The sequence below is a fragment of the Eschrichtius robustus genome, chromosome 7 (assembly GCF_028021215.1).
Source record: "Eschrichtius robustus isolate mEscRob2 chromosome 7, mEscRob2.pri, whole genome shotgun sequence".
NCBI classification, from domain to species: domain Eukaryota; kingdom Metazoa; phylum Chordata; class Mammalia; order Artiodactyla; family Eschrichtiidae; genus Eschrichtius; species Eschrichtius robustus.
In genome coordinates, this window is record NC_090830.1 from 104,323,405 (window position 1) to 104,592,981 (window position 269,577).

Sequence of the window (269,577 nt, forward strand, 5' to 3'; positions counted from 1 at the left end):
GACAATGGAATATTATTCAGCACTGAAGAGAAATGAGCTGTGAAGCCATGAGAAGACTTGGAGGAATCTTAAATGCATATTACTAAGTGAAAGAAGCCAGTCTGAAAAGTCTACATAATGTATGATTCCAACTATGACATTTTGCAAAAGGCTCAAACTATAAAGAGAGTAAAAAGAAGAGTGATTGCAAGGGGGAAGGGGGAGCACATGGGATTTTTAGGGCAGTGAAACTATTCTGTATGATACTATAATGGTGGATACATGACATTATGCATTTGTCAAAACCCATGGAAATGTACAACATAAAGAGTAAACTCTATATATACGGAATGGATAAACAACAAGGTCATACTGCATAGCACAGAGAACTATATTCAATATCCTGTGCTAAACCATAATGGAAAAGAATATGAAAAAGAATGTGTGTGTGTGTGTGTGTGTATATATATATATATAACTGAGTCTCTTTGCTGTACAGCAGTAATTAACACAACACTGTAGTTCAACTATACTTCAATAAAAAATAAATTAAAAAAAGAGTAAACCCTAATTTAAACTGTGGACTTTAGTTAGTAATTTATCAATATTGGCTATCAACTGTAACAAATGTACCACCCTAGTGCAAGGTGTTAATAGGGGGAACTTGAGGGGAGAGGACTGACGGGGGTGCATGGGAACTCTGTACTATTTGATCAAATAAAGTGAATAAAAAAGAGCCACACGATTAAAAAAAAAACCCAAAACCCAAACCAATTAGAAAATGGGCAACAATAGAGACATTTCACTGAAGAGGGTATAGAGATGACAAACATGAACGTGAGAAAATGTTCAACATTATTAGCCATTAGAGAAATGCAAATTAAAACCACAATGGGATATGACTGCACACCTATCAGAATGGGTAAGCTGAAAAGCAGTGACAAAACCAAATGCCGGAGAGGACACAGAGAAACTGGATCATGCATACATTCTGGTTAATATGTAAAAAGGTATACCGGACTCTAGAAAACATTTTGGTAGTTTCTTCAAAAACTAAACATGAAACTACCATACGACCCTGCAATTGCACTCCTGGGCATTTATCCCAGAGAAAACGAAGACATGTTCACATAAAAACCTGTACACGAATGTTTGCAGCAGCTTTATTTCTAATAGTGCCAAGCTAGAAACAATCCAGATGTCCTTCAAACAAGTGGTTAAACAAACCATGGTGCATCCATGCCATGGAATAATACTTGGTAATCAAAAGGAACGAACTATTGATAAATACAACAACCATGATGAATCTCTAGAGAATTATAATGATTGAAAAAAGCCAATCCTCGACTTCCCTGGTGGCACAGTGGTTAAGAATCTGCCTGCCAGTGCAGGGGACATGGGTACGATCCCTGGTCTGGGAAGATCCCACATGCTGCGGAGCAACTAAGCCCGTGCGCAAAACTACTGAGCCTGCGCTCTAGAGCCCGCGAGCCACAACTACTGAAGCCCTTGTGCCACAACTACTGAAGCCCGTGTGCCTAGAGCCCGTGCTCCGCAACAAGAGAAGCCACCGCAATGAGAAGTCTGTGCACCGCAACGAAGAGTAGCCCCCACTCGCCACAACTAGAGAAAGCCCACGCACAGCAATGGAGACCCAACACAGCCAAAAATAAACAAATATATAAATATATAAATTAAAAAAAAAAGAAAAAGCCAATCCCAAAAGGTTACACACTGTATGTTTCCATTCTTTTTTTTCCGGCTGCAGAGCATGTGGGATACGTGATCTTAGTTCCCTGACCAGGGATTGAACCCGTTCCCCCTGCAGTGGAAGCATGGAATCTTAACCACTGGACCGCCAGGGTAGTCCCTATATCCCATTCTTGAAATGAGAAAGTTATAGAACTGGAGAACAAATTAGTCATCATTGCCATGGCTCTAGGGAGGTGGAAAAGGGAGGGTAGCGGGTGTTCTTATGGTGACAGAAATGCTTTTCATTTTGTCTGTATCAATGTCAGTATTCTGGGTGTAATATTTAACACAATTTTGCAAGATACTAGGGGGAAACTGGGTAAAGAATACATGGAATCTGTCTTATTTCTTACAACAGTATCTGCATCTACATGTATCTAAAAATAAAAAAGGTATAATGTTAAAAAGTCAATCAGGCTATAAATGTGGAAGCAGGGGCCAACAGATCTTGTTAAATGTTAAACAAGACATCACATAAGCCAGTCAGCACATGCACATGTGAGATTAACTGGCTTTCAATGTTTGATGCTTTACCGTCAACTGCAGAGACTAGTGGATGGAGGGTTTTTAAACTCTGTTTCTCGATTCCACCCCTCCTCCCAAACTGATTAAAACAAAACAAAACAAATCCTCCTGGATGTTGGTAAGCTTAAGGAAGAGTGGAAAGGAGCCTAGACATGGGAGCAGGGAAGATGGGGAGCAGGGAGACTGAGGTTTGGGTGATTGGGAAAGCAGGCCAGTTTGGATGGGCGCCTGCTAGCAGTGACAGCCAGAAAAGAAGTCTGGTTCAGGAATAAGACAGTGAATTGCATGGAGACTGCCTGGAAAGAACTGCATTTGTGCCAAGCATCAGCTTTTACCTTTCACAGAGCCCCCATTTTTTTCGTTTTAACGCTCCATTAAAACATAGAAAAGTGCACAGATCTCAGTGTATGGCTCAGTGAATTTACACAAACTGCACACACCTTGTATGCAACACCCAGATCAAGAGAGTTACCCGCAGCCCAGCAGCCGCCTCCATGCCCCCTTTCAGTTACTCCTTCCCTGTTTATACAAATGGAATCATACATTATGTACTCTTTGGCGATTTTGATCAACATTAAGTTTGTGATGGCCTTCCGTAATGTGGCATATACTTGTAGACCTTCATTCTTACTGTTATACAGTGTTCCATTTGTGGATATACTACAATGTATCCATTCTAATGTTGCAGGGCATTTGGATAGCTTCCAGATTGGGGCTATATGCTGCTGTGATCCTTCTTGTAGTATCTTTTGGGAACATGCTACACATCTCTGTTGGGCTTCTGCCTATGAGTGGAAAGGCAGAGTCATAGGATATACACATTCAGCGCTTGTAAACAGTTTTCTAGTATGGTTGCACCACTTTACACCTCTATCAGCACTTATCTAGATTCTTCCTGATACTTAGTATTTCCCATCTTCTAAATTTTAGTCCTTCTTATGGGTATGTATTGGAACTGCGTTTTTTTGTTTGTTTGTTTTTAATAATGAGTAATGAAATTGAGCAGAAGGGCCCTTTTGAAAGGAGAGACCAGGCACGCAAGACAACTCCCCACCTTAGGGACCAGAACTTGCTCGGGGAGTCTTTCGTCCATTTACAAAAAAGAGTCTCACTTGGTTCAGGCCTGCACTGAAGATGACAAGTTGGAATGTTTCCCTTATACTTAACAGTTCAGCTCAAAGCATCTTAACCAAAGATTTGACCAGTAACAGCAAAGAAGAAAACTCCATGACTTGGGCTGACCCTTACGGGGCCAGAATTAAATATTGAGGTGAATGTACATGCAGTTACAGACAAGTCCTTTATCTAAACACAAACAATGACCAGACTCAGAATCTGTTCCCTCCATAATACTCCGTAATGGGACAGAATACAGATAACTTTCAGTTACCTGTTCCAGTGATAGGGTCATTCCAGCCATTTATCTGTGGGGACCCCTCGGACCTCCAGAGTTGATATTAAGATGATTTTAAACTGAAGACATTGGAAATTCAACAGATGCAAAAGAAGCTTTTTCAAAGCTTCCCTTATCTGATTAAAGGCAGAATCAATCAATGAACGCCCTCTCCTGGGGAGTTTCACTGGCCAAAAGAACACAGAAAACGCTCGCACCTGCATAGACAAACATTATCACAAACTTTCTTATCTCCCATTTGTTCCCCTAAAAACCCACCGTCTTTCCTAAATCTATAAAAATACTGAATCACTATATTGTACACCTGAAACGAATAATGTAAATCAACTATACTTTAATTTTTAAAAATTTGCTAATTAAAGAACAATTGCATTGGAAAATTGATTTTAAAAAAAAGAAGAAACCATTTGATCTTCCCATAGAAGCTCCTTTCTCCCCCCTTCCTTTCCCCTATTAAATTAGGTTATAGACACCTACCTCTAATTATGGGGGGGCCACTTCTTTTGCTGGATTCATGTGCATATGAATAAGCTCCTGTTAATCTGTCTTTTGCCAGTTAACTCACAGGCTTCTAATCACTGAGCCTAAATTAGAGCAAAGTTTTTCTTCCCAACAGGCCTTTGAATAGCAATAGGACTCCTCAATTTTGGACTCCCCTCATCTCATTAGCAATCATTAACCTATCTAGTACAACCGTTCTAGTTAAAATATATGATTTTAAGTCTTCCAATTTAAGTGTCCAAGTGACTCATGTGCCATGGGTCTTGTGAAAAACCACCCAAATACAATTTTTAAGCTGTGTTCATCAGTGTTTGTGGGTAATGAGTTTTCTTTCTGTAAAGCGGGTGCCTTAGACCTAACCCCAACCTTCTCAGCCGTCAGGGTCTGTCCTGCACATCCCCTCACAGCGAGGGCTTAGCGTCCAGCAAGGGGGCTGCTTCAGAACCGCCGCTTCCAACCTCACGCCCCAGGAACGCCAGGCCTCCCGGCTTTTACCCCCTAGAAATAACAAGCTGCTAGTCACCTCGGCACCACTCATTTACCTACTCCCCCTCCGAGTTAGGATCCCAGAACCCTTTTGCCTGGAGACTAACGTGGGCCCCAAGTCAGGCCAGCATTCTGAAAACAGGGTTCCATTTGGTGCTTGATGCATGATGTAGTTTTAGAAAATCAAACGTAAAAGGGACCTGAAACATAGTATTCCTCTCCCCATTTTGCACGAGGCATTGACACAGAGCTCCAAATGGTCGATGCCGTCCGGCGACACGGCTGCGCTGAACCCCGGGCCTTCCGCGCGAGCTTCAGGCCTCCGGACCTCGATGGCATCTCGGGAGGCTGGTGCTGCAGCGGCCGTAGCCGAAGCCCGGGAGGCGGCGGGGTGGGCGCGCGCGCACCGGTCGCGGGTTAGCTTACCTGTGGGCCGCGGCCACGCGCCGGGGCCACCTGGGGGAGGGCAGACTGGGGCCGGACTTGGGGACCAGCGGCGGGAAGGGGCGCGAGGCGGGAGGGGGGCCGGGAAAGCCCGGGAGACAGCCCAGCCGCCCCGCCAGCTCCCCTGCAAAGCCGAGCGGCCGGAGAGCGGAGCCGGGATCCCGAAGGGCGGAGCGCTGTTCGGCGCCGGTCCCGCCCCCTCGGGCGCCCGCCGACTCTCGGGCGGCGCTGGAGGCCCCGTGTGGAAAACACCTGCGCCAGACCCCGCTCCCCACCACGGAACTACGGCTCGGGGTTGGGACGCTGACACCTGCATGTTATGAAAGCTGCCAGGGGATTCTTGGGTGTGGCCGCTTGTGGTCCGTTTTCTACAAAGATTGAAGTTAGTGCCTACAAGAGAGCTTCTAGCACGTCCAAAGTCGCTACGGGATTGTGAAAGGACCCATTTTCCGAGAGGATCCCAGACAGCCTAGCGTAAACAATAAAACGAAAGGGGGCGTACTTAACGTTTTCATTGACTTCCTTGGTTTTAATTTTGAAAATTGGTTTCATGTGGCAAGTGCTGGCATGCCCACGTGCACCTTAAAATCTTGCATACACACTCACATTGTGTCAACAAACACCTTCCTGTTTTAAATACACTCGTGGTCTTTTTCTCTTCTTTAAACGAGTGTCGTTCGTGTCAGAAAAAAAGGTGAATGTTGCTGTATTTAACCTGCTTAAAGGAGTTTGTCCCCCCTCCCCCCAAAAGCTCATCAAGCAAGTTGGAGTGTGCAGATATTCCCAGACGCAATCCATTACTCCAAGATACTCCTTGGCAAGTGCAAAGGATGACAAGTGTCAGTACTTCATACAACTAGATTTAATAAGTTGTTATTACAGAAAAAAAAAAAGAAGTCCAAACTACAAAGTTTAAGCAGTTGTAAGCAATAGCTGCATTGAGCTCCATGGTTAGTCACAGTACTGCAGTTCCACACAAGCAATATCAGTCCAAGCCCCAAAGGCGGAAGCTGAGTAAGGGTTACTAGCAAAAACAATCTAAGAGAACAGGTAATAAAAGATACAATACATTTAAAATTAGTTGTTAGTTGAAAAACAAATACAGAGATCTTAGCTGTGAACACTCTAAAAGTTATGTCCATTATTTTGACAGCAAAAATACAAATACCTAATACTTTATACCCCAACGGAACTATATCCAGAAAAGAAAGAGCAGAAGTTGTCCTGTATTAGCACCCAGGTTTTCTACTTGTTGTGATTAACTTCATTGTCATACAAATTTAAACATCCCCAAATCACATATCCATTTCTTGACCCATTTTGGGGTATAAAGTCAACAGCATTAATTATAAAATACTCTGGTAAAATGGAACACTATTGCAGCTGAGATAGAGAAGTTTGGTTATTATAAAAAAAAAAAAAAAAAACAACAGAAAATGTTAGCTGACATACCACACAAACTGGTGAAAAAGCAACAATCCATACAAATAAGCCAGTTTTAACAAAAAGATAACTTTTTTTTTTCACTAATCTGTGACTAATCTTTCACTCGAACCTTGCAAGTAGAGATGTCACAATACTCAAATATTTAGGTAGGAGCTTTACCCAGTTAAATGCCATTTTGTTGCTAATATAATAGATAAAATGAAAACTAGCAGTTATTTGCTAATTGCATAAATGCAGTACATTCTGCATTAGCCCATGCCTCACTAACAAGCTATAAAACACAAGATATAGGCAGAAATCTAAGCATAATCTTTATACCACTAAGCAAAAATTTTCCAATTTCTTTTCTTCTGTTCCTAATCACTTATTTGTAGTTAATGTAAAATTCCAACCAGTGATATCCAATTTGAGTTAAAATTTTACATCACAACTTGATCTAATCTATATATTATTTACAAAACTGAATACATAGAGCATACCCAAGAGCCAACTCTGGACACGTGTTTCTCTGAGTCATTCATAACCTTGCCTCCGTGGCATGAGGCCTGGAAGAGGCCATCAAGGACTGGGAGAAACACACCATCTGTCTAGAGCGAGTCATTGGATGTTCTGTTTACGCAACACCAGTTTTGCAGTTGTACGATTTTTGTTTAATTTTAGGTGCCATGACAATGACACACTGCCTTAACAGCACAGCTTCAAGGTGAGTTTGGGTGTTGGAAAAGAAGCAGGAGGGCAGACAGATCATGCTCGGAGTGGCCAGATGTGTTGCCACAATAAGGGACAAACAAGGGGCACCATACCAGGAGCAGGCGGGGGGTGGAGGAAGACGAAGTCTGAAACTGTCCGTTTACAGTGGTGACCTCGGAGTGTGCCACCTTGCCAGGCCACCCGTGTGCTCGGGGAGGTCACTCGGGCGAGACACTGCGATCCAAGTCTAACTACCCAGAGGGCTGGTCCTCTCAGAGACCTCCTTTCACTCTCAGACGTCACCACTGTAAATGCAGGGCAAAGATTCGGCCTGGCGAAAGGTACCCACTCACATGTGGACAGCAGTCGGTGGCAGATTCACACACACACACACACACACACACATACACACACACACATACACACACACACGACAGAATGAAGAGTTAGAGGGGAAAAGCAATAAAACACTCTGTCGACCCGGCCAGGTTCTCAACTTGGTGGTATCTCAGTAAGGGGTGACTTCATCATCAGGGCCACAGATTTGGCTGCACCTGGTGTTGTATAAATCCACTGTGACATCCCTAGAGAACTGTACTGTGACATCCCTAGTCTTACACTAAACCACTGTAATAAAGGAAAAGGCTTGTCAAAATCTCACATGTTCTGCTCATTCTGTCATTTTATTACCCAATTATCCATTACATTTTCCAATCACTTTACATAACCAACCATTTTCATCGTTGTCACACTATTGTAAACCACATCAGCAAGTTAATACATAAAGCTTTGCATTTCAAAAAACTAGACACTTTAGTAACAATATTACAAAGGTTTTAGCTTCAAAAATAACTGAAAATGAAAAAAATAAACTTTTAAAGAATTAGCATCATAAAATTAATTTATTCCAAGTAAAAATACAAAATAATATTATGACATTGACCAGATATGAAAGTCCCTCCCAGAAACAACTCTATTAATGATTGAGAAAGCACTCCTTAAAGAAAATACGAAATAAAATGAAAAATATGTAAATATGTTTAATTTTTTTCTTAGCAAAAAATCTTTCTAAAAATAACAATGAAAATTTGTCTCAGTACAAAGGCTACATTACTATTGAAAAAATACCAGCATGAAGAAAAGGTACATATTTGACAGTAGAAAAATGATTTCAGTGAATCACAATGTCTAAAGTTTGCAATGAAAATAAATCTGCAATAAAGATTTATGCCTTTTTTCTTTTCTTTTTTTTTTCTATTTTTTATACAAACAGTACAAACAGTATTGCACATAACAACAAATAGTCGAGGTTAGGTTATAGCCTTCAAAAAATCGACTAGTTCAAGTGTCACATCAAGGAAAGGCCACAACAGGACCTGTGATACCCGGGGGCTTCCCATCAAGTTGCAGGTCAGAACACCTCTGTGTTTTAAAAAATAATTTTTTTTGAAGGACCCTCTCTTTTAATATAACATTAACAACTTGGGGGCACATTTATTTACAAAACAAAAGGGAACATGTTATAATTTAATAAACTAAAAAAGTTCTCTTTAAAAAAATACAAACAGAAGAACTCTTTCACAATCCTGGTCAGTCGTGCACAATCAACGCTTGATTATAAATATACAAATTAAGGGAAAGTAGTTTCCACCACCTATTCACAACTTTCAGCACCAAATGGAGTTTATTTTTTGTAACCTATTCTTTATGACAATGCTTTTTCGCCTTCACTTCAGCTTTATGCTGTACAATATTCCAGCTTTTTTTTTTAAATCTCAGTGTTATTTTAGTACATGAAAGAGGGGTGCTTCTTCAAAAAGTTTTGCTTCTTTCACATAATTAGGTAGATTTCTGTAGGTTAGATATGATCTTTAATATTATAGTTATAAAGCTCTAACTTCTTCATTTTCAAAAAACACAAATAAGCATGAAAAAAATAAAGTTACCCATCTGTTAAATCATTTTTCTTGCAGAATTAAATTAATATATATTTTTCTGAATAAACTTACTTAGAAAATATCATTTTCTTTCCTATATTTCAAAATTGAGGTATTGCAAAAGATCATGTCAGTCAGAAAGCATGCCTTTTTCCTTAAAAACAAACAAACAAAAAAATCTTCAGCCAACTTTTGAAAACTGTCTAGAATACAAAAAGTAGTAGTGCATAACAAAATTTCTTGTACAGATGAAAAAAACCACAAACATAGAAAAAAAACAAACAGAAAACCACAGCTGGGCTGGAAAAAAGCAATTATTACCAAAAAGCCCAGAGGTAACCTCAAAGGGGGAGAATTCTAATAAGCATTTTTAATCCAGTAAAAAACTATTTTGTTTTTTCCTTTTTGAAAACAAACTATAGTTTGAGAGCTGTTAATTGCAACTAAACACTGGAGAAACAAAACAAAACAAAACAAAACCAAGTGATATGAAGACAGTACAAGGACATCACAGCACATAAAACACAGCGACTTAAATCTATTCTGCAGTGTCATATCCAGTCAGATTGTCCCCAGAATTCCAAAACATAGGAAGAAGATTTAAAAAAAGATTTACATAGTCTCATAATCATTGTGTGTGTTTATATATTACTATCTGCAGCCCAAGAGTGAATGCTAAAAAAATGTCCATGGTAGTACTAGCAGGTCTGAATTCTATTCAAGCTTTACAGGATAAATCCAGGGAATTAAGTAGTTAATTTCTCACCCAGACAACCAACCCTGCCCAGGCCATCTTATTTTGTACAGACATTTCTTTAGCATCACAATCACGCAACTTTCTTAAAATGTGCCTAGTTTGTCAATTGACAACTTATCTCTATATACTGTATATATTCCTAGTGTTTGTAAGCTAAGATGAGCTCTTTGGTTTTCTGGACAAGGTCTGAAGCTATGTAAAATGGTGCAAGCACTAGGAGATTGTAACTAAGAGCTCATGTGTTAGTTAATAATATACCAGTTATGAACTGTCAAGTTCGTTAATGTCTGACACAGAGGCTTTAAACAGTTAAGTTTGATCACAGTTAGACATAATCACTTTACTATATAAAATAAATTGCACAATATATAACAGAGCACCGCAAAACACTTCATCTACCATCCACAAATTTGCTTTAAGAATATCCTACACCTAGGTTTTATATTGGTTGTAATATAGGTCATTCTGTTATGGGCTGTTCCTAATTTCCGAAGCATTCCATTTATTGAGGCATGCCTTCCTCCAGTCAATTACCATTTCTTTGAATGAAAAAAATCTTTTTTAAAAAAAATCAGTATTTTATAGCTTATATAGATTCTTAATTTGTGCATTGTGGGAAGGTTTTATACTAGACATCAGATATAAAATTTATTGCATGCAGCAACCTGATTAAGTAAACATGCAGTCAGAAATAGTGACCTTCCGTTGAAGCTTTCTCAAGTCTATTCTGATCTCCTTTCGGCAGCTGATTCTATCCCTAAATCACAAAAGTATGTTGTTGGGTTTTTTGTAATTGATACCTTAGCCTGAATAGAGTATTATGGTATTAATAATACCACTTTAATAGCAGCAAAAGCTATTGCAGCATAAATTTACATTAACACTAAAAGATCTAACCAAAATCCTCAGCAAAACAAAAATTAAACATGAAGGAAAAATAAAGATTCAGCTTATGAGGTATCCTTACATGTCAAAATAGAGAGCAACTAAAGGCTTATTTTCATTAAGGGTTTTCCTTACTCTAAATGACCCCAACTAATGATTGCTGAATTGTTGTGAAGTTTTTGCTACATCTGCCACCTACTCACGAGTATTACCTTTGGTAAGTCTTCTCCTAGGGGCGATTCTCTAAGTTTCTGAAAATAAGTGCATGCTCCAGTTCAAAAATGATCAAAACAATAACAATACAACAACAACAAACAAAAAAATCACAGACATCAACCTGATGGCCGCTGATGAGAATGGCAGTCTACGAGTGACAAATCAGGTGTAAGAAATTAAGGTACCAAGCAGACAAAGGTGTGAATCAAAGTGCAAATCAGTACCGTTATACACTCTGCAATTCTGCATTATACTGGACACTGAGTTCAGTAATATGACTGTAAATAATAATAATAATAAAAAGACCCATTTCTTCTTTAAAAATCGAGAACAAATGCACAGATTTCCAGAACACTGTAAGCCCTGAGGCAGTGCCCTCTCTTTTCCCTCCTTGTTATCTACTCCAGTACTTGTGGCTGGGTATACCCTGGGCTCAGCTCCAGCGGAACGGGACATGGCGAGGGCGGTCACCTCCCTCCTTCACCAGCGGTTTGTGGAACTCCCGCCCGGCGCGGGAATGTATGCTCGCCCAGCAGTATTCGCAGTAATACTGCAGACAGGTGACGTTGGCACAGAAGAATGGGGCAAACTTCCCACCACAGCGTGTGCCCTGGCACTCATCACACATCTGATCATCCAGCACATATGGCTTCACTTCCACCTGGACCCAAAGAGGAAAGACAGGAAAAAAGATTTTAGCAAAGCTTCCTCACATTTCTTCCTCTTGAGAGTTTATAATGGAGCTTAATATGTCCCAGTCAGACTCGGTGTTGAACTCAGCTGGTATCAGACAGTGGCTGACAGTATGGGATCTGCTCCTTGACTTACTACTTAACTAGTTGTGTGATGGCAGTAACCTCTCTCTGTGCTTCTGTTTGCTCTATATGTGGATCTGTAAAGTGGGTGTAACGGTGATACACGGACACACACACACATCTGGATATCTATATGATGGGCATAGCAGGGTCTAACTCAAAGGGTGCTGGAGGATTAAGAGAGGTAGCACAGGTAAAAGCACATGAGCTGAATCCTGAAGGCCGGGAAGCACCCGGCTATGCACAAACAGCATTTCAGGGAGAGCAACCAGCGAGGACAAAGCCCAAAAGTAGGCAAAGGCAGAGCAAGTACTTGGGGAAGTTTGGCAGGAGCTGGGCCAAAGGGGAAGTCCCACTGGGGCTGGCAAGCCTAGCTGAAGGGTGACCGTGAGGCTCTGGGCTTCAATGTTTTAAGCACAAGGCTTTCAAAAGACTAACCTCCCAGTACTGTTCACAATGGATGGCAGGGAAAGGGGGACTAGGCGGATGTTAAGAAGCTACTCGAACAATTGAGGTTTTATTTTTTAGATTTTATTGCCTTAATCTCCCTCCAAGACTGGAAGCTTCAATAGAGAACTTTTCATCACAGCCCTGCAGGCTATGTTAGAGGAAAACCAGAAGCAAGGAAGAACAAAAGTTACCACAGTTTTCCCCCATGTCCGTTTCCTAGAACCTCAGAAACGGACTATCATTAATGTTTTCATCCCAAATGTTAGAAATTAGCAGGAAGGTGGCAAGTCTCTGCAATCAGGCTCCTTCCCACGCTGACCTCTAGAGCCGTTCTGGGGAAGAGCAAGCACTGTGGCCACTGGGGCTATGGAGATGGGCACCCACGTTTTTTTTGACATGAGCCAACTGCCTGACAGTTTGGGCTGCCTCTGGACGCAGCCAGGAGGTTCCAGCAGGGCATGGGGCAGGGTATCGATGGGCTGATAGGGGACAGCATGGGGTGAGCAGGGACATAGGAAACGCCTGGGATTGGGCTCTGGCATTCCTGGACCTTCCCTTCTGAAGGCCCCTTCGCTGGCCTCCTCTGGAGTTCTGTCTCTGCTTGGAAGACCCACTGGAGATGACCTGTCCCAGCCCTTGGTTACCCAAGGGGGAAAATGTCTTTGCTTTGGCTCTAGTTCCCTTCCTCCTATTTTTCCCTCCTCAACCTAACAGGTTAGTGAGTGGGCTTCAAAAAAAAAAAAATCTCACATTCATCTCTGCATCATAACTAAAACTGTAGTGGCTCTTGGGTCATCTGCCTAGGTTCAAATCCCAGCCACATTACTAGCTGTACAACCTTAGGCAAATTTCTCAGGTACTCTGAGCCTCTGTTTCCTCATCTGTACACTGGGGGAAAAGAACAGTTCGTACTTTATAGGGTTCCTATGAGGAGCAAATGAGTTGAGTCACATAAAGCACACAGAACTGTGCCTGGCACATCAGATGCCCTCATTAAGTGTAGTTATCACTCCCCCTGCTTCCTCTCTAGCCCAGGCCACCACAACGTGCATCCACACCTGTCCAATACCGATGGCCTCTGCACTGGCCACCAAGCTCCAGGCCTTCCCTGGGTCAATTCTCCTACGTCCAGGTAGACGTTTCAATCATCTGCCTTCTCAATGTTTCTTGCCTGGTCAAAAGCCCTTCAGGCTCTCCCCTACCTTCAGGAGTAAGCCCAGCTGCCTCAGTATAACGGGGTACTTATTCCCTGTCCCCTGCGACTCAAATGTAAGCCAGAGCCTTCAGGATTTGCCCCAATCTCTCTCCCATCTAGTCCCCAACTCAAACTCGACCTGGTCTCTAACTTACCTGCACTTTCTTCCCACCTTACATGCTCAGCCCACCCAACAATTTCCTGTACCCAGTAAGGCCCAGTCTTTCTTTTCTCTTTCCTTCTTAGCATAAAATTAACAATCTTAAAGTGAACAAGTCAGTGGCGTTGAATATATTCACAATGTTGTACAACCACTACCTCTATTTAGTTCCAAAACATTTTCTTCACCCCAAAAGGAAACCCTGTAGCCACTAAGCAGTTTTCCCTACCTTCTCTCCCTCCCCAGCCCCTGGCAACAACCTATCTGCTTTCTGTCTCTATGGATTTACCTATTCTGGATATTTTATATAAATGTAATCACATAATTGTGACCTTTTGTGTCTGGCTTCTTTCACTTATCATAATGTTTTGGGGTTCCTCCATGTAGCATATAGCAATATTTGATTCCTTTGTATGACTGAATAATATTCCATTGTTTGTGTATGTATATGCATGTATATATATGGTATTTTGTTTATGTATTCATTCATTAATGGACATTTGGGTTATTTCTACCTTTTGACTATTGTGAATGGTGCAGCTATGAACATGTATGTACATATGTTTGTTTGAATATTTGTTTTCAATTCTTTTCAGTACATACCTAGGAGTAGAATTGCTGGGGCATATGACAATTCTATAATTAACTTTCTGAGGAACTGCCAAATTGTTTTCCACAGCGGCTGTACCATTTTGCATTCCCACCAGCAATGTAAAAGGGTTTCAATTTTTCCATATACTCACCAACACTTGTTTTCCATTTCTGTGATTATAGTCATCCCAATAGGTATGAAGAGATGTCTCATTGTGGTTCTGATTTGCAATTCCTTACTGACGACATTGAGCATCTTTTCATATACTTGTTGGCATTTGTATACCTTCTTTGGAGAAAGGTCTATTCAAGCTCTTTGCCCATTTTAAATATTGGATTGTTTTCTGTTGTTGAGTTGTAAGACTTCTTTATGTATGCTAGATACTAGACTTTTATCAGACATATGATTTGCAAATATTTTCTCTCATTTTGTAGGTTGTGTTTCACTTTCTTGAAAATGTTCTTTGATGCACAAAAGTTTTTAATTTTGAGCAAGTCCAATTTATCTATTTTTTTCTTTTGCTGTTCTTCCTTTTGATGTCATAGCTAAGAATCCACTGCCAAATTCAAGGTCAAGAAAATTTGCTCCCTGGACTTCCCTGGTGGTGCAGTGGTTAAGAATCTGCCTGCCAGTGCAGGGGACACGGGTTCAAGCCCTGGTCCGGGAAGATCCCACATGCCGCAGAACAACTAAGCCCGTGTGCCACAACTACTGAGCCAGCGTGCCACAACTACTGAGCCCACATGCCACAACTACTGAAGCCCACGCGCTCTAGGGCTTATGCCCCACAAGAGAAGCCACCGCAATGAGAAGCACACACACCGCATCGAAGAGTAGCCCCCGCTAGCCACAACTAGAGAAAGCCCGTGTGCAGCAATGAAGACCCAACGCAGCCAAAAATAAATAAATAAAATAAATAAATTTATTTAAAAAAAAAAAAGAAAAAGACTTGCCCCTATGTTTTCTTCTAAGAATTTTATGGTTTTAACGCCTATAGTTAGGTTAACTGATTTCGAGTTAATTTTGTATATAGTGTGAAACAGGGGTTCAACTTCATTCTTTAGCATGTGGATATCCAGTTGCCCCAGGACCATTTGTTGAAGAGACTATTCTTTACCCATTGAATGGTCTCACCAACCTTGTCGAAAATTAACTATAGGCCCAGCCTTTCAGCCCCACAGGGAACTATTCCTTCCTCCTTTGAACTTAATACTCCACTTTGCTCTTCTGGCATTTCCTATCTATAGTTTTGCCTTAGTCAGCATCTCTCCTTATCTTCAAGCAACTTGAGGACAGAGTAGATCTGGGGAAGAATGTGGTCTGCAGAGGTTGTGGGCTCCTGGGGGAAGGGAGCTGTAGGCTCATGAAAGTGTATATAACCTGGCCTGAACTCCCTGTACTTGAAGGCCAAGAAGGAGCAAAGTGGTGGACTAAGTCCCCTCTGCCCTGAGGTGGGAGGACTACTGGTAGAGGCAGGGTGTGTGGGGAACTAGGAGCAGCGAGCTTTTCCACCTTCGGTCCATGAGCCGAGGACTGCTTTGCTTCTACCACCAGGTAGACGCCTACACTCAGGGTGCTCCAGCAACCAGATCTGAGTCCCAAAAAGCCCAGAAAAGGGGATCCAGCAGTGAGAGAGAGGATTGGTCTTTTACATTCAGCAAAAGAAAGCTGCCAGAGGAGAAAGACAATAGCCCTTTGTAATATATACACATGTGAAAAGAGTACTTAAGGAGATTCAAGCCTAGCACAAAGGGCACTTTCCAGTAATATATATATATATATTTTTAATGTTACTTTTGTTTAGGTGTAAAAGTGGCATTGTGGTTATGTGGGGGGTTTTGTCTCTCAGTTTTTTTTAAGAGCTTAAATTAATTTTTTAAATTGAGGTTAAAGTCATAAAGAATTAACCATTTTAAAGTGAACAGGGGCTTCCCTGGTGGCGCAGTGGTTAAGAATCCGCCTGCCAACGCAGGGGACATGGGTTCGATCCCTTGTCTGGGAACATCCCACATGCCGTGGAGCAACTAAGCCCGCGAGCCACAACTACTGAGCCCACGTGCCACAACTACTGAAGCCCACATACCTAGAGCCGGTGCTCCGCAACAAGAGAAGCCACCACAATGAGAAGCCCGCGCACCACAACAAAGAGTAGCCCCCGCTCGCCACAACTAGAGAAAGCCCGCACGCAGCAATGAAGACCCAACACAGCCAAAAATAAATTAATTAAAAATAAATAAATAAATTTTAAAAAGGGGAGGGGATTGAAACGGAGCAGAACGGTGTGGGGCCCTCCTGGATACAACCCCCACCTTGGGTCTCCCGTTTCTTGTTTGTAGAAAAAGGCTTTAGCTTCCTGGGCCTTTCCTAAGTTCCAAAGAGCAGACTCAAGCAGTTACTAATTAGGGAAGTGAAGAAATGCAGAAAGAAACGAAAAATAAGAAACAACAGTTCAGCGATAAAACAGACTCCTAGTTCCTCCTCAAGGGAAATACATAACAATCTGACACATATCTTTGAGTTGTTCTGCAGGAACTAAGACCCTCACCCAGGTGGAGGATGGTGACTACATGCTAACCATAAGCACACAGACCCCTGACTGGTTGGAATCAGAAGGTTGATGATTAAGATTCCTGAAACACCACCCTGTTACCTCACCACCAACCAGACAGAAGAAAGTCATGCCCCCTGCAATCCTCACCTCAAATGTTGCCTTTCAGAGCCCTTCCCTGAAAGCCATCAGGGAGTTTGGGTCTTTTGAGCATGAGCTGCCCATTCTCCTTTCTTGGCCCTGCAATAAATGCCTCACCACAACCTGGTGTCAGTGAATTGGCTTTGCTTTGCGACGGGTGAGGGGACCCAAGTTCGGTTGGGTAACACCCATACATGTACATTTACTTTGTTTTTTAGTTTTTTGCCACTATTGACAATTCTGCAATAAATATACCTTTCATGTGTCCTCACATCCGTGGTTTTATTTCTAAGCGTTGGGATTATAGCATTAAAAACAACCAACGGTAGGATTATTGGGTCAAAGAGTATAGGTATTTTTAATTTTAAGACTTTGCTAGTTTGCTTTTTTAAAATGTAGCAATTCACATCTCTATCAGCACATAATAAGTAGTTATCACCTCTTTTAAATGCTCTCCAGTCTGATGAGAATAAAGTGACGTTAATTTTCTTTTTCTTGACTATGAATAAACGTGAACATTTTTTTAGGTGCATTGCCTGTGAATTCTTATGTGAATTATCTTCTACCCATTTTCCCACTGTGTTGTATGTCTTTTTCTTGCAAATTTTTAAGAGTTCTCTGTATGGTATAAATAATAATCTGCAATTGTTTTCCAAATCCATCATTTGCCTATTGACTTTTCTCAGGGCATCTTTGCCATTTAAATGTATTTTATTTTTACATAGTCTAATACATTTATTTCTTTCTGAAGCTTCTAAGTTTCTAATCCTTATTAAGAAGGCCAACATGGCCCTTAATTTTTTCATACAGACCTAGATGCTTTGATTTTTTTTTTAAAGATCATCATTATTTTTTTATGTTTAAATCTTTCTTTATGTAGATCCTATCTTTATGGTTTGGTTCATTGCAAGCAATTTATAATTTTTGTTACAACTGTGATTATTTTCTCCATTTTTATTTCTAGAATAGCATAAAGCTACTAGTGTCCTTCCAAGTCTTCTTGACAGAGAAATCATATCTTGACTAAATACAGGATTTTGGGATCACATCTTTTTCTCTCAGACTAATCAACAGTATTCCTTGGTGTTCTAGCTTCCAGTGCTGCAGATGAAAACTCTGATGCCAATTTCTTTCTTTTTTTTCCTTTGTAGGAGATAGTAACTAGCTCTTTTCACGTGGAAGCATGTAACATTTTCTCTTTATCTTCAGCGTTCAGAAATTTTAGTTTTTTGGAACCGAACTTGGGTCCACTTGCCCATCACAAAGCAAAGCCAATTCACTGATACAAAGTTGTAGTGGAGGAAAGTACAGCTTTTATTACAGGGCCAAGCAAGGAGAACAGGAGGCTCATGCTCAACGACCCAAACTCCCTGATGGCTTTCAGGGAAGGGCTCTGAAAGGCAACATTTGAGGTGAGGGTTGCAGGGGGCATGACTTTCTTCTGTCTGGTTGGTGGTGAGGTAACAGGGTGGTGTTTCAGGAATCTTAATCATCAACCTTCTGGTTCCAACCAGTCTGGGGTCTGTGAGTTTGTGGTCAGCATGTAGTCACCATGCTCCACTGGGGGTGGGGGTGAGGGGGGCCTTAGTTCCTGCAGAACAACTCAAAGATATGTGTCAGATTGTTATGTATTTCCCTTGAGGAGGAACTAGGACTCTGTTTTATCGCTGAACTGTTGTTTCTTGACTATTTTTCCTTTGTTTCTGCATTTCTTCACTCCCCTAATTAGTAACTGCTTGAGTCTGCTCTTTGGAACTCAGGGAAGGCCTAGGAGACTAACGTCTTTTTCTACAAACAAGAAACGGGGGACACAGAGGGGCTTTTGTACCCAGGAGGGCCCCACATGGTCCTGCTCCATTTCATAGGGAAATGGTTAAATAAAATGTGGTACATCTACCCTGTGGACTATCATGCAGTCATGAAAAAGACTGAATTAGTGTTTGTTTTGAAAGGATTTCTACAACATGGGGATATTAAGATCTAGTGGAGTGATGGATACAAGCACCTACTGCAAACTGAAGAACACTGAACAAATAAATGTAAGGTCAAGTAATACATTCATGCTGATACCTGAAAATGCAATATGAATAAACTGCATCTTCCATGTATTCAGGCTTCCAGCTGAGCTTGGCACCAATGTTCCTTACTGCATGAGGGGTTTTGAGGGATCTAGTCAAGACAGTACTTCAGAAGATCTACCATGAAGCCCTATCATGCCAGAGGCACCAGGCCTAGGCATACACTGATGCCTTATTCTATCAGCTTCCTTAAGGAATAATGGATTTCTCATAAGTTACTTTTCCATGGAGCAGACATTTTTTCTTTTTGGTGTTAAACATCTTGAATTTTGATGTTTCTTGATAGAAATCTTCCTAAAATGTACTATTTATTCTTCCCCCTCTTAAGCAAAGGGTACTATCAGCATCCTTTATAGTAGTGCAAGTAGGACAATGAAGTGGACAGTTTTCATTTTTTCTGTCACCTCCTTCAAAATGTGTCTATCTGCTACCACTTCTATTAATACCTTTCAAAGACCCTTTATAATTTTGCAACTTCCAATCATTACAATTGGATTAAAAGCTAGATAATCACATTTGCTAAATCTCACACATTAACTAAGACTCTGAATAGAGACAAAAAAGTAAAGGATGTGGCTTCTGGACTGCCACTGTGCTCTCGGAGGCCTTTCCCGACACCTTCCAGAGGGCTCCCTTCCAGATGGGTGAGTGGTGCTATTATTGCAAAGCTGCTGTCAGCACCTGTGTGCAAGGACTGATCCAAAGAGTACAGCCATGCCCAAAAGGTAGGACATACACCAAGAGTCAAAATGATCCGCAAACACATGTGCAAAGTGGCAACCACAGCCTCTCAAAGGGCAACAGTCAAGCAGTACCTCTGACAATTTATATCAACAAAGAGAAGTAGCTGCATGAAGGACACTGGTAGTTAGGTGGTCCTTATGCTAAAGAAGGGTGATTATTTTGGCTCAAATGGCTTCATTCATTTGACGAATATTTATGGAGTGCCTATTCCTTATATGCCACCGTATTAAAAACTGAAATACAATGGAGAACAAGGCATAGTTCTTCCCTAAAATAATTTATGGTCTATTTGAGAGTTTCTTAAAGGCATTCCCAACCATTTGTAGTTTTTGCCATATCCTAATGCCATCTGTACTATTACTTGATGTTTTACCTGACTATCCAGATTAATTCTATTTTCCCCAATACACATATACATAATTATTAAAATAAAAACAGAAAAAGAATAGATATATGTATATGTATAACTGAATCACTTTGCTGTACACCTGAAACTAACATTGTAAATCAACTATACCCCCAAATAAAATAAAAATAAAATTTAAAATAAAATAACATAAAATAAAAAGAGGCTTCTCTGTTAACCACCGAAAACACCTGGAGTATCATTAAGCTACAGCACTTTGGAGACACCAACTTATTGGGATCACATTAGTGATCTACATGACCATTAAAGTTCAAATACTAGAGCCCTCCACAGAGCCAATCAAATCACCAAGCTGACCTTCTGGTTCAAAGAGATTTACAGGACCAGGAGATGAGAACGTCCTACAGAGAGAAACACTTGAATTCATACTACACACCTAATGGAGGTGACCATACCCAAGGATGCTGAGAACATGTGTAACTTATTGATGAGGGATAACTATTAAGGATAAGGAAGACTGATGGGGAATGCTGGATAAGTGGCTATAAAAAGATGGAAAAAGGGAATAATATATGTAGAATGATATAGGCGAAGAAAAAGCCATACTTTAATAAACTGATCTCAATGTTGACATTGTTGTGTTTCTAACAAGCTAGGGAAAATATTTTGCTTGGCAGTCATTTTGATATTGGTCAACATAATGACCTCCTAAAGTAAATAAAGCAATGATTAACAGCTCTTGGTGGCAGAGAGGTGATACCTAGGGAGACCATAAACTATTCACAGGTCCAGAGTTCTCTCTCCTTGGACCCGAAAGGTTGTAGAAATGAGAAAGGAGGCATTAGCCAAGGTCAGGCTCAGCTTGAATTATGTGCTAAAGGTCATATTAAGAACAGCTGGTCCCTGCCGCAGTCTGCCCTTTGGTGACAGGAAAAAAAACAAATTAAGTCTGTCAGATACCCAGCCGTCCCAAGGCAGGTAAGGCATGTTTACAGGTGGCTGGAAGATGAGTAGCAGCAATGATTTCAGATAATGGAGTCAGAGTGGACAAACTGGAGAAAGAGGCCAAGTGAAGAGGTATAATTTAATAGGGATAACTGTCTGGAAAGGCCTGCCCAGAAGTCAGGTAGGCCATTTCTTATCATCTGGAGCAACGTGCTTCCTGGAAAGACCATTTTGTTTGGTGTACTCAAAGCTTTAAACATAACGTATTCCTAATCTTCTTGGCATGTGTCACAGAGTACATCTATCCAGGCCTAAAATCCACAGTAACCGCATTACCATTCCCACTAAACACGGTGTCTTTACAGTTGCTAAAGCAAGTCCTCCACCGGCAGGCAATACTAAGAATGTTTAAACTAAATCTTTAGTTTTTCAACTATGAGCTGGAATCCTGCTGTTTAGAAAGCAGATGACAGATGCCTAGGAAATTAAAGCAGCAACGTGAAAATAGCTTTTCCTTAGCAACAAAGTTATCCACAACCTTCCAGTTATAGCAAATTCGCAGTTATTAATTTTAGAAGAAATCTGGGGTAGATTAAAATAAACACAGCGAAAATGGTTGAATTTTATTCTCTTTTTACCTTTCAAAGGATGGGACTGACCATTTTTCATATTTTCAAGTGCTAGAGGAAGAAAGGTTTTAAAATCACCCTTATGCCTTTCCCACAAGGAAACATACTTATGTGTGCTAATGTTGACACCTTTGCTGTATGTCTATAGAACACAGAGAGATCTGTGAGTGCTCTGTTTGGTCTTAAGATTACTTTTTCATGAAACGAAGAAGGCCCAGCTGACAGAATCCTGCATACTCCATACATTCACTCTCTAATCTTGTTTCCTTCCATGCTGCTTGGGAATGGGGCTGGAGGTGAGGATATAAATCAGCCCCAAATCAATTTCTAGTGGTAGAAGAGCATATCGTATAGAGAACAATGGGTTAAGAAAGTCATTTAAAATCTATAAAATGCATGACTGCCATGGCATCACCACTCCCTAACCCCCCAGGATGCAGACGTGCAGAGCCCTCTGGCTCTATCCATTTAACTGGCTACGTCATAACCTTGCAGGCCACAGTTTCCTCTACTATATTAGAGGTTTGGATCAGCTCTCTTCCAAGTAAAAATAAGCACTCACCAAGAAATTGCTAACTGACTGATACCCCTGCCTTCTGGGGTCAAAGAACTTGAATATCCTACTGAGGTAACTACTTTAAAAAACTGTGGCTTTTTCCCATTAATAATCTCATAAACAGCGCCTAAACTCAAATATGAGAAGGAAAGAAGAACACTTAATCACTCTAAAGAGTTTTCATATTAAAAATTATCACAATTCCACAGGAGAAGACATAAAAAGAGAGCGAAGGACAGAAGAGATGAGGGGTCAAGACCAGGAAGGAGAGACAAGACAAAAAGGTCCCATGCCACTCAGAGAAGAGGAATATTTTTCTCTCTTTCTTAAGATGACCCAAACTCTATTTTAAAAGCTATTTCTAGTCAAAGGCTCTGAGACTCCCAGGGCTTCAAAATAAGCCCATGTGGTATTCAGAAAATATTTGAACTCACTTCTGGGTGTTGCTTCCTCTCAAAGGGTCAAACCAAACATAGCTATAGCTACAGCTGGGAAACTTTCAAGCCAGATCAAGGCCAGGGCCAGTAACAGCAGCAAGTTAAAGGCTGGGTTGTGGGAGTCCCAGACTAAGGCTAGGAGCAGAAATAGTCTGGGAACAGGTCGTCAGAACCCTCACTTCTTTTGCTATTGAGTCATCTCATATATTCTAGCTGTGGCCAGGGACAAAGAGCAGTATTATCAGCACTTCTGTTAGTATGGTTACTAGTTCATATTAATCTTCATGCAGGCTAAAAATATAAAGCCTTTGATAATCTTTAGCTAAAATTCAGGCCCAACATGTTTTTAGTGAAGAGAGAAAAAAAGATTAAATGTGTGAAGTACTTGAAGTGCTTGCAAAGAAAGGTGCAGTGGATAACATCTCACTAAATAAAAAATGGGTTATTCTAAAAAGTGCTATTCAAAGCACATACGATGTGCTATGGCTTAACTATCACAATGTTCCTTAAATAAAAGTATCAGAAAGCTCCAAATTAGCTAACAAAGTCAGACTCTCAGGTCTTCTACACTAAGCTAAAATAGAGTCAAGGGAACATTATTTCCCAATGCTATATTGATTTCAAAACTATTTTCCCTTCTTATATAGAGACTGATGTGTTAGAAAGATACAATAGATAATCTCAAGAAATCAAGAGATGAAGGACTACAAATACTAAAGAGAATAGCAACCACACTTTCAGTGCCCTTCCCAGCATTCTGAATATGCAGCTACCCCACCCCAACCCTTTGTAGATAGAAGACACATGTCCAGCAATTCCATTTCTGGGCAGTCAAAAGAACTGAAAGCAGGATCTTGAAGAGATATTTGCACTATTATGCTCACTGCAGCATTATTCACAATAACCAAGGTGTGGGAGCAACTTAAATGCCCACTGACAGATGAATGGACAAAGAAAATGTAGTATATACATAAAACAGTATATTATCCAGAAGTAATAAGGAAGGAAATCCTGTCACATGTGACAACATGGATGAACTTTAAGGACATTATGCTAAATGAAATAAGCCATTCACAAGAGGACAAACACCACATGATTCCATATGAGGAATCTAACGTAGTCAAACTCATAGAAAGCAGAAAGTAGAATGGTGATTGCCAGGGGTTGGGGGCAGGGGGAAATGGGGAGTTGCTGTTCAAAGGGTATAAAGTTTCGATTACACAAGCTGAAAAAGTTCTAGCGATCTGCAGTATAACATTGGGCTTATGGTTAACAATACTGTACTGTACACTTAATTTGTTAAGAGGGTAGATCTCATGTGTTTTTTACACCACAATAAGAAAAAAAAAAAAAAAAGAGAGAGACTATATGGTGGGTGGGACAAACTTGGAAAAAGGACCGAGGAAGGGAAAAACAATCAACTGCTTACTAAACTTTTGATTTTGAGCATGAAAGAAGAAACGAAGCTGAAAACACTAATTACTCAACTGGGTTCCCTGGAACACTATTCCCAAGAGATGGTACATTTTAGAAGAGTTCCATGATCAAAAAATTTGTGAAAAATTGCATATTGTTTCCTTCTTGGATGTTCACAATGAGATTAGTATATAAATGCTTCCAAGAAGTCCTAGAATAAACTAGCCTATTTAACTTTCTTCAAGAAAGCATTTCTAAACTCATTTGACTCAGAAAAAGATTTTTTTTATAAAATAAATATTAAAATCCCAAGGGAGTCATGTTTCATGGAGAACAGTGTAGGAAATGATGATTTGGGGAACTAATTTTAGGGACAGATTCCTGGGCAGGGCAGACCTGCCTACTGAGAGTTCCTCCTCCTGTTTCAAAAACCCAAATAACCAACCAACATTACCCCTATCTTTCCTGAAATATTTAACTCCTTTTATAATGTGAAATTCCAATTAGACTGTCCAATAAACATCTTCCAGAAGAGCTCAAATATTAGTCATTTATGATTTCATGTAAATTAATGTGTTTTCAGTGTCACTGTGTATTGACAGAGTACTTTATAGTTTTCAAAACCACTTTAACACACATACACACATGTCCTTCCTTCAAGCTACACAGGTAGGTACAGTTAATACTAAACCCAAGATTGGCTGATTCTAGTCTAGTATCCGTTCTACTAGAACAATAGCTGTGCTAAACAACAGCTGTGGGAGGGATCCCTGAGATTTTTATAAAGAAATAGTTCACATAAATCAAATCATGTTTTTTTTTAGATTAAGGGAGACTCAACTGATTCTACCCATACAAATTTTCTCAGCACCATGGAGAGTAGACAAAAGAGCAGAAAAATGGCCATGTAAAAAGATTACCCATTGCCTAATGATCTCAATTTTCACACTACAAAAATCTTTCATATGTAAGTGACCTAGACGAGTTATAAAGAAAACTGGATTTAGCAGAGCTTTCACATCTTAAGTGTTCATTTGGCATCACTTCTAAAAATACCATTAAAACAGACAGAATGAGTACAGATGTCCTCTTTTGCCCTTATTGTACTTAAATACTTTAAACTGTTCCAGTTTTTCACAGAAACACTGTTCAAAAGAATATAAGTAAAATTTAATCCTAACCTTTTACTCAATTTCAGGTTCAAAATCTTTTCATTATTAGAGAAGATACTGGTAAAAACACCTCTTTCTAGACTAAAGAGAGAAACACCTTCAATCCTTTAAATAGAAAATGCATCCAGGTGTTTACACCTTTAAATGAAACCTGAGTCCCTACATACATGTCCTGACTAACATCCAACTTGCATGTTGATAGATTGGCACTTATGGTAAATTTTCTTTTTTCTTTTTATTTTTTTTAGTGTCAACTTCAACTATTTCATTATCCTTATATTAAAGATTCCGAGTGAAACTGAGTAGGCACTTTAAAAGACAAAAAAAAAAAAAAGAGAGCGAATCAACTATTAGTCTTGGACATATGGTTAGGAACCAACAGCACAGTTTAAATAGGCCAAGTTCAGCAATGATACAAATCAACATCTGTACAGCCTAATAACTTTCCAGAGCACTTCTTCACCTTCATTGTTTATCTGTGATATAAACCTTAAGATTGTTAGGTTAGTGTTCTTATTACTCTGGGACAATAAAATCAAGCCTCAAAAGGTTAAGTAACTTGCCCAAGGTCACATCATGGCTGGCAGAAGAGCTAGGAGTGTAAACTCAGATCTCTCAGTTCCTAAGCCAGGACACACTTTTTTTTTTTTTACTACAGCCATGGTTCTGTGGGTGATGATGGCAGGAGTGGGTGTGGGACCCTTAGATACATAAACACCCCCCCACACTAGTGTTCTAGGGAGCCTCTGTTACCCATGAGAGTGTATGCCAAGGCAGAAGAAATGCTGAGAACCCTGTGCTGGGTATCATACAACTTCAATATTGTCATCATAGGGATGAATAACCAGTTGACCAGTAACTGTTGAACATTAGCCATAAAATATGCATAAATGTAAGCCTTAAAGGATTTATTTCAAGATGTTAATAACTTCTCTTTTGAAGTAAAAACTGAGGCATGAATTGTATTTGTCTCATTTATAATAATGTTCAATAACAAGGGTCATTATGACAGCAAAAATGCCAGTTTCACTAAACGTTATAATCCAGTGGAGTTGCATTGGCTCACACTGACTTAAAAAAGGGTTTACATGAAGACAACATAAAAATTAAAATCAAAAGCAAAACAATTGCAAAAAAAATTTCAAATTCATTTTGTTAATATTCAAAATGACCTATAGACATACTGACAAATTCTGATAACAAACTCCAGATGTGCCCTGCTCTGTGCAGTGTATGTTCACCTGAAAAGTTACATGAAATATGGAAACACGTATAAAACTAACTAAAGGACCTATAATACAACTCAGGGGTTCCTACCCAGGTCTGTGGAAAAATGACTTCATAGAAGAAGTGGGTTTAAAGAAACATTAGACCCTGGATGAGCAGCAATGTTCGGGAAGGGAGTTCCATAAGCAGAGGCAGCTCTCACGTCAATTAATGACAGGTGTCTTGAGAGTCTCCAAGCCTCTCCTAGATTCTTCTCTGTTGCAAATAAAGGGGGTTGGATGAGGTCATGCCCAAGTTAAAGTCTAGCTTTAATGTACTATAAGTGTCAAATAAACTTTTTGATATGCTAAACAGCAAAACCTAAACTTCTTTATTACTCAAGTGCCTGCTTAACTAAGTAAAAAAAGAAAGCTGTGCAGAGTGCCCTCTGGTGGACAGTTGGATATGCCAAAGGGCTTCCCATCTGGAAGCTCTCAAACAATCAGCATTCATTCAACAACTCATTCATTCATTCAAATATAATTAAATAATGTGTCCACTGTGTGTCAATTATTGAGTATACAGTAGCTAACACGAGAGACACACAGTCATTGATTGCCCTCATCGACTGCATAGTCTAGAAGCATAGGTGGACATTAAAGCATTGCTTCATTACAGAGGTATTTAATGCCACAAAGGAATAATAGATGGTATTATGACAATGATCTATGGGGAAGATGTAAGCTCCACTGAAGAAAGGATTCCTAAAATTTTCACAATTAAGCTGAGACCTGAAGGAAAAGTGAGTTTCAGGCAGGCAGAGGAAACAGTATCCATAATCACCCTGTAAAATAGAGAAAAAGGCCAGTTGTGATTGGCTCAAGATGAGGAAATGGGAGCTGAGGCAGAGGTAGTACGTAGTACACGAAGGGTCATGTATGCAGTGTTAATTAAGGACTTTGACCTTTAACCTAAGAGCAGTAGAACATAATCAAAAGGTTTAAAGGAGGGAAAGATGTGATTCAAATCATGATTTTAAAAGATGGCTTTAGTTTTTCATGTAAAGAAGGAATTGGAGTTGGGCAAAAGTTGAATTGGGGTTGCTTCTAGTCCTTGCTCTCCCATATACCAACCTAGTTTATTCTACACACTTACTGAGTGTCAGCCAAGTGCCAAGCACTCCCATTCAGATCTCTGGGCACAGGTGGCAGAGTCGAGATCATGGCAGCTCCGTGAGGAACTACCATTAGAAGCCTCTTCCACCTGTTAGTCCTCCCATTGCTACGCATACTATGGCGAAAAGCTTGCTGATGCATAGATTTATCAGCCCACTCCAACAAGTCACATATTCTTGGGGCACCCTAATTACTGCCATAGCAGGGGGCAGAAATTTGCCCCAACAGCCTGGGCTGCCTTGTTCCTATGACTTCAAAGAGCACAAGTTAATAAGTAGGATCCCTTCCCTATAATGAGCTGAGTAAAATTATACAGGATAAATCCACTATCCCTCAACTCCCTGTCCTCACTGGGGTCATTATTCAATTGATCCTCTTATTGCAGACTTGAAGGATGCACATTCAAATACTTCTTCCTGTGTTCTAAAATTGACTGTGGTGATGATTGCACAACTATGTAAATATACTAAAAACTGAATTGAATACTTCAAATTGTTGATTTGTAGGGTTTATGAATTATATCTCAATAAAGCTGTTACCAAAACAAAAGTTTTTTAAATCACCTCTTCTTTAAAGATGATGACATGGATGAGTGAGATGACAGCAGAGATAAAAGTGCCAAAGCCATAGGCGCAACTGTTTCTGTAACTGTTGCATATTGGCATATTTTATATTCATAGGCAAGCCAAAAGTCTCTACGATGATGAGAAGAAATCAAATCTATAAAGGCTGTATTTTCCCCATAAACCACTCCATCTAAAAGCTTAGCCAAAGAGCAGCAATAACAACAACAAGGACGATACATAAACATATAAACTCTCAAAAGAGATGTCTTTTTTGAAAAAAGGTGGTTGGACATAAAAGAGGTTAATGAAATATACCAATCAGATCCTTCTTCATTTACCTCCCACAGTTTACCTAGGAAAGGTGCAGCCTGAGAACATACACCTTAAACAGTGCTAGCACTTCCATGATTCCAAACATTGCTGCTCTGCAGGAGGCCCTCTCCCACTCTCCATATGGGGCAAACAGTGAAAGAGGAAAGGGCTGCAAACACGAAGCAAGTGGCCTGTAAAATGCCATCTATACTTGTTTTTTTTTTTTTTTTTTTTAAATCTGCTGATTCCACTGAATCTGCATTTATGATACAGACAGCAAAAGAGATTCCTTTGACCAGAAGGATAATAAAGGTTGAAGCTATTCAAAATAGTCAAGGCCTCGGTTTAAAAGCAACTTTAGGCTAACATTAGAATGAAGGAGAAAAGGACTATAGCATCTTGGAATTTGCAATAGCAAGGAAAAGGGATTGTGGGCACAGGTAGGCACCTGCCACTGACTTTCGAAGCTTCAAAACCTTAGCTATGAGACTATTGCTAAAAACCTGGAAGGGTTATTCAGGAAAGAAGGGTGTGCCCGATGACAGAAATTCTCCATGGTCAATCAAGAACAGAGCCCCTGAGAAAGAAAAAGGGCATTACCTAAGGAAATACTAATATGCTTATATATAATGGGAACCCTCTGGAAAGCTCAAACTTAAGCTTTAGAAGAAAGACACATAAATATAAAAGTAGAATCAACCTAAAAAAGCATCTACAGCAAACGGTGCAGTTAAGAGAGGCTCAGAATGCCAGGGACAACAAAATAAGGTATTGCTGGCCATGTTCAAAGCAAGAAGAAAACAAGGATAGAGTAACAGTTAGGGAGAAAGGAGTGTAATATTCACAGAAGACCAGTGAAAAAGGAGCCCCACTCAAGATGGAAGCTGACTTCCTTCTCTCATAATAAAGAAAATGGTCTGCACCTTGGTCAGAGCAAACAAAGAGCATGAAGATGGAGCTGGGAGACAGGGAGAGAAAGGAATCCATCACTTTCAATGATTTCCAGTTCTCCCACTTAGATGACTCTCATCCTAGGGCACTGAAGGAACTGATAGGTCCCTTTTGACACCATGTGGATGGAGATGGCATTCTTTTGCCCACAACAGTCCCACTCTACATGTGTCCAGTGAGACACACTGTATATATTACTTTCTTGCTCAGTATCTCTTCTGGGCTTCTCAACAATCTAGTCGGATACACAAAGCTGTACTCATTATACACTGAAACTCAGAATTTAAGTGACCTGCTCAAAATCACACAGCCCACCAGGAACAGGACCAGATCTAGACCCGGTCATCTGACTCTAGCCAGTGCCCTTTTCACTAACCAGTGTTATCTTTTCACTGCATCTTCAGCAGAGCAACCGATAAAATTCAAGCTACGTAATATTAACAGCAGTGTAAGTATACTTCCAGCAAGATGAATACTATTAGCCAGCAAGTGCCAGTTAAACATCTATTAACTGCCATATGACTCTGGCTGTTCAATCTTCAAATCTCATTTAATCGTCACACCATCCCCAGGAGGGAGTTGCAGATGAGGACCCAAGGCTCCCGGCATTGAGTAACTTGCTTGAGTCACCAGTGACTGGTGCAGCAAAGGTTTAACTGTTTTGGAATCTGTTCTAGCTCCAAACTCCATACTCCTTCCATTACAACTGGTTGTTACCCTAAATGTTTATCAAGAACTACTCTAAGATATGGAGGGTATGGTTAACCCAAATACAGTGAGCAGAAAACAGTCAATGGCTTTCCTGAGTCTTGAGAAGTTTGATGTGCCAAATATATTTCTATAGCATGGCCTATGATTATGCTAACAAAAGAAAAGCCACTTCTTTCTTTTTTACCTACGTCAAAGTCTTGTGGGAATCAATGCTGAGGGCATGAGCATAGCAGGGGTGAGAGTAGAGGTAGGCAGTAAAACAAATAGTGCCTGAATTTTCTATGATGCTTAAAGGGGTTCAAAGATTTCTGTAATCCCTGGGCTAAGTGTGCTTCCTTCTAACTAAGGAATAGGCCAGGAGGTTGTTAGGGTGAGAGCAAAGGAAAGATATAAGCATGAGCAAGTGGAACCTTCTTTTATCATCTCTAGGACCTACCTCCTGAGAAGTCTCATTAATTCTGGCTTCAGAGGGGAACAAAGAAAGCTACTTTGATAGAGATGAGAACATAAGTGCTCTTCAAGTTAAGTTTATTGCCTGGGATCACCAGTGATGGGGGCAAGAGCAGTCTAAATGTAATGGAATCTGGGGCTTCAGACTCACAAATGTATAGGCACTAGCAAGTCCACCAGCAGCAGTAGTTAAGAGAACACTCCACATAACACCATTTGTCAACTCAACAAAGGTTTATCAAGCATCTACTGTATCTATACATCAAGCAATGGGTAAGCTCTGTGGAGCTTACAGTCTGTAGGGGAATTACTGATACAGAACGGGTGCTGTGGGCACTTGAAAACTAGGAATGGAGCTGAATGTTTATCACCCCCTGAGTTTCCACTGATTCAGAGTGTTTCAAAATTCTGTAAAACTTCATTCATTTTAATTAAAAAACAAACCACCACTACTTACTTTTAAGGATCCCAGTAGATGCAGCAAATAGACTATTTATTTTAAGCACTGGCTTTTGTAATGTGATCTATGTCTTAAAGAAAATGTAACCTTGTTGACTATCAAAAAACATTCATCACCAACTGAAACTTTCACCTCCTAAGAAACTTAGGTCTACTATGCAAAATCAGTCAGTCAACCATAGAGAGTATAGGTGAAACTTTGTAATACAACATATTTACTACTTTACTTATTCTAGTCCAGTGTATGCCCCAAGAAGAGCCTTTGCTGGAAGCATTAACAGCCACTGTACAATTGCATAGGGAGGTATTTAAGACTTGATGTTCTCCCACTTGATCTTTTAATCTATCAGTACAGGTCCCAGATTAGCTACTAACACCGTCTACTCCCCCAAGCTTCCAAATAGCAGCAGAGCTGGAATTTAAGGGATTTAAACCTGTGTCTGTCTCCAAAGCCAACTGAGCACACCAATGCCCTACAGCTCTACTGTCCCCTGTTTAGAGGAGAGTTAGCAAATCTGAGTGCCTCTACTGGTCAGGTAGGTAACACCAATGAGCAAAGAGGCAGGTAATGGATATGCATATTTGGTATGAGCAGGAGAACTACGGGAGTTGGAGAGGGGGCTGGAGGGGACGGCAGCTATTTGGCTCCAATGACTGCTACCACGTATGCTCTTGCAATTTTTTTTGGCCACGCTGCGTGGCATGTGGGATCTTAGTTCCCCGACCAGGAATTGAACCCGTGCCCCCGCAGTGGAAGCACGGAATCTTAACCACTGGAATGCCAGGGAAGTCCCTATGTTCTTGCAATTTTAAAAGAAACCAGAACTTCAAAATGTTATGTATACTTCTGAATATTAACATTAAATGTTAGTTCAAGTTTGTTTGTTTTAAGAGTACCACACGGGTCAAGCAGATTACCAGCTCTCAGTCGTCGTTAACGTGCTGTTGGCATCATCTTTTGAACAGCACTGGTTTGCTTTGCTAAATTCTGCAGTGTTATTTTCATAAGTGTAACATCACCCCGGGGATGGGTGAGGCAGAAAGTTCATTAACGCCTTAAATACGAAGGGTGCTCTCTTTTTCAGGCAGCCTAGATGGACTCATGGACCAATGCCATGTAAGGCAGAGCTGCTCACTTTGATCACAAGGTGCTTTTCTCCCCAGGGGCCCACAGAATAAATTTCATTTCTTTCCCATAGCAATTATACCTTGAGCAGTTGCTTACCCGTTTGTCAATGTCATTGTGTTGGAGCTGCACAAAGCGAGCGCTGATGGCTGCAATGTAACTCTGCTGATTGGAGAATGCCACGCGGCCAGCACCTTTGGGGTACTTCAGCTCTGGGTCCGTATCAATGCCAGCATAGCAGACACCGCCATACAAACGGTCCATGATCATTGCCAGTTCAACTGCAAGAAAATAAACACTGTTCGGTATAAATGTTTAGAAGGTACTCTTGCCCAGGAGAAGGAAGGACTATGTAAGGATCATGCAGTGTAATTAAGAAACGGAAAACCCATGTTAAGTCTCATGAAGAGTGTCTACACCAGTCTTACAACTCAAGGAGGGGAGCTCCTCATAGGATATTTGGAAACAAAATGAAAAAAAAAAAAATTAAGAGTTTACATAATCAGAATTTCAGCAACAGTATAAAAGAAATGATCTATCAGCAATCCTCCTGTTCTAATTTCTAACTGCTTAGTCCACTGGAGTGGGGCCCTGGGTAGGCAAAGCATTTCAGGTACCCTAACAAGTTAATAAGAAACAGCTCTACTTACTGACCTCTAGGACTGAAAGCAATTACTAAAGTCACACTACTGTATTAAGATCAAGCTACAGAAAGAATTTAATTTAAAAAAAAAGAATTTAATTCATTTTAACTAGAGGCAATATGTTTACAGGCTTAAAGTAAATCTCTACAATTAAAAAAAATAATAAAGATTTTAAGAGTATATACTATCCCAATTGAGAACTCTCCATACTAACTTCTCACACTGAATTCTTAAATAATAGTACTAAAAATGATCACAGCAGCAATGATTTATTGAGCACTTACAATGTGCCAGGAAACACTAAGCTGCTACAAAGGCAGCAAAAACATACCCATCCTACACCCTGCTATAAATCCAGAGGTCTGGTCTGCACACCTCACCATATTTCTTCTAAGTATACCTTTATATTGGTATATTTGCAAAACACCTGTACAGAAGGCACTTGGAGATTGGAGCATTCCAAAGGTCCGATATTCTAAAATTGTCCTCATCAAAAGGTACCATGGAGAGACACATAGCAGTTACTTACCTGGATCCAAATTGCCTGAAGGTAATTGTTTACTTGATACTGGATGGCACCTCCTCCAGGTATGACCATTCCTTTCAGGCCACTCACATGGTTTAAGTCCAAAAGACTTAGTCCTACCCCTGGGGAACGACCCAAGAATCCACTTCCCTCAAACACCTACACATGGCATTTGGAAAGGAGCAGACAGGGAAGACAGATGATGACCTGGGACACAGCCAGTGTGCAAAGACCATCAGACAGTAGAGCTCCACAGGAATCAGTATCTGGGGAGAAGGAAAGCAGCACAACCTGGAGGGGTAGGGGAAGAACTCTGCAGCAGGTACAAGGGCTGAAGGGCTGAACGGTGTAAGATTTCTACAAACAGAAGGAAAGCCAAGTACTACTGGTTCCTGTAATAGGAAGCTGCTGAGGCAGTAAGGAAGCTATTTCGCCAGACAGAAAGGCTGTCTTTCTATTCAACTTCTTCAAAATTTGTCCCCAAACCAGACTGCCTAATACTGGTAATTGTTTTCTAAGTGCCTGTTTCTAACTGGAAGAATGACTTCCAACCAACAGGTAATTTTCAGAAGGAGAGAAAATAAACTAGCAATAATTAAGCCAGAGAATAAGTGCTTTTAAAGACAGAACAGCAGAAAGCCATCCCAATGATCCCATTATGATCAGAATTACTGAGTCACATCAGCCAAGGGAACATTGCTGGTTAGAGCCCAAGTGAGCCCTGACTGCAGTCTTGGGGCAGGATCCAGGAATCACATTCATTCAAACAATGCAATAAGAATCATGTGTGTACCCTAAATATCAGAGTTCAGTGGGTCCTCATGCTTCACCCCAACAACTTCTGATGGCTTGGGGACTTCCTCACATAGCTAACATTATTCCAGTTACAGAGAACAAGAAACTGAACGTGGAATTAATTCACTGCAGTCATTCATGAATTTCCTTTATTAGTCAAGTGGGCTTAGTAAAATATGTAACCTCAGGGCCTGGAAATTAAACACTAATTTTCCAAAGACCTGGCTTCCTCTGGAACGGAATAAGACAGTGAAAACTCCCTCAGCCTGGTGAATGGCCAGGAGAAGAATGCTGTCAAGGGACTGAATACACTTGTCTTCCACCCTTAGGAAGGATTCAAGAAAATATCTAATTTACAAAGAAGGTATACACACCAGCTGTGAGCTTGAAGCTCCAGCTGAAGAGAAGAGTTACTGTAACCACAGGTTCTTCTACTGCATCTTGGTCTCCAAAAGAACCTTAGGGATCCTCAGATGCCAGAGATGGCACCTTCCACAAGCTCTTTGTGAATCTGGCTGCTGGAAAATCATCTTCACGTGCCAAAGATTAGGTCATGGCTGATGCTGCTGGCAGTTACGTACTTTTGATAGGAAAAAGAAACCCTCATTCACTTATGTTTTTATGAAAACTATATAAATAAATAATTTCCACTTAAAAGCTTATATACAGTCATTTTCTTGGCCACCCAAAACTCTGCAGACATTTGAGCCAATGAAGTCTCACTCAAGTGAAGGGCAATTTGTTGAGAAGCTACAAGAAAGAAACCAACGTGACTAAAGAAAGTTTTCTGCGCGGGAAGAATATGAAGATTACCCATCTCTCTACCTTAATCTGTATTTTAACTACAAAAGTTCTAATACTGTGATGACCCTTGAAGAAAAGTAAATAATGACCAAACAACTGCTGTTTGTATTTGGTCCTTTACTCAAATCAGCAAGTCTTCACTAAAAGAATACTTCTTGCAGGCTAAACTCATGCTGGGCTCAAACACCAGAGGTATGTCACTTAAGTACTAAACAGAGTTTTTAATTATTGAGAAAAGTAACCAGTTGGTAAAAACAGCATTAAAAAAAAATACTAACAATTCATCCACTATATAGGTAATTAACAAACACAGAGCAAGCTCTCCTCAAATCCTACAAATTCCCAATCTGAAAATATTTTTTATATGGAAGATACAAATTCACCTACAGATGTCATAATGTACCACTACTCTTAGAGACTAGGTTTTAAAGGGTTCTTTAGAGTGAGTATTATCAGTTAATGTAGGAAAGTCCCATATAAATTCCCTTCCTCTGATTAGGGGGAAGCTGAGCCAAGAAGAGGGCTACCATTTTGACTACTTGGGAGGAAGAGAGAAAAACAGAAAAAAAGCAGTAAGGATCTGGTAGAAGTCAACTAAAACCTTCATGGGTCTATCTATACCTTATGATCTCAATCCTGCTCAAGAAATGTGAGTCCTTGATCAAGGAAGTGTCTTATCTGGAAAATGTAGTCAAACCACCTACTAAACCTATGACAGTGAATCCTCATTCTAAACCATCCTCCGTAGAGGACAAGGACAGCGTAGCTCCCCAGAGCACGTTCTTAACATTTAACCTGAGGAAGATGAGGCTACCGGAGCACGACATACAGGTAGAGGCTGAAATTCAGACAGATGGAGGTGACAGCAGGCATAGAGTCCATGAGGAAGTCAAGAATCTCCAAACCACTTCTATTTTTTCCTTCCCATCCAGACAGTGTTCACGGCATGTCTGGTCACCACAGGGGTGGGAAATTAGGAGTTCTGGTAGCTATATCCAAGGGCATTCTGTACTTTGGATAAGATGTTCTGTGCTCTTAAGACAACTCAAGTCATCTCATAAACAACTGTTCCATGGTAACAGTACACTACTATGAGTATAACCCACACACTGGCTCTTGTGATGAGCTTCACCGTGTCCCAGACTGGAGAAGGAAACAAGAATATTGCAGTTGTATGTAGCGTATAGCGTTTCCATGAATGCCTCTGGGTTGTGGTGACTATGCCGTGAAGGTGAATCTGAACCCCAACTGTGGTTCCTTGTTTTGCTCCTAATTCTTCACAGAGATCTGAAAGGGACTTCAGCTCGTCAGAAAGGAAATCATGATGACTCCCCATCCTGCCCCACCCCAGGATCCTGTTCCTGTCATTTAATTAGATTTCAAAGCTAGCCTAAGGCAATGTATAAGTCTGAGACACTATGAGAGCCAAACGGGGTAAAGCAGGAATGAGGATTCCTGAGGGAAATACTAACACATTCATCTTTCCAGATTCTAAATTGTGAATCTAGAAGCTACATTTCTCCTCTTTGGAAATAACAAAGCAGACAGGAAAGAGGCATAAGGCGCCTCAGGATGACAAGAGGTCTGGACTTCTGAAAGAAAGGAAAATTCAACTTGAAGGTGGACTTTCTGGGTTTACGATTGCTGAGCTGGTTCATGAGAGCAGTTCACACATCTTTAGTGGAGGAAATGTGCTCATTAGCTTCCACTCTGCATGAGACGTTGGGAAGTTAAGAATATTTTCAAACAAATGATATGAACAATCAACTAAGTAAGAAGGATAAGAGTTTTAACTTGATTAAATCAAGCTGGTACCAGATTGACTGTTATTGCTGTTACTGAGACAACATCTCAGATCTCAGCTTGATAAAGCAGCTTCCTTCTGTGCAAAGAGCCCCAAACTTGAAGTCTGGAGATCTGAGTTTGAACCTTGGTTTTTTTCACCTGTTGTGGTCTTGACTAATCACCCCCTTTGAACTCTGCTTCCTTATCTCTACAATGAAAAGTCTACCACTTACAACCTCACAGGGTTATCATGAGGATTAAACATACATGAGAGCTCTGAGCACACCGCTGGGCAAAGAGCAGTGCTCAAATGTTTAGTTTTGTCCAGCAGTTGTTTTTCCCTCTACTCATAAATCTTTGCTTAACATTTACTTGGCCTGGTTTCTGCTCCATAAGCACCAATTCATCCCAGTCTTACTTTGGCTTTATGCTAAGGTTGCTCAAACTGCCACTGATATGGCAAACTTTGACATTGGCTGTGGGTGAGAGTTTGCTTTTTTGGAGGAGGAGCAAACAAACACAGACATTATAAAATCCTTAAGCCTAAGGGCAATGCAGTTAATCAAGTCAGTATGCCAATTCTGGAGTTTATCTGAGACAACTCATTCTGAACTTGGGACTTGGTGAAAGAAAAAGCTTCTACAAAAAAAAAAAGGTGTCCACAATGTTCACTGCAGCACTATTTACAATAGCCAGGACATGGAAGCAACCTAAGTGTCCACTGACAGACGAATGGATAAAGAAGATGTGGTACATATATACAATGGAATATTACTGAGCCATAAAAAGAAACGAAATTGAGTTATTTGCAGTGAGGTGGATGGACCTAGAGTCTGTCATATAGAGTGAAATAAGTCAGAAAGAGAAAAACAAATACCGTATGCTAACATATCTATATGGAATCTTAAAAAAAAAAAAAAAAAGGTTCTCATGAACCTAGGGGCAGGACAGGAATAAAGATGCAGACGTAGAGAATGGACTTGAGGACAAGGGGAGGGGGAAGGGTAAGCTGGGATGAAGTGAGAGAGTGGCATGGACATATATACACTACCAAATGTAAAATAGATAGCTAGTGGGAAGCAGCTGCATAGCACAGGGAGATCAGCTCGGTGCTTTGTGACCACCTAGGGGGTGGGATAGGGAGGGTGGGAGGAAGACGCAAGAGGGAGTGGATATGGGGATAGATGTATACATATAGCTGATTCACTTTGTTATACAGCAGAAACTAACACAACATTCTAAAGCAACTATACTCCAATAAAGATGTTAAAAAAAAAAAAAAAAAGGTGTTGGCAGGGGGACTTCCCTGGAGGTCCAGCGGTTAAGACTCTGTGCTTCCACTGCAGGGGGTGCGAGTTCCATCCCTGGTCTGGGAACTAAGATCCCACATGCCACACGGTGCAGCCAAAAAGAAAAAGAGAGAGAAAGAAAAACAAGAAGAAAAAGCTTCTAGTGCTGACAAACTTGATATAAAGATGATTTCTGCCTGCTACCCCTTCACTGAACAAAAAGGCTATGGTTATAATACTCCTATTTCCTTAATCACAAATCAGGATGTGATTCCTAATACATGTGGACTACCAGAATGTTTGCAGAATGTCTGAAATAAATGCTCTTAGAAAAATTCATCATGTATGTTCTCTAGATGTATGTCATAGCATACCTTACTGAATATTTACCTCAAAAATTTTTTTCCCTAGAATTTCCATGGAACGCCATCCTCACAACAGTGGTCAGGGGTGGGGGGAGTTGGGAGGGGGGAAGGTGGAGAAGGAAATTTCAGGATCCATCACAGAATATTAGCAGGGGAGAAAAAGACAGGAAAGAATCATCAGAGCAATAGTTAGGAAGATGGGAGACTCAAAGATGATGGGCAGATGGTAGGCTCCGAGAACTCAAGACTGATCTGTCCTGCAGGACCTGGTCAGATAAACTGTCAGAAGGAAGTCATAAAGTGGAGGAACAGCTCCCAGATGCCTCTAATTAGAGAGGAAGACTGAGGGTTTTTCAAGCCTGATCAAAATTGGAAGTGGATGGGTCCCAAAGCTTGATCACTGAGGCAGCCCCCAAATGAGATGTCTAAGCCAAGAAGCTAGAGTCAGAGAATACTCACATTTACAAACCAGGGAAGAATACAGGGACCAGATCCTTCATTTTCCACTTTTTCCTGGTGGTCTCCTCATAACCCCCAAGCCCAGCACTTAGTTGCTCTCAGAGCAAAGAGATGTGGTCTGGAGAGGGTCTAATGTCATAGGGATACGCAACAGGGATATTTCCATACTGAGATTTAGGAAGACATGCTGCTTACAACACTTGAATGAAGAGTGGCAACATGCTGTTGCACGTCCAGGTAGTAGCGGGAGGAGAGACAGACCAGACAGACAGACCACCCCTTTCCCTGTACTGACTCCTCTGAAGAGTATGTACACTTTAGCCACACGGTGGCATGGCGAGCCTACCCACGGCCTTTCCTAGCGTCGGGGTGGGCAGAAGTGGGGAGTGGAAGGAAAGCAAGATGGAGAAACACCAGGAGACTTCAGGCAAACCATCCCGGGCTTGCCACTGTCACTGACAGGAGTGATGGAAGGGAGAGACAAGAGACGTAGAAATGTGTATTATTTGACTTAGAGAAGGCAACAATCAGGCAGTCCAACTTTGGGTAAACTCATCTAGATTTTCCACTGATATTTTCCCATTTTCAGGCTAATTTTTCTAGGCCCCTGATTTTTTCCAACCTGAATTTTTAAAAGTCACGCTTGTCAAAAGGTCAGAAGGAGCAACCTAAGCTCCTCAGTCAAGACAATACCACTTAAAACAGGTTGCCTTGTTTCTTTAGAAGTGTTTCTGCACTTCTATTTGGTGGGATAACTATATTTAGAATAATTTATTAGTGATAATGGTCCCTGTCTTACAATGGGAAAATATCAAAGATAAAAAGCCTCACAAGATCCAAAGGAATAATTCTTGAGTGGTAACATTTTAGTCACTGTAACGCGTTGAAGGACCATTTTTGGCCCAGGATAAGGTGAAAATCAATCTGGACACATAAAATCTCACCTGTTGAGTCTCATCACTGATATCTATCTAGTCTAGGATCACCTTGTATATAGTGCCTGAAATAGTTTTAAGACTTTTCAGAATTCATAACCACGATACCCCCGGAAATAATAAAAAATGCCCTGAAGTATTTAAAAACCAAAATTTGAGAATCATTATGTTAAGGAGTATAATTTAGCATCCAATTAACTGAGTTAGTATTTTATTCATACATTTCTCATTTTCTTCTGTTCTGAAATCTTTGATTCTGTAGATGATGAACTGTTCAACATGATAGTGGGATGTCCATTCAGTGTGGCATAATGTGCATTTTCTCAGTGCCAGTAACACAGTGCGTGCTCAATACGTGTTTATTATTCAAGTGAACTGCACTGTATTCAATTTAAGATTGTCTAGCAAAGTCAAAATGAATTCTTTTAAAAACAGTCTTCTATTCCAAGACACACACCAATCCACAAAGCTCAGTGTCTTCCAAAGAAAACTAATTCTATGCACAGGGATAAAAGCTGCAGATGTTAACTCTTTTCATCTAGATTACATGGCCTCCAATCTGGAAGTCTTGGATAGATAGAGTAAAATTCTAAGACGCTAATGTAGATTGTTTAGCCTTCTAGAAACTAGCTACACTTATAGGAGGTGCTGGCATGGGGGAACATTGCCATTAGACCAAGTGACTGTAGATTACTAGCCAATAATGGCAAAAACAAAATTTTAAAACAAAAAAATTTAGCTTACGTTAAAAAAAAAGAACTTTGAAATTTACAAAATATGTACTACCTAGGCAGGGAACACAAAATCCCATTTCTGACTAGATAACTAAACATAATTCTTGTTTAACCCTAGAACTTGCAGCATATTATAGACACAGAATGTTAAAGAAAGAATATAATTTAGCATCTTGGGTTTCCTGTCTTGCAGTGTCAGTGTGATCATAAGAACTGTGTGAAAAATAGATCATCACAAGATTTATAGAGAGAAAAGGATATAGAGGCCCACACCTATCCTTCCAAATCATTTAAACAGAAAGAATAAAGAGTGACTAATAAAAAAGGGAATTTAGTTTATAAACTATTATGTCTGTGACTTAAAAACAGACATAAGAGGTCAAAGCCAGTTCTGTTATTTTTACAACTGTGGGAACTTTTCTTTCAGAAATTTGTTTTTCAGATTCCCAGCTAAGAAAAAAGGAGAGGGGCTGAGATATTAAAACTAATTTGTGCTTGTATTTAGGTGCAGAAAAGAACAGCTAGAATACTAGCAATGAATGTCCATTTTTGTAGAATCCATTTGCAGTTAAAACACTATCAAAGGGGATTTTTCTCCCTCTCCACTCCTAAACACACCACCAGTTAGAAAAAGCCAGGCATATTACACAGTGCCCCCACCCACATTTTTTTTTTTAAAGCACAAGCTGTTTAGAAACAAAGGGCTGCATTGGCCCTCATCTCATAATGCTGTTCACGTTCGAGTTAGCCCTGCTTAGACTTTATTTTCTGACAGCAGATAAAGGGGGAAGCATCTCTGCTGTTTTGCTTTCCTTCTCTGGGCAGGTTTTCCATGAGAATGAGAAAAAGACCCAGTGATGCTTGACTTTCTGAAGTACCATAAAATTGCAAACTCCACAGTCATAATTAATATGTTTTAAAGTCCTTCAAAATGGAATTACGAATACATCTTTGTACAGACCTAAAACTTATCTTTTAGGAGTAGATTGGAGTTGAGATTTGAATAAATATGTTAGAAATGTTGAGGAACATTCAGAATTAAGAAGTCCCCAAAGTCATAGAGCCAAAGAGCTGTAGGTACATTTTACAATTCTGTTTCACAACTTGATTTTAATGACCTCTGCTTTTTCTTTTACTTTTTAAGTAGAACTAAGTCTACTTGCTTACACTGACGTAGAGATAACACTGTCCTTTCTGCTACTACAGTGGCAATGGCTACCTTATTTTTTCATCTTATTTAAAAAAAAAAAACAACTAATTTTAAGCACTTTGAAAACTGTTCTTAAAAATAATTTTATTATATTCCACAGGCAATCACACTAATCCACAACCAATTAGATTTGTCTTTGGATTTAAATATTGAAGTCATCAGCACAGCATCACTTCAAATGCCCCAGTCAATAATGATTCTGCCCAATCCCAGCAGGCACAATTATTTCATCATTGGAAAGGTACTTAAAAAACAAAAAACAGGGGAGCTTTCAAGAAGTCAAAATAAAGATGCTCAAATACATACCTCACTTTTCAAAGTACATAAGAAAAAATAGGAACCTGTTTCACTTGGGAAAAGTTCAGTTTGATTCCCAGTGACACAATTTCTAGCAGTTGTTTGGTTCCTCACTGACTAAGTGGACACACAGCTGCACTGGACAGATTTCTGATGGGGTGACTTCTTTTTCTGTCATATATAACAATGCTAACTGGCATAAGAGTGCACACTGCCAAATGTATTGTTATTATTTTAAAAATAATTGGTTGAATAGGGAGGCACTAATTAGAATTCATCCCTCTGAAATAACAATTTAATGAAATTCACTCTTGTACCATAAGAAAATACAACATCTTGGGAGAAAACATTTAAGGGTCAGCTCAGTGAAACTGACCTGACAGCCTTCTTTTTGGAGATTGTGCATAGCTGACCAGAAACCTAGAAAATATTGAAGACTAAACACATTGGGGATTTTGTTGTTGCTTTTGTTGTTGTGGTGTTACTATTTCCACTCACCAGCTCGAAGGGGTCGTGGAACTCCCCCAACAAAGATAGTTTTTCTGGGGTCCAAAGGCTGAGAACCATCCATTACAAAGTCACTGTCACTTAGGTTCCATGGTCGAATTTGCACCTGAAAAAAAGTCGTTTACTTGGTCCTTACTTCATTTCCATCAACCCCAAATGAGAATAAGGTGACTAAAGACAAACCCACTGATTTGTGCATTTTACAACATACACAACCCAAACAAAATCCAGTTTTTAGTTAATGTAATCTCCATTAAGTGGCTTTCCATAGAACTCTTGGGGAATCTACTTACAGGTATTAGACTCAACACTCTAGACATATACCATGAAACCTTCAGAAACCACCTGTGGTTTAAAAAAGGGCAGTCTTTTACAGATAGAGTCTGGGTTTTGAATTTTAACACATGTTAGACTGTTTATAACCTGTCACATTACAGCACTTATTTTTTAAGAGCTCACCTAAAGAGGGACAGGAACATTGGGAATATTTTCTAAAAATTATCCATATGTCTGGCTTTTAAATGATCACCCCCTAAAATTAAAACATTTCTCTTTCAGCAATATGATTTAACACAGTTTAACACTTATCAAGTTAGCACACAATTACCAGCAATATCAAATACTGAAGGTCACAGATTTATCGGCTTTTGGTTGATCTGATTTTCCTAAACAAGTCTGGTTAAATAAAGGTAAGCCTAGAAATTGAAGCAAATTTTCAAAGATTAGAAAAAGAAATCTCTATGACATATTTCTAACTGGTAATGTCTCTTCACTGGGACTCTGACTTCCTGCCCATAGTTTACACTGTTTTACCATTATCATATAAAATAAGGTATTCCATCAGAATCGTAACCTTAAAACATAATCCTTTCAATCCATAACCGCACAGAACAAAAAAAGCACAAAAAACCCTCTCATACTGAGAGGCCAGTTTCAGCACTGCCTGAAAACCAACCAGTCACTCAGCTGGCCATGCGCGCTGGGAAGTGGGCCAGGTATAGAAGCAGAGAAAATAGTGTCGGTCTTTAAGGAACAGCCCTCTCCTTTCCCCTCATCGATTAGGATAGGAAACAAAACAGCTGAATTTTCATTTTCTTAGTATCAACAAAATTCTTCTTTTGCCCCATTACTCAACCAACAGCACAATGCAAGGAAACACATATGATAATTTCTTATGTGGCCTGGCTATATCCAGGAGTACTCCTATTTGAAAGGTAGTAAATCTGCCAATTACACTTTCAAAACATCTTGGGTCAACTCTAACACTGGCATCGCTCAGTTAGAAGCAGGCTACACGTTCTTTATGATTGTTACAAAATGTACCCCCCCGTCCTGCAGCTTTTTGGGCTTTTATGACACAGTTGCCTTCACCAGTTAGCCAGAAGCCATAAAATCTCCACTTCTTCCCTAGACCCTAAAACCTTGGACCTGTTTGTAATTCTGTTAACACCCAGGCATCTGCTCTACCTTTATCACTTAAAAAAAAAAATCCAGTTCTTTCCTTGTAAAATTTGGTCTGTTTGACTAAATTATCGTTCCCTTGACATTTACCACAAAGGCAGATTCACCAATACCATAAAACACCACTTTCAAATGCCTTCATGAGGGCCCATTATTAATTTTTAATTAAAAACACAATGTCCTGACTCTAAGAAAAAGGACTCTAATGTCACCAAAAAAAAAAAAAAAAAGTAGGGCAAATCTTTTTCTACACAGAGCCCTCTCTTCTTCTAGTCTCATCCTTTATTTAAGTAGTTAAGGCAGCTTCAGGACCAGGTAATTCCATTAACTTTATGATAACTGAGTTTGCTCATATGGCTCACAAATGAAAACAATTCCTGTGTAGTATCCATAGTGTTCTGGTTTCATTTAATCAAAAGTACAGAAAATGTAGCCTTGTACAATAGCTGGAGGTTAATGCTGCTCAAAAGAACTCTGCAGACGATCTCAAACCTGCCTGTTGAGAGTCTTCATTGCTGCCTCTTCTTCCCTCTGACACTCTCCCCACCCCTTCATTACATCACACACAACCCATTCCCTTACCCTATTCTTGGTAAAAATACAGGAAGAGGACTAGGGAGACAGTAATGGTTAATCCTATTCACAAAACCCACATTTCCCAGCTGCCACCACAGGACAGCTCCTCAGAGCTCACACCACTGCGGATTCAGAGAAAAGTCAACACAGGCCAACATCAGTACACTCTAAGAGCTAAGCAAAGAGTAATACTGTGGTACTGTTTGCACTGAGAAGTTCCATTCACACTCTGGTTTCTCTCTGAAATATAAGACCATTCTCACACAGGCATGTTCTCCATCTTCTAAGGTTTATTCTCAGGGTCTAATATCCATGTTCTATCTTTCTGACTTACTCTTTGAAAAAAAAAATATATACGTGTTTCTCTACTCTTTTAATTCCATACTTTATAAGCTGGCTCAGATATTTTGTAGAAGGGGTAGAATATAAGTAAAAGAACTTTTTTTATTATCTTTATTTCTTTAATAATTAGTTTTGAGAAAGGATGAAATTAGATCTCTGTCCTAATTCAACATAAACTTCCCCTGGCAAAACAGCTTTTACATACATAGGGATTACTCTCTCTCTCTGTGTGTGTGTGTGTGTGTGTGTGTGTGTGTGTGTGTGTGTGTGTGTGTGTGTGTGTGTGTGTGTGTGTGTGTGTGTGTGTAACAACTCTTGCAGGACGTTGTCAAATAGGCTATACTGGGCAGTAAAAGCCACAACATCCTAAGAACAAGGATAAGGTGAAGAATGGTGAAGATTACCTTAAATGAGCCTGACATGGTTTCAACACTACCTCCTGAAGAAACCTGACCACATTTGATTACAAAGGTGACTCTAGGAAGAGGCTATCTGGGAGGGAGCACCCACTAGCCCTTTGGCCATGCCATGACCTTACAGCAAGGGTTACACAAAAACAAATGTCTGTAGGGCCAGACAGGCAGCATAAACATGTCAAGCTACCAGGACAACGGTTAGTAGGCAGGCAGTGACACAATGGAGTAAACCACTCCTTTTATTTATTTTTTAAAATTTTTATTTTCTATTGGAGCATAGTTGATTAACAATGTTGTGTTAGTTTCAGGTGTACAGCAAAGTGATTTAGTTACACATATACATGTATCTATTCTTTTTCAAATTCTTTTCCCATTTAGGTTATTACAGAATACTGAGCAGAGTTCCCTGTGCTATACAGTAGGTCCTTGTTGGTTACCTATTTTAAATGTAGCAGTGTTAAACCACTCTTGTTAAAGGAAGCAGACACCTCTCAGCTCCAGCTAGTAGTTAGCATTTGCGAATGTGTTGTCAGACTTTTCCATTTCTCAAAAGTAGCTAGAAATTCAGATTTTTATATAAAACTTCAAGATTTTTGAATGTTGGGAACTAATTCAAATGTATAAAGTCACCTGTACACGCTAGACAAAACTATCTGCAGGCCAGATCTATCCTGTGGGCCCCGGTCTGTGATCTCTGGTTAGAAAGGTTTAGTAACCACACAGCTCCTCACAATGGAATGTTTTATTGCATAAACAATTATGAGACAAAATTAAAAAATGGTTTTTCTTTAGTGTCTTTTTTAAGCATGTATTCCTGTGGAAGTTCTGGTCAGGACCATAAACTTACTTTTAGCTGAATTATTTGTCTTCTAAATTTTTATCTCCTTAATTAATAATTGGCTTTGTATAACTGCTTATCTCCAAAGGCAAAATCTTTTTAAGGATAAAGGCAAAAACCAAACATAAAGCTTGGTAGTATAAATATACCAATTTATACCATCAAGTGACTTCAACAGCCATCAAGAAATCTAAAAGAACATAACATTAATATGTAATAGCAACAGTTAGTACTAAAAGCACTAATTTTCCTTTTCAAGGTTTCCCAAAGTGTGTTCTGTGAAGTGCAGATCCCTAGGGTTCTTCTGCCAGAAAAGCAGTGTTTAGGAAAAAGTTACAAACTTCCTTCTTGGAGCTTCACAGCACACACTGGTGTATATTAATTAAAGGCTCTAAGAAGTTCTACAGGAAATGAATCTATTCAAATGTTGTTTAAGCCAGCATTTCCAAAATTATTTCCATGGAACCTATTTTCTTTGCATAACACCTATTAATATCCACACTTTGTGTAATACTGCCCTATTATATCTTACTTTTAGTATGTATCAAAATATGGCATAATAAGGTTGAACTAATTGAACAAAACATCACAGAAACTTCAATCAAAGCCTTTTCCTCACTTATTTCCTGCTATTGCTCTCAAAGAGTTAACTAAAATTTCATCCTGGTTAAAACTGAAAGTCATTAATAGGGATAGGATTAGGCTAATTTCTAGGGAAAAAAATTTAAGAAATGCAATAGAGGTCACTTATTTTGACAGGATGCTACAAGATAACATCATTTCCTAAAAAGATAATTTCACTGAAAATTTGCAAAAGCCTCTAAGTTAAAATTAAATATAAAATGCATTTTTATTGTATCTTTAATAACAGCATAAGAGAAAACATACAGTTTTAGTAAGAACAGTCTTAGACACAAGCCTTAGGACTTCAAGTTTCTGAACATGACCAAATCTCCCTATAGCTCTAGAGTTCTCTCAGTTTAGACCACTATTTAGAATTTAGACATTATCTACCAGTCAATAATGTTATCTTGAGCTCATTTTAAACATCTCACCCTATATGCGGTCTGGTGCTCTCCTTAGGTTACAAACATCTACCACGTGAAGGGTCTACTGCACACTGCCTTCCTTTTCACTTGTTGGGCTCAAGGCAGCTCCAAAAAGCAACCAAACTGTTCAGAGTCAACAGTGCAATCCGGTGGCTAGTTCGGGAAATCACCTGACCAAATCCCCCTTCCCTGCCATTTGATCTCTTTCCCACAAATTATCCATAAAGCTCATGGCTCAGCATCCCCCCAACCCCACCCCATTTCCTTTTTCCTCTTTTCAACACTCTTCAAACTCCTACTCAAGCTCTTCAGGAAAAGGTCTCCATTTTTCTCTCCCTAATCCTACAATCCTTTCAACGTACATGAATCAGGAAAAACAATAGTGCAGAACCATCAGGACTGCTCTCCCCAGTGAGCAGCAGCGTCCCGGCTCTTCTGACAACCAGGATGAGTCAGCTAAACCGAGGGCCGCTGATACAGCTGCGACAGCGCGGCTGCAGTGGCAATGAACTCACACCCACCCCAGCTGTCAGCAATTCTATTTTAAGAATCCCAGACCTCACAGAATGACTGGAGTGCCCCACAGTATCACAAATAAACTAGTTTGTGGTTTGTGAGGCATCTTTATCTCTTCCATGTGTAAGGGGTTGTTTTATTATTATAACCACCAAAACTAATAGCCGTAACAGCAATAACTGTGGTTTGGACTCTTCAAAGTATATTCACATTTGGTATCTCATGTCAACCTAATTTTCACCACATAGCTCCCGAACAAACGGCTCAGCCGCCTTTGTGGAGTTCAGATGCTACCTATGATTCTCAAATGCTGCCCTCCACCCAGCAGAGAGGAAAAGAAGATGCCCTCCCTGTATCTTCTGCGGTAAGTGGCCAGAAAGAAACTTAACATCTGCTCAGAGTGATTGGCCTTGATACAACTTCTGTACCCTGGGCAGCTCTGGGGCCTCCAGGCAGAACTCCATTGGGACTCAAAGCAAAAAGCTCTCACTCTCACACTAAGACTATTCCTCAGATACCAGTAGATCACAGGCCCCAAAGAACCTCAGCAAAATAGCCTGGATTCTTCTTAGACAGGAAGCCTAAAGTAACCCTGGGAAATTCTCTTACGCTCTCCCAGGATGCTCCACACCCACCACCAGCATCAAGAAACACTGCAGGTACAAAAAGGAAATTGCTGCCATCCACACCAGGCTACACAGCCTGATGCACGGAAACCACAGGCTTACAGCCCCACTGGGAACTTCAGTTACTGTTGAACAATTCAAATAACACTCTGTATACTGTTGCATAAGGGCACCCAGTACAAAAACAGAGCATGCATAAACTGTGCCCCCAAAATGGTGATGTACATCCTTGCTCTATGCTTGATATAATAAAGCCACTATCAATTAGATGCTATGATTAATACCCGTATTTACAACCGTAAGATTCAAGGAAACATCTTCCCTCTAAAGGCCTTCCAGACTCCCTCAGGAACACCTGACCACTTTGCTTTTGAGCCACCCCACCTCAATACCGTCTATAATGCGTCCATCAGAGCACCTGTGACTCCTTACTCCACTTACTATTCACTTGGCTATTTCCCTCCATTGGACTCTGGGGGCCTCTGAGGCTGAGACCATATCTCTGTGCGGGTCCCAACTGCCCAGCACAGCACCCAACCCTTAGTGAGTGCTCTGTGCTCCTCAGCGTGCTGGTGAATTAACGAAGGTTTTCCCGAGGGGCAGACAGTGGTGCTGTAAGAACTTGTCCAGCAGCTGCCCCTCTATAGCTCCCCAATCACTCTCCTCACTCCACTGAAAGCTACCTTCTAGAGGCATGGAAATACACTGTGTCTGGTCACCAGTGGGTACGCCAGGGCTTGGGCCTAATCAGTGCAAATTTCTGATGCCACTAGGTGACGCACGCGGGGATCAGAATTACCTAGTGCTCGTCGTCACTTCTGATATTCCCGCATCACTTAGAAAGTACAAGCGTGATAGATGATTCCCTTTTGAAAGAAAGAAGAAACTAGCACTTTTGAGCACCTACACTGCACCACTGTGCTAGGCATTTTACATACACTGTCACATTTAAACTCACCGTAACTGCTATGCTGTAAAAATCATCTCTACTTTAAAAACAAGGAAACTAAGACTCAGAAGTGTGACGTCAACTCAGGACTGAAACCCAGGTTTATCTGACCCCGAGTCTACAGACACTCTTTCCACTGCAATGAGGCTGTGTGCCTGCAAGGCTCCCTGTCCTCCAGGCTACTGGTCACCAGCTCTGCTTCCCAAGAGTCTCCTGGAAAAGCCAAAACGCATTTTTATTTGTGAATGATTAACCTCTCTCTTCTTTCCAATCTCATTTGGCCCATTTTCAACGCATTAAGAAATGACCCATAGACTCTTCTTAAAGCTACTAAACAAAACTAGCAGTTAGAAAAGCTCAAATATGATTTGGCAATGAAACTGGCTATTTTAACTTCTAGGTTCATAGCCTCAGGCACTCTTGTGCTGCAGCCAGACAATTTTGTCCAACATCTACATAAATGTGTATTTTCAGTTCCATGGCGCTAGGGCAAGGATGTTGTCACTGGCATGCCGATCACTCAAACTCTTGAGAGGAATGTACACATAAAAGTTCACGTTACCTAAGTTTTTCCTGGGAAGAAGCCTACTCTTTGAGCGAGCTTCATGCAATACTAATTCCACCAGAATCTTCACAAGTATAATCCCCAAAGAGGTATATAATATGCTGGATTAAACAATATTACACACATTTATTTATTGCAAAACTCCTCAGAACTTTAATATATCAATGTTTCCCAAATGTTCTTGGCTATGGAATCTTTAATTAAAGGAGAAAATGGATATTAAATGTACAAAGTAAGTGCTCAATAAGGGACACCTATTATTATTAAGAGCAAACCTTCTGTCAATGATCCTCTCAAGAGACCAGTGTTTGATGAGACAAGCGTTCTTCAGAACACACTTTGGAAAACACTGACTACGATCCCTTAGGGGATGGTATTGGCTATTTAGTCCCCTGGTTACCATTTTGTACACTGGAACTGCAGCATCTTTTAGACCTCCCTAGAAAGGAATAACAGCTTCCAAAGACTCAAGCATTAAGAAACTCTGGACCCATTTGCAAAATCAGAGATTCATGGAGAAAAAAAAATAAGACTTATTATGAATAGGAGGTACTGCTCTCATTTTAAAGGAGGAATTCTTTCTTTGGAGAAATTCTTAAGATGGGAGGTGCCCAAAGCATGAATTTAGACCAAGCAACAAATAAATAAATCAAGAAGATTAGAAGTGCTAAAGATTTCCAAGGTGGGATATGACACAAAACCAGATTTGATTGAGCCAAGATAAAATTATAGTTATTGTCTTAGTGGGTAGCAGGTGGGGAATGAAAGAGTTTGAGTAAATATACCACAAACCCAAGGACTGAGGCCATCAATCAAGACTGCCCTACAAGCCCCTACCTGTTTTTCCCAATTTAATTTCCCTCTACTCCCTTTCATATATTTGTGTTCCATCCTAAGTGTTCTGCATTCATACCACACAATTTCTCATTTCTGTGTTCACACTGTTGCCTTTCTCCAAAATGTCTATTCCCCCACACCTCCATACTTCTCCTGGCCAATCTCCAAACTCTCTTCATCCTTCAAGACCTCGTTTAAATGACACTTCATCCAAGAAGCTTTCTTTCATCACTCCTGGTATGTATAAACTGTCCAAAGTGCTTAATCTACATCTTACCTCGTTGTATTTGTTATTTTTCTTAATTTGACAAATATCTGAGAACCTCTTATGCACCAGGCTCTACAGATTTGTCTATTTATACACTTGTTTTATCTATTCATTATATTATTAAGTTTTTGAACACAGGATTTTATGTCTGGTTCAAAATAAGTTCTGATTCATAGTAACCAATACTAAAGCCTTGCACATAGTAGGCACTCAAATGTGGTTTGAAGGAAGAAAGGAAGGCACAGCATTTTTAAAAGCTGTATGTGGGCTGGAGAGAGCTTAAATCCTAGGCAAAACGATCCAGCCTATTTTTGTAACTAAAAAAAGTGATGAAAAATGCTAGAGATTCCTCTGATATATAAATGGGGGTAGGAGACACTGGAATGACAGACAGATTAGACAGATTTAAAAATTAAAGAATTAAACCAGCCTCTATTTCCAGCTTCCTTTTTTTTCCACAATTTTTTTTTTTTTTTAAATTTTTTCTTTCTAGTTTTAAGTGGATGACGTGAGCAATAACCTAAAGAAGTCACCTTACATAAGACACTTCAGTTCGGTAAGACAGTTTAAAAATATATAGCAAAGTCAATCTGTCATGTTTTAGAAATTTATAAATTGTGATTGTGCTATAAATTGTAAGGAGGAGGAATTAGGAAACTTTTCTGATACTCCTTTCAAGGTGTTTGCTATCCCACATCTCTGGCCAAAGTGTTCCAGAAGTTAAGAACCATAACATCTCCTTCCTCACCTCCTTTTCAAGGTTACTCTTTTCAGCCCCTCAATCTGTTAGACCCTCTTAGGTTTCCTCATCTATCAGTCCACTGTCTTGAACCTTCAGGTTCAGCCTATTTATACATTCAAAAAGTAGAGTTCCCTTAACAAGAGGGACCACTGTCACAATGGCTGCCTGCTTTACTGAAAGCATGGACAAGAACATAGCTATCCTCTCGGACGCCTGGGACATCTGAGCTATGGAACTCCTCTTGTTGGAGGAGGGGGAAAAAGAAATCACAGATCTAGAGGCTTTGCAATTATTCCTACTCTTGCCAATTTGTCTTTCATTCTTTAAGACTGAGGGGTCCTCTACTCAATACCCTGTAATGGCTTACATGGGAAAAGAATCTAAAAAAGAGTGGATATATGTATATGTATAACTGATTCACTTTGTTGTACATCTGAAACCAACACAACATTGTAAATCAACTATATGCCAATAAAAGTTATAAAAAAAAAAAAAAGACTGGGGGGGGGGTCAATTAATCAGGCCATAAATACAGTTTCTTTTGCTATCTTTCAGGATCAGACCTATATATAGAATAGTCTGAGTGGAGTCATCTAATGAAAGGTAATCACTGACCAAAAATATAACTACCTGAAATCCACTAAGTATGGATTCATTTGAGTTAAAAAACAAACATGATCTTAGAAAGGATAAGTGAGAGGGAACCTTTCTATCAGGCGCTGTATTAGGAAAACCATGTGATTAACCTAATCCACACAAAGGGAGTGGGGGGTTGATTTGGGGGAAAGGGAGAGGGCAAAGGACAGAAAATCTGTGAGGTCACTTTAGAATATGGTGTATATTTCCAAGGAGAAATTCAGGGAGGATTGGAGAGAACTAAACAACAGAATGAGGGCACTAAGATCCTGAAAGGTAGCCAAGCTAAGAAGTAGAAAAAGCCAGAAAGAGCCACAGCTCAGAAGGTTTGGTGAATGAGCTCTAGAGGCTGACTTTACCTTGAGCTATTGCCCAGGTCCTTATTTACTCCCAAAGGTTCAACCCAGCTCTCACTGTCTGTGGGAGCATCCAAAATGAGGTGGAATGTACCGAAACCTGGTAGGGAAGTGTGGCCAAATGAGGCTGGGAGTGGAAGATGTGGAGCTGAAGCCAAGAAAGAGAAGGTTTCAAAAATGGAGCCAAAAGAGCCAGAACCCAAAATGGGATCCAGTTCATTAGAATTACAGGTATTTGGGGACTTCTATGTTTCCCATCCTAAGTTTTATTTAAATTGTTTATGCTGGAAATTCTGAGTATGCCTGGGTCAAAGAAATACGTGATCAGCAGCCACCATTCAGAATTCACCAAGCTCCAATAAAACTGCTTCACTTGAGCTCAGAAAATGGAAACTGCAATAAGGCAGAAATTTGTAGAAACACAAACAATGAAAGTTAGTTTCCCCTATAAACATTTCCGAAACAGATAATTACACTAATTAATTTCAAAAGTCCTTCAAGCCAAGGGTAATACACATGTTTGGAGTGAAAACACTCAACAGTACTGGTGTTGCCTCCATACCACCTCCGCCTGCAACCACCACTGCTCATCCCCTCTCACAAGACGTCCAGCCCTGGTGTGAGCTTGCCCTGACAGAACATATGACCCACCTCCTCCCACACAGCCAGTGACATGGCCCTTCCAAGGTACACAAGCCCCATCTGCTCACCTCCAGACTCCTCCCCCCTCAATTCAACAGCTTCTTAATGTACTCTGGGTGTAACTATCTCAGTATGTACCTCTACCCCTCTGTCGTTTTACAGATACGAACATATTTCAAATCCTCTCCTACAGTGCATGACCAGCCCCACCTTAACCCTTTTGAGCTCACTCTCACTCCCACTGATGTGTCAGTGGCAGAGACTCTCTGGAGGTTGACCATTTTCCTCTGACATCTGACCCTGCCAAACTGGGCTCAGTCTGTCTAATTTCATATTACTCCAAAGAGATGTAGAAGTTATTGCAGCTTTCTTATTATTTTTTCAGAGGAAACACTGCACACTCCTATTCTAGTCAGTCCCCATGTCTCCCTCTTAACACACAGCCTCTCTACACTGTTTAAATTAAGACGAAAGTTAACAAAGGCTCCCTACTCTTTTTCCCAGCCTGCTATTTTCTACTGTTTTCCTATACAGCTACCTGTATAGCTACCCTATCCAATGCTGTTAACTGCTGTTATAAAAATTGGGCAAGAGCCCCAGATATTGAAAAATTATAGTGATACTTTCAAACTTGCTAAAATCCTTGCCTCTTCCTCTGCATCAATTATTGTACCGTGACTCAGTATCCCCACTCTTTAGTAACTCCCTCTTCTGCATTACATACTGTAATCTCCCACTTATAGGTGGCCAAGTCCCAGCACCATTTTTTTTGCAACCAATTGTAAACCCTGTTCTAGATGCCACCATTCTTTTCAAAAGATGTTACTAGGTAGATAAGCTCTAACCCTGCTCTCCTGAATCCTCTAGCACTACGTAGAACTAATAGCACCATTTGTTCAAGTACCCGACCTCACCAAATGCTTTCACATTCATTTTGTTCTTATCTGAGCCTCTCAACATCCCAGAGAGGAACCATTATTCTTCTCATTTTATAGGTGAGGAAGCCAAGTTGCAGCAAGGATTATGTGACTTATTCAGAGTCAAGTAGATATTTAAATGCTAGAGCCAAGACTCAAACTGGGAACTTTACATCTGACCACAACTCTTTCCCCATACACATTTCTGAGAATAAGCCTGGCTGTCAACCAAGCCCAACACCTCTGGTGTAAGGGGATGCTTTAGGCCCCATGACAGATACCTGCTTTGGTCCCTTAGTCCACACCACTAATTTTTACTCTATTTCCCACTCCTAGCATCAAGTCTTGACACACAAACTCACCCCCCTCCCAACCACCTAAGGATCTTTACTTCTGCCATGTTAACCAAGTTTTTTCTTCTGCTCTAAACATTCTTGCCCCTTCTCCACTGATAGCCCCTCTGCCAGGAGAAAGGAAGCGGTCTTCCTCTGTTACCTAGTGACTTACACTCTTTGGCTCAGAAACCACGAACTTAACCATAAATTCTGTAGAAGTGTACATTATTTATGATTTTGGGTCCCCGTTCTCTGTCCTTCCCCTCCGCTGCCCTATTTGAAGCTATCCCATTTTAGATTATAAGCTCCTGGCCCAGAAGGCTCTATTTAGCCAGCTGTGGGTACCACCCAGCACAATGCCTTGCATTCAAAGGCATATAAACATTGATGATTATGATCTTTTTTAAAAAAATAAATAAATTACTCCTGCCCTTGATCTGAAATAATGACAGAAACCAGCTGCCAAATCCACTAAGAGCATTCTTTACTTCAATTCAGAGTTTCTGAAAAGGAATTAGCATAAAAGAGCCATAAAGTGAAAGACAAGGGCACATTTGTTTACATGTGGTCCCAAAGGTATAAAGCAAAATACTGAGTAATTTGTTATTAGCTTCCCATCAACAGCAGTCCAGCGCTACTGCGTAGCAAGGTCACCCCGGGTAAGAGGATCCTAGTTTCAGCATTCCCATGACAAGGAGAAGGCGATCAGCTATTCCAATTGCATACGTGCTCTGGAAAAGCAACAGCTGGCTGCATATTACTCACCGGTTTATCCTTGATGGTGGGGCTTGACACGCACAGGTACAGTTTCCCGTCTTCTTCTAGGCAGGCATCTATCAAAGCTTGTACTGAGCTCTCCTCCTGGAACAGCAGAAAGGCATAGCCTTGGGGAGAACAAAAACAAAAGGGCACGGGGAGGAATCAGTAAATTAAACTCAAAGTACCAATTAAAAATTTACCTATTGTTTCACTTTGGCAAATTCTTACTAAAAATCTAAGAACTTGAAGTGGGACACAGGGAAGTAAGAGTCATTGAGACCCTCGTGTGTTAGGTACTCATAGACTTTACCTTGTATTGGGTATTACAGGCACTGTATTAGGTACTCATAGACTTTACTTTGATTAATTTCCATAATTACTCAGGGGAGCAAGTTCAGAACACATCTATGGAATTTCCATTAAGTAGCTTTGGTCATCTTTAATGAGAGCAGGCAGACTCACCAATGGCCTGAGCCACAACGGCTCAGGAAACAAGCGTCACCTGCCCTCCAACTTCCACCAAGCTCTAGGCTTGACACATGCTGCAACATGGATGTACCCTGAAAACATTATGCTAACTGAAAGGAGCCAGGCACAAAATACCGCATATTATATGGAATGTCCAGAATAGGCAAATCTAGAGAGACAAAAAATAAGATTAGTGGTTGCCTAGGGCTGGGGGAGTGGAGGGAATAGGTACAGTGTTTCTTTTGGGGATGATGAAAATCTTCTAAAATTGATTGTGGTGGTGATTGCATAACTGTGAACATACTGGAAACCACTGAACCGTACATTTTAAATGGGTGAACTGTGAATTATATCTCAACAAAAGTTGTCCAAAAAAAAAAGCTCAACAATAGGCTAATTTGTCTTTATATGTTATATCTGATGGTGATGCTCTGTTCCTTCAAGGATATTCTCCTGTCTCATGGCTGAATACATGATCTGTGAGCGTGGACACGAGCTGCAGGATGTCCACGGACACAGCCAGCTTTGTTCAGTTCAATTCAGTAAGATTTACTGAGCAACTGTTACAAACGAGACGCAATCTATGGATTATGAGGAAAACTGAGATGAACAAGACTAGGTTCCAGCTGTCCAGAGACTTATGTGATAGAAGAAACAGGCTTTTAGACAATTAACTTCTCGCTACAAAGCTGAGGGAGATAAACGGAAATAAAAAGTACTATGGGAGCCCAGACAAGCAAGGAATCTGACTTGAGAGAATCAGCAAAGACGTCAAAGAGGACAATAGATGTTCAAGGGGCCAACTGTGGCACTTGCTGCCACACTGGCATTCATGAATGGCAGCTGAGCAAAGGCCCAGGATGAGCTAGTCTAAAGCTGAGTATTCAGCTGTTCAACCTCTCTACAATCCCTTCAGCTTTGCTAAGTCTCTCAGCTGTCACCTCCGCTCCCAGTCCTGCTACTGACCTCAAAGGAAACCATCACCAATAAGGCTCTCCCCTGGTGCACTGTGTGCCAGAAAGATGTAAGTGGTGAAGAAGGATAAGAACCCCCGTGTTCAGAAGCTTCTCACACATCAAACAAAGATGCTCATCAACTGGCCTAGAAGCAAAGCTCTCTGGAGTCCTGGGTAGCACGTGATGACAGTGGCAGTGGACAGTGAATAATGGGTACTCTTTATCCTTTTTCCCCAGCTCCTCGTCTACTATACAGAGCATCCAAGCAGAGTAGGAAAAAGATCAACCATTATGCAGCACACCAGGAGTGGCCAATGCAACAGGCAGAAGCCAACACACAGGGGAAAGCACCAAGCCCACAGGAACGGGTATGGAGCTACAAGACGGAGGCTGCCTAGACGGCAGGACCCAGAGCTGTTTTCTGGGCTTTGCTCCCAGGCTAGATGGGTCAAAGGATGCAGCAGATGGCCAGGCAAGAACAATAAAACTTAACCGCAAAACTAGAAAGGATAATACATCATTTCTTCATACCCTCTCTCTTTTCGAAATAGTATCAAACGATTACCAAGCCCCAGCGAATCTATTAAAAGTTCAATGTTTTCAATTAATGTGAGAACATTAATTACACTTGCCAAAGAGAATATTAGAGGTCAGTGGGTTAAAAAAATGCAAAGATCACAAAGAGGAGGTCTCAGCATGTCCTCTCAAACCTCCTGCCTCACCAAGTTAAATCTTGGTGCAAATCTTCCACAAAGGTCCTCAGAGGCACGCTGAATATCTTGTTCTTGGAGAGGGCCCTGTCTGTGTACAGTACGCGCAGGCACATCAAAAAGGCCTGGGGATGGGGCAGCTCAGTGAGCTGGGGTTCTCTCTAGCTCCTTGCCTCTGCAAGGCCACCGAGCTGGCTGCACCTTTCCTGCACATTGCTGCCCACCTCTTACAATCTTCCACATCAAATCCCACGCTGTGTTCAACGTGGGCATCAGAGGAAAGGGAGGGTATCTCCCCATAGCAGCTGAATAGCTACCACAAAATCACACAGATTTTTCACTCAGGCCTGTCTCACAGCCATAAATGACAACACTGGCAGTAGACAAGAGTAAAAACAACTGGGAGTCACAAGTAAAAGCCTGCTACAAATATTACTACCAAGAAAAATATCTACAACTTCTTTTCCTTTCCCAGGGAATGGGCCAATTTCTTCAGAATGGCTCTTTTACAACAAATCATCTCTCCTCCCTGATCAGCAAGCTGCTACTCTCAGTAACACCAACATTCTCTTAGCACCACAGATAAGGGGTGTAACTCAAGTCCAACCATTTCCTTCAACCCTGCCTCCTACCTCAGGCCTTTCAACCAAAACAAAATTCACCAGAGACCGCAACACACCCATGAAAACAACTTCATTGATACGTTCACCTACTAAAACACCTTCTGATATCTCAAGGTCAACCAAACCCAGACAACAACAGAAATCAGAGGATTAAAAAAAAATCAGGAAGGAAGAAAACTTCAAACACATTTCCCTTTTGATTTTCAGAAATTCGAGGTCAAAGTAAACAAAGTAGAAAAAGATCCCTTCAAGAATAACAAGGTCAATGTGAGATGGACATTAAATCAATGATTTACTAAAAGGCAAATTCTACATGGTACTACAGAAAGAGTTCTGGACTAGGAGTCAAAATGCCTGGATTTGGGTCCTAGTCCTAACACTTATTGGCTGTGTAGTAATAACAGCTAATAGCTAACATTTATTGAGCATCTACTATGCACCAGGCACTGTTTCTAAGTGCCTTATGTGTATTAACTCGTTTCATCTTCACACACACTCTGAGGTAGTCACTATTTTAAATTCTGTTTTACAGTTAAAGAAACTTCAAGAGTGATTAAGCGACTTGTTTGATGGTGATTGTTCTACCACCCAGTAAGTGGTGGAATCATGGACTTGAATGCTAAAGTTTCTGAGTCTTAATGGCCTACATGGGAAAAGAATGTAAAAAGGAGTGGATATATGTATATGTATAACTGATTCACTTTTCTGTACAGCAGAAACTAACATAACATTGTAAGTCAACTCTACTCCAATAAAAATTAAAAAAAAAAAAAAGTTTCTGAGTCTTGGCTCTTTTATCTGTAAAATGAAGATTATCTTACAGAGATGAAGGTTGTGAGATGATATATGTAAGGTGCTTTGAAAACTAGGATATCATGCAAATGTCAATTTTTCTTTTACTGCATTTTCAATTACTTTTGTGATAACGTAAAATTAAATTGTTTTGCATATGGTCTCGCTATAAAAATTAGAGTTCAGATGAATGAGATAAACTTTCTTCTTTGCATTTGCAAGCATTTGGTGAATAAAGGGAAGTAATCTAGATACTAAAGGAAAACAGTTTTTTTTTTTTTTGAAAACAGTTTTTTGAATGACAGGCTAAATAAATATTACTGTAAACAATCAATAAAGTGACTGAATATTTGCTTTCATTTATCATTAGCAAGTTCTATTAGGAGAGAGAATTATCCGATGTGGTACTATTTGCTGATTTTCATACATTCTTTAAATAAAAGGCCTATTATACCTATAAATCAAGCTCCTCAAACTGTCACTATGATGGCAGGGTTCTTCTGTTAGTTTGAAAGGTATAAAAAAAACTTGGCCCAAAAATTATAAACTCCCTCTGTTTTCCCTTGCCCTCTGAGCCAGCCAAGAGATAACCGGATTTTAAAACTCAAGTTTCAGAAATGGTGACCTTCTTACCCAAGTACCTAAGAAGTGTGGTGAGCTATGGGAGGCCCTCAACTCAGAGCCAGTCTGTAGGTGGAAACAGGGGCTCTGGGGAAGCAGTAGGAACTCTTGGCATGGTCACCATCACCACCCTGGGTTATGGGCAGAATGGGTGGCAGGAAGCTGCTTGCTTTCCCACTGGTGCCAAATAGGTTGGGAAGGAAGGGTAGAACAGTGAGGGATTTTTGGACAAGCCTGAACTGACCAATGTACTTCTCTGGGGTAAAGAGGTATGGAGTGAGAAAGGGGACTTAACTGGGATAATTCCATTTTATTTGGCCAAGTTTTTGAAGGATAAATTTAATTAAAGATTTTTTTTCTCTTAATACCCAAAACACATTGAGTATAACAACCTCCAAAATGTTCTTGGCTACCTTTCAAAAACAAAGCTTCCTGAGCTCTTAAATACCTAATTTTTCATGTTATAATTTTTTTATACTTGATCCCTAGTACAAATAACAGTCACCACCAACTTCACCACCAGAAACACCAGTTACTAAGTGCTTACAATGTGCTACACACTTTGTCAATAACACTTTACCTCACAGTAATTCTATGAGGTAAATACAGTTGTTATTATTACCATTTTACAGATGAGGAAACTGAAGCTCTGAGAGGTTAAGAGATACCTCAGATTAAAACCTAGAGATTAAATTTGGGATTGAAATTTAGGTCAGCTTCCAGAGCCCTCATTCTTTATCCACTAACTTACACTGTCTCACCTAAAAATGATGAGATAAAGTTTTCAATATCACTAGCAAATAAGTACTTGCCTATTTATTATTTATTGTCACTTTTGTGACAGTGATCATTTGACAGTGGTTTAGTGGCATGAAGTGGTCACCTGTGCTTTAGTCCTACAATTTAAGGTCTACGCAGATATATTTGCTCTAAAGCCCACAAAAACTATATTAAGAAGAGCTTATAAAACCAAATAATCTCAGCTCAAAAAAAAAAAAACAACTATATTAAGAAAAGCTGAAATGATGAATTTCAAAATAATCAGAAGTTTAGTTTTAGTTTATTTAGGACAATCGAATTATCATATTTAGTAAAGATGCTTATTGTTTTCAATGTATTTTTAAGTTGTATATTTAGAATGAAGGCTCTTGAGGGACTTAAAGAGCAGATCTCACTAAATTAGACTTTAATAAAATGAACATCACCATCACAGTAATCATCAGCTTAAGCAAGAATCTTCAATAGGGGCTTCCCCGGTGGCACAGTGGTTGAGAATCTGCCTGCCAATGCAGAGGACACGGGTTCGAGCCCTGGTCTGGGAAGATCCCACATGCCGCGGAGCAACTAGGCCCGTGAGCCACAACTACTGAGCCTGCGCGTCTGGAGCCTGTGCCCCGCAACAAGAGAGGCCGCGACAGTGAAAGGCCCGCGCACCGCGATGAAGAGTGGCCCCCGCTTGCTGCAACTAGAGAAAGCCCTCGCACAGCAACGAAGACCCAACGCAGCCAAAAATAAATAAATAAATAATAAATAAAAATTAAAAAAAAAAAGAATCTTCAATAGATGCTAAAACCATTGGGTAAATCTGGGAGGGGATACAAGATACTCATGCTATCTTAAGGTATCCCTTTGAAGATGAATAAGTATTTGCAAAGGGAGAAAAAGGTACTTACACAGTGGAGAAATCCGGCAGACAGCACCATAACCAAATGATCGCACTGAACATCACCAACAACAGGGCAAACTGACATCATGTGCCTCTCGTATTATGTCCTTCCCGGTGCAGCACGTCATCTGCTAAGAGTGTTTCCCCTGAACCTCATTATGAGGAAACAAACCTATCATTCCAAATTAAGTGACAGTCTATAAAACATCCGGCAGGAACTCGTCAAATGATACAAAAGACAAAAAGCCTAGGAAAGTATCTAAAGTAAAGGAGACTAAAGAGACATGACAACTAAATGTATGGCTAGACTTTGACTGGATCTTGGATTTAAAAAAAAAAAGCTCTAAAGGACATTACTAGAATAATCTGGATACTTCTTGTTCTCAGAAAACATATGGTGAATCATTTAGGAGTGAGGGGTCTTAATGTCTACAACTTACTCTCAAACGGTTTATCAAAAAATATGTATGTATATATACACATACTGACAAAAAAAAACAGAAAGCAAATGTGGCAAAACGCTAACAACTGGTGAATCTAGAGGAAGGCAGTATAGGCGTTCACTGTACTATTCTTACAACTTTACTGTACATTTTGAAATTTTTCAAAATAAAAATTTGTGGAAAAAAATCGAAACCACAGGTCTCTCTGGAGAAGAGGGTAATATACTCTCTCATTCTTGAAAGAGCTGTGTGGTCTTCTGAAAGACCTAATAGTTCTTAAAATCAACTAATGCTCTTAGTGATTTATATGTTTTAAGTAGCAACTACAATGGAAAAACAATTCCAACTTGTAGAGCTGTGCCCTGAGCTATGGCTGCATTCAATAAAATGGTGACTGACAAGGGAGGGCTGGTTTCTGATGACAGGAGGTCAGCCCCAGAAGGAAGGATCCAAGGTCTGGACAGAGAGGGAGATCGCTCCTTGCACAGAATCCAGGCTCCCTGATTTCCTGTGACCTTCCTAGAGAGACCTGAAGGGCACCTCTCCAGCCAGAGCTGAATGAGTTCAGGCATTTTTGGCACAGGAAGTCTGTTCCAAACATTCTCCCTGACCTTGGCTTTCAGGTCAGAGGACTTACCTGGTTTGCCTCAGGAGTCTTTGCCTTTGGATTCAATTCAATAGAACCAAAAATGTTTAGGGGGTACAAGGCAGGATACTAGGCACTGAAGCTACAAAGATGAATAAGTCAAGAAAGAACCCTGCCCTGGAAAAACTCAGCCTGTAAATAAGTGACTAAGAAACAACAAGAAAAGTGCTAGTTGGGGTTACAGCCTATAAAACACTGGTGAGAGACAAATGGAGCAGAGGTGCCCAAACATCAGGGAAAGTCATACAGTAAAGGCCACATCTGGGCTGGAGGATAACTGCTTTTCTAGGAAGCAAGGGCAACCCAAGTTCATGAAAGAGCACAGGCCAAGGCTTCACAAAGGGCCAAAGATCGGCTTATTTGGAAAACAGTGAATAGAGTGCATTAGTTCAGAGTATAGGATTGGGGGTAGCAGGCGGGAAGAGATGAAGTAGCTCATCAACCCCCTGTCTGCTGCCTGGAGAACACAGTAAGTCTCTGAACTGGATTCCTTATTCATTCTCCTCTTGGATGAGAACCTCTGATCTCCAAGACTGACTGAACACTTACTATGCACCCTAGGCAATGCAGGGGAATTCTGACACGAGCAAGTCCTTGTTCTCAAGAAATTTATAAACCAGTACATGAAGGTCATGAAGAATAAGTATAAAGAGAACTCTAATTTAGGAACAATGCATTCAGGACCCTTAGAAGTATTTTCTAAACGTATTTTTAAAAGTTGGATTTCATAGAAGGAAGACAGATCTTTCCGTGAAGAAGACATGGATAGAGAAATCAGGGAAGACTTTCTGTCGGTGGTGGCACAGGAGCCAGATCTTAGGTGAAAAATTGGAGAAGGACATTCCAAGGGAAGGATTTAGCCTAATTAAAATGTAGAGATGGCTCAGCAGGTACTGTCCATGGAGGCCTAAACATTCCCCTTGGTTTCAGAACCAAACATATTTCTTTGACTATATTTACCACAAAGAGCTGAGGCTCAAGCATTTTGGCTCAAGCCTGTTTCGTGTTTTCTATTACACTAGTGACTGTTTCTTGGTGGGCTCGTTGCTTGGCAGGCAGGGGTGGAGGAAGGTGAGAATGGACAAGAAAACAAGTCTGATGGGTAGAACCACCTCAGAGTTGAAAACTGGCAGTCTACTTCCTGTGTTTTTAGTAAAGTCCTCCAGTCCAGGGCAGTGACCTGGGGCATTTGGGCTTAAAGTCTGCTCTGTTTACGTAACCACACATTCCCTATATAAAGAGGTCCTTGTGAAGTCTGCCAAATCTGTCAGTTCTAGTCACAGTCAGTTCTAACAAGCACCTGACCAAGAAAACTGAGATCAGACTGGGGGTGTGGGAAGGAACTGGTCAAACTAGTTGGGCAGTTTTATTTTACTGAACAACGTATTTTCATCGGGGGAAGGACACTAATATTATTTAACCTCTATGAAGCCTAAGTGCTGGTGCATATGTACACCGTCTCACATAATCCTTTTAATAACAATGAGTAGTATTAACTCAGATGAGTAAACTGAGGTTCAGGGATTAGATCACTTGCTCAAGGTCGTCTAGCTGGTAACTGCTGGCGCCCATGTCTGAGTCCACAAATATCTAGTTCTTGCCCCACTGCTTGTTGCTCTGCCTCATGCAGCATCAGACAATTGGCAAATTCTACATTTTAACCCAGTAGACGCTTCCCTGAAGATGAAGCTTTAGTCCAGCCCTGCTTGTAGATTGCCTGAACTCTGACAATCTAATTTCTCCTCCTTGCACTTTAACGCTCCTCTGATGAGTTCTTAATGCTGCTGCCAATGGGTTTTCTTGGTGTCACCATTTCTCCTTCTCAAGACGAAGGCTATCCCGTTCTATTTTGAAAGACAACCCAAGTCTTTGCTCTCAGCTTTCAAAATGTTTCACCAGATCCTCTCAGTCAGCTTCCCATTCTGAACTCTTCCAAATGATACATCCTCTCTTGGTCTCACTTGCTCATAGCCTTAGCCCTATCCAGTTCCTGCCAGCAAGTCCTGCCCCAAGCTACGCCCTCTTCTAAAACATTCTCTCTGCCTCAGCCTACCAAATTTGCAGCTGGCATTTCAGTTCCTGAATTTTACTCTCTTCAAAAGAAAGTTCTCATCGGGGGTGGTTTCGGCTTCTCTGAACTAAACAAGCATCCCCCCCCCTTTCCAGTACCTCTGCCTGGGGTTAGCACAACAAGTACTGCTGTGACACAGTACAAGCTGTCTCTGTTATTTAAGTGGCTGCTCAGCTTTGTCCTGTGGCCTGTACATTCCTTCTGCCCGTTCCGTTTTATACAGTCCCTCAAACTATTAATGCTTTGAAATCAAACACTAACTCTAACAGTTCCTCTTTAATATAACGCAAAAGAGAGAAATGTTTAATAGAACAGTTTAAACTGAGGGTGTGCTGAGCTTTTAAAAGCAACAATAGGTTGCTGCTCCATCTCTTCAAAACAGGACAAAACAGAACAAAAAGTCCACTCTTGCTGCTCTGCAATGCAGTTTCCGTGTTTTTATGAGAAAATCCATCCGGAGGACAAAAACTTCAATCAATCAAATATTAAAATATAGGATTCATAATTCACCAAAGAGTATGAGTACTATAAGCCAGGACCTGCATTTAAAAAAAAAAAAAAAAAAAAAAGGCCAAGTGTTACTCAAAAGCTTACAAACTGCAAAAAGTTAAGTACATGCTAAAGCTCCATTAGGTTCCCAACGCGATCAGTTTATATAACTCAGAAGGTGGAAAAACTTGGAATCTGGGCCTAAAACAACACTGACTTATTTTCATCCAAGTTACGCTACAAGGGAAAAAAAATGTGAAGCTTGAAAACTCTCCTTTCCAAAGCCAGATTCAGACAAACTGAAGGAAAAAGGAAAGAGGTGCTGTGAATCCAGCCCACTGCAGCTTCACAATGACCTATTTTGCCCATTTCAAGTAGAGTCCCCTTTCCTGTTCTTCAAACAGCATCTCCTTAGCTGGTCAGCTCAAAGTCAATCTGAATCCCCTGTGGCCCGGCTTATGCCAGGTTCACAAACCATGCTGGTATTGTATAAACTTCCATGCCTGCACGACCTTGGTCACAAGGACTAGCAGTCAAGTCAGCCTGACCAGTGCAGAGGAAATACGTGATCACCAGTAGAAACAGCCACTTAGAAGTACACGCTTGACTCAAGGTGGGCGGGAATCATCAGAGCTCAAGGCATGGGTCACTCTCGAATAAATATGCATGACTGTTACTGTTCGATCCACCTGGCCGTGCACCTGAATTGCTAGGGCTGAAGCTGGCTTCCATATGGGCCGAGGATGCCAGCCCCATCGACTTAACACAGCTTCAGAGCCATGTGGCCAATCGCCTGTCCAACATCTGCAGCTGGCTGCTGTCCCTGCCTTTGCCCCAGAGGTCTCTGCCAACAGTGGTACAGTGTAGCTGCGCTCACTGCCCAGGAGATGCCAGCTCCTCTCCCTGGCCCCAGCCCCACCACAAGAGGTAAGACTGTTGGCAGTATCAGGAGCCGCTGCTTGGTTCAGAGCCAGGCAGGGGTAGAAGGCTCAGGGTAGGTAGACATTTTTTTTTTTGTAGCTCCGGTAACAGCAACTTTGGACATGGGCTATTCTCCCAGGAGGCAATGAGGGAGGTGACGCTAAGCACATCTACCATCATAAAAGTTTGCCCTGCCCAACTTACCTTCCTAGCTGCCACATTCCCAGTCCCATGCTCGAGGAAGCAGAACTAAAAACCATTTGCTTTTTTTATTTTGTATTAAGCAGTCAAGGATTCTAAGGCCACTACAATTAGGATGGCCTATGTCACAGCAAGGGGTTAAAAGGTGAACTGAACCAATCAGATTCCCTCTCTCTGGACTCCAACTAGAAATATGAAAACAATTTGCCCACTGGAAGCACAAACAGAGAGGAGCACACATGCAGAGACGAGCTGAGTCATGATAATGTGGAACATTACAATGAAGGATTAATAGCTCCCACTGTTCAAATCCTTGCAGCCTGCCACCCCCTAGCACAGTCTCCATGACACCTGGTTGTGTCACAGCTCCTATTTTTGGGCTTTCCTTGTCACTCATAACTACTTCCCCAATTTGAAGTAGCACAAGAGAACCCTCTGATCCTTGTAGTCAAAGAACTCCCCTACAAAGCAGTGCACCCATGTCCAGAAATGGTGTGGTATCACCCCAGAGGCAAAATCCCATGGTTAAGCTATAGCTAAAGGGCAGCTCAGACCTATAGCCTCAGCCTAAACCAGCTCTTTGGAAATACCCCAGCTATGTCAGTGTGGCCAACAGAATAGAAGAATTCAGGAAAAAGCCAAGGATCACTTTCATTTTTAAATAGCTATGAAAGTGTGCCATGGGTCATATAGCTTAAGTTGCTAATTTTTATATAAAATCCAGCCCTATAAATAACAGCATAATTTATCAGATTATATAGTTTAAACCTATCCTCCTTTCCCACAAATCATACACCCTAGCAAAACAAAAATTATTTTCTTGGTAATTCACCAGGTAAAATAGTATAAACTATTAGTCTTCCCAGTTCAAGTCTGTCTAATAAGAGCTGTGTGCTCCTAGGAAAAGACACATCACCTCTTTGAGTCTTAGGTTAAAATAAAGGTTGAATTAGAATGAGACGATCTGTAGGGCAGCTCTAAAATTTGATGGACTCTACAAGTAATGAGCTCATCATTTGCAAAGATAAAATTCATCCATTTAACAAACATCCGAGGGCTAGCCATTGATGCAGGTATGCAAGGTACTGAGTACAGAGCAGTGAACAAAACATAAAAAACCCTGTTCTCATAAAACCTACATTCCAATCTGGAAAGCAGAAAAACACATATAATTTTTTTCAGGTTGTGATAAAATAGCTACTTTGAGGAAAAATAAAATGAGGGTAAGAGGTACAGAGAGTAAGAGGGTAGAGGGGCTGCTGTATGAGATGAGGAAGTCAAGAAAGATCTCTCTGTGAAGGTGTCATTTGAGCAGAGGTCTGTCTAAGGGAAGAGAAGGAGTGGTCCATTCAGAAATTTGGGGGAAGATGGTTTTGGACAAACGGAAGTACTAAGCCCCTGAGAAGCCTTAGTTTACCTCAAGGAATAGCAAAGGAGTCAGTGTGGCCAGAGAAGGTAAGGCAGAGAATGACAGAAGATGATGTCAAGGAACACCCAGGACTTGACCGATGAGACCCAAGAGGAAAAGGTTTAAATGCTTCATGTACAAGATTCATATCAATGTGGTTCCTGGCTTCTGCAGGGGTCCATTATATTCCAAACACGTAGGCGAAAAGGTAAGTCCACAACTGTTAATGTACCATTTATCTGACTTGGAAAATGTGCTGCAGATGTCCAAATTAGCATAAACTTCATAAAGAAAATTGCTTTGGGAAGCCATGTGATATCAAATCCGGAGTCATTAAGATTTTCATTTCTTTTAACTCTGGTTAAGCTTCTGCTGCAAATTTATGCTAAAGAAAATACTCTGAAAGAAAAACCACACACAAAAGGATATATTAACAGAAGCATTATTTATAATAGCCTCCATGACCAACAAGCAAGTCAATTATGGTGCAGCAGCAGGTTAGGCAGCCACTTAAAAAATATGAAAATTAAGCAGAAACTTGGGAGGAAGGAGAATGGAAAACTGTATCTCTGCTATTATTACACTCCCACAAAAAAAAGATACATATGAATAAAGACTGGAGGGAAACAAAACCGATGATGGTTGGCTCTGCTACGGAGGCAGGATTATTCTTACTGCTTATAAAATAACACTTGTTCACTGCGGCCAGATTGCTTTGTTCTGCTTCTACTACTTCATTAAAATATTAAGGCCTAGAATTAGGATAACAATAGAAATTACTATGATCATGTACTTGACAAGAGGGCCACATGCATCTCTATTCCATCAAGGACTTCTCAATAACCCTGTGATATCTGATGGTGCTGACTATTCTTTCTTGAAGCTTCTTTCCTTGCGCGCCTCCGTAGCCACAGACACACCCACAGTCCTTCACTCACCTGCATCTCCACTGCCATGTCCTCTTTTTCTTTCTGGTTCCTGACAAAACTTACTTATTAATGGCTTTTCATTTTCTTTTCCCTCCACTCTATAAAGATGACTCGCAAGAGATGTGTACCTCCATCTCCAGACTCTTTTCCCAAACTCCCTAGCCACAATTCCAACTGCCCATTAGGAATTTCCTCTCAGATAAGAAGTAAGGACATACCAAACTCTACGGATCTTCAAACATTTCAACACTACACCAAACTGGTTTTCCCTCTGCTGACTCCCTCACATTCAATAGTGCCACGATTCTCCCATTCAGTGGAAGGAATTTTAGCACAACCCTGCCATCAAACCTATCACCATCATGATCTACTCTATCAGTAAGACCACCGGTCCCTTTCTCCCCTCATTCTAGTAATACCTCAATGCTACTATCTTAGGAGTTCATGGTCCTTATCACTTCTTACGAGCTTGATTACAGAAAACACCTAAACGGTTTTGCTGACCCTGGCTAAAAAACCAAAACCAAATACTAAACCTAACCTCTCCCTTGCTTAAAAAAAAAAAAAGAAAAAAAGAAGTCTTGGGCTTCCCTGGTGGCGCAGTGGTTGAGAATCTGCCTGCCAATGCAGGGGACACGGGTTCGAGCCCTGGTCTGGGAAGATCCCACATGCCGCGGAGCAACTAGGCCCGTGAGCCACAATTACTGAGCCTGCGCGTCTGGAGCCTGTGCTCCGCAACAAAAGAGGCCGCGATAATCAGAGGCCCGCACACTGCGATGAAGAGTGGACCCCACTTGCCGCAACTAGAGAAAGCCCTCACACAGAAACGAAGACCCAACACAGCCATTAAATAAATAAATAAATAAATAAATAAATAAATAAATAAATAAATAAATAAAACCCAAAAGTTAAAAAAAAAAAAAAAAAAGAAGTCTTGAATGATATCTGGGCTCTAAGAAAGTATCCTATGTGCACTGTCTCATTTAATCCTCATAAACCCAGAAGTGGTATTATTGTTTCCACTTTGTAGATTAAAAAAAAAAAACAGAGACAGGACTTCCCTGGTGGCGCAGTGGTTAGGAATCCGCCTGCCAGTGCAGGGGACACGGGTTCGAGCCCTGCTCCGGGAAGATCCCACATGCCACGGAGCAACTAAGCCCGTGCACCACGACTACTGAGCCTGCGCTCTAGAGCCCGCGAGCCACAACTACTGAGCCCAAGTGCCACAACTACCGAAGCCCACGCGCCTAGAGCCCATGCTCTGCAACAAGAGAAGCCACCCAATGAGAAGCCCGTGAACTGCAATGAAGTGTAGCCCCCGCTGGCTGCAACTTTCTTGCCAAGAAAGCCCGCGTGCAGCAACAAAGACCCAAGGCAGCCAAAAATAAAAATAAATAAATTTAATAAAATTTTTTAAAAAAAGAGAGAGACAGAGAGAGAGAAAGAGAGAGAGAGGGAGAGAGATTTAGGAAGATTAATAATCAGCCCAAAGATACAGCAATGGCAAGTAGTGGAACAGGAATTCAACCCAGGCAGCTGACTCCAGAGCCTGTACTCTTGATCACTGGTTACTGGACCCAAGTCCTAAGCCTGGCAGTGAGGCTACCACATAACCCCGCCTTGAATACACCTACCTCTAGGCCGTTCTTATTCCCGAATGACAACAGTATAGTGCAATATCTGAGAACCTTGGGACTCTGAGGTTAGCCTGTTTAGGCTCAAATCCCAGTCCCATCATTTAACACATGACCATAGACAAATTACTCTCTTCTACACCTGCTTCTTACTCTTTAAAATGGTAATAATAAAGGTGCCTACCTTGTGGAGTTAGGAAGATTAAATTAGATTAAGCTTAGAAAATAGTAACCTACTGCCGAGCTCACAGCAAGCCCTTAGTAAATGTTAGCCATCCTAATTATCATTATTCTAGCCCCAGAATAATTATCATTATTCTGCCTCTTCTCTTCCTGCCTAGCTTTTAAGACCAAGGTCTTGCACAGCCCACAGTAATCTATTCCTCCTCTAGATGCCTAGAATATTTTTTACTCACTTGTCATTAACCATAAGTTGATCTGTATTTTAATGAAAATAACAACATCACTCATAAAACCTGTATGCAGGGACTATTTTAAGCACTCCACATGGATTTACCCATTTTAATCCTCATCACACAACCTTATGAAGTAGGTATTCATATTATCCTCTTTTACAAGTGATGAAACACTTGAAAGGCTAAACAGCATGTCTAAGATCATACAGTTAATAAGTGGAGTAGCCCAGCAAGTCTAGTTCCAGAATCCATGCTCTTTACCATGACTTAATGTTTCACCGCTGTGTTCTCATGTCTCCTCTGGAAAACTGCAGCCTTCTCAAAAACAAGAATGGTGTCTTCTCTAGATCCCCCACAAGGCCATATAGTATAGACTCTTTCACAGACTGATGTGCAACAAATATTAGATGGATTGATGCATGATCATTTGCACCAGGACCCAGGCCCTCTGTCTGCATTTATTTGATCTCTCGCCATCCCCTTGCAATAACTATCTTCAAATTACCTGCATCCAACCTACTATAAACATAGTGATGTTGATTAGTATTTTGTATGAATGCAGGATTTGGTTCATGCGCTAACATTTGGGAGAACCTCCCTTTCCAGAACTCACAACTCCAACTCTACTATTCCAGAAGTAAAAAGCATGAGAATGCAATCTCAGCAAACTTCCTCAATATTTTGATTAGATTTGAATTTCTTTTCATCATCAAGAACCAAAGGCAGAAAACACAAAGGAAGACTTTGCTTCAGTTTTATCAATAGCTATTTGAAAGTATTTTAAACTGATATTTCTATTTGACCCAACTCCATTCTGTCTCTACCCCAAAGACAAACACCACACAAATGCCTTTGTATCTACTCTCTCTGGGGGACTAGAGCAATTCAGGGAAGGGAAAATAATCGTACTTTTTTTTCAAGACTTTCTTTCATGTCATTTTCTCCACCCTCACAACATTCCAACCACACTTCCTTCATTTCTTCAAAGGTAATAAAGCCCTTTTCATACTATTTCCCATATGGTATTCCTCTGCTTGGCACTTGCTTCCCTACACTTTCTAGTTAACTCCTCAATTTTCAGGTCTATTTAATCGCTATTTTCTCAAAGAAGCTCTCTCCATATACCCGATCTAAATCGACGTCCACCTTTTAAAGTCACCACACTCTCCATTTTTTCCTTTAGAGAACTATTATAGTTTATAATTGTGGTATATTGTGACTATTTGACTTCTTTTAATTTCCCCCACAGGACTCTAAGTTCAGGAGGTCTGAGAACATATCACGAAGACACGATCTGATTTCCATGCCTTCTTTTGCCTTCCAGGTTCTCAGAGGTGCTCTGGAGAACACCAAGCAACTATCTGTTTTGTGGCCCACAGACAAATGATCCAGAGGGCTCTGCATATCCTCAAAGAGTTGATCAAATGCCTCAGTGGCTTTGTGCTGGAGAGAAGCCCAGTCTCCATCACCTCCCACTCTGCTGGTCCAACAACACTTAAGGGGACAGCTGACGTGCTTGGTCACTGTTTTTCTACATGGATGTTAAGTTCTCCACAGTCCACTGAAATGGCCATGGTTTTACAAACCGTGCTCCACATCTGTACAGGTATACCTGCTGGATACATGAATGGTTCTGTTTATGTCATTAGGCATACACTTTCTGAGAAAAAGACAGGAGGACTCAATAGTGGATGGTTCATATTTTCCTCTTATTTACACATAAGCCTAAAGCATACAGCCAAAGGAACTGTGCCTTATGGCCAAGCTGAGGTGACCTAAGAAAACTATAATCGGCAAGAGGGGGATTACCAAAAAAGCACTGACCTGAATTAAAACCTAAGGAATTTAAGGAAAAATAGAAACAGCATGAGGACGTATTATTAAGAAGGCACAGAACAGTTTGGGGTGAACTACTCAGATGTTCCCAATGTTCAAAGCAATGGGCATGGATTCTCAAAGTTACTTCAATCTTGGAATAACACCAAATTTCTTTAGGTCCTTCCAAACTAGGTCAACCTTCAGACTTTAGCTGAGAGCAAAACACAACAGGAGCCAACAGTATAATTATTTCTCCTACTTGACCCCAAAATCACCACAAAGGCAATCTGCTCTCGGAGGATGCAAGCCTGAGGACCAGAATCAGGAGATCCAGATTCTCTTCTTGGCCTGGCTCTCCCTAGTCCATCTCAACACTTAACCTCAGCTATAAAATAAGGGCACTTTCTCTAACATTCTACAATTCTATATTATTGTGCTGTTACGTAGGAGTGGTACCAAAACCACGGAGTTCATAGAGTTGCCAAACTCTATACTGCTCATACTAACCCAAATGTTCTCTCTTCAACTCTCAGAAACAAATTTAAGTAGGATATTGTAGAGATGACATATGCACAGAAAAGGCAAACAAGAATAATGGTGGTCCAGAATCCATTAGGCATAAGGTATGACTTGAGATGTGAAAATATGTAGCTTGGAAAAGCAAAGACTTGAAGAGAAACTGATAGTTCTTTAAGTACCGAGAGATGTATGTCACAATAATGACTCAGTTTTACTTTATCGAACACAATTGACCATTGGGTAAAGATTGCATGACCATATATGTTTATCTTCATTTGTACTTTTTACAGTGACCATCTTCAATAGAAGAACAAAATTTAATAATCAGTTAGGTCTGCAAATACATAGACTTCCTCTGAAATAAACTGCCTCCTTTGTCACTGGATGTCTCAGAAGCTAAATGAACAATTCTCTGGGCTATTTTAGAACAGGAGTCAATAAACTTTTTGCAAAGGGATTTGAGGGCCACGTATAGTCTCTGTTACCTATTCTTGTGTGTGTGTGTGTGTGTGTGTGTGTGTGTGTGTGTGTGTGTTTCTACAACCCTTAAAAATATAAAAACTATGCTTAGCTCACAGGCCAAAGATAGTTTGCTGACTCGTGTTCTGCAGGTGTGCTGTCCAATAAATATATGAGTCACATATGTAATTTAAAATTTTCCAATATCTACATTTAAAAAGTTAAAAAGAAACAGGAGAAGTTAATTTTAATATACTTTATTTAATCCAAAATATCCAAAAAACTATCATTCTAACATGTAAACAAAATTACTAATGAAATTCTTTACCTTTTTTTAAAACTAAGTCTTTGAAATTCAGTGTAGGGAAACAGAAGAGATGACCTTCCAACCAATACTTAATTCTAATGACTCAAATCAATGAGGAAAAAATGGAATTGTCAATAAATGACTGCTGGGACAACTGCCATGATACCGGGAAAAATAAAGTTGGATCCTTTTTTGTGACTTACTCCATTATAAATTCCAGAGAGAAATGAGATGTCGATGTAAGAAAGTAAAATAATAAATTCAAATGGCCAGTAAGAGAAAAAAATGCCAAAAAAGATGTTATTTTAACCATCAGATTGGCAAAGATCGAAAAAGAGCCATATCGCCAGACCCTCAATAAAACAAAGTTTTACGAATCAGGTACTACTAGTGGGAACATAAATGTGTATGACCTTTGTTAAGGGCAGCTTGGCAGTACGTATAAATATGTACCTCACTTCTGGAAAGTCACCCTAAGAGGTAATTAGAAAAAAGCAAAAAAAATGAAGGCACAAGGATATTCACTGAAGCATCATCCATGAGAAAAAACAACTGAAAGCAACTTAAATGACCAGCAGTAGGACTGATTAAATACAACAAGGTCATTAAGGATAATATAGGTTTCTTACAGAAAGATGTTGACATTGCTGGGCGGAAAATGCAGGTTATTAAACAGCATATATAGTGTGATCCCATTTATGTAAAATTTTAAATTTCATATAATGTATATATTCATAAAGAGATATAAGAAGGATATTTAATAAAATGTATATAGTGATTATCTCTGACAGAGGTAGATCTGGGATAATTTTCTTTGGACATGACCATAGATGTGCTTATCTTCATTTTTATTTTTTACAATGATCACCTGACACCTTTTATCCCAGAATCATTTTTATAACCTTCTCAGAATGAGGATTTTTTTTTTCAACTAGTACTCTTAGAAATATCTTTTACACATGTCATTTTACAGAGTGGTTACATGCACCACAGTGTGGTGAATACATTCTTTCACTGAAATAACACTGCCTTCATTCACACGTGCAGCTAGTACTCTCAGGAACATCTTGTTATACATGTGACTTTACAGAGTGTATTACATGCAGCACAGTGTGGTGAACTCATTCATTCACTGAAATACCACTATTCTGATTCAACAAACCATTAGCATTCTTAAAAACATGTTTTAAACATGTTTCTTTAGTGTTATACATGCACCACAAAGTGAATACATTCCTTCACTGAAATAATCAGCATGATGATCTTTATCTTTTTTGACTAACATAAGACTTAATTTTAATTTTAAAAATTATTGGAGAAGATTAACAGAAGAATGTTAAAAAGCAAACAAACAGTCTTATATTATTTTTCATAGGCTATAAAGAGAGTGGGGAGAAGTACAGGTGACAAATCTAATAAACCAGACATAAAAGGAAGCTCCTGCCTTTCCTAGGTTAAGCTATAATTTGATTCCTATACAAGGCCCAGGAAGGACAAGTATTTTGACTCCATCTTCTTGTGGTGAGTACTGTTACACAATAATACACATCAAAACCCAGTTCCTTAGAGATGAAGGACATCCTTGAAACATACAGAACATAACACAAGAAGAAAACTTTCTCTTTAACTCAAAACACTCTTCAATATAAATCTAGGAACATACGTAGAATTAATATCACCAGAAAAGCTCCCTAGATTCCACAGAAATGACAAACTATAAACAAAGTGATATATTTTCATGCCCTCATAAACTAACAAAAAAGTCTATCAAAAATAAGGGAAGCAAGGTCATGTAAAGAGTCCTTTGTTAGTGTGCCCTCTACCTGTTAAAAGGCTAAGTCACTTAAGATACAGACATGGATAAAAGTAATTTTATATAATGTCATTCTTCAGTCACTAACTTTTCCAAGTTTGGGGTTTATAAGATCTATAAAACCACAGGGCTATGGGCTACTAATAAAATTTGACTCAAAACAATCTTTTCTTTTCCATTGCTGACATTCCTCAAAACCCTAGATCTCTTCTCTCAATTAATGAAAAGTTAGCCAAGGCTCGTTCACAATAAACTCACAGGATCTCACTGTCAATAAAAGTAGATGCCACAAAACAACCACTGTGCTCCTGGGAGAATAGTCTCCAAGTGGAAACAGTAAAATATAAAAAGATGATCAACATGGAAATGTTTTCTTAATTGGAGGGGAAAAGTCAACAGCTATTTCCAGAGTTAAAAGGCTGCCTTTTATTGAATTATCATGTTAGCTCTCCAATAGGCAGGCAGTGTAGACATTTTAAGCGCATTACCTTTAGGAGGAAAATACGACTTGCTTTCAGCTTTGTGAGGCCAGTCTACGACGAGAGGTCCAAACCTGCGAAAGCTGGCAGTGATCTCATCTACAAAACAAAGAAGGACTCTTAGCAGAAGAGAAAATAATACTGCAAACAGAATAGCATAAAACATGTCTTTTTATTTTAAAATGCTTTTTCTTTTTTAAATATATTTATTTATTTATTTTATTTTTGGCTGCGTTGGGTCTTTGTTGCTGCACGCGGGCTTTCTCTAGTTGCGGTGAGCGGGGGTTACTCTTCGTTGCGGTGCGCAGGCTTCCCATTGCGGTGGCTCCTCTTGTTGTGGAGCACGGGCTCTAGGGCGTGCAGGCTTCAGTAGCTGTAGCATGCGGGCTCAGTAATTGTGGCGCACGAGCTTAGCTGCTCCACGGCATGTGGGATCTTCCTGGACCAGGGCTCGAACCCATGTCCCCTGCATTGGCAGGCGGATTCTTAACCACTGTGCCACCAGGGAAGTCCTGTTTTAAAATGTTTTGAGAGCTCTATATTCTAAAGCATTTTTACAGAAGTCAAACTTACTAAGTGAAATACCATTGTATTTCAACAATGCAGAATGTGTTTCTAACTATAATTCACTTCCCTCCTTCACTTCCAATAAACCTGATATAAAGAATTTGGAAGGAAAAAAATCTGACATTAGCTAAGGTAACCTCTCTGTCAAGTAGGAAGGAGATTCTAAAAATAGGAATGTTCTCTGTTTTTAGAAAAACAGGCAAAAGTACACAAAATATTTAAAATACACTTCCACTTGTGTGGTGAAACAATCTCTAAGATTATTAATCTTAGATTATTATTAAGATTGTTTTAGAAATATTATTCCTTTGGTGAGGAGTAGGGACAATAAGTAGGTAATTCTATTTAGGGATAAGAAAAAGCTAAAGCCAATGGTCTCTTTCTCTCATATATACCTATTACACAGCCTATAAAGAAAACGTTTCAGAAGTTATAGCTTAACAAATTTATCTTTTCCTTCTGACTTTTGACTCAAAGCAGAAGGTTATAACTAAGCTCCTAATCAGGTTTAAGTTGCCACTCTCTCAGCCATGATCAAAAACTTGGTCTTAAAGAAAAATCCAATCCAGGGATGAGATTAACACTAGTACAAGAATAGTTTAGAGGAAAATGTACAGCTTTAAAGCAGTAAGCCTAAAGTAAAACTACTTTTAGAGACTATTCTTCTCTCATTATGAAAAAAAGAAAATCATGATAAATTAGAGAAATACCATAGCTTAAATAATACTGGCAAAACAATTCTGCTTTAACAATGTTTTTATAGCAGATCCAAAGCCTACTAGAATTAGAGCCGCTGTTATTTCCCTTGAGGTAACTTTGTCACAATTCTATTTCATTTGTCCATTCAACAAATAGTTATTGACAACCTACTATATGTTGGCTGGCTTTAGGCATAAGTGAAACTCACTTTTGGATTGGCAGTATCTCAAAAATATTATTAGGAAATATTCCAATAAGTCTTCATTCTTTAAAGGCAAGAGGGGGTTTTTCATTAATAGGTATCCACATTAAAATATGAGATGGTATGGTGTGATGGATAGGAGCAAAAGCTCTGGAATCAGACTGATTTTGATTCCAGCTGCACCATTAGCTGCATAACCCTGGATAAGCTGTTTCTCTCTGATCCTTAGTTTCCTCACCCACAAAACAGAGCTGGTAGCAGACGCCTTACAGGGTAGCTATGGAGATTAAACAAGATAATGTAAAGCACCTGGCACAACAATGGGCTTGTGGTACGAGTTTCATACATATTAGCTCTCATTATCATTTAAAATGTATCATTTAAAATGTATCCCCAAATGTATTAATAACTAGGAAATGGGAAGTTGTCTGAAGACTGCTATGTATGAAGAACAGACCTAAAGTGCACAATCTCTCACTTCCCCATCTATCGAATATCCTCATCTCCTGACACCAAGATACGAACGTCCTGAAGCTGCCTTCAAGAGGAGAGGTAGGGTCAAATCACACAAATAACAAACCTGGCCTTTATAAAGTCATTATAAAGTGAGTGCATTGTACCTTCATCGATATCAGGAGGAAGGCCTCCAACAAACACCTTTCTAGAGTAGCGTTCTACTCGCTCCCCATTTTGACAGCGAGTGGGAGAACTTAAGCCGGATGACAAGGACTGATCGCCGTGACTGTCGTCCAGGAAGGCATCTTCAAAGGGAAAGAGAGAAGATCGACCTGAAACAAATGTGGGAGTTTCTATGGTTAAAATTATTTTCATGGACAACACATGCTTTATTAGGAGCTGAAGCACAGAGTGAAGCGTTCCAAAAAATATATCCTGAGCTGTGACTTTTTCAATAGAATAAGCGACTGCAGGTTACCAGGTCTAGACAAGTTTATAGTATCACTTTTGTGTAAAGGTATGTACAGCACAGAAACAACTGGATTGATATTAAGGAAGAAGCGTCAAAAATTGCAGCTGTTTTCGCTGCTAAAAAAATTACTACATTTTACTCATACAGTCCCTATCACTGCTGCTAAGAGTATTCAGCAGTTATTTTTCCTTTCCCCAGGGTTTTCTTAAAGTAAATGGAAAAGTAATCTTTATTGACAGATTTTGATTGTTCTTTATGGTGACTTCAGAGGTTCATGTCTAAAGACTGGGTCTGATAGCTGATGGAATATTAAACTGATGACAGAGGCTGATAACTTCTCTGATAGCAGTACTAAAAATGATCAAGTTTTCCCTGCCATTCCAAGCTACTCCAATTTAGAAACAAACATCCACAATAATAAAGGGTGGGGCAAGTAAATGAAGACATGTAAATTAAGATATGGGAGTATAGATGTAGATGTGGTTATGACATCTTTACTAATCTAAGCTGTATTTTATATCACTCAAGAAAACGATGTCTATTGTTAACTCTATAGCCAAATAAAGTCTGTAGAGTAAAGGCCCTACCCACTCCACATGACATAAGAAAGATGCCAGCAGTTAAAGTCTGTCAATAAATGTAACACAATAATGCCATCTGGCATCACAAAATAAAATCTAAGTTTAAAATATATATATATAGTTTAAAATATATACATAGGTCTTCCCTGGTGGCACAGAGGTTAAGAATCCACCTGCCACTGCAGGGGATATGGGTTCGGGCCCTGGTCTGGGAAGATCCCACATGCCACGGAGCAACTAAGCCCACGCACCACAACTACTGAAGCCCGCACATCTAGAGCCTGAGCTCCGCAACAAGAGAAGCCACCGCAGTGAGAAGCCCGTGCACCGCAATGAGGAGTAGCCCCGGCTCGCCCCAACTAGCGAAAGCCCACATGCAGCAACAAAGACCCAACACAGCCAAAAATAAATAAAAATAAATTTATTAAAAAAAAAAAAAAAATATATATATATATACTTCCCTGTTTGAGTCAATGAGTTCCTAGTAAAGCTTTCCACTAGGATCCACTCTAAAATTGAACTATCTTGAGCTCTCTAACTTTTGAAAAAAAGAAAACTTCCCCCCTAAAATAAATCATACACTCTTCAAAAAAAGGACACTGTCTTCCCTATTTAGTCTCTCCTCTCTATAGAGCCCTGAGACCTAGGTTCTGTGTCACTACAGCCAACTCTCTAAAACAGAATATAAATAGCCTTAGAAAAATACTGAACATTAATTCTTCTATAAAGAAGTTACTAATATAACTGTTTATTTTATGAACAACCCAGGTGGTATAAGAAAGGCACTGTTTTGATGTTGAGAGTTAATAAATAAAAGGACCAAAGAATTTTTTGTTCAGCTCTTCCCAGCTTAGCTACAAAGAAACAGAACAGAATTTGTCACCTCGTGTTACCTAGCTTTTTTAGCCTGGCAAGGACAAACAATAGACAGTAAATTCTCATCCCCTGATGTCTGTTTTGTTCATTGGGGGTAAAAGAACTAGATCTGCAACAACTATAGGCAAAACGAGCTTCCCCAAAACATCCAGAGATGTTCTCCCACGGCCGTCGGGTTTGCTTTTCATGTAGTCCACACTCGGTGAATTATGTGCCTAGTCCTACTCACACCCAAACCAGCATTTCCCACGTTATGTTCCTATCCCCACCTCTTACCCTCAACACTAGTAACATGAGATGCTCAGAAAACAAAAGCTGGTGGAGGGGAGGGATTGGGAGAACTAAATAATATTGGAAAATACTGCACACCTTATGCCCTTCCCAGAGATTCACAAGCCATATTAGAATACAAAGACTGGAAAAAAAAAAAAAAAAGAATACAAAGACTGGGAAAAGTTATGTAGTAAAATCACTTAATCTAGCATTACTTGGATTTAAGATAAAGGAAACTTTAACATACATGTATAACTCAGTGGAAAACACTTGAAGAAATGTTTATCCACATTCCAGGAACACCAAAGAAATAAGATAGTTATTTGGACGTCGTTGCCAAAGAAATAAAGTCTGGTGAGAGAGATACGCAAGCATATAATTATAAAATAGAGAGAGAAATACTAAGAGAAGACTTTACCAAGCGACACAATGGCACAATTTACTGCTCTACAGAAAAAGGTAGCAGGGGATGGGGAGGGCTTTATAGTGATTTCACAGGAGGACAATTTTGAGCAGAATCTTGTGGGAGTGGGAGTTTCTAAGGTGAAGAATAAGAATCCACAGAGAAAGAACTTTCAAAACAGCTCTTATCTTTCCCTCCAAACCTGCGCCTCTAGCATTCCCTGCAATCTCAATAAAAATGACTATTATCCACACTCAATTCAATCTCGAAATCTAGGAGTCATCCTTAACATCCCTTTCTTTCATATTCCACATCTAATCCATCTCTCACTAAGTCCTACCAACTCAAGCTACAAAATAATTCTTCAATCCATTTAGTTCTCTCCACCTTCAGTCCTAACACCCTGGTCCAGATTGCCATCATCTCTCCCCTGAACAGCCTAACGAGTCTATACAACAACCTGTTTAGTCTACTGATTTCTACCTTGTACCCCACAATGCTTTCTCTATAAAACAGCCAAAGTCACCATTTTCAAATATTAATCTGAACATGTAACTACACTCTTCACCCCATCCTTAAAACTCCTCACCCTTTATTTGGATAAAGTACAAAAACACTGTAAACTGTAAGGCCTCTGCCTACCTCTCCTTCATCATAGTTGCTGCCTCTACCTCTGGTTCACTAACCTCCAATCACCCAGACCTCCTTAGAAATTCCTGATTATTCCTCCCTGCTTCAGGCCCTAAGGGCAAGGTGTTCCCCCCACCCAAAACAAACACCCTCCTCCCAACTCCCCAATTTTCTAGTTAATTCCTATTAATTCTTCAGGTCTAAGCTGAAAAGTCATTGAAACTCAGGTAGAACTTTCCTGACCTTCTAGATTAGATTAGATGCCCATCTCTATCCATTCACAGCACTTTTCCTAACATTTTTTCCTCAATTACCATTATGCTATCAAACGGGTTTTCATTTGGTATCTCATTTCCCAACCCCGTGAAACTGTAAGCTCTATTAGGACAGGGACCAATTTAATCTTGTTCACCACTGTATCTTCATGTCCTAATAAGGGCACATAAAATAGGTATTCAGTAAGTGTTAAAAGCGAGGCAGTAGACAAGAAAGGAAAACAGTATGTGCAAATAAATGCTGGCACACAATATACAGGTGTGAGGATGGCAAGAGATGGGATCCTGTTCCTAGAAAATTGAGACCTTTTCTCCTCCTTCTGTTTGTTCAAGCATTACGTTTTACAGTATATATTACAAAAGCAACAGGAAATTTCCAGATTTTCCAAATTTGCTATTTCATTCTAATACTAGCTTTTTTTAAAAAAAAACCACACTCACTCCCTGAAGACTCTGATACTCCCATCTAATCCATCTTCCATCCTGTCAGAATGACTTCTCTAAGATGCCCCGGACCATGTTATTCCCTCCACCCCAAATCCTATAATAGCTACATCACCTCCACTAGCGATCTGCACCCAGGGAGAGGGAGGATGGGGTGAAATTCTGAACAAATCTATGACTGTCCAGTTGAGAGACGAGGAAGTCTTGAACCAGATCAGTGAGGAGAAGCAGTGGATGTTCAAGACATTCTGGAACAAAGAGAACTTTCTTTCTGCATGGCCAACATAACCACAGATTCCCCGGAGTATTTTGGCAAAGAAAATAAAAGCAAACGTTAATTGCAAAAATTTGGGCTGTTTTAAAAATTGGTTATGGGTACTTAAGAAACTTTCCAAGGTTTTAAAACCAAACTCTGTCTTATTATTAGTATATAGAGTACCATAGACTTTAGTAATAAATTTGCCCCTGGAAATGAAACTGCTAAGAATTCACACATACATGATGTTTCTCTAAATGTAGGTTGAAGAACTAAGAATACAGGTCTCAGAACTCAATCCCCAGATCTACTTAAATTGAATCATGGAGGTCAAACTTGAAAATCTGCTCTTTTAACAAATCTCCTCAGTGATTCCTATGCTCAAACTTAAGAACCACTGAAATGCAGATTATCCGTCTGTAGCAGACAGCCACTAAAAGAGACATTGTGTGAAGTGTATGGAGCCTTGGGAAACACCGAAGTTCAATCAAGTTAAGAAAAGTATACAATGGGACTTCCCTGGCAGTCCAGTGGTTAAGACTTCGCTTTCCAATGCAGGGGGTGCGGGTTCGATCCCTGGTCAGGGAGCTAAGACCAAAAAACCAAAACATAAAACAGAAGTAATATTGTAACAAATTCAATAAAGACTTAAGAAAAAAAAAAACCAAAACATAAAACCAAAACATAAAACAGAAGTCAAAAAACCAAAACATAAAACAGAAGTAATATTGTAACAAATTCAATAAAGACTTAAGAAAAAAAAAAAGTATATGCTCAGGAATGGAATACAAAAAACCAAAACATAAAACAGAAGTAATATTGTAACAAATTCAATAAAGACTTAAGGGTCTTTAACCAAAACATAAAACAGAAGTAATATTGTAACAAATTCAATAAAGACTTAAGAAAAAAAAAAAGTATATGCTCAGGAATGGAATACAAAATCTATAATCTAGTCAACCTTACTGTAACATGACTGCCTCAAGTACTGATGGAACAAAAAGTTAGTATGCAGGAAGCATTTAAAAGACAGAAGGGCAGACTAAGAACTTGCAGCATTTACCCAGCTCATATCAACAGGAGATAGGAGGACTTTGACCATACTGGCGGGATTACTCCTATGTGGGACAGAATGGCTCATTTGATCTTTCCAAAGCCTGAAAACCATCTATTTCCCTATGCTCTAATTATAAGCTCCTGAAGGGCTGTTCTATTAATTTAGTGCCTTGTTATTATGAAAAGGTGACTCTTGAACTAGTAGAAAAATAATCAGCCACTGAAATTGTATTTCTGTTACATCCATCTCCATGATAAGATGAAACACTGGTATTCTGATCTGTCCAGTAGACTAAAGAGGTTGGTATTCGTGCATTCATTTGGTTGGCATAAATCATCCTCCCATGACAAACAGTCCCTGGGAAGACTGGTAAAATTTTAGTTCCTGGACATGCGTTACTAGAAACTGAAACTTAAGAGGATGTACCCAAATTGTGTCCCATGAGAGGCCCTGCTTCACTAAAGTAGTATCTCTCTGACATACTTCTTTTCTTTAATAAAAGCATTCCCCGAGAAGCAGCCGCATAGCACAGGGAGATCAGCTCGGTGCTTTGTGACCACCTAGAGGGGTGGGCTAGGGAAGGTGGGAGGGAGACGCAAGAGGGAGGAGATATGGGGATATATGTATATGTACAGCTGATTCACTTTGTTATAAAGCAGAAACTAACACACCATTGTAGAGCAATTATACTCCAATAAAGATGTTAAAAAAAAAAAAAGGCATTCCCCAAGACCAAAATGTTTTAAGTAAGTCACGTTACTTACCAAAAATTATATTCTATGTACCTAGCATATAAATCTGCTTTAGAATCTCATGATACTTTCACATAAAATATTCATATTCAATATTTCAACAGAAGCAGGAGAAATACTTCTCAACTGCTGCACTTTGGGCATTTGGCTTTCTCTTCCACCAATGGTCTGGTTTTCTGATATCTATTTTCAATTAATAAGCAGAATGTAGTTTTTGGTCCAGTAAATGGACAAAAAATCTCTGGATGTAGAGATGACTTAAGGCTAAAGGAGCCTTGGACTTCCCTGGTGGCGCAGTGGTTAAGAATCCACCTGTCAATGCAGGGGACACGGGCTCAACCCCTGGTCCAGGGAGATCCCATATGCCGTGGAGCAACTAAGCCCGTGTGCCACAACTACTGAGCCTGCGCTCTAGAGCCCACGAGCCACAACTACTGAAGCCCGTGCACCTAGAGCCCGTGCTCCTCAACAAGAGAAGCCACTGCAATGAGAAGCCCGCACAACACAACGAAGAGTAGCCCCCGCTCACCACAACTAAAGAAAGCCTGCGCACAGCAACAAAGACCCAACACAGCCAAAAATTTAAAATATAAATAAATAAATAAATTTATTTTTTAAAAAAAGCTAAAGGAGCCTTGGAAGACAAGGGCCAAATAAGAAACCTGCAAAGCCTAGTAGTTAAGCATGGAAGGCTTGTCCAAGATAACTCTTCCCCAGGAGGCTCCGTTTCCTACAGCTTATGAGGGCAAAACAAAAGCCCACTGGCCATGCTGTGCTGCCAAAACTGCTTGGACCTCACCTCTGAGCTGCCACGTCTCTGCTGTCAATCCAGCAGCTCCAGGGCACTCCTGGCCCAATACTTCCACTCCAAGCCTGACCCTTCCCATCTTAGTTTTACAAGGAGCTCAGAAATAAGTCACTCTGGGGATTTTTTTAAAAAATGGATTATGAAGCATGTCTCCCTTAAGAAAAAAAAACTGCCTGTAAGTCAAGATAGTCAGATTCCAGCCTAGGTTGTTTTACTCTGTGACCTTGGACATTTCACTTATCTGAGTCTCATTTACATAATGAGAGATTTGAACTAGATGAAAGGTTTCAAATCTCTGGGGGCAGCAGCATTCCTTTTTTTTTAAAAAAAAATTATTTATTTATTTATTTATTTAGGCTGCTCCAGGTCTTAGTTGCGGCACACGGGATCTTCGTTGTGGCTTGAGGGATCTTTAGTTGCGGGATCTCGGCATGCGGGATTGTTTTTAGTTGCGACACACGGACGTCTTAGTTGCAGCATGAGGGCTTCTTAGCTGCGGCATGCATGTGGCATCTAGTTCCCCGACCAGGGATCGAACCTGGGCCCCCTGCATTGGGAGCACGGAGTCTTACCCATTGGACCACCAGGGAAGTCCCAGCATTCCTTTTATTACACAAAACTCTTACATAAAACCCCATTTGTTCACTTCTTTCCAACTCCACTGCCATCATCCTATCCTAAAGCACCATCATCTCTTGCCTAGACTACTACCATCATTCCAATGTAAACAACCCACTTCTCTCACTCTACTCCAAACAACAGCCAGAGTACTCTTAAAAACATAAAACTGATCACTTGACCATGCTTTAAAACATTCATAGATTTCCTCTTGTACTTGGACCAAGTTTAAAATCCTTACCAGGAGCTAAAGCCCAGCAAGATCAGATTTCCTTCCTTCCTCCAACCTCATCTTAATACACCCTCCCTTCTCTCCCACCAAGCTCAGCCATTCTAGGCTCTATTTACTTCCTCAAACAAACAAAGCCCTTTCTTGCCTCAGGTGCCTCTCCCCTCCCCCACCACTCCTTTTTAATACAGCTTTATTAAGAAATAATTTACTTATTATACAATTCATCCTTCTAACCCATTAGCAGTCACTCCCCATTTTCCTTGAACCCTCTCAGCCCTAGGCAACCACTAGTCTACCTTCTGTCTCAATAGATTTGCCTATTCTGGACATTTCATAAAACTGGAATCATCCAACATGTGATCTTTTCTAATTGCCTTCTTTCAGTTAGCATAATGTTTTCAAGGTTAATCCATGCTGTAGCATTTATCAGTACTATGCTTCAAGCCTCTTAAAATAGCTGTATTATGATGTCTGCAATTTCCTTTAAAATATTCTAAGGGAAAAAAGGAGGGGGAACATATGAAACAAGATTGGCAAAAATGTTGATAATCATTGAAGCTAAGTGATGGGTATACACTTCATTAAACAATTCTATTTTTGTGTATGTTTGGAAATTTGCAAAATAAAACATTTATTTAAAGATAAATAAATCTTTCCATCCTTTCCATCCTGTCTTTCCATCCTTTGGGTTTCAGCTTAAATAACATCTCTTCAGAGAAAACCATCCTACCTTAAAGGGACCCTCCCATTTTTCCTGCCTAGTACTTATCACAACTTTTGAGTATAAAAATGTTTGTTAATACTGATGTATTACCTCTCTCTCCCCCACTAGAGTGAACACTCAGTAGAGAGACAGCTAGGGTCTAGCACCTCATCCAACCCATAATGGGCACACAAACATTTAATGAATGAAATTAGGGTGGACAGCCCAGAACCCCTCCTTCATTATTAGTTTAGGTTCCTTCCAGAGCAACTTCTTGCAAAAGTGAAAAATTTTCCTATTACTATAAGCAGCAATACTTCAGACACTGTAGCTATGAACACTCAGATATTTCTTCATCTGTTCATGTTTCACTCTGGAACCATCCATTCCTTTAGACAAGAAAGCTCCCATAACCCCAGTCTGAATTAGCAGGATGACATGTTTGCACCACGGTCTCACTGATACAGCTGATCTCTCCTCCCTTGGGCAGGCTTTTGGCAGAAAGACCTAACTCCAACTTGATACACAAGTTTGTTTTATTGGATTCTTAGAACCTTTTTTATTGACTAAATCATCCATTAATTTCAATAGATTTTTATGAATTAAATATACACAGAAGTACATTTTACAATAGTAACACCAATCCACAGTAAATCCAACAGTAAAGTGACTCCAGTCATTCTTTCCATTTGCTCATTCACATTACTTAAAAAGATCTTTCATATTTTCCTGGCTGCTCTTTAACTAAGAAATTCTGTTAAACATCAAAAGCACTGGCATAGCCAACATCTCTGTTTATGGACAAAAGTCTCCCAGAGATCATAAAAACGCATGTGAAACGAAAACACAACATATATTTTAATCAAGTGTGCTGTTTAATGTGTAGGCAAAGATCATGTATGACACTAGCTATCAGGCTAGTTTCTAACAGGGGCTGCAGCTGCATAGGAAAACAAAGCAATCTACAGATTCAATGCAATCCTTATCAAACTACCAATGGCATTTTTCACAGAACTAGAACAAAAAATTTCACAATTTGTATGGAAACACAAAAGACCCCGAATAGCCAAAGCAATCTTGAGAAAGAAAAATGGAGCTGGAGGAATCAGTCTCCCGGACTTCAGACTATACTGCAAAGCTACAGTAATCAAGACAGTATGGTACCGGCACAAAAACAGAAATATAGATTAATGAAACAGGATAGAAAGCCCAGAGATAAACCCACGCACATATGGTCCCCTTATCCTTGATAAAGGAGGCAAGAATATACAATGGAGAAAAGACAACCTCTTCAACAAGTGGTTCTGGGAAAACTGGACAGCTATATGTAAAAGAATGAAATTAGAACACTCCCTAACACCATACACAAAAATAAACTCAAAATGGATTAAGGACCTAAATGTAAGGCCAGACACTATCAAACTCTTAGAGGAAAACATAGGTAGAACACTCTATGACATAAATCACAGCAAGATCCTTTTTGACCCACCTCCTAGAGAAATGGAAATAAAAACAAAAATAAACAAATGGGACCTAATAAAACTTAAAAGCTTTTGCACAGCAAAGGAAACCATAAACAAGACGAAAAGACAACCCTCAGAATGGGAGAAAATATTTGCAAACGAAGCAACTGACAAAGGATTATTCTCCAAAATATACAAGCAGCTCATGCAGCTCAATATCAAAAAAACAAACAACTCAATCCAAAAATGGGCAGAAGACCTAAATAGACATTTCTCCAAAGAAGATATACAGATTGCCAACAAACACATGAAAGGATGCTCAACATCACTAATCATTAGAGAAATGCAAATCAAAACTACAATGAGGTATCACCTCACACCAGTCAGAATGGCCATCATCAAAAAATCTACAAACAATAAATGCTGGAGAGGCTGTGGAGAAAAGGGAACCCTCTTGCACTGTTGGTGGGAATGTAAATTGATACAGCCACTATGGAGAACAGTATGGAGGTTCCTCAAAAAACTAAAAATAGAACTACCATATGACCCAGCAATCCCACTACTGGGCATATATATACCCAGAGAAAACCATAATTCAAAAAGAGTCATGTACCACAATGTTCATTGCAGCACTATTTACAATACCCAGGACATGGAAGCAACCTAAGTGTCCACTGACAGAGGAATGGATAAAGAAGATGTGGCACATATATACAATGGACTATTAGTCAGCCATAAAAAGAAATGAAATGGAGGTATTTGTAGTGAGGTGGATGGAGTTAGAGTCTGTCATACAGAGTGAAGTAAGTCAGAAAGAGAAACACAAATACAGTATGCTCACACATATATATGGAATCTAAGGGAAAATAAAGGTCATGAAGAACCTAGTGGCAAGACGGGAATAAAGACACAGACCTACTAGAGAATGGACTTGAGGATATGGGGAGGGGGAGGGGTAAGATGTGACAGGGTGAGAGAGTGGCATAGACATATATACACTACCAAATGTAAAATAGATAGCTAGCGGGAAGCAGCCGCATAGCACAGGGAGATCAGCTCGGTGCTTTGTGACCACCTAGAGGGGTGGGATAGGGAGGGTGGGAGGGAGGGAGATGCAAGAGGGAAGAGATATGGGAACATATGTATATGTATAACTGACTCACTTTGTTATAAAACAGAAACTAACACACCATTGTAAAGCAATTATACGCCAATAAAGATGTTTAAAAAAAAAAAAAAAGAAATGAAATTGAGTTATTTATAGTGAGGTAGATGGACTTAGAGTCTGTCATACAGAGTGAAGTAAGTCAGAAAAAGAAAAATACTGTATGCTAACACATATATATGGAATCTAAAAAAAAAAAAGGTTCTGAAGAACCTAGGGGCAGGACAGGAATAAAGACACAAATGTAGAGAATGGACTTGAGGACACGGGGAGGGGGAAGGGTAAGCTGGGACGAAGTGAGAGAGTAGCACTGACATATATACACTACCAAATGTAAAATAGATAGCTAGTGGGAAGCAGCCACATAGCACAGGGAGATCAGCTCGGTGCTTTGTGACCACCTAGAGGGGTGGGATAGGGAGGGTGGGAGGCGGACGCAAGAGGGAGGGGAGATGGGGATATATGTATACGTATAGCTGATTCACTTTGTTATACAGCAGAAACTAACACAACATTGTAAAGCAATTATACTCCAATAAAGATGTTAAAAAAAAAAAACTTGTGAAAGAACACTCTGGAAAGAAGAGGTTAAGATTCTTTGCTGTCATTTTGATTCCACAAGGGAAATCAACTTTTGTCTACTGAAACCCATCTCTAAAATAAAAGTGGGTATCAATGGGAAATATAATTGAATATTTTAAAACTTTATGTACGATCAATATTCATTTTCAAATCCTATTCTTTCACATCTAATTCTTCTTCTTCCCGACTGCTACTGCTTCAACTGTACTACTGGAAGCGCTTGATTTGCCAAAGAGTCTACCCTCCAACACTTGATTTCCCATCCAAGCTGTCAACTGATGCCCAAGTTCTCTCCTGTTTTCATTGCTTGTATCATGAAACTCTTTCTAAAGCCTGACATTATCTGTGTCAAAAACCATTCATCAGGGCAACACAGACCATCTCACTGCCAACTTCTCCTCTCCAGCTGGCCCCCACTGCATCCACTCACAGACATATGCTCCAAGCATCTGGTCATGCCAATCTCATCTCAAAGCTTTCTTTTACGTTGAATCAGATACCTGGAGTGCTTTGCTTCCTAATCCTCTTCCATCATCCAAATAGTTCCTGAAATTCTACCTGTTCCAGGAAGCTTCTCCAGGAGAGGTGAAAGATTTCACTGCCTAATTTTTGCTGACAGATCTCAAAACTGTCACAGATAATTCCCTTTGCCCTCTATTCCCAAAATGTTTACCAACGTGTATGTAAAGCACAGAATATGAGTTACAGCTAACACACATCAACAGGTTCACTTTTTATGCTTTTGGGGAAAAGTCTAAATTTTGTTTGGAGGAAAGAAATCAAGCATTAATATAATCCCTGATCACACAAATAAATGGCATGAGGAAATCTGCTAGATCATCAAATTTATACTATGTAATGCTGGCCCAGATGAGTATATTTCAAGGAATGAGAGTGGATATGAGGTACACCTGCTCCATCCCATATGACTCTGTCACTACATTTTAAAAAGATGACTCTTCTTTTTCAACTTTACACACACACACACACACTCTCTCTCTCTCTCTCTCTCTCTCTTTTGCCGTTATCTTCTTCATTTACAACTATCAAACTGCAGACTTATGAAGAGCAGTGACCAGGTCATTCTAGGCAGTGTTTAGCACTTGATGCAAAGATGATCATGGCTTCTGAAAACGATTAAGTCAAACCTTACAAATAAAGATGCGGAAGGTAACACAGAAATAGGAAGAGTAAATATTTTTTCAGGAGTTTAGAAACTACAGGTGATCTTATATTCTTGATGTCTAGTATTTAGTATACTATGATTTTTAAATATAAAATAATTTTGAAAAAATATAATGACAAACTCTGGTCTGCATAGATATGGGGTTTTACTTCCAAACAATCCTCATCAATAAGCATTTAATACGTGCTAACTATATGTAGGTCACAGTGTTAGGCACAAGAGACAACTGTCCTCAAAGAACCTATCTCCAGTTGAAGAATCAGGGCATACAGAAAAGACAGAAAGAACATAAGGCAACAGAAGCAGAGGAAAACACTGCCTGTAAGGCCACTGGGCAAGGCTTCCTGGAAGGGGTAAGGCTTGAGTTAGACTTGAATGCATGAACTAAGGATAGGTTTTAGTTAAGTAAATGAGAGGAAGGGTGGACAGTATTTGCAATAGCTAGAGAGTGGGAAAGCACAAGGATTGGTCAGAGGAAGGCGAAGGGGAAAAATGGAGATGATGAGGCTGGTGAAACAGGGAGAAGTCAGATGACAGGGATCCTGAATGGAGAACAAGGGTGAGAAGGACAAAGTGGTGCTTCAGAGAGATGAAACAATAGAATGGAAAGGGAGGGTTAAGCCCTGAGAAACTAGAAGGAAAATACTGACGAGATCTGGTGATTAATCAGTGCCTAATAAGAGAATAGTTCCTGTTGTCTACCCCCCAGATAGTGTTCTTCTCTATTCCTTCCCGAGAGCCATCAATTTCCTAGCAATAAGAAAAAAAAATGTTACAAAATGATTTCTAGTAATATTATTTTCTACACTTGAAATTGTAAAATTATAAGATTAATAAATGTTAAATGGTCTTTATTTCCATGGTTAAAAAGTAATCAACTATACAAATGTTTTTCTTCACCACCACATGAGAACAAAACTGACGATATGATTCCATCATGACAGAAGGTTTCATTGGTAACTCAAACACATATTAGGTTCTGCCAATATTCACCTATTCAACAAACATTTACTGTGGAATAAATACTATGAATTTAATATTATTATCTTCAGGACTCAACTACAGAGTCAGAGACAGCCTGATGAATGATAAACATCACCCAATAAGTAGCCAAAAGACAAAGGTTCTGGACTTGGCTCTGACTTTGAGATCACACAGCTGGGGAAATTACTTCATCTCTCCCAACTTCTGCAAATAAGCACCAAAGCAACTGACATCTATGGAATGCTTTCAGTTTACATGGATAAGTTTTCCTCTACCATTTTTAATACCATAACTTCACTAACTAACATTCTTGAAGTTGGAAAAGACTGGTTTTAATACTTCATAATTTATAGATGAGGATACCAGATGTTAGTGATAAAGCAGTGATTCCAACCTAAGTCTTTGATCCTAAACCCCATACTCTTTCCACTACATTAGACTTACCCTACCTACTTCGTAAAATTATTTGAACAAATTACAGATATGGAAATGCTTTAGAAAAGTTACAGCAATACACAAATGAAAGCAATATTATTTTGTTTGGGTGTGGCCAGGAGAGAATGAAAGTTTTATGGGGCTTAGAGCCTATACAAGTTGAGGCTCTCTCTTTAAGAAAAAGAATACAATGATAAGGTAAAAATCTTGGAGGGGACCCATGAAAGTGAGGATACCTAAAACTTAACTTTCATTTAGCTTCAAGGTAAATCTGCCTCTGGATGTTAACACACAAAAAATTCACCAGCCAACCTACTAAGATAAAGAATTGCCCTCTAAAACCTAACTTCTGTCTTCTAAGTAGTGTGAAAAGAACACAGTGGACACAGAACAACAACAAAATATACGTGTGCTTGGCCTTTATTCCCTCAAGATCATTCACAATAAACCATATAACAAAAACTTCCAGTTATAAATAGTCTTTGCTATATCTTTATTAGGATTAAAACAAGAAATTACCTACTAACAACAAAAAATAATTATAATGAAAGTGACATGAGAATTATTTCGCTAAAATAATTAAGCTAGAACATCATACCATACAGTAATTATTGTTTTACACACACACGGGTATAAACACGCACACACTCATATTTACTCACAATTTGGCAAGCAAAAGATCTCATTAAAAAAAAATTTACCTCGTCTTCGCCCATAGCTCCTGGCTGCATGTAAACACAGAAGAAAACCATGGGTATTTGTATCAAAATGGTGAATTTAGAAATAAAAAAATATTCACACAAACCTTTTCTAAGTATTCTCAGAATCAATTAATCTGGAGATACTGTTCAACTTGACTACAGACATATTATATTAAAAAAACCTTTATGAAGCACAAGTTAAATCACAATCTTAAAGAGAAATTCAACTGCATGTGGCAGCCACTGGAAAAGATACAATGGGTGCTTAAGTTTCACAAGTCTTATAAGGATTTATATTGTGGCCCATTATCTATATCAGATATAGATAGAGTTCTTTAAAATTTTTTTCTGATTTATAAATCTTCATTTGGACTATATGTTACCACCAGACATCACTTTAAAGATAAAACCATTCATTCTAAATAAAATCTGCAGCATGTGGTGGTCATTCTAAATTTCTTCACACACACACACACACACACACACACACACACACACACACTTCACAGAGTCCCCTGAAAACTGTATACACAATTAGCTGTTGCTTTACAAAATGTGTTTCTGTAAAATTTTCAGTGACATTTCTCTTAGCCTCCTCAGTTACTTTCCATACAGTATTACAAATGCAGGGAAAACAATATATTTTTCATCTAGAAAGTGAACTGAAAAAGTAGAAAGGGATTAAGGCAATGGGTACATCCCAGGCTATGCTGAAAAACAGAGCACTTTAAAGATTTTCTTCCCCCTCAAAACTCAAGGCCCACAGAATGCATTGTTACAATGTTTAATAGAGCTAGACTGTGGCATCCCACGTATATTGCTAGGAGATCCTGTCATCTAAAATGACTTTTCAAAGTGCAATGTTTTTCAAATTTGAAACCCCGAGTTCTGTAAAAAATAAATGAGAACTCTAATCCATTTTTTAAAGGCATGAAATGTTATAACATTAACTTTAAACTAAAAAACAAGGATAATTTGGGGTTACATTTGCAGTATAAGGTAGAACTAAAGAAAACTACTTCTCTCCTAGGAAAAGAATTCAGACTTTTCAGCTAGAAAGTTGAAATACCAGTTGGCCAATCTCATCTTCTTTTGGTTTCTATTTTTCTTCAGACATCGTACTCACCCCACTGACACACCTTTGGCCTCTTCACTTTCCCATGACACAAATATTAAAAAGTATTATCCAGATTAAAAAGGATTACTCAAACCCTACTTACTCCCTAACTCCATCCATCGGTATAACTCTCAACGAAAAACACCTTTTCTGAATTTACATAGCAATTATTGTTTGCATCACTTACAAAGGGAATGCATTCTAAAATAAAATTTTAAGGAACTTTTACACTTTTCATAATTTGGACCTGAAATTCATCTTCTCAGAAAAATAAATGGTAGTTTCCTAGCTTGGTCCCCCCAAAAGCCTACTTCACTTATAATAACATGGGTGAATTAACACTAATAGACAACACTTAAAAAAAGAGATGAAAACCAGTTTTTTTTTTTTTTTTTAAAGTATTTGTTTGTTTATTTATCTATGGCTGTGCTGGGTCTTCGTTTCTGTGCGAGGGCTTTCTCTAGTTGTGGCAAGCAGGGGCCACTCTTCATCGCGGGAAAACCAGTTTTGATGTCCTACCATTTATTTTTGTCCTTCTCCCATCCCCAATGATGTCATGCTGTCCAACACCCCCCAATGCAAAACCTCTATTTAGAGAGAAAATCAAACATTCTGTATTTCAAAATTACTCACTTCTCTCCCAAACAACACATTCCCATTCTTTCATTATATCTGATTTCTGGCCAGATACTCAATAAAAAGAATCTGATTACGATACTAAGGTACAAATGACTCATCAGACCTTAACATCCCTAAAGGATAAATGAAAATGCTGTTCACTCAAGTCTTCAATTGCTAACCATTCAGGTAATAGAGAACACAAAGTGCATAGACCCAGACAGGCATGGGGGCGGGGAGGAGCACCCTGAACTGGGGATGGGGTAGAGTTGCAAAAGGCGTACTTGGGAGTTGTTTTTTGGGTTTCTGTTTGTTTGTTTGCCTTGGAGGAGGTTTTATTTATCTCTCACATTGAAACTGCAAAAATAGATCAGTATTTCACAGTTACTTGGGAGTTGTAATCAAAGCTTCCTTAAAACAGTTGATGATTTTTATAGATTCTTCTCTTTTTCCCATTTCTAATCAAAGACAGAAAATTGGTTCATGTCAGTCTGGAGGCTCTGATAATATGGAGGCAAAGATGGCGTATGGAATAGGCAGCCAATTTAAAATAGTGATCTTGGGCTTCCCCTGGTGGCACAGTGGTTAAGAATCTGCCTGTCAATGCAGGGGACAAGGGTTCGAGCCCTGGTCTGGGAAGATCCCACATGCCGCGGAGCAACTAAGCTCGTGCGCCACAACTACTGAGCCTGCGCTCTAGAGCCCACGAGCCACAACTACTGAGCCCACGTGCCACAACTACTGAAGCCCGTGTGCCTAGAGCCTGTGCTCTGCAACAAGAGAAGCCACTGCAATGAGAAGCCTGCGCACAGCAAGGAAGAATAACCCCCGCTCGCCACAACTAGAGAAAAGCCCACGCGCAGCAACGAAGACCCAACGCAGCCAAAAATAAATAAATAAATAAATAAATAAATAAATATATATATATATATATAAAAATATGCTCATGAGGGCCATTTGCAAATAGACTAATTAAAGTCAAACTCTTCCCTAAGGGAGAGATAATGAAGAGAACACCAAGTAGAGAAATTTGGGAGCACAGAAGTAGTGCTTTCCCCTGAGAACAAATATGACTTTTAAACAAGAAAGACTATTGAATATATAAACTTAGCATGAGCCAGCACAAAACAATCCCACATAGAAAAAAAGGAAATAATGTGACTAATTCTGGGTATATAATATATTCTATGCTAGTACAGATTTATACCAGCTATGACAAGATACGATATACTTTCAAAGTCCAAGAACTACTTCCTCCACGAACTTTAATTCTTTATTATCAATCATCATCATTACAGATAAAATTCTTTTACTGTTTCATTATGTATCAAACAACTTTAGACCTCATAAAAAATTACATTCAATTTCTAGAAGTCAAGGTAGTAGTTACCCTTGGCTAGGGGTATTAACTGGAAGGGAACCTGAGGGGAGGTTCTGGGGTATTGGTAACGTTTTGACCTTGATCTTGGTACCGGTTAATCTGTGTTCAATTCCGTGATAACATATCAAGCTACAGTATATATTTATGATCTACACACTATTTGGTATATAATTATACTTTAATAAAAAACAAAATATTACAAACATTTTAGACCGATTCACTGGGATAAAAGGTTATAAGATTAATGTAGAAGGTCCAAAATGCTAACATTTTTGTAGTCTTTAAATCATAAACCTGAATAATCCAAAATTGAAAAAAATTACTTATTTTCAATTCATCAGAATAAATATAAAATGGTACATGTACTTTGCAGTGGGATATGCCAGTTACTCTAAAAATAAGTTTACATGATCAATGGCTAGCACCTTGTGAATGGCACCTCATGTTAATGGTATGGTGTTTGGTTAGGCACAGGAGGCAGCACTGTAAAGTGGATCATCTGTTACTCCTTAAGACTTGGCCTGCACTCTGTTTTAAATGGCTGCACTCACACATGTGATTCCCTAAGGGCAACTTACGATCTGATTTTAACATCTAAAGTAAATCTTCAGCTACATGGATTCATCCAAAGTTGCTGAAGTTTCTGTAAGCCAAGTAACATCATACACAGATTCTACTACAGAGGTTCAAAAATGCTCGTGCATGGCACAACAGAGAGAGAGAGAGAGAGAGAGAGAGAGAGAGAGATCTCCATTCTCTTGTGGATCAAAGTAGCATGCACCCATTTCAGGAACTTAAGCAGAGTCCCTGGGATGCCATACTTATGAAATTAAATGAACAAGACACAGAGATCTTAGTACAACATTTTACAAACTGGCTTGGAAATATCTGTCAAGGCTGTTAAAAGTTAACTGTAGGAACAAATTGTTAATTACCTTCCTTGCAATAAAATCAGTTTCTTAAAAACACCTTGTAAACTTATTTTTTGAATACCATTTCAGTATACAAAATTAAATTCTATTCGAACATCTAATGGTCCCTTTCAACTTCCATCTAAGTATTAGTCATGCAAAAAATTCTACCTAAGATGGGTTAAGATCTTTAAGTTAGTACAAAAATATCTCCTTTTCCCTAGTTAGACTGTAAATTCCCAAAGCACAGGAGTGATGGAGTTTGTCCCATATATGCCCCGCCTCTATCTTTGTCTTTATAATGGCAGGTGAGATAGTTTTAGCCCAGTAATTTTCAAATCTGGCAAATTACAATTGAAAAGATCAATTTATTCATAACATAAACTTAGCAGGTAGAAATGATGCTTGAACGGATGGGATACATTTTCATCTGCTACATTCCCATAAAGTATTTGGATGTTTTAAAATCCCTTCTTCCCACCCTTTTCTCTTTGACTCTTATCCATTTTTCTCAGAAAAATCTTTCCATTCCATTTGCAAGCTTAAAAAGTAACATTAACAAGTGGCAAGTATAATACTAGTGTTGCTTACATACTTCATAAAGGAAAAGAAATACCATAAAGTAAAACATAATAACCTGATAATTTACTATGCTCCAGGCATTATATGCTGAATGTTTAATGTTGTCTGTTCTAATTCCCAAAGCAACTACCATAATATATATTTCCAGATGGGCAAACTACGGTCCAAAGAGAATGACTGGTCCAGGTTATTCAGCTACCTAAACAGCAGAGCTGGGATGGAATCCAGGTCCACACTGGCTCTAAAGCATTTATCCTTTTTCTCTTTTAAGTTAAGGTAGTATGTACATTCAATAAAACTCATCCATTGTAAGTTTACAGTTTGATCCATTTTGGTAATCATATATAGCCATGCAACCGGTACCATCATAAACAAGATATAGAACAGTTCATCTCCCTAAAACATTTCCTTGTGCCCTTTTGCTGTTGATCTTATCCCCCAAACCATGGCTCCTGGCCATCAACAGTCTGCTTTCTTAGCTTTGTCTGCCCTTTATACAACTTCATATAAATGGAATCAATGTGTTTGACTTCCTTTACTTAGCATAATGTTTTTGAGATTTATCCATGTTATTACATGTGTTAATATTTTGTTTCTCTTTATTGCTGAGTAGTATTCCATAGAATGGAAATACCACAATTGATCCATTCACCAGTTAATAGGGACTGAAATGTGTTCCCCCTAAAATTCATACGTTGAAGCCCTAACCCACAATGTGACTATATTTGAAGACAGGGTCTTCTATGAGGTAATTAAGGTTGAATGAGGCCATAAATGTAAAGCCCTAATCCAACAGGACTGGTGTCCTTATAAGAAGAGGAGATACTAGGAGTGCCCATGCACAGAGAAAAGGCCATGTGAGGTCACAACAAGAAGGCAGCCATCTGCCAGCCAAGAAGAAAGGCCTCAGGAGAAACCAACCCTGCCAACACCTTGATCTTGGACTTCCAGTCTCCAGAACTATGAGAAAACACATTTCTTTTGTTTAAGTTATCCAGTCTATGATATTTTGTTATGGCATCCCTAGTAAAGTAATACACCAGTCAATGGACATTTGAAAAAATAAAGCCTTTATTCCTAACCACCAAGATAGAAAAGCCAGTATTTCAAACCTGTACAGTCCTTGAAAGTACCCAGAAATTCCCTTTAGGATTTCCAAAAACTTATCATCCTCCAAGAGTCTGCTTTTAGTATCATAATCCAAGATTAATAAAGAGAAATTTCTCATCCAAATTTTCTTTGTTTTATTTCATTATTACTACCATAGCACTATTGTTTTCTATTAATCACTACCCTTAAAGCTGTTATTTTATGAATTAAGATCAGAATTTAATAGGTGTTTTTGTGGATTGGTCAGAAAATCTAATTGTCATTAATAACATATGAAACTGCCCTACATTCTAAGCAACTGAATTTTTGCAACATTCTGTTTCATTGCTTACAAAATCTTATAAGAAACCTATAGATCTTTAACCCATGTCCCAAACAAAACAGGAATTACTTCTATACCCAACACAAAGATGTTCTCCCTGGTTCTGCTAGAATACCTTAATCAAGAGTTAAGGTAAAAGAATAAGGAGGCTCACTTCCGTCTTTTCCAGTCTTTCTTTCTTTTTTTTTTTTTTTCAAACTTTTTTCTAAGTAGCAGAACCCTATCTCCTCTAACAGATGAACCCCAACAAATATGAGATATTTATTCCCTGAACAAGGCTGTTCAGGTTGAAGCAGCACAGGGATTCAGAGCCCCACCTGTCAGGTATCCCTCCCCATAATGGCCCTTAAAGTACCCCCTTGGATGCTGGGGTTCCATAGAACATGACTGGAAAAGTGAGATTCATGCTACATGGTAGGACAATTCTTTCTAGTTAGAAAGTTCTTTCTTATACTTGCCTCACTATTATCCTTCGCCACAGACACCAGCCTTTTTTTCGAGGGTCATTACTTTATCTCCTTTCGGTTTTCTTTCCTACAATGGAGTTATATTTAGCTATTCCTCACACGAAATAGTTTTCCATACCCCACATCATCCTGAACATCCTCCTTCAGATAAACCTAATTTTCCAGTAAGACAGTACTTGTCTGTCCAAGCTTCTCATAAGAACAATCAAGGCCCTTTACCATCTGATCTCTAACCACCTTTCAGATCCTCATTCCCACTATTCCATACATCAGACCCATATATTCCAGTCACACCAATTCAACCCACTCCTCTGATAGTATCATTAAAATATAATCACCTATCCGGTTAACATAAGGATCTAGATACCCACATGTTTTAACATCTGTTCTTCTCTGCTTCCTAGGAAACTCCTAATCCCCTTTTCCATTTCCATCCCCTATTATTTTTCCAATCTTGTCCAAAATGGTAAATCCAAGGCTTCACTATACCATCTTGCAGTGTCCATGCATGCCTAGTATTAATTTCTAAACTACATTTACCATATAGGTTACTAATTAAATCTCTCAATATGTGACATGTTATCAAAGTAATCACTTCAGAACTTCCAGGTCCATGTCTTAAATTTCTCATTAAAACAGAGAAAGATCATTTAAAATTTGTATGTCTGACAAGATTTCTCTGGAAATAAACATAGGTAAAGAATCTCTGCATGGGGACTTCCCTGGTGGTGCAGTGGTTAAGAGTCCGCCTGCCAATGCAGGGGACACGGGTCCAATCCCTGCTCCGGGAAGATCCCACACGCCATGGAGCAACTAAGCCTGTGTGCCACGACTGCTGAGCCTGCACTCTAGAGACGGTGAGCCACAACTACTGAGCCCATGCGCCTAGAGCCCGTGCTCCGCAACGAGAGAAGCCACCACAATGAGAAGCCCGTGCACCGCAACGAAGACACAATGCAGCCAAAAATAAATAAATAAATACATTTATTAAAAAAAAGAATTCGCTTTCTAATGCAGGGGTCGTGGGTTCGATCCCTGGTCGGGGAACTAAAATTCCACATGCCACGGGGCAACTAAGCTTGCGCACTCTAGAGCCCATGTGCCACAACTAGAGAGAAGCCTGCCCGCCGCAACCGAAGAGCCTGTGCACCGTAACGAAAGATCCCGCATACTCCAGCGAAGGTCCTGCATGCCGCAACTAAGACCCGATGCAGCCAAATAAATAAATAAATTTTTTTTTTTAAAAAAAAGAATGTCTGCATGATACTGCTATCACTGGTTGGAGAGAGTGGGCATGCACATGCGTTTGCAACAGCTGGTGCCTATGCACCCTCACACCTGTGCCCTAATAGTATTCCACTGAAAGTAATTAATTACCGCCTTACCTTTATCTCAATAGCACATTGCTAAATGACACACTAACTGCCCTCCTGAAAAGCAAGCAAAGTTCTACAGATTCTCATCACATACCAGAATATTTTATATTTTACACAGACCAGTCTGTCCAAACCAGGTCTGAAAATGCCTACCTCCATGCACCCAAATATCTGGCATATGTTCACTATACCAAAGTCTTCACTATGCCAAGGTGTCTTGTGGTCTCTTCAAACTTTAAACACTCAATTTTTAGATTGTTCAGGACAGCCAATACTTGCTAACCCTACATGTCTGAGCCCCGAGATAATGTAGGAAATTATACAGAGGGGAGAGAGCGGTAACAAAACAGGTGCCGTTGTGCCCAGGCCCCTTAGTCAGCCTCCTCGTCTCCTCCCTACCAACAGGGCTCCTCTCATGTGGGAAGGAGGGCTCCTTCGTGGAGCAAAGTTGTGGAAAGGAATGGACCTGAGAATTTGGGAGGAACTCTGGCAACACAGAGAACTGCTCATTCCCCTCACCCATCCTGACCTCTCAAAGACAGCTTCCTCTAGTAACCTGGACTTGGAAAAACCTCAGGGAACAATAAAAGCAGGCCAAGCCTTGAGCAGAAAGAAACAATAGGAAGGAATACACAGCACAATCCTTATACTGTTTGATTCCTTCATGCTCAGATAAAGATAGACACTGGAAAGGGGTAGGGGGGCAGCACTGAATTTCTCAAGAGGTAACTACCTCTAATTGTGGTCTTTTCCACCCACCCCCCTCAACCAGGTTCAATCCCAGACCTATTAAATTACAGTCTCTGGTATGGGGTCACAAGTATTTTCTATTTTGGTTCCTTTTTTTTCTTAATTTTTTATTTTATATTGGAGTATAGTTGATTTAGAATGTTGTGTTAGTTTCAGGTGTACAGCAAAGTGAATCAGTTACACATATACATATATCCATTCTTTTTCAGATTCTTTTCCCATATAGGTTATTTATTTTGGTTCCCATTTTGATTGTAGAGCCAGGATTAAGAATTACTGTTAACTCAAAAGGAAAAAAAGGGGGCAAATGGGTAGAAGAGGGAAGGATCAGAGACTAGCATTTGTTAGGTATGTATTTCTTGCCAGGTTTGGTAATGGAGCATTGCACATTTAACCTTATTGTTGGTAAAGAAGGGATTAATGTGTCCATTTAAAATAAAAAATACGGGTAGCTTTCCCAAGGAAACAAACAAATGATGGGTCCCGGATTTAAGCTCAGATATGCTTGGTCCCTCCAAACTACATTATTTCCACTATATTAGGCTGGAAAAACAACACCAACTTTAGTCAGATAACAAAGGTATGTGTGTGTGCAGGCTAACAAAGAAAAGAAGGCAAAGTTTCAGGTACTTAACTTTCCCTCCGGATCATCGGCATACCAAGTCTTCGTCCAAGTCTCAGATTTCCAGTCTGCATATACTAGAGGCCTGAGAGGCAGTGTGTTAAAATTCTTGCCACTAATAAGGGAGACTACGTTGTAAAATTAAAACTGATCATTTTCAGAAATGCACTAATTCTCTACAATCAATAAAGTATTATTTAGTTAACTGCTACTAAAGGAAACCTGAGTGATCTTTTTGGGAAAACCCAAAAGAGCAGAAATCACTGCTCTTTTGGATTAAAGGACTGGTTAGCAGACTAATCTGTGTGTCCAAGTCAGAGATGACTACTTGCTGGCTGTATGACATCAGCAAGTTCCTTTACCTTTTTTAGAAAATGAGGACACTGCCGTGTTTTAAACAAGGATGCAATAAAGATGAAAGGAATGACCATGACTCTCTGTTTTCTATCAAAGTGCCCCAATAGCAGAAGGAAACAAATCACAAAGCATTCTTAAAACTTGCTGAAATCTAGAAAATCTTTTGAAGTCTCCAGCTTTATCTGAAAAACTGCATTCAGTTTCATATACTGCTCTATCACACAGCCATATTTTGTTTGGATAAGAGAATAATTCTGGGGTGAAACTGGTGCTCAAGGAAAATTTTGACCATGTCCTCGCAAACCATTTTAAGCATTACAATGGCAGAGACAGGTCTGTGAAAGCACTTTGTAAACTGATCATTGCTAGATCCATATATGTTAGTACCAGCTTCCAAAAGGAAAAGTTAAAACAAAACTTTAGGAAGGAACTAAGGTGGACTAGATATTCTCTAAGGCTGTTAAACTGTGCTTTTCACAGTCTCTCTGAGATATCTTTCCCTTTCTTCCAGTCTTCCAGACTGAGTACCTACTCTATGGGCTGGGCATTGCACTGGAAACCAACGAACAGCTATGAAAAGAAGTTCATTCTCTGCCCTCTTGAAGCGTACATATTAAAGTGAAAACACCAACATTAAAATAGTTAATTACAAGTGTGATGAGTGCTATAAAAGAGAAATCCACGTTCTACTGCTGACACAAGTGGACAAAGCAAACAGGGAGGTCCACAGGAAAAAGGTAACTTTTCAGTTTCCTGCATCTTTATTATTAGGTCGGAAGCACCCAAATCCTGACACCTTAGACATATTCACACACACAAAGAACTTCTTCCAAAATCCAGTAAAGTAAGTCAAGAATTTCAGAGTTCAGTTCTTTACAATATTCAATGCCAGGCCATGTAGACCAGGAATATCACTCTATTTTTCAGGAAAAGAGGATTCATTAAGCATTCAGAGCATAAACAAGGTGACAAGTAACATTAGAAAAATGATTTTCCCAGAGACACTGAATTTGTGTGTGTTAAACTAGTATAAAAATAATATAACCACTCTTAACAATTAAGTATTTAAAGCAAAGGTTATCACCCTCAACCTGGAGGCAGAAGGTTCTGGCTCCATCATGTCACCCTAGCCAGTTCACATAGTCTCTTGAACCTCAGCTTCCCCATCTGTAAAATGAGAAGGTCAAACCAAAACAACAATGCCCTTAGGTCCCCTACCATGATCATGTGCAGCATCCACCCAAAATAGTTTGAAATTTGAGTATAGATCATTACATGGCCTTCTGATTACTATCCTGCATTTTTAAATTAGCCATCATTTACAATATATTCATTCCACAATTATATACTAATTTTACTTCTAAATCTGTTCAGATAGAAACAGGGATCTTGTCTTCCAAAAGTTCAAAATACTCAAAGACAAAGTCTTTAATCTGAGAATCTCAAAATAATTCCTTCACTATCTTATTACTCTGCTAAAAAAAAAAAAAAAAAAAAACTATTGACTTATATCCACTCATGGTGAGCAGAAATACAATGTACTCTTCAAATTTTGGAAAATTCCGTTTGAAATTCTAGCAAAACTGGCTCTATTCCCATTTTGGCATAAAAGCATCATGTGTTCAGCTCCCTCTCTGCCACTTCCTCTCAGCTGAGCTGCTCCCCAAGGAGTTCACCCTCAGCAGAGAATGAAAGGGAGGGGGAAGAAGAGGCTCGGCGGCCACACCAGAGTCTGCCAAACACAAAGTTCATACCAAAACCCTTTCACATCGCCTCTGGCAGCCCTCAGTTCAAACAGAAATAGAAGTGAAGTCTTCTAAAATATTTTCAACGCATTAATAAGAGGAAAAAGGCAGAAGGCAGCATGAGCTAAAGCTCCAAGCTTCTTGGTGCATCAGCTGTGTACAAGGTGTTAACAATCAATGACCTCAGAGTTTCTCAAGCAGATGAATGTCTTTTTGAGGCTTTTTTAAGATATTAAAATTTTAAGTCTTCAAACATCCAAGGTTTTATTCTAGGACTCCTCAATTTATCAGTGTTCTTAAAAGTTTGATAAGGAAGAGTGACGGCAAACAATCATCCCTCCCTGTCAGAGGGAAAGTGGCACTTCAAATTTCTTTGTTTTTTTTTTTGACTTGTGGAAACAAATTCTTTATTTCATAATTATCATATGGGATAGCAAGTTTAGCTGTATTAAGTTCAAATTACTGGGTTAGAGGTTGCAATTAACAAGAAGCTGTAGAAGATACCTACTGAAGTATAAGCCTCTACTGGGTTTATAGTTCAGCTGACAAATAAGGCACATAACTTTTGTATAATCTAACGGCACTTCAAATTTCTTATTTGCCTCATAACTTGGAACAGGCTGTAGTTACAAGCTGAGAGATATCAAAAAATGAATGGCATGAAAATTTTTAAATAAAACTGAACCTCTGTTACATTACAAAACTACTGTTTAGACCCTCTTCTCTAAAAAGACTATGCCCCCTACTTTCCAAATGTAGCAATACTAACACCTTATTTGTACCTGTGCCTAATCTCATCTACATCTCACAAAAATAATGAGGTAGTTAGAGTATCATAACTGTCCTCCTGTAGGTTTTTTTAACTAAAGAGAGACTTAGGAGATTCAGAGACTTGCTCAACCAGAAGCCATCCTTATCACATGACTCCTCCAAAAATCTAAGCCTTCACTCTTGTCCTCTGAAAAAAGGGGGACAATATTACTTCAAAATATTCTTAAAGCTGTTGTATTTTCTGTCACTATAGATTAGTGTACATTTTCTAGAATTTTATATTAATGGAATCATCCAGTATGTACTCTTCCTTTGTCTAGTTTTTTAAATTCAGCATAATTATTTTGAGTCATTCATGTTGTTGCATGAATCAACAGTTCGTCCCTTTTTTAAAATTAATTAATTTATTTATTTATTTACTTTTGGCTGTGGTTAGGTCTTCATTGCTGTGCGCAGGCTTTCTCTAGCTTCGGCGAGTGGGGGAACTCTTTGATGTGGTGTGCGTGCTTCTCATTGTGGTGGCTTCTCTTGTTGCAGAGCATGGGCTCTAGGTGCATGGGCTTCAGCAGTTGTGGCACGTGGGCTCAGTAGTCGTGGCTCACGGGCTCTAGAGCACAGGCTCAGTAGTTGTGGCGCACTGGCTTAGTTGCTCCGCGGCATGTGGGATCTTCCCAGACCAGGGCTTGAACCCTAGTCCCCTGCGACGGCAGGTGGATTCTTAACCACTGCGCCACCAGGGAAGTCCAACAGTTCGCTCTTCTTTATTGCAGAATAGTATTCCACTGTGCAAATGTACCACACTTTGTTTATCCGTTCTCCAGTTGAGGGACATCTGGATTATTTATAATTTTGGCTATCATGAATACTGCTGCTTTAAACATCACATACACACCTTTGTGTGGACATTGGTAAATTCTTAAGATAGAACTGCTGCATCCTATGGTAGGTGTGTATGTTTAACTTTTTTAAGAAACTGCCAAACTGTTGCCCAAAATGGCTATCCCATTTTACACTGCAAACATCACTGTACGGCATCTTTAAAAGTGCCAAACATCATGAAAGATACAGCAACTCTAAGCCCCAAAGAAGGTGCATGTTTCAGTCAGGAGACAGAGACAGGAAGCATTTCATGCAGAAAAAAAGATTCACACAAAAAGAGACAGTAATATACTCCAGGACAGCCACTCTAGCCTATTAGTGATTTGTAGGTGTGCTGTCTTAAATTCCATGAGGAAAACCTCTATCTAAATACAAACAATGTAGGATATGTTTTGGAAGTCTAACATGCAAAGAAAAGGAAATCTTTAAAAGGCAGCACTATGGCTTCCCTGGTGGCACAATGGTTGGGAGTCCGCCTGCCAATGCAGGGGACACAGGTTCGAGTCCTGGTCCGGGAAGATCCCACATGCCGCGGAGCAACTAAGCCAGTGCGCCACAACTACTCAGCCTGCGCTCTAGAGCCCACGAGCCACAACTACTGAGCCCACGTGCCACAACTACTGAAGCCCACGCGCCTAGAGCCCGTGCTCCACAACAAGAGAAGCCACCCCAGTGAGAAGCCCGCGCACTGCAATGAAGAGTAGCCCCCGCTCACCGCAACTACAGAAAGCTCACGTGCAGCAACGAAGACCCAACACAGCCAAAAATAAATAAATTAAATAAATTAAATAAATAAATAAAATAAAAGGCAGCACTAAAGCTCTGATACAAGCAATCATGACAGCAGTTCACCTGAGCATTATCTATAGGCCGCTATGCTAAACTTTACAAGATTTATATATAGCCACTTTAGTGATCATTATCTTGATTTTACAGGTGAAGAAACCAGAGACAAAGAAGTTAAGAATGTGGCCCCAAGGTCATACAGCTTCTAAGAAGTGGGACCAGATCTGCTAGATTCTAAACAATGCTTTTCATGGCTATGCTAATTTATTGCTCATCTTCAGGCTTCACAAGCCTTCCAGCCTACTTGGAAGATACCTCCCTGAAGCTGAGTGATACTATCCCTTAGGCCACACTGCTCCCCCTGTTTCTCAAGTTGTACTCATCAAGCAACTTCCTGATATTTCACTGTTTTTCCCATTCTCTACTTGAAAAAAGAGGAGCTGACCAGTCAAAAGGAATAAAGTGGATATACTCAGCAGTGATTCTCCTAGAGTAAATCACAAGACCAGGCATTCTGGTTTTGAACGTTAACTTGACCATAAATTTGGTCACTTGACTAATGATGGAGCACCAATATCCTTTTCTGAGGATCATCATAATAGAGGAAAAAGCACCAAGTCAGGCATCAATCCCATACAAGCCCGCAACTGCTAAACTCAACTCTATACCTAGAGTGCAGGTATACACACACATGCACACACACACAAAACCCACAGACAATCAAAGAAACAAAAAACACAAACTACCCTTAAGTGTTAGAAAAAATCTCGCTGATAAAACTACTACAGATATAGCTGGAAGCACTCTCATAGTCTCCTTCCTTCTCCAGCAGGAAAAATAAAAATACATTATGCAAACTTCTAGTGTCTTTGGTGTAAGGGTGAAGAGGATGAAAAGAGGGCATTATTAGAAAGTTAAGAAAAAATACATTAACAGTTTAAATGGAAGGGGCATACTGTTTCAGAACTAACTATATTTTGGAAATAGCAAACAAGTGGCAGATCTTACTGATGGATCAGAATTTCTTCCCATCTCCACTTCTGTATTCTACAATACTTGAGGACTAAAATTTTCGGTAACAGCCAAAATTTAGATGTGTCTCTTAGTTTCCTCCCCAAAGGTTGGCCTGCTAACTCTTACTAAATTCATGGTCTTGAGTAGCAAAAATCAGGAGAGTCTTTGGCTTTATACAAATTTTGCTAGCCTTTCCACACCCTAAATGTCTACAGGTTTACTGTTTTCTACAGTTGGTTTCCTACCGTCTTCTCCCAAGCTCCATTTTCTGGCTTCTAGATGTCATCAGCAGTGGTGATTCTGAGAGGAAGGTATAGGTGGAAGACATGCACTAGGAACACCAAAAAACGGGAAACTGGCCCATTCAAAGTTGGGCAGTAGTAATGAGAAGTGAGAATGCTCACCCTGACACCTCTGTCTGTCTCATCAAGTCAGGAGAGCTCACAACATGGTATTTTCAGGAGAGATTTGGGTTTGGGTGAGATCAAGGAAGTGAAAGAATGGGAGATTTTTTGAAGACATAGTGAATGGCAGCATTATGAACAGAGTTAGGAAGCATCAATTTTGCATACCAAAAACAGTTAATAAAAAAGGAACTACAACTGTCTCACATTTTCTTTTTTAAAAAATTTAACCCTTGACTCAATTCTTTTAAATTTTCTTAGCCAGTATCTTCTTGTCTGAAAATATAGTTCAACTTCAACCCAGCCCCTTTCAATAATTGCAAATTCTGAATTAATGAAGATTTAGTGATTTGTGACCTCATCTATATGAAGGTTGAGGGAAAATAAGAAGGACAGACCAGTCACAGGACACTAACTGTTGAGCTGAAAAATGGTAGGCATAAAAGGGAAGACAAAAAATACATAGGTGTGTTTGTGCATGTGTTACATATATATGTCACCGGATGGACTGGGCCCAACTACACAAAAGGGGAAAAAAAGCTTTATCACAGCAAATCTGTCAAAACCTGTAGACCTCACAAGTATCTACCAAGGAGGATATTTTGTTTATTCTGATCATTTCAAGTCAAAGTCAACTTTGAAAGAGAACTGACAAATGCAAATGTCAAACCCCAGTGGTTTTTACGGTTTACTTTGAGGAGCCTATAGGGCAGGACCCACAGAGTCATTTGAAGATAGGTGTGCTCTGGTATCTGCCATAAGGTTGAAATATGCGTAACTCATCAACATTTGATATAGATATTGGCAAAATGACCCTTTTGGAACTTTAAAAAATATTACAACATCACAGAATCTTCATTCTGAAAGCAATCATTAAGATGACCTAATTCAGTCTCCTCATCTGTAAGGATGAAGAAATTTCAAGGCTGAAAGGGGGATTTAAACAACATGTAAAAAGTGGAAAGAACATAAATGAAATCTCTTATTTAAAAGCAGAGATTAAAGAGAATCAAATCAAAGAGAATCAAAACCTTTTAAAAACAAAAGTGTCCTTTAGCTTCATTTTTTACATGGAAAATCATAAATTATATCCTCTCCCTCTTGCAGAAGAGGACTTACACCACGTCAAATTAGGTCTTTTCTAAAATACACATTTATTCCTGCAGGCAGACACACTATCATACTGTTCTTTTCTTTTACATTCATTTCTAAATCCCATCATCTAACTGAAGTGTTTTCACAAAGCTTCACAAAATTGCTGTGGCTCGGCAAGTTAAGCATGTTTATTAATCCTCACCTCAAAAATACCTGCCTCCTAGAAAAAAAGTTAGAGGTAGCAGAATCTAACTGTAAAGTGATCTTTCTTCTAGAAATTAGAAAATAGAGGTGGATAGTCTGGAACTCCCATTGTTTCCAAGACCCTCAAAAAGAGGAGATACTAGCTGTTTAGAACAAAATATGCATGGAGTGGATTAGGACCTGCATTATCAAACAATGCCAGCAGTGCTGGTTCTTACCAGTGCTCCTTGGAAGGTAGGCTACATGTCAGAACCAAAAGAAATATGGAATATATATTTTAGAGATAACCTAAAATATGCCCTAAGGAACACTAATGGCATTTCAACATCCTTACTCAAGCAAGAAGAAAAGGGGTAATATTGTAAACAATCGTAGATTTACCCAGCATGTCTTCCATGTGTATTGAGAGTCAGCTTGTATGTCAGGGAGGATGAGAGGGGACAACCTGATATCACTCATTTGATAGAGGAGAAAACTTATATCCTGAGGGATTCAATGGCTTGTAGGGTCCTTCAGACAAGGGACAATTTCCATTTAGAGACTGTTCTTCTGCAAAGCTATTTGGTCCATAGACACTAGGAAGGAGAGTTGATGCCAGCCAGATATTTCTTGCAGTATTATTTAATACAGTGACTTTCTGGCTAATAAGGTTTTGATGCTCCAGAACCCAATCCAACAAGTATACTGACAAAACCATTTCTAAGCAGCAAAGCTACTGCCACTATTCCTATGCAAACTCCACTAATGGGAAACCCCTTATATGTCCAGTTTGAAGCACCTGTTGGCTATCTACCACAATGAGAAAATTCTGAGTTACAATAAGTTGATTTATTTATTCACACTCTCTAGCCCAGTCCCTCTCTATCATCTCCCTCCTTCTTCCTCCCCTCCTTCCTCCCCCCTACCACAGTGGTATTATACAGCAGGGGTCAGCAAAGTTCTCTGTAAAGGGCCAGACAATAAACAGTTTAGGCTTTTTTGTCTCTGCCACTGTAGAACAAAAGTAGCCAAAGACAATCCATAAATGAATGGGTTTGGCTGTGTTTCAATAAAACTATTTACAAAAACAGGCAGGCGGTGGGCCACATATGGCTCACAGGGCTGTAGTTTGTCAACCCCTGGTTTACGGTAGCAGTTCTCAAACTTTAGCCTGCATCAGAATCACCTACAGAACTCGGTCATACACAGATTTCTGGGCCCCATGCTTAAAGTTTCTGATTCAGCAGATCTGTAACGGGGCCTGAGATTTTGCATTTTTAATAAGTTCCCAAATGATACTGATGCTGCTGGTTCAGGGTCCACACTTTGAAAACCACTGCTATAGAATAATGGCCTACCCTGCACTCAGTGACGGCTGGAATGTAATGAACAGCTGAGAAAGTGGAAACTACATGCCGTAGACTTGACTGCCAATTTTACAGAATATTTCATATGAAGACTTACTGTTAAGTGCCATAATATTATCTGTTCCTGGATGATGAAAATTTATTCCCATGCGTCCTAAAAAATAAAGTAATTTTACTTTAAGCACAAAGCATGCTTAATATAATCATAAATACATTGTACAATATGAACATCACAAAAAACTAAAACAGATTAATCTATAACAGTGCTATCAAAGGCCGCAGCAGTTAAAACAGTTTTAAATCAAGTCATAAAACATACACATGAAAAATCTTAAAACAAAGCTAAAGTCTCAATAACAACAAAGAAATAAAACAAAACAAAAAAGAAGCTTCCATTATAATAGGAAAATTTAACGCATTTCCCACATTCCAATTTAAACATGCCAACTCCCTGGATTAAGCATTTTATTTAAACAATTTATACTGCCCTTCAAATTCAAGCAGCAAAATAATGAATTCAAAGAAGTATATAAACTTGAAGCTTAGAGGGAATTAAAAGATAAAGGTTTCATGGTGGCTCAAAAATGCAACATAATGATCAGAATGGCGACCAGAAGAAAGATGTAAAATTTGTATAACAGATATAGTGGGGGACAACGACCGGCCTAAAAATTTAGGGTTCTTGTGCTGCCCCTACCACTCATTAGTTATACGACCTTGGGCATAATGCTTGTGTCCAGACCTTTGTCCTTATAGTAACAGGGGGCTGGCTGCTTGTTTTGTCTGCCTCCAAACGAACAATCATTTTTACATTTTTAAAGAGTTGTAAAAACAAACACAGAAATTAAAAAACAAAGAATAATGTGCAACAGAAACTATATGGCCCACAGGCCTAAAGTATTTACTCTCTGGCCCTTTACAGATGGTGCTTGCCAGCCTCCGTTCTATAAGATGACAAGTCTGAATAAGATGTTTCAACTAATAGCCTCCAGGTTTAAGAGCAGAAGATGTATTAATTACTTGGGAAAAAGGAAGATGTATTAATTATTTGTGATTTACTTATCATATTCTGAGGTATTCAAACTAAACAATAAACAACCAGTCACTGGAAAGTCTGCCTAAAAAACCCAATCACTGCCGAGCAGAATTTAAGGAAATGGCACATTGAGAGGGTCTTTCAATCTTGACCTAGGAATATTCAGATATGGGTGTTGTTCCTATAAACTAGGGATGTTCCCTAAACGTTCTCAGAATAATACGGGTTATCAAGAAATCCAAGCAAGCCCAAATTTAGCTCACTCAACTTCTTTTATTTCCTGTGCTACAATCATTTATGGTAAAGAATTATGTAGTTTACAACCACTATATCAAATAATAGTTTTTATATGTTTCTGGAACTACTTATGTTCCCTAACGTTAAGGGGTGCCCCTCTCTGTAGTCCTCTAGAAGCTGGATCCTTTTTGTACTCTTTCCATCAGGTCTTGGGACTTTTCAACCTGGAAAGATGAAACTGAAAGGAAGCTCAGTAGTTTTCTAATTATCATCCTCTATCCTACACCGATAACTTCCAATTCAGTCTTTCTAAAGACGCGGCAAAACAAGAGCCTTAGGCAATGTTTTGTAGATGAAGGCATCACTACTTGCTGAAAAGCAGAAAATTTTTTTGCCTTTCCTGGTATCCTTCCTAATTCTGTTGGCCTCTTTGACTTTAATGATCTCTAGATCAAGATCATCAACCAAAGATTTTATAAGAAACTCTAGTTCAATGTCAGAACCATCAGAACCAGTTACTTAAATGTAATATAATTTTTTCCCAAATTCTTTTTAGTAAACCACTTATGGCTTCTTTAAGCTACTTTCTCTACCTCTTCAAAAATTAATGTTTAGATTATAGAATACAATATATTTTCATTGGAGAAAAATTAGACAATACAGAAAAATGAAGAAAACAAGATCACCAATCAAAGACAAGCTCTGCTAACATTTTGATTTATAGCCTGCCAGTTTAGGGAGTATATATGTATAAAGGTTTCTTTCCTAAAATTAGGTTTATTTTATAATATTTTAAAAATTTAATATATGGTATGCCTTAAGTTTTAGTTATTATGGGATTCTGAAGGAGAGAGAAAATACCAACAGCAAAAGAAAAACTGACTCCAAATTCAGATGAGGCCATTTCTTTTTTCTTCCTTTTGTCCAACAAATACTGCTGTTTAATCAGCTGTGAAAATAGAAATCAAGTGTGTGACATCTGGTGATTTTTGTTAATGCAGTCTGGTGCTGCCAGCGTGACATTTTGTCACCTGTCCACGGTCTGCTATTTTTAAATTGTTCTTGTCAGCTAGCTATCTTTTAAGTATAGCGTAAAATATAAGGTTTCGAAAACTGGAAGGCATACTTAGTTTTACTGAGTTAAACGATGCTGTGGAAATCTGAGACCGTGTCCCACTTTCCCCACTGCACAAGGCCTGATAAATGGGGGTGGGAGAGGATGGAGGGGGAGGTTGGAGAATAGGGTTACATATGGCTATTCAGACTGTAAAAATCACAGTCTCATAAGCTCAATTCATATTCATATTTAAGATGTTAGTTATAAAAAATTGCCTCTACTGTTATTCAAAGTTTCAGAGTCAAACTAAACCCATACTTTCATATGTCCAAAATAAAAACTGGAATTTTTATTAATTCGTAACTAATTATGAAAGTCACCTCTTCACTTCTGCAATTCCTTATGAGATAGGGAGCAACTATCTTTCTCTAATCATCCCCACATGTTCTAAAAAGTCAAGTCCTTTGGAGACCTTTACATAACAGAATGTGAGTGCTGTGTTCTAGAAAATGTTATGAGACAATGCATATTCTACTAGATTCTATTTCCTACTAATTTTCTCTATAAAGTTGAAGAGACAGTCCCTCAGAAAAAGTATCTACAAGGTACAATAATGTGATATGTAAGAATACAATAAAATGGTGTTTCAAATTCCTTTTAAGGAAAAATTACGAAAGTATGTTACTATAATATTCGAAATGTGTTCCAAAGAACCACGAAGCAAAAAAGGTGAGCTCTGACCTGAGGTCAAATCCTTGTTTCTTTGCATACCAGTTGTGAATAATTTTTGGTATGTTATCAATTCCTTTGTGCCTACATTGCCTCATTTCAGTCTGTACTCTAGAACAATTAAAATCAGAATTTCCAGAGGTAGTGCCCAGGATTAAAGAACCCTTTATCTTTTTCTTACTCTCAGGTGATTATAGTGCCATATTGAAAGGATCACTGGGCAAATTAATGGGAATTACCTATAAAAACAAAATCACTCAACTTCTATCTGTTGTCTTCCCTTTTGTGTAGAAGAGGAACAATGACTTCTTGCTAACTTCGAACCTGTGCCCTAACAGTTTCTGGAATCTGCAAACTTTTATACAAGGCAGACGGATATGGGCCAAAGGGAGGTAGTACAAAATTAGAACCGGAGTAATAATTCAAGTACGTAAAGGGACTGTATATTTTTCTAAATAAACTAAATGTAATGAAGGTGCACTTTTTCTAAAACAAGGTGACCTCAACCTTCCATAAAAGGGACCAATTTTCTGAAAGGCTCTATAATACTAAATTTAAATTATGATGAATAAAGAAAAATGCCTCTATAATACCAAAGGGATGGCATTATTTCTTCCAAGTTTCTGTCAATTTAAATGTTTTAAAGCACTATTATCAGAGGATAGCTGCTATTTTTTCCCAGATTCAGTATACATTTGAAAAACAAACCCTTCGATATCAGTTCTCAACCGACACCTGCTCTTTTCATTTTTCAAATTTCAGTTCCATGAATGGTGAAGGAAGAGAAAATTCAAATATACAAAAATGTTTCATCAGGCACTACCCCCAAGTGCCCAGCCAAGCCTACTCTTCTGTTATAACAGGGAGACTACACAGGATGAGAGAAGGATGATTCCTTCCTGTTTTTTGCCAAGGACTGTGCTATATTGTACTACCCCAGCCAGGCAATGGGACCTTGCTTCATAATGTCACCTACCCTGCCCAATGCACTGTGTTGGGTTTTCCCTATTATTCTTCTCTCTCATCACTTTGTCCTCTTTGAATAATAATCCCAAGAGAGGGTATGAATAATCAAACCTTACGTCCCTGGGTTTTCAGAGGGGTTCCCCAGTGGCTAGGTGAACCCTCATCATTGGTAGCAAGTCGGGGGACAGCTGTAAGGAGGGTGCAGGGAGGAACATTTTCCCCTTTCCTAATCCTAACTCTCCCGATGCCAGAAATCCCCCTAATCCTCATAATCATGAGGAGAGTTGGCTTTCCCTGCATCCACTAGAAAAGAGGGCAGAGGACAATTCTTCCCACTCAGGCCTCACTCATACCTCTACTGACCCAAGGATTTCTGTACTTAGAAAAGAAATAAGGGATAGTTTTCATTAGTTCATCACCCTTCTCAAAACCCTCCTTCTCATTTCCTGGAGACATTGTCTCAAATGAACGAAAGGAGAAGTCATACCTAAGGTATGGTAAGAGACAACAGGTAATTATTAAAATGTTATTCTGCTACAATCAAGAACTGTAGTTTGAGATCAAAGAAGCCCCCCCAAAATTAGTTTTTATTTTATTTAAATTAATTTTTGTTTAAATAAGGGTTCTGTGATCTGAGCAGCATTGCAGAAGACATTCCTCAGGGTTCTGTGAAGAAAGCTCAGTTTGACTTTTTCTCTACATTACTTGACATCTTTAACATGGGGAGGAGGGTTTTTTTAATTTTTAAAATTTTAAAATTTCCTACAAACATCTTTAAGGCTGACCTAGTATAGGTAGAAATATGATTGGAAAACTGTTAAAGCTGTTTACTAAAACAAGTTTTATTACTTCCTAAACTTCCTATTCTGTCATTTCTCCCACTAACCCTTTTTCTGCCTGAATCAAGAGAACAGTTGAATAAAGGGATTTCTTACTGAATACATTTATATGATGAAATATCACTGTGCACTTATTTTCACCATGTTCACTTTAAGTACATCATGAAGTACTTTTATTTTTCATGAATGTGATATTCTACTTTATTATACTTTCTTTACACTATTCAGGTATAAAATTTTGTAAAGCCAACAAAACTTAGGAGGATTATTTTTCTTTCTCCTTTAGGTGGTTTTTGATAATGACAGAATGTTTATCCTTCAATAATCACTACTTATATCTATGGCAAATACACAATTTTGACAACTTGCATTCGAAAGCTTTCAACACTTAGCTGCAGTCTAGCTGGAAGGAAGTAAATACTGTAGGGACATAAAGGTTTACTTTATTACCCAGGCCAGGCAGTAGGCACACCACTACCGCTGCTGGTAAAAAAATCACAGATAACTTCTGAGCAGTTTCTAGTGTCAGGGACTTTATCTCACCTTCACACCCACTCTATGAAGTAGGTGCTTTATTTTAATGATGAAGACACTAAGGCTTTGAAGAGGCTAACTAATTTATCTAGTTCAATAGCCAACTAAAGGCAGAACCAGAATTCAAACCCAGGTTTGAATGACTGCAAAGTCAGAAAGGCTGAGTTGAAATTTCATTTCCTATACAGAGAATATAAAATGTCTGGAAGAATATTAATAAAAATAATAATCTTTGTTATCTCTAGGTAGTAAGTCTCAGGTGGTTTTTTCACTTTCCTTTTTGTCTTTTTATGTACTACTTGAATTTCTTACAATGAGCAAAAATGTATTTTTTTCTAAAGAAAACCTAAATCCATAGAAAAACACCAAAACAAATAAGCACACAAAAAACCAATGACTCTCTAACTTGAATTTTAAGACCCTCAAAATAATGTTCAAGTAAAACAAGAGGATATTAAAGCTAGGAGGAAGAACAGGATGGATAGGGGGAAGTGTTTCTGGACAGACTCATACAGAAGCCATGAGGTAGTTCCCCTATCCTACCACCTTTCTCTTAAAGCTCAATTCACCTAGACCTTTACATCTTTTGAGCCAGAAACCCTCTCTATTAATTTTCCTTAAGAAAAAGCTACATGCAAGAACTCATCCATGGCAGCATTACCTATAATGGAGAAAAAGCTGGAAACAACCTAAGAGTCCAAAGTTAAGGTCTATCAATAAATTATAAAGACAAGGTAAAAACATAATGTTTATTATATGGAAAATTTTTTAAAAGATACATCATGACAATGTTTCTTTTATTTTTAAATTATCTTTTAGTTATTATAATTTGCTCCATTTTTTAAAATCAAATATTACTGAAAATCTTTCCCTTAAAACGCTAGCACCATAATTATGTTTTTAGAAGTAATAAGGATCAAACACATGGTGCCATAAACCAAACGTAAAAGTCTCCCTGCTGGAAAAGGGAAGCCTGAAGTTCAAACACCCTAACCAGGGGACAATAACAGGGTGATATAATTGACCATGGGAAGTAGTCCATTCATAGGAGATCAATGTGGGTGGTTGTAACCATACTGAGGCTGTAAAAAAGTACATGTTAAGTGCCTTCTAACTTATTAGGACATATTATATCTATAAGTACAATTCAGAAGGCTTTTATAGATGAAACCTCACATTTGCAAGTGTAGTGGAGAAATTTATGCAGAGGTAGTTGGACGTAAAATAAAAAAGGGGCCATCACAAGTAGAATAAGGTATTTACATTATCCCACAGTGAGGTACCCTCCTTACACTTTGACAGTACTACTCTCAACAGGGCAGAACAGCTCCTGCTTAATCAATATTCACAAAATTCTAGAAAATTATTTTACAGACTATAATCTAAGATCCTTTCATAATCTTTTATTGCTAGAAGAATACAGACCAAGATAAAACAGGTATGCATAAAGAACAAGGACTGAATATTTTAGAATAAGTAGGATGGGCTTACAGCTGTTCGAGGTAGAGAAGGAAGACAAATGTAGCCTTAGAAGATACTAAAAACACAAAACAGTCTGTGAATATTGTTTTTTTTTTTTTTTAAACACCATTCTCACTTCTAAGTGAAATTACCATGTACCTAATCTTTACTGAAGAAAGATGTGGTAACAGTGACTAAATATAACAATGACTAAATGAGAGGCCTTTTTTCCTACTTCTGAAGGCCTTAAAATATAGCTTTTCTCAAAATCTTTTATTTTCTTCATAGCCTGTTAACTACTTTCTTTTCACTGGAAATTGAGGAAAGCAGCAGAAAATCATGAGTATGACAAGAAAATGATGAAACAGATTTTTAGTGTGGCATGAGGAAATGACTATCAGGTTCACAGTCAGTCATACCCTATATAAGAGCTTGCAGAGAACCAGAAGGGATCAAATTCCTCACAACTCTAGAGGACATAAGGGTTCATATAAGACGGGCATCCTTGTGGCTAACGCTTCCAGTTTTCAGATAGTCTCTAAACCCAAGTACAGTGGCTATTTCCACAGAAAATTTCCATTTCAGGATCTTAAAATATCACAGGGCCCTGGAAAAGTCCTATACCGCATAATAAGAACTATCTGTAATCATGAATGTAACATCAGCCTCTATCCTGAATTTACATGGGCTCTAAATATAGGAGGTCCTAATATTGCTGACCTTGGGACTTTCTGCCTTATATTTAACCCAAAACATTTTCCTTGTGTTTAGCCTTAGAGAATGCAAAGGGTCACTGTCTGCTCTTAAGTCTGTGTAGCGATATTTCCTACACTAGGAAAGTGATTGTATTTTAATAAAATGAAACCCTTTTCTACAAAGTTTTCTGAAGTAGTCTTTGGAGATTAAATCTCATACTTCCTTGCAGTATACTTGGACTTAAATGAATTATCCAGGTTCAGCTAAACATTTCAAATACACAAAGCCCAAAAAACTTGGCTGCTGGTCTCATGCTATAAACCACGACCTCAGCTACCCAACACATGCTTCTGCCAGACATTATGATTAAAGCAAACAACCTTGATTATGGTAGGTAGCTGAACCCAGGTTTAAAAAAAAATCAACTTTAAATACATTCCACAATGCTTTACAGAAGCAAACAAAAATAAACAAACAAAAAAGAAACAAAAACAAAACCACAATTATTAAAAAGCTGATTTTTGTTTAAAACACCAAGCAAGGAATGGACATATGAATATTCCTAACCTGCAAAATGATTCCTCCACATTATATCAGCGAAACTCATTGGTGGGCCACTGGGAGGGTAGTGTTTACCTTTCAGAGGCTCATGATCAGTCCTTATCATATCCATTAAGGAGTTCTCCAACGAGTGCAAGTTAAAAGTGTCATAGGGCCTACTCCGGTCCTAAAAATAAAAACAGAACAAGACAATACATAAAATTACTTCATAAAATTAATAACCATATCATTTGCTTCTTGCCACGGATTGATGACATGAATCAAAATTCCAGGTAGTTTTAATAACACATTCTTTTCATTAAGAATAATGACTTGGGGGCTTCCCTGGTGGCACAGTGGTTGAGAATCTGCCTGCCAATGCACGGGACACGGGTTCGAGCCCTGGTCTGGGAAGATCCCACATGCCGCGGAGCGACTGGGCCCGTGAGCCACAACTACTGAGCCTGCGCGTCTGGAGCCTGTGCTCCGCAACAAGAGAGGCCGCGATAGTGAGAGGCCCGCGCACCGCGATGAAGAGTGGCCCCTGCTTGCCACAACTAGACAAAGCCCTCGCACAGAAACGAAGACCCAACACAGCCAAAACTAAATAAATAATTAAATAAATTAAAAAAAAAAAAAAAAAGAATAATGACTTGGCAACATTAAGTTTAATACGAGTTTCCATAATTAATTAAATTGTATCCTTTACCCTAATAATTCTTTAATATATATGTCCCAGTACTTCAGACTAATTTTTTCTCAAATGAACTAAAAAAGTAAATTCAAAAGGAAGAGTCAAGTGAATTGGTTTTGCCCTCCACCCTTCACCCCCTCCCTCTACTATCAACTGAATATTCTATTCAAATGAATAGAGATCTTTTTTTTTTCCCTAGAGGAAGACCATAACTAAGAACTCTCAGTCTACAAACAGAATCACTTCCCTGAAAAATCAAAAGGTGACTGTAGTTTCAATGTAATTTCATTGGGTATCTTTAATAATTATTACTGATAAGTTCCATACATTAGATACACTTTATAAAAATTAAAATGTGTCCAAAGTACTAAAACTACCTTTTGAAAAGCACTCACATGAAAAAAAACTTTAACCCAAGGTAGTGTGATTTCATGATGTTAGATTCAAAAACATTTTGAAAACAGAGAGCTAACACAAACTAAGTGAAGAAGAAAATTGTTCTACTGCATTTCACTCAAGCCCATGGGAGACCATCACCTACAAATTATTTTTAGTAGTCTGAGCCTAAAAGGAAATGCAGTTCATGGCCTAACTTAATACTATAGAACAGCAGATTTAGTTTGCTTTTGCTAAAGAAAAGCAATACAGTCATAAACATCAACAACCACACCAAATCAAACCACAGCAATGAGAGATTATTTTCAGGGTCTTGAAAAGTTTATCCAGTTTTGCAAATGACCACTTATCCTCCCCTATGAGCAACAGAATAACAAAATGACTGCCTTGATGAGCAAAAAGGGATACAACAGGTAAAAATCTCAGCTACAGTGATCATTTTCTAGTTTAAGTCTTCAAATCTTGGGAAGCTGTTTTCTTCTGGCTTCCGGAAAGCATGGCTGTATATCCATCCAGGGAGGCAGAAAGGAAGGTGGCATTTCCTCAGCTCTGAGCATAGAGGAGGAACCCAGAGGGTTACTGAATGAATGAATGAATGAATGCAGTAAGTTTGGACGCAGGTCCGAAGAAGAGCCCTGAACTGAGAACCAGAACGCAAGAGTGCTAGAAATACAGTCAATTAGGAGCTTTTGGGTACATCATGATCTCTAGTCTGTGCCTGAAATTCCTCCCTTTATACAAATGAAAGGATTGAGCTAGATTATTTATAACATCCCTTCCAATAGTATACTTTTTTTTTTTTTTTAACTCACACATGAGGAGTAGGGGTGGAGGGCACAGATGTTATCAAATGCCACAGAGAGATATTCCATTTTTACAAGCCTTTAACGCACAAGTGTAGGACTGGGCCCTGGTGATTCAGAGGAGAATGTTATAACCTAGTCCCTGCTTTTAAGTAGCTGGTAGAGGGAGACATAACCAATTAAAATAAGAGTATGACAGGTGTTTTAACAAAGGAATGTATACAATAAAAACTAAGTCACATCTATTTCTTAAAGAACATATATTTGTGTGTGTATAATAAATTTTTTTAAAAATCACATTCTGTAAAATCCTAGGTGTCTTGAATCTGGACCTGTCATTTAACCAGGCGTGAGGCTTGTCTTAGTCATTCTCGATGTCTTCAGTATTCTCATTGGTAAAATGGGATCTTTCTTACCTGTGAGGATTAGGGTGAAATTACTTAAGTATTCATTTTACTCACATTATGTTTGACAAAAAGCAAGTGCTCAACATTTCTTTCTTTACTGCTGCCCCCCAACTCCTTTCTACCCATTTTTTTTCCTCCACCCCATTTTTTTTCCTTTTTAACTAACACTCAGCAGTTACCTATCTCTACTGATGGGTAAGAAGGAGACATGGAATATTTTCTTTGGTTCTCCATTTTGGTCTCTATATAACTGAAGAAGGTCTTTCCTTTCGCCTTTAGGGTCTTGCTGCTGATCATCTGTTTTGCTTTGGGTTCAAGTTATCAGTGGAAACTCCAATTACTTACGGAGTAAAGCTGAATTTCCAGAAATGCAAGTTTGCACCCGTAAGAATGAGTATCACATTCTTTGTCCAAAGAAAAAGCCAGAGGTAAAAAAGTGTGCTGATGAGTAGTCAGAATGACAGCCTATTTCTGGCACTGACAATCCCAGAATGTGTCTAAGTGCCTTCTATCATACATATCCACACTTCTAACTAGAACCCTGCAGACGTGGGACTATTTCCAAAAAGGCTGATGAGGTGAAGGAACTATAAAAAAAAGGCTGTTTGGAACTATAAAAAAAACTATAGTTTTTTATAAAACTATAAAAAAATCTGGCTGATTTTAGTATCTTTCCAGCCAGAACAGTTTATTTTTTTCATTTAATTCTTGATATTATCCTTCAAGGTGGAAAATAACATACTCCTTTTACACAAGGAAGGTAAGGTTCAGAGAAGATTGAAACGTGGATCTGACCTCCAAGCCAATATCTAAGGAGTATAAAAATCTGTCCAAAGAAGTTAATCCAATCCATATAGGACAGTAAATGAAAGCCCTATAGAAGCATAGCATTGCATCTAATTATCAATGAAATAAACTTCCTGGCAAGGTGGTAGTGAGTTCCTGTCAGAAGACTAACAGATATTAGATGACTACCTGTCAGGAAAATTGCAGGGGGTATTTGGAGGGGATTCATGTAATTGAAGTGGTTCCCAAACCTGTCAGACTGTTAAAATCACATGTAGAATGGTTAAAATGCAGGTTCCTGGGCTCTGGCTAAAACCAACTTAATTGTAATTTTAAAAGAAATTAATGTCCTGGTGATTCTTATGACTGGCTAGATTCGAGAGCCACTGGACTGGATGATTCTTCAAGTTAAGCCTTTGCATTCATGAATCTGATCATAAAAATGGGACAGTACAGTGAGGGGAGAGACTAGATAGCAGCAGGAAATAAACAAGCCCGGCCACTTTGCCAAGGGTCAGCTTTGCAGTCTTCCAATTGATTGTGGGTGAGAGAAGCAGGTGGTGGCCTAGTTTTTAAAAGCACAAACTTTGAAATCAGACATCTAATTTTCAAATTCTGGCTCTGCCACTTGCTGGCATGTCACTCTGAACAAGTTTCTAAGCCTTGATTATCTACATTTATAAAATGGGGGTGATAATAATTCTCTTTTTATGGTTGTTTTCAGCGCTATATGACAAACGTACAAGGGATCTGTACTGTGGTGGCTACTGGAATATTAGGGAAAACACAAAGAGACTTCTGTGATGCCACCTCAGACTACTGGAACATAGATTTTAGAACCCAGAGGTTCATGGATGCTAACCTAACAGGGTTCACTAGTGCTCAGCAGATGAAACATGTGAAATGCACAATAGAATTTGCACAGGCTTCTTAACTGAACAAACTTCAGTAAGTACTGAGAGACTTATTTTCTCACTAAAATTAATTCTATCTATGCTTCATCAATTTATATTTGCATACGATTCATCCTTCTTAGTTTTGTAAGTAGTCAATGTTGCTGAAATAACTGATTAACTGGCAAGAAAAAACAAAAAAGACAGAAAAACTAAAACATCTGCAGTGAAAGTCAACAGAAATTATGCATAGAGAAAACAAGTCCGCAATTTATCATTTAACAGCAAAGGTTACAAGTGGCAAATGATCATTTAAGGTCTTTCTTTTTCATAAGTTTTGTTTCCAGGTATAGGGAATAACAAATAAGGGAAACATCTTTTTAAGTGTGTTTTGAACAAGCAAACACATCAGGAAGTATTAGAACATGTATAAATAATGCTTCCTATTATTGACTCTTCTCTGGAGATAACGAAGGACGGATGTCATCAGTCAGATGTACACAAAGGCAGCCACCCCCACTATACAGTTCATTAGGCCTGCTTTCCTTCTTCCCCTAGCTTGACTTAATATTTATAAATTTATCAAGTACTTAATATGTGCCTGGCGCTGTTCTAAGAATGCTAAATGTATTCCCTCACAACTCTATGAGGTAGGTAACTTTTATCCCCGTTTTATAAATCAAGCAATAAAATCTTGAAGAGATAAGTAACTGGCTCAAGGTTACAAGGCTAGTAAGAGGCAGAGCCAGGACTCAGCTAAATCCAGACTGTGCTCTTAAGGACTCCCCGTGTACTGCTTCCTTGACTTCCTCCTACTCCCTTCACCTTAAATGCTTTTCACAAACACCCACTTCAGCCTCATACTGACACAATCAGAGACAGGACTCTTTGATCCCACCCTTCCACACAGGCAACCTAACCCTCACTTGCCCTTGGTCAATGACCCTTGTTCTACTGACAACCAGTTAAATTCAAGTAGTTGCTTGATCTACCCTCCAGGACAGCCCCAGGCCTGCCTCTAACAGCCCTCACCTGCCTTCTTCTTGGGAGAGAAATCCAGGACCCTCTTCTACCCTTTCTGGCTTATCCCCAGACATTTCCTCTCCTAGAGATATAAGGTCAAAGCTGCAAGGAGCCAAGAACATCTGAAAAAAACAAAAGCAGCTCTGGAACCAAATGATAAAATTAATCATGGTTATATAACTGCTCAAAGTCACAAAGCCGGTCAGAAATCAGGATGTGAACCCAGGTCTGTGACTTTCAAGTCCACACCAGTAATGCTCCAATGCTCTACACTGATCAGTTGCCGTGTGTCCCATGAACAATGGGGGCCTGGCTGGGAACAAAGGGGCACAGACAAGATCAAAACTCAAAAGGAGGACAGATGTTTGAAAGGGTTAGCAAAGGATAAATGGGGTTGTGAAATGATACAGAAAAAAAAGAGGAGGAATTCCTGAAGGAAGGTTTTTCTATTTATCATATGGCTCCAATATATGTACATACGGATAAAACATTTCAAAGTTAAGTGTATTCAACCCATAAAAGAGAATTAACCCACAAAACTAGTCATTCCTGAATTTCTACCCTACTGCTTTTATTTTCTAACTAGTTTACATTACTTGAAACTATCTCAATTCCCCACCTACACTATAAACACTGTTTAAGGGTAAGGAATATTCTTTATCTATTTTTAAATGGATATTTAATTACATAATTAAAATATGAACGTATTCTTCTCAAACACACACACACACAAAGAATATTACAGAAAAAGCAAAAGTCTCCAATCCTCCTGCCTTCTTGCACTCTCTTCAGACCACTATATACATTTGGCACATATTCTTTCAGATGTTAAAAAAAAATATATATATATATATATATATATATATATATATATACACATACATATATATATATACACATACATATATATATATACATATATATATATATGGACACAGACACACATACATAGAAAATATATATTGTTTTATGTTTTTTCCTAAATGTAAAAATATGCATACTGTTCTGCAACTTGCTTTCTTTGACCAAAATTGTGCTTCTGAGGTAAGGTCCCTTTTAATATATGTTCTTGCCTCTCCCCCACCCAACTATACACACATGCCTCCTACAGGGTAAATGCATAGTGAGTATGTTAAAAGAACAAAGTAATCATCTCAGTGTATATTCTATAAAATAATTTCTGATTTTGAGATTTCTTTCCTATCCCCCAATTTCCTCAAAATTTCTGTTCTGCTCCTTTAATTGCATCTCTTCCATGCTTGGTCTATTTTGGCACAATCGTTTCCTGATCCCTGGTTTCTATGAAGGACACCACTACTAATGAAACATAAGGATCTATAGAACCTGCCAGCCCTGAGTAAAAATCAAAGAGGCAACATATCCAAAAGATCAACATGTAGTGAGTTCAAGCTCAGAATATGCTTAAGAGTACCAGAAAGAACAGACAAAACATTTAATAACAAATACTATATAAGGGCAGGAAACAGTTAGATGACTAGTAATATAAAATTTCTATGTATCACAAAGTAGAAGTCTAGGAATTTATAGCTCTAAACCAATTACTGCTGTTATTTGTCAGAACCTATCAAAAGCATGAGGTTCCTGTATCAAACTGAACTTTACTATAGTACCGAGCAGCTTGACAAACATTTGCCCGAAGATTAAAACCTTTCCCAAATAAAAGAAAATCAATGTCGCTAACCTATGGGGAAGAGAAAAAAAAAACTTTTCAAATGCAGATTTTCATCCCATCTTCAGTAGGTAGCAAGTCCTTCAGTCAATGGTGAATTTTAACCATCCCAAATGAGACTATCATATTTGTAGCTCTCTGGAAAACGTGATTGTAGACTCTCCTTCAGTCCCTCAATAGCAAGCAAATGCTCCTTATAGCCAACCTAAAGTCCTTACAAAGTTGAACTCTCTCTTGCTTTTCTGTCTTCAGAAGAAAAAAAAAAATTGATCAGCACCTGCTATGAATTTTAATATTTTTTAACATTATTGTTAAACCCAGTCTTCCATGAAAGAACTTCTCAAGAATTTAGAGGATATAGCCGTACACAAAGAAATCATGACTCTCATCTTTTTCTTCATGAGAATGACTTCCAATCACTTTAAACTTTTTATCAGATCATATTTTTCCTTGCTGTATAACAGCAAATGAAGCTAAGGTTCTTGAGAAGTTTTTAAGAAAGCAAAAAATAGTTTGACCTGCTCTGATGCTCAAAAATTAGATGAGCATGACAACTTGAGGCACGACCCAGCAATTTCACATAGTCTCTTCCCGCTTCATGCCACCTCCAATCTTCCTTCACAGCTCTTCTCAATTGTTTGCCACACGGGTCCGATAAGAGGCCCAGTTTATCAAACACAGGGAAACATGGCTCTTGGAATCTTATTCACCTGAAATGACCTTCATACTGAGGCCAGATCTAGCTGGGTGAATGCTGAAGGGGTCAACTGGACAAAAAGTACAAATGCCTATTGCTACCACTTCTGACCGTGGTAAACAGTTCAGAGCTAAGTACACATGCACCTTTTTTTTTTTTTAACATTTATTATTTATTTATTTATTGTGGCACGCAGGCTCCAGGGTGTGTGGGCTCTATAGTTGTGGCACGCGGGTTCCAGAGCGCCTGAGCTCTGTAGTTGCGGCACGTGGTTTCTCTAGTTGAGGCGCGTGGGCTTAGTTGCCCCGCAGCATGTGGGATCTTAGTTACCTGACCAGGCATCGAACCTGCGTCCCCTGCACTGGAAGGCGGATTCTTTACCACTGGACACCAGGGAAGCCCCCATATGCACTTTTATTTATTTATTTATATAAATTTATTTATTTTATTTATTTATTTTTGGCCGCAGTGGGTCTTTGTTGCTGTGCATGGGCTTTCTCTAGTTGCGGCGAGCAGGGGTTACTCTTCGTTGCAGTGTGCGGGCTTCTCATTGCGGTGGCTTCTTTTGTTGCAGAGCACGGGCTCTAGGCACACGGGCTTCAGTAGTTGTGGCACGTGGGCTCAGTAGTGGCTCACAGGCTCTAGAGTGTAGGCTTAGTAGCTGTGGCGCACGGGCTTAGTTGCTCCATGGCATGTGGGATCTTCCTGGACCAGGGCTTGAACCCGTGTCCCCTGCATTGGCAGGTGGATTCTTAACCACTGCGTCACCAGGGAAGCCCCCCATGTGCACTTTTAAGAGGAGTGATTATACAGTTTAGCAGTGTGTGAGGTAAAAGGCAGAAAGCCAGACCCAGGATGGACTCAGAAAAGGAAAACAGTAACTACAGGGGTCAAAAGAGCAGGTTCCAAGGACTACAAAAAATTTAAGTTCCCCTTTCCCTGGTTATTGTGCATATGTGACCAGCTGGTGTTGCCCCCAAACTGTTAGGCATCAGAATATTATCCCAAGTAGCTTATTAGGTCCTGATTATTAGACATGATAACGTAGGAAGAGCTTGACCTTCACGACCAAAACCTATCTTAGAACATTATGCAAAGGTACATAGGGTTCCTCATATTGTTTTCTTTTTACTGATCATAAATGTCAAAATCCTTCCACAAAACTGCCCACTTCTAGGTGTAGTTGGACTCTACTGGTGATCCCCTCCCCAATATCTTAACCCCAGATAGTTAGCAATAATGCCTGACATCCTCAATAAACTGTAACTTCCATGGGAGCAGAGATATATCTTATTTCTCCATATTTCCATCACCCAGTAGAGGGCCTGGCATATAACAGGCATTCAGTAAATGCTTCCTTTGCATTTAAAATCATCGTCCTGATGGTTTCATACTGTAAGATTTTCATTTAAAACTAACAAAGAACTGCGCACCTATTAGAATGGCTAAAATCCCAAACAAAAAACCCTGACAATTCCAAATGCTGACTAGGATGTGGAACAACCAGAACTCTCATAAATTGGTGGTGGGAATGTAAAATGGTACTGCCACTTTGGAAAAACAATTTGGGATTTAATTATAAAGTTAAACATACACTTAACAATACAACCTAGCAACCTCACTCCTAAGAACTTACCTAAGGTAAATAAAAGCACATGTCCATACAAAAATCTTTGCACAAATGTTTATAAAAACTTCATAAAACAACTTTATTCGTATTTTCCAAAAACTGGAAACTACGCAAATGCCCATCAGCTGGTGACCAGATAAAACAAACTGTGGTACATCCATATGATTGAATATTATTCAGCAATAAAAAAAATGAGCTACTAATATGCTATAACATGGATGAACCTTAAAAATACTATGATAAGTGAAAGAAGCCAGTCACAAAGAATCACATGTTGTATAATTCCAATTATATGAGATGTCCAAAATAGGCAAATTATCCAGAGACAGAAAGTAGATTGGTCATAGCCTAGGGCTAGGAAAGCAGGAGGGAAATGGGGAGTGAAACCTAATGGGTACAGGTTTCTTTTGGGGATGAGGAAAATGTTCTAAAATTAGATAGTAATGACTGACACACACTTTGTAAATATACTAAAAGCCACCGCATTGTATACTTTAAAAGGGTGAATGAATTTCATGGTATGTGCATTATATCTCAATAAAGCTATTATTTAAAGAAAGAAAAAAGCTTTCCTAAGGTTTTAATAGGAACTATGATTCTACCTACAAATCATCTACTTTAGTTACAGGACATGAGACCTAATAACTTTCTTGAGCTATAATTGAAGGAAGGCAAAGTCTTGACTCCAGTTGTTCCATTCAGGAGCCACTGAAGGATCCAGGTAATTAAACCTAAACCACATAGTAGTAAAGTTCAAAAGGCAACCGTACGGCCAGTAAGTAACTGGCAAATAACTAATGCCATCCATCGTCACAATATGTATCATTTGTATTTCTAAGGATGTCTGTAATATTCCTCCAGAGACCTACAAGCGGTTATTAGCTATATTAACCACAAACAGCATCTTTTCACGTCATCTATTGTTTCTGATGAGTTTTTCTTAATCCCAGAGATTCCTGTCTTATAGTGATGTACTCTGTCCTTCAGAGACCCAGATCATCCCATTTATAACCTTTTAAGAATGACATGCTCCAGGGACTTCCCTGGTGGTCCAGTGGTTAAGAATCCACCTTCCGGGCTTCCCTGGTGGCGCAGTGGTTGAGAATCTGCCTGCTAATGCAGGGGACACGGGTTCGAGCCCTGGTCTGGGAAGATCCCACATGCCACGGAGCAACTAGGCCCGTGAGCCACAACTACTGAGCCTGCACGTCTGGAGCCTGTGCTCCGCAACAAGAGAAGCCACGATAGTGAGAGGCCCGCACATCGCGATGAAGAGTGGCCCCCAATTGCCGCAACTAGAGAAAGCCCTCGCACAGAAACTAAGACCCAACACAGCCAAAAATAAATTAATTAATTAATTTATTTTTTTAAAAAAGAAAAAAAAAGAATCCACCTTCCAATGCAGGGGATGCGGGTTTGATCCCTGGTCAGGAAACTAAGATCCCACATGCTGCGGGGCAACTAAGCCCCGTGCGCCACAACTACTGAGCCCGCATGCCACAAACTACAGAGCCCACACGCTCTGGAGCCCGCGCACCACAACAAGAGAGAAGTCCATGCGCCACAATGAAAGATCCCACGTGCTGCAACGAAGATCCCGCAACTAAGACCCGACGCAGCCAAAAATAAAATTAAAACTTAAAATACAGAAAAAGCTTAAAAAAAAAAAATGAATGATATGCTTCAGCATCTACCTAAAGGCACTACTAGACTTCAAAAGATACCCTATATCCATAAACACCAAAGTATGCCCTGCTGCTATTCATTTCAACTGTTGTTTGGCTTCAATGGTTAGGTGAGGCAACACAGCAGAATTCGCAGATTCACCAGAATGTGACGGGCTGCAATGTGAACGCTTCTGCTGTAGCCCCCTGTTATCCTTTGATCCCTGTATTTAAAAACTGATCAGCAAAACACAGCTGCTTTTATGCAAATAGTCCTATGGCAATGAAAGCAATAAAGTAACAACTCTGCCAGTTTGGGCTAGCACCTGTTGAGGGTTCTTCCCACTTCAGAAACCAACAGATGATGCCGTGCTCAGCATACACACAGATTAAGAGTTATGGAATATAGCTTTTCACTGTCACTCCCTGGCCACCACTGGAGAGGTCACCAATGTGCTGTGTGTTTATTTTTTAAGCAAGGAACGTGGTGAGTACCAAAAAAATTCACTCCACGTTGATGGACTGGAACCAGAGGAAGAGAAGTATGATTTTTTTCTCAGTTTCCAAACCCCTCTCTTCTAATGGAAGAAGGGAAAACAAACAAAACACAAACCACAAAAAACCCTGCTTTGTATATTTTACCACAATAAAAAAAATCATCAACAAATAAAATATTTACACAGAACCAGAACATTTAAAGCTACCATGCATAAGGTAACAATAAATTATATTATTAAGCTATATTAATAAATTATTATATTAAGCTATGTTAATTTTTTCTATTATCGTCACTATATTAAACAACAAAATAACTGTTGAATTCCCTACATTATATAAAGCAATCTCAAAAAAGTTATTGCTAAGACCATATCTATGTCATGTTATGTTTTGCTGTTTTTTCTCTACTTCAGTATGCATTTAAAGAATTCTAATACAAAATACTGGAGGGAAAAAAAAACAAACCCTGCTTCTCAAGTTTATTGTACAATCTCATCCGATTCCAGATGAGACCAATAATAAAAACAGACTGAGTAACCAAACAAATATAATAGGATAGTATGGTCAAAAGCCCTGTCTTAACCATTTTTAAAGCTTTATTCTTTCTGAATTTGAACAGGCTTACTCCCCCTTTATGCCCAACTGTCTCTGACACATGATAATGTTGGTTTATAAAAATAGCTGCCAATCTGCCTCTGGAGAGAGGGAAACGGATGGGTATACTGTTTTTCATAATAAGCCTTGTAGAATTTATTCGGTCATAGCTACCATATAACAGATAATTAATATATGCCAGACTCTGTGCTGAGTACTTTACGTGCATTATTTTATTTAACCTTTACAACTGTCCCATGAGATAGATATTATAATCTCTATTTTACAGATGAGGAAACTAAATCTTAAATTCAGTTCTTAATACAAATCAGGTAATCCTTGAAGAAGGCTAACCACACACAAATCATTTGTTATGTAAGAATTCCAGTAAGAAAAGAACATCTATAAACCCTTAGCCTAATCTTCCATTTAAATGTTACCACATTTAAGGTGAACACGTTAAAGTACCTAAAATGCAAAGCATCTACATTTATTAAAATATTTGGTATTTGGAAGGTTAAAAAAATTTAGCTCAAAATGAAGCCTGTATCATTCTAGTCATGCTACTTTAAGGTACTTTAGAGATTATACAGTAAAATGCAATAATTTAGATTAAGGGAAGTTCAAGCAGAATTTCCAAAATATCTACATCACAGAATATTTCTTAGAAGAACAGCTTTCTTTATCACTTTCAAATGTTAGTGCTAACAAGATTTTGCCAAGTGTGCTGAGGGCTGTTTTACTCTTTCTTCATTTATTCCACATATATTTATTGAAAACTTTAATATGCCAAGCATTAAAGATTAAAAGGTTAAGTGAGGCATACATAGTCTGTCCATAAGCCAGCTGTCTAGTTTACAGATAATTACTATATAATGAAGTAAAGGCAGTGACAGAGCTATGCGCTTGGAATTATGGGAGCACAAATGACAGAGAGATCAAACATGCTTCCAGAAAAGGAAGGCCAGAGGCACAGAGACTTGCACAAACACCTGGGTCCAACTTCCTCAAGAAATTTGGAAGGACCCTAGAAGAGATTCTTCAAAGGAAATATATGCTATAAGCTATAAATAGATAAGATTTGTTTGTAAATACTATTAACATTAAGGATGTAGCTTAGGAAACCATTTCTTCAGGACAGTATCAGGTTAATTTGTGTGTGAATGTGCCGAATTTCAGAATAATATTCTACCACAAAAGAGTCCAACTTTATTTTGAAGACTTTTTTGGTGTGGCCTTAAATCTTTTCCCTGGTAGTCAAACTTGGGGATCTGGAGGGGAATATTACCATTATCTGTTAAGTTAGATCTGCAAATATTCATTCTCCAGCATACTAAGGCAACAAATAATCTGATTTCCTCTTATTACCTTTTATTTATAGAGTACTTTACATCTCCAAAAGCATTTTCATACACCTTTGCTCATCTGAACCTCATTACGGTGTTTTGTTTTGTTTTGTTTGGGCTGCGTTGGGTCTTCGTTGCTGCACACGGGCTTCCTTTAGTTGCGTCGAGCGGGGGCTACTCTTCGTTGTCGTGCGTGGGCTTCTCATTGTGGTGGCTTCTCTTGTTGCAGAGCACGGGCTCTAGGCACGCGGGCTTCAGTAGTTGTGGCACACAGGCTCTAGAGAGCAGGCTCAGTAGTTGTGGCGCACGGGCTTAGTTGCTCCGCGGCATGTGGGATCGCCCTGGACCAGGGCTTGAACCCGTGTCCCCTGCATTGGCAGGCAGATTCTTAACCACTGCGCCACCAGGGAAGCCCTAGGGTGTTCTTTTGAGCCTTACTTAGCATGCCTTATTCCACTTCAACATATCCCAGAACCTTTCTCTTCTTATTAAACCAGCAACAGGGCTAACAAAAACTCCTGTAATTAAATAATAGCAGAACTGATTGATACTGGCTATGTGCCCAGGACAGTTTTAAACACTTTACATGTTTCATCTCATTTCTTCCTCATAAGAGTCTGTGGTGGTAAATACTATTATTATCTCATTTTAGGAAAAAACTGAGGCAAAAAGATAACAAACAGAAAGTATCTGAGACAGGAGTCAAACCCAGGCAATTCTGGGCCTTAAAACCATTGTGCTCTTCTGCATGGAGGTGGATAATCATTCCTAGTTAATAATTCTCATTTCTGTTATTATCTAACCATTATTTTTCTACCATTCCTGGTGTGGTGTGTGTGTGTGAAAAAGAGTTGTATGGTAACTACTTATTGAGATATTATTGTTTCTTATTCATTAAGCTGAACCCCATAGGAACAAGGGGAAAGCAAAAACATGAATAATTCTAAAGTGGTTTTTTATTCTGCCTGTAATTTTAAATCTCTCTCCCACATCTAATAGAGGGCTGGAAAAACCCTAACATTTTACTTCAATTTGTGTTTCAAACACTATTTTGAGGAAACTGTTTACTTAAGTGAAAAAATTTCACTTAATTTGCTTTTGAAAAATAATTAAAGTAGGACCTCCTTTTAAGGTATAGCTATTTGGAGGTTCTTAAACTGACCCAAGTTACAAAAATTAATTTTATTCCCAAAATCTTGTGGGAATTTTACTTCATAAAAAGTGAGGTATCAATGTAAAAAAATTTACATATGGACATAAATATATAACCATAAATACATGTTTATGTATGAGAACATATATATTACTCTTTCCATAAACCTTTACTGTCACTAGAATATGTCACGGCTTCTGGAGACAGAAAAAAAGAACAAGCAAGTGGACTGGCTATGTTCTGACTATCCTCATTCAATGAGACTATGGGGTATATACAATATTCCAAAAGCAAAGACTCAAAAGAGGGATTTCAAGGCACAATTTGAGAAAGGAAAAAGGAGACAAAAGCCAAGAAGAAATAAAAAGGAAAAAGCAGATAGAACTCACTATTCTTACAATGGTATACACAAGATAATCAGTCTTGGGAACTCCCTGGCAATCCAGTAGTTAGGACTCAGTGCTTTCACTGCCAAGGCCCAGGTGCAATCCCTGGTCAGGGAATTAAGATCCCGCAAGCCATGCAGTGCAGCCAAAAAAAAAAAAAAAAAAGTCTTTTCACTGGGATGACCAGTGGCAGCCAGAATAACACTGCTGCTCTGAAGTTGGACAGAAGTAAAAATTCGTAAATCACAGCACATTGATAAGCACTCACATTTCAATAGAAATGGACAAGCTACTTAACCTCCCTCTGAATCAGTTTCCTCATAGGAAAAATGGTGATAACACTAATACCCACCTTACATGGATGCTATGAAGATATTTGCAAGGCACTTAGTAGGTTATGCAGCATAATGTAGCACCAAGTAAGTGTGAAATAAATAAAATAAACAAATGAATACCATTCGTCCCTGTCATCACGCAAGGACGTGAAGGTGCTCATATACCACAGTATGGAAGTTCTGAATGAACCTCAATTTCTTTTTCATGAAGTAAAAGTAAGGCATGATTTACAAGTTGCAAACTACGGAATTATGAAAGAGGCAAGTGGCAAATAAATTGCATTCAAGTGGAACTGAATGCACAAGAAAAATCTACAGCAATTATTTTGAAATAATAGAAGACAGGAAAGCTGCTGGAGAACAAAATAAAGAAGGGAAAATATTATATATATGTACCCACACACACCCCTCCCCTCACACACATACACTTTAAGGAGTAATACCTAAACTACTGAACAATCTGTAATCACTTGGAAAAACTGTAGGTATGAACAAAACTTCAAGAGATATACGGTGCTTTTAAAAATACTTTTCATTTGAATAATTTTGTGATTTTGTTGACAACTCACCTACCCTTTATAAAAACCATTTCATTCAAAATGTAAACATAAGAGAGGGGGGACTTCCCTGGTGGCACAGTGGTTAAGAATCCGCCTGCCAATGCAGGGGACACGGGTTCAAGCCCTGGTCCAGGAAGATCCCACATGCCACGGAGCAACTAAGCCCGTGCGCCACAACTACTGAGCCTGCACTCTAGAGCCTGCAAGCCACAACTACTAAGCCGGCATGCCACAACTACTGAAGCCCGCGCACCTAGAGCCCGTGCTCCGCAGCAAGAGAAGCCACCACAATGAGAAGCCCGCACATCAAAAAAAGAGTAGCGCCTGCTCGCCACAATTAGATAAAGCCTGCATGCAGCAATGAAGACCCAACACAGCCAAAAATAAATAAATTAATTAATTAAAAACAAAAAAAACATAAGAGAGGGCAGACAGCAGAAGCAAGAAGAACTACAATTCTGGAGCCTGTGGAAGGAAAACCACATTCACAGAAAGACATACAAAATGAAAAGGCAGAGGACTTTGTGCCAGATGAAGGAACAAGATAAAACCCCAGAAAAACAACTAAAAGAAGTGGAGATAGGAAACCTTCCAGAAAAAGAATGCAGCATAATGATAGTGAAGATGATCCAGGACCTCAGAAAAATAATGGAGGCAAAGATCGAGAAGATGCAAGAAATGTTTAACAAAGACCTAGAAGAATTAAAGAACAAACACCTAGAAGAATTAAAGAACAAACAAACAGAGATGAACAATACAATAACTGAAATGAAAAATACACTAGAAGGAATCAATAGCAGAATAACTGAGGCAGAAGAACAGATAAGTGACCTGGAAGACAGAATGGTGGAATTCACTGCTGTGGAACAGAATGAAGAAAAAAGAATGAAAAGAAGTGAAGACAGCCTAAGAGAGCTCTGGGACAACATTAAACACAACAACATTCGCATTACAGGGGTCCCAGAAGGAGAAGAGAGAGAGAAAGGACTCAAGAAAATATTTGAAGAGATTACAGCCAAAAACTTCCCTAACATGGGAAAGGAAATAGCCACCCAAGTCCAGGAAGCACAGAGAGTCCCAGGCAGGATAAACCCAAGGAGAAACACGCCAAGACACACAGTAATCAAATTGACAAAAATTAAAGACAGAAAAATTATTGAAAGCAACAAGGGAAAAACGACAAATAACATACAAGGGAACTCCCATAAGGTTAACAGCTGATTTCTCAGCAGAAACTCTACAAGCCAGAAGGGACTGGCACAATATAGTTAAAGTGATGAAAGGGAAGAGCCTACAACCAAGATTACTCTACCCAGCAAAGATCTCATGCAGATTCATCAGAGAAATCAAAAGCTTTACAGACAAGCAAAAGCTAAGGGAATTCAGCACCACCAAGCCAGCTCTACAACAAATGCTAAAGGAACCGCTCTAAGTGGGAAACATAAGAGAAGGACCTAAAAAAACAAACCCATAACAATTAAGAAAATGGTAACAGGAACATACATACCGATAATTACCTTAAATGTGAATGGATTAAATGCTCCAACCAAAAGACACAGGCTCCCTGAATGGATACAAAAACAAAACCCATATATATGCTGTCTACAAGAGACCCACTTCAGACCTGGGGACACATACAGACTGAAACTGAGGGGATGGAAAAAGATATTCCATGCAAATGGAAATCAAAAGAAAGCTGGAGTAGCAATACTCATATCAGATAAAATAGACTTTAAAATAAAGAATGTTACAAGAGACAAGGAAGGACACTACATAATGACCAAAGGATTAATCCAAGAAGATATAGCAATTATAAATATATATGCACCCAACACAGGAGCACCTCAATACACGGTAACTGCTAACAGCTACAAAAGAGGAAATCGACAGTACAGTAATCGTGGGGGACTTTAACACCTCACTTACACCAATGGACAGATCATCCAGACAAAATTAATAAGGAAACACAAGCTTTAAATGACACAATAGACCAGATGGATTGAATTGATACTTACAGGACATTCCATCCAAAAACAGCAGATTACACTTTCTTCTCAAGTGCACACGGATCATTCTCCAGGATAGATCACATCTTGGGTCACAAACCAAGCCTCAGTAAATTTAAGAAAATTGAAATCTTATCAAGCATCTTTTCCAACTACAACACTCTGAGATTAGAAATCAATTACAGGGGAAAAAAATGTAAAAAACACAAACACATGGAGGCTAAGCAATATGTTACTAAATAACCAAGAGATTCCCTGAAGAAATCAAAGAGGAAATCAAAAAATACCTAGAGACAACTTACAACGAAAACACGACAATCCAAAACCTATGGGATGCAGCAAAAGCAGTTCTAAGACGGAAGTTTATAGCAATACAAGCCTACTCAAGAAACAAGAAAAATCTCAAATAAACAACCTAACCTTACACCTAAAGGAACTAGAGAAAGAAGAACAAACAAAACCCAAAGTTAGTAGAAGGAAAAAAATCATAAAGATCAGAGCAGAAATAAATGACACAGAAACAAAGAAAACAATAGCAAAGATCAATAAAACTAAAAGCTGGGTCTTTAAGAAGGTAAACAAAATTGATAAACCTTTAGCCAGACTCATCAAGAAAAAGAGGGAGAGGACTCAAATCAATAAAATTAGAAATGAAAAAGGAGAAGTTACAATGGACACTGCAGAAATACAAAGCATCCTAAGAGACTACTACAAGCAACTCTATGCCAATAAAATGGACAACCTGGAAGAAATGGACAAATTCTTAGAAAGGTATAACCTTCCAAGACTGACCCAGGAAGAAATAGAAAATATGAACAGACCAATCACAAGTAATGAAATTGAAACTGTGATTAAAAATCTTCCAACAAACAAAAGTCCAGGACCAGATGGCTTCACAGGTGAATTCTATCAAACATTTAGAGAAGAGCTAACACCCATCCTTCTCAAACTCTTCCAAAAAATTGCAGAGGAAGGAACACTCCCAAACTCATTCTATGAGGCCACCATCACCCTGATACCAAAACCAGACAAAGATACTACAAAAAAAGAAAATTACAGACCAATATCACTGATGAATATAGATGCAAAAATCCTCAACAAAATACTAGCACACAGAATCCAACAACATATTAAAAGGTTCATTCACCATGCTCAAGTGGGATTTATCCCAGGGATGCAAGGATTCTTCAATATACGTAAATCAATCAATCTGATAAACCATATTAACAAATTGAAGAATAAAAACCATATGATCATCTCAATAGATGCAGAAAAAGCTTTTGACAAAATTCCACACCCATTTATGATAAAAACTCTCCAGAAAGTGGGCATAGAGGGAACTTACCTCAACATAATAAAGGCCATATACGACAAACCCACAGCAAACATCATTCTCAGTGGTGAAAAACTGAAAGCATTTCCTCTAAGATCAGGAACAAGGCAAGGATGTCCACTCTCACCACTATTATTCAACATAGTTTTGGAAGTCCTAGCCACGGCAATCAGAGAAGAAAAAGAAATAAAAGGAATACAAATTGGAAAAGAAGAAGTAAAACTGTCACTGTTTGCAGATGACATGATACTATACATAGAGTATCCTAAAGATGCCACCAGAAAACTACTAGAGCTAATCAATGAATTTGGTAAAGTTGAGGATACAAAATTAATGCACAGAATCTCTTGCATTCCTATACACTAACAACTAAAGATCAGAAAGAAATTAAGGAAACAATCCCATTCACCATTGCAACAAAAAGAATACAATGCCTAAGAATAAACCTACTTAAGGAGGTAAAACACCTGTACTCAGAAAACTATAAGACACTGATGAAAGAAATCAAAGGTGACACAAACATTTGGAGAGATATACCATGTTCTTGGATTGGAAGAATCAATATTGTCAAAATGACTATACTACCCAAAGCAATCTACAGATTCAATGCAATCCCTATCAAATTACCAGTGGCAGTTTTCACAGAACTAGAACAAAAAATCTTAAAATTTGTATGGAGACACGAAAGACCCTGAATAGCCAAAGCAGTCTTGAGGGAAAAAAACAGACCTGGAGGAATCAGACTCCCTGACTTCAGACTATACTACAAAGCTACAGTAATCAAGACAACATGGCACTGGCACAAAAACAAAAATATATATCAAGGAAACGGGACAGAAAGCCCAGAGATAAACCCACACACCTATGGACAACTAATCTATGACAAAGGAGGGAAGGATATACAATGGAGAAAAGACAGTCTCTTCAATAAGTGGTGCTGGGAAAACTGGACAGCTACATGTAAAAGAATGAAATTAGAACATTTCCTAACACCATACACAAAAATAAACTCAAAATGGTTTCCAGACCTAAATGTAAGACCGGACACTATAAAACTCTTAGAGGAAAACATAGGAAGCACACTCTTTGACATAAATCACAGCAAGATTTTTTTTGACTCACCTCCTAGAGTAATGGAAATAAAAACAAAAATAAACAAATGGGACCTAGTGAAACTTAAAAGCTTTTGCAAAGCAAAGGAAACTACAAACAAGATGAAAAGACAACCCGCAGATTGGGAGAAAATATTTGCAAACGAATCAATGGACATAGGATTAATCTCCAAAATATATAAACAGCTCATGCAGCTCAATATTAAAAAGCAAACAACTCAATCCAAAAATGGGCAGAAGACCTTAATAGACATTTCTCCAAAGAAGACATACAGATGGCCAAGAAGCACATGAAAAGCTGCTCAACATCACTAATTATTAGAGAAATGCAAATCAAAACTACAATGAGGTATCACCTCACACCAGTTAGAATGGGCATTACCAGAAAATCTACAAACAACAAATACTGGAGAGGGTGTGGAGAAAAGGGAACCGTCTTGCACTGTTGGTGGGAATGTAAATTGATAGAGTCACTATGGAGAACAGTATGGAGGTTCCTTAAAAAACTAAAAATAGTATTACCATATGACCCAGCAATCCCACTACTGGGCATATACCCTGAGAAAACCATAATTCAAAAAGACACACGCACCTCAATGTTCACTGCAGCACTATTTACAATAGCCAGGTCATGGAAGCAACCTAAATGCCCATTGACAGACAAATGGATAATAAAGATGTGGTACATATACACAATGGAATATTACTTAGCCATAAAAAGGAACGAAATTGGGTCATTTGTAGAGATGTGGATGGACCTAGAGACTGTCATACAGAGTGAAGTAATTCAGAAAGAGAAAAACAAGTATCGTATATTAACACATATATGTGGAACCTAGAAAAATTGTACAGATGAACCAGTTTGCAGGGCAGAAATAGAGACACAGATGTAGAGAACAAACGTATGGACACCAAGGGGGGAAAGTGGTGGGAGGGTGGGTGGTGGTGGGATGAACTGGGAGATTTTGATTGACATATATACACTAATATGTATAAAATAGATAACTAATAAGAACCTGCCGTATAAAAAATAAATAAAATAAAATTCAAAATGTAAACATAAAAGCTCAAAGATAATATCTAGGAATATCTTTAGTGATAACAAATGAGAATGTATGTAAAATGCTTTTGTCAACTGTAAAGAAAGCATCACATAAAATTAATAGAAACAGTGTCAGTACAATATATGCAAGATTTAGCCATTTCTGGGCAATATTTTTTGTTGTTCAAAACACTCACTAGCTTTAGAAAATTTGATGAAACATTCTACCTACTGGAAGCAAAAGCTTAGCCTAGTAGACAGTCTGTCAAGCATATAAGAAAAACCTTACATTCTCCTTGTAAATTATATATTGTACCTCTCTCTATATATATGTTGCTTTAATGATGGCATGCTAACGGAAAACCATAGATTTATGCATAAAAGTGAGAAATGAAACAGAAACCACAAGTTATAAAACTATACTATGACTTGCAGTACAGATATACTGTGCCAAATCATGACATAAAGCACAAACTATTTAAGACAAAATTGTTTTAAACATCAGTACATTCAGATCCATTTGTTCTAAGATGAGACAATATATCTGCACTGTCCAATATGGTAGCCTCTACCCACATGTGGCTACAGAGCAATTGAAACGTTGCTAGAACAAATTGAGATGTGTTGTAGGTGTAAATACATCCTGGATTTTGAAGACACAATACGAAAAGAACAATGTAAAATACCTCATTATTAATTTTTATATTGATTACAGGTTGAAATATTTTGGATAGAGCAGATTAAAAACAATATATTATTAAAATTAAGTTCACCTGTTTCTTTTTACTTTTTAAATATGCCGCTAGAAAATTTTACATTATCCTTGCAGGATAAGAGAAATAGACTGTGCTTTGCAGTCTATTTCTATTGGTCAGCGCAGCTACAGACAAATAGATTTAATGGTAACTCAGCTTGAATTCCTGTGTTCCAAAGTTAAGATCACTGACTATTCCAGCAACTAGACTAGTTTACAAACTTAACCAATCCCTGCCCAAACTGTGCTAATTTCTGACCTAAAACCACCCTATGACTAACCTCAGCCTCCAAAATTTATTTATGTACTCTAACTTCCCCACTTTTAAGGCACTCCTGAGACTGTCAAGGTGGTGCTGGCTCAGCAAGTGCAGGAAACCCAGCTTTATATGATCAGCAGGTTTCCCTGGTGGTCTTTGTACAGGGCTTTGACAAAGTCAATGAATAAGAATTGTAAAATGCAATAAGTTGTATTGAGGAGGCATAACAGGAACGGTTAGAAAAAAGTAATTATATATAGGTTGTTCTGTCTAGTGATTTAAATTACCTAAATTAAAATCCACACTTGTAGCAATCTACCTTATTTTGGAAAAGTGAAAGAGCAAATCATATGGGCACTAAGGTTCCTGCTAAGGTTCCTGCTATGACAGAGTAGGAGTACGTAACATTAAATTAGACAACAGGAATATATCAACTTCACTGAGGTTTCTGAGTGTTACAAACAGGCTGAAAACATGATCTAAATTTTTAGACTTTATAGAATCCTTATTGTTTTTGTGATTTGTACCCAACTCCTGACCGAGTCTTCAGAGTAGAAATGGGTGGGATTTTAAGGGAGACACAAAACAAATGTAGCCATCTTTACTACTTTCCTTTCAGTCTCAGGACTCAGTAGAATACCATTTTAAAGCCCAGGAGCCAGGGTAAACCCCCTAGTCTAGAGTTGATTGTAATGTGGCAAGTTAGCTGAAGTCCACCAAGTTTTTCCCGTACAGAGTGAATTATACCCTGCCGTTTTGATTCCGTTCAATGGCGACATTTAAACTCCAGAATTACAGCCACCTAAATAGGCCATATTTATGAAAAGCTAAATACATCCTCAAATCACTAAACAGAAAACCATACATAAGACTCAATTTTCAACTTTTCACCATTGTACACATATTAATCTCAAGTAATACACACTTTCGCTTACCCCAAAATAGTCACCCATCCCACCTAAGTTTATTTTAACCATTTTCTTTCAACTTTGTTAGTGTTCTCCACATCAGTAAGTTAAAAGATTTTCTTAATAAACAAAGACATCAGATACACTATGACAACCTAACTACAGAACATCAGAATAAAAATCTTAACTTGAGAATCATGCATTTATGACAAAAACACATTTACTTGATTTATCAGTATGATGAAGCACAATCAATTTTGCAACTTTGGCAGCTTTACTTTGATTTTCAGCAAGTTTCTTAAGTATTTCTCCACCCTTGATGAATACTCAATCAAGTCCATATTAACAAAATTAAGAATGATTAACAATGACCACTGACAAAACAGTATTCCAAAATCAAAGAGAAATTTTGACTTTTAGATCATTAATACCACTTCACAATTAAATGGTCTATTCAAGATGTCTCTACAGGGTGCATGTATACATGTGTGCATACATATGTAAAAGGGAGAGATGTGTTTTAATACAAAGAATTACAAGCAGAGACCCTGTTCTGTCGCCTGTCTTCAAATATACTACCCAGAGTGAGCCAATATAAATCGCTGAACAGCTAAGACACCCCTTTTGTGAATTCTGTGGAGGAAGAGCAACAGAAGTCTTACAGGGAACATTATTAGCATAAAAAGACACTCGTGTTCACTGCCAGGGCCTGACCTTACATCAATTCTACATCCTCACTTTTAATTGCATGCCTGCTGCGCATCTTTACTTGAATAGCCCTTCAGCAGCATAACACTCAACCTATTGTGGGCACAGGGATTCAAGAAGTCAAAATATCCCTATCAGTAGTTTAAGAATGAAAATAGGCAACAGCAGTTTTGAATTCTTGAGCTTCAAATGATAAAATTCAGAGAGAAGGCAGAAAAATTCTGTAAGTGCCGAAGTGAGAAAGGGGAAAGATCATCCTCTTCTCCTCTCCCTCAATCCTTTTAATGGATGGGGACCTCCATGGAGAATGTTGTGGGAAACACTGTCACCACATTTTAGCTGGGGCAAAGCCAGGTAGGGAAAGAGAAAGATGGAGGGGAAAAAAAAAAAAAAAAAAAAATATATATATATATATATGTATATACATATATGTAGCCTTAAGTTGATACTGTTTTAAGCATAACAGCTCAGAACAATCTTGTGCTCCTTCACATCCTCTACTCACTCCATCAGCACTCGCGACATATTCTCCTTTGTAAGGTTTCTCACAGGTATACCTCCCTAGATTTGTGCTAAACCCAAGATTACTATCATGCCTTCTCACCAGTCTCCTTGCCCCCAGGCTGCACTGTGGCAGGCACACACACTTCTCCAATCCACCTGCCTTGTCTTTCTAAACATATATTTTTATTGTGTCACTGCTCTGATCTTAGTTCTTCAGGGCTCCCCACTGTCTGCAGAAGAACCCACATTCCTAAGCCAGACATTCAAGACTGTCACTATCATGATAAGTATCATCAGTATTAGTCTAATTCTCAGCTCCATTTTGCATCCTTGTTACCTTTATCTCACCTACTTCTACTCTAAGTTCTCTTACAGTGTAGAATGTACAAAGACATGTTAAATGCTTTTTAAAACCAAGTGGAATCTAGTAAATAAAATATTTATTTATTTGTTTGTTTGTTTATTTTTAATCCTAAGGAACAACCAATCCATCCTCATCTCCCAGTAAGATGAAAAATCCCCAGCTCTAGTCAGGAAAGTCTGCTCGATAACCCCAATTATGGTTCATTTTTCTTTCCTTATTTTGGATTCCCATTCTAGCCAATCAAATTCTATCCATCCTTCAAAATGGAACTATGGGACACTATCACTTTTTAAATTTTTTAATTTTAATTTTATTTTTTTCTTTTTTGGCCGCGTCGCACAGCTTGCAGGATTTTAGTTCCCAGATCAGGGTCTGAACCCGCACCCTCGGCAGTGAAAGTGCAGAGTCTCAGCCACTGGACCACAGGGAACTACCTATCATTTTTTTCAAAAAAGCATTCTAGGACAAATTATTCTTGACCCTACTTGGCCACTCATGGCAAATAACACATCACACAATCTGGTCCTTGCTTTCTTATTATGCTCCGTTGCATGTATGTTAGTTTCTAAAGACAGGATTCAGATATTTCACAATACCTAACACCAGTCCAAGAACATAGTATGTACTTTGTAAATACTGAATTCGAACTCCAGTTAACAGCACTGCCACATATACATGAATTTCTAGATTTATAATAAAGAGAAAACACATAAAAGAGTATATAAGAATTTTTCACAGTATAGATAGTTTCTACAGCTTTTTCTATAAAACACAGATCTACAGAACATATCTTTCCTACATAGGTTGTCTTTTTACAATTCTGACTATTGTGCGAAGTCATTAGACTAAATCAATAATACACACAATGCAAATTACGCTAAATACACAGTCTATCTTTCTTTGATGGTTTAGAACAAACGAAGTATCTTAGAGGCATCATGAATATTATGATCATGCCACAGGAGATTGAAAGATTGGGTTTTGAACTTGCTTCTGACATTCCCTAGAAGAAACTTTTTTAATATAAATCCCTGATGTCAGCTTACTTGCCTATGGCTTGCTTACATAAAACTGGAATATAAAATGGGCAATTGCTTAACTTCCTGGATAGGATAAAGTGGCTGCCTTTTTGAATATTTAATTATTGTAACAAAAGCTGAAGCATCCTTTTACGTTGCTTTGTCCTCTTCGTGGAAATCTTCTTCACTGTCTTTCAATGTCCTTTGATGTCTCAGTATTCAATACATTCTCTATTATTTATGTCGCTCTAACAGAATGCGTCACTTCAACTCCCTTGTCTACTTCAGCCCTCCATTATATCCCTCAAGTGTGAAGGAATATATTCACTATCAAGAGATTTTTCTCCATTTCCTTCTCACTCCAGGTCTTATATTTTTGACAGTAAACAATAATTTCCTTTAAGTCTCCTTCTATGTTTCACATTTAACAGAATCTAGCCCTAAATTAGAATTAGAATATCAAATATCCCACTGTATTTTAAAATGAAAATCTTCTGTTATACCTGGATGATTCACCAACTTTAAAACAGCTGTTTGGGAATAATATTTCATATGCTAGATCACACCAAAGATGATAGGTCAAACGGAGTCATCAACCCCGGCAAATAAGTAGGAAGTAGGCAGTAAGCTCTAAAACCGTTAACCGAATAACTTTGTTACCTTCAGATGAGCTCATGTCTTTGGAATATTGAGGAATTCAAGGTCAAAATGATAAAATCAATCTCCCCACCCAATCCCAAATCTTCTAAAATACTAAACTTATAATGCCTTTGAAAGTAGAGTTTAAAATTTTCCATTCACCAAGTTTTACTTTGCAACATCCTGAAACATTAGCACAATTAGTCTGCCTTTATTCTGCTTAAAATCAACACAAAGTTTAATTTGACAAACATTGCAAAATAATGTTTCATCAGCATTGTAAAATGATTCAAAGTATTTATTGATAGACTGTGTTTTTGCAGCTTAAGAGCCAACTATTTTAAAGCTTCCCCCCCCCACCCCCCCCCAAGATACCTTCTGACCTTTGAATGAGCACGATGGCAATAAGGTGCCTGGTAAAGCTTCAACTTAAACTGTCATCTTAAAAAAAACCCAGCCAACTCCCTCCCCAAATGAGCAAACTAACAAAACAGTCTTTCTGTTTTAATTGAGGCATATACAGAATATGATGCTGCAAAAGAGTTCAGAACTGGCAAAAGTTTGGTCAATTTTTCTTACCAGGCCTTGATGTCATAACTTCTTAAAGACACTGTATTCCAAAATGCTCTATTGTTAAAATGGCTCTTTACCAATAAAAACTAAGTAATAGATGATAGCTAGATTTCCACACTGGCCTAGAAGTAGTTAATTGGTTACAAAGCTAAACAAAAAACCCCTAAATCATATAGGCAACATTGTTTCTATGTGAAAAACTTAAGATCTGTTTCACTTCCCTTGGTGCCTTGCGGGTCTATCATTGAGATCTAGAACAACTGCTCCTCTACCCCCCAAACCCCCAATTTCTACCCTCTCCCCCAGTTCTACCCTCTACTCTCTTCATTAGGTTACAATAGTAGGAAAAGCAACAACAAAGACATGGATGGGAGAGTGGACATGTTCCTCTTGAGCAAAGGAGGTCACTTATATATTTGCAATTTCTGAAAGTCAATATTTCTAACTGTACCTCCTATACCAGAAATGGAATTAACATCCCTCTCTTGAATCAAAACTTCCTAGTCCATTTATTCATTAAAATACATAAGCATCTACTATAGTTGAAGCTTTGATTAATTTACTTTCCAGATTAACCCATGAGTTCCAGCTTCCCAATAAAAAAAAATGCCCATAGTACATTCAACACTTGTGACCGATAAGCCTATAAATTTCTGTCCTGCCAGATTAGTTACGAGTCAACCTAGAAGTGATGGGTTTGTCCCCTAATCTTTGTAATGCTAGTGTTATTATAAGTATGTGATTTAATATATGCAAGCCAGTGAAATGAATGCCAAAAAATTACGATGAAAAGTTAATCTGAGGACTTCCCTGGTGGCTAAGAATCCTCCTGCCAATGCAGGGGACACGGGTTCGAGCCCTGGTCCGGGAAGATCCCACACGCCGCGGAGCAACTAAGCCCATGTGCTACAACTACTCAGCCTGCGCTCTAGAGCCCACGAGCCACAACTACTGAGCCCACCTGCCACAACTACTGAAGCCCGTGAGCCTAGAGCCTGTGCTCCGCAACAAGAGAAGCCACCGCAGTGAGAAGCCCGCGCGCCACAACTAGAGAAGGCCCACTCGCAACAACGAAACCCGACGCAGCCAAAAAAAAAAAAAAAAAAAAAAAAGGTAATTTGAATGCTCTAGAAAAAGCTAGATGAAAGAGGAGTTGGGTCCCTTCTACTTGTTTTCATTTTATTTATTTATTACGTATTTATTTACTTTTTGGCCGTGCCACGTGGCACGCGAGATCTTAGCTCCCCCACCAGGGATTGAACCTGTGCCTCCTGCGTTGGTAGCACAGAGTCTTAACCACTGGACTGCCAAGGAAGTCCCTGGGTCCCTTCTCTTCAGAAAGCTGTGAAATTAAAGTTAGGCAAAATTCTTGTGAGTTGTGAAGAGGGAGAAAGACAAATTTTATGAGATGCCTAAGTTTTAAAAATCTTTTAAAGATTTACTGGGTGCCATGTGGCAGCATCTGTAATTCTTAACCACTTTCAAGTCATGGATTCCTCAGGAAATCTAATGAATGTTACAGCCCACTTCTCTCCCTAGAAATACAAATGAATAAACACACCATTCTGGTGGAGATTATACCCTGTCCCCATCTCTCCTTCATGCTCCATGAAAGCTCATCTCCCTGTGGCTCTACGGATCTTAAGCTTCAAAACGTTTTATCATGTTCACACCCATTAAAAAACTAAGCATTTTATTAGTACAGCAGAACTAAATTCCATAAGGTCTCATCTCAACTCTGCTAAGACCTTATTAGCGATATTTCAGACCTTCTAGTAACATACAACTGACCTCTCAAGTGAGTTTATTCAACTTAAACAATAAAGGACGCCAGGTCTCACGTCTCTTAATTCCTGTGATCCTCCCATATGATTGACTGGTTAGCAATTCCTTATAGTTCTCTGCAATGCCTAGCTGTAACCCATAAACAAGATGACTAATGAGCGGACACATACTCTAATTCTCAGGGTACAATAAAGAAGATTTTTTTAATAAATAAGGCTAGAATCAGAAAAAGCTCTTGACTTAGAATGGTAGTTATTTCTTCTCTCAGATTTAGTGTTTTAATAAGTAGTCCACAAAGTAATCTATCTTAATAAGGTTTTCCTTCCCACGCATTAAGAGTCATATAAAAGCACGGGTGGATAAGAGATGTCAAATCACTCGCTCAAATATTCCCAACACATAGCTTTCTCTTCTGAAGTTCCCCCAGTCTAAACCCACCTGGGCTTATGAGTCATGAAAATTCTAATCTGCCACTATTAAGCCTTTTCACTTCTAAATCATTTTTCCCAGCTGCCTAAACCAAAACTTGAACAGTCATTCTAAACTCCTCCTTCTCCTTTATTAGACCCACATCCAAGCAATCACTAGTCCTCCAGTTGGTCTCCTAATTCATTTCTCAAGTCTGTCCCTTCCTCTCAATCAATTTAGGTCCTTACGTGTTAACTGGTTTCCCTGTCTGTGTTTGGCTCCTGACAATCCATATCCCAGAATAATCTTTCCGAAACAAAGATGTGATCACTTCATTCACCAAATTAAAGCCTTACAATGGCTCTCAGCTTAAAAATCCTTCAATGTGGGCTTCCCTGGTGGCGCAGTGGTTAAGAATCTGCCTGCCAATGCAGGGGACATGGGTTCGAGCTCTGGTCCAGGAAGATCCCACATGCCACAGAGCGACTAAGCCCGTGCACTACAACTACTGAGCCTGTGCTCTACAGCCCGCGAGCCACAACTACTGAGCCTGCGTGCCACAACTACCGAGCCCACGTGCCACAACTACTGAAGCCCGCACGCCTAGAGCCCATGCTCCGCAACAAGAGAAGCCGCTGCAGTGAGAGGCCCGCGCACCGCAACGAAGAGCAGCCCCCGCTCACCACAACTAGAGAAAGCCCGCACGCAGCAACAAAGACCCAACGCAGCCAAAAATAAATTCATAAATTAATTTTTAAAAAAATCCTTCAGTGTCCCTACTGGACAAAGTTGAAGACACAGAAATGCTGGAATGTCCTTTGTGATGTGGCCCCTACCTACATCCCCAGTCTCATCTCTCACTTGCCTCACCCCTATGCTGAATCTTCTGCTCCCTCAACACACCATGCTGTTTTTTACCTGTGTCCCTGTTTTTCCCTCTGCTTATAATAAATATTTGCTGCAACCTCTAACCCCCATGCCCTGGTCTGTCTATGGATCCCTACCCATTCACTTCTAAATAGAGATTTAAAATGCCCAATGATGTTCATGACAGCATTATGTTTAACAGTTAAAAACTGAAAAGCTAAATCCTCCAAATACAGAAATAATTTGTTAAATTACAGTGGATTCCTGTGATGGACTATTATGCAATAATAAAAAATGTTTAAAAATTAGTGATATGAAAAGCTAAAAAATATGGCGATAAATTTGTTTACACAGAATCATCTCAACCATATAAAGGACACTATACATATACATTAAAAAAAAGAGAGAATTGGCAGAAAATGCACCAACACATTAAGAGTACTTATCACTGGGTAACAGAATTACGGGCAATTTTTTTCCCCTCAAGTTTCAGACAGTGAATATGCATTACTTTCAAAATCAGAAAAACTTCGAAAGTATTTTAAATTACAAAAGACTTTCCTGGAGACTTCCCAACCCTCCCTCTCCCCACACACAAATTTAATTATTCCTTCCTCTGCAAGTACACATTCTCTTTGTTGTGCATATCACACACAAGTATAAAACTTATCATCCTGTATTTTAATTTATGTTTCTCAGGGAGCTGTCTGAGGACCAGATATGGTTCAGTTTTAATCCCTAGTGCCTGACCTCTGGTAGCAGCCAGGTAAATGTTTATAAAATGAAATTGCTCTTACATTGCTAGCTACATGTAAATGACCAATAAGTGTCTTATCAATCATTTGTAAATGTAAATCATTAACACATTCAACAAACATTTCCCATGTGCCTAAAATATCCCAGATACTGTCACAACCCCTGAAAACACTACAGTGAAAAAGGTCCTTGCCCTTGTGGAACTTACATTCTAGTGTGGAGAAACAAACAAACAAACAAACAAACCCAGCTCACTTCAGACAGTAACAAGTGCTATAAAGACAATGTGGGATGAGGGGAATCAGGGGAGATCTGGGGGAAGAGTGCAACATCAAAGACACACTGAAAGATGATAAGTGATAAGAGGCAAGCGGGTATAATAAAATGAGAGAACTGGACATCGAGTCTAAAGACCTACATTTCCATTCCTCCTCTGTCACCTTACTAGTCAGGTGATATTCTCTGAGTCTCAAGTAGGATGATAATTCTTAATTCACAAGAATGTGTAAGGATTAAGTAAGATAATTTATGTGCAAAGGGTGAGGCCAGTGCTTGACATGCAGAGTCCCATGTATTTGTTAGCTGAATCTATTTGGAGAAGACATCAAAAATAATACAACACCCAAAAGCTGGAGTACATGGATTATGACTGCGAATGATGATGCCAAAAGATACTTAATGTAAATCCTATCCCTTTGATCAGGGAATCCTGTAATAGATATGTGCTTAACAAAAATACCGCTTACGCTATCCTTCTTAACTGTTTATCTGAACTCAGGATTCTACTATTGATTACAACCACTTTAAACAACAATATGGCAAAGAGTTGACTAGCTTACCCATAAAATCAAATGCAAGCACATAAAAAAAAAAAGATTCATGCTCCAAAAACTGTCTCTCAGCCTTTCGCCACAATCTTTATTCATAAACCTCACTGGTCTTCACTATTTTTAATCCCCTGCGTATCTAGTTTATATTTCTCTAGTCCAAAAGAGGAAAGGAAATTTTCCACGGCAGATTGCAAAAGAGAGGTGCTTCTGGGCACATTCACTTCTTGTCCTTTTTAATTGCTGCCTATCTGAAACCTAAGAACTGGGTCTCCTGGACTTTGAGTAGGGGGTTAGAGTGTCAGATCACTAAAATGTTTCCTCTGAAGTATTTAAATCCCTAGCTAGTCCCCAAACTCTACCATATATTTAAGATAGAAAGTCTTTTGCCCTTTACATCTCTGCTTTCCAATCTCACAATCTTCAAACGAATGACTAGCTGAATGGGCCTACTATAACCTAGTCTTTGTCAACCTCTTAGACCAAAGAATTGTCACCTTAATATTTCTAAGTGTTATTGTCAGAATTATTCTGACCCTCATTCTGATCACTTCCAGTATTAATAACTTGATTTGGGAAGACAGGAATAAAATAGGCCACCATGACAGGGTAAGTTAACTCCACAAGAATGAGATGATTAACAGTGAAGAGGTAAAGAAAAATTTAACTCATAGGATACAAGTTAATGTTCCCATCTATTGCTTGCCAAAATCTCTAATGTCAAAGCAAGAACCCTGCTTACTTCTTAGCATACCAAAGTACAAACAGAGTCACAGCCTAGAAACTAGGGATGTCCATAAAGTCTGAAAAGCCAGATATTTTCTGTTTTTACAAATTGAAGATGTCCTTTATAACATTCTGTACATTCACCTATGTTTCCATATTCTGTGAACATCTTGTAAAGCAATGCTATAGTGGAGAATCTGTCTTGAAAATGTTAAATATACTGTATTGTAGAAAGGACAAAACTATAGCAACTTGTATTTAAATGTTTAGTCATTCATGTAATGAGCACCTACTAAGTGTCAAGTGCTCATGAACTTCTAGACACTGGTTCAGTCAGTAGCACTGGCCATTTAATTCGTTGCACTGAATTACTAAAGATAGGTAGTTACATTTTTTCTCTTGAATTTGATCTTGCCTTTGAAATAAGTTTGAACACTTGAAGAATGAAGATATTTGGCTGTACAACAGTCTTAACCACACAATATCAGTACACAAAGTTTCCTTCCCTCTGTGTACATTTATTCTATGATCACTTCAAATGATATAAAGGCTGTTTGGCACCCATTTCTGTTCCTCTCCTCTGAAGACCGCCAACAAGGATTCATATCATATAGTCATTATTTTTGAGAATTATATAATAGTGCTTCTGGGGAAAGAAAAGCAGTGTTGATTCTAAGATGCTAACTTATTGTATTATTTTAATTCACTAGTACTTTTCCACATCAAGTTAAGTCAAATATTACAGTGTTTTCACATTAAGTTTACATGCCTAACACCTGTAATGAACACTGAAGGATATGAAAACTAAATGTAAAAGAACTGAAGCATAACAGAACCCCCAGAGAACAAGCCATGTACAAGGTATAAGGACCAGTTGTGGAAAATTCCTTGTAAGGCTGGCTACTACTGCAAGCACAGCAATCTCCCCAGGAAGGCACCTTTGAAGCTGTGGCTATATTATATTCCTCAACTCTCAAGATCCAAACTTGGGCCTCTATACTGAATTCTATCTCTGACAACCATGCTGGCCTCTACAGAGAGTCAGGCATGGTCTTCAGGGAAGTGGTGATAAGGAACTTCAAATCAGAGCCTTTGGAGCTCCAGAACTACCAAAATCTCACATTTGCATTGGTGAGTCAGCCATGGCAGAAGCAGGTATTTACAAATATACACCATCCTTGTGACTAACTCTAAACTCCCTAACTTTCAGAGCACTATGACTGGCTTTCTAGGACAGGCAGTCACCATAACATACAAAGAGCCTTTCATTGCTCTTCCATCCCTGCTGGACACATCTTTCTAGGCCTTCTCCACTTCCAGATGTCATCAACTAGCATTTAATCCTAGACTACTAGCTATCAACAAATATTTCCTCTATTAAACTCGAACTGTCTCTAATTACTGGTGGTTAGGCAGGCATTTAAGGTTCATAACAGTATCTAATTTTTTGAACATTTTGTATACATTCTCAAAGCAAACCCAGAAGATAGGCTCTCTCTCTCTCCATTTTTGCAGACTTCTTGGAAGAAGAAACATGGAATAAGTGACTTGACTCCAATCACCAGTGACAGAGCTGAGGCTTCAACCAGTGTCTTCCTCGTTCCAGGCTTCATGGGCTGTCCACTACTCTATACTCCCCTCCATTCCTTTCCTTAGTAAAATCCACATGGCTGCATCAGATTTTTCATATTGTAGTAACGAAGCCATAATCTTTTGACACTTGCAGATCAAAACACTCCAAAAACCACCTGAGCAATGACACCTTCCAAATGGACGAGCATCACACCTTGCGCAGCCCTTGAAAGATAGCAAAACAGGCCAACCAGTGGAGAAAGCTATTTAAGCAGAAATTTGTGTCTTAGAGGATATCTAAACGCATTACATTTCTGAGAGCATATTTTTATATCAACTTGCTGCAAGGTCATGAAGAGTTTAAAGCTAAGTACTTTTCAACATGCAATTTTAAAGTAAACAGTTTATATTAGATAAATGTTTTCAGTAGCATAGAAAACTTTCTAATATTTCCTAACCAATATCTCTTTTAAATAGAATATAGATAATGTGGCTTTGCTGGCATACATATTAACCACGCTACAATAAGTTCTGAAACAGTTTGTAGAGTTGGGTGGACTTTAAGTGGTTTTTGCATTGGAGCAGTAGTTAAGAAACCAACTACAGAAGAGTCTCTAGTTTTAAATCTAGGTCATAGTATCCTTATTCAGAATCAAGCATAAACTAGACAATTTATATTACTTCCTGAAAAGATGGTTCCAAAAGAAGGAGCCTAGGCTGGTTGAAAACACTAATGTTTCTTCAGAATTTATTATGAATAGGCATATTTATTTTTCAAAATAATTTATATTCCCATGAATTCATGTAAGGAATTTCTTTCTCTGGTATAGATAACCCACCAGCACAATCAGCACTAAACTACATTTAAGCAGACTTATGCCAGAAAATATAAAATCTATACAGTGGCCTTCAATTTGGGGTAGGAAAAGAGAGGCGGGATAAAGGCAGAAATGCAGAGAGAAAGCAGAACATAATTTGAATTTTTTTCCAAAAATACAAATTCAAAAATACATAGCTAAGTAAATAAATAAATAGGGGAAAATACTGACTACTGTTGAATCTAGTATATGTATGGGCACTATATTTTTCTTCCTCTGTTCCTCTCAATAAAATATATTTTAACAATACAATCTCCAGGGTATATCATAAGGTCAAGTACAGATGCCGCCCAGTCTCCTGCTTCTACACTGCACTGGTTAACTGATGTCCACTGGCTCTGGAGGCAGATCTCCTGGGTTCAAATCCCAACTCTGCCAGTTACTGGCTGTGTGATGATGAGGAAATAATGTAAATGCACTAACCCTCAATTTCTTTGTCAGGATAATGAGGGTAGTAATAGTCCTCTACCTTAAAGGAGTTCCAATAAGAAACTACATATAAAGTGCTTAGCAAAGGGCCCGGGTCATAGGTAAATGGTGGATTATCACGTTACGGTAACCAGGGGGTACCTTCAGACAGAAAAAAAAAAGACTAAATAACATTACATAGAAGTTTGGGGTTTTTCAGATTGCATGGGATGAAAAAGCAGTAATCCATACTAAGATAAGATCACGCAGAGCCTCTGGCCACCATTATAATAACAATAATCATAACTCAACATTTATATGGTACTTTACTATGGGCCAAGTACTGTGCTAAGCACTTTACATGCAGTTTCTTATCTGAACTCCTATGAAGCGAGTAATTATTATTATTCCCATTTTACAGATGACAAAATTGAGGGTCAACATATATACATAATTTGTGCAAGATTACAAACCCAGGAACTGGCAGCGTTGAGATGTGAACCTAGGCAATCTGCCTCCAAAGTCTGCTTCTGATAGAAACTACCCACCTGAACTTGAGCAGGTCATTACACATATTTGGACTTTGATTTCCTCTTCTGGAAAATGAGCAGAGTAGTGGAATAGGCGCTCTCAAAAGTCCCTTCTAAATTTCTCTGGACAACAACACTATTTAAACCGAAATTCACTACATATAGAAAATACCTCTGTTCTAGTCCTTTTACAAACCTAGGCTTCTCTGTCTTATATAAACAGAGAATGAAGCATATGTATAATACCCCAGGTGGGGTACCTCACTGCTTTTTTAAATTTTTTTTTTTAATATAAATTTATTTATTTTTGGCTGCGTTGGGTCTCCGTTGCTGCGCGCAGGCTTTCTCTAGTTGCGGCGAGCGGGGGCTACTCTTCGTTGCAGTGCGCAGGCTCCTCATTGCGGTGGCTTCTGTTGTTGCGGAGCACGGCCTCTAGGCGCACAGGCTTCAGTAGTTGTGGGGCACGGGCTCAGCAGTTGTGGCTCGCGGGCTCTAGAGCGCAGGCTCAGTAGTTGTGGCGCACGGGCTTAGCTGCTCCGTGGCATGTGGGATCTTCCCAGACCAGGGCTCGAACCCGTGTCCCCTGCACTGGCAGGCGGATTCTTAACCACTGCGCCACCAGGGAAGCCCCCTCACTGCTTTTGATCTCTGTTGGTGGATGGTACATCACTAAGAGCCAGATAGAGAACCTCATGAGATAGTTCCATAAGTAAGTCCCTTTGAATGGAGCCCAAAGAGAACCTGACATAAATGAAGTCTACCTGACAGCACTAGTGCTACAAGGAAGTTAAGGACACACATCAACAAAACTAGCCAAAGTGCTATTACCTAAGTTATGCCATTCTTTCTCTCAGGACCTCAGTTTCCTTATTTATAGAAATGAGGTGGCTTTTAGATACAAGCAATCCCTAAGGAAGCAGCCACCCCAACCCAGAGAAACCAATCAACTTTGTTAGAATTAAGGGAAGGGCATAAGAAAGCACATGCAGTTTGAAAAATCACATTCAAATACAGTTATTGCTTTCACAATATAAACCACATAAGTAAAGCTCCAAAAATTCTATTGTGTGGGTTGGCAAAAGAGAGTGAAGCAGCACTGCTGGGAGTGGGTAATGGATTTTTTTTTTAATATTATGATACATTAGAGTAGATCACTGTTGAAAGCCCCTTTTAGCTCAAAAAGTCTGAAATAAAAAAATTAAGTTGGTATTCTATGAAATACAGTCCTAGATTTAAAGAAAAAAATCTTATTTGTCAAAATAATTTTTTAAAAAGTCATTAGGAGCTACTTAAGTTATTTTCTCTTCTGTAGAAAAATGATTTAAATAAATATATAAACATGTAAAATTCTGTACACAAGACTCAAGGTGTTTTTGTTTTTTAAACTTAATATGCTTATCAACACAAACCAAGTCTGATAATTTTCCAAGCCAAAACACAGCCAGGTTGCTCCTACTCTGGTTCTAATATTGCTTCAAAACCCTGAAGCTCCATTTTAAGTAAGAAAAAGAAATGAGACAAAGTCCATGTAATTCTTCCTGAGGTCAAATTTATAAAGCTCAATTTTCAATCAAATCTCTCCTCCTACAAATCTTTTGGCCATCTTTCCCTACTCAATAGCACTACCAGGGATGAAAAAACAAGAATCCAAACTCAATCCAGTCCATATGGCTCTCATTAGCATGGCTGGTAAATGGTTTGCTGAGAAACAACTGGCAATCCCCACATTACTTGTCAGTATCAGTTTGGGGGAAATTTTATGGATTTAATCTCTCCCCAGTTCCCTTTTCTGGAGATAATCAAAAGCTAGTTGTATTCAGATTCTACTCTTAGAAAAAGATAATTGATGTCTACACTATCAGCTTCCAGGCCCAAAACCTCCCTGTTAGATTTTAGGTTATCCTCTAAGACTGGATTTGGGTAGAGATCATCAGAATAATAAGAGGGGCTATTAGAAAAAGAGGGGCTCTCCTACCAAATGCAGCCTCCCTGTCCAGCCCCCCGCCACACACACACACACACACACACACAAAGAAATTCCAGAAAGCAGATTCCTCCTTTTCTCTAGGGATCTAATCCCAGCGTGCAGTCTCTTCATTTTATTAAAACAAACTTTAGAATAATGGGGAGAAATATACCTTAATATTAAACTTTTCCATTCCTGAAGGGCCCCTGTAAAAATGTGTTAAGATTGTCTCATTAAAAACTCTCATACACATAATTTATGAGTTTCAGGGACCCCCTTGAACTGCTGAGGTTAAAAATCCTTGCTCTAGTTTAGAGAATCATGCGCTTCTTAATAACCCTATCTCCTCCTTCATGGATGGGAGCCATGCCAAACATCACATCTGAAATGTAAAGAGCAATAAAATGAAGCCTCCAATTGCACCTGCTGCTTTAAACTAACTGTCAAATGTCGGTTCTGCCATTTTTCAGCAATGCTCAAAGGATTTCTGTTTCATTTCCTTGGATCCAAAGATCCAAACTGGGTCTTATCCAAGGCCCTCCTCTCTCCTTCCTTCTTTTCTTTTTTAACTGAGCCTGGAAGCGTATGGCCAAATCAATTTGTAAGTGAAGGGTGAATGTTTACCTGAGAACAAAGCCCTCCAGTGAACACTCCCCCTCACCACCCCTTTCCAACTCAAGATGTCCAGGACACTGCCAACCGACGTGGCCATACACTGGATCAGAAAGCGAGAACAGAATAAGGACACTCCATTCAACCTTTTTGTCTGGGGTACTTCCTGGGTTTTTCATTGGCATTTAACACCAAGACACAAGGCTCATTTTTCATTAAAGTTGCAAGACTTTCACTTTGCCCAGTTTCAGATGGTGTAATTGATCTGCATTGTCTTCTTAAATAACCCAACTGAAGGACACTGCAGCTTTAAATATTTCAGCGCTAGCTAGCAAATAGTCTCCATTGCAATATGGCTCTGAAGGTCGCGTCCTATTGTCTCTTTCCTCTGGAAAAAACAATTTCTTAAGTCCTTCTTCTAGGTAACGTAGGAAGGGTTACCCCCCTAGAATTCCCACTCTTCCATCCTGGTCCCTGATAGAGTTCCAGTGTTTATTGGAATCTCACACTCATAATTTTCCCGGCAGGGGCAATATGCTGATTGCTATTAATGATGCCAGCACCTTCGCGAGACATAAACACATGTGTTCACATTAGTTTAATTGAGCGTATGCAACTGTCTGAAATAGCAACACTCAAGGGCTGTTAACCCCTTTAAGAGGGGGGCCAGAGTGGTTTGGGAGTGGACGGCTTTCAGGAGGCACCCTGAGCCCGGGATTGCATAACGTGAAATGTGTAGCTACTTAAAACGACAGGAATCCCAGCCTACTCATCCTGGGACTATGGCGGCACCCTGCCATACACTTGCAGCTTTTCTTGTCGAAGAAGGTCAAAAGAAGAGGCACAAGCACAATGAACTAAAAAATAAGCTAAAAGAAAAAGGCTCTTTTCTATCTTGTCAGGGTGCATATATACGATTCCGCCAGCAGTCACAGTGTTCCCCCACCCTTGTCCCCGGTCGTGGAACAGCCCCAGTGAACTGAAGGCTTTGGAAAACGGCAGGGCATCGCTGCCTTTTTTAAGGAACAAAAATCAACGGCCTATTAAATGGCAGGGAAGACAAGGCAAAGGGAGCAGAGAAGGAAGGCGTGTGCAGGTGCACTGGAGCATTACCTGAAATGGCAACAGATTGTTACCATTGTCCGTCCGGAAAGCGTTATCCTCCATCCAGGACTTGGAGGTGAGCGGGGCCGCGCGGGGGAACTTGGGCGGCGCGATCACGTTGCTGGAGAAGGGCTTTTTGAGCGGCGAGATGGGGTTGAGCGGTGAAGGCACCCCGACGCCCACGCCCACGCCCACGCCGACAGCCCGGCGAGGGTCCCGGCCCGCCTGCAGGCCGCCCCACGGGTTGGACGGCGCGCTCCAGGCCGCGTTCACGCTCTGGTGCGTGTTCCAGCTGGACGACGCGGACGAGGCGGCGGCCGCGGCGGCCGCGGCGGCCGCGGCGGCCGAGGACGAGGACGGCTTGCTAGTCATGATGGGCTGGTGACCGTACGCCGCGGCGGCGCCCCTCTGCGCATAGGGTGCCTGGCTGGGGCTGGCGGGCGACCGGCGCTGCTGCGAGGGCTGCGCCTGCGGGGGCTGCGCGGGCTGCGCGGGCTGCGGTGCGGGCGGCGGCGGCTGCTGGTGGTGCTGGGTCTGCGCCAGGCTCATCTGCGGGGAGAAGGTGCCTCCGAAGACCGGGTTGACGTGGTGAGGGAAGTTCTGGAAGAGCATGGTCCCGTTGACTGGCGTGATCCCCTGGAAGAAGCTGTCCTCTACCGCGTTCGTGGTGCCCGTGGACCAGGTGCTGCCGAAGGACGGCGACAGCGACGCGCCCGGCGCCGCGGGCTCCTGCGGCGGCGGCGGCGGCGGCGGCTGCTGAGGGGGCTGGTGGAAACCCAAGCCCGGCAGGAGCGGCGATTCCATCTGCATCTTGTCGGGGCCGTTGGGCGCCGGCGGGGCCGCGGCGGGGCTGAGGGCCGGCACTGCGCTGCTGTCCTCCGGCTTGGGGGTCTCTGAGGACAGGGGCGTGGACGGGGCTTCGGCTGTGCCGGACTCGGGCTGGGGCTGCTGCTGCTGCTGCCGCTGCTGCTGGGGCTGGGGCTGGGTTTTGCTTTTGTCCATCAGTAAATCATCCTGCATGGTTTGCGCAGCTGAAACGGGAAAAAAGAGAGACGCGTTATTGTCAATGTGTTCGTTAATGCCCCTTGCTGAAGCGGGCGGGTGTTTTACTTGAGAAAATCCAGTGCCACCGCTATTAGCCAATTGCAATGCAAATCCATAATCTCCCATTTAGAAGAACAGGTCGGGCTGGGGGAGCGGGGGGAGGAGGGTGCGGGGTGGGGGAGCTCATGCAAGGTCTCTAAAAATACTGTGAGAGCGTCTTCACCCTTTCTGATGTCTAGGTTCCTTTTCTGTATTAGTGAGAGATGTGCTTATAAGACAGAAAGACGGCAATTTCGCCACGTCTCTTTTCCCTTCACCGGAACTCAGAGCGTTCACCCTGCAATGAGAAACCGATTCTGGTTCCTGTTTTTTCCCAAGCACCACCCTCCCCCAGCTATTTGCATACGTCAATAAATACTGCTGCGTCCTTCAGCAAGGTTAAAAAGACACCGCACACGACCCTTTCTAACCCCCGCTCCGGCACTTTAAAGAAACAGAAGTCTTATCCCCCTTGATTAGCAAACTGCTTTCTTGCCTCGATAATTGTTTCATTTAGCAGCAGCGAACCACGAGGGAGGAAATCCTTGGCATTTGTTAGGAGGAGGACTCAGCTGCACAATCATTCTCTGGCCTCCCAGGAGCTGCAGCTACTCCATTTTGTTAGGAGACATTAAAACAAACAACAACAACAAAAAACACATTGTTTTTAAAGAGGTAAAAATCTACTGAAACATTTTCAAGTGCTTGCTTCTTGTTACTCTAAGGATTAGGGTTTTTCTGCTTATTCTCCAATTTTCTCGTCTCCAATTCTGCCGCACAAGAGATTTTTTTGGCATCTCAGTGGTTCAGGTCTCAACAGGAGCCTGAGAATTTCTCCGCAGAGTGAAGAAATGTTCTGGTTGGATTTAAGGTCAGAGAGAGACGGAGAGAGAGAGAGAGAGAGACGCGGAGGGAGGGAGGAGGGAGGGACGGAGGGAGGGGGCGGGGGACTGTGACTATGAGATGGGGTGGGGGCGGGGCTTTAAAAAAAAATCCCTCTTGAGATTTAAGCAGAAAGTCAAGATAATTCTGGGGTTGCCAGATTTTTCAATTTTGAATCCTCCTGCTACTGCCTTGGTCACAAGACTCTGGCAAATTTAGAATCCATTCTCTTATCACTGGTATTAGCAGTGAAAGATTATGGTTTGAAGACCCTGAATTACCATATGCTAGCTAACGTGTTAAAAATAGCATAGTACAAAGTCCCCAATTCTCATACATTGCAATTATAGTGCACTGCCATCACTGCTTCATTTAGCCATATAAGGAGAGTATGGTATTTTCCATTTCGCACAGAAGGGCTATATTCACCTCTGCCATACAGCATGTTTTATCATTCAAGGATGAAAATAGTCATCGCTCAAAACCAGGAGATTTCCATACACATAGTTATCACTGAGTTAGCTTGTCCCTTAGAGTACATTAATTGTTTTAAATATATGAATATTACAGTGCTAAGACCCTGAAAACAAGTATTTTGAAGTGTTCAAGGAGCATATGACCAAATATATAATTACTTTTAGATGATGATTCAGTATAATTGCAACAAAGTTATTAATATGTTTAATGCAGTTAATTAACTCAGATACTTGGAAAAGCATCTTTCTCAGGACACTTGTAAAGGGCATTCAGATACATACAGAAGTTCTGTCTTTGGACATTCTCACGATAATAACTGTTGTAAGATAAATGTGTTGGAAAATGTCTATGCTTCCCCTCTCAACTATTAAGCAAAATACGTCAGACTAAGAAATGGGATTAAAAGTAGTTCTACGATTTTATTAAAGAGTATCTTTAAAATGGTTAATCTTTCATTTCAAAGTTTCATACATAGACAAAATAGTGGGCTCGAGGAAAAGCTTCACAGCCACCTTATTCTCCTTTCTACTCCTCCCCCCGACCCCCACCCCCAAAAAACCCAACCCAATATAATACACATCACAAATTGCCAGCTACTACCAATTAAACCTACTTAAGATTGACTTTGTGTTCCTTAGCTCCCTTCGTCTAAAATAATGGCTTTGATCAGTATTGTAAAATATGACAAAGAGGCAAGCAGAGCTTGGATTCACAACAGCACAAAGTTCTATTGCTGCCAAAGGAAATGGACACAGAAAGAGACATTTTCATACTTGGTTTAAGCAGTGCTGCAGTAAACCATTATAATCTGGGATTTGAGTCTCTTCCAGTGTGCTAGAATTGTCTTTACAACAGCCATATCATCATGGCTGAAATATGCATTTGATTATAATTTTAATATCACTCAGCTTTTCCAATGCTTGTATCAATGCTTTCTGTTAATGCCTTCAGTTTAAACTATATATCTGTGGTGGAAAAATTAATGCTGTCCTATAGCAAAAAAGCCAAAAAGTAAGCTAGACTCAGAATATTTTAAGGCTGTAAGTAATATTAATATATTTATTAAATTAAAAAAATTTTATCATACCAGAAACACCCATTTCTCTTTTCAACATTGCTTAAAGACATAAATTTCACTGCCTGTATAAATTCACTCTGTCAAGGTCAAGACCCGTCTTTAATAAATAAGACCCTTTTAAACAAAAGATAAGCAATAGATGAAAATAACATTTACAGAGTTAATATGCAATGTCAGTAACTGCTTGTACAGTCTGTTCCTTTGGGTGGGTTTTTTGTTTGTTGGGTTTTTTTTGGTTTTTTTTTTTTTTTTCTTTTTTCTTATTTACAGCAGAGGCCGAGAAATAGATACCTCCTTCCCCTCCCCCCACCCCACACACAATAGATCTCCCTTTACATGCAATCACCCAATCTCAAGTAACAAATTCTTAGCAGCAGTTACCTTTGAGGGTCCAGTTTTTAAGGATCGATAAAATTAAAAAGTGTACAGTATTTATTTTCTTCTTTCAGGTTGATTATGTGACCGCTCTGGCAAGAGCACTTTGACAACTGTAAGAAGAGAGGGCATGCGCACACAGGGAACTGTGGGGGCTGAAGTCCTTAGCTAGGTCCGCTGCCCGACTGGAGCATGTTCCGCTAGGAAAGGAGGAAGCCTCCAAAATACTGATTCCGCGGGAAAGAGGTTGTGCCGATTACACTGTATCTTCCTAACCAATCTAAATCACGAGTTGTTAAGATGAACACGGGGGAGAATAAACCGGTTTGTTAACTGATTTAGGAGGCCAGGTTAAAAGAGAAACTGGATTCTAGGACTCAAAATAAAGAAACCCAGCGGAGCTACCTTAAATGGTATTAGAATGGTAATGACTGGGTAGCCAGCAATAGGAACCCTACCACAGCAAAAGAGATGGGGTGGGGAGGAATAAGGAAGGGAGGAGGCGGACTACTAGGGAAAGATACTTAAAATCTGACCATACTTAAAAGACACGTGCTTAATATTATAAAATGAAAAGTACCTTAGTATTAAATACGATATAAACCTTGGAGGTCAGGTTAAAAATAGGTTTCAGTCACAAATTTTTGACATCTTATCTATCCACCAAGATTTCTTTGTATTTGAAATGAAGGCAGAAATCACTTACTTCACGATTCTACTTCATATGCTCAAAATCAACTCACCTCCTTATTTTACTTGTCAAAATGAAAGTTTACCTTGCATTATTCATACAATGATCAATCAAATAAAATTCAACTCTTTTAAGCTAAAATAGTGTTTGGTTAAACATTAAAAAAATAATCTGACATGTTTAGAGTTTCACTGTATAGGGCAGTGACTTCTTTATTCAAAACAGAAAGTAGATACAGTTTCTATCTAAAATTTTTTTTTCCGGTGTACATTTTTCCTATCTTAACCTCAGAACTCCAAGGCTGGAATCTCACAACATCTTATCAACTGGTATTATCTATAGCTTCTGAGAGCAATAGTTCAATTACCAGTTTGCTCACATAGGCAGAAGATATTATTTCTTGTGGGATTTGGTTCAGTGCCATTCACCCAAGAGGTTCAGAGTAAATGTCAGTTGATGATTATGCTGATTGGACTTAGAACTAAAAATGTTAAGCACCATTTAAAACTGTCTTATTTCTCTATTTCCCCTCTTCACCAATTACAACTAAAGTAGTATTACCAGAGACTACCAATTTGCAGCAGTTAGTAGTCTTTGTTTCTAGTTATTTCTAAGGAAAAAACAAAACTAACAATTTAAGAGGAAAAAATCATTTCGAATGAATCTGCCAAAAGCTCTTTTTAAAAGAACCAAATAAATGATCTTCTTATTCCTACCGTGAACTTAGCATATATTCCCCTTTTTTTTTTCTTCCTCTACCTTCCAAAAGAAAGCTTTACCTCTGCCAACGTGCTATACTAACCATATTCATTACAGAGTCTGTAAAGATCAACTCATGGCTAATCTTATTCCTGAATACTTCCCTAACCTACCAAACTTCTACATTTTCAAGTACTTCAATTAAGTTAAAAAAAAAAAGTTCCCTCATAAAACCCTTATGAAGACTTGTTTTAAGAAATAGATTTTTTTTAATTATTTGAAATTAATATGTCAAGACTTTACTGGTAAAGTAGAAATTCTTAAGTTATGCAAGTGTGCTTGAAAATGGTTTACCTGGGCATTTATCAATCCACCTGACCCCAAGTACAGGTCTACTAATAATTCACACAATGAAGAAAAATAAACTTTGGCCTCTGACCCTTTGATAAATGACAATAAATAATTATCACAGCCCATACTTAACATAATTTTATTGTATTTGAAAATGAACTATCTCTGCTCTTCCGTTCCTAAAATGAGCACTCAAATTTAAAAGAAAATGACTCATACATATATACCAAGGTGTAAGTAAATACCAAGCAAACAATAAATTATAGGAGGACCCCTAACAAAGACAAAGAACTTCTCTACTGAAATCTTGTTTTTTATTTAACCAAAAAGGAAGCATTTTCTGAAATTTTGTCTTTAGGTCACAAAGCTTAACAATAGACCCCTTTTGAATAGTCATGGAAGGCTGTAAAAATAGAGATTGCACTTGCAAAGTTAATTCATTGAGATATACATGGGTCAAACACATTTTTCTAGGCTTCCTTCTTTCCTTTCTTTCCCTACTTACATCTCCAGCACAATGCTTATGAGTCCCGGGTACTTGGTGGTTGCTCCATGTACCCTTGCTGATAAGTGAATAAATGGATAAATGAATGGATGGATGAAGCATAGTTTTTGATTATCTAAAACAGCCAAGGTTTGGGACTTCCCTGGCAGCCCAGTGGTTGGGACTCAGTGCTTCCACTGCAGGGGCGAGGGTTCGATCCCTGGTCAGGGAACTAAGATCCCACATGCCTCGCAGAGTGGCCAAAATAAATAAATAAATAAAGTTCATTTAAAAAATAAAAATAAAAATAAATAAAACAGCCAAGGTTTGAGTAAGTATTAAATTATCCTCCATTTACAAGAGCAATTACTGTTTCATCAGCTGCAAGAATGGGAAGTGTTATAAAATAGAGCACAATTTTGGACCTTTATGATGCTCAGCAGTATGCAGATCATTGGATTGCCATCATGAAATTACATTCATTAAGCACGAAGTGAACAAGGAACTTTGTTCCCATCTAAGAGTTTACAATCTAATAAAGACACACACCCTACCCCTCCACAAAAACTGCTTCATTAAGTTCACAATAGCCATTCAGAGCTAAGTCCAAAGGATGTTCTGTTAGTGTTATCTTGCTTGACCTTGCAGCAACATTGACATAGCTGACCACACTTTCTAGATATACCTTCTTCCCTTGGCTTCCTTCATGTTGTCCTTTCTTGGTTTTCTTACATTTGGGGTTTTACTCGCTTGCCCACATGTGCACACACACACTCTCTCTCTGTCTTCTTTGCCAACTGACTTTAAATATTGAGTTCCTCAGGGCTCTGTCCTAGGCCCTCTTCTCATCTCACTTCATTTGAATGGCTTTCCCAACTAAAAGGAAAGGACCAGGCCTATCTTTATTGACAGCTATATTCCCAACATCTATCACTGTGCCTAGCACATAATAAATAGGTATTCAGGAAATATTTGTTGAATTAAATTTACATTTGTATGCAAAGGGCAAGGATGCCAACACACTCTAGGTGGCAAAAAATAAATAAACCTAGAGGGACTTAAACCACCAGATATCAAGACCTATTATAAAGTTATAATAATTAGATTGTGTGGTTATTGGCACAGGATAAGCAAATAGACAAATGGACCAAAAAGTCCAGACACAGGTCCACATATGTATAGTTGTTAAGGAACTGTGGACCGAAACCACCCACCTTGGCCAGGCATGATGAAAACCGCTTGCCTGAGTTGTCTCACAACAAGAGGTCCCGATAAGGAACATGGTGCTGCCTCTGAAAACTAACCAGGAGAATTCGGGAGGGGCCAAAAGAGGGAGGAGACGACCCACCTCCGAGACTCCTTCACGCTGGAATCCATCTTGGCTGAGATGCACGAGCCACCAGGAAGGGCCCTGAGTCAAACTGGGGGCCAGAGATGATTGGCCAGAGACAACCCAGAAACTAACCCCATTACCATAAAACCTAAGACTGCGAGCCACGTGGCAGAGCAGTTCTCCTAGGTTGCCTTACCCTGCTGCTCTCCGCCTGGGTTCCCCTTTCCAATAAAGTGTCTTGCTTTGTCAGCGCACGTGTTTCCTTGGACAATTCATTTCTGAGTGTTAGACAAGAGCCCACTTTCAGGCCCTGGAAGGGGTCCCCCTTCCTGTGACATGGTGACCAGATTTATGAAAACAGTAACATTGCAGTAGTGAAAGGATGGTCTTTTCAATAAAGGATATTGGAGTCAACTGAATATCCATATGGCAAAAAAGAGACCTTCATCCTTATCACACCATACACAAAAATCAATTCCAGATGGATTGTGAGTCTAAATGTAAAAGGTAAACAATAAAGCCTTTAAAAGAGTATTTTCATGACATTAGAGCAGGCAACAATTTCTTCAACAGGTCACAAAAGCAATAACTATAAAGGAAAAATTTAATAAACTAAACTAATTAAATTAAGAACATCTGTTTACCAAAAGTCAGAGTGAAAAATCACAGAATGGGAGAAATATATGCTATATATATTTTTTTTTTCAACAAAAGACTTGTAATTCAAATATATAAAGGACCCTTCCAAATTAATAACAGTGAACATCCCAAAGAAAAATGGGCAAGAGACTCCAACAAAAGATATTCAAATGGCCAAAAGGCACATGAAAAGGTGCTCTACATCACTAATAATCAAAGAAATACAAAATACAACCAGAATGGCTAAAACTGGAAAAGGCAGACAATACCACACATTCACAAGGATGTGGGGCAACTCATTCTCAAACACTGCTGATGAAAGTATAATTTAGTATAACTATACAACCACATTGCAAAACTATTTAGTAGGATCTATTAAAGCAAACATTCACACACCTTATGACCCAGCAATACTGCATCTAGATATATACCCAATAAAGATGCAAACATATGTTCACCGAAAGACATGTTCAAAACAACATTATTGATAATAGCCCAAACTTGGAAACAACCCAAATATCCATCTACAACAGACTGAATAAGTAAATCTGTGATAGAGTCATATAATAGAATATCATAAGGCAAAGATAATGAATAGACGCCAACTCTATAAAACAACCTAGATGAACTGCATGAATACAATGCTGAGTGAAAGAAGCCTGACACCTAAGAATATATACTATATGATTCAATTTATATAAAGTTCTAATAAAACTAATTTATAGGGCTAGAAGGCAGCATGCTGGTAACTTCTGCAGAGCAATAATGATTGATAGGGTATATAAAAGGGGGCTGCAGGGGACAGGAATAAAGACGCAGATGTAGAGAATGGGCTTGAGGACACGGGGAAGGGGAAGGGGAAGCTGGGACGAAGTAAGAGAGTCGCATGGACATATATACACTACCAAATGTAAAATAGATAGCTAGTGGGAAGCAGCCGCACAGCACAGGGAGATCAGCTTGGTGCTTTGTGTCCACCTAGAGGGGTGGGATAGGGAGGGTGGGAGGGAGATGCAAGAGGGAAGAGATATGGGGATATATGTATATGTATAGCTGATTCACTTTGTTATACAGCAGAAACTAACACACTATTGTAAAGCAATTATACTCCAATAAAGATGTTTAAAAAAGAGGGGGGGCTGCAGGGATGCTGGTGATACACTCTTTTTTTTTTTTTTTTTCTTTTTTTAATTTGGCTGCACCGGGTCTTAAATTGTGGCATGAAAGTTCTTAGTTGTGGCACGCGGGATCTAGTTCCCCGATCAAGAATCGAACCTGGGGGCTTCCCTGGTGGCGCAGTGGTTGAGAGTCTGCCTGCTAATGCAGGGAACACAGGTTTGAGCCCTGGTCTGGGAAGATCCCACATGCCGCGGAGCAACTAGGCCCGTGAGCCACAACTACTGATCCTGCGCGTCTGGAGCCTGTGCTCCGCAACAAGAGAGGCCACGATAGTGAGAGGCCCGCGCACCGCGATGAAGAGTGGCCCTTCGCTCGCCGCAACTAGAGAAAGCCCTCGCACAGAAACGAAGAACCAACATAGCAATCAATCAATCAATCAATCAATCAATCAATAAATCTTTAAAAAAAAAAAAAAGAATCGAACCTGGGCCCCCTGCATTGGGAGTGCAGAGTCTTAACCACTGGACCACCAGGGAAGTCCCTACTCTGTTTCTTGAACTGGACACTGTTACACAAGTGTATTTACTTTAAAAATTCAGAAAACGGACCACATGATTTTTGCACTTTTCTACATTTTTGTTATACTTTCTTTAAATTTATAAAACATATACATGTATTTTTAAAGGTTAACTATCTTCTCTAAAGTAAAGAGGAAAAAATAGCACAATCTGGCCAAATAGGGAGGGGAGCCTTAAGTCTGGGTCATCTAAGCTAGAAAAATAAACTGGGGAGTTCCTATGTGCCAGACCTGTATTAGAGGCACTAAGTGCAAAGATGAAAAAAAGCCTAAATCCCTTTACTTCAAAGACCTCACAGCCTAAGGAAGGAAAAATCATTATGGTCAACTATGGTAAATTAGATATCCCCTAAGTAATCTAGAAAGCTTTTAAGATCTTAAAGCCTAAGGCAATTTACTAGCAGGAAGTCCACCTCCTCTGAGTAAGGACCTGTTAAGCAATTCTAGATCAGACTGTTTGAGAACCGGAACAAAAGAAAGGGAGCAAAAGGGGAGCCAGGTGAGTCAGGTATGGTTTGGTGGGCACTCTGAAGAGCACCTGGGGTTCTTTATGTTTCTTGCCTCTCTGTCCATTAGTTTTGATTTCATTCAGCAATTTTATGAAAAACCTCCTAGCCACAAAGTAGAAATTCCAAAACTTCACCTGCTTTTTTACTGACCTTGTCTCTAACCTCTAAGAGAAAACAGGATATTAGGCAGTAATTTCCTCAATTTCTCAGCTGCCCACCCTCTCTTTACAAACTTATCTGCATCCCCACCCACACTTGCTTTCCTCCTACCTCAGAGGAAGCTGAGTTCCCCTACAAGTCCACACTAATCCCTCCATCTATAGTCTAGAGTTCATTCCATCTAGTTTCCTTGAGACTTAGTTCATTAGTTAATTATGCCCAACATTCTCCTTCCCATTCCAGCCTGGCCATTTGAAAGAAACCACTAAATCCCAGCTTTACTTCTTTCTCACTTCCAGTTGACTCCACAAACTTACTGCATCTGGCTTCTGCCCCTACAATCCTGCCAAAACTTCTCTTGCTACTGATCTTACTCAAATCACCAATGACCAACTGACACCGTTTCAATTCTTATTTTATTTGCCATTTATCCTTCCTTCATAAAACACTTGCATTAGGCAGAATTCTAAGATGGCCCTCCAAGATTCCAAGCTAGAAGGAAAACAGGAACCTTAGTCCTATAAAGGCAATTCTGCCAACAATAAGAATGAACCTGAAAGTGGATTGGACACCCTCAACAGAGAACCCACAGTCATGCTGACTACAGAACCGTAAGTTAGTAAATGAGTGGGTTTTTTCTTTTTTTAAGCCATTAAGCTTGTGGTAATTTGTTACAGATCAGGAGAAAACTAACACAACAGTACTCCATTGTCTTTGAAGACACTGCTCTCCTGCTTCTTCACTTCTGAAGTTTCTTCTCAGTCTCTTGGTCACAAAATACAGCTTCCCCCTGGGAAGCAAAGACTTCAGAGAAGCAAACCCTACCTAGTTAATGTTTTAAGTTGTTCTTCAAATCTCCTGACAGTTTCACCATTTCACTTTAAATGCTGTTCACAGGTTGCCCTCGTTAAATTGGAATCAACAGTCACCTCTCAAGGAGCTGCCTTAGAAGTATCACCAGCTTCCACAATTTCAACTTCCATCCCCAAAGTTTTAGCTACAGCTTTGAGCATTTTCCCAAGAGCATTCCAACTGCCTGCTGGACATTTCCATGTTCAAGCTTTACAGTGTCACTCATCGTTCTCTATGGGACAAGAGCAAACATTTACCCTAGTATTTAGGGTTCTCTCCTTCTAATCCCAACCTATATTCCCAGATAGCATTGGCCCCACTTCTCCAGGCACATTGGTCTACTTGTGGTCCTGAACCTTGCTGATGTTACCGACCCCATATGCCATACCCTCCTCATCCTCTCTACTTATCCTAATCTCACCTTTCTTCAGGGTGAGATTCAAACACCAGTTCCTAAAAACAGCATCTATCTGTACCACACATTTATAGCTTTGCATTTCTATTTACCTTTTCTGGTATAATTATGTTAATTCCCCAGCTAGAACTCTAAGCTTCTTGAGCTTAGAAAGGCACTGGAACTTATGTTTTTGTTCTTCCTCAAAGTCAGGTAGAGTATCCTGCAGGGAGCCTCGTAATTAGAGCTAACATTTATTGCGCATATACTGTGTGCCAAGTGCTTTCTACTTATTAGTTCATTTAATCCATGTAATAAACCTATGAGGTAATAAGTACTGTTATTGTCCCTAATTCGAGATAACAAAATGGAAACTTAGAAAGGTGATTTACCTGTCCACACAAGCAGGTCCTCTTGTCCTACTTGATCTAAACAGCCCAGCAGATAGCTTGGGCTTCAGAGGTGTGAAAAGAGGGCAAATTATGGTTCAGCAAATTTTCTTTCTCCCCTTGACACAAAGCTTTTATACAATGACCTTTGCCTGAAAACCAAAGATAAATTCTAACCAAAGGATTCCAAATTCCACCTATGGGGAAGACCCAGTCCCACTCCAGGGTGTTCTAAAAACAACATGATTGTTTCCAAGAGGATGAATCATCAAAAGAACTGATTTTAGTCTTATATCTAGAGAGCAAGGCTGGTCCAGGCCTGAAAATAATGGAGAAAAACTTTCCTGGCCACAATCTCTATAGAAGTACACAATAGGTGTTGTACAAGTTAACGAGTCACCAGGATCATCAGAACCAAAGGGAAGGGCAATGGTCAGAATGTCTACCCAAGTCACTCTTGGATCCTGGTACTTGAAATCAGGTAGTGTTTGTGTGATATCAGTGCTTTACATTCACAGAGGGGATTAGACTTTACCAAACTCCTTCAACTTATTATCTCACTTGATATTAACAGCCCTGTGCAGTGGAAAGACGGCACAGACAGGGCCCTCGCCTTTGCTTCTGCAGTGCACCAGAAGGCTGGCCAAGGAGGCTAGTAGAGACTGAAATCTACATGCTCTGGTCACCAAGCTCACGAACCTTAGTGGCAGAGCTGCTTCTGCCTGGAGGAAAAGGCATCTTTTCCTAATTTCCACAAAGGGACTGTATGAATAGGTGACAGCAACAAGGATGACTATTGGGATCCCTACGTTAAATATGTGGGTATCAATTATACCTCAATAAAGCTAGAAAAATTAAGAATAAATAAAGATGTTGAAACCCAGGCTCAGAGATGTTACAAGATATAGTTAATAACTGGTGGATCCAAGATTAGAATTCAAGTCTTCCAACTTACTAGTTATAGTTTGCATGCTTTTTCAACTATACTACAAGTCTCCCATTGGTTCAGTTTAATGTTGGCTATCTCTGTCTTCTCATGTGGCAGACTGGTATCCTCAGCACTTTGCTCCAACCAGTGGAAACAAAGTCCAGAGCTTTTTGGTGTAGTTCTGTCCTAAAGCCACAGCTGTCCTCTTACTGAGGAAGCTGAGAGACAGATATGTGTGCCAACTGTACCAAAAGGGATACTTTAGATGGATCTCCTACCACTTTTGGAAAAACAAATTAGACCACCTGTCCTAACGTTATGGATCATACATCATCACAGTGGCAGAGAGTCAACATTATTAATATTATGGGAGGTGGTGTGTGGAAAGGCCATAAGGTATGAAATCCAATTATCTAAATTTAGATACTAGCATTACCACTTATTAGCTGCCTGGCCCTGGGAGATAACAATAACAAATATTCATTGAACACATACTATTTGCCATACCATGTACTTTGTTTACATGAATAATTTCACACAATCCTAAGAGGTATGTATCTTCATTACTCCCATTTCACAGATGAAGATATTGAGGCTCTGGAAAGTTCAAGTAACTTACCCTAGGTTACACTGTTGGGAAGTGGAGAAGCCAGGTTTCAAACCCTACCAATATGACTCTAAAACCCATGTTCTCAATTTCTTAGTCTTTGTTTCCTCTAGAATAAAATAGAGATAATAATAACAGCTGCCCTACCCGAATAATCAGAATTATATTAGCATGTACAAGGGCATTTTCAATAAACTGTAAAGCAGTAGAGGTCAATGTATGAAATCCAAAGCTAACATTGACATGCAGATGGGTTCATCTGGAAGGTCTACACAAGTACAGATTTCCTTGTCTCCTTTCCACTTAATATTAGGAGTCAAATGAGTTGTGTTAAGACCATGCTTCTTCGAACAACAATGATCTTGCTCCCACACATTTCTTACCTCACCCCTTTCCATATCCTGTGTTCCTACTTATGGAAGCAAAATACAGTGGGACATATCCTTAAACTGCTAGAGGGTACAGATTTTATTGTTCATTCGTTTCAACATCTGTAGCTTTAGAAAATTTCTTCACCACCTGGCAATGATGATGATGATATTTATACTAACTGATCACTTATTTATGTAGGCATCTAAATAAGCATTTTACATGCCTTATCAGTTAATCCTCAAAATAATCCTAAAAGATAGAAGCTATCATTCTTCTCATTTTTCAGATGAGGAAACCAAGGTTTAGAAAGGCTAAATAATTTGCCCAAGGTGACATAACTAGTGGATGAATAAGCTCAGGTCTATTTTGACTCCAAAACTCAAGCTCTACAGCTTAACTCTTATCCCTCACATCTCGCCACACCCAGAGGACAGAGCCCACATTTTCTTTACAATCACTGCCTCCCATTGCTTTATTTTTGTTTTTTTTAATTAATTCATTTATTTGGTTGCACCGGCCTTAGCTGCAGCAGGCAATGCCTCCCATTGCGTTAGTAACCATATTTTTCCTACCAAAAGTCAAAACATGTGGCCTGACCATGTGAAATAATAAAACTCTAGAAAAATCCAGGACCTGTGCTTATTGGGCTTTTACCTTCCTCCCTCATACCTGATCACCTAGAACAAGCCCTATGCACATTGTTCTCGGCTTCTCTTTTGAGCTCAGGCCTGGTTCCTCTTAGTGTTAAATCCATCTCCCAAGCAGAGGCCTCCACCTAAACTCTTCACCCAAAAGCCTCAGAGCCTCGTAGAAAATGTGACCTCGACCAATCTTACCACCCTAAAAAATTCCTCTCGCAAAAGAAAAAGATGAAAAGAAACGGTTTTTTTCCTCTTTTCTTTTTTTTTTTTTTTATATAAGTTGTCCTTGAGACATTCCTTTGAAACATCCCACTCTTCTATCAATGGGCTCTCCCAGGGAAAGCAAGGAAAAGGAAAAGAGAAGTTTATCTGTTCTCTTAAGGGAGAGGCATTGTTTGGCCTCTCCAGTCTAAAGTAGCTCTTTATTGCAGTTTGCACTGTAGGTCCTCTCAGAGAGGACAAAAAGAAAGCAGAAGACCTAAACTTCATATGCAGAAATAATCTGGAAATTCACTCATTCAACACATTTATTGAGCACGAACTATGCAGTAGGCTCCGAACATTTACTATTGCTCTCTTCCATCTAAATGCAAGATCAAGAATACTCAAAAGAAAAAAAAAAAAAAGAATACTCAAAAGTAGTATACAAGAAAGAAAAGATCTTTCTGCATGGGGGAGAGGGGGAATGGTTATTGAAAAAATAAAAATAAGAAATATCAGATAAGTGCTGTAAAGAACAAAAAAGGTGATGTGATGGAGAGAATCTGGTAAGATATTTACATTAGGTAGTCATTAAAGGCCTCAATGATGAAGTGACACCTGAATCAAGTTCACACCTGAATTAAAAGGACCCATCCATGTGAAGACTGGTAGTGGAGGATGCAAAGGGAACAGCTAATGTGAAGATCCTAATGCAGGAGGGATAAGCCTTTAAAGCAGAAGTTGGCAAACTTTTTCTGTAAAAGAGCCACATAGTAAATGTTTTAGGCTTTGCAAGTCACACAAGGTCTCTTGTTCCATATTCTTCTTTTTGTTCCTGTTGTTGTAGTTGTTTCACAATCCTTTAAAAATGGCAGTATAAAAATAGGCCTCTAGCAAAATTTGGCCCCTCTTCGTTTTCTGACCCCTGCTTTAGAGGAACATCTAATCTACTGCAGCTAGAGTAAACAAGGAGAACGTGGTACAAGATGAGGTCTGAGAGGTAGTCAGGAGCCATATGGTATAGTGCCTTTTAGGTTATATTAAGATTTTGGGTTTTTTTTCTAAGTGTGATGGGAATCCCCTGGAGAGTTTTAAGCAGGGCAGTGACATGATCTGATTTATGCTTTAAAAAGGCCATCGTGGTTCTGTGTGAAGAACAGACTGTGGTGGGGATAAGAGTGGAAAGAGAGAGATAGTTGATTAGGAGGCCAGCTATTGTATCATCCAGGCAGGAGAGAACGAGGAGGGTGATGTTAGAGACAGAAAGAATTGAACAGAGAGGAACTAAACACTCTCGATGAAAGCTCTATATCTATCACTGAGAAACAAAAACGTAGAAGAATTCTTGAAATTTTACTTTACAATCAAAAGAGTACTATAAAGAGCTTGACTAACAGAAAAATCTTGGTTACTCAAAATTTTAGCAATATTTTGACTTTTTTTTTTTTTTTATAAATTTATTTATGTTTTATTTATTTTTTGGCTGCGTTGGGTCTTCGTTGCTGCGTGCGGGCTTTCTCTAGTTGCGGGGAGGAAGGGCTACTCTTTGTTGCTGTGCGCGGGCTTCTCATTGCGGTGGCTTCTCTTGTTGCGGAGCACGGGCTCTAGGCGCGCGGGCTTCAGTAGTTGTGGCGCACGGGCTCAGTAATTGTGGCTCGCGGGCTCCAGAGCGCAGGCTCGGTAGTTGCAGCGCACGGGCTTAGTTGCTCCGTGGCATGTGGGATCTTCCTGGAGCAGGGCTCGAACCCGTGTCCCCTGCATTAGCAGGCGGATTCTTAACCACTGTGCCACCAGGAAAGCCCTGACATGTTTGATTTATAGATATTTGACCTTCAGGAAGATCATCTTTTCCTCTCTCTGAATCATTTCCTCTAGTGAAATGGTTCAGTTTCTCCTCTGGTCCCTGACACTCATTATTTTCCCCATTTCATTTACATGTATTATGAAGTATACTGAGATTGTTCCTCTCATTTCAGAGTACACTGCAGTCAACCAAAAGAGCAAAACTGTTTGCTCTTTTAAAATCAGAGAAACTTCCAACTTCCCTTGGCAACCCGCCCTTCCCTCAAAGTTTTCACCATGAGGAAGTTGTAAATGTAGGTGGTTCTCACTCTACCCATACTCATTTTCTTATTCTTTCTTTGATAAAAATGAAGCTGAGTTTTTGAAAATTCATCAAGGTGTACATTTAATTTGGGCACTTTTGGGGTATAGTTGGGGGAGAAAACAAAAACAAAACCCAGACACACACACACAGAGGTTCCAATGATGGCAACCATTAGAGAGTAGGCAGATTAGATAGTGTCATAGGTTAGGTTCCTTGGAGACAGATTCTGAGACCAATTTCAAGCAAGAGATTTACTGAGGCAGGACGCAACCGGCAAATACATCTGCAATGCAATGAGGAAGACCAGGAGAGTCAGAGGGAGACACTGACCCCAAAGTGGTTGCAACTTGGCCAATACCTGTGGTAGCTGAGACAGGTCCCTCAGACTTGTCTTCAAATAAGGCAAGGAAGCTGGGTCTTTGCATCTTAAATCAGCCAGTCACTGGCTCTGGGCCAGTGAGGCATAACCTGGGAGGATAACCTAAAGTGAGGCAGTTCCCTGCAACCGAAGGCAACACCCAGCAAAAACAAAGCTTTTCACCATCAGGAACTAAAATTCCCAGCAGCTGAAGGAGGAGTACATTACCCACGAAGAGAGGATCTGGATTGGAGCACCACAGCACCCACTACAGAGGGATACTCAGGTGTTCTCATATAGTCATTTTTATTGTTTAATATGAATCAAGGCAGTATTTTACCATGGGTTTATAGTATTTTTATTAAAATACTCTGGTATTTTTTAGTATACCAAACATACTAATCAGCATGGCAACTGGTATTTACCACACAATACAGTATTTTACCACTTAAAGCATTTTTATTAAAAATAAATAGAGACCATTTTCAAATGTTTAGGAACATACTTTCAAAAAATACTGCTGGAAACGTGACTCAAGTGCCATTTCAACTGTGTACCTTTTTGCAGCTGATGATTAAACCTGAGTCATTTTTGACTCTTCCTCCTCCCTTATCAAGTCCTATGGCTCCTTCCATGATAAGACTCCTCCATCTATCCTTTTCTGTCACTGCCACCAATTCTGGTCCCCACCTTCATCTCCTCAAACTTAAAACCTCTCCTGTGTCCAGTTTCATCCAAGTTGTGTTGGTTTTTTTTTTTTGCAGGGGGGATGCACCATTGCATGACTTGCATTAATTACTCAAATAGTAATTGAAAATCTGTGCAAGGTACCAAGGAAATAACATTGAGCAAAAAAAGACAATCCCTCCATCTTTTTTTTTTTTTCCATCTTTTATGAACATTAATTTCTAGTGAGTGAGACGGACTTTAAACAGTGAACTCCATGATAATTTCATGGCAGTTGTGATAAAAATGCTATGAAAAAGTACCAGATGTTATGGAACCATACAATGTTCGGACCTGGATTAGGGGGTCAGGGAGGGGTTTTCTAGAGTAAGTAAAATGAGCCTTAAAGAACAAAAGGATAAAGTTCAAAGGAAGTATGCTCCATGCAAAGAGAATACCATGCTTCTTCTTACCGTCAGGATCTGAAGAGAAGGAAGCATGGTGTATTCAAGGAACTAAAGAAGAAAGCCAGTAGCTAGCATGCTAGAGTTCAGGGTTCATTTGGGAAGCTAGAGGGAGGTGGGGAGTAAAGTAAAGCAAGATAAAGTAAGTGAGGGCAATACAAAACCATTAAAAATGGGGTTTTACATCTGGACACCAGGGGGGGAAAGCGGCAGGGGGGGTGGTGGTGGTGGTGGGATGAATTGGGAGACTGGGATTGACATATATACACTAAATATGTATAAAATGGATAACTACTAAGAACCTGCTGTATAAAAAAATAAAATTCAAAAATTCAAAAAGAAATGGGGTTTTACTTTACTTTTAATGTTTCACTTTGAAATAATTTCAGAATTACAAAAATGTTACAAAAAAGAATTTCCCTCCACTTTTCACCCACATTCTCAAATGTTCACATCTTAAATGACCACAGTATAATTATCAAAATCAGAAAATTAACATTGATTCAGTACTATTATCTAATTTACAGACCTTATTTTACCAACTGGCCAACTAATGCCCCTTCTAAGAATCCAACCAAGAATCACACATTGCATTTAGTTGTCATGTCTCCTTAGTCTCCTTTAATATGGGACAATTCCTCAGTATTTGTCTTTCATGACCCTGACACCTTTTTTTTTTTTTTTTGGCCACGCGGCACAGCATGCAGGATCTTAATTCCCTGACCAGGGACTGAACCCACACCCCCTGCATTGGAAGCGTGGAGTCTTAACCACTGGACCACCAGGGAAGTCCCCTGACCTTGACACTTTTGAAGAACACTGGCCAGCTATCTGGTAGAATGTCCCTCAATTTTGATGTCTCTGATGTTTCCTCATGATCAAATTCAGGTCATGCATTTTTGGCAATAATACCACAGAAGTCATGTTGTGTCCTTCTTAGTGCATCATTCCAAAAGGAACATGATGTGGATATGCCCCATTGTGGTAATGATAACTTTGATCACTTGGTTAAGGTAGTGTCTGCCAGATATCTCCACTGTAAAGCTACTATTTTTCCCTTTCTACTTAAATATCTTTGGGAAGATACTTTCTGACTATGTGAACATCCTGTTTATCAACATACTTTCACCCACTAATTTTAGCATCCATCAATGATTCTTGCCTATATAAATTATTCCTGTGGTGTTTGCAAGTGGTGATTTGCTATTTTCATCAACGCTTCTAATTAGTTGTAATGCCACTATAAGAGTTTTTCCTTCTCCCCTGATTTATTCATTTATTTTTAACAGCATAAACTCACAGATTCATATTTTTATTCTATAGGTTATAATTCATTATCATTATTTATTATGTTACTCAAAATGTCCCTGATTTGGCCATTGGGATCCCTTCAAGTTGACTCCTAGGCCCTTTTGACATGGCCGCATCAGTTTTTTAGCACATCCCTACTTTCTGGCACTGCAGATGTTCCAGGTTCATGTACTTTTCCTTTCCTACTAGTCTAGAATTAGCAGTTTCTCCAAAGAGCCCTTGTTCCCTCTGTTGGAGATAGCACTAGGTATACTCATTGGTTCTGGGGTATAACTGCCTTAGGCCCTCTCAGCAGATACAGCCAAAAGCATATGTATGCACACATCTGTGTGTGTTTATCTATATATGTATATCTATAAAATCATGAGTTTGTATCGATACTTCCACTTCCAAACACCTCAGGGTTCATTCTCGCCTTAGAAGTGTCTCTCCCTTTTAAAAATTCACTAAATATTTACTGAACACCTGCCAAGGGCCAGGCTCTGTGCAAGGCACTGGGGATACAATAGTGAACAAAACAGGTATGGTCCTGGCCTGCCCTCATGAAGCTTAGAAGGCATAATTCATGGATTAGTCCCCTTTTCTCCAAATTGCTAAATTTATGCTTTCTACTGGCTCCTTCTCACCAGGATTTAAACAGGCCACAGAAGGACTTCAAGCAGGTAACATGAGCAGTTCTACATTTCTTAACAAGTCATTCTACTCGTGAATCAAAGGAAGAAAGAGTAAACTGGAGAGGCCAATTGTCAAATCAGTTGAAGAGGGATGAAAGCAAAGGTGCGGAGACCAATTATGAGACTAGTAAGTAGTCCAAGGTAAGAGATGACAGGCAACTGGACTGGGGTGAAGGGAGGGGGCAATGGAAAAAAAATAAATGGATTTGAGAGATATTTAGGTGATAAATGGACCACACTTGGTGACTGACTGAAAGGTAGGGGGATGAGGTAAGGGAGAAGGATGACTCAAGGAGGACTCCTAGGTTTCAGGGAGTGTGTGCAGATATACTGGCTCAGATTTCCATAAATTGTAAATATATGACGATATGTCTCTTCCATTAAATGGTAAACAACCTGATGACACGAACAGACTAACAATGTATTATTCATATATTTGTATCCCCAGTATTCCCACGGTGTCTGGTACATAGTTGGAGCTCAAGAACTTGTGTTGAATAAACAAATAGGTTATCTTTCTCAGACTTACCGAGTTGAGATTTCAGCTGTAGGGTATCAAATTAGTTATAATACCTTCATAAAAGCCTAAAACTCTTTTAGTAGAGGAAACTGACTTATACTGAATATCTATTCTCCCAAAAGACTATATCCTGGTCTTTTAGTTTATTACATACACTTTCTCTTCTATCATTAATTCATCTTACCCAAGAGGTAAAACCCAGAAGCTATAAAATAGAGGTAAACATTTGACTATAACAATGAAATTTCACTTCACACCTATCAGATTGCCAAAACTTAAGGCCTATTAAGTGCCTATTCCTGGCAGAAGGTGGGGGTAAGGGGAGGCCTCTGTTTCCTCACCTCCCAAATCAGGCTACGTGGATTAGGTGAAGTGTTTTTAGACTCAAGCAGGCATTTAGTAAAGATTGACACTGCCTTTCTCTTTACATATCCATATACTCCTCCTTCGAGACCCAGTTCAAACCACTCCTCCACTAGGAAGCCTGCCCAGACCCACCTTCAAACCACTCCTCCACTAGGAAGCCTGCCCAGACCACTCCAATATGCGGCAACTTCTTTACCCTTCTCTGAGCTCCTGGGGTACCTATCTGTAAAATTCTTCAGAAATTAATCATGGGTAGTTCTGTGATTGCTCTTGCAATAAATCACTTTCTTCTTTACTTGTTATTTAACTATCACATATTCATACACTGTTCTCCAGTGAAGTCAGATATACCTGGATTCAAAGGTCAGCTATGCCACTTACTTGCTATGACTTCATCTCTCCATTGTTCAAGTTCTTATCTGTGATATGAGAGACACAGCCATCTATCTGATAAGGTCATTGTTAGGGTTTGAGATAATGTGTGTATAGGGCCCAGCACATGCCACGTATTAGGTGTTCAGTAAGTAGATGCCAACAGGCATGCGTTAAGGGCAGCTGTCAGATCTTTTTCAAATGTCAATCCCCTCCCAGATACAGCACCTCACAGAGTGCCTCACACATGGCTGCTGCTTGATATTTTATTTACTTATATTCCACCTTGTCCAAAAAGGACCTAAGGCAGGGAGGTGTTCAACAAACATTTGTTGAATGATTACAGGCCACACTTTCCAGTCAGATTTTCCTTCCATTTTTCCATAATAAGCAGAACCACCATAATGTTGTGACTTTTTTTTTTTTTTTGGCCACACGGTTTGTGGGATCTCAGTTCCCGACCAGGGATTGAACCCAGGCCACGGCAGTGAAAGCCCGGAATCCTAACCACTAGACCACCAGGGAACTCCCAATATTGTGACTTTTTTAAAGCCTTTAATCATCCTTCACTTGCACCAATGATTTTTTAAATTTAATTTACAAATTTTAACTATGAAATACATGGTCATGGTGAAAATGAAAACATCATAAGGGAATAAAATGAAAAGTAGGCTTCTCTCCCCATATTCAGTTTCACCATCCACAGGTAATATTAAAAAAACAACAACAAAACACATTTCCTATGTGTCTTTCTAGAAATCTCCTTACATACACATGCTAAGTTAAAAAAAATAATAATTTGGATAACACTATAGATACTATCTACTCCCTGCTTTTTTCACTTAACATGTAGGTAGTATTTATTGGTTTTGGAGTTCGGCAACTATTCAACCTTCTTTAAGTTATTAAAGATCTGCTCTGATTTAGCAACATAAGAATATAAGCTCCACAAGAGCATTTTGTCTCTTTTGCTCTCCTCTATCCCCAGCACCTAGATAGTAAATGAATCATAACTATATGGTCAAAAGTGCTTGCGAATGAATGTATTTCCTTTTGAGGAACTGCCTTCATTCAAGGTACATTGCCTTCCTTTAGCCAAGTGGCAAGGAAGATTGATTAGATGCTCTCTCCTTAGATTTTGAACCGTGAGCAGAATACAAACAGTTGGAGGGAGTTTAGCCATTCCAGTGCTGAACCCATATGAGAGCATGGAATGTTCCTGCAAGATGGTTCTCCTGCCTTACTTTCAATCCTGTGAGCTCACCCAATTCCTTCCAATAAATTTCCTTTTGCTTAAGTTAGCTCAGTGTTTCTCAACCTCAGCGCTACTGACATCTTGAGCTACAACATCTTTGTTGTGAGGGGCTGTTCTGTGCATTGTAGTATGTTTAGCAGCATCCCCGGTCTCAACCCACCAGATGCTAGTGTAACTATCAAAAAAGTTTCCAGACATCAACAAATGTCCCCTAGTGGGACTGAATTAGCTAGAGTTGATTTCTGTGGAACAAAAAAAAACCTAACTGATGACCACTACATCTTTAGCAACTTTTCATTATGGCCTATATAGAAATATCTCATTTGTTTCAATAGCTCAGCTATATAATACTATGTTATATTGATATGTCATAAGTTAATACATCAGTCAACTAACAATGGACTTTAAGGCTTTATCTGGTGTTATTTTAAACAACAGCTTTATGGAGATACAAGTCAAACACCAAATAATTCACCCATTTAAAGTGTACACTTCAGTGATTTTTAGTATATTCACAGAGTTGTGCAGTCATCACTACAATCAATTTTAGAATGTTTTCATCACCTCAAAAAAAGGTGCACATCCCTGCACACCTTAGTTGTCACTCCTCAAAACTCCATCTCCCTCAACCCTAGGCAACCACTAATCTACTTTCTGTCTCTGTAGACTTACCTATTCTGAACACTTCATATAAACGGAATCATAGAATATGTTCTCTTTCGCACTGGCTTACTTCACTTAGCACAATGTTTTCAAGGTTTGGCCATGCTATAGCATTTAACAGTACTTCATCCCTTATGGTTGAATAATATTCCATTGTATGGACACATTTTATCTACCCATATATCAGTTGATAAGCATTTGGGTGGCTCCACTTTGTGGCTATTATGAATAATGCTGCTATGAACGTTCATGTACAAGTTTTTGTGTAGACAGGTTTTCATTTCTCTTGGGTATATATCTGGGGGTAGAACTGCTGGGTCATACGGAAACTTTATGTTTAACATTTTGAGGAAGTGCCAGACTGTTTCCCAAAATGGCCCCACCATTTTACCTTCCCATCCGCAGTGTACTAGAGCTCTAATTTCCTCACATTCTCACCAACACTTATTATCACTTATCATTTATTATTCATCTTTTTTATTATAGCCACCCTAGGGAGAGTGAAGTGGTATTCCATCGCGGTTTCGATGTGCATTTCCCTGATGGCTAACGTTGGTGAGCATCTCTTCAGGTGCTTACTGGCCATTTGTATATCTTTGGAGAAATGTCTATTCAGATCCTTTGTCCATATTTTAATTGGGTTCTTTGCCTTTCTATTATTGAGTTGCAACAAATCTTTATATATTCTAGACAGAGGTCATTTTTCAGATATATTATTTCCAAAAATTTTCTCCCATTCTGAAATGAGTGAAAGTCTGTTCACTTTCTTAACAGCACAAAAGTTTAAAATGTTTATTGTCAGTCTTTCAGGTAAAATAGTGTGAGATGAGCAGCTAGTTCAGCTTGTAGCTCAATCATGTAAAGTGTTTTGCTCTGAGACAACTATCATACTTTGGATGCAGCAGAAGTGTGCATATTTCCCATTTCATCACACAGAATATTCAAAATACACATAACCAAGGGTCAAAATTTAATAAATGAATATTTTTTACTGCTTAATCAAGGACATTCTTAAGTGAACTTTTGTTTTTATTCTATGTGTGTGGTAGTGAAGACTATATAACTATTAGTACAGTTTGGTGTCAGTGCCTTTAATGGTGCTAAGATACAAGCATTTACATCCACCATTGCTTGTGCTATCAGTGTAAATGCCAATGCAGTGAAAGAGGCAAATAATGTTTTAGTATTATTATAAAAATAGCTTTGACCTCACATACCTCTTGGAAAGGTTCTCAGGGAGCCCTAGGAGTCTGTTAGACAACTTTTTGAGAACTGCTGCTCTGACATCCACGCTTGTTTAAAAAAGAAAGTAATTCTTTATATGTATATTTTCGCATAAAATTGATACTCCTGAAACAAGATACAAGAAGGAAGATGTGGCATGTTATCCTGTGATTTTTACCTACTCTTGACACACCACTGCCTTATCCCAGGGACACCTAACCTGGAGAGAGGAATTTAACCAAGGACAATGAAAAGTAATGAGTCTTCCACAATATTTATGAGGAAAAGAAGACTAATTAGTAGATGATGACTTTTTTTGGTAAAATTATTTACCCTTTATAAATATCTTTTCCGTTAGAGTTGACATAAGCTATTAAAATTCTATTCTCTGCATAGCAAATGAAGATAAAGAGACAGGTTTTAGACTGTCTTCTATAAGTGGCCAGTGAAGCCTCTGTCCAGAATTAAGAAAAGGTCAATTCAAAGTAATCTTAAAGGGCTTACCTGGTGGCGCAGTGGTTAAGAATCCGCCTGCCAATGCAGGGGACAGGGGTTCGAGACCTGGTCCAGGAAGATCCCACATGCCGAGAAGCAACTAAGCCTGTGCACCACAACTACTGAGCCTGCGCTCTAGAGCCTGCGAGCCACAACTACTGAGCCCACGTGCCACAACTACTGAAGCCCGTGCGCCTAGAGCCCATGCTCCACAACAAGAGAAACCACCACAATGAGAAGCCCTCGCACGGCAATGAAGAGTACCCCTCGCTCACTGCAACTAGAGAAAGGAACGAAGACCAATGCAGCCAAAAACAAATAAAATAAATAAACTTATAAAAAAAAAAGTAACATTATAGATGCTAAGCCAGTAAAATGTATTCTGGGGACCAAGGTCTCCCTATAAAAGTCCTTTAAGAGACCCAGTAGCATTATCTATTTGAAAACTACTTAGCCAATCTAAGGCTCTTCAAGAACTTATAGCTGTGTTAAAGCAAACTTCTGAAATAGTTACAGACCATGGCTAAGTTACTGAGACCTAGGCCAGTCCTAACTTGTCTTTGTGCCCAACCCACCCTGCGTACCACTGCGAAATTAATCCCCCTAAATCACTCTCACCTTGACTCAAGAACTTTTAGTAATAATTAAGAGCTAACACCAATGGAGCTCTTAACCATGTACCCAGCGTTGTCCTGAACAATTTAAATGAATTTTCTCATTTAATCCTCCCAGTAACCCAGTGAGGGAGGTTCTGTAATTCTCCTCCTGAAGATGAGGAAACTTTGGCTTAAAAAGATTCAATAACCCACCCAAAACTGCTGAGCCCCTGCGTGGCAATGCTAAGACTCAAATGTAGGTTTGAGCTGATGCTCTCAACCACTGTGGTATTTCTGCAGAGATACCATTGGTCTAATAATCACTTAGGAAATTTGTTTTTTAAAAAAACAGCTAATTGGGCACAACTACAAGGCACATGGATCAGAATGTCCAGGGTAATTCTCTGACTCACAGCAGGTTTGGGAACCACTACAAGTTAACTCTCCGTTTCCTACATAATGGAGTCCATTTCTTATGTCCTCCTCCCAGCAGGATTCTAGGATACAGGCAAAATTCCTTAAATTGGCTTACAAAGCTCTTCAGAGTCTGTCACTTGACTGACCTTTGTGGTCCCATTTTTACCCCAGGTCCTCTCTTTGTTTCGATTTCTCCCCTTCATCACAGGGCTTTCCTTCTCAGGGTATTTGCACATGCTGTCCTTTGGCCTGGGATGCTCTTCCCTCCTCCCTTTGTCCAATTAACTGTTGCTCTTCCTCAGTTATCAGCATAATAGACACTTCCTGAGAAACTTTTCTGACCTCCCTGTCTAGGTAAAAACCCTAGTTATTATCTCTCATAACACCATGTACTACATTTGCAACCTAAAAAATGTATTTATGTGATTCTCTCTCTCCCACTATAAATGGTAAACTCCACAAAAGTAGGGACCACGCTTGTTTTTCTCATTATTGTGTCTCCAGTACCTAGCTTAGTGCCTGTCACATAAATATTGCTTGTTCAATAAATACTTAGCAAAAGAATTAACAGCTTCAAGGCCTTTTAACTATTCCCTACTTAACCAACCAATCATATTTTTCACTTTTACTCAACAGAGACACAGTTCCAGTTACAGAGGTTAACTCCTCTCTCTACATCTTTTCATCCTTATCCAGACCCAAGATCCTTCTCCACCTCTTTACCTACATAATTCTTATTGCTACAAGGTAGAGCCTAAATTCCCCTTGTTTCACAAAGTTCTCTAACACACCAGCCCATAACAGTCTCTAAACGTCTACCTCACTTTGTATTTCTAGGCCAATTCATTTGGCACTTAATCATATGCTTCCATGTATCATTACGTAGTATTTCATATGTAAATGCCTTGTTTTAATTTTTTTTAATATAAGCCTTGGTAGGTAGTTTGTATGTTCTTATAGGGTAGTTATTGTTTAATTTGTGACTAGAGTACCCAGGCACATCATAAATCCTCTGGAAATGTCTGCTGAATAAATTAATGAAGAATATTCTGTGGCCTGCAATGTGGACTCAGCCTGCAGTTTATCACCAAATTTGGCAATTGACAATTCTCCTTGGAAGGCACCTGGATACTTTATATATCTCTTTGGAATATCTCCAGGGCCCCTTTTGGCAGACAGTTCAAAACAAGTGTCATGAGAGAACATTAAAGTAATATACTACTTTAAATTTCCTAACATATTTAGAACAGTTCCATACTCAGGTATTTCTAAATCCATTATAAAATTATTAATGCATAAGTGCATTTCAACTTTTTATTTTGGGTGGGGGCTCAGACTAAGATCTAAGTAAGTAAGAAGTTTGTTCCTTCAAAATCAGAAAGTAAATTATAATTCCAATTATTCCAAGTCTTATCTGAAAACACAAGAGCCAAGGAAAACAAAGTTGACAAACAATACTGAAATTCAAGCTATGTGTGTCACCCATTTCAAATTTATTTGAAGGAATTTATTTCATGAGTTCTATCAATCATGATTTTTGTCCATACTAATTAAAAAATATAAAAAATTAAAGTTAAATTAAAGAATTATCAGTTATCTGTTGATCTGTTTCTCTTTATATGTCCTTATGAATATTTTCTATGGAGCTAATTTTTTAACAGCTTTACTGAGATGTAATTTACATACTATAAAATTAACTCATATTAAGCATACAATTCAGTTTTTTAAGTATATTTACAGAGCTGTGCCACCACCACCAGAATCTAATTTTGTTTTATCTTATTTTTTTAATTGCAATATAATTGACAAAGTTGTGTAACCATCACCACTCTAATTCTGGAAATTTTCATCAACCCAAAAAGAAACCTCATACCCGTTAGCAATCTCTCCCCATTACTCCCCAACTCTTCCAGCTCTAGGCAACCACTAATCTACTTTGTCTCTATGAATTTATTCTTAACATTTAATATAAATGGAATCATACAATAAGTTGTTTTTGTGACTGGTTCCTTTCACTTAGCATAATGTTTTCAAGGTTCATCCATATTGTCACATGTATCAGAACTTCATTCCTTGTTATAACCTAATCACATTCTGTTGTATGACTATACCACACTTGGTTTATCCATTCATCAGATGATGGATATTTGGGTTGTTTCCACTTTTTGGCTATTAGGAATAATGCTGCTATGAATGTTGGCATACAAGTCTTTGTGTAGACATAACGTTTTTACTTCTCTTAGGCAGATACCAAGGAGTGGAATTACTAGGTCAGGTGCTTATCGCTTTTTTTTTTTTTTTTTTTTTTGCTAATCACTCTTAAGATGAATAACAGATTTTTTTTTCCTATTTCAAAGGATTTTTGACACAGCCAGGAAACAGAATTTTCATGAAAATGCTAATATAAATTCTTTTTTTTTTCAATATGCTAAGATCAACTTCTATTTTTTGAGTGGCATGTATGTATCAATCTCCTTGTGGCTGACAATTGCTTAAGAGATAAATACACAGTAAGGGAAGACTTACCCAGTAGGAGTAGCAATAAATAGGAATTTAAAATATCAAACACCCTGATTAAATTACTTATTTCCCTCCCCTGTCAGGGGCCTGCTTCTCATTTCATGAGAAAAAGGTGAAGCATTAATTATAATTAGTCATGTAAATTCCCAAAGCTTTTCATAAAAGCATCTTTCAGAAATTGGAGGCCAAATAAACTTCTGGTCACATGTTATTTTTGTTTTTCTTCCTGGTGATGTACACTCTAGTTCAAATATATTCAGGAAGCAGACTTTGAGCAGAGAATTAAGAGCTTATTGTACAATTCTACGTTAAAAAAAAAAAAGAGCTTAAGCAACACATTTTAATTTAAAGAAAAATCAAACCTCTTGCGGCAGAAATTAGGCATAATCAGGGGAAAACTACCAGACATCCTACCAATCGCAGCACTAGAGAACGCCACAGGTCATCCAAAAGACGCATTCCTGTTAGCCAACAGCTCTTTTCCTCCCGCCAAAGCTGTCCCTAGAGCGTCAGAGAATAAACCAACGAGCGACTTCTGATTTTTCCCTTTTGATCCCCCCTCCCCCCCCACACACACATCCACCTGCTTGGAGGTGTCAAGGCGACTAGAAATGGTTAACAGCGACCAGCAGCAGCGAGAGAAACAAACACCCCTGACGACCCACAGCTGAGTAAGCAAGAGCTGTTTATTCACGAACACGTTCCGTTTGGAGACTAGTGGCGAGCCCTTGAAAGCCCAGGCACATTTTAGAAGGTTCCTAGAGAGGGAGGGAATAAACTCCCCCCCACTACCCCGCCCCTCTCCCCCACGTCGGGCAAACATACACGGAGAGGTTCGGTTGGGAACCATCTCGTCTAGGCAGCCCCTGCCCTTCCGAACCCTCAGGAATAAACTCACGTACTAGAGCATCCGACCACTTACGGGGGTTGCATAACTCCCCAAAATGGGTTCAGACGCGGCAGACGCTGGCCCCAGCCCCGAGGGCTTCAGAAGGCGCTTCTGCCACCCCCATCCCCGCCACGGCCCGCCCCGACGCCGCGGCCGCGACTGGGGACCCTGCCGAGAAATGGCCCTTTAGCCTCCCCCCACCGCCCCTCACCTGGCTCGGTCCCACCTGAGCACGAGAGCTGAGAGAAAAGAAACAGGCAGGGAGGGCTGACCTTGATGCTACTGACGGTGGAGCGGCACATCCCGCTGCTTCCTGGAAAGCGGCCCGCAGGACATTTTTCCCCCTGGAGGAAGGAAACGGGAGGGCGCCGGCCGGGCGGCGGCGGGCGCGACGGCGGTGGTCGGGGCGGGCTGTGCAGCCTCTTGCGGGAACGGTCCGAGGACTACATCTCCCAGGCTGCTCTGGGCCGCCTTGCGTCGTGACCCCGGCGCGCACTGAAGCGGTGACTCTTACCTCACAGAGGTAGCTCCTCCGCCGGCAGCAACTCGGCGCTCGCGGTCCATGGACCGGAACCCCGGGCCGACGGGCAGGAACCCGGGCCGCGATCGCCGCCTCCCCACCCCAGGCTCCTCCTCCTCGCTCCCCACCGCCTCCTCCCGACGCCCGCGGGCCGCGCACCGCCACCGCCGGGCTCGCGGAGCCGCCCCGGGAGGCTGGGTGGCGGGTTCGCGGCTGCCGCCGGACTGAGGCCTACTCCGCCGCCTCTCAGTGCTATTGTCCCTGGGCCCGGCCCTGACCGGGCCCACTGGGGAGGCGAGTGCGCCGCCTCCGACGAAGATGCCGGACCAAGCCCTACAGCAGATTCTGGACAGGTACGGGCAGCCTTGGGGGAGGACGGGGGCCGGGACTCGGGGCTCTTCGGAGCGGAGCCTAGCCTGCCGGGAGGAGTTCCACGGCCTGGGGACGAGTGAGGGGCAGAAAGTTTGGAGTCCGTACTTGGGGGGGGAGGACGGAGCGGGCGGCCTGGGTGCGTAGACTTAAACCGAAACTTAGTTACGGATTGGCGTCTGGTTTTGTCCGAACGCCGTTGCGAAGTGAGAGGGGTTCGTGTGAACCCAGAGAATTATTTTTTCTTACTGTCCTCCTCCCCTCCCCCAAAACTATGTTGTAACGTGTTTATCAGCGCTGTCACTGGCAAGAAGGAACAGACTAATTCTCTGGGGAGTGATCCCCCTCCAATTTGTACACTCTTTCCAAAAACCAAGGATAAGCATTCTGTTGGAAAGCCTGATAGGCTGACTTCATTCCTCCTTCCTCCCCCATCCCATCCCCACCCCAAACTATAAGGTCAAGAGTATCCGCAAGGGACTTTAACGGACAGACCAGAGCAGAGGTTATGGAAAACAGCCATAAGTCCAACCCTGAACACTTAGCGTATTTTACCATTCGTTGAGTTCACTGAGAAAGTTTCATCTTATCATGGGGCAAGTTCCTGGGGGGGGGGGGGGCTCCAGTCGGTAAAACTCTTTCTGTGAAATCGGCTGCACCGCCCTCTGCTGTTGAAATTCTAGGCCATGGGTTCTACCACGAGTTTTTTGGAGACCCTTACTCCACATTTTCCCCTAAGCCAGGACATAACTTCCTGGCCTAGCCAATGCTACAGGCTAATGCATGTTTGGTTGCCTACAACTCTCAGTAGACCATTTGCCACCCAGTTCAGCGTGTGGTACAGGTCTTCGTACTGAGGAAAAGTCCAACTGTAAGGTTGGCAATGAAAGGCCAACCTTAAATGAGATTATACCCAGTTAAATGCTGTTGGGATCACACCCAGAACACAAGTCACTCAAGAGTACGTCTTCTTCCAGAGTGACAGACATTTCCTTTGGAGCTTAGAGTTTTGAGACATCTAAGTTGATAGAAATCATGGTACTGACTTTTTCCAGTTGGGGTGACCCAGTGATTAATCCAGCCCTTGTTTGAGGGGAGCATTCAGGTCAAGTTGTATTGACTAACCCCTTTTTATGTAAGTAGTTTACAAGCTCCTGGAAGGCAGAAACTTACACATCATTATTTTGAAACCTACAGCAGAGCCTGGCACTAAGCAGGTCATCAGTAAATATTTCTTAAATGAACAAATGCATGAACTTTTTTGTCATTTTTCCCAGTTGTCTAGGGGTTTGATAATTTACCAGGTTTTACCAGGTAAATGATAATTTACCATACTGGCAAATTATATAGGACTACTGAAATATGCCCACAGGAGACCACTTTCTGCCACTGCCAATTCCAATCAAATGAGACCCTATTCTGGTGCTGGGTATTTTGTAATTAATTTTTTTTTCCCTCTGAGGGCCTGCTGCTTTCACTTTTATGTAGGTGACTTTTAGAAAAGCTTTTGTGTCCAAAAGCTGATCTGGTTTTCATACACTCTTTGGAGATTTCCATAAAAGTAAAAAAGCCAAGGAGTGCTTGCCAGACATTTAAAACATCTAATAGAAACATGGAAATTCTGGCTGCATGTACTGAAACAGGTGACTATAATACTGGCTTCCCTCATCTTTGGCACCTTTTTGACATACCTCAAGGTAGATTCTTAAGATGACATTCAAAGATCTTTACTATCTAAGTCAGTGTTTTGCAACGTGGCCCCACGTTGGAATCAACCTGGGGAGCATTTTAAAATATGGATGGATGCCTGGCTCTGCCCACAAACAATTAATTCACAGATTTCTGGAGAATGGGGCCTGAGCATGTATATTTTCAAAAGCTTTTCAGATGTTTATTGTAGTTGAAAATCACTTTTTTTTTTTTGGCCGCGAGGCACGGCTTGCTGGGGGATCTTAGTTCCCCAAACAGGACCAGGGATTGAATCAAGGCCCCCTGCAGTGGAAGTGTGGAGTCCTAACCACTGGACCACCAGGGAATTCCCACTACCCTAAATCCCAAGGGATTATTTCATGATAAGAGATAGTACATTTTAGGGCTTCCCTGGTGGCGCAGTGGTTGAGAATCTGCCTGCCAATGCAGGGAACACGGGTTCGAGCCCTGGTCTGGGAAGATCCCACATGCCGCGGAGCGGCTGGGCCCGTGAGCCACAATTACTGAGCCTGCGCGTCTGGAGCCTGTGCTCCGCTCCGCAACAAGAGAGGCCGCGGTAGTGAGAGGCCCGCGCACCGCGATGAAGAGTGGCCCCCGCTTGCCACAACTAGAGAAAGCCCTCGCACAGAAACGAAGACCCAACACAGCCATAAATAAAATAAATAAATAAATAAAATTTGAAAAAAAAAAAAAAAAAGAGATAGTACATTTTAGTGATATAAGCTTGGCCAGAAATCTTAAAATTCTCATTTTGCCACTTACTAGCTATGTGACTTTGGACTTATATTCTGAGGTTCTACATCCTCATTTGTAAAATGGCAATATCCTACCTCACAGGATTGTATAAATGAGAACACGTGTAAGCACTTTATAAAACAATAAAATGCTATTCATATGTTAGGCACACAGAAGGTACTTAAGATTCTAGTGTAACCAACTAATGTAGCAATTCCCTCCCCACCACACACACACACGTATCTCCATATTTACAGTATCATCTTAATCTGGGCTGGCCTTACATGCAAATTGAACACAGAGATACTTGATGGGTTCATTTGAGGAATACTGACAGGCCCAACAAACTAAAATATGTCAACCTGTTAGGACCTAGAATTCTTGCTTTGAATTTGGCTTCCCCCCCAGCTTGGTCTTTGGGTGGCAATTTTTGAGGGATAGAATTTAGCTCAGAAACTTGCCCTTATGTTTATTTCTTCAGTGCAAGTTCTATCCTTGAGAAGATTAGGAAATGTGTATAACATATATTGTTCTTTTGCTTCTAGGTTAAAATTAGGTATATTTTAGTGCTTATTAAACATTTGTATTTAATGAATTGACTTAATAAATATCGATGCATTTGCCCAGTACCATTCTAGGTCCTCGGTATATGGTGGTAGTGAACATAAGCAAAAATGCTCATATGGAGCTTTAATTCTAGTGAGGTTTGTGTTCCATAAACTATCAAATAAAATGAAGATTATATTTACATAACATGGATGGTATGTTCAGTTTATACACTTAGTCTCAAGGTTTTTTAATTAATAGCAACTTATTAATAGCTGAAGTTCAATTGCCTTGTCCTTTGTGAATAACTAAATTTAGTTTAGCAATTGTTTATCTTGATAAATTTTATTATTGAAGTATTTGTAGATAGAAGGAGTATATATAGATATATATTTTGATTGCCTTTCATTTTTATAAACAGTAAGCAACTGTTTTATATAAATTTATCATTTGAACCTTTTAAATTGTTTGAGAAAGGGGGTGGGAAAGTGGGTGGTTTTCTAGTGTCATGAATGATTTGAGATCACAAATCATTGCCCTGAAATTATAACCATTCATAAACTCAAACCTTTTACATCAGGCTGTCTGTATCTTGGTCAGTTTCTCTTCCTTCCCTTCATTGCCATACTTTTTTAAGGAGAAGTCTGTTATATATTATTCTATCACGATTACACTTTCTCGTTTTCTCTTTTATTTCTCAAAATTAGGATTAAATGTATAGAGAATACAAAGAATACTGTAACAAACTGCAGGAATGAACCTCAGGTTTAAAGCCTGGTGAGAGATGCTTCTGGAAACTTGACTTTTGTGTACCCCTTTCACATTAAACACTCAGGAATTTGTTGAGGTTGTTTGCATCACTTACTTGCACCTGGTGAGTAGGCAAGGAATGTAGCCAGTGTCCCCAGAACAGTCAAATGGGAAGAAAAGCAGGGAGAATCATCTGCTCCCCACGAGCCTCCTGCAGTGGCAAAGTGAATTAGAATCCCCACTCTCAGGGTGCTGTCAGCCACACATGTACATCCTTTTAGAGGCTGTAGAGTGTTCTGATAGGAACATGCTATATTATCTTCTTATTTCTATAACCATCTCTAGTTTCCATTAAAGCAGCTTCTCCTTCTCTGAAGCATATTTTCCCCAATCATATCACTATCCCATCTTGACATTTACAGAACAATACCTAGAATTAAAAAACATTAGCAATTAGTTGTATTTGCTTCCATCTCTATGTAAAAAGTGGAAACATTACAGATAAAGTCCCCTTTGGCCGCTATCCCCAGTCCCATATCTTCTCCCCATCCCCACTCCACTATCATAAATGGGTTTATGTTCTTCCAGTCTTTGTTTAATGCTTTTATATATACCATATGTAATTCATAGTTTTGTTCTTGTTTCTAAAATTTAAATATATCAATCTACAATTGACTTTTTAAAATATTGAGTTCTGTGATATACAGCAATTAAAGAGAATATATATATAATCCATTGTATTAACTTACCATTGTTTTTCTTTCTAAATCCGTTTCCCTGTTTGTGACATTTATATTCTTATTTTCTCCTTATTGTCTCTTGTTGTAATTTGATTTTCATCCACCTTTCTTGTCCGTAGCTCTACTAAAAGTATACTGAAGGTTACCAATAATTTCTTACTCGGTAAACCTAATGACTTTTTTTCTTGGTCCTCATGTCCTTGACATATATGTAGTGGAGATGAAACTGGTGACCACCGCCCCCTAACTTCTTGAAACTGTGTTCTAGTCTACCACACTATTTGTCTTTTCCTTTTTTCCCCTCTTATGTATCACCTTACCTTTACTCTCTTCAGTCAATTAAGTATGGTTCAATCCTCAGCACTTATAATTCTTCTCTGAAAAGTATACCTGCTTACTATCTCACTATCACCTTTATTTGAGTGACTTCCAGATTTATGTCTTTATTCCTGACCTCTTTCCCACATTTTAGTGTCTGCATTCTAGCTGCCCAGTAGACATTTCCATTTTTGTATAAAGAGTATTATGGGGCTTCCCTGGTGGCGCAGTGGTTGAGAATCTGCCTGCCGATGCAGGGGACATGGGTTCGAGCCCTGGTCTGGGAAGATCCCACATGCCGCGGAGCAACTAGGCCTGTGAACCACAGTTACTGAGCCTGCACGTCTGGAGCCTGTGCTCCGCAACAAGAGAGGCCGCGATAATGAGAGGCCCGCACACCGTGATGAAGAGTGGCCCCCACTTGCCGCAACTAGAGAAGAGCTCTCGCACAGAAACGAAGACCCAACACAGCCATAAATAAATAAATAAATAAACAAACAAACCCAAAAGTTAAAAAAAAAAAGAGTATTACTAGCGCCTTAACGTATCTAAAACTAAACTACTGCTATTTCCCTGGCGTTTACTTATCTTGACTTCCCAATTTTGGCCTTTGATAGGACCATTCTTCTAGTCTACCAGCCATAAAACCTACATCTTTTTTTTCTTTTTTGCTTTTTTCCTCCAAATCCACTTGCTTATCAGATACTATAGATTCTTCTTTCTCTGACTCCAGTTTTTCTCTTCCAGTTTGACTTACAGAGTGGTACCAGAATTTCCCAGTTTGACTTAACAGAGTGGTACCAGAATTGGCCAAGGCACAATTATCATGGCGTTTCCATACTTTAAAACCTGTCAGTCTCTACATCACCTATAGGATAAATTCTAAACTTTCAAGGCCCTGGTGAAGAGGTTTAGCTCTATTAATCCAATCCAGCCCCAACCTTCCTTAACCATACTCTTCTGCACTGCACTTCATTGTCCTCTGGATATATCCTGCTGTACATCTTCTTATTTTTGCTTTAGATGACTTCCTCCCTTTTGACACCTGGCTAACTCTGACCCATCTTTAGAATTCAGCTCAAGTATCACCTTGAAGCATTACACAGCTCCTTCAGGCAGAGTGAGTTACTTCTTCCTGTATTTTCATAGAACCTTTATGCATTCATTTTAGTACATCACACTGTATGGTGATTTTTTTTTAATGCACCTATCCCAAGTCTCAGAGCCTTCCACACATACCCTTTACCACCACCACCATGCACATTCAAGTGGAAGTTCACTGAGAACAGGAACTGTTCCCTATCCCATTCCCCCAGAAGGGGAAAGTACATTGGAGACACTGTTGAATCATGGTGTCTGTCTTTTCACTATTTATGACATATCAGTGCCTAGAATAATCTTGCTGAAGCACCAAATATATATTTGCTCAAAACCTTTTGTATTTTCTTAATTGCTTATTAAGCTTAAGTTCAAATTTTTTAACCTGGCCTTCAAGACCCTCCATAATCATATTTATTGTGCTCTCTATTATGTTTAAGACAGTGAGTATGTGGCTGGCACCAGCTACCTTCTTAAAGCTTTGCTTCTGTTTAAGAATGAGTTCATAAAGTATATATGTTTTGCCCAGGCCAAACTGATTGACTCACTGTCCTGTGTTTTTTTCAGCATCTTGTCTTTCAAAATTCTACCCACTCTTCAAGACCCAGTTTAGTTTCTGCCTCTTTTATAAAGCTTTTCTGACCATTTCAGCCAGAAGTATTTCCCCCCTTCTCCAGACTCATGTAGCAGTTCTTTACAGGCCACACGTACATACATGCCTCCCAACTCTTTACATGCCATAGTTCATAAGATGAGAGATGGTAACATTTATATGGCACATTGGAGTACACTGGCAGGGGTTTAGATCTCTAGTGAAAGCTCCTTATGGCTGCTTAAAAGTACCCTAGCAAAAATGAAACACATAATTATTTGTACTGGCTATAATTTCCTTAGAAATGAGAAATGGAAATTTTTCTCAGAATACACTATCCATATGGCAGCATGGTGCAGTGAAAAAAGTTGACGTTTTTGGTGTTTTTTTTTTAATTTTTAATTTTTTTTTTTTTTTTATTGGGATATAATTTACAAAAAAGCTCATATTTTAGAGTTGAGGCCTAGGTTGCATCCATGCCTTTCTACTTAACCATGAGGCCTTGGGAAGACTGTTTAACCGTTCTGGGCTTTTGTTTCCTTATTTATTTAAGACAGAAATAATTATGTTTGCAGAGTTTGTGAAGATCAGAGACAAAGAGCATGGCATGAATATTTGCTTAGTAAATGATTGCTTTCATTGTGGGGTATTTCCCTTTCCCTTTTTTGTAATGTGTCATAATTGTGGTAGCTCTTTGATGAATCCAGATACTTTAACTTCTATTCCACTTGGCTGGACAGACATATAAAGGGATGTTTAGTGTTTTTTTTTTTAATAAATTTTTTAAATTAATTTATTTATTTTTATTTTTGGCTGCCTTGGGTCTTTGTTGCTGCGCGCGGTCTTTTCTCTAGTTGCGGCGAGCGGGGGCTACTCTTCGTTGCGGTCCCCAGGCTTCTCATTGGGTGGCTTCTCTTGTTGCAGAGCACGGGCTCTAGGCACGCGGGCTTCAGTAGTTGTGGCACTTGGGCTCAGTAGTTGTGGCTCGCGGGCTCTAGAGCACAGGCTCAGTAGTTGTGGCACACGGGCTTCGTTGCTCCACGGCATGTGGGATCTTCCCGGACCAGGGCTGGAACCCGTGTCCCCTGCACTGGCAGGCAGATTCTTAACCACTGCGCCACCAGGGAAGTCCTGGATTTTTAGTCTTCTTGATGGTATAGTTCCTGTTTAAGAATACATGGGATGTGACACTTTTAATCCTGAGACAAAGCAAGCAGTTTGCAGTTTTTTCCATTGTTAAATTTAGGCGTTCCTTGCATTAACCAGAGCATGGTTCTCTAAGCATCTTCTGGATTAAGGACATGTTCTCTTTCCTTAAAACATTCATGGAAATACATTGGTAAGCCACCATATATAATACAAAAACAACAATTTAAAGCTTGTTTCATTGCTCTCACTCCTGTATTCTGGAACTCTTCTATTCTGCTTCCCTCCAGTTTTCATCAAAGTGATCATAGGCAGGAGCCTATGATTTTCCAGATCTTTCTAATAATCCACTATAAACACCTACAGTCTGAGTCTGCAAAGGTAGACTTTACTGCCAACTGTTTTATTAGATAACCATACCTATCTTGCTTAGTTAATTTATGTGCCAGTGAGAAACTATTCTATTGATGTTTCCTCCTCTTTTTTCCCATATACTTTTAAAATAATTAACTTAATCATATAAACTGGTTTAGTCACAAATGAACCCTGTGAAGTGAGGTTACCTTTGTCATCCATCCTTTCCCAACTGGTTTGTAATATCTAGCTTTATTTTAAAACCTTTCTGCTCCAACCACATTGGTTTTATCATTGTCCATGACCATATGCTCATGTCTATCTCTAAGGTTGTTTATGCTGTTATTCTTACTTCAGATACCCTTATTCTTTTCATTCCCCAATTGCCATCTCATTTGTAGTTCTTCCTTTTCATGAAACCTTCTCAGCTGTTTCATCCTGTGTTTCTTATGGTCATCATCACGTTTCTGTATTACCTTTGGTCACCAACATCATTTCTTGGCACTCAGTGTTTTGTGTGGTTGTTTTTATGTGATCCTTCTATGCATATATTTGTTCTTTAACTAGATTGTAAGTTCCTTAAATGTATTTCTTCTGGCATCAAATAGTGAACATACTAAGTACGTTCAAGTTAATTTAGGGGGAGATCTTGAATACTCTTTGATTTAAGGCAAATTAGATGTATATTCCTTTAACTGTTTATAAATTTTACTGTTGAGAAGGATTTATATCAATAATTGGAAAAAAGTTATAATTTTAATTTAAAATCACATAGAAGTAAATGATTTTTTTTATAAAGAGTGGCATGTCATACATACAGATTAGTGACATCACCAGTACCAGTAAGGCCATACATTTATTTTAAGGAATAAGTAATATTCTTTAGAATTGTCTAGTGTAGTTCTTTTTTCGTGTCTTCATATTATAATAGTGATTTGTTCTTTGATCTCTGAACCAATCATGATAATTCCCAGATCTCCCTTTACTCTGTAACCTAATGAGCACTAACTTGGCTGGTGGAAAGGTGTGGAAGTAAATTGTGAGTGTGTATTATCAGCAAGCAGGCGGCATTTAGAAAACCTAGTGGAAGGAAAAGAAGGGTGGGAGAAAATGAATTGAGGATTTGAAAAAATATCTTAAGCAGTGGTGTTGGCCTATTGAACAATTGGGGGATGATCAGGAATCCAGGACCTTTTCCACTGAATACCAGGGTGCCAGGCAGAACTGCTGTATGTGCTAATTTAGGTAAGAAAATGCATCCATAAAAATCTAGGCATAGATGTAAAGTTGACACCATCTTTCTCATCTCTATCGGTGCCATTATTGCTACTGTTCATTTCGTGGTTATGTATGTGCCGGGCAATTCTTAAGCAGTTTCATGATCACTTGTTTAATCCTTTACAATAGAGAATCTTTTTTTAAAATTTATTTAATTGAAGTATAGTTGATTTACAATGTTGTGTTAATTTCTGCTGTACAGCAAAGTGACTCAGCCACACACCTATATACATTCTCCTTCGTATTCTTCTTCTCTGTGGCTTATCACAGGACACTGAACATAGTTCCCTGTGGTATACAGTAGGACCTTGTTGTTTATCCATTCTATATATATTTGTTTGCATCTGCTCATCCCAAACTCCCAATCCATCCCTCCCTCTTGGCAACCACAAGTCTGTTCTCTATGTCTGTAAGTCTGTTTCTGTTTCATAGATAAGTTCATTTGTGTCCTATTTTAGATTCCCCATGTAAGTGATATCATATGGTATTTGTCTTTCACTTTCTGACTTACTTCACTAAGTATGATAATCTCTAGGTCCATCCATGTTGCTGCAAATGGCATTATTTCATTTTTTTATGGCTGAGGAGTATTCCTCTGTGTGTGTGTGTGTGTGTGTGTGTGTGTGTGTACACCACATCTTCTTTATCCATTCATCTGTCGGTAGACATTTAGGTTGCTTCCATGTCTTGGCTGTGGTGAATAGTGCTGCTGTGAACTCAGGGGTGCATGCATCTTTTTGAATTATGGTTTTATCTGGATATATGCCCAGGAGTGGGATTGCTGGATAATATGACAACTCTATTTTTAGTTTTTTGAGGAACCCCTATACTGTTTTCCATAGTGGATGTACCAGTTTACAATTCCACCAACAGTGTAGGAGGGTTCTACAATAGGGAATTTTAACATAAAACCTTTTTTATGCTGAGAACTCCTTTGGAAGTTTAGTTAAGCTTGTGGGTTCCTTCTCAGAATGTTTTGAAAGAATAAAACAAAATATACAGGTCAGAAATGGACAAATTACGTTGAAATACAGCTACCAAAATATTAAAAAGCTGACATGGTAATATGAGCTTTAAAACAAATACAAGATCTATTACTGGTGGGTCTGATAATTTCAAGTTAGCAGTGGGTTAAATGTTATTTTGAGATCAGCACAGCTGTAATATGAAAATTTCTGGTCACTGTACTAATTTCTAATTGCTGTATGCTAATATTACTATGATTTGTTTATTCATCATTGAAGGAAAACTGAATTTTATTTAGAGTTCAGTGAAAATAAAGGTATAATTATTTTTTTTCCCATCCAAATTTACCAATCCCGTAAATTTTTCATGGACCTCAGGTTAAGAACCCCTGCATTACAAAAACTCTGAAAGAGATTGTCATTAAACCTAAAATAAGTGGTAAGCAGGAATTTGAACTCAGGCATCCCAAGTTCTTTAACCAGTTAGAATATCCTGAACTCACAAAATCTTTTCCCCAGATTTAGCTAGCTTTTTTCCTTAGAAAAAAGGATCTCAAGCATTTTGCTTACTATTTAAACTAAAAACCAAATAGCTTAAAAATGTTTACACTGAATATAAAATAAAATTTCATTTTTGTATTATGGTGAGTTGAGGAAACTTACAAAGGGAAAAAGGAAAGAAGAATGGCCAGAGTAGAGGTTCTCAAACTTCAGGTATCACGATCACCTGAAGGGTTTGTTAAAATACCAAATACCACGTTGGTGATTCCTCAAAAAAGTTAAAAATAGAATTACCATGTGACCCAGCAATTTCACTTCTGGGTATATATCCAAAAAGAATTAAAAACAGGATCTCAAAAAGATATTTGTACACCCATGTTCGTAACAGTATTATTCACAATAGCTAAAACTTGGAAGCAACCTTAGTATTTAAGACCAATGAATGGATAAGCAAAATGTGGTATATATACATACAATGGAATACTATTCAGCCTCAAAAAAGGAAGGATATTCTGCAATATGCTACAATGTGGATGAACCTTGAAGACATAGAAAGACAAATACTGGATGATTCCACTTATATGAGGTACTTAGAGTAGTCAAAATTATAAAGACAGAAGGTATAAGGGTGGCTGTCAGGGGCTTGGGAGAGAGGACATTGGAGAGTTGTTTAATAAGTATAGAGTTTGTTTTATAAGATGAAGAGTTATGGGGATGGTTGGTGGTGATGGTAGCACAACAGTGTAAATGTATTTAATACCACTGAACTATACACTTAAAAATGGTTAAGATGGCAAATTTTATGTTACATATTTTACCACAATAAAAAAAGAAGAATTTTTAAAGAAATTTAAAATAAATAAAATTTTTAAATGTAGTGTTGGGTCCCATCCTCAGAGTTTCTGATTCTGCAGGTCTGGGGTGGGACCTGAAAATTTGCATTTCTAGCAAGTTCTCAGATGATGCTTCTGCATCACACTGAACACTGCTGAGAGATTGGAGGATTGAAGAGAAGAAGGGGAGGAAATGACTCAAAGAGAAACTCTTAATTAGAATTTTATCAGAAATTACAACCTCTTCTTAGGTGTGGACTTTGAAAGGTTTTTGGCTTTGTCCTTTGAAATGGCAAATAGCCAGTTCTCACCTTTTAAGGGTATTAAAATTGCCATCCTATAAACTATAACATTAAAATATGTAATAAAGTAGAATTATAGTTAAATTGATCCTGCAATGCAAATATTATAGCATTGTCAGTAAGAATTTTTAATTTCAAAATGTTTGGTTTTATCTTTGTTGGCTGTTTTTATCTAAGAAATGACCTGATCCAGTAGCCAGAATCAGGAGCATATTTTTGCCCTGTGTGAGAAATAGAAAAACTTGCAAGACTCAAAGTACTTGCAGTGGAAATTAGATTTATTTAAGCCTTTTCAGCTCAAGTTGCGGTCAGTAGGAAACAAAGCCATTGACAAAAAAGTGTCCTTATAAAAGCTGTTTAAGAGTCTACATTATATGATTGTTCAGGGCTATCCCTTATATCCAGTTTCTCACAATCTGTAACAAGATTGTTTGGGTTGTATCTGATAGGAATCTGCCCCAAACTGGTTAAACCAAAAAAAAAAAAAAATCTGTGGGTTTATGTAAGTGAACAGTGCAAGGGTATATTTAGCTTTAAGCACAGCTTGATACATGTCTCTAACGAAGTCATCAGTTTCTATCTTTCAGCTTCCTTTGGATTCTTTAGGCTCCACATTGTGGCTCTCCTGGCAGCAGAGCCTCACACCCTCATTTAGCTTCACACTTTTCCTGCCTTCAGGCTCAGTGGAAAAGAAAGTCTGTGTACCAACTTTCCCAGCAAAAATTCTGAAGTTCACTCTAATGAAACTAGCTTTATGGGTCCAGCCTCCCAACAACTGTAATCTAGGACATGGGATACTCCCTTAAACCAATCTAGGGATTACTCTTCCTGGAGCTGGGGATGTGGGACTAACTGCCTAAATAAACCACATACATGGCTGATGTTGGAGGGAAGAGTGGTTTTCCTTAAAAAGTATGGTATACTTTTTGTCCCTAAAAAAGAGAACGTGTGCTGTACATTAAACCACAAGCTTCTACTCTCTCCTCTATTCTAAGATCTTGAGAAACTCTAAACCCATCATTTTCAAACAACCTCTTTTCTCCTTAAATGGAAGGAGGTGGGGAATTGGGGAATAAATAGCTGAAATAGATTGCATCAAGGAGGGAGTAGGGTATGGGGAAGCAAAGGGGGAAGGCATAATTTTAAGACCTTCTTAGGTGATATTCCTGGTCAGCCTATTAGAAGTTTTTTTTAAAATGAGGGAAGAGAAGATTCCTATACATACTTTGTTCCCTCCCCTCATTTCCAGCCCTGAAGACTAATAACTGTCTTACAGGCTGTCTGCCTAAAAACATTCATGTGACCATTTTTATATGCTTTAATTTCCCATGTACCTGGCCCTTATTTCACAGACTAATATTCTTTCCATATTACGTAGATTAAACTCATATACCTAGTAAGGTAGTAAATCAGTTAATAAATTCTTTAGAACCTAACATTTTCGGTACTGTTATTTATATTAAAAATATTTAGTCATCAGAAGCAATTATTTCTACCTTAAGTAAATCCAGTAATTATCCCTTTCACACAGTCTGCTTTCTCCAATCTGTTTGCTTTTTTTTATCTGCCATTTTTCTACACCAGCGGTTCCCAAACTTTATTGAATATTGGGATCACTTTGAGAGCTTGTTAAATCACAGATTTGTAGGCCCTCTTCCTCTAGAGTTTCTTATTTACTAGATCTGGAGTAGAGCCAGAGAATTTGCAAGTTCCCTAGTGATCCTGAACTACTGGTCCTGAGACCTTTGTTTTGAGAATCCCTGCAGTAAAATCACTTGCCCCTGCTAATTTCTGCTATGACTCCTCCCTGAAACCTTTTCTGATCTATCCAAGTTGATCCTTCCTTCTTCTTAAAATGGATGTACCTATGGTAATTTCACTGGAACCTTAAATCTCTTGTATCTACTGGATGTAGCCCCAATTAAATTATAGGGTTTTCTAGATAGGTACAATCTTCCATTTATTTTGTTTGTGCAACCACATGGAACCAGTGAAACTACATGGAATCAGTGAATGCTCAGTAAATGTTGCTGGCAATTTCTATAATTTTCAGTTGCTTGTTTGTTTTGTACTGTTAAGTTAGAAGTCTTCGTTTTATATAACATTTACTTGTATCTAAATTATAATTTTTAGATGAAGTAATTTGGTGGTGTTATCAGAAGCTTACATATTGTGGGCAATACTATTTGATCTCAGATGACCATCATCAGATGTACTGTTTAGCGATTAGAATAAATAGAAAATGTATGTGGTACGTTGGTAGATGTTGAAAATCAGACTTTTTGAGAGTATTATTGTCAATAAGGTTTTTTTTTTAATATCTCCTCTATAGGATAATTTCAGTTAATCTCTAATGAGCATTAGCTTCAAAATCCAAATTTGTAAGCTGTATACTCACTATCACTATGAATCAAACAATAAAAACAAGGTTATGGGTATTAACACTTCCAATTAGGTTTAACACCTAATAAGTTTTCACTGTAAATCATCGTTCAACTATCTTATCTACCATAGTTGTGAAATTAGAAAAAAATCCGGAAAGTGCCTCTTTTAAATGTTAGTTGAGTACCTTCTAAAAAGTAAAACTGTAAAAGTGTTTATTTAGGGGTGAAGTACACTAATGTCTGAAACTTTGAAATGCATCAAAAAATAAGATTGATGAAAGAATATGTAGTAAAGTACATATGTAGCAAAATGATAAGAATTGTAGAATCTAGGTGTTAAGAATATGGATGTTCACCAAACAGTTTTTCAACTTTTTTCAAAAGTTTGAAATTTTTCCTATTAAATGTTGGGGGAAAATAAACTTATACTTATCCAGAATTTATGGGGATTATAGCTATACAAATATTCCCATTATATTGGTATATGAAGCTGCCATTTATGTAAGTTAAAAACAGATAAATATAGGCAATTTCATTTGGTTCCACCTAGTATTAAGGTTCTTTACATTTTATTTTGTTTTTTCCTGATGACTGGAAATTGGCTTAATTTAAGATTCAGTTCACCTTAATACTGATTAATTATGCTGGTCTAGATGTACTTAGCTACATATATGTTCCATTGTTGATATGAAAAACTTACAAGAACCTAGAAATCTAGTTTCTAGGTATTCTGCCTATATTTTGTTGCCAAAATATGGTTTTCATTTCCCAGAGGTATACAATTATATTTTAAAAATTACCTTGGTTAAATGGGGAAAATATATACTAACACCTCAAATAACTGGTTTATTTGCTCTGTACTTGTCAATTGAAATTTTATGAAAACTAGGTTGAAACCCAGTCAAATCATGGATAGTGATGATGGTTGCCAGTGTGAATGACTTAGTGCTACTGAATTGCAATCTTAAAAATGGTTAAAGTAGTAAATTTTACGTTATGTATATTTTACCACAATAAAATTTTAAAAAATAAGGAGGTGGAGGAGGAGGCATTTCTGGATAACCGTAAGATAGCACAAGGGCCCAGACAGCTTGGCTGAGATAGGTCAGAGGGTCAAGCATGCTCAAACAAATGCTACCTACCTCCAATTTTTACCTAGGTAGGTCAAATGAAATCTGACTGAATTTGAAAGCTGAGTAAAAGCACAATTTTGGATATTGTTGCCACGTATTCAGTTCAGTTTTTTTTTTTCCCTATTCTAATGGCGAAGTTTTAATTGGAGCACACAATTAAAATTCATACTGTTATACAGACTGGAGACCTCACCCGTATATAGTACCTGACTATATAGTCCTTTCCACTGAGCATAGTTAAGCTAGTTGTTCTGACAGAAGCCACTTATCTAATTAAGTGAAATGTGCACAGTAGGTGACAAGCTTTAATTAGCAGTTTCCTATTGTGCAGTCAAACTTTAAGGGTAGTAGAGGAGAGTGAATGGTGTCATTGAGTTAAACTGTATTTGCCCTAATGGAAATCGGTGTCAAAACTTGTGTTAACTGAGAGGAAAAAAAAAAGGAATTGCAACCTAATTCCACAAGAACAAATTAGAGTTCATGAAGTATCCTCAAAAGCAAAATGGGGAAATGTTTAAAAATTAACCATCTCAATAGAATTTTTTAAAATATAGGCATCCCAGACTTGACTTTTAGATTTGGAATATAATAAATATAATTTAATTCCCACAAAAAAGGAAAACCAATCATACCTATAATGGAAACATGTAGGCCCAAATTTATCATATCACTATCCTAAAACAATTTATCCTGATATCCTCATCTCTTCTTCCCTTCGTGCTTTTTAATTTAATCATCTTTCTCTCTTACAGTCATACTTTACCAGAAAGAGAAATGAGTAGGGTTTTTTTCTGTCTCAGTTGAAAACTGAATGAGACCATATGTGAAATCATTTATGTAATACTTTAGTTTTCCAAGTTCAAGAGGTTAAGAGGTTAATGTTGTTGAAATGGGAGGTACACTGAATTTCACATATTCCTATATTTACCAATCCTTGAAGAATTATTAGGTCATATAAAAGCAGCTTGAGGATTGTCTGTTTGCATTCTGGTTCATTAGAGAAGATGACGAATTACTAGAAAGATGGACTTCCCTGGTGGCACAGTGGTTAAGAGTCTGCCTGCCAATGCAGGAGACACGGGTTCAAGCCCTGGTCCAGGAAGATCCCACATGCCGTGGAGCAACTAAAGCCTGTGTGCCACAACTACTGAGCCTGTGCTCTAGAGCCCGCGAGCCACAACTACTGAAGCCCACACACCTAGAGCCCATGCTTTGCAACAAGAGAAGCCACTGCAATGAGAAGCCCGTGCACCGCAATGAAGAGTAGCCCCGCTCACTGCAACTAGAGAAAGCCCACGTGCAGAAACAAAGACCAGTGCCGCCAAAAACAAATTAATTAATTTAAAAAAAAAAAACGTTAATATACTAGAAAGATGGAGGAAGTTATATAAAAACAAAATTCAGAAAACACAAGATTCCGCAGAAGAATACAAGGAAAAACAGAAAAAGAAGAAACTACTCTACTGGAAATGTGTTGGTTGTTTTTCTCCTCAGTCTTTTAATGTAGAATTAAAAGTTCCTATAATATAACATAGTAGGCTCATCCCATTAAGTGAGAGCTGCAGTGAAGAGGAGGCTGGGGTGTTAATGATAATGTCATTATTTTCTCTTTTAATTTACAGAAGTTGCTGGGTGTGTTTTGCCACTGATGAAGATGATAGAACAGCTGAATGGGTGAGACCATGCAGATGCAGAGGATCTACAAAATGGGTTCACCAGGCTTGTCTGCAGCGCTGGGTGGATGAAAAACAAAGAGGAAACAGTACAGCCAGAGTGGCATGTCCCCAGTGCAATGCTGAATACTTAATAGTTTTTCCAAAGTTGGGTAAGAAGAGCCTTAAAACCAACACAGATATATATATATCATGTTATAATATATGACTCTATGATCCTAGGTTGATTTTTAAGTGACTCATGTCTTTGCTTTTTTGTGAATTTCTGTATTCCATTTCTGTTGTTTTCTCTCTAAATGTCAGATATTTGTTTTGCTAACAGTTTACATTATCCTTAATATATCCCCAGATCTATCCATTTGTCTGTGTATTCAATGTTTTCATTTGGTTGAGTGGATAAAGAACTTGGATATCTAATTGTGTGGGTAAAATCAAGTTAACAAAACTATAATAAAAGGCTGACTAAAGAGCCTCATTCTCTGGAAACCATTGGTGTGGGAGAAAGAAAACAATAGTGTGTTCTTTCTAATACTTACTTTTCTTAATTCTTCTATTAAGGAATAAAAGGGAAATTAAATATTTAATGAAAGACAGTGTTTAGAATCCAATTTATATGGCTGTCTTTCATGAAAACTACTTTCCTTTTTCTGTGAGTTGGCAGGCAAGGAATAACCAATGGTCTTTGAGAATGAGGCTAGCATTGAAACAAGTGTAGCAGATTGTTTAAAGGAAGCTATAACTAAGGCTGATATTTAGTTAGCATGTTCCATTACATCCATGTGATTATGAACTGGTGTCATTCTCTTTGTTTGGTGTTTATGCCATGCCAGTTGTTCAACATTTTTAATGTCACACTTGACTATAATCAAGAGGTGAGGTATATGAAAGCAGTTTGGGTTTTGGGAAGGTCAAGGAAAAAATGACTTTGTGGAGGAATAGAGTTCAAGGAGAAACTGGAAATAGTTATTAGATTTTTTTTTCTAGGTGCTACACATATTGAAATCAGACCTTTCTTTAAAAAAATAAGGCAACATAAGTGCAGATGATGAAGTGCTTTTCTAATGTGAGAAGATTAATAATAAGGGCAAACAAAATTTCCATAGCTGTCTATATTTTTCTAACATAATGCATAGGAAGAAGCAATAGCTTTCTATGAAAGAAAAATAGTGTAGTAGAGAAAGTAGCATTTCTCAGACATTTAGAATTTGTAGACCACACTGACAGGTCTTTTTTGTTGTTGTTGTTTTTAATTTATTTATTTATTTATTTTTGCCTGTGTTGGGTCTTTGTTGCTGCGCGCGGGCTTTCTCTAGTTGCAGCAAGCGGGGGCTACTCTTTGTTGCGGTGCGCAGGCTTCTCATTATGGTGGCTTGTCTTGTTGCGGAGCATGGGCTCTAGGCACGAGGGCTTCAGTAGTTGCAGCACACAGGCTCAGTAGTTGTGGCTCACGGGCTCTAGAGTGCAGGCTCAGGAGTTGCAGCACATGGGCTTAGTTGCTCCATGGCATGTGGGATCTTCCCGGACCAGGGCTTGAACCCGTGTCCCCTGCATTGGCAGGTGGATTCTTAACCACTGTGCCACCAGGGAAGTCCCACTCATGGGTCTTTTAAACATCATGAAAAGCGATCACTGCTGTAGTCTTTCACCACATTGATATCTGGCTCACTAAAGTCAAAGTTACAGTTTCCTATTTAACTGTTTCTTTTCCTACTTCTTAGTTCTGCTAAATCAGATAATCCCACTTTTCAACTATAGGTTGTTGGGAATAGCAGCAAGTACAGGATGATTCTTTTAGATGTTTTAGATATTCAGATGGATGGGTACAAAAATTATTGCAAGAATTCTCACTGAAAACTACCTACAATATCTGATGAAGCACTGAGTTGACAAATGTATGGCACTCAGCAATGAAGTTGAATATTTCAGTTTGGAAGATGGCAGTGGATAAATCTGTCCTTCTGGTTGTATTTCAGTTCTAGGAAACATGTTTTTAGGTCTAGTGTGGTAATTGAATACATTTTTTAAGTATACTAATGATAAGACACTGATTTCATTCTACCACAAGGGAAGAAAATGGCTACATGTTGGAAAAGTCAAACTCTTTGTTTAAGCTACGTGTATCATGATTTGGTCTTTGTATTTTATCATTAAGAACTGTTATTTCACCCTCATGATAGGTTCAAGCTATTCACTATACTAAATATCACAGAGATCTGCCACTTGAGTAAGCCACAGATAATCAGAAATTTTTTACTGACCTTATTGGTGTCATGGGAAAAAAAATGTATATACTTCATTTAAATAGTTTTTGTTAGCATCTTTCCTCCTGACAAGATAGGAAAGCAGAGTGTTGTATTTGCTTCTTTTTTCCTGACCTAACATGCTGAAGATACCTGCTCAGGGACTGCAGTTTGAATATTATATTCACAATTTTCCATGCAATCTTTAACAGACTCAATAGAAGACTTACTGTCAAATGTCAGGTGTTGTCTGTAAATGAAGCCATGTATGAATTGACTTCCAGGTGCTATACTCTTCCTTGCTACACACATGACTAGTGCTTTTGGCCATATTGATCCTAGTGTACATTTTCAAGTCAAGGTTCAAAGATAATTGTTGGTTAAAGGAAAATCCCTTCTCTAAAGCATGTTTTCATTGATAATCAGAACTGTTTGTATTTCATAATTTACATATTATGTACATACCAAGAGTTGATTCATATTCTGAATACTAGTGGTTTCTTGTAGCCATGAAACAAAATATTTAAGAGCATACATCTGTGATACTAACTGTTCTTACTCACTGAATACCACACCTAACATTATGTAATTAATGTCCAGACATACCAGTAAATTGTTTTCTTTCTGAGCATGTTTGTCATTAATTTTGCAGCTGACCTTAGTTATACCTGTTTTTGTTAAAATAACTTAAAGTTTCTTCGCAGTTTTTAATCTTTGCTTTCAATGACAAAATTCATAATGCAGGTTTTGATTGGTTTACTAGAGTGGCTGAAAATTATATGAATGCTTCAGTGGCTTCTTATCCCTGTTTTATAATGTTTCAGTCCCTGTTTAAAAATGTATTATACTTTGATTGGAACAAGGAGGTCCCCCAGTGTAAACTAATAACTTGTAATTCACTGGTCATAGCCCATTGTAAGATCCTACTGTTTTCTCTCTATAAGATCATACTATTTATCATTTATGACATTCTGAGTCAAATGTGTTTTTATCACTTTTACTCTTCAGTGAGCACTTTTGAGGCATTGATACATTTTCCTAATTGGGGATTTAACACAGTGATAAGACAACAACAAAATATATATTTAACCAATGTAAACAACTCATGATGTCAAAGTTTGTTAGCTGAAACAAGCAGTCCCCTCTTAACTATCCTTGTAAAGCATGTGTGACCCTTGGAACATAACAATTAAGAAGCTAAAGGAATTTCCTTGAAAGTCATAATTAATCTTTTCAATTTATGAAATGTTTGTGATCAAAGCTTTTATCACTTTTTTTTTTAATCAAACTGTCTATAGTAAACCAGTTAATTGATTGCCAGGGACCACCATTGGTCCCCAGACGACACTTAGGAGACACTGGCCAGAAGAAGGAATGAAAGACAAGAGAAAAGATGCAGAGAGGAAGAGGTGATGGTTAACATTCTATGAGATGATCTCTGTGTAGCAGGTATTAAAAAAGAGTTTTCATATGGATTTAGACTCAGTCTGTCTGGCTAACTGGCCAAAGTCTGCATCTTTTCTGGTACTTAGTGGTGGCCAGAATGGAAGGATGGTGGCAAGTGTGTGTTCTTAATTGTCAATAGGGAATATACTGTGAATATATCCTCCTATTCATCCCATCCTCCTCCCTAAACCCTGGCAACCAATGATCTTTTTACTGTCTTCATAGTCTTGCCTTTTTCAGAATGTCATATAGCTGGAATCATACAGTATGTAGCCTTTTCAGATTGGTTTCTTTCACTTAGTAAATATATTTAAAGTTTCTCCATGTCTTTCATGGCTTGATAGTTCATTTCTTGTTAATACTGAATCATATCCCATTGTCTGGACATACCACAGCTTATTTATCCATTCTCCTACTGAAGGGCATCTTGTTGCTTCCAGGTTTTGGCAGTTACAAATAAAGCTGCAGTACACATCTGTGTGCAAGTTTTTGTCTGGACATATATTTTCAGCTTATTTAGGTTAATAACAAGGAGCGTAAATTGCTGGATCATATGGTAAGAGTATGTTTAGTTTTGTAAGAAACTACCAAATTGTCTTTCAGAGTGGCTGTACATTTTGCATTCCGACCAGCAGTAAGTTCCTGTTGCTCTATATCCTTGCAGCACTTGCTTTTGTCAGTGTTTTGGATTTAGCCATTTATATCTCATTGTTTTATTTTTTATTTATTTATTTATTTTTTTAAATTTATTTATTAATTTTTGGCTGCATTGGGTCTTTGTTGCTGCACGTGGGTTTTCTCTTGTCGTGGCAAGCGGGGGCTACTCTTTGTGGTGTGAGGGCTTCAGTAATGTGGCACGCAGTCTCAGTAGTTGTGGTTCACAGGCTCTAGAGCTCAGGCTCAGTAGTTGTGGCACACGGGCTTTGTTGCTCCATGGCATGTGGGATCTTCCCGGACCACGGCTCAAACCCGTGTCCCCTGCATTGGCAGGCGGATTCTTAACCACTGCACCACCAGTTTTAATTTGCTATTCCCTAATAACATAGATGTTGAGTGTCTTTTCATATGCTTATTAAGAGTCTTATGTCCTTCCCACACCTGTCAGAATGGTCATCATCAAAAAATCTACAAACACCCAGGAATGCAAGGATTCTTCAATATACGCAAATCAATCAATTTGATACACCATATTAACAAATTGAAGGAGAAAAACCATATGATCATCTCAATAGATGCAGAGAAAGCTTTCAACAAAATTCAACACTCATTTATGATAAAAACCCTGCAGAAAGTAGGCATAGAGGGAACTTTCCTCAATATAATAAAGGCCATATATGACAAACCCACAGCCAACATCGTCCTCAGTGGTGAAAAACTGAAACCATTTCCACGAAGATCAGGAACAAGACAAGGTTGCCCACTCTCACCACTATTATTCAACATAGTTTTGGAAGTTTTAGCCACAGCAATCAGAGAAGAAAAAGAAATAAAAGGAATGCAAATCGGAAAAGAAGAAGTAAAGCTGTCACTGTTTGCAGATGACATGATACTATACATAGAGAATCCTAAAGATGCTACCAGAAAACTACTAGAGCTAATCAATGAATTTGGTAAAGTAGCAGGATACAAAATTAATGCACAGAAATCTCTGGCATTCCTATACACTAATGATGAAAAATCTGAAAATGAAATTAGAAAACACTCCCATTTACCATTGCAACATAAAGAATAAAATATCTAGGAATAAACCTACCTAAGGAGACAAAAGACCTGTATGCAGAAAATTATAAGATACTGATGAAGGAAATTAAAAATGATACAAATAGATGGAGAGATATACTATGTTCTTGGATTGGAAGAATCAACATTATGAAAATGACTCTACTACCCAAAGCAATCTACAGATTCAATGCAATCCCTATCAAACTACCACTGGCATTTTTCACAGAACTAGAGCAAAAAATTTCACAGTTTGTATGGAAACACAAAAGACCCCGAATAGCCAAAGCAATCTTGAGAACAAAAAACAGAGCTGGAGGAATCAGGCTCCCTGACTTCAGACTATACTACAAAGCTACAGTAATCAAGACAGTATGGTACTGGCACAAAAAAACAGAAATACAGATCAATGGAACAGGATAGAAAGCCCAGAGATAAACCCACGCACATATGGTCACCTTATCTTTGATAAAGGAGGCAAGAATATACAGTGGAGAAAAGACAGCCTCTTCAATAAGTGGTGCTGGGAAAACTGGACAGGTACATGTAAAAGTATGAAATTAGAACACTCCCTAACACCATACACAAAAATAAACTCAAAATAGATTAAAGACCTAAATGTAAGGCCAGACACTATCAAACTCTTAGAGGAAAACATAGGCAGAACACTCTATGACATAAATCACAGCAAGATCCTTTTTGACCCACCTCCTAGAGAGATGGAACTAAAAACAAAAATAAACAAATGGGACCTAATGAAACTTAAAAGCTTTTGCACAGCAAAGGAAACCATAAACAAGACCAAAAGACAACCCTTAGAATGGGAGAAAATATTTGCAAATGAAGCAACTGACAAAGGATTAATCTCCAAAATTTACAAGCAGCTCATGCAGTTCATTATGAAAAAGACAAACAGCCCAATCCAAAAATGGGCAGAAGACCTAAATAGACATTTCTCCAAAGAAGATATACAGATTGCCAACAAACACATGAAAGAATGCTCAACATCATTAATCAATAGAGAAATGCAAATCAAAACTACAATGAGGTATCACCTCACACCAGTCAGAATGGCCATCATCAAAAAGTCTACAAACAATAAATGCTGGAGAGGGTGTGGAGAGAAGGGAACCCTCTTGCACTGTTGGTGGGAATGTAAATTGATACAGCCACTATGGAGAACAGTATGGAGGTTCCTTAAAAAACTAAAAATAGAACTACCATACGACCCAGCAATCCCACTACTGAGCATATACCCTGAGAAAACCATAATTCAAAAAGAGTCATGTACCAAAATGTTCATTGCAGCTCTATTTACAATAGCCAGGACATGGAAGCAACCTAAGTGTCCGTCAACAGATGAATGGATAAAGAAGATGTGGCACATATATACAATGGAGTATTACTCAGCCATAAAAAGAAACAAAATGGAGTTATTTGTAGTGAGGTGGATGGACCTAGAGTGTGTCATACAGAGTGAAGTAAGTCAGAAAGAGAAAAACAAATATCGTATGCTTACACATATATATGGAATCTAAAAAACAAAAAAAAAGTGGTCATGAAGAACCTAGGGGCAAGACGGGAATAAAGACACAGACCTACTAGAGAATGGACTTGAGGATAGGGGGAGGGGGAAGGGTAAGATGGGACAACGTGAGAGAGTGGCATGGACATATATACACTACCAAATGTAAAATAGATAGCTAGTGGGAAGCAGCCGCATAGCACAGGGAGATCAGTTAGGTGCTTTGTGACCACCTAGAGGGGTGGGATAGGGTGGGAGGGAGGGAGACGCAAGAGGGAAGAGATATGCAGATATATGTATATGTATAACTGATTCACTTTGTTGTAAAGCAGAAACTAACCATTGTAAAGCAGTTATACTCCAATAAAGATGTTAAAAAAAAAAAGTCATGTCTTCTTTGATGAGGTGTCTGTTAAGTCTTTTGATCATTTTTAACATCAGTTTTCTTATTGTTGAGTTTTAAATGTTCTTTGTGTATTTTGGATAACAGTTCTTTATCAGGTGTATCTTTTGCAAATATTTTTTCCCAGTCTGTAGCTTGTCTTCTCATTCTCTTGATCTTCTTTTTTAATGTAGTCATTTACAGCTATAAATTTCTCTCTAAGCACTGCTTGGATTTCTGCTTTGACCTGTTGATTATTCAGGAGTGTGTTGTTTAATTTTCACATACTTGTAAATTTCCCAAATGCCCTTCTCTTATTGATTTCTAATTTCATTCCATTGTGATCAAAGAACATACTTTGCTATCTGTTCTTTTAAATGATTAAGGCTTGTTTTATGGCCTAGCAAGCTTTATACTTGCAAATGTTCCATGTGTACTTGGGAAGATGTGTGTTCTGGTGGTGGTGGTGGTGGTGGTGGTAGAGTGTGATGTAAATATCTAGTTGACTCATAGAATTTTGAAGTCTTCTATTTCCTTGTCGTTCTTTTACCTATTCATTGAAAGTGGACTGTTGAAGTCTACAGCTATTGTTGAACTGTCTGCTTCTCCAGTTCTGCCCATTTTTGCTTCATTTATTTTGGACTGTTGTTATGTGCATAAATGTTCCTAATTGTTACGTCTTTCTGATGGATTGTCCCTTTTACCATCATAGAAAGTCCTTCTTTGTTTCTAGTAACACTTTTTGTCTTAAAGTTGATTTTAACTGATATCAATGTTGCCACTTCCACTCTTTATGTAAATTCTTAGATTACTTTCAAGTTAAATTTTATTACAGCTTTGTTTTTTATTTCTTCATTGTTCTCAACTAAGCATTAATTCAAACTTCTGTGTAGAGAGGAAGATAACTAACAATTACCCTCAAAAACTGGTTGTCAAATGTTAAGTGGAGTGTAAAGCTTAGAAGGAAAAGATATTCACTAGGGATGATGAGGAATGATTCCTGGGAGAAACCTTTCCTAGAAAATCTAGCAAATAAAATTAATAGTTACTACTATTTTATTTTATAGTATTTTCTTTTAATAATATTAACAGTGATATCAGTAGCTATCACTTCCTAACAGGCACTGACTCTTTGCCCGGCACTATGTCGATCAGTTTGCCTATATTATTTTAAGCTTCTCAAAAGCTCTACACAATAGATAGTGTCCTTATTCTACAGTTAAGGAAGCAGACTTGGCAAATTTATTTAACGGAATACCATGGGTTTCTAGCAAGTAAGGAGCCAGGATTTTAAATTGCCAAAGCACATCAGTAGCTAGAGGGGAAGGTTACCTAAAGGATGCAGTTTGTTTAGTCAGCCTCCCAATGTACAAAGCAGGGTGGAGAAAGAGGAGGAGTAAATTTAGAGAGGCAAACAGAATATTGAGCACAATTAGTTTATATGTTAATATATTCTAGACTAGTATACTATACATCATGTTCTATGCTTCCTTTTTTTTTTCTTAGCAATATATGGTAGATACCATTTTATATTAGTGTATAAAGAGCTTTCTTTTTCTTTGTAGTTGTATAGTATTCTGTTACATAAATGTATGGTTATATAACCAGTTTCCTAATGATGGACAATAGTCTGTTTGTAATCTTTTACTACTACAAAGAGTGCTGTCATAAACAACTGTGTAAAATAATTTTACACGTGTGCAAAATGACTAGAGTGGAATTGCTATAAGTCAAAGGGTATGTGCAGTTATAACATTAATAGACATCATCAAATTGGCTTTTGTAGAGATTATGTCTGTTTAATCTTCCCAACAGTGCATTGGAGTGCCTGCTTTTCCATTGCCTTTACCAACATGCTGCTATCAATATACAGAACTAATTATATCTGCTGCCTTAGCATTGATCAAAGCTCAGCAGAATGTTCACTAAGGTTTTTTCTTCTATTATGAAATTTCATTTGTTGAGAAAGAATATATAACTACATATGAGGAATAATGACTAATAAACTATCATCCATTTACCTATCCCTCAGGTTTAGAGATAAAATATCCTGGTGATTTCAACTTTTTATCATTAAGTAATGACTATTTTATCTATAAGAATTTTTTGTGTGTATCTTAAACTTCTATATAATATAGACATGATAATATAGAATACAGTTGCCCCTCGGTATCTGCGGCAGGTTGGTTCCAGGACCCCTGCAGATACCAAAATCCATGGATGCTCAAGTCCCTTATATAAAATGGCATAGTATTTGCATATAATTTATGCACATACTACTATATACTTTATTTTATTTTATTTTATTTATTTATTTTTGGCCGCGTTGGGTCTTCATTGCTGCACGCAGGCTTTCTCTAGTTGTGGCGAGCGGGGGCTACTTGTTGCGGTGCGCAGGCTTCTCCTTGCGGTGGCTTCTCTTGTTGCGGAGCATGAGCTCTAGGCGCACGGGCTTCAGTAGTTGTGGCACACGGGCTTAGTTGCTCCACAGCATGTGGGATCTTCCTGGACCAGGGATCAAAACTGTGTCCCCTGCATTGGCAGGTGAATTCTTAACCACCGCACCACCAGGGAAGTCCCCCTACTATATACTTTAAATCATCTCTAGATTACTCATAATATTCTAATACGGTGTAAATGGTAAGTTGTTGCTGGTGTGCAGCAACTTTGAGTTTTGCTTTGGGAAACTTTCTGGAATTTTTTCCCCCTAGATATTTTCATTCTGCAGTTGGTTGAATATGCAGATGCAGAACCCAAAGATTTGGAGGGCCAACTGTAGAATGAAAATATAGCTATACCAGATTTTTTAAAATAGATTTGTTATTTTAGGACAATTTTTAATTTACAGAAAAATTTCAAAGATAGTACAGAGAGTTCCCAAATATCCCATATCCAGTTTCTTCTGTTATTAACATCTTATGTAGTATTGTACACATTTGTTATAATTAATGTACCAGTACTGATATTACTATTAACTGAAGTCCATACTTTACTCAGGTTTTCTTAATTTTTCCCTAATGTCCTTATTCTGTTCCAGGATCCTGTTCAGGATATTATATTACATTTAGTCATGTCTCCTTAATGCTCCTCTTGGCTGTAACAGCTTCTCAGACTTTCCTTGTTTTTGTTGACCTTGACGGTTTTGAGGAATACTGGTTAGATGTTTTACAGAATGTCTCACAATTCGGATCTGTCTGATGTTTTTCCCATTATCAACTGGGGTTATGAGTTTTGGGGTACAAGACCACAGAGATGAAGTGCCATTTTCATCACATCACATCCCAGGCACATACTATCAATATTACTTATCACTCATGATACTGACCTTGATCATCTCAGTAAGGTTATGTTTGTCAGGTTTTTTCACTGTAAAGTTACTCTTTTTTTCCCCCTTTCATACCAGCTTTTTTTGATGTTGTTGCATTTGCTTATCTTTTCTCATCCTTTTATTTTCAGTTCTTCTGAATTCTTTTGTAAATAAGTGTAAACTTATTGTGATACTCATATAGTTGGGTTTTTTCTGTCAAATTTCATGCATTCTATTTGTCCTTTTTCTCTTTTTTTCTCCCTTTAGTTGATCATCTTCTGGATTGAAATGCTTTTTCCTGTGATACTATATTTTCCCCTGTACTTTTTTTTTTTTGACTGTGTTGAGTCTTCGTTGCTGCGCGCGAGATTTCTCTATTCACGGCAAGCGGGGGCTACTCTTTGTTGCGGTGCGCAGGCTTCTTATTGCAGTGGCTTCTCTTGTTGCGGAGCACGGGCTCTAGGTGCACGGGCTTCAGTAACTGTGGCACGTGGGCTCAGTAGTTGTGGCTCGCGGGCTCTAGAGCGCAGGCTCAGTAGTTGTGGCACACGGGCTTAGTTGCTCCTCGGCGTGTGGGATCTTCCCGGGCCAGGCCGTGTCCCCTGCATTGGCAGGTGGATTCTTAACCACTGCGCCACCAGGGAAGTCCCAGAAATACAAAGGATCTTAAGAAAGTACTGTGAGCAGTTGTATGCCAACAAATTGGGTAACCTAGAAGTAAAGGATAAATTCCTAGAAACATAAAACGTACAAAGACTGAATCATGAAGAAATAAAAAATGTGAACAGACCAATAACAACTAAGGAGATCATAAAACTCCCAACAAAGAAAAACCCAGGACCAGATGGTTTCACTGGTGAATTCCGCCAAACACTTAAGGAAGAATTAATGCCAGTCCTTGTCAGACTCTTTAAAATTAAAGAGGAGGGAACATTCCCAAACTCATTTTATGAGGCCAGCATTACCCTGATACCAAAGCCAGATACAGACACTATAAGAAAACTACAAGCCAATATCCCTGATGAATATAGATGAAAAAATTCTCAACAAAATATTAGCAAAACAAATCCAACAGCATATTAAAGCATCGTACACCATGATCAAGTGGGATTTATCCCTGGGATGCAAGGATGGTTCAATATCTGCATATCAATCAGTGTGATACACCACATTAATAGAATGAAAGATAAAAATCTTATTATCTCTGCATCTCATTATCTGCAGGATGCAGAAAAGCATTTGACAGAATTCAACATCCTTTCATGATAAAAACTCTCAACAAATTGGGTATAGAAGGACGTACCTCAACGTCATAAAGGCTGTATATGACAAGCTCACAGCTAACATCATACGCAGTGTACCCACTAAGATCAAGAACAAGACAAGGGTGTCTGTTCTCACCACTCCTGTCCTACCCAGAGCAGTTAGTCAAGAAAAAGAAATAAAAGACATCTGAATCCAAAAGAAAGAAGTAAAATTGTCTTTGCTTGGAGATGATATGATCTTATATATAGAAAATCCTAAAGACTCCACCAAAAGCCTGTTAGAACTAATAAATGAATTCAGTAAAGTTGCAGGATACAAAATCAACATAAAAATCAGTTGTGTTTCTATATATACACTAAGCTATCTGAAAAAGAAATAAAATAATCCCATTTATAATACCAAAAATACTAAAATACTTAGGAGTAAAACAAAATTTCAAAACATTGATGCAAGAAATTAAAGAAGACACAAATAAATGAAAAGCTATCTCATATTCATGGATTGGCAGAATTAATACTGTCAAAATGTCCATACTACCCAAAGCCATCTATATATTCAATGTAATCCCTGAAAGTCCAATGGCATTTTTTACAGAATTAGGAAAAATAATCCTAAAATTGTATGGAACTACAAAAGACCGCAAATAGCCAAAGCAATCCTGAGAAAGAAGAACAAAGCAGGTGACATCACATTTACTGATTTAAACTTTATTACAAAGCTATAATAAAGCAATATGGTACTAGTGTAAAAAGACACGTAGGCCAGTGGAACAGAGTTGAGAGCCCAGAATTAAACCCACACATATATGTTCAACTAATATTTGACAAGGGAGCCAAGAATACTCAGGGAAGTCTCTTCAGTAAGTGATGTTGGGAAAACTGAATTGTTACATGCAAAAGACTGAAACTGGCCCCTGTCTTATTCCACTCACAAAAATTAACTCAAAATGGATTAGAGATTTAAATTTAGGACCAGAAACTATAAACGTTCTAGAATAAAATATAGGAAAGTCTCCTTGACATTGATCTTGGCAATGATTTTTTTGGATATGACACCAAAAGCACAAGCGACAAAAGCAGAAATAAACAAGTTGGACTATATCAAACTAAAGAGCTTTTGCACAGCAAAAGAAACAATTAGCAAAATGAAAAGGTAACCTATGGAATGAGAAAATACTTGTAAATCATCTGTCTGATAGGGGATTAGTATCCAAAATATAAGGAATTTATACAACTCAATATCCAAGAATAAAATCCATACACAATCTGATTTAAAAATGGGTTAAAATCTTGAATAGAAAATTTTCTGTAGAAGACATACAAATGGTCAACTGATGCATGAAAAGATGCTCAACATCACTAATCATTGGGGAAATGGAAATCAAAACCACAATGAGATGTTACCTCACATCTGTTAGAATAGCTATTAACAAAAAGACAATAGACAACAAGTGTTAACAAGGCTGTGGAGAAAAGGGTACTGTGTGCACTGTTTGTGGGGATATTAATTGGTACAGCCACTATGAAAAATTATATGGAGATTACTCAAAAAAAGTTTTTTAACTATCATGTGATCCAGCAATCCCACTTCTGAGTAGATATCTGAAGGAATGAAATCACTGTCTGGAAGAGATACCTACGCCCCCATGTTCACTGCAGCATTATTCACAATAGCCAAGACATGGAAACAACCTAAGTGTCCATTGACGGATGAATGGATAAAGAAAATGTGTGTATATATACAGTAGAATATTCAGCCTTTTTTAAAAAAAATAAAAGGAAACCCTGCCTTTTGCAAGAACATGGGTAGATCTTAAGGGCATTGTGCTAAGCGAAATAAGTCAGAGAAAGACAAATACTATATGTTCTCACTTATATGTGGACTCTAAAATATCCAAACTCAAATAGTAGAATGGTTGGGGCTGGGGGTTGGGGAATATTGGGAAATGTTGGTCAAGGGCTACAAACTTCCATTTAAAAGATGAATCAGTTCTAGAGATTAATGTACAATATGGTGACCATAATTAGCACTGTATTATATAAATGAAGGTTAAAAAAGTAGACCTTAAGTGTTAGCACCACAAAGATGGTAATTATGTAAGAGGATTGAAGTGTTAACTAACCTTATTGTGGTGATCATTTCTCAATATATATTATCAAATTATCACATTCTACACCTTAAACATATATGTTATATGTCAATAATAATAAAGCTGGAAAAATGTATAGTTATCTTTTTTTATGATAAGACTGATCAGTGGATACAGGTGTTATCAACCTGATACATCCAACAGAATTCCCTGTCAGTTTCCACCTACTGGTTTTAGCAGAGATTGATATTTTTTTTTATTCATTGCCTCTAGATCTATTATTTCATTAGATGGTACAGAAGAATGACATTGTAATTCTTTCTCTTTTTTTTGAGTTCATTAGCTTAGAATACTTACTAAAGATGAACCAAGAAGGGATTGCTAAATTGGGGTGAATAGCATATATACTTTTGCTGGATTAGGTACTATACCATTTTATATGCACCTGCAATGGATGAGTTTGCCTGTTTCCTTACAGCTTTGCCAATAGATTGGCTAACATTTTAGTTTGTCAGTATAATCTGTTAGGTAAGAAAAGGTATCTCAGAGTTTTAATTTCCATTTCTTTATGAGTGAGGTGGCTAACCATTGGAAAGCAAGAAAGAATGCTGTTGTGTTGGGTTTTTTTTTTTTTAACATCTTTATTGGAGTATAATTGCTTTACAATGGTGTGTTAGTTTCTGCTGTATCACAAAGTGAATCAGCTATACATGTACATATATCCCCATATCCCCTCCTTCTTGCATCTCCCTTCCACCCTCCCTATCCCACCCCTCTAGGTGGTCACAAAGCACAGAGCTGAGCTCCCTCTGCTATGCAGCTGCTTCCCACTAGCTGTTTTACATTTGGTAGTGTATATATGTCCATGCCACTCTCTCACTTCGTCCCAGCTTACCCTTCCCCCTCCCCGTGTCCTCAAGTCCATTCTCTACGTCTGCATCTTTATTCTTGTCCTGCCCCTAGGTTCTTCAGAACCTTTTTTTTTTTTTTTAAGATTCCATATATGTGTTAGCATACGTTATTCGTTTTTCTCTTGCTGACTTACTTCACTCTGTATGACAGACTCTAGGTCCATCCACCTCATTACAAATAACTCAATTTCATTTCTCTTTATGGCTGAGTAATATTCCATTGTATATATGTGCCATATCTTCTTTATCCATTCATCTGTTGATGGACACTTAGGTTGCTTCCATGTCCTGGCTGTTGTAAATAGAGCTGCAATGAACATTTTGGTACATGACTCTTTTTGAATTAGGGTTTTCTCTGGGTATATATATGCCCAGTAGTGGGATTGCTGGGTCGTATGGTAGTTCTATTTTTAGTTATTTAAGGAACCTCCATACTGTTTTCCATAGTGGCTGTATCAATTTACATTCCCACCAACAGTGCCAGAGGGTTCCCTTTTCTCCACACCCTCTCCAGCATTTATTGTTTGTAGACTTTTTGATGATGGCCATTCTGACTGGTGTGAGGTGATACCTCATTGTAGTTTTGATTTGCATTTCTCTAATGATTAGTGATGTTGAGCATCCTTTTGTTTGAAAAAGGGTACTAAATATATATAAAATATATTTTCCCCAAATTTAAAAAAGTTTTTCATGGCTTCAATTTAATGAGAATTTTACATTTTTAATATTTTCTAAGCTGTCAGTTAACTTTCTAAGAATAGTCTGCATTGTTTCCTCTAACCACATGGCCCTCTGTTACTCACCATAAATCCAAGCGGTTACCTTCCTGACTGCTCTCATAAAATATATTGTTGGCTTATTTCATTACTTGAAAACCAGTATAGACTTAAGAATTCAAGTACTTTCTTCATATAATTAAGAGTTTCTAGTAATATTTACAGTTGGCCATCAGAGAAGTGTTTATTTTTGCTTTGCATTATATCTAAACGTCTATGGATGATCAAAATAAAGCAATTGAAAAACCAAAATCCTACTCCCTAATGATTCAATCTTTGAGTACCCTCTGATGTTAAAGTTTGTAGGTAGGCATCTCATTAGATCTTCTTTGGCCCTCCTTTATATACCCTCTTATGAGGCAGATGACTAGAATACTTTCAAAGTAAGGATTTCTTGTGTTTATTGCTGGATCACATCTAGTCTTGTTCCCTAAGATTTAAATATAAATTTGTTTTAATAAGTATCTTCAATAGGGTGAGGCTTTCTGGGTACACACTATATATAAATACTGGTAGCTGAATTATAGGTCCAAAACACAATTACAGAATCTTACATTTTTTAAAAAGTAATTACTAATTATAGTCTGGTGTCTTCTCCCTCTTCATTCCCAGATTCCCTGGCACCATGAGTTTTCCTCTTCCTCCTTGTTCCAGACCTTTAGGCAAAAAAGATCTGTCCTTTATTTCTTACCTCACATTTTCCTGAAACAGTCTTATTTTTATACCAGAGCCTTATACCATAAATTTTTCCTCAAACATCTGTCTTGGATTATACCTCCTATTCCAGAGTTCTATTCTACTTAACTTAGTATGCCATTTTTGAAAGAACTAATATCTGACATTGGTACAGTATAACACTAAGTACTGTATTAAGAGCTTCATATGCATTAATTTTCACAAAAACTCTGAGGTAGATATTATCTTCATTATCATTATAGATGTAGAAATTGAGGTCTGGAGGTAGCATTTTGTCCAAATTCACACGGTAGACCCTACCTAATCCTTACCCGCCTTGTTATTTTGCCTCCTAAGGAGCCTACTGTGAGTTTCTCATATAAAGGGGAAAAGAAAATGAAACAGTAATGTCAGGTTGACTTTCCTTAGGGTATGGTTACCTGAATTTTATGATAACCCTTTGTTATTCTCTAAAAAGTAGTTTTTCTTATTAATAAAAGTAATTATATTCTCATCATGGAAAATTTGAAAAATATAGGTATGTTTAAAGAAGAAAAAAGAATATGTAATAACAATTCCTTGGCATATATGTAGTATGTGCATAATTAATATTGCCATCTATTTTTATGTATTAATGATAATTGATGGTGGTGTTTCTTTTATCACAGCTTAACTTTTTCAACTTTTAATTTGGAAATTCAAAGAATTTAATACCTTAGGCATGGTTTCTCCTAAAAGCAGACAAAACATTTTTTCTCTAATAAGGTTTAATATTTCTTTATCCTTTCTAACTCAACTCCCTATTAAGCTACTTTAGATTGATGCTACTTTCTCTTTTTTTGTACTCACTTTAGATACAAAATCTTGTAGATTCTATTCTAGTTTATTCTGACTTTAAATATTCTTAGTTTTCCTAAAATATCATATTCATTTTAGCATGCCTGTCACCAGGAACTTCCTTCCTGCCTATTGTGTCATGTTCTTCAGAGATCTGGCTAACGGTTTCTATCAATTAACCCCCACCTTACTGGCATACTAGCTTTTTAAAAATATATAAACCCTTTGAATAAAGTCTTTTGCCTCTAGTTAGGTCTTCTAGCATGCCCCCCTTTTCAGATCATAGATTTCAAGGTCAATATTCACTTCTGTTAATTAGTAAATATATACATACAGACAGTAATATTAAAACTCCTTGCATCCTTACCCCCTCTATAATCTTAACGTAAAATTTGTTAACATGTATCTGTGTAGTTTGTATGACACTATCATATATTTGTCAGTTTTGCCATAAAGTTTTCTAGTTGTTTAATGTGTATTTATTGTTTGTCCCTAACTAGATTGTAGGCTCCTTGGAGGCAGAGGCTAGTGTGTTAAATTTTATTTACATTTATTTTAATGGATAGTAAAATGCTATATGTACAATAGGTGCTTAATAAGTACTAGTAGTTGACGTTACAGCCCTCAAATATTCTATGGGCTAATCTATTCTAATGAGGAAAAATTTAAGCTTTCCCTTGGCACAAGCTATGTACTCATAAAGAACTACTTTGATGATCTTTAGTTACTTTTCTTGGTAATACACTATATATATATACACCAAGACATAATATTCATCTACTTTGACTCTGAATCTTTTATTCAGCATTGGTTTGGTTTTGTTTTGAGGGGTTTTTGGTCAATTATTATTAGTTTGGTTAAATAAAAAATTGTCCAAGAACATATCCTTTCCTCTGTTTACAATCTAATGACTAACTTTCATCATTAAGCAAAGTAAATTAAAGCCTGAGTTTGCAGGATGTTTGTTTTTACATAAAAAATGGTAAAATCTCAACCTACAAGCAGAGCAATTAAAGATGAACTTACATGAGCTTGTCTGGGGCTCTTAGACCTAGCCTCCAGCATCTTAGTGTTTAAAACAGCGATGAATGCTAGAGAAAGAGTTAAAAGTTAAAACTCTTTACTATCCCATCAAAATTCCCACGTGTTTTTAACTCAGTTGAATTGGTGGTTGTGATATTCATGTTTTCAGTAAAATCCACATTTGTTGTTGGACCATATAATTAATACTTTTTTTAAGTTGTTTTTTTAACAATGAATTGAGTCAAATACTTGCCACAGAGCGCTGCAGCTAGGTCCTGTGCCATTATATTCTAATGCCCTGTGGAACAGGCCAAAGTTCCCTGATACACTGCCAAGTACCATGTGCTGAAGATAGCTGTAGCTTAGACAGTCCCTGAGAGTGATAGATACCAATCATCATTAAAAAGCATTTTTTAAGCACCTATCTGTACATGGTTCTATCCTAGGCACTGTACAAAACGAGTTAAACAGACATGGCCCCTGCCCCCTGGGAGTTTTCAATCTCAGATGATGCTGACATGGACAGACTTAAAGGATATTGAGACAACTGAACAAACATTGAACAAGAACATAAAGTACTAACATTATGCACAAGCAAAGGGGTAAGTGCATTTTGTGGGATAGTATGTAAAGGAAGCCTCGTGGAACAGGGTGGGGTAGAACAATTAGTCAGCCTCTATCAGGTTAGGTTAGTTTTCATTGGGAATTTGGGTTTTCATACAGATTTAATCAAAGTAGGGACAGGACATTCCAGAAGTAGTGTGCAACAAAAAGAAGACTTGGAGCAAGGAAAGAAGTTTAGAACTGTATTGTTAGGATCTTGGTGACCTCGAAAATCTGCAATTCTCAGCAGTTCTGAACCTGAAAGTGGGGTTGATGTTTTGGCTTAGCAAGTTGGCATTTGAGTTGGGTCTGGCAATCTCTTTTATAAATTTGGCCACTTAACAGAAACCTTGGAGTTCATGGGAGCTGTTATCATCTCAGGGACTTATACAAGGTTATCTTGTGAAGCATTAAATTATGTTTTGTGTTAGAAACTTTAGCATCCTGGCAGCATTTAGAAATTATTTTTCAAGAATTGGTCAGAGGTGTTTTTGAGGGTACCTTTCTATCCCCAAGAAAGGTTCTGGGAATTCTGGGTATGATTGTATGCAGTGCCAGGAGATTTTGAACACTAAGTATTAGCTGCCCTTCAGTCATTAATTCTTAATTTCCAAAATGTACCTTTAACACCATGCATACAGAGACTTGAATTTAAATCACAACACAACAATCACAACAAATCTACTTTTGCAGTGTCTGCCAGATAAAACTGATTACTTCTTTTCAATAGACATGGACTTAGGAGTTTCCCTAATAGTTCTCAGCTCACTGTTTGATGTCATTCCAATCTGAAATGTGAAGATTTGAATTTACCCAAAACATTACGTGTAGTTATTTTCTTTACAAAAGTTTTATTGTGCAAAAGAATTCACAATAGATTTCTTTTTAATTGCAAGTTTCCCTAGTGCCCTTTAAATTATTGAATTTTCAAAATTTGTATTTATACAAAGCTTCTCCAATTGCCATTCATTGTGTAAATACAGTACTGTTGGAAACACAAGTGATGAAGCCCACTGAGGCATTAAAAATTCAATAATACTTTTTTAAAATACTAAATAAAACCTTTTTATGCCCTTGCATACTTAACTTGTGAAGTACGTTTATTCATACTTCTTCCTCCCCATCAGAATTGAGATTTTCAAGGGCTAGAGTCTTGCCTTTCCTCATTTCCCGTAACTGTTTGTACTTTAATCTGACAATAAGAAGAGGCTAATGACTGTTGCTGTTTTCCTTTTATGGCCTCAAGTCATAGGATAGTACATGATAAGCTTCCTAATAAGAAAAATATGATTGAGGGACTGCATCCGGAGGATTTGAGTGATTGTTCTTATTCATCAAATAGCTTGCCTAGATCATCTTCAGCTCTCAGAAATACCTCCCCGGGGTGGCAGTTTATAATTCTAATGGTATGTTTACCACTAGGCATTTATCCTTCCTTTTAAATATTAAACTAATCTTGGACTAGTCTATCTGGAAAAGACTTGAGAGGTTTAGGCAAAATAAACTTAAAACAAAAGCCTAGACAGAATTTTGCCAGAAAAACTGGAAATAGGGATTATGAAATGCAGCCAGTAACTTCATTTAATCCAGCACATCTGTTGCATATGACCCAAGGGATAAGTAAAAAATTTCCAGAAGGAAGTATGAGGATTTATTTGTTTGTTTTTGTTTGTACAGAAAGAATTCATACCCAGTGATTCAGAAGAAAATTGAAAATTGAGCTTATTCTGTTGGAACCTTCTGAGATCTTTAAAGGAAAGACAATTCAAACACCTGTCTATTGTCCATGTTCATAATAGATAAAATTGGTAGTGACTGATCACTTTTTAGGAACTATGTTTTCATCTAAATGATCTGTTACTTTTTTTAGGAATTATATTGCTTTGCTCCATCAGTAGATCTTTCCAAGCACCCTTTTGAAAAGGTGGGGAATGGGGGGAGAAGGTCAGCTGGAAGCAGGTAAAATACCTTCTCTCCTAATACATTCTGATTCTGACTGGGTAGAAAATAGTCTCATAACTTGGGCTTCATACAGAATAATGAAAAAGGAAGACCTAGAGATTTTCATATCATAGTTTTTCATAAGTACCTCAGTAGAGAATTAAGCAAATTTTTGAGAATCAAAGGAATTGGGATTCGTCAATAAGCAAACTAAAAAGGTTACTTTCGCTTTGGAGCTCATATTCTAGTTCAGGAGCCAACAAACTTTTTCTGCAAAAAAAAAAAAAAAATATATATATATATATATATAGTAAATACAGTTGACCCTTGAACAGTGCGAGCTTGGACGGGGGAAGGGGTGCCAACCTTCTGTGCATTCAAAAACCCACATATAACTTATAGTCAGCCCTCCATATCCACAGCTCCTCTGTATCCCTCCATATCCATGGATTCAACCAACAGAGGATTGTGTAGAACTGTAGTATTTACTATTGAAAAAAATCCTAGTGTAAGTGGATCCGTGTAGTTCAAACCTGTGTTGTTCAGGGGTCAGCTAACTTTGCATGTGGCCATGTTTCTCGAAAATTTATTTATAATAACAGCGAGGTGGATTCGGCCCATGGGCCATAGTTTTTCAACCCCTATTCTAGTAGGTGGAAACAATAAGTAAATTAGAGTATGTTAGGTGGTAAGTGCTTTAGGAAAAAGAAAAATAGAGCAGAGTAATCAAATAGGGAGTATGATGAAGTAGAAGTTGGCAGGGTGGACCTCACTTTGGTCAAGAAAAAGAGGAGGAACCAGCAAAGGAGACTGAAAAGTTAGTGACTGGTGAGATGGAAAGAAAACCAAGAGGTGGTGATGTCCTGGAGATGCATTGATTATTGGGAAGAAGAAGGGAACATCTATCAGATGTTGGTGGTAGCCCAAATAAGAGGAAGGCTGATATTAGACCATTGGATTTAGCTATGTGTGGGTTGTTAGTGACCTTGATGAGCAGTTTTGGTGGAGTGGATTCAAGAGAGAATTGAAGAGAGAGAGTGAAAACAGAAGAGTCTTTTGAGTGATTTTGTTGTAAAGGGAGCAAAGAAATGGAGCAGTGGGAAAAGAAGGATCAAGAGAAGGTGTTTCTCTTTTTTTCAAGATAGAATAAATAATGACATGTTTGATGAAAATAATCCAATAAAGGGTAGGGGGAAATGATGTAGGAGGGTAGAAGTGAATTGCTAGAGCTGTGTCTTTGAGTTGGTGAGGGGATGGGATCTGGTGTATAAGTGGGGATTGACTTCAGATAGGTGTGATGTTGGTAAGTGGAAACGTGCTGTAAAGAGTCTGTAGTTGTTGTTTTGTGATTTTAATTTTCTGATTAAAGAACTATCGATAGAAAATATGAAAGCTGAAGTTTTGAGGCTTTATATATACCTATTGGCTTTAACTTTTAGTACCAGCATTTCAGGGATCTTTGGTGACTTACTAAAATGCTTTTTATTGTGCCTTCTGAGAGGGTTATAAACTTAAACCTGCAAATTTGTGTATTTTAAGGATTAAACCCTACATTATGAGATTATATAATGATACATGTAATGTGTGGCACAGCGCCTGCTATCATGTAGAATGTAGAGTCAGTATACATTGAACTAGGCTTACTTTATCTCTTTGGTCCCAAAAGATACCTTGTCATAGTTTTAAATGTTATATAAGTTAGATTTTGACAGTAGTAAGTTTATATGCTAAATTTAAATCATAGGTCCCTTTGACATCTCTCCTAATGTTCTTCCTTCTTCACAGTATGGTCTCTCTTTATACAGTGACTAGTAATATTACTGGCTCCAGCAATCAGGGGGAACTATTGCTGGATGGATAGATGGATGCTTGTTCTTTTAAATGATTTTATCATATATTGCTATATGGATGGATGCTTGTTCTTTTAATGATTTTATCATATATTGCTATTTGAATTTCTTTGTACAGTGAAAATAAGTTGGTTTTGTATACAGCATCCTCCTATAGATTGTAAGCCCCCAGAGGTAGGTAATACCTCTTATACATTTCTAAGAAAATGTCCTAAGTAATAGTTTGTACATAGAGGGCATTCAACAAATATGATGATTACTAAGTCAAGGTTGCATGTTCCTTTAGTTCAACTTAGATATTCAGTTCTTTAGGCCTTGCTCTAATTCAGGTCTAAGACTTTTCCACTATTCTGGAAAATTCTAGAGCTAAATTATACCGGGCTTAATTGCAATTATTATAATTCCTCCTAGTATAGTTATCCCAAATAACTACCAGAGGAGATAATAACCAAATTTCACTTTGTAAGCACATAATAATAATACAAGCATAATTGGCATATACAGCTGTTGGAATGCCATAAAAACTGGCATGATCATTAAAAGTAGTTTGTTAGAGAATAGTGCTCAACTAAATATAGTATATTGGATATCAAAGTAAGATAGGTTGACTTTGTGTAACTACAAAAAAATAGCCTAGGTTACCTTCACACACTATCAAGGAAGTAATAAGTGAAGTCAAAGAAATGATAGTCTTACCAAGTACTATAGAATCTAATTGTGGCCAGGAACTGTTTGTGAAGAGCAAGTTGAAATGGCCATGTCATTCTGCAGTAGCCAGTGTCATTAAGAGAAGTAAGAGAACTATTTTCCTTTATAAGAAGTAGCTGTGTTTAAGGCTTTACTCTTAGGTTTACTGATAAAGATAAAAATTTGAAGAGGCTATTTCCTAGGAGTTAGGAAGTAAAACTCAGCTATTCATGGAAATGACTGAGAAATTCTAAATCTGTTCAAATCTAGGTTCCCATTACATTTATAAGTTATTTCTAAAGCATCAGGGCATCCAACTTCATAAAAATATTTTAGATCTGTGGTCTTTTTTTTTTTTTAATCTGTCTTGTGTTGAAACTTTGTTTTCTTTATATTATAGGTCCAGTTGTTTACGTCTTGGATCTTGCAGATAGACTGATCTCAAAAGCCTGTCCATTTGCTGCAGCAGGAATAATGGTTGGCTCTATCTATTGGACAGCTGTAACTTATGGAGCGGTGACAGTGATGCAGGTTCACTATTTTATTCTATTTGATGATGTTACTTTTGATATGAAGATCAAACAGATTAAATAGATTTTTGTTAGGAGTTTTTAAAATTATTATTTGAACAAGTAATAACATTCTCATGGCTTAAAAATAAGAAAATATATAAAAGCTCTCTAGGGGAAAGTCTTCTTACTCCTCTCCTTCATTTGCCCAGGTTCCCCTCTCCTCAGGTAGCCAGATATATTCTTCCAGACTTTCTTTGTGCGTATGCAAGATAAAATAAATATGTTCTCCCACACACATTATAGTTTTCCCCCCAAAAGGAAACGTATTAGAGCTGAACCCCCTTTTTCCAAAAACAATGAATTTTAGAGATCTTTTCACAAAGTATGGAGAAATCTGCATAGCATTCTTTGTATAGAATTTCAGCAGTTTACTAACCAGTCTCTTATTGATTAGACAGTTAGTTACTTCTAGTTTTTTGCTATTACGAAACAATGCTACAGTTAGTAACTGTTGGTGAAGATTAGAATGACTTAACTTTCAAGATTTAGTCCCAGGCCCTTGACTCTTCTCTCTGTATACCTCTTCTTTGAAGATTTCCAGCCATCTTAACTGAGCGTTTTGTGTTCAGATCTATGTCTTTCACCCTAATCTTTTCCCAAAATCAGTCCTATAAGAACAGCATGGCCCTTCTCCTTAAATGACCTCTTATGACTTCACACTCAATATTATTGAAATCAAACTTGTCTTTTCCTCAATTTGAAACCTAAATTTATTCTCTGTTATAATTTGTCTGTATCTTTGATTCCTACAATTATTTTCTCATCTACTTGATATATAGCCTACATTCTTAGGATTACCTTTAACTCTTTCTACTTCATAGCGCTATATCCAGTCCACTGAGTCCAAGCAGTTTCCATCTAGATATGTCTTAACATCTGTGGCTTCCTTTCCACAATCTTTAATACCTGACTTATTGTCTTTCTCCCATCATACCTGGATGGCTAAAGGAGCCTCTTGATTGTTTTCTTTAACTTCATTCTTTTCTGTCGATCCATCCTTCCATATGAATCTTCCTAAAATAATACCTTTCAACGTTTTACTTCAAAGCTTAACGTCTCCTCTAACTTAAGTGATCATTTTCGAAAGCAGCACCTAGATTGGTTAAATGTTTCTTTTTTTTTTTTTTTTTAATAAATTTATTTATTTTTATTTTTGGCTGCGTTGGGTCTTTGTTGCTGCATGCAGGCTTTCTCTAGTTGCGCTGAGCAGGGGCTACTCTTCGTTGTGGTGCGCAGGCTTCTCATAGCGGTGGCTTCTCTTGTTGCTGAGCACGGGCTCTAGGCACGCAGGCTTCAGTAGTTGTGGCACATGGGCTTAGTTGCTCCGCGGCATGTGGGATCCTCCCAGACCAGGGCTCAAACCCATGTCTCCTGCGTTGGCAGGCAGATTCTTAACCACTGCGCCACCAGGGAAGCCCGGTTAAATGTTTCATGACTAACTCAGTAATGGTTAACACACTTTGGTTTGTAGATGATATAACTTAACTTTTCTTTAATATAAATTAAAGAGTACATGAAAGAAAAAGGGATCGAAGGGATTATATGTAATATTCTAGAAGTTGCACATAACCTATCTATGCAAGGTCCATAGTGAGCCGCCATTCTGGTTGCTCCATTAATAATCATGGTGAGACAGAATATTGCAATGCTTCTTTATAAAATGTTGATGACACCCCAGAAATCTGGATGTAGTCACTGGAATGAATCACAAATCATTTGTCATAGGATAGTGGATAAAGATTGAGAATCACTGACTTGAAAAAGATTCCATTTCCTTAACCTGGTTTGTTATGCAGTGTTCTCCACAATCTTAACTTCATTCTACTTTGAGGCCTATTGGGCTGTCTCCTCCAACCCATCCTTATGTTGTTTAGTTTTTTTACCTCTGTCCTTTGGCTTATGTCACCCGCCCTGCCTAATACCTGTCCTTTCAGTCCTTTCTCTCCGAATTTAAACCCTCCTTCCAGGCTTAGTTCAGCCACTTTCCCTCCATGAAACTTATCAGGCAACTCCTGCCCAGTGTGATTTCTTCTTCCTCTGCATTCATGACATTTTTATTCCTCAAATGGCAGCCAATCCTATGTTGACCAAGTGCTATATCTTATATAGATTACCTAAGTTATTTAACTTTTGCTGTATTCAGGCCTTACTCTTCCTATTAGCAGGTAATTTCCTTGAGAAAGTAGAGACTATCTTATACATAGGTGTTCCCTGTATAGCATATACACAGACGTTAACTTTAGAAGGCTTTCATAAATAATGATTTTTTTAATATGACCAATTCTATCAGGTAGTAACAGGTTTGTTTAACTGATTATATGTTCTGTAATAATTTGTTAAGCTCCAGTAATGAGTATTAGTATATCATTAGATCAAGGAAGTTCAGGACCATTCACTAGGACTGACAAAGACCTGAAAACTTAAGAGATTATACATTGTTTAATGTACAAATACATTATACAAAAGTATATTTTTGCAGATGGGGAAACTAAGGCCCTCTGAGATTGAGTGATTTCTCTTTAAGACCTAATTGACCATAAGAAATGGGATGGCTCTTTTTGAAAAGATTTTAGGCTAGCACAGTCTTAAAAGAATTCTCGTAATTAATGAGACACTTCAACAACAGGAGCCAATTAAGGAAAGACTACCTTAACAGTATTTTAATTCAGTAAAAGTGAAAGATCATTTGAAGTTATGAAAAAAATAAGTCTTGAGCTGACCCTTGAAGAGGATAATTTGGATTGGTAGAGAGGAGGAAATGATATGAGCAAGGAGACAAAAATAAACATGTTAATGGTGACAGTAAAGAAGGTTAATGGTGACAGAAAAGAACTAAAACGATGATAATGCATATATATATTATGTGTTACCATTTAGATATAACCTTCACATGTACTGTTTCACTTGAAAAGATTTTTTTTTTTTAACCCAGAAATGGGAGCGATTAGCTGTGACAGTAGATAGCTCCTGTTGTGTGATTTAAGAGTATTTGGAAGACTTTTATCTTTCTGAATATTTGATAGCAGTCGTGCCCCCTACTCCATCAGCAGAATTTAGGATTTTCTTTTTAACACTTAATTATTTTTTTTCCTTTTGTTCTCTGACTTCTCTGAAGTTCAGGTAAATCAGATTAAGGAATCAGATCACTGTTTTTTTCCCATTTATTTCTTCATGAACTAGTCTTAGGTTCAATCCCTGTTCGTTGTAAAGAACTTGAATGGCCCCTTTGATTTAAATTTGTTGAAAAGACAACGTGGTGAACTTTTTTTTCCCCTGGCACCTGGCTGAACACCTTTCAAGCACCGATGCATATAATTCTTGCAACAATCTTGTGACATAGATACTATCAATTATTCCTAGTTTACAGGTTCAGAGAGCTTACGTGTCCAGTACCAGTACCACCTTCCAGCAAGGAAGAAGCATTAGGACTCCTGTCCCTAATCTAGGGCTCCTGAAATGAAAGCTGGCCCCAGAGGCAGCTGGAGCATTGTATCCGGGAACAGTGGTACACTAACACCCGGCTCAGCTCTGCTTCTGCCTCTGCTGTAGAGCAGCCCCCACAAGCATTGTCCCTTCTTAATTGTGTTGCATTTAATTACCCTGAATTCTAAGGAAACCTTTTAGTTCATCGCTGTTCCATCCCCCCTTTTAAAAGTAGGGTTCTATAGGCAGTGCTTTAAAAGATCAAACCTTAATTAAAACTAACTCTTAGCTTTTTAGCATTGATGAACTGCAGACCTAGCTGACTATGGAGATTTAGCTTTCAGCTCTTAAGCAGAAAAACAAACAAACCTTTCTCTAAACCTGCAATTCCATAGGCCTTGATTTTGTACATGGATAAAAAATTCTTAGAGAAGACATTCGACAGTTCCTGAATCTAACCTCAAAATTTAAGTCTTGAAAATTATCTCTTTCTCAGTCTTAGGGCATAACATCAGAATGTACATGATCCTACACAAGGTTTGCTGGTTTTATATTGACCAAAGTTAAATCAGCCCCATTGCTTAATTCAGCTTTAATTTATTACCCTTGAGTCTGACTGTAGCGGCACGTAGTATGACACTATAGGTGTTACACTGTCCTAGTTCCTTAACATTTATATTTGCACACTTGTTTGATTTGATTGCCTCTTACCTCCAAAAGACGTCTATTTAGCTCACCTTTTAATTCCCAGCACCTAGGCCTGTGTCTGGCACATAATCAGTATTCAGTTGAATGAATGCATGCAGGTATGCATGTAAATGGTCAGCCTCAGCTTAAGCACAAAGCATGCCTCTTGATCACAGGTGGGGAAAATGGGCTTTTGCTCACTGTTTGCCCTAATTTCCTTTTTATTTCCTCATTCTTAGACACCTGGTTGGAAAGTTTTTACTGCTACCCATGAGGAATAAATTTTCCCTTACTATAGTCCATACCTGAATATTCACTTTGCTTTATATTTTTAAACCCTAAATTCTGAAAAGAAAACATAACCCAACAAAGGAATTTTTCAAATTTCTAAATTTGTTTGCTAATACTTTGGGAGTATTTAAATCACATTTAGTTATAACTTTAAAGTGATCATAATATTGAAAATAATAAAATGATATAAAAAATAGAGTGTCATGGGACAAGCATTATAGGTAAAGACAGTTTCTGGGCTAATCCACTTTTGCTGCCAGTGTGGGATATGTGTTTATGAAATGTGGTGAACCAGACTATTTCACTTTAGGGCAGCTCAGAACAACCACCCTTCACATGCAAGATAAGAGGTTGTTAATTTCTACCTGGAAACACAGAAGAATATCAGATACTGATACCATGGGTTTTGACCATTTGGAAGAGGCTAGTCCCCTGTTCCTTAATGTTACATCTTGGTTAGATAAATTAATCATGCACAAAAGTCTGGGCTATATCCTTAGCTGAAATTTTAAAAGCACCCATTTTGGTCCTCTCCACATACTTTTTCTTTTTTTTTTTTTTTGTTGGCCGCGCCACACAGCATGGCACGTGGGCTCTTAGTTCCCAGACCAGGGATTGAACCTGTGCCCCCTGCATTGGAAGTGCAGAGTTTAACCACTGGACCGCCAGGGAAGTCCCTCCACATAATTTTATAAACTATTTCTACCTGGATCAAGTCTGTTGTCTAGAATTTCAATTTGCCATGACCACTGTCAGCTTCCTTATTTCACATCTCCTTGAAGTCCACCTAAAAAACTCTGCTATAATAGCTGACATAAAGGGCATCTCATTTTTGAAAACAAATCCCATTTACTTGTTCATGAGTTTGCTTTCCTGAGTAGATATTGTCCCTGGAGCTTTTAGTCTTCCCTACCTTCTTTTCTCCCTTCCCTCCTTACCTTTCCTTCCTTTCTTTTCCCTCGTCCCTCTCAGAGATATAGACAAAGACAAAGATATAGATTGTCTATATCAACAATCCTTTCTTCATAGTTTAATCCTTAAGTGTGTACAGAAAAACTATAGAAACCTTTATAGTAGTCTCCTCATATCAAGCTGTGATACCTGGATGGGCTAAAACCCCAGGATTCTGAAATAGTCTCCCCTGTCATAACTGCCAAGAATAATCCCTCAGAGAAATATATTTAATTTGCGAGCATTTGAGACTTTTGGCTAAAGGGAGGTCATTTGAGACCTGTGAAAGAATTTTTAGGGAAATTTTCTAGTTAAAAGTAAGATGCTCACCAACTAAATGGCCATGTTGAGAGACAAGTAAGACCGAGATTGATCAGCAAGTGAAAAGAATTTTGCCAGGAGGGGAAGTATGGAGATTCACACATGCGAATTAATCATGTCCTCCTTGCCCTCTCAGATCTAAACCAATTGAGAAATAACCCCAAGACCCAGATGAGAGGGGAAGGATTGTTTTAGCTTTATTACCCCATAGATAGGCACCCTTGGGTTCCTGGATTAGAAAAAGTGACTGGAACCTGTAGCCAAAACTGGACCTCCTATTGCATTCCCTCAAATCTAGACCTTGGAATTGCATTTTAGGAGAGTTAGGTCTGTAGAGCAGGCATTTAGCCAGCCAGAGAAATCACACTCAATCCCAGACACCACTGAGCAGGGAGAAAGCCAAAGAGAAATGAGATTTCAGACCATCTCCTGAAGGCCGGTCCTGCCCCTTGGCTGGCTGTGCTTACCTCCTAGTAGGAAGAGCAGGAAAACAGTTGCTCTTCTGGAAGACACATGAGACCTAAAATTATAGCCCAGTCTAACCAAATTAAATAGAGGAATGGAAGCAAGAACCAGAAGTCCCCTCCCCTCTATTGAAATGTAATCAATGTGGGTTTTAAAGCTTTTATTCCAATGTAATATGAAACAGCTTGGGAGCTTTTCTTTTTCCCCTTGCATGAGAGACATTTCTTATAAATAAATCAAGATTGATAGCTTTCCAGCTTATTTTTAAAACTTTTTATTTCTGTATTCTTTTGAAATTAGCATTTCCTCTAAAATGAATTGCACTCAAGCATGCAACCCTTCATTAGATGAGGAAATGATTGGAGCAAATGCTATCTGTTTCACAGGTTGTAGGCCATAAAGAAGGTCTGGATGTTATGGAGAGAGCTGATCCTTTATTCCTTTTAATTGGACTTCCTACTATTCCTGTCATGCTGATATTAGGCAAGATGATTCGCTGGGAGGACTATGTGCTTAGACTATGGCGCAAATACTCAAATAAACTACAGATTTTGAACAGTATATTTCCAGGTAAGGCCCTGAATTGTGCTGGTAATGAACATACCAAATTAATCTTGTGGACAAATCCTAACATGCGAGAATATTTTAGATACTCTGATTTATTAGCAGTAATACCCTACATTTTTTTCTCTAGGGATTGGTTGCCCTGTTCCTCGAATTCCAGCTGAGGCTAATCCTTTAGCAGATCATGTCTCTGCGACCCGAATTTTGTGTGGAGCCCTTGTTTTTCCTACTATTGCGACAATAGTTGGTAAACTAATGTTCAGTAGTGTTAACTCTAATTTACAAAGGACAATCTTGGTAAGGTGGCTTTAATATTACTTTTTTCAAGTGACTATGCAAAAGAGAAAGAACTGTATATTTGTTTTTAAAAAAAAAAAGAAGAATGGGACTATATAAATATTTATACTATGGCTCCTGTGCCTTAAGTCTCTATTTGATCCCCGCTGTCATCCAATAGCAATAAAAAGAGGAGGATCCACTGCAGTAGTTCTGGTCTTCTGGAACTATGCTGTGGGAGTTCTCTCCTGGGATGTACGTGAATCATTACTCCCAAAAGATAGTGTTGAAAAGTTTCTGCTCTAGGGTCAGATTGCCCAGTTCAAATCCTATCACAGACATTGCCTTGCTGAGAAACCTAAATAAAATTTCTTGATTTCTCTGTGCTTGTAGAATGGAGATAGTAATGGTAGCTACCTCAGGATTATTGTGAGGGTTAAATGAGATAATTCATTTGAAGTGCTAGCACATAGTAAGCCCTTATGTTGTTTGATGTCATTATTATTGTTCCCACTTCTCCCCTCTGGTAGCAGCCTGCATATAATGCCTGGGCATTCTCTCTACTATATGAGAATGGATTTAGAGCTAAGTGGAAGGAAGATCACTCAGAGAGGATAAAGGCTTTCTGACCTCTAATGTCTATTCCTATCTTACCCCCTAGTAAAAAAAAGAGAACTATTTCATTTGCAGTCATCTGAATTAGCAACAATGCTTGTGTCTTTTGTGATTTAAGTAAAATGATTTTTATTATGTTCCTCTAAATCTGCATTATAAAAAGCTAATTTTTTTTTTTTTAGGGTGGAATTGCTTTTGTTGCCATTAAAGGAGCATTCAAGGTTTACTTCAAACAGCAGCAATATTTACGTCAGGCACACCGCAAAATTCTAAATTATCCAGAGCAAGAAGAAGCATAAAACTGACTTCTCGTTGTTCTGCAGTCCTCTCATTCTTATGAGTCTGTTGTGTTGTTTTGATTCCATCATTAATGCACAGTAGTGGAGACTTGCGATAAGCTGCTGCTCTCATATTTTTAAGAAGTAAAATAAAGCACTTAGGGAAGGGGAAACCCTCTCAGTAATCACGGAACCTAAGGATGTGATTTGTTTTCATTCTTTTGTATGTACTTCTTTTATGGCAGTCATCTGAACCATTATTTTAGCATGGTGAACCTGAGTTTTGTTCATATTTTCTTCAGACAGAAATGTAAAGATCAAACTGTGCAAATATTTAAAAATGCACATGCCGTTTTATTCAAAGGCCTCTTTTGTACATGTTCATGTTCAGTGTTTTCTTAGAATCAGCAACTCAATGAAGGTACTATGAGGATTTTTCTCACTGGCATAATTTGATTACAAGCTAAACAGGAGTATATGTTAATATGAGGAAATGTAAATTAGTTATACATAATTAACAAACCAAAAATGTATGTAAACATTCAAATGATTATCTGAACAAATGCAATTTTGTTTTCTTTTTCTTAACCCATGTGATGTCCTCCAAAATGTGTAGGGTAAAATTTCACAGGGCTTCCAGATCACTTTTTCACTATTAAATTTTATTTATATAATGTTGACATCTCATAGTTCATATTGTAATTTTGACTCATGCAGTCTTAATTACTGTGTGTGTATGTGTGTGTGTGTGTGTGTGTGAGTGAGACAGAGACAGAGAGAGACAGAGACAGCGACATCAGGTCCTTCCATCACTGGAGTAAGGTTTTTAAATTCGTGTTTCTAGAAATTAGTTTATAGTAGTTTGAGCACAGAGAACGATTTGCAAAAAATCAATAAAGTTATTTTCCTCTCCTTTCTCATCGATTCAGTTATTCAGGTGTTTGTTGATCACCTCCTACTTCCCCAGGCACTATGCAAAGTGCTGTGGGGATACAGTGGTGAACAAGACAGACTTGGTTCCTGCTTTTATATAGTTTACAATCTAGTTTCAACAGGTAGAAAACCAGCAGTGAGTAAACCAAGGTGAGGCCTTGAGCTCTTTGTTTTTGTACCAGTCAGTGAGGAAATAATTATGAAAACAAGTCTTGAGTAAATATTAAGGTCATTGTTTTTGTCAGATTATTATAAGAAAAAAAACAATACTAATATTTTTAAATTTAAATTGCTTGTCATACTGAGGAGGCTAGCACCTTAATAGTCACTGTTTAACTAGTTTTATATTCATTTTTCAAAAGCAATTATTTATTTTAAGCTGTTCAGTAGTGACCCTTTTAATGTTCAGCGATCTGGTCTTGGAGTTATTTTCATCAATTAGTATTAAGTTTTTTAAAGATAGTTCCAAAAACCCTATTTATTTTCTTGTTCACAGCATCTAATGCATGACAATATGAATGTTCCCCCTTACTGATAAGTGGCCACTTCTCTTTAGGATTGTAGCAAGTATAGATTGAGCTATGTTAGATTACAGTAGTATATGTTAACTTCAGTAATTTAAGACTGGTACCTTTCTATAGTATGAATGTCTTAATTTTGAGTTATAACATGAAATTTATGTGAATGGCTATTGAACATTCAAAGTTGTAATTACTTAGGGAGGAAGGGAATATTTGACTGACAGTGAGCCTTATATTAAGATCACTGCTACAGTTCTGAAGGGGAAATATAAAATCTATGATTATATATAAAAATAACAGATTATATAGCTGTGCTTATAAAATATATTGGCTTTCTTAAATTTTCAATATGAAAAGACATACTGGATATTTCCTGCATAATTTTGTTATATAGAACAGCTTTTAGCAGCCTTTACTAAAGTTACACAAGCACACAGTTCCCCATTTATTACTTTATGCCCAAAATGGGGGAATAACTGCTTGGATTTGTTTGGCATCAGGGCTTGTGAGGGCCAGAGAAACAACTCTAATCGTTTAGGGGCAGGGAGAAGGAGTTTTGAGGGCTGTGGGGAGGGAACTGCAAGTGCCTGGGGACCAGAGTAGCCTCAGCCCTGGAATTGAACACATTTAAATCTAAAGAGCCTTAGCTCAAGAAGTACCAGGTACCAGCCTCTTCAGAAAGTGTCCTGCACCACCCTGAATCAACAAAAGCATGGGCTGACTAAAGTTGAGTGGACCTAGGTTCAGATCCTAATTCTGCTTTTAATAACTGTATGTATGACTTTCATCAAGTGACTTAACTTGCTCTCAGCTACAGTTTTCTTCATCTCTGAAATACAAGTAATGCTTAGAATGTTTCTAGGATTAACTGAGAAATTAAAGAAACAGAGAGAGGCACTTTAAGCTCAAAATAGCGTCTACAGAGCAGTAGTGTCTTAATTGCTGAACACTAGGAAAAGGGAATGAGGCAGTAAACGAGAAACATTAGGGGACAGATTAAAGGGATGCTCTAGACTTTTGGGATGGGCAGGTATATTTGTGTTTTCCAGTTTATTTTCACATTGCTTTACTGTGTTATTTCTATAAACTTTAATGTTTTAAACCTCTTTTATAAAATTCAATGACAACTAGTAGAATTCTCTTCTTTGCAGAATTTAACTTATCTCCAAAGTGGCAGAAAATATTGTTCATCATTACATGATTATCAAATGACTGTGAAGAATATAAAATTAAACTGAGTGACTTAATTAGTCACTGCCTTGCTAACTGTGCTGTAATTTTTTTAAACGTCCTGTTTTTAACATAGCAGACTATCTCAACACTGGCTGGATTAGGTTAAATAAAGAATTTTTATGTTCTCTAGGTGTACTTTGTCTGTTGAACAACTTCCAAAACATAATTTGTTTATTCTGTACCTACATAATTCTTTTTAAATCATAGTAATCGAGATACTAGTGAGATTTTCTCTTAGTACAAATAATCTGAATTTTTTAAGAACTGTAGAGAAATATGTCTTAATTTCATAAGCAGATGAGCCTAAATTCCAAGTATGTTTTAATTTTTAAAATGAATCCCCCCTCACCTACCCTCAGAGCCACTAGGAGTATGATTAGACAAGATCTGTGGGTGGTCTCATGCCACAGGTATCGAAGTATACTCAGGTGGGTTGGGAACACAGAAAAAGTTGCTTCCTCCAAGATACTAAGAACTTTAGTTTCTGAAGAAGATTAGAATCTTCCAGAATGAGTACATCAAATAAAGCCCTTTCCATCCATGGGGATAGTATTGTGTCTAAATCATTTCACTGCCACCATCTGAGAGACAGACTAGCAGAGAAACAGCCATAGAGTCAGTCCTGGATGCATATTCTAGCTGATGTTTAATTGGTTGTAGGGCAAGTTGCTTTACCTTTCAGATAGACCCTCAACTTCCTTATCAATAAGATGAAGATTATAAAACCAATCTCCTGGGTTATTGTGAGGATTAAGTGAGGTAACATACTGGGACACTTTGATACACAGAGAAACTAAATATATCTGTGCCAACGTGGAGGTTGGTTTGCCCATAACCTTTCTTTGGTCCCCTGGGATCTCAAGGTTGCCGCTTTTCTGCTACCTGCCACCCACACACCCTCTAATGGGTATAGTGATGAAATGTCTTGTTTAATTGCCTTCCTGGAACAAAGATCCTGAGCAAAGGGAAGAGAAGAAGGGTTTGCAGCTCAGTGTAGAAGATTTGGGCAAGTAACAGAGGCTGTGCTGTTCTGGTCAAGCCCAAGTGGATTTATCTTACTGCTAACAGCCTGCCAAGGTTACTGTAGGCCAACAACGTATCCTACTTTACCAGATGTTTGTTGAGCACCTGTATGAGCCAAGCACTGTGCTAATAAATCCTTTGGTAGATGGGAAATAAACCTGCTTTGAGATGTTTAGAGTCTTCAAAGTACACAACAGATCTTACTTAGTCTTATTATGATATTACCCTGCCAAGAATGTAAGATCCATAAGGGTGTGGGGGGGTTTTGTTTTACTTTTGTTTACTACTCTATTCCACAAATTAACAGCATTCATGGGCTGCTGTTGAATACTTTGAAATCTTAGAAGATGTGCCCTCCTTAAATACAGACTGTCTCTAGTTTAAAATTAGCAAGAAACAATCTGTAACAGGAACTGAGAGGTAATACATTCATGACCTTTTAATAATTCACATTGAACAACGTATTTATTCTTATGTATCAGAATATCAGTGTATTTACCAATTCAGATAATTGTACACCAAAAATAAGACACGTAAAGTGCACAATTGGGACTTCCCTGGTGGTCTAGTGGTTAAGACTCTGAGCTCCCAATGCAGGGGATCTGGGTTCGATCCCTGGCCGGGAACTAGATCCCACATGCCACAAGGAAGATCTCGCACAAGGCAACGAAGATCCCTCGTGCTATAACCAAGACCCGACGCAGCCAAATTAATTAACTAAAAGTGCACAATCTTTAAGTATAAATCTTGATAAATTTTTGCCTTGCAGTGTCACTCCAGTGCCCTCTGTTGGAAAAGCCTAATGTTCCAAAGGAAAACAGTTTACAGAATCCAGTTCCATATCACAGAGTTGGGCAAGGAAGAGTGAATTTAGAGCTGAGAGACAATAATTTGGCACAGGTAACTAATGCCCTTCTTTGTGGCCTTTCCTAGTCAATCTCTGACCCCCACACTCCACCCACCCCAAAAGGAAATATAATCTTGACCTCTTTTCAGTTAATAACTTAGAAAGTGTTTGGCATAGTCATTTAATTCTGATGTACTTGATTCACAGAAAGGGCCATAAGTGATTAAATACCATATCATCCAGGATGATAAATGGGCCATTTTTGTATATTATGGTTTGGGGTGTAAACTGGTATGGAGGGCAATTAATATCCTTCTAAATTACAAATGCGTGTACTCATTGACTCAGCAGTTCGAATTCTAGGAATTTATCTTAAAATATATTTGCCCTATATATTCCTTGCAGCAATATATGTAATAACAAGAAATTTGAATCAACCTAAATGTCTGTCAGTAGGAAACTGGTTAAATAAATTGTGGTATAACCATAATGAATACTATATATCTCTAAAAAAAGGAATGAAAGAGCTGTTTACATAATGATATGAAAATATTTCTAACGAATATTGTTAAAAAAATATCAAGGGACTTCCCTGGTGGTACAGTGGTTAAGAATCCACCTGCCAATGCAGGGGACATGGGTTCGAGCCCTGGTCCAGGAAGATCCCACATGCCTCGGAGCAACTAAGCCCGTGTGCCACAACTACTGAAGCCCACCCACCTAGTACCTGCGCTCTGCAACATGAGAAGCCACTGCAATAAGAAGCCCATGCACTGCAACAAAAAGTAGCCCCCGCTTTCCACAACTAGAGAGAGCCTGCGTGCAACAATGAAGACCAACACAGTCAAAAAACAAAGTGTACAATCAGTGATTTATACTGAAGTATAGTATAGTATACTATACTAAGTAGTATAGTATTTTCAGAGTTGTGTAACCATTACCCCTATCTAGTTCCAGAACATTTCTATTACCCCCAAAAGAAACCCTATACCAATCAGCAGTCAGTCCCAAAGTCCCCCTCCCCCAGGCCCTGGAAACCCCTAATTTACTTTCTGTCCAGATTTGCCTATTCTGGACATTTCCTTTAAATGGGATCATATATTATGTGGCCATTTGTGTCTGGTTTTTGTCACTTAGCATGTTTTCATGGTTCATCCATGTTGTAGCATGTTTCAGTACTTCATTCCTTTTTATGGCTGAATAGTAATCCACTGTATGGATAAAACCATATTTGGTTTATCCATTCATCCACTGATAGACATTTGGGCCCTTTCTCTTTTAAACCTACTCCAATCACGCCTTTACCCCCTACATCCCACACTTCACCAAAACTACTCTAAACAAGGTCATCAGTTACCATATTGCTAAATCCAATGGTCAGTCCAATCCAATGGTCACCTCATTTAACTTATATAAAGTATTTGACAAAGTCATAGCTTCATTCTTAAAACAGTTTCATTTGGCTTTTGGAGTACCACCCTCCTGATTCTCTTCCTACCTCGCTGGCTGATCATTTCCAGTCTCCTTCATTAAATCTGATTTACCTTTCCAACGTCTAAGTGTTGAAGAGCCCCAGGGCTCAGTCCCTGGACTTTTCTCATTTACACTACTTAAGTGAACTCATCCAGACTTCTGACCATCCATCAGATGATCTACCTTCTATAATATAATAATTCCCAGATTTATATCTCCAGCCCAAATTACACACGTGAATTCCCGATGAACATTTCCTATTCAACATCTTTATATATATATATATATATATATATATATATATATATATATATATATATATACATACACATACACACATACATACATACACATACACACACACACACACACACATATATGTATATCATCTCAAATTATCCCAAGCCATGTGCAGACTGGTGCACGGAGGGTGAGATGCTACATGGAGAGAGAGGGGGTGAGGGAGACATGTGAGTGATGGAGCCATCTTGGAAATGAATCCTCCAGCCCCAGCCTGACCCAGCTAATGTCATGTGGATCAAATACAAATTACTTGGCTAAACCCTTCCTGAATTCCTGACACACACAATTGCCAACAAAATTAAATGAAGTGGTTTGTTATGCAGCAATAAATAACTGAGACACGCAGTGACAACAATTAGTTACTGGTGTGAGACATCTTAGGGGGTGGAATTCAAGTATTTCTGGCTCAGTTGTTAAGGACATCCCTGTGGTGAAGGAGGCATGAAGGTCCCTCCCCCTGAAGCCAGTACACTTTGAAGCTATCCAGCTCTTCTTGCTCTGATGCTGTGTCCACCAGACAGCTCTCAGAGGCCCACAGAGACCAACCTAAAGAAGACGCTGCCTGAATCTTTTGTGTCCCATCCTGGCCTTGATGGTACCCAGGGTGAATTAGTAAAATGATCTCTTTGTCTTTCCCTGCAGCTTAATCACTAGGCAAGAATGTGCTGATTATGAGGCCACAAGTATGCTAGTCTGTCCATATGAGAACTATAATTCTCACCGTAACTTAATAAGTGGGCATTCTAGGATCTGCCTCCTCGTGAAAGATTTTCAGTTAGTTGGTCTTCAAGGACAGAGGAGAGCAAGTGTTTGAGTCTTCAGAGCAGAAGAGGGACAATTTCAACTGGTTTTTATTTAGATGATTCACCTATGAGCCAATTCCTGATGTACTTGTTTTCTATTTATCTACACTCTTTATTATACCCATTTAGCAGATGAGAACATGGAGGTTAAGTGCCCTAAATGCTCTCCTCTCCTTTCTCTGCCTATTCTATTTGCTCATTCTCCAAGACTGTGATGTCTCCCACATTTCAATGATTTTAAATGTGAGGTCTTTTTTTGTTGTTTTAATTTTATACAGTAAAATAGACAATTTTTAAAGGTAACAACTCAATGGATCTTTATACACATACATATTTTTATTGAAAAAAATCCACATATAAGTGGACCCACACAGTTCAAACCCATGTTGTTCAAGGGTCAACTGTATACCCCTGTGTGACAACAATCTACACCATATAGAACATTTATTTCCATCTCCCTAGAAAATGCCCTCTTCCCAGTTAATACATCCCTCCCAAGACACAACTCTATTCTGACATCTATCAACAGTCTTTAATTTTAGCCATGCTGGTGGGTATATAGTAATAGTATCTCATTACCATGATGTAATTCTTAACAAAGATTGTTAAGGTTACAACCAATGTGCTACCTCAGCCCTCAGGCTGCTACAAAAGAGGGTTAGTAACTGTCAAGGGTTTGATGGCTTTGGCTGAATAATCAAGCAACCCCAATTTTTAGTTATTAGAATAGTGATAATTCAAATCTTAACTCTATTTCCTCACGTATATATAGAAAGAAATCTATTGCTATGCATATGAATGAGACAAGACGTGAGTCCTGCCCTCGTGGAGCTTACAGTCTACTTTTATAAGAAAGCTCTTACTTCTAGTTCATAACAGCCACTAACATAACATAATTTACCTATTTGACACAGATTTCTAAGAGGCTTTGAAGGCTTTGCTGTGCCCTGTTCTTCACTAACAGCTGCTTGTCCTGATTTGGTTGGTTGTTCACACCAGTGTAATTATATGTCAGTTAATGGTCCTTTCCTTCTTACAGTAATTAACGAAAACCATAAACTTGCTGCAAAATTTTATTTAACCAGTTTGACATCCCTCTTTTTCTGAGGTATTGATGATGATTATATTTCTTTTCAAAGCTTTTCACCAAACTACTCTCTAGAGCTCCAAAAAAAAGTCTTATTTTCTTATGTTCTTATGTTCTCCCTTTGATGATCCAACTGTTTTTCAAGAGTTACTTGACTTTAACTTCCAGCCCTTCTGTTGCAATTTTCATTTTGACTATCCTATTTTGAATTTCTAAGAGCTCTTAATTATTCTCTGAATTTTCCATCTTTTATTTTTCCATATAGCAATAGCACCCTGTCCTGGACCTTGGCTTGTGGATGTAATATCTTCTCTTATCTCCTCAGATTACTATTAGTTTTTTAAAAATGTTTTGTTTTACTCTCTGCATTGCCTGTTTCCTCTGAGCTCTTTTCCTTGAGAGCCTGGTGATCTTTGGTTATCCTTTCATATTTAAAAGTAATACACTAGGGACTTCTCCAGTGGTCCAGTGGCTAAGACTCTGCACTCCCAATGCAGGGGGCCTGGGTTCGATCCCTGGTCAGGGAACTAGATCCCGCATGCTGCAACTAAGATCCCACATGCCGCAACTAAGATCCCGCATGCTGCAACAAAAGATCTTGTGTGCCGTGACTGAAGATCCAGCACAGCCAAATAAATAAATAAATGTTTTTTAAAAATAAAATAAAAGTTTTGCACTAAACAGCTGACTGGAAGCTCTGTAGGGATGCAAAATGCCTGTCAATTGGTGCCCTTCACTGTGTAGTGAAAAGGTGGAGAGCCAACTTTTCTTTTGGGGAAGACCTCCGTAAGTCAGCATCTATATTAGTCAGCTCCTTTCCCTTACAAACCAACACAAAATTTCAATGGCATACAGCACAAGCATTTATTTCTTCCTTCTCCCCTCTTCAGGTTGGCTCTGTTGCGCTTGGACCCAAGCCTCAAGTTGGGTTCAAGTCTGCTCCGCATGTCTCTTATCCTCCTATACCAGTGTCTACCCATGGAATATTGTTCTCATGGTGAAAAGCAGGAGAGCAAGACAGCGACCCAACCATGCAAGCTTATTTCAAGTCTCTGTTCATTTCACGTCTGCTAATGGGGCCAAGCAATTCACATGGCCAAAGCCAAAGTCAAGGGATGTGGCACTATACCCTACTTACTATGAGGCCCAGCAAGAATGAGGATGTGAACTTTATTACACTGAACTTCATTCAGCGTAATAGAGTTAGGGAGTTAAGAATTGGGACAGGGACTTCCTTGGTGGGCCAGAGGTTAAGACTTTGCCTTCTAATGCAGGGGGTGCGGGTTCGATCCCTGGTTGGGGAGCTAAGATCCCACATGCCTCATGGCCAAAAAACCAAAACATAAAAACAGAAGCAATATTGTAACACATTCAATAAAGACTTTTTTTAAAAAATGGTCCACATCAAAAAAAAAAACTTAAAAAAAAGAATTGGGACAAATAATCCAATCTAATATTCCACTCAGTGTTTTCGAGCCACTCATTGTTTTCCCCAAACAGCCCTCCCATCTACTGTCAGGGGTGAATAAACCAAGCTACAGGTGTTCTTGAGAACAGGTAGGGGGATTAGGGCTCTCCCTGACCAGTGACAGCAGTCTGTCCTTTATTCCTCTCGTTTTCTGTCTAGCCCTCAACTACTATTAACCCCACTTGCTGCTCTCCATGTGCTTACTCTTCTTTTTTATGCGGGGACCGCACTGTGAAGCTTGTGGGATCTTAGTTCCCCGACCAGGGATTGAACCCGGGCCCTCGGCAGTGAGAGTGCTGAGTCCTAACCACTGGACTGCCAGGGAGTTCCCTGCTTAGTCTTCCTAAGTTCTGAACTTCTCAGGTTCAAGTTCTCCAAAGAATACACCTCTGGTATCCTGTGGGAGTGAAGGAGGTAGACTTGCTCGATTGCTGGAGCTTTGAAAAAACTCAAACTAACCTCCTGCTTTCACCCCTGCCTTCTGAGGTGTTATGATTCCTAGTTTCTCTCATTAGTTTTCCCTTCTTCAGGTGCTTGTATATTTACCTTTACTCGGCTACAGTTCCCACTCCATTATCTGCTTTTTGACAGCAGTAGTTGGGATTTACAATTTCATCAAAGATACAGTTTGTGATTTTGTTCCTCGTTGGTTTGGTTTGGTTCTGGAGTGATTTCCAAGATTTGGAGAGGCTAAACGGGTCTTCTATTCTCATCCTTAAAACTAGAAATCTAAAGGAGAAAAATAATTTTTAAGCTACCATTTGTTGATTGCTTACCATGTGCAAGGCACTTCTCTAAGCAATTTACACACAGTACATCATTAAATCTTTACAAAGTTCTGAGAACTAAGTATAATTATGATTATGCCCATTTTACAGGTGAGGAAATGGGGGCTGAGTGAGGTGAAGTAACTCAGCCAAGGCCAACAAACTGGTAAATGGTGGCATCAAGATTATAACTCACGTCTGTGAGTCTGCACTGTGAGTAGATTTTGTACATGGTGCCCATTTACCCTTCATCCTTTGCTAAGGACAAGCTCCAGGCCAGGCTCCATGCTTGGGGACTGGGGCTACACAGATCAATACAGGGGGCCCTGCTCTCAAAGAATTGACTATTCCTGAGGCTCCAGCTAGAAGTGCTTACCCTGTCCTTTATGTGGTTACAATTCTGCCAAAAGCGTCATTTAGAGAATGTACTCCTTAACATGCCATGTTTACCAGGCACTACTATAGATTTCCTAAATTCTGAACATAGAGGTACCAGGAGGAAATTCTTTTGTATCTTACTCTCTCCGCCAGTGTTTGGCTGTCTTTGGATACTGACAAATCTGACACTTCCTGTAGAATGTAATCATTGTCTAAAAATGTGAAGGATTGTAGAAATTGCCAAGTTCCATGTAGTTTTTTTTTAAAATAAATTTATTTATTTGTTTGTTTATTTTTGGCTGCGTTGGGTCTTCATTGCTGCGAGCGGGCTTTCTCTAGTTGCAGCGGGCGGGGGCAACTCTTCGTTGCAGTGTGAGGGCTTCTCATTGCAGTGGCTTCTCTTGTGGAGCACAGGCTCTAGGCACACAGGCTTCAGTAGTTGTGGCACACGGGCTCAGTAGTTGTGGCTCGCGGGCTCTAGAGCGCAGGCTCATTAGTTGTGGTGCACGGGCTTAGTTGCTCCGTGGCCTGTGGGATCTTCCTGGGCCAGGGCTCGAACCCATGTCCCCTGCATTGGCAGGCGGACTCTTAACCACTGCACCACGAGGGAAGTCCAAGTTCCATGTAGTTTTTATCAGAAAACACTTCACGTTGTCAGTTTAGAAATGGTCTAAGAAAATCCCCCAAATACTACACATTCAAAAAACACCACATTCACAATATAAATCTATCATCTCTCTTTTATAAAAATAAATTATTATAACAGTATTGTATGCTATAATTTATAAAGAGTCAAACATAAAAGTACAAAATAAGAAGTTAAAGTCTGCCCCGCCCCATTTCCTTCCTAATTTCCTAAATATCATGTGCTTGTTGTAAAAACTTCAATTGATACAGAATCTGTAAAAAATTAATAAACAGAAACCTCAAATAAAATAGAGTTGGGAGACCAGAAGGGTGAGCTCTCATGGTCTGGATGACAGCAGAGCCCAACAGGAAGAAGAAAGGCTCCTCTTGTTTCCTGGTAACAACTCAGCCAATAAAAAGCCATTCACTCTTTCTTTACTCTAACCCTCTGGACTTCCTTTCTTCTCTATAAAAGTTTCTGTTTCTCTTGCTGTGAGGGGACTTGCACTTGGCTCACCTTGGTTGCAGACCCCGAAATACAGTTCTGTCCTGATCTTGAATAAACCCATTTTTGCTGGAGAAATAACCTGCAGTCTATTTGTTTTAGGTCAACAAAGCATATCCTCAATCCCATTTCCCACATGTAACTAGTGTCTATCCGTTTTTGATATTTCCATCATCTTTTTTTTTTTTTTTAATATTTATTTATTTATTTATTTATGGCTGTGTTGGCTCTTCGTTTCTGCTCGAGGGCCTTCTCCAGCTGCGGCAAGTGGGGGCCACTCTTCATCGCGGTGCGTGGGCCTCTCACCATCGCGGCCTCTCTTGTTGCGGAGCACAGGCTCCAGATGCGCAGGCTCAGCAATTGTGGCTCACGGGCCTAGTTGCTCCGCGGCATGTGGGATCTTCCCAGAGCAGGGCTCGAACCCGTGTCCCCTGCACCGGCAGGCAGATTCTCAACCACTGCGCCACCAGGGAAGCCCTCCATCATCTTTTTTAAAACTAACTCACAGAAGTCTTTGGGATTGATAACTATATTTTGCTGAGCATTCCTTGGGTACCACTAATTATGTATAAACTGGGAAAAAAACATATTTCAACCTTAGGGGATTTTGTTTCCTTTTGTTTTGATTGTTGGGTTTTGAAGTCCAGGCCCCAGTGAAAGATTCCCATTGAAGAAGAAGCCAGTCCCCACAAACCCAGCACAGTTCATCTCAACTGTAGGGTGGTTTTTAGCAAATGGAATATCACCTTTTAAATAACACTAATACTGGGAATAAGGAGTTGTGTTACAGGGAAAAATGCAGTTAAGATTCTCAAGACGGAGGACATGGGGAGGGGAAAGGGTAAGCTGGGACGAAGTGAGAGAGTGGCATGGACTTATATGCACTACCAAATGTAAAATAGATAGCTAGTGGGAAGCAGCTGCATAGCACAGGGAGATCAGCTCCCTGCTTTGTGACCACCTAGAGGGGTGGGATAAGGAGGGTGGGAGGGAGATGCAAGAGGGAGGAGATATGGGGATGTATGTATATGTATAGCTGATTCACTTTGTTATAAAGCAGAAACTAACACACCATTGTAAAGCAATTATACTCCAATAAAGATGTTAAAAAAAAAAAAAAGATTCTCAAGACGAGATGCTATGAATTTCTCGTCTCCTTACCAAGGCAAAATACCATTTGTAAAATGTACGTTTATTGTGGTTTTCACCCTATAAAATTAATACATTCCTTTTGTAAAAATGTTAACATTACAGATATACGTAACATAGCAAATAAAAGTCAACCTACTCCCTAGCTCCCAGAAATGACAACAGTTTGGAATATATTCTTCAAAGGGTTTTTTTTTTTTTTCCTATAGAGCAAAACTTTTCTGTTTTCTTAATTTCCTAAATATTATGTACCTGTTGTAAAAACTTCAATTGATAAAGATGCATATCAAAATTTAAAGTGAAAATTTTCTTCCTTCCACATCCTAATTCTTAGAATTAGTTTGGTGTATATCTTCCTTTACAGACTTTTTTCTACATAGATACTAAGACATCTATATGGCTTTTTTTTTTTTTAACACAATAAACCTATTCTGTAACATACTATTTTTCACAAAAAATATATCTTGGGCTTTTTTCCATGTCTATTCACGTAGCTCTGTCTTGGCTGTTTAATAGTTGCATAGTGTTCAGTGGTATTGGATATATCAGTCCTATTTACCCAATCCATTTTGGTTGTTTCCTTTTTACACATTTGTACAAGCATTTCTCAAGTCTAGTATAGTGGTCACCAGGATGGACTCTGGAGTTAAACTGCCTGGATTGATACCAATTCCAATTCCACCACTTTGTAACTTGTGCAAGTTACCAGACTCTTTGTGCCTCAATTTCCCCAGCATAAAATGAGAATTATAACACTCTATAATAGAGTATACTGCAAGAATTAAATGACACAGACTATATACAATGCTTATCTCATTGCTTGGTACACCTAAGTACTCATTAAATATTGGTTCTTAATGTTTATCATTAACAATAAGATTAATAAATGGTCCCTATTATTATAATTATCATCATTCTCAAGAAAGCAAAAAACAGAATTGAGAAAGTAGTAATTAGTAGTTAATTAGTAATTAGTAGTTAAGAAAAATTATATCATTACCACTTAAAGATACTTATTCTACCTGACGAGTCAGTTAATGAAAGTGTATTTTAGGATGTGAAGAATTTTACATTAAGCTAGTTACACGAGAAAATCTGAACGATTTGTATTTTAAATAAGAATGAACAGGCCTCTGAGGCACAGAAGAGAAGACATTAACTGGTAATTAGAAAAATCAATCTCTTAGCTGAAAGTTTTAATAGCTTCCTTTGTTCTTTCATCCTAACTGCTACCTGGACCTAAGCAGTGGCTGGAGAGAGGGCAGAGCCGTGAGGGTTCCTAGCGGGGCTTCCTCTCAGGACCTCATGGGTACTAGCAACATCTCAGGGTGTGTCCTACATCTCGGTCACCTTAATATCGTGAATACCTTCCCACTAGGGATTAGTGTCCCTCTTCTATAGCTTAGGAAACTGAGGCTCAGAGACCACGTCATTTAGGGTTTCTGGTTTGCATCTCTCAGAAACCAAGGCTGACCGAAGTGAAGGGGATTTTTAAGCAGGGATGCTGGGAGCTCATAGGGTGGGAGGGGTGGCTGGAGAGCCTGAACAAGAAACAGGCAGGATCTCGCAGGTGACATGAGGCAGAGGCAGGAAGCAAGTCCAAGCTTTTCAACACTCAGATTTTGATTCCAGAATCTGGAAGCATCTGATGGCCAAATGCTTGAGAATGGGCGCACAGGCCAGCAGCTTTGGCATCACCCGGGAACTTGTTAGAAATGCAGAATTTCAGGCCCCACCCTGGACTTCCCAAATCCGGATCTACATTTCAAGAGATTCCCCATATCTGTGCATGCTACAATTTGGGAATCAGTGGGCAGAGCCCCTAAAAAACACCTAATCTCTGATCAACTTCCCCATGGGGAAGAGGTGATTCCTCAACAGGAAATCTGGGGAGCTGCTCAGAGAAGGAAGAGGAATGGACTCTAGGAGAGCCATAAAAGGCATCCCTGGGATTCCAGCACAGCCTGGTCTGCATCAGACTGCCTCCTCCTATCCATCCTCAGGACATGTGGACAGACAGTTCCTGTTGGCAGCAGCAGGACAGGGTTTTTCACTCTAGATCAGATTTCTTGGAGCTGATGACATCTGGGAGATCTGAGAGAGGGCTCTGCTGTAACATCACTGATCTTTTTAAGCCAATGAATGTTAAAAACCTTTTCCCTCCTCTTACATAACTTTTTGGACAAAGATGGAATGTTAAGACAGCAGCTGCACTCCTTCTTCTCAGTGGTGCCTCTTTCACAGGAACCCACTATAGATTTATTGCTATATTAAAGGGAATAATAAAGATTAAAGTTTTGTAAGGCCTTGGATCCAGGTGCCAAAGGACAAAGGAAGCATCTGGCTTTGCCAGCACAGAGGCTCTGGTACCAAAAAAGCAAGATGTGAGCACTGGAATGCCAAAGAAGGGCAGCTTCACATTCCTTCATCTGGCGTTGCCTTGACAAGGGGCTTCTATGTGAGAGGCCTCTTTGGAGACTTTCCCACACCCCTCCTGAAGCCCTGCCCCTCTTTCTGCCCAGGCCTGTCTTGCATGAGCATAGCAAGCCCACGAATGTCTGTGGTCAAAGCAGGGCACATGGACCGCTATCCTTGGTCCTGAACCATAGCTACAAGTTGCGGCAGTAATTCACAACCTGGCTGCAAATCTGAGTCAATGGGGAAGGTAGATAAATGTACTGATTGCAAAGCCCCACCCCCAGATACTTTGACTCAGTAGGTCTCTGCATTTAACAACAACAACAACAATAACAACCAGAGACCAGATGAATCTGACAGTCATTCCCTGGATGACAGCTTAGAAATCGCTCTGCTAGGATCTGCTTATTGCTCCTAAGCCTATGTAGTAGGCACCCTGTTGCTTTTTTTCCTGTTAGCCTTTATTCCCCAATCTTCTAGAAATTCACCCTGGTTCTTATAATGGAGCCAACTCAAAGGCAGGTAGAGCTGAGGGATGGAGACCAGGTCCAAATGACCTTGTTTGAGCCTCTGAATCAAGTGGCTCTGAAGTCTGAAATTCCCCTGGACTTTTCAGGGCTAATACATTCCCTTTATTGCTTAAGCCAGTTTGAATTGGGTTTCTGTTACTTGTAACCAAATCTGACTAACATTTCTTAGGACTCTGGTGACTCTTACACATCTCCTAAGAATTCTCTCCTATGAATTCTGAACCAAACAAGAGAAGAGGCAGTATGGAAGAGAAGAGCTGGGGCCAGAGTGAGAACAAGGAAAAGAAGCTGAAAAGTTGCCAGGGAGACATAAGAATGACTCCAATTTGGACAATGTGTCCAAATAATCAGTTACTAGGAATGGACTCTAGGAGAATTAAACTTCAAACAACCATGGCTTGAAAATCACTTGACTGAAGGAGAGTCAAAAGAATGGGTGGGCTCAGGGGACCAGAGGGGACCAATGTTGATACACCTCCAGAAGAGGTATCCTAGGTTGTGTCACCAAAGTGTTCACAGATTTTGTTTTCATTTTCTATCTCAAAAAACCTTGTTATTTTTACTCTGTTCCCCATGTCTTTGGTTTATGCTACATGGTTTCCATGGTTGATCTCACTCAGCTTTTTTGAAAAAATTTATTTATTTTATTTATTTATTTTTGGCTGTGTTGGGTCTTCGTTGCTGCACGCGGGCTTTCTCTAGTTGTGGCAAGCGGGGGCTACTCTTCGTTGCGGTGCGCGTGCTTCTCATTGCAGTGGCTTCTCTTGTTGCGGAGCACGGGCTCTAGGCACGGGGGCTTCAGTAGTTGTGGCACGTGGGCTCAGTAGTTGTGGCTCGCAAGCTCTAGAGTGCAGGCTCAGTAGTTGTGGCGCACAGGCTTAGTTGCTCCACGGCATGTGGGATCTTCCCGGACCAGGGATCGAACCAGTGTCCCCTGCATTGGCAAGTGGATTCTTAACCACTGTGCCACCAGGGAAGTCCCTCACTTGGCTTTTTGTCTGACATTTACAATGCTTGTCCTCTCTGAGGATCTGGGGCAGTATGAACCATGCCATCAGCACACTGAGCTCAATGTTTGCTCCCTCCAATGTCACTGTGGGGTGGGGGACATGTATGATGTTTACACCCCCAGGAATTTTAAACCCATAATAAAAAATACTGAAAGATCAAAAGGTTTTCAGGACTGAAGGGAATAACCCCCAATGGTATAACTCCAGAGTATCATTTCTCCAAGTAGGTGCTACATATGGGAGTAGGGAAGCATGACAAAAATGCCTGTATCCCTTCCATGTGGTTTTGAGAGTATTCCTGTCTGGCTGGGGCAAGGAAAAAAGGTCTAATTAGTGGACGTTGAAGTGGGTTAACGTTTGCATTACTGAAGAAGGGAGAGTTGCTTGACAGAGATTCCAGGACACAGGTAATTAGACAGGAGGAGAGGATCTGATGAAAGACCACTGGGGAGATCTGAAAAACCAGGGTAAAACATAAAAGGAAACTATTTTTAGGGACAGAGATGCTAGATCAGATTGCAGGACAAGCAGATCTAGGCATCTGGGAATGGTCATTAGAAATGGCTTGAAAGTCAGTAACTCTGAGCAAAAGAATATTAGGGCAAAGCTGTGGTATTTAAATGACTGTCAAGAGATGTGCAATTTTTAACAAAGTCTGGAGAGTCTGATGCCTCTGAGCTATTTGCAAAGCCCAAGAAAAAGATCTGTCCCTTTTGGACAAAGGTTGCTCCTCTAATGTGGTGCAAAGTCATTAGATCATGAACATCATATTACACTGAACTTTTAAAATATTTTAGCTGAAAGTCTGGAGGAGGGAGGAAGCACAGAGTGGGCTCTGGGGACTGGTTTTCGTCTCTTGGTCTGGTAAGTAGTCATAAGGGAGCTCACCTTGGATTATTTGTGAAACTATACATTAGTGTTATTTGAACTTTTCTATATATTTCACAATAAAACAGTGGAAAAAGTTATCCAAGTGCTAACAGAGAAATACTCTGAGTCATAGAGAAAGGATGTGAATCAAGGAGGAGAGAGCATCCTCTAGGGGGATGTTATGATATGGCCATTAGAAAGAGTGTTTATGGAAAGTTTTGATATGGGAAAATGTTAATGATATGGTGTTAAGTGAATAAGTAGGCTACAATATGTGTATGTACACAAATATCTATAAAAACTATGAAATAAGTATACGTATAGGAAAAAGATTGAAAAGAAAGTGCTATCACCACCCAGCTACCTAAATGAAGGGAGGTTGCTTTGGTAGCACCCTGGCTGCTTCCCATACAATAAATACAGGGTAACAGTTAAGGTCACGTTTAAGGCTTTGGAGGTCCAGTCCCAGCACCACCACTTACTAGTTGGGTCCCTTGGACAAACTGCTTAACCTCTCTGGGGACATAACAGTGCCTCTGGGGAAATAGGTCCTGGGCAAAACCTGCCAGCATGGTTTAGGGAGGTCTGATTTATTAGGCCCATTCCAGCCCAAGATCAAGGAGATTTTCATAGTCTGAACTTTTTCCTTAGTATGGATGGAGCTGGTGATGATTGTTAAGGGTTCAGAACACCCTTGGGCCCATGACTTGCTACTGTCATCTCTTTTTTGCCTGTTTTGTTTTGTAATGATGCTCCTTGATCCTATGGGGGAAGTTGGGAAGGGTGAATTGGAGCTATGCCACACCCTGGGACATTTAAGATGTACTTTACTGCAGCCTGCCCCTGTCCCACAAGCATCAGGGCTGGCTGGCAGTGACCAAGTTCCATCGACTTTGATCCTATTTAGGGAGACAAGCTTTGGAAATAATAAAAATCAAAATATTTCTCTGGCCAGATCACCAGTATAGAATTATTTTGGACCTATCAAATCTTTAAAGCCAACTTTTTCTCTCTGACCCTGGATAATCAACACTATCCTTGGTTGTCCTTTGGAAAAGAAGAACATTTATGATGAGACTTAGTCAAGGAAAATTCCTCAGGTGAGCGTGGGCCAACATCCCTTTCATGTTTCCTCATTCCACTCTAGGTTAGAGGAACACAATCAGAACTTTAAAAGGATCCTCTAAAATACCTGCCTTGAGGTTTCGGAGATTTAGTGAGAACAGAGCAGCAGCCAGGGACTCAGTTTCTAGTTCTCTAGCCAACCAGCTACAGAATTAAGGACAAGATGCCTGGATTTCCACTTTAAAATCGGGTTTGTTCTAGTCCATGGTCTCCTGGGTACAAGAAATCAAAGTTGACTCAAGACAACCCAGGTGGAACTTCCCTTGTGGCGCAGTGGTTGGAAGTCTGCCTGCCAATGCAGGGGACATGGGTTCAATTCCTGGGCCCGGGGAAGATCCCACATGCCACGGAGCAAATAGGCCCTGTGCCACAACTGCTGAGCCTGCAATGAGGGGCCCGTGCACCGCAGAGAAGAGCAGCCCCCACTAGCCACAAGAGAAAGCCCACGTGCAGCAACGAGGACCCAACACAGCCAAAAGTAAATAAATTTATAAAAAAAAAAAAAAAAAAAAAGACAACCCAGGTGAAATATGTCTGTGCAGATACTGAGTGGGAAGAGAGAGAGGTGACTCAAAAGCCAAGCACAAGAAGCGAGGTACAGCAGGCAGGGCTTTTTTTTTTTAACAGAAAACTTTTATTATAAAAAACACATGTATATTATTTAAACATTTAGCTCAGGGTGTATCAAAGTATTACTTGCTTTATTCTTGCCTTTTCTTATTAAATCCAGTATGTGGTGAATGGGCTACTTCCTTTTTATTCTTAGGTTTTATAATAATATGTAAAGCTATTATTCCATCTTTCCTTTCTGCTCCATATACTACATAGATCTGGAAACAATAATTTCTTTTTAACTTTTAACCGATTTCATTTCGTTTTATGGTAAGGAGAGGTAATTAGGTTCCCTGATTTAAATTGTTCTAATTTATACTTAAATTGTAATCCTTATACAAACAAACTCTTATTCATCAGGCAGGGCTTTGTGGGAACATTTGCTGTCTGCCTCTCTTGGGGGCACTGTGGGTGTGTCTCTTGGAGGGGTTCTGCTTCTCACTGCGTTCCGCCATTCTCCTTTCCACTTTGAGTGCCCAACAAATGAATATGACCCCTTCTATCTCTTAAAGTCCACTCCAAGAGACGACATTGGATTGATCATCTCACATCTGCCAGGGCAAGGATAAGTTGTAAACTACTAGCTGGTCTTTCAGTTGGCTCTTTGAGTAAAATGTCCATCCCTGGCCCAGGACCATGATTGGGAGTGGGTGGGTGCAGATCTCTCCTTGACGAGGCTTGGTCGGGCAAGCAATGAATTCCATCTTTTGCAGAAATAATAAAAGCCTCATCTGACAAGGATCATATGACATAATTGTGAAACTGCTTTAGGAAGAATCAAGGGTAAGTTAAAGTTATTCGAATTATTATTCAGAATTATTAGAACAAAGAATGAGAGTCAGGAGGCTACTTGAAGAAGTTCCCAATGGCCAAATCTGATATAGTTTGAGCAACAAAGTAATGATGATGGTGGATTATTGCCCTCAGTAAAATAAATATCTATAAGTCCTGATGATATGAATAGTTGAATAAACTTTAACATGTAGGAAAAGGAGGCTCCTCCTTAGAGTAGAATTCCAATTAAATAAAAATTCAAGGAAGGATTGAAATAGAAAACCACCACTTGGCAAATAACACAGTAATAATTATTGCAAGCGAGGATCATTGATGGATACCAAAATTCATGGGCAAATATGATAGAAACAGGGTGTTAACATAGTCTCAAAGCTCTCCCAAGATACTTATTAATTGCAAAGGGGAAAATAGTAACTTTACAGTGGAGAAATACGGCAGACACCTCCTTAACTAACTGTTCACTAGTAATAACTGTTCACTAACGTCACTAGTAATGCAACATATCAGCATCGTATGCCTCTTGATATGCTGCAAGGAGAAGGACACACATCACTTCCGTGGTGTTCTGTTAAAAATGCATAACCTGAATTTAACCATAATGAAACATCTTATAAACCCCAATTGAGAGACATTCTATAAATTACTGGACACTCTTCAAAAGTGTCAAGGTCATAAAAGACAAAACCAAAAAACAAAAACAAAACTGAGAAACTCTCCAAAACAGGAGAAAATTAAGGAGACATGAAAACTAAATACAGGGTCCTGGATTTGATCCTGGACCAGAAAAAGATCATTAGTAAGACAATCGGAGACACTTGAATAAGGTAAGGAGATTACAAGTAGTATTATGTCAGTACTAATTTCCTGGTTTTGATAATTGTCTTGTGGTTATAGATGTTAACATTTGGGGAAGCTGTAGAAAGGTTATACAGGAATTCTTGTATTACTTATACAGTTTTATTTTTAAGCCTGAAATTATTTCAAAATTCAAAATTAACAAGCCTAAGAAATAAAACAGAGCTCATTAGTACTGATATGGAATAATCTCCAAAATATATTATTGAGTGAAAAAGAAGTTACCTTTTGTGTAAAAAGGAGTCTGTCACACATTCTCACATTCTCTCTCTCACACACACACACAAACACTCTTGAATCTACATAGAATATGTCTTGAGGAAAATACAAACAATTGGTGACAGTGGTTGCCACTGGGTTAGGGAACTGGGAACCTGACAGTTGGGAGAAAGATTTTTGAGGATATAATTGTTTTTTATATTGTTTGAGGTTTAAAAAAAAGATCATGTCTTGCAATGTCTTATCTTTAAGATATCATTAAACTACCAAAATCTGTTTGTCTTGAGAAACCTGGATTCATTTCACCAAAGCTAACTAGGGCCAGATATCCCCTTTTCAAGATCGTCAGTCCCGGGACTTCCTTGGTGGTGCAGTGGTTAAGAATCCGCCTGCCAATGCAGGGGACATGGGTTTGAGCCCTGGTCCGGGAAGATCCCACAGGCTGCGGAGCAACTAAGCCCATGTGCCACAACTACTGAGCCTGCGCTCTAGAGCCCACGAGCCACAACTACTGAAACCTGCGCGCCTAGAGCCTGTGCTCCGCAACAAGAGAAGCCACCACAACGAGAACCCCACGCACCACAACGAAGAGTAGCCCCCGCTCCACGCAACTAGAGAAAGCCCGCGCCCAGCCATGAAGACCCAATGCAGACAAAAATAAATAAATTTATTTTAAAAAAAAAAGATCCTCAGTCCTCTGCCTAACTTCCCTATCTCTCTAAGCTAAGAACATAAACCGATGTGATTATATTTCTTCCCAAACATATATTCCCATGGAAACTGAAGGGCAACAGTCCAAGAAAGAGAAGCAAAGAAAGAAGCAAAGGATATTCATTTATTTATGATTATTTGAAATTCTTCAGGTCACTTTCCAATTTCCACTTATGTTCCATGAATGCTTTGAAAAACACCAAATGTATAACAATTCTGCCATTAAGGAGCATGGGTTTTATTACTAAAACCAGGTAAGAAGCCCCCTTTAGTGTTAGGCAAGGTCTGGATAACTAGGACCAATATATAAAATGTACAAGTCTGTCTCCTTGTGCTTTTGAATCTAGCTGGTGCAAGTGAAGCCTTTTTTGAGAGAAGTTTGATCACAGGTATTAAAATCTTTAAAATGTGCAGAAATGAGACTTCCAGCTATGACAATATGAAGAGGTAGGCAAATATTCTCTCACCAAACACAAGGAAGAAATCGAACAAAATTATCAAAATCAAACCATTTCAAGGCTCTGTAGATCAACGAAATGCAAATAACAAATTGAGAGATGTTTATTTCTAACGAATTTGCTGGAACTCTGTGTAAGAACAATAGGAGTCTGCAGCCTTCTTGGCCAGGACAGCTTCCATCCCACCACCCAGGTTGGTAGGTGCAGCTGATTTACTAGAGCAGGACAAAAATTGAAAACCAGCTTGGCTGCAAGTAGGGGCAAACTTGATTTGGAATGGAGAGTGAAAAGTCCATGCTCAATAGCATTGTCAGGAAAGCAGCAAGCCCAGTAGAAAAGGAACATAGAAAGCCTGCAGCTTGGCTGACCTGGGACTGTGGTCCCAGGTGGGATGGGTGGTGGATTAGTTCTATAGGAAGGCTCTGGGAGTGATAGGGTGATAGAAGGCCTAAGTAAGCTCTCCACATGTCTCCAGCTGACTGGAAAACTATACACACGTTCAGGGAGACATGAGAGGGCCCAGGGAAAAGTGAAAGCCACAGCAGACTTGGGAATGCCCTCCTCACCCCACACACAGACCCATCAGGGAAGGGTGAGAATGTTATGGGCTCGAGGTGTTTAAATACAACCTCTGCCCGAATCAATGGCTAACTACTAAGCTATGTTGACACATGGGTTCCCTTAGGAAGTCAGGCTAAAAATAAGCATGAAAATACTGAGCAGAGACATCAGCTGCTATACACTGTGGGGAAGACAGATTCTGCAGATTAAGTCCAGGCAAGTTACTAAAACCAAACCAAAACAGAACAAAACAAAGAAACAAACTAGAAGAAGCCCTCAGGAAAATAAATCAGAATCTCTAGGTGCTATAGAATATATTATATTGAATTTTCTTCAGCTTTTGACAAAAAACTATGAGACATACAGAGAAACAGGAAAGTGTGGTCCACACAAAGGAAAACTCTATTGAAACAGACTCTGAATGAGCCCAGATGTTGATTTCAGCAGAAAAAGATTTCAAAGCAACTGAGTTTTTTTGTTTGTTTGTTTGTTTGTTTTTTTTGAAGAAAGAAATGGAAAATTTTATTTGAGCCATCCTGAAGATTATAACCTGGGAGACAGTCTTTCAGAAAGCGCTGAAGACTGTTCCCTTAAAGCAACTATTTTAAATATGCCCAAATAATTAAAGGAAACCTTTTAAAAAACTAAAGGAAAATATGACAATAATTCAGTAAATCGAGAACCTCAAAAGAAAATATCAACTAGACTAAAACAAAACAAATGGAAACTCCAGAGTTGAAAACAACCAAAATGAAAAATTTCATCCACTGGATAGGCTCAACAGTGGATTTGAGAGGGCGGAAGGAAGAATCAGTGAGCCTGAAGATAGACAGTTCAGTAAAAATTATCCAATCTGATGAACAAAGGGGGAAAAATTAAAAAGAATGAAGAAAAATGAATGGAGCCTCTAAGACCTGTGGAACAACACCAAGCAAACCAGCTTACATGTAATGAGAGTCCTAGAAGGAGATGAGAGAGAGATATAACAAACTGAAGAAATAATAGCCAAAAATGTTTCAAATTTCATGAAAAGCTCAACAAACCCCAAATAACACAAACACAAAGAATCCATACCTAGACACATCATAGTTGAATTGCTAAAAGCCAAAACAAAGAGAAAAGGTTGAAAGCAGCAAGAGAAAAATCTCTCATGTGTACAGAGAATCCACAGTACAATTAATGACTCATCATCAGAAACGAGTCCAAAAGGCAGTGAGGTGGCATAGAGAACTAAAAAAAAAGTCAACAAATAATTATAGAGTCAGCAAAACCATCCTTTAAAAATGAAGACAAAAGAAAGACGTTTCCAAATAGACAAAATCTGAGAGAATTTGTTGCTAGCAGACCTACCTTTTAAGAAATACTAAAGGAAATCCTTCAGGTGGACAGGAAATGACACAGATGGCAACTTGAATTCACAAGAAGAAATGAAGTGCACCCAAGATTTTAAATATATGGGCAAATTAAAAAGAGTACATAAATATAAAGGCTTCTCAGTTCTCTTAATTTCTTATAAAATATGACTGCAGAATAGAAACCACTGATTTGACACTTTGAACATGTGAACTTCATGGGACATAAATTATATCTCAATAAAACTATTCAAGAAACACAAAAATGCATACAAATTCTAACACTGTATTGTTGGATTCCTAACATACATGTATGGCAATAGCACAAAAGAGGGAGAGGAAATGGAGCTTTACTGGAACAAAGTTTCTGTGTTTTACCAGAATCAAGTCAGTATTAATCTGGAGTAGACTGTGACACATTAAGCTGTGTATTGCAGTCCTTGGCACTACTGATACTTTGGGTCGGGAACTGCTGTGGTGGGCTGCCCTTTGCCTTCTAGGGTGTTCAGCAGCATCCCTGCCTCCTCCTAGTAGCACACCCCTACTCCCAGCTATGGCCAATAAAAAGGTCTCTAAATATACCCTATCCACATGGTTGGAGGCGGGGGGCACCGCCCCTAGCTGAGAACCACTGTCCTACAGCAACCACTGAGAAAATAATCCAAAGAAGCAGAGTTTAAAATCAATAGAAAAAAATCAGAAGAATTAGAATAATACAATAACAATGTTTGTTTAACACAAAAGAAGTCAGTAAATGAGCAAGGCATAATAGATACAGAAAACAAATAGTAAAGTGGCTGATTTTAAATCCAATCTTATTAATAATTACATTGAATACTAAATACTCCAATCAAAAGGCAGAAATTGTCAGATTGGATTTAAAAAGCAAGCTCCAACTATATGCTGCATATAAGAGACACACTTCAGATTCAAAGACACAATTAATTGAAATTTAAAGGATGGAAAGAGATACACTATGCAAACAGTATCCAAAAGAGAGCTGGAGTGGCTATATTAATATCAGACAAAATGGACTTTAAGACTAGAAATAAAACTAGAAACAAACAGGGACATGTCATAATAATAAAACAGTCATGACATCAAGAAGATATAACAATTATAATTGTATGTGCACCTAATAATAGGGACTCAAACTATGTGAAGAAAAAGCTGACAGAATTGAAATGAGAACTAGAACAACCGGAGAGGAGCTCAGGAAGGATATACAGCACCTTCCAGTTAGATCTGACTGACAATTATAGAACACTCCACCCAGTGACAGCAGAATATACATTCTTTTCAAGCACACTTAGAACATTCTCCAGGATAAAAATAACAGGATGAAAAAGCAAGTCTCAATAAATAGGAAAGGACTGAAATCATATGAAGTACGTTTTCTGACCACAATGGAATTAAATCAGAATAAAAGACAGTAGGAAATTTAGGAATTCCACAAATATTTGGAAATTAACACAGTTGTAAATAACTCATGGGTCAAAGCAGAAATGGCAAAGGAAAGGTTTTCTAAAGGGTCACTTTATCTGTAACAGGCCCCCTGGCTAATAAGCAGTTAAACCAGAATTTCCACAGAGGTCTGACCCAGCCCAGAAACCAGAGCCTTGAGTGCTTACTTCCCTACTGAGGATCAGGTCTTAATAAGTGAGTGAAAATCCTGAAACAAGATTCTGTTTCTCCTCCTGTTCCCAATAAGACTGGCTTATTAATGACACCAAAAAACGCATGCAAGGGGCTCAGGAACCTCTGCTTTCCATAGAAATTCAGGTTTCCCCATCACCACCCCCTCCCCCGAAGGAGAAAGCTGGAGACGACAGAAAAGGATGCAATGTCATATTTAATGGAATGTTCCAATTCACTAGTAATAATATTATCCCATTAGAGTCTATCAGTCAAAATGTCTCATATCAGAGAATGAATTATTATTTAACTAGGTGTTAAAACCGTACTTCAAAAGGATCCATTCACAATACATCACAATATCCTCAAGCTGAGAATGTGGGTCATCTTGGCACTTCCTGTGTCCTGCTTTCACTGCAGGCGATTCTCAAAACCAGTGCACTGAGTGTCAGCATTGAACGTCCCCAGTCAGACAGGGAGGCCCAGGCTCACATTAGGCACATTTACAGAATCAGGCCCAGCAAGGGGATATAGGTTTCAGGAGGCAGCTTCATGTCTGCTGGGAAGCACGGGCTTCGGAGTTAGACACGCTGGGTTTGAGTCCTGGCTTTTCTGCACTGTGCCCCTGGGCAGCAAATCACTTAACCTCTCTGAGCCCATTTCCTGTCATCTGCAAAATAGGAATGATGAACTCTGCTGTGCATTGGTGTGTATGTGTGTATGCATGTGTGTGTGTGTATATATATATATAGTATCCTGAGCTCTTTACCTGCCCCCACTCATCCCAACCTCTGTTAATCTCTGCAATTCCAGGTGCTCAGCCCCAAAATCTTGAAGCCTTTTTTAAAAAATGAAATATAGTCAACTTCCAATATTATATTAGTTTCAGGTGGTACAACATAGTGATTCAATATTTTTATGGATTACACACCATACCAAGTTATTATAAAATACTGACTATATACCCTGTGCTGTACATTACATCCCTGTGACTTATTTATTTTATAACCGGTAGTCTGAACCTCTTAATCCCCTTCACCTGTTTCACTCTTCTCCCCCACCCCCTCCCCTCCGGCAATCATCAGTTTGTTCTCTGTATCTCTGAGCCTGTTTCTGTTCTGTTTGTTCATTTCGGGGTTTTTTTGTTTTGTTTAGTTGTTTTGAATTCCACTCCTGGGTATTTATCTGAAGAAAATGAAAACACTATTTTGAAAAGATATATACACCCCAATGTTTGTTGCAGGATTATTTACAATAGCCAAGATATGGAAGCAACCTTAGTGCCCATCAGTAGATGAATGGATAAAGATGTGGTGTGTATGTTCAACAGAATATTACTCAGCCATAAAAAAGAATGAAATTTTGCCATTTGTGGCAACATGGATGGATCTAGAGGATCTTATGCTTAGGAAAAGCCTTTTTCTTTCACTCCACACGTATAATCCGTCAACAAATCCTGCTGGCTCTACCCTTTAAATACATCCAGGATCCAACCACGTCTCACACCGCTGGCACCCACCCGGCTCAAGCCACAGTCTAAGTCTCCATCATTTTTTACCTCCTGACTGGTGTCACTGCTTCTGCCTTTTCTCCCTTGCAGACCAGCAACCAGAGAGATACTATTAAAATGTGAGATACTTTCTGCTCCCGCTCAAAGCCCTCTGAAGAAAAGGGTTTGGCGACTCTTGAGCCTGTGGCCGGGGTGCACCCTGAGGCAATGGTGATTCCTTGACCCAGAAAGGATGGGAGAGACGGAAAGTACAGGGAGGAGCTGGATTTGGGAATTGAGCTTCCAGAAGCCTATGCCACCAGCTACTTTTAGGACCCTCAGGGCTGCGCTTACCTCCAGCAGGTCTCCAGAAGCAGGATGTAGAAACAGAGCACAGGCTCGAGGGCCAAGAGTACAGAGCACAGGCTCGAGGGCCAAGAGTGACAGCAGGGCTTACCTTTCTTCCTTAGCTTCTGCTCCCCGAGCTCCAGTACTCTCTCCAGCAGCGCCCTTGTCCTCCGCACCCCACCCCCCACGATAAAGAAAAGAAAGCAGAACTGGCTTCACCAGTTTCCTCTGAACCAACAGGCCAATTTAATCAAAGCCCACAGCATACAGCTGTGCTGAAAAGGACTGGCTCCACCTGTACCACGAGCTGCTGATGCTTATTTTAAAAAACAGCTTTACTGAGGTGTATCTGATATATGTAAAAATTGTGCATATGTAATATATACAATTTGATGAGTTTGAACACATACGTACACCTGCAAAACCATCACCAAAATTAAGGTAACATAGTCATCACCTCTGAAAGCTTCCTTATATTCCTTTGGTTGGGTTTGGTTTGGTTTGGTTTTTGTGGGATTACATGAGATTACCCTCTTAAGAAATTTTTAAGTGCATAATACAGGCTCTGTACCATACAGCAGATCTCCAGAACTAATGCATCTTGCGTAAGTGAAACTATACCGATTGAAAAACTCCCCATTTCCCCTCCCCCCAGCCCCTGGTAACCACTGTTCTAGTCTCTGCTTCTAGGAGCTTGACTATTTTAGGTCCCTTATGTAAGTGGAATCATTCAGTATCTGTCCTTCTGTGACTGGCTTATTTCACTTAGCATAATGTCCACAGGTTCATCTGTGGAATCTTAAAGAGATTTCTGCCCTCCTGTGTTCATTGCAGCACTCTTCACAATAGCCAGGGTATGGAGACATGTCCTAAATGTCAACTGACAGATGAATAAAGAAGGTGTGGTGTATACATACAGTGGAATATTATTCAGCCTTAAAAAGAAGGAAACACCATGAGCTCCTGAGAGGAGCTGCCTGTGGAGCAGGAAGGACATGCAGGTTGAGAAACAGTAGACAGAGGTCTAGAACATAAGGCCAGTGGGGACTGGGTTACTTTGGAGTTGAGGGAGAGATGGTGTAAAGTAATTCGAGGAAGGAGAGTATTAAGGGCCCAGTGAAGAAATCACAGGAACTAAGGACTTTAGAAGTTCTTTCTAATTGCTCTAAGGAACTGATGAACCTTGTACCAGGTTTTCCTCATGTTTCATTTATTGCAGCATAACAAATCACCCCCAAACTCAAATTTAAACAATGAGAATTTATCACGTCCTCCAAGTCTACAGGTGATTTCGGTGGTTCCTTGGGTCTTGACCACGTTCATTTACGCAGCTGCTATCAGCTGTGGGATCCATTGATCATCGCTGGGCTATCTATCTCCCATGTTTGGGCAGGTCTGTAGGCTGGTCTAGGGTGGCCCAGAATGAGACACCTGGGCTGCCACCCATGTGCTCTGTTATCCTCTGGTCGGTGGTGGTAGAGGCCCCAGAGAGACAGGACATAAGTATGCAAAGCCTCTGAAGGCCTAGGCTTGGAATGGACATACCTGCCATTTCTGCCACACTCCACTGGTGAGAGCAAGTGGTGAGGTCAAACCCAGAGTCAGGATGGGAGGATATTATCAAATGTGTGGATCCAGGGAGGGGAGAAAAATTAGGACCACAATCAATCTACTGTACCATCCCAGCCCCAATTTCAAATCTGCCACCCCACTGTCAGAGAGGCCCAGAGAATGACAGAATCATTAAGACTTTGGGATCTGCCAGACTTGGATTCAAACCTACTTGCTTGTCTGAGTGTGTTTGGGCAAGTTACTTAACCACTCTGGCCTTGGGCTCCTCATCTGCAAAAGGACAATAATAATCCCTCTCTCTCAGGGCTGTGAGGATGAAATGACATGCATTGTAAATAGGCTCAAGTGCTCAAGGATTGATAATAACATGTGGGGCTTGGAGTAGTGGGGGAACCGCAGGGAAACCCTAGGTGCCCCTCTTCCCTCCAGTCTTTAAGTGGGACATGGAGGATGGGAAGGAGATAAGGAGGAAAGGATGAGAAGGATAAGGGGTGGGTGGAGAGGGTTGGTGTGGTGAGAGCCCCTGTGCAGGGCCTCAGGAGGAACTTGAAGAAAGCAGAGCGCCCTTCTGCGCAGTCACGATGGCCCTGCTGTCCGAGCATCTGCAGGCATTCGTCAACCCTGGAAGCAAACACGGCTGACTCTCTCCAGGGAACAGGGAAGAAAGAACAAGTCATCAATTCATCAAGTCAGCTCAACTACTCCAGGAAAGGGATCTTTTTTTTTTTGGCCGCACGGCAGGCAGGATCTTAGTTCCCCAACCAGGGATCAAACCCGTGTCCCCCGCAGTGGAAGCGCAGAGTCTTAACCACTGGACCACCAGGGAAGTCCTGGAAAGGGGTCTTTTGTCACCCTCACCTAACATGATGGGGTTGTGGCCTCTCCCTTGACTGGCTTCTGCACACATCTGTTTGTGTGTTTGCACGTGAGGAACAGGCAGAGACAAATGCTCCCTGAGAAGAAAAGAACTTCATTTTACAATAAGGCTACAGGAGCCAAGAGACCATTTGGCTTATCCTCCTCGTTTCACAGATGAGCAAACTGAGGCAGTGAGGCCAAGTGCCTCTTGCCAGTTGACACAGCCAGCTACTGAGCCTGGACCAGAACACAGGGGTCCTGCCTCCCTTGCAAGTTCAGGTTTCCAAAACCACCCTTGGGTTGGACAGATTCGCTAAAAGGAATCACAGAACTCACTGAAAGCTGTTATACTCACAGTTACGGTTTATTTCAGGGAAAGGGTACAGATCAAAATTAGCCAGAAGAAGAGATACAAAGGGTAGAGAATGGGAGGTTCCCAAATGCAAAGCTTTGATTGTCCTCAGAACGTATGACCCTCCAGATGTTGATATTGATGTATGGCAATAAGCATGGAGTGTGGTCAACCTGGGAAGTTCACCCAAGCTTCAGTGTCTAGAGGTTTTATGGGGGCTTCATTCCATAAGCATGAGTGATTGATTTATTGTCCATAGGATTGAACTTAGACTCCAGCCCCACTCCACCCCCTGGAGGTGAGGCTGATATCACCTGGCCTGAGCAGACCGAGTCACCTCATTAGCATAAACTATCAGGTGTGAGCTAAGGGGCCCAACATGAATAACAAAGACACTCCCATCACCTGGGAAATTCCAGGGGTTTAAAGGATATCTCCCAGGAACCAGGGACAAAGGTCAGACCAATCTGGGCAGGGCCAAGTTCTTTACTACATACCTTCCATCTGCTTATGCCTTATAAAGGCAGTTACAATGATAAATAAAGATAGCTATACTGAGCACGTGCTAGATGTCAGACATTGTACACGTATTTTGTCTAATTCTCACAACAACCCTGGAAAATTGGTGTTATTTAGTCCTATTTTACTGATAAGAAAATTGAAGCTCAGAAAGTTACCTGAAGTTTTAGAGCTGGAAAATAAACAGATTTGACTATGTTGACATACTCCTTGGGCCATTAGATTCATGTTGCCAACTTCATTCTTTCATTCATTCATTCATTCATTCATTCAACAAACATTTATTCAAGCCTACTACATGCCAGTAACAGTTTTAGGTGATGAAGTTACAGCAAAGAACAGACAAAACACCCACTTGCACAGAGTTGATACTCAAATGGGAGAGACAGACAACAGGCACTAAATATGCAAAATAAATAATATTTTGAATAATTTAAAGCATTGTATGTACTTTGTATGGACCTCGATCTGCATGCTGGTTAAGTACGTGAATTCAATTTGCAAGCAGCCACCAAGCAGCACACTGATGATCTGTGCCCTTTTCAGTATCTACAGTATAGTTAATGAAACATCTATAAAAAGTCATGCAGGGGTGTCTTGGTTCCCTCCTCTTAACTATCGGTGATGACACCCAGCCACCCCTACCCGCATCTCATGGTGAATAAGAAGGCAACAGAACACAGTGGATTGTTGGTTTAAAAAGAGTAGATGTCATGCTTTCTCAACTCACAACAGCAACCTCTACATTTAAAGCTGCTGAAACTGACACAGTGAGTTCTCTGGCTCATGGAAGGGAGGAATCTACTAAGAACTGGGTGAAACTGTAAATAAAATCTGAGAACTGTCTTCCCATAATAGATGTTAATAATGTACCTTATTCTGTCTTATGCAACAGAACATTTTCACACAGTATCATGATGCCAGTTAAGCTGTGGCATCATTTTGAGAGCAATCAATTTGAGTTTAAAGAAAAAGGAA

At 39.1% G+C, this 269,577-nt stretch overlaps 2 protein-coding genes across 6 annotated transcripts; one reads left to right on the forward strand and one right to left on the reverse strand.

The window, feature by feature from the left end:
* Positions 1 to 9,325: 9,325 nt before the first annotated feature.
* On the reverse strand, positions 9,326 to 187,904 carry CPEB3 (cytoplasmic polyadenylation element binding protein 3). Of its 5 annotated transcripts, none has more exons than XM_068548971.1 (10): positions 187,799 to 187,904; positions 157,799 to 158,820; positions 118,602 to 118,761; positions 110,577 to 110,633; positions 77,891 to 78,058; positions 75,812 to 75,901; positions 55,420 to 55,538; positions 42,575 to 42,689; positions 32,333 to 32,514; positions 9,326 to 11,693 (listed from the first exon to the last, which is right to left on the reverse strand). In XM_068548971.1, the coding sequence occupies exons 2-10, from the start codon at positions 158,807 to 158,809 to the stop codon at positions 11,466 to 11,468; spliced, it is 2,130 nt and encodes a 709-aa protein (XP_068405072.1). In that variant the 5' UTR covers positions 158,810 to 158,820; positions 187,799 to 187,904; the 3' UTR covers positions 9,326 to 11,465. The 5 variants fall into 5 exon arrangements, with proteins under 5 accessions (XP_068405072.1, XP_068405071.1, XP_068405073.1 ...); XM_068548970.1 differs by lacking the exon at positions 187,799 to 187,904 and adding an exon at positions 161,691 to 161,764; XM_068548972.1 differs by lacking the exon at positions 187,799 to 187,904 and adding an exon at positions 159,057 to 159,149.
* Positions 187,905 to 188,031: 127 nt separating this feature from the next.
* On the forward strand, positions 188,032 to 238,117 carry MARCHF5 (membrane associated ring-CH-type finger 5). The gene is made up of 6 exons (XM_068548207.1): positions 188,032 to 188,399; positions 205,423 to 205,625; positions 229,151 to 229,281; positions 235,847 to 236,030; positions 236,155 to 236,321; positions 237,098 to 238,117. Exons 1-6 carry the CDS (start codon positions 188,365 to 188,367, stop codon positions 237,212 to 237,214), a joined length of 837 nt encoding a protein of 278 aa, XP_068404308.1. The 5' UTR covers positions 188,032 to 188,364; the 3' UTR covers positions 237,215 to 238,117.
* Positions 238,118 to 269,577: the final 31,460 nt, after the last annotated feature.

Excerpts from the sequence above, each read along its gene's own strand:
- CPEB3 (XM_068548971.1), bottom strand. The coding sequence starts at position 158,809 with ATGCAGGATGATTTACTGATGGACAAAAGCAAAACCCAGCCCCAGCCC. Across the intron at positions 118,762-157,798 it reads ACAATCTGTTGCCATTTCAG|GACCGGAGTAGGCCCTATGA; the intron begins GTAATGCTCCAG and ends TTTTATTTTTAG. Across the intron at positions 55,539-75,811 it reads GTCGTATTTTCCTCCTAAAG|GCTATGCCTTTCTGCTGTTC; the intron begins GTAATGCGCTTA and ends GTTCTCCCCAAG.
- MARCHF5 (XM_068548207.1), top strand. The coding sequence starts at position 188,365 with ATGCCGGACCAAGCCCTACAGCAGATTCTGGACAG. Across the intron at positions 205,626-229,150 it reads AATAGTTTTTCCAAAGTTGG|GTCCAGTTGTTTACGTCTTG; the intron begins GTAAGAAGAGCC and ends TTTATATTATAG. Across the intron at positions 236,031-236,154 it reads TTTGAACAGTATATTTCCAG|GGATTGGTTGCCCTGTTCCT; the intron begins GTAAGGCCCTGA and ends TTTTTTCTCTAG.